Below are 268,977 nucleotides of genomic sequence, written 5' to 3'. Positions count from 1 at the left end.
GTCAATTTCAAATCTCATAAATCAAAATGAGGAGTTATATCAATTTCAATTACCATTTTGACTAAAAAGCTTTTTTTTTTATAATGTTATGGATTTGTTATTAGTTATTACCATTAAAATTCACACTCCCACCTAAAAGGTTAAAACCAACGACCGGAAAAACAGCGAAATCTTTTTCCTCCTTTTTTTCCCCATCTTCTTCCTCTTGGAGCATTTTTCTCAAGATTTTAAAACTACCTCTCTCTGCACGTAGTTGATTCCACAAAAAAAATTGGAAATTTGAGTGCTTGCTTTGAGTGGACCTCACCTCTATTTCTATATGAAAATAATACGTTAATTAACACTGAAATCGCTCAAATGAGTCCAATTTTATTTTCTCAATTCTCATCCGATTTAGTAAACACGTCATAAATTTGCATATCGATATTTCCCCATATATCAATATTTTAAACACTGCATAAAAAGACAAATGTGATAAAAGAATCTAAAGAGTAAATTAGCAAGTGGATGACATTTCTATATAGTGTGTAGAAAAGAATTATTTGGTAACAAGAAGTAGGTGTGTGTTTAAAACAAATGAAACAACAAATGATAAACGTAAGCAAGTCACGGGTGCAGAGAATTGAACACAAGCCTACAAACCCAACAACCGAACCAAACAAGGTTTGCCTTATTTTATTTAATTTTGATTTTGAGCTGCCTTATTAATGAAGGAAAATGATTTTTGTCGGATTCTTTTTCTAAGGATCCTAAGAATTTTGTGATCGTAACCGTTCATCATATATCGTACAGTTAGAAATTATTTTAAAATTTTAAATTAAATATATATTGTATCTAACCAAAACTGATTACACGATGTATAATGAACAATCACGGTCACATAATTCTTAAGATCCTAAAAAAAAGGATCTGACGAGGATCATTTTCCATTAATGAAATAATTAAACTGACCAGTATACTTAATAAATTAATAATACAAACCTGGTTTCTCTGCCCTTCCCGTTCCCATACACTCTTATCCCCTTATATTTGTGCGGTCACGGTTAAGCCACGTCAACATTTTATATCACTATTGCTTTTTGTCTTATTATCTCTATAAAAAAAATCAATATAAAATGTTGACGTAGCTTAACCGTGACAGTACAAAATAGGAGGGGATGAAAGTATATGAGAACTGGAAGGGCAAAGAAGCTGGGTCCTAATAATACAACTAATGGGGTCATGGCATGGCATATATTCCTTTACTTCAAGTAGCTGAATATATATATCACATTTATTATCCAAATTTATTCATGCCTTTTAAAAGCAATAATTATATTGGAAAAAAAATTCAATTTCAACGTTGGAACTTTGCATTCATATTACTAGTACTGTTAGCATGAGGCCCTATAGTGACAATGTACTTGTGCCGTGTTTAAGTTGATTTAAAAAGTATGAGATTGACGAGAGTCAGTAAAAATTTGAAAATTTGTCAATGCATCAACGAGTGATGGTATCTCCGTTCTTACGGTTTACAATTTTACATATGATTCCTTCCCAGTTTGGTGTTCGCCATTCGTTGGCTCTCCTGCTGTTTTGGCTTCGGCCTTGGTTCTATTTCAAAAAAAAAAAAAGGAACGAAGTACTTTGCCATCAGCCAAACAAAGCCTTTCTCATTTATTAGCAAAGGGATGGTGGCTTATTGCGTTGCGTAGTGTTGGTTGCCAAGCAATGCCTTGGTTACTAAAAAATAAGTACGAACTCCTACTCAAAAGTTTCGTGTTTAAATCACAAAATTTTATGCTTATGATTATAACCGTTCATATTATGAATCATTCTATAAAAATCATCTCTGTAAAAAAATTAATTAAAATCAAGTTCATTTAATCAATCTATTGTAGTAAATACATAAACTATTCATAATACTTTTACCAATTTCGTTCATTTGTTCATAATTGCCAGCCCAATAAACGCACCGTCTCGTACGGACAATGCAGACGTAAGCAACAAAGCCAAGAATCAGTTTTTGGTTTGGGACCCATCTCTTTTTTTTTTTTTTTTTTTTAACATATATTTATTCTTCTCACTTATGTTTTTATTCATTTCAAATTTTACAAATAAATATGAGTGTAGATGCAATGAAAATAAATGTATCGTTTAGTAGTTAAAAATTTTAAATGGGCAATAAATGTAACATTAATAGTTTGCGATTTTTTTTACGTCCAATAAATTACCTTTTCATTTCATTCTGTCATCCAAAATCATTTTAATTTCAAACGAGTTATGAAGTTAATTAGTCGATGGACTTACCAAAATGCATATTTAATTGAAATTCAAAGTTAAGAGAAAATGTGACGACCCTTTTTAAAATTGAAATGAAGATAACTAAAATTGACCAACTGCTTCCCAATTTATGGACACCCACTATGTCCCTAACTAATATTTTGAATTCTGTTTCACCAAAACATCCGTATCTTGTTAATTATAATATCAATCACATTCATTCATACGTGACGTCAGGACCTAATATAACTGCTAATTTGCATGAATTTGTCAAATTTCCATCTGCACTACGTGACTGTGTTCCTACTTCCGGACTTAACTCCCCTAATCATTCTAATTTTATATAATTTTTGTATTAATTCCGTTATTTACCAACCCACCCACTCCCTCACTCGACTACTAACTCCACCCCTCAAGTCCAAATCTGACCACCACCTTACTTTCCCTCCCCGCAAATCTCGCCGCCCTTATTCTCCGCCTTTTCTCTTTTTTACCCTCCAAATTTCTCCCCTCAATCCGGCATCGTGCCCTAGCACTCCTTCCCCGCTCCTTCCGAAAACAAAAACATGACCGCCGTCGTCTTCCTCCTCCTCTCACTCTCTGTCTTCTCCTCCTTCTCCTCCTCCTCTTCTCCACCGCCTTATCCCTACGGTAATAATCTCCACGATCCACACATTAACCGCATTAACTAACTCTCTAACTGTCACTGACTCTACTTTTTTTTTTTTTTTTTTTTCATATGTCGCAGGTGGAGTCGCCTACCACATAGACTCCGGCAGCACCACCGACCAAACCGATCCATTCAACACCACCTGGCTCGCCGATCGCTTCTTCACAGGCGGCGCATCCGCCATCGTCTCCGAGCCACTCCAATTCCGCCACCCCCAGGAGCAGACCCTCCGCTACTTCCCTTTATCTTCCGGCAAAAAGAACTGCTATATAATCCCCAATTTGCCCTCCGGCCGCTACTACATCCGCACCTTCACCGTCTACGACAACTACGACGGCAAGTCACACTCCCCCTCCTTCGACATCTCCGTCGAAGGCACTGTGGTGTTTTCCTGGCGCTCCCCATGGCCCGAGGACCTCGCCCGCACCGGCGCCTACTCGGATCTCTTCGCCTTCGTCTCCGACTCCGACGCCGATGTCTGCTTCTATAGCATTGCCACCGACCCTCCCGTCATCGGATCGCTCCAGCTCATCCGGGTTGACCCGGACTCCTACGACGCCGTTACCCTCGGCAAAGACTACATTCTCGTCAACTACGGCCGGTTCACCTGCGGCTCTGATCAGTTTGGCCCAGGCTTCAGCAACGACACCGACCTCTTCGGCCGCTCATGGCAAAGCGACAAGGATTTCCGATCCACCAGCGACGAATCCACCGTCCGATCCATCACCACCAGAAACACCATTACCAACACTGACCAGGGCCCTAACTATTTTCCGATGAAATTGTACCAATCGGCGGCGGTCGTCGGCGGCAAAGCCCTGGAGTACGAATTGCAGGTGGACGCGAAGCTCGATTACTTGTTGTGGTTCCATTTCGCGGAGATCGATTCGAGCGTGACGAGGGCGGGGCAGAGAGTGTTCGACATTCTCATCGATGGCAAGAATGTTAAGCGAATTGACATATTCAAGGAGGTGGGGAGCTTCGCAGCATATTCATGGAATTACACAGTGAAGAACTTAAGCAGTAATGCTCTGAGTGTGAAGCTTCAGAATGTTGTCGGCGCGGTGTTGATCAGCGGGCTCGAAAACTACGCTCTGGTTCCTGCTGATGTTGCTACTGTTCCAGAACAAGGTATTCGTTAATGACAATTAAGTTAAATGTTTGATTGAGGGTGATGATAGTTGAATTGTGATTGATATAACTAACTTGGGAGCTCATGATTCTATTGTTTGTAGTGGTTGCTATGAGAGCATTGAAGGAATCGCTTCGAGTTCCCGGTAGGATGGGGTGGAATGGTGATCCATGTGCTCCGTCCAATTGGGTTGCTTGGGAGGGAGTTTCGTGCCAGCAAAATAAGAATGGAACTGCCCTAGTCATATCTGGAATGTAAGAGTTTTATTTTCTTAATCAAAAGCGTTGAAGTTGATTAAAATAGATGTGTGAAGTTGTAAATCTACCTGCATTATCCATTCAATTAATGGTATCGTGTATTTCAGCGATCTTGGAAGTCAAGGATTGAAAGGGTTTATCAGTGACCAGATTAGTCTCTTGTCGAACTTGGTAAGCCTGTAAGTATCACCTGCAAAGACTAATTCTTGGTGATTCAACTTGTTTAGAGTAGAAGTTTATACGATTTTCTCAATCGAAAAAAAAACTGCAGGAACTTAAGCTCCAATTCTTTGGAGGGCGTATTACCATCTGGGCTAGGCCAAAAAACTCTACGTAGGCTGTAAGTCCCACTCATTTTCCTACAATGTCAGTAGAATACTTTTGATCTTTGTTGTGCGATTGATTGTTTCTGTTTGAATGTTCTTGTGTAACTGAAAAATGTTCTGTACGGGAACATCACTTGGTTGACCATCCATCTTGATTCTGTTGAGTATAATCTTATCTCAATTGATTTTTTAATGCTCTTGTGTGACTCGGAACTGTCTCATTGTTAGTATGCATGATTTTTCTTTAAATCGACTTCATATTTGTTAACTACAAGTGTATCTCACTGTTAATGTCAGCAGTTGACTTCAAATCAGCTTAAAATTGTTCACTGTACAATTCATGTGTTAAACCAGGTTGTCATATAGTTTGGACTTTGAAATCTTGCCCTGAAGTTTGAGAAGTTTTCTCTTGCCATTTTTCTTTTTCTTCATCTAAATGACATTATCTAAATAACAGACTTAGCAGTTAAAGTTATGATGTTCGTTTTCGTTGTCATATCAGCTCCAGTTTTTTTTTTTTTTTTTTCTTATGATCTCACCTCTTGATTTCTTTTCTGGAAAATTATCCAAGTTGCCCATCGAGACCAGTTATAGTTAAGTATGCAAAGTGATAGCATGGTTGTTGATTTCATATGTGGACAGAGTCTGATATTTTGTTTTTTACTTTTTCGGTTTGTTACTTGATTCTGTGTGATTATTTATTGTTATTACATTTGTATTTGTAGGGATTTGTCGAACAATCAATTTACTGGGCCTATACCGCAGAGTTTAGCGACTTTAAATCTCCACCTTGTGTAAGTGTTCTGCTTATACATTTGTTTCCATTATTTGGTTATGGAACTCTGTCGTGGACAATTTAATTATGAATTCCAATTATGTGAGTTTTCATTTTGTGTGTGGAACCTTACTATGAAAATATTCTCCTGTGATCACTGAATAATAAGGTTGCGGGTTTTAAGTAGGAAGGGCTTAAAGCAAATGTGTTATTGTGCCAAAAACTGAAGATAGATTTTTCATGCGGTAGACTTTTCAACATCCCTCAAGTCTGGGAAACTGCTGCTTCAAATTTTCTCAAGTCTTGTAATCAATAGATATCTTCTACTGATAAGTCACCAACACTTAGACTAAGTTGTTAAACACATGTTGAGTAAACTTTATACTAGCTCGTAAAGGTCTCGATCTTTCCTTGGGAGTTTTGCCAAAATGCAAACTGTTTAAGTTCTATTTAACCTAACACTGGCAACCATATATAAACATTATGCTAGCTTGTAAAGGTCTCCCATCTTCTAGTCTTGATTGCCAATGTGCTTTCCAGGTGTTTATTGCTTTCTTTTGAATACGCATTCTCTGTTATCAGGTTACTGAACAATAACTTATTGGAAGGCCAAGTTCCAGAGGAGCTCTATTCTATTGGTGTGCATGGTGGAGCAATTGAGTATGTCACATTATAGTTCGATATTCTCACTTTTATTAATTATATTTTACATTTTGATGAAGCTGCACATTTCTAATATAGGCTTGTACGATTGTTTGTAAGGATAAAACAATTGTCTAGGTGTTAACATCAGTATTCAATGACCTATTAACATTATTGTTGTTGGTTGTGATAAGAGCCTTTCGTTGTATACTTAACTAATAAGCAACTATGTTTCTTCGACAGTCTTTATGGTAACAAAGGTTTGTGCGGTGTACCATCTTTGCCCGATTGTCCTCTGTTTTGGGAAAATGGAGGCTTATCTAAGAAGGGTAAAATTGCGATAGCCGTATCCTGTGTTCTTGTTTTTTGTCTGGTCATGTTGGCATTGTACATATTCTGCATCCGAAGGCGTAGGAATGATTACGACTTTGGCCTACCGCAAGACTTAACGTGTAAGTATGAAAGAAGTTCAGATTTGTCAATATATCTTATATTTTGTTGTTGATTATATCTTTTTTTGGGGTTGATATTTCATGTTCATCTTTGTTTCTATTTCACAACAGTAGCAACTTAATTGCAATTCACGTACTGGTGTTGTGTTTGTTGCAATCTTCTACAAACATGAATTGTAAAACTGATACAATAGGCAAAAGCACCAGAACATATTTCGCACTTCCATTTCTAGGCATCGTTGTCTTGTCTAATCCGCTAGCATATTATGTATTCAGTTTTTCAGTTTCTTCTGACGGGTTTTTTCATTTTTTTCCCCTTCCTCAAGCACTTTCCGCTAAGAGAAACAGGTATCAAAGACAGAAGTCCCTGATGCTTCTTGAGATGGAGAGCCAACATGCCAAGTCATTAACACCATTTACTCCCCAATAACGGCGACGCAGAGTTTTCTCTAAGAGGAATGTAGCAGTGTTAACATTTCACTCACTAAGAGGACATACGATGGGGAACGTGATTCTGTTTGTACAAAATTACAAAAATTTCAATTCTGATTTGGACAGCGCCCCAACCGCTTCACAAGTTGGCTTCATGGTTTGGTTATTGCATATGTTGGAACAATTTTTTCAGGCACGAGGTCCTCCCGAAGCTGGTCTGCTGTACAACCTATCGGAAATTTTGATTGCCAAAAGAAGTGCGTAAGTCCGGAGCCGTTATACCGAAATTTACGTGTTTATATTTATAGTCGAAACTGGTGTCTCTTCCAATTCTTTCCCCAAATTATATGTAACCGATTTTTAGTCAGATTAGTGTTTCCCTGCAGAAATGTGTACTTTTATTGTAGAGGATTTTGATAGATAATATGCTAATTTAAGTTTCTGGGTTGCTTGTTCGTTATGAAGCAGAATTGAGAGAAACCCTAAAGTTATTTGCTCTTCCTATTTTTAAGAGTACGATTTTCTACAATTTGCGGAACTGCGTTACGCAAGGATGTGTGATTTCTTGCATTCAATGTTCTTTTTCTTGCAATATGCTCCTGTGTTTTTTTTTTTTTTTTTTAATATTTGGATTGAATAAATCAAAAGAAAATTGAAGAAGCGGCATCTACTATTGTTAAACCGTTGTTCCAATCAATGACTGGAAAAGTTCTCTTATGTGCCTAATCATGAGAAATTAAGAGATTAGCTTGACAGAGAAATTACTAGTTATTATTCGTGATCAACTTGACGGGTTGAATAAGAATTTTGCCCCGAGCACCATCAATTCAAAAATTAAAGATTGATAAACCGCATATAATTGATTCTGCTCCATTGGGAAAGCTCCCCTTCATATTGGTTCAGGCTTGATGTAATGTGGTTACAAGAAGAGAACTAATAATTCATTTGGAGTGGAACAGGTGATGTTTCAAGAGATTTTGATGGTAAATTGATTTCTAGGTTTTTGCATCAATTTGGGCGTAAGTAAGATTCTCACTAATGAGCTATGACGATTTTATCTAGGCTTACAATTGGCATAGAGATTACGGATTGATAAATTACTGGTGGAATTAGACTTTACTCACAATTCATTGGTTGTTGCAAGCTGCTAGCAATAATCATCATTTGGGTCTCTTGTTTCGGCCTGTTGAAAGTTGATTTCAAGATCTTGGCAATGCAAAATTCGGTATGTCTACAGAGAAAAGAATTTTGTAACGGATAATTTAGCGGCATATAGTTTGGATTTAGATTTAGGCTATTTTTTACTTTGATAATCTTGTTCAGTTAATTTTGTTCGTAAGTATCGACCTGGGATATCCCATTGTTTGGGCTATTAGCATTTATCTCCTTTTTTCAAACAAAAAAAGAAAGATATTAGCTTTTTTTCTTTATTTATTAGGATAAGGAAAGAAAGAAATGATTCTCTTTTTCTTTGTTCATATAATTAATTGTTACTTAACGTGATAGAATTTTCACCTCTGTTTGGTAGAAAATATCAAAAAATAATAACTAGAAATTGAAAAAAAAAGAAGAAAGGAAACTACAAGCCAACAAAATGCATGGCAGGTAGATGTCAACCCGTATATAATGAAGGGTAATCATCTTTTGTCTTTACAAAATTTTATAATATAAAAAGTCACAGGTTTTCGTTAATATGAGTAATGTTAAACAGACTAATTTTTTACACTAAATATGTAAACTAAATAATGTGTCAGTACCACCAACAAAAAAATAAGCATATTAATTAACATTTAAAGTAATAAAATCATTAACAATCACGTTGCATAGTTTACAAAATTTAATTTTAAAAGTTGGTATTCCTAATAAATTTACATGCAAAGCAATGTGCATAGTAAATGGAATTCTGAACGTGAGTTCACTTCCCAAAGTGCAACATTAGCTGCCACTTTGACAATTTTGCAAAAGTCATAATTAATTAGTACAAAATTAAGCAAATCATAATCACGTTTTGAACCAGTGAAACCCGGCCGCTGTGAAACAAGGACCGTATTAATATTATAAACACCACATGATCGGATGATCCTCACCTCTACAGCTCATTCGAGCAAGGGAATCTCTCATGCTTTCACAAACATGACTTGTTGTGACAAATTGTCAAATAATTAAAGTTGGGGTATGATATCCACACACCCTATTTTACTTTTTACACACGATTTTAATTTTTGGCCGTTGGATTGGATGAATTGAAGAAGATCAACGGACATAAATTATTAAGGATGTGTGAGAAGTAAAATGGAGTGTGTGGATAGCACACCCTTTAAAGTTACTTTAATAAGCTCCTGATGGATTATTGTGACTTTGAAGTTTGAATGAGATGGGATTAAGTGTTAAACAATTTGTTTAAACGTAATGCATGCAGATAATTAACTATGTTTAGGCAACAGACATCCACGTCATGGGCATGCAGCCCACTTGTACGCTCTTTCAGCAGAGACTCTGGACGTGGGTCTTTGTTTCTTGGACTGATGCATAGTCACGTACATCTTCAAAGAAGTTGGATTCTCTTTCCTCTCTTTCTCGCTTTCCTCTTTCATCCTCTCTCAGTTTCTTCTTCTTCTTAATTTCTTTTTTTACAAAGAAAGTAAAATAAGATGACGATATGGTTTAATCTTGAGCGTTCAAATAGAATAGGAGGAGAAAATTAATGAGAGGGATAAAATCCAGATCCATTGTTGCAATTGCCAAATCTCTAATTGGAATCATAAACATACTATATTAGATTTAATGACTTTAGTTAGGGTTAATCTAGATGGATTGTTGTGATGGTTAAGCAAAATCGGTACCAGCTTACTCCTAAAATCATTATTTGACTCTTTACATGTAACTCGTTATAATCTTAATTTTAAAAGTTCTTGTATGCGGCATACATTTAATTAAACAGTTATTTGTCTGGGAAAAAAAAAAAGACTCTTTATATGTAAAGAACCAATGTATTTTTTTCCGGTTCCAGTTAGGCACACGGATTAACATGGAAAACCATAATGCCTTCATCTCTTTTGGTCCACAAACCCTAATTTCTCTACCAAGCAACTGGGTATTGTGCAGTTCACATATCTTAATTAACGTTTTGCATGCAAGTTGCAGCTTTTGGACTTTGTCAAGATGAGGACTTTGCAAATGCTCCAACTGGGCCAGGTTTGGTTGAAAGAGTGTGCCAGTATTTAACCTAACAAAATGTATGGTTTACAAAGTCCCAACAACGATCGAGCAGCATTTGAAGATTTTGACTTTAGACACCAGCAAATGACACATTCAGAAAACGCTTCTTCCCTAGTTGACATTTCTTTTAACAACAAATGTGCAAAGACTTTGATACGTATAGATTAAACTAAAGGCTTCACAAATATCTATTATATTTGTTTGTTGGTGCTTTTTTTTCGTATTTTTGAGTGAAATTTCCACGTCCAACCGCTACTCTTGATCAGACAGAGTCTTGGGAAAAAAATTGGACTTCTGACTATATGGATTATTAACTAATTAGATTTTAAATCTGTGTTGATTTAAAAATCAAAGTAAAACCTTAATTATGAAACTATGCATGTATAACTAATACCACTTAGGCATGTTGTAATGGATGTTAACCTTTTGATGCTTTCATGGCGAACCCTTAATTTGATGCATATATATCTCACTCGCCTGCAAGATCGTTTTCGTGGAGTCTAATTAAGTTGCGTGGTGAAATTAGATTTTAATACTAATTAAGCACTTGTTTAGAAGTATTTTTAGAATAGCTAAAATCATTTTTGGTGGAAATATTTTTGGACCAATCCTTAATAAAATGACAAGTAAATCTTGAAAAAACACTTTAAATGTTCTCGGAAGTCGGAACCCAAAACGTTTTTAATCATTTAAAAAACAGTTCAAAATAAGCTCTTAATGGTTAAGATCCTATAAGCAGACATTGACCAAATAAAACTGACTTTTGAGTGTATAATGCCCAAAAACTCTGTAAACCATCATAAGGTATGGTATTTTGCCTTTATGATGAAAAAGTTGAAACCTAGTCACCACTCTTTATGATGAAAGTTGAAACCTAAACCAGTCACCACTCTTTATGATGAAAGTTGAAACCTAAACCAGTCACCACCCAACTGGTTAACCCTTGAGACAACCCATAACGGCATAACCCTCCCTTTCTCCGGTTTTCAGATTAATCAAAACCATTAAACTTGTTGACTTCTCCTAATTACATATAAATTAAGAATATTTTCGTATATATAATTATCAATTACCAGCACATAGCGGAACTTCCAATTCAAACCGTGATTAGTCTTCCTCTAAGTGCGGATTAGTCCAAACTAATTTAGAACCCTGTTGACCTGGTTGACCTCGTGTTGTGTAATGTACTAATGTGGTATTGCCAACTCACCCACAACGCCCTCAGCTGATTATTTTTCTTAATTAATTTATCACTGCATGATCTCAGTCATCTCACCCACATAATTCCGGCAAGTGTGTGTAATATAAAAACAATTAATAAAACAAAATATTTAATCAGACAAGAAAAATATTGTGAATATAAATAACTTGGAAGGTAGTGGCATGGGGGATGACGTGGAATGGAGGGAGAAAGGTAAATACTTATCTGCAACATTAGAAAACAAAACACAGTCGCAATCAATCTCAATATTTGAAGATTGAGGCTAAACTATTTGCTGATATTAATCTGTTGCTAATTGGGTCGTATTATTTTGGTGATGGTGGACACCCACAACAGGAAAAGTCTAATTTGACTATGTGGCGTTCAAATTTTATGCGTGCCATGTCGGCAACATAAACAACCTCATATATTATATATGCATATATATATATATATATTTATGTGTGTGTATACGATGCAATATTCATGGACCCACTAGGGTTTGGTGTTTGAAGCATAGCATTGGCATTAGCATTATAAGGAGTTCATGCACGTGATTCAGTATAATTAGTTGGTGATTAAGAACGGTAAGAATACCAAAGTTTCATTATTCTTACATATAATCGGAGATTTATCCTAGCTCATTATCTTGTTTTGCTCATTGTGTGTGAATGTGATGAGCGAAATATATGACGATTGTGCCCAAATTAATAGTGATTTTCACTTTTTCAGGCTTGGATGTGGAACATGAATCAATCACATCAAAGTAAACCATATAAGAGGAAGCAAACAAGTAACACTATTCCCACTCAAAGGAGAATCTGAAAGGAAAAATACAAACAATGATTGAGAATTTGAGAGTGGACAGTAAAGCATGGAGAAAAAAATCTAAAAGCTTATACATCGTCCAAACTCAGTTGATCAATCAGAGAAGACCACATTGATGCAATTTGCGAGTCAAACACTTCAGGTCGACGATCCATCTAGAAGGCATAATATTCTGAATTAGATGAGCTTTCTACAGTGTTTTAGACACTACTGACTGACCCATTTGTAATTCTTGTAACGTCACTAGGGAGGGAAACTTCCATTCGTACACCAGGCATGTTATGCTAGTAAAATTCTAAATTAATCATACATGCTTACATTTATATAATGAAGAAAAACTTATGTTCATCATATTGTATACTGTTTTACAAATACCATTAATAAGTAAGTAAAACTTATTTCTATGTGCACGACTGCATAATCACATGATCCAACATACGAATCTTTATAAACCCTAAAATTTGGGCAGCTTGAGTTTTTCTTTTGTTGCTAGCTAGTGTTAAATGTGAATACATAGGAGAGGGAAGCCCTAACCCTAATAATGTTTCTTTATCTTCTCACCCACTATATAGATTAAGGAAGACTTTGTGTGAATCAAAGTCTCAACCAATGGGAAGAGTTATGTGGCACACAGGGACTAGGACAGAGTGGGACCAGCCCCAATGACCCAATAGCGGTATTGCTTTTGTTTTCGTCAACAAAAGCAGCGTATAGTCACAGACCCTACTACTACTTTAGAGCCTAGTGGCTCGAGCAAAGCTCAATAGAAACAATGTTGCTGCTGCCTACTTGTCGTTGGGGTTTAGTTTACTTCAATAGTAATATAGAATCTTCCACGCTCTAGAACATTAAAATAATTCAAAAGTTTTCTTTGACCAAGTTCAAATTTTCTCACTAGGGTTTTCGGTGGACTTCAGCCTTGATTCAAGATATTAGTTGTTTTGTCAATTAACTCTTAGTTCCTAAAAAGTTAAATTTTGAACATGTAAAAAGATTTATCAGAAGATTGATTAAAAAATTTATGGCTTAAGTAATTAAGAGCGGCTACACAAAAGATAAGAGTAGCTCGAAGATTTTTTGTTATGACACTAAGGGCTGATTTGGGGTTGCATAATTTTTTTTAAAAGCAGCTTCTTAAACAAATTGAGGCTTTAATTGTGTTTGGTAAGTGAATATAATTGTTTTTTATCTTTTCAAAATCATGGATTCAAAACAGCAGAAAGAAGAAGCAGTTTTACACATGTTTCTCCAAAAAACTTTTCATTGGAGGCAGGTTAATAGAACATTCATATTGACAATCCCACCCCATCTTTTTTTGCTAAAATCACCAAAAAAATTGAGGCTTTAATTGTGTTTGGTAAGTGAATATAATTGTTTTTTTCTTTTCAAAACATCATAAAGCAGAAGCAGTTTTACACATGTTTCTCAAAAAAGCTTTTCATTGGAGGCAGATTAATAAAACATTCATATTGACAATCCCACCGCATCTTTTTTGCTAAAATCACTTTAGCACTATAGTTTACCAAATACGTACTTGTTTTTTTTTCTTTTTTCTCACAACTATTTATTCTCACAACACAACATAAATCTTTAAAAAAAAACAAGGTAATTATACCCAAACTAGCCGTAAGAGTTACTAACCGTGTTCAATTTTTATCAGGTTGGACTGATGTGTTGCTTTGTTTAATTTATCACTAATATAGATAGTTATGCTATTAAATCTCTCTCTCTTATTAACCCTCAACCGGAGAAGTTGAATTTTCAAATCCACTTCGAATGTTGAACTTTTCCATGCAAATGCTAGGGTTTACAGAATTACAGCCGACTAATTATCACGCATGTTATTTTATGAAACATTACCCTTAAATTACCCAACTTAATTCAACAGTTTAAGCAATAATAAGCATCACCTGGTTTTAACCTGAAAAGGTGGGTCATTGTCCACGTCGACGTCGGTGAAATATCAGGCAACGGTCAAGGATCTTATGATTTCACTCCGTTAAATTATATCTTGTATTTGTTGGTGGAGTGGTGATTGCGTGTGAACAGGGAGTAGAGAACAAGTTGGAGGATAAGAAACAAACAATTGGCAAACCAAATAATGCGTGTTGTTGACGTGGCCAAAAATAATATTTAAAACCAAATTTCCCATGTTGTTCCCATAAATTATGTGTTTGTTTTGAGAAAATATTCACTTTCATGATAGGACGTTACTTCGCTGCTGAACATTTTAACAGGAGGTCCTGCTTACACTCAATTTTCAGGTGAATACGTGTTCAAGTTTTGATTTTTTAATCAAAATCACATGTCCAATCACGTGTCCACCCAAAATTAAGTGTAAGCAAAACCTCATGCTGAAATGTTCAGCAGCCAAGTCCTATTGTTCATGATAACACTGTTATTTTCCCACACAACTAGTGCAAATTGCAAACATAAAATAGAGGTTTTGTACACCTGTTTTTTGGGACCAGTGGTCCCACCTTCACCAAGTATGCGGCAAGTGGCAAGTGCCAACTGGCAAACCCTGTTTAATAATGTATCTTATATATCCCGTGCACAGTCAGCAACCCTGAAACCCTAATCTCAATTTTCACCTTGATTAATTATGCATTATCTTCAGAGAGTCTTGGATTATGATCACAATTAAAGATAGAGTTGCTTGAATTGGATGCCATGCCACTCTTTCATTAAACCCTAGTGCTTTCATTAGCATCGACGTGCATGATGTCCCTGTCCTCTTATCAACAAGCGTTTATTTTTTGCGTTAAGTACGGAAAATCCAAAATATACTTGCCTTCGCGATGAAGAACGTCGGCCACGAGATTTTTTGAGCCGATTAACGGTTGCACTTGGCCGATGAAGTTAGAGATCCAACATTCTACAGACTTAATCTACATAATTATTGTAACATGTCTTGTTTCGTAGTATATAATCTGATTCGTTAATAATTTCATTTGTACACTGAAATCCTAAGAGGTCACTTAATAAGGCGACGTGTGGGGAAGGCCCTATATTTTTTACCCCAAATGTGCTATTTGTCTACTAAGCTAATGGATGACATGAATCTTTTTCCATGGCCTAAAGAAAACTTGATGACACAAATCCTTTTATCCTCTCCCAACCTATCAAAACGAACATCACCAAATTCCTCGACGTAGTGACTTTTTTCTTTCCCTTTTCTATTTTTAGGCCGCACAATATGACATGATCACAATTGAAAACATAAAGTTCGTAAAAATTAAAATTAAAGTCAAGCTTGTGGGTGTTATATATATAATTAAGCTTATCTTTGTCACATATTGTATGTTGGTTTCCAATTATTGGCCATTTAATCAACTAATTTGTACTTATATATATCCCTTCAATCTTTTTATCTTCAAGCATCCATATCAAAGATTCCCATATATTTTTTTCGTCACCAGGAACGTGTAAAATTTAATTTTCTATCTTTGTAAAGTTAATTTGACGTGGAACTTGTTGCAAATGTGTTGACAGAGTATGAGGTGGCGTAGTGATCTTCAGTCACCACCACCAACTGAAAAATGCCCTAATAATGGGTCAGAAACTGCCGACAAATATATAAACATCAATATACATATCACAAAAACTTTTGTTCATTTTATATTTAGGTTACCAAAAGTTTTGGAAAGAGCAGGCTATCCCATCTCAAGGTTATGACATAAATATTGCAAGTCTTTTTGTATGACTTACGTATAGAGTTTTAGCTTCTTTGTTGATTTTTACAGATCGCTAATCAAGAAGGATTGTCATCAGCAGCTGGACTCAAACATTAACCTTGGTCTAGCGAAAATCCTTGTTGGCAAAAGAAGAGAGATGCAACACAAGAACTTCTCAGAAAGTTACTCATACTTATTCGATTTATAATTATATGAGAAAAAGATAAATACATACTTTCATTTAACTTTGGATATCAATGTCACTTAAGCACTAACTAACTAGATTGGGATATCATGACATGTGAACTGAGGTTCCTCGTCACTACCTCCACTATATATTTGTTATTTCGGATTAATCAAATATTAGTCTGGCTAATGTACGGTAAGGGTGTGACACATGGTCGACGGAAAAGTGTATATTCTTTACCTCAGCTATAATTACTTTATTAATAAAAAGGTGAGAAAAGCAAAGCACCTGAACAATGTCTTAATTGGATTAATTAAGGAGCATAAATATTAATAAAATGTTCTAAATGTGAAAAGGATAGGCATGGTGATCAAGGCTGCTACCGCCTAAGAGATAAACCATGTAATTTTATATGCAAATGGTGATTAGGGAGGGACCATTGAGAGAGCTAGAAACTTCAAAACCAATTAGGGAATACTTTGTGATGATGATTAAAGATAACAAGAAAGAGTAAGACGAGTAAGCAGAGAGCTTTGGTGGGAGCAAGCAAGTGATTATTCCGATAAGATAATATAAATATCTATGGCCTCAATGATCTAATTAGCCTGAGGCCCCGAAAGATCTAAAATGCCACAGAAAAGTGAATACATGCGACGCACGCTTTTAACTTTTTTGTGTCGGCTTTGGATATATATGCTGCATATGTTTAATGTTTGGATTTGATAGGAAATGACGTACAAACACACTAATGTGGCAATCTAATGAGCGGTGACCTAATCGCTTAGCAAATTAGTCACCTGTTAACCATTAATAATTAGTGGGATTCAGCATTTTTCGTGCTAAGTGAATATCAACAAGTGACCCCTTAGATACGCAGTTTGCAATCAACACCAAACAAGTACGAAAAGAAATAACATTGTACAGAGAAATGTATTTGTTGTACAATCAAAACTCAAACAAGTTTATTGGAGAGGTGCCCCTCAAACACATCAAATAATTGAGGCTTTTTGACCAAAATTGTTCATGAGATTGACATAACTCCTCAATTTAGTCATTGAGACTAAAAATTAATAGAACTAGTGCATGTATTTGTCCACCATCAATCGTCTTAGTCTTTCTAGGAAAAATCTCCATTAAATAAGGATAAAATGACAAAAATAGCTTTAATTTTGTCAAATCATTTTGGCCAATTGTTTATTAAATTGAGGATATTTTGGTTATTTTGGTCCTTGCTTAAAAATATTTCGGAATATATCCATGTACATATCGTACAAATATCGACAATAATATCGGAAAATATCGATGTCGATAATTTCGCTCACACTTCAGCAATATTTTGTCAAAATATCGGTGTAATATCGCTAAACTATCGAAAATATCGATGTAAAGGAAGGAAAAAAAAGAAAAAAAAAAAGATTGGTGTAATATCGCTAAAATATCGATGTAAAGGAAGGAAAAAAAAAAAGAAAAAAGGGGGAAAAGGGAGGAAAAAAAACACAAAGGGGATTTGAACCCCTCCCATTTTACTCCTCCAACACTGTAACCACCATATATCACTTATGTTTTAGTGATAATATGCTAAAATATTTATATTTTTATGAGTGGTATGTTAACATTTACATGCAAAACTATTTTGGGGATTTATCATTTGATGAATACTCTTCACAATAAATTACTCTACACATAGAGATGATGAAGATAGTGAAAATTTTGAACCTCATAAGAACTTTATGTGGTACTAAATCACTTATGTATCTTACCATGCAATGTATAAAGTGTAAAATATTGTAGTAAATCATTATATATAAATGAATGGTGTGTTTAATCTTTTTTTCATTAATTACTACATATTTTCTACACTCACAGTATTTGCCAGCTCGCTGTATAATCAACTTAAATAAGTTAAATCTATCATGTAATGCATTTCCTTCTAATTTTTTTTATAAACTAATAAATAATTGACTAAATAAACATTCTCCAAAGTTTCAATAAAAATTTCCAATTTTTTTTACAATTTTCGTGGTTTTTATTCAATTTTTATCGATATCGATAATATCCCGATATTTCTATCGAAATTTTCATGTTTTTGGATTGCCGATATTTCCGATATCATCGATATTTTATACCATGACGGTGGGCAAATTCAGAAATCACTACTATTGATTTCAAATCTCAATGACCCAAGTAATAAGTTATGTTAATTTCAGAAATCATTTTAACTAAATTGAAGGAGTGGCAATAACATAACGAAAAGACAGGATATCCGTAGACAGCATACAAGGATACCGTACGTCCGGTTGTTTTCTGGGAAATAGAATTAAAGAAAAAAGGAGTTAATTACACGTAAATCCTCCTTATTATCCGAATTAAAAATGAGGACACAATATGGAGAAAGCAGGACGCACGTTAACAATCAGAAAACCACAAGTCCACATAGGCGCAGTCCAAAAAAAGCCGACCCACCGTCTTCAGCGCTCCGGTTTTGGCAAGTTGCATGCGGGACCCCCAGAAGACCGTGGACTCCTCCGTACATTAAACCCTTAAAATACATAATATAATATCACGATTCGCTTGACATGAAATCCTCACCTCACATCACCTCCTAACCCATTGTATTACTCTTCCATTGGTGAAAATTAAACACGGATAGAACTTGGCTGCTGAAAGGATTAGCAGCAACCCATATCCAAGTTTAATACAACTTAGACACGTGTTCAGTTGTGATTGGTCATCTGCTGATTTTTCAGCAGTCAAGTCCCATTCATTAAACACCCCCAACTGGTTGGACCCACTGAATACTGGAGAGCAAGTTCAACACCGTCTGATTAGGTTGTCTGTGATCCACATTCCAAATCAAACCCAAATCCTGAGGGCACGATTAGTTACAAGGAATAAATACGAACTTTTTTGGTTTGTTCTCATGTTGATTTATGACATTTTCGGTTTTAATAAAGTTAATATGACATGAGAAGAATAATAGGGATGATTGTGCATGAACAATGTAGAGGGAGTGGATCTAGTAAACAAGGCTAGGTAGCCACTTGGAGTGGATCTCCACTTGGAGGGAGAAATGTCAATGTTGGTTGGAAATAATGTTAGGAGATGCATACATTTATACATACAATGTACAATTTTAAACAATTAATTTATAATTTTGTTTTGTATTTTTGGAGATGGAGATACCCAAAGTTGAACCTAGGCAATAAGACAAAACATCAAGGTAGGGGAAGGACGAATCAAATCAAGCCAGGTAAGAGCTAGGTGGGGTAGAGAGAGAAATGGGAATTTCTTGTGGGATGAGACTTAGCCCTTTGCCCCTTTGTTTTGAGACTTCAATCCTCCAATGCCTATCCAATTCTAATCTCTCTCTCTCTCTCTCTCTCTCTCTCTCTCTCTCTCTCATTGGTTTAACTTTAGCCCCACAACCCATCCTAGTTCCTACTGCTAGTGGAATGGAAGCCTTCTCTCAATGTTTATCTGCATTCTAATTTGAGCAATAAAAGCAACACACCAAAAACCAAATCATAGACTTTACATTTATTTGCACATATTGATCCAGCATCCCATATTATTCGCAATTCAGATAAGATTCGCATTTTCATTTATAAAACATATTATCTTGATCAACTGATCACATACAACTACATTGATTAACAACTATTTGAATTACTCAAATGTAACCGACGATCACACTGTCTTAAGCAACTAAACTCATATCGACAGTTTATATGGATAATAGAATGAAAAGAAATGATACAATTTTGCATTTATTTATATAATAAATTGAGGTGATGGTAATGGAGGAGAGGCCATGCTAGAGGGTGGAGAAGCATGCAGGAGAAATGATTTTCAGAGGGGATGAACCTATAAACTGAGACAAGGTCCACACTCATGTGAACCCCACCAACTTGTTTAATTGGGACCCACCTCACATACACACCCCACATCCCACACATACTATCACCCTACCTAGTTATCTAGTACCCCCAAGCTACTGCATATAGAAAGAAAGGAAATGGATACTTTCCTTCTAATCTTCCAAGTTCGGAAATCCGGATCGTTGAAATTTGATCTAATAGCTAAAGTTACTATAACTTTTAAAGTGGGCTCCTGTTTGTAGCCGTTAGATCAAATTTTAACGGTCCTGATCATCGAACTTGTCGAATTAGGAGGAAGAGATTTAGAGAGCATCTATTTCCAGAAAGAAAGAGGAAGATATATATTATATTGAAGAAAATAAAGTCACACTTAGCAATTGCATACAAATAGTATCTAGGCATATTCTCTTCTAATGGTTTTGTTTGATGGAAGAAGCTGCTGATGCCCATTGCAAATCATGGTTCGTTTTTTACTGATTTTGTTTGATGGAATTCGTCTTATGATTTTATTTTACCGTTTTATTATCGTGATTATATAGGACTTCCATGTTACCGGTTTAGACATAAATACACATAAGTGTGCCTGTAAAAAAATTAAGTGCCCGAAAATCAATTGCCATTGTTTGGCACTTTCAATATTTTTCTCCTTGTTATTCCCTATTTGGCAATAGTTTTCCCCGTTCTCTATGTTTCTCTCTCGCACTCACACAGAATGAACCTTCCTGGCTCTTTACCATCCCAATCCTCTGGGTTGACCCACCACAACCACATCCCGATATCTCCATATATTTCCACATAAATAATAATAATATTAAAACCACGTACAACACACTAACAAGTAAATCCCAAATACCAACATACTAACAAGTAAAATCCCAAATACCCCCCTCCCTTCCCCCCTCCTATATATATCCAACCTTCAAACAATACCATTTCATCAAGTCCGCCCTCCCTCCTCTCTCTCCCTCTCTCTCTCTCTCTCTCAAAAGTACCTTCTTATCTCACCTCTCTCTCTCTCAAAAGTACCTTCTTATCTCACCTCTCTCTCTCTCTCTCTCCCCCTTCTCCCCCTTCGAACACAGAACATACACAATCAACAAACAAGAAAAATGGACGGAATAAGCAGCACAGAAGAGAGCACAAGCAGCGACTCCATATCCATTTCCCCACTCCAACATATTGTTGCACGTGTGGACCCATTTGCCAAGTCAGCACCCCAAGTGGCCAGCCTCTGCCGCGTCGGCAGCGGCGCCAGCAGTGTGATTCTCGACCCCGAGCTCAGCAGCAGCGGCGGCACTGGCGGCGTCGAGGCCGAGTCCCGGAAGCTCCCTTCCTCCAGGTACAAAGGCGTGGTCCCGCAGCCCAACGGACGCTGGGGTGCCCAGATTTACGAGAAGCACCAGCGCGTCTGGCTGGGTACCTTCAACGAAGAGGACGAGGCCGCCAGGGCCTACGACGTTGCTGCACAGCGCTTCCGTGGCCGCGACGCCGTCACCAACTTTAAGCCCTCATCCGCCGAACCCATTTCCTCCTCCGACGAAGAAAACGACGACGCCGAGGCCGCGTTTCTGAGCTCCCACTCTAAGTCCGAAATCGTCGACATGCTGCGAAAGCACACTTACAATGACGAGCTGGAACAGAGCAAGCGCAACAACTCCGCTTATGGGAAGCGGTCTCGGTCCAACGGATCACTGGGCCTGTTCGGTACGGACAACAGTGGAGTCCCGAAAGCGCGTGAGCAGCTTTTCGAAAAAGCCGTGACCCCGAGCGACGTCGGGAAACTGAACCGCCTCGTGATCCCGAAGCAGCACGCGGAAAAGCACTTTCCTTTGCAAAGCGGAAGCGCTGCAACCTTAACGGTAAGCGCTTCTACCGCTTGCAAAGGAGTGCTTTTGAATTTTGAGGATGTCGGGGGCAAAGTGTGGAGGTTTCGGTACTCTTACTGGAACAGCAGTCAAAGCTACGTGTTGACCAAAGGGTGGAGCCGGTTCGTGAAGGAGAAGAATCTGATGGCCGGGGACATTGTGAGCTTTCAGAGGTCGACCGGACCGGACAAGCAGCTGTACATTGATTGGAAGGCCAGGATGAGTGTGAATAATACCAACAATAATGGGTCAAGCCCGGTTCAGGTTGGTCCGGTTCCGATGGTTCGGCTATTTGGGGTCAACATATTCAAAATACCTGGGAGCAGCGGGCCCGGGTCAGCGGATGCAGCTGCAGCTGCTGCTATCGGCGGAGGTTGCAATAATAATATTGGGAAGAGAATGAGAGAGATGGAGTTACTGGAATTAGAGTTTGGCAAGAAGCCAAGGATCATTGGAGCTTTGTAGCATTTTCTAGTTTTTATTTGTTTTTCTCTAGCGTTTTGTGAAGCTGCAAGAAACGTGAAATGTAAATTAGATGACCAAAAAAAAAAAAAAAAAAGGCTGAGCTGAAGAAAGCAAAGCTTTTGAAATTAGGTGCAACAAATTAATTTGATAAAAGAAAAATTCAAGTTGAATTTTCAAAGGATAAGTCAATTTTGTTGTTGTTTCTGTTGCTAGCTAGTCAAGTGGATTGCTTTCCAAAAATATCTCTCCCACTAATTTGTTAAGGAAGGGTTAGGTATGGAAGTGGAAGTAACATTTTGTTGCTTCGGAAAGGTAATAAGGGGACTATTTGGCTTCAATTGGCCAATAAGAATCAACCATTGATTCATTGCTTCTTACTACACTTTTTTTGGCATTTCAGAGCATCTCCGAATAAAATGTCAAAATCTTAAGTCATGAAAATCTTACAATTGTTTGGCATCTTAGAATTCTTATATTTTTCGTGCTAATTCTGATATATGCACCAATTATAAATCATGAAAATTTATTCTAATTGATTTCATTTTAAAAACGAGTCAAACAAATATTATTATATTTTTTGGCATCTTAGAATTCTTTTATTTTTCGTGCTAATTTTGACATGCATCAATTATAAATCATGAAAATTTATTCTAATTGATTTCATTTTAAAAACGGGTCAAAACAAATATTATTATAACAAAAAGAATATAGGTCGGAATAAGAGAAAATTTAACATTGAAATGTCAATCGTTCAATTAATATTTGACATTTATTTTTTGACATCTACAGTAAAAATGTTCTTAAACCATGTAGCATATGTCCCTAATAATGATGGCTTTTAAAGTGAACAACTGGAAATAAATAAAATGGGGATAATTAGCAACACAGAGAGGATGAGAATTAGTTAAATATTGAGTATATTCAATGGATTTAAAGTTGAGACGTCACATTGGTTGAGAAACATATACTTTATTCGATAAAAAAAAATGTGTTTAAAAACGGTGTAATGGATGACAGAAATGTCTGAAGGACCATGAAAGCAAGTAGTAATAGAAATACATTGGCTATACTAGTATGGCTTATAGGTTGCCAGCTGTAATGAAGGAGATATTTTGCTTTCTTACTTTCAAGTTCACTCTCTTACGTAGAGATTTTTTAGTGTTTCGAAAATATAGCCTGGTACATTAAGTGTGAAGTTTTCAACTAATTATCTTATGACACTTGGTGTACCATACTGTTTTTCCCAATGATGAAGCCATAATTTTCAACTAATGGAGGCATGATATTGACTAAAAACACTTTATTGGACAATTTCGTCAAGCACCTAGTAAGGACTTGCTAATTTCTATCGACATATGCCGAAAGTTTATGCCAACATATATCGACAACTATTATTCAATAGAGATTTGTCGAGAGTGGTTGCAGGATATTGTGGAGTAAAATTAAAGACCGTCAAGACTTGTCAATTAAGGTTTTCCATTGAGCACATGGTTCGCACAATAGAGTTAAACACAAGAACATAGAAAATGAAGACAAAGATGATAGAAAAAATATAGGGGAAGTAAGAGGAGGATGATGTTGCAATTTAGTTTGTCCTCGCTATTTATAGGGGATAGTACACAAACAAATACAATCGAGTTTTTAAGTTATTGGGATCAAGGGCGACCAATGATCCTATGTTGACTCCGCCACCGGTTTTCTAGCACGCTATTAAACTTCTCTAGCATATTAAGCAAATAATATCTCCATTAATTAAGAATATAAGATGAGAAAATAATTGTGGTGGGGTATGTACAAAACTGGGTATGATGTTGAGCTAATTAAGAACGAAAATTTATGTTTACAAAAAGAATTGTTATTAGCACTCAAAATTTCTCATTCTACACTCCAACTTTCTATATTTAGAAGAAAAAAAAACACTTGTGAGGAGTGTAGAATGAGATTTTTGGAGAGCCAAAAACACTTCCAAAAAAAAAAAAATTCAATGGATGGCAAAGAAGAAGATAGTTTTAGATTTTTTTTTTTGGTTGGAAATCTAAAAGGTTGGTCCTTGTGTTATAGGCATATGGCCAATTTAGTCCCCGTGTTTTTCATTTGGCTAATTTAGTCCTTGTGTTTGTTTGTGTTAGCCAATTAAGGACATTTTATTCAATCTCTTTTAAAAAATTCATAAGAAAAATTATATGATATATAATTACCATTTCTCTTTACAGAAAAATGAAAGTCAATGAGAAATAACACATATAAGAAATAAAACTTCCAATCTGAAGAATGATTAAGGTTGTGACATAGAAAATAGAGGGGGTAATGTTAGGGAGGAGGTCAGACAGTTGGGAGGAGAATATTTTTTTTAATTTTATTTCATTTTTAAATATTTTAAATCAAAATAAATAATTTTATAAATAAGTTTATAATCATTTGTAAATTTATTTTTTAGAAATTAGATAGAATGTACTTAATTGACTAACAGAGATAAACACAATGATCAAATTGGCCAAATTGAAAACACATGAACTAAATTGACTCAATGACTTAAACACAAGGACCATTTTAACATTTAAGCCAATTTAAAAATCACAGGAGAACACACATAAGTGAAATGATCGCATGTCGATTTTCAAAGATATTTCCCTTCGAAATAATTATCCATTTTAATTCTTAGTTACTTCTTATAGTTCAGACATATTATAAAGAACAATACTTAGCTACTAAAAAAATAAGTAGGAACTCTTACTCTTAGTATTTTTATTACATAGCTTTGTGCTTATGATCATAACCTTTTATACTATGAATCACATTGTAAAGATTATCTCTACAAAAAATAAATTAAAACTAAGGTCGGTTAGTCAATTTATTGTAGCAAATACATAGACTGTTCGTAATGTTTTTACCAATATCGTTCATTTGTTTTTAAACAATTTAATAATTAAACGACTTTAATTTTAATTAATTTTTTGCAAAGGTGATCTTTATAAGGTGATTTATAATACGAACAGTTCTTATTATAAACACAAAGTTCTATAAATTAACAACGAACAATTTTGAGAAATTTTGAGTAGGAATTCCTACTCATCTTTGAGTAGCCAAATATTGTTCTATTATAAATTCTAATTCTCGTACTTTACTCGATCATTCAACGCTGCACGTGGAGATACTAATTAATCGCAAATTAATAACATGAAAGATAAACGCGAATATTGACAAGGAACCACAATCTTAATAATTTCGTTTACAAATCATACACACATAACATTGCGCTGCTAATTAAGAGGTAGGTTAAATCTTTCGAATTCTTAATCAAATCCTGTAGGCAGTTCTACATGTGTTTCAGTGTTTTGGTCGAGCTAGTGACCATTGAATAAGTTGTTGCAATTATATATACTGATTAGTTGACATCTCCATAATCTGGACTCATTAACCAGGTACACCTTACGGCATCACCATCGACCATCCCCTCATTGGCAATAAGAAAATATTTAACGTAAAGAAATATCACATGATATTACTATATAAATGGTCAATATATGCATGCTCATGAATATTGGGAGAAATTTATATAGGTATCGAAAACAATATTCACGTAACATACTATTTCACGTGTTATAATTGAAGTGGACTATACTTATTATGTCTCAGTTTTAGGCTGTGTTAATAAAATAACTTAAGTCTATGTATTATAATTTAAGTAGAATAATAACGTCACGTAACCGTATTCTATAAACACTAAAAGAACTACACAATGATATTTTATATGCTATTATAATATGATGCGTATCAGTCTTTAGAATCACATAAGATTATATTGACTTGTTATAATTAATATTTGACGAGTTCAAATGGCACAAACATTTGTATTTTATATAGTGATAAGAGGGAGTAGTGAAGATTAATTAATTGTACTTAAGAGGAAATATTGAAGATTAATTGTACTTAATTTGTAAGAATAACATTACTTCCCATCTTGCATGTTCTGTTATGTGGTTCGTCGTAACTTCCACGAAGATGTGGTATATGTGAAGGAATATACAACCCCGTGATTGATATATTAAAAATCTTTCAGATCATTTTCGTGTAGGAAATAATTAACGTTGTGGCCATGCATGGGTTTGGCGTCAATGGCACCCCAAATTCAAAATCCGGATTTTTCTTCCGGCAAGTCGGTCGTAAAGTTGTTGGTTTTTGGCTGTGTTTTTTCAACTTTCTCCTCCTGTCAATCAACCTTAATATTCCACTCGCCATTGCCTGGCCCATCCTTCCATATGAACGCGTTTTCTTCAAATTTAGATTCCATTAGGGTTAGGCTGGGTGGGCAGACTAGTACGTAAATTGGTGAACCGGATCGAACTGGACAAATTAAAAAAAGGTTTTTTTAGTTAAGGTGGTTCTTGAGATTTGCGTAACTCATCACTTTGGACTTTGAGATTTGAAATTAATAGGATTGTGATCCTAAGTTTGTCCACCATCAATCATTTTGGTTATTTCATGAAAAATCTCCATTAAATAAAGATAAAATAACAAAAATACCTTCAATTTTTTGTTAAATCATTTTGACCAATTGTTTATTAAATTGAGAGTATTTTTGTCATTTTGATTCTTATTTCAGAAGTTTTTTCACGGAATGACCAAAATGATTGATGGTGGACAAACTCAGAGACCATTTATATTGATTTCAAATCTCAAGAACCAAAATGAAGAGTTATGCAAATATCATGGACCATTTTGGCTAAAAAGCCTAAAAAAATGAAATTGGGTTTAACAAAAAAATGTATGTTGAGTTGACTTTGAAAACCGAACATATTGACTCGAATTTTCCTTTTTGTTTTCTTTTATAAAAGTCGGCTGGAATTGAATTGTTTGTCTGCATATTTACTTACTTAGAACGAGAGAAATCATAAATCAAGAAAGTAAAATAAGGATTAAGAGTGAGATAAACCAACCATCCAATTCATATGATTTCTAATTTTCATGGATCTACGTTATGGATTTTTAGTCAGAATCCTGCACTTTTGTATTTCGTGTGTAATATCTCAATAATCATATTATGGTAAAAGTAAAAATTCTAAAAAATCGAAATAATTCCAATTTTCATTACAGGCAAATGAAAATGCCATTGTAGTCGTTACATTTAAGCATCGAATTTAAGTTGGACTTCAATTTCGTGGAAGGCCCACAAGCAGTGTTTTGGGCCTTGGTCAAAAATAAAAAGCCCAAAGTCCAAGCATCTTTGCCGAACACAACGACGTCGAATGGTCGAGGCCCAATATATTGCAAAAAGCCCCTTTTTTCATCCAAATTTTCAAACCAACCCAAAAGGCCACTGATTCCCGTTACGTTATCCACTCTCTCCCACCTCCCTCTTCCTCTCTGTGTGCAAGGAGGAGCAAGAGCAAGAGTTACAGAGAGAGAAAATGGCAGTCGCCGGAGGTCTGCAACTCTCAGCTCCTTCTCATGGCTGCCAAGGCCAAGTCTTACTAAGTTCAACGAAGTCAACTCTCTTCGCCGGGTCCCCACTCAGCTTCTCCCTCTCCACCTATGGTCTGGTTTCTCTTGTTTTCCTCTGTGAATGTTCCTCGTAATCGTTTGGTTTAGCTACGTTGTTTTATATGTTCTATGTGTTCAGGAAAAGAATCCTTTTGTCGGAAGAACCTCGTTGTGTTTGCTCGGAGACTTTCGGGGTTGGAGGAGGCCATGAGAATTAAAAGGTACGCGCCGCTCCTGTTTCTTCCAACCAAGTCTTACAATTCCCCCAAACCTCGGATTTCATACAAATTGGAATACTGTAGCTTGCAATTAGTGATAATTTTGATAATTTGAGTTAATGAGAAATGTGACAACCATTTGATGATTCGATAATGTGTAGAGAGCGTGAGACTCGGCAGCTTGCGCCAAAGATTGGAAGAAGGCCGCCATTGAGGCGTGGAAGGGTGTCGCCACAACTTCCAGTTCCAGATCACATTCCTAGGCCTCCTTATGTTGGTTCATCTATATTGCCAGAAATTGCCAGTGAACATCAATTTCCTGGTTCTGAAGGCATTGCTGATATGCGAGCTGCGTGCGAGCTTGCTGCTCGCGTCTTAGAATCTGCAGGAAAGTTGGTTAGGGTAAGCTTCTCAGCTTTTACTAGTTGCTGTCAAATTGTGTTTGTCTACAAGGTTTGTACATGTATGTTCGGTGGTGCCAAACTATCACTTGAAAAATATGTTTGACAGATTGAGACTTCCACAGATTTTCAGTTCAATTGACTTCCTAAGTTAGTGAGTGCAACTCGATGTCAAATTCTAGAACCTTGCAGGTCTATGTTTTAAATTTTGGGTTTAACCACAGTTTTTACTCGTATTAGTTACCAATTTTCCGCTATCTGAATTTAGGTTTGCAGTTCCATTATTTTTTTTTGGATATTTGAAGCTTGAGCTTTTTGTTTCTTATAAAAAATAGTAAATGTACTTTTTATTCTTTTATGTCTTATCTTACTCCTTTGATACAACTTATGTTTGTTGCCATTGGCGTTTTAATTGTATGTATAGGAGTTTTTTGATATTCTATTAACATCTTTTTACATCCTTCCAGCCGTCAATAACAACTAATGAAATTGACATAGCAGTGCACCAGATGATTGTTGATGCTGGTGCCTATCCCTCACCACTTGGCTATGGAGGATTTCCGAAGAGTGTATGCACATCTGTTAACGAGTGCATGTGCCATGGAATTCCTGATTCTCGACAGTTACAGGTTTCGAAGACTACATTGCACATTGCTCCTTGCATACATGTGTTCATGTCATACCTCACTAATGGTAATCTTTTTTGCAGAGTGGAGACATTATCAACATAGATGTGACGGTCTACCTAAATGTACGCTCCTGATTTTATGACTTTCGTCATTTTAGCTCATTTGTATCCTTTCTCTAACCAAATCGGCTCCCAGAAAATGTTTTATGTCATTCGCTTAATTTTGATTTTAACGTAGATTCCTGATTATTTATCTATTGAGTTCTGCATTTACAAATACTAGTTATCTGCCAGCTATCTGTAGTTTAATGTGTGAATTCATTAAAATGGTTGGTATCAAAGCTTGATTTCCTTTATTTGATAACAAATGGTATGATGCAATCAGTAGGGTATTTTCGTTCATTGAGTTCTTGTACCATTTCCTATTATTCAATAATGAATGGTCTGATTCAGTACATTCGTGCTGTCTACTTTGACAGGGATATCATGGAGACACATCAAAGACCTTTCTTTGTGGGGAGGTCAGTGAATCAATCCAACGACTAGTGAAGGTAAACTTTTTCTGCTTGATAGTGTTGCATCTTGTCGTTATTCAGAAGCATGGTTTTATCATTCACATCCATCCGAGTTTCGAATCTGTTTAGGAATATACTACATATCTATTCCGTATTAAGCTTTGATTTTGTTACAGACGTCCAATTTATGCATTACCAATCTATCTTGGTGGCAGGTAACCCAAGAATGCTTGGAAAAAGGCATAGCAGTTTGCAAGGACGGTGCTAGCTTCAAGAAAATTGGAAAGAGAATTAGGTTTGATTCGCCTCCTTGTGATATATTGGACTAAAACTTATTCTGGACATCTTTTAGATGATTAATTGTCAATCCTCGAACCGAAAGAATTGCATATTTTACACCATTGAACAACAATGCACAATTCCTTGTGTTGTTCATAAGTTCTTATTTGGTTTTCAGCGAACATGCTGAAAAATATGGTTATGGCGTAGTAGAGCGCTTTGTTGGGCACGGTGTAGGGACTGTATTTCATTCTGAACCATTAATATTACATCACCGTAAGCCACTACTCGATATTAAACCTTCGTTACTATCTTTACCTCCGGGACATGAGCTGCTTATAATTGTCATGTATTTTTTGACAGGTAATGACCAGTCTGGTTCCATGGTTGAAGGTCAAACATTTACCATTGGTGAGTGCATTACTTTCCATACTCAGAAATCAATATACCTGCAACTTTATCTTCTTCAAGTTTGTAAATTTGACGGTAAAACATGCATAAATTTTACTACAAGCGACGCGGCATAAATTCAAGATCCTAAGTTTGAGCATGCGACAGTAGAATTCTGACCTATGATCCTTATCACACAAAATGTTATTTCTCTTTTGCTGCAGAACCCATCCTTACAATGGGAAGCATCGAGTGTAAAACGTGGCCGGACAATTGGACGACGCTGACCGCGGACGGTAGCCCGGCTGCGCAGTTTGAACATACCATTCTGATTACTAGAACCGGTGCTGAGATTTTGACAACATGTTAACCTGGTACTATTCCTTTTCTTCCCTAAAATTACCGACCATGTTTGTCGTGGACAAGCATTCGCTTACCGTCCAAGTCTCCACGGTGGTGTAGCTTTCAGCACGTGTTTTTAGGACGAATGAATTTTCCCCAGCCGAGGGCAGGCGGCCAGTCACCTTCGAGAGTCTCATGTTTGACCAAGCGAAAGTGCAAAGTATGCAACTGCTTATGGAACCGCAAAATGCCTGTAAATAATTATTTAACATTGAGATTTTTCAATTGTAAATAATTGTTTCTCCCTAACCAAGAAAAACTCTCGTCGATTGTTGTTAGATGAATTTGAATTTTGAAATTTATAGTGGAGATTTGATTATGTCATGCTTGATTTAAAATCATCAGCCGCGAGTGTGATATATCGATATTATGTATATGTACTTTAGTGAGAGCAGCAGGTATTGCTAGTAATTCTTTTGTTATTGCCAAGCCAATTGGATAATCACTCGTTCGATAAAAAAAAAAAATTGTACTTACTCTTTTCCTTAAACCATTTTAGGGCAGTGAGCAAATGTACAGCCTTAAAAGTTAGGTTTTGCGATGGCTTAAAATGGAGGTGGGATAATAAGTCGCGATCATATCATATGATAAGTTAAGGCTTTAGTTTTGTCAAATGCAACAAATAAAAGTTAGAGATCTACCTTAAGAAGACTAACATAAAAGAGTATCCTTCGTGTGTATCCTATAAGAACCGTGACATGACATGAAAGTTTTTAACCAAAAGTTCTCTTCAAGTTGTGAGCATAAGTTAATGTGTTCACAGGTTAAAACAGACTAGGGCTTGGACTCCGTCCAGAAAAAGTCATAGGTTTAAGCTTAAGGAAACAAAATCTTAGTTGGATTGCCACAAAATATGTTTCTCCGACCAAATAATGCACCCGCCGACACCATGCACCGTCATCCACTTGTCACACAAAAAAGAAGCCCACGTGTTCAACACCATATATAAACTCAGTATCCGGATCCTCGCCGGATCTTCTTTGTGAGTATTCCGAGATTTCTGAGGATTTTGAGGATCCGTGAATTATATATGTTCATTGTACATTTTGCGATAAGAAATCATTTTAAATATTTTATTTAAAATTAAATATAAACAATACTTGACAAAAACTAACTACAACATATACAATGAACATACACAATTTACAAATTTCCAAAACTCTCACCAAAAAATCCAAGAGGATGCTGTTGGATAAACTTATTCAAACAAAGCCATCATACTATAAAAATCCCCTACCATCTCACTATTTATTTTCCAACACCATACCAATATTCTAATTTATCCTCGTCACTGCCAGTACTTTCCCACTTGCTTTCCGATCCACCTTCTCTTCCAGAGACTGGACTCCATCTCCTCTGCCATCCATGGCGTCTGCAAGCTCTCTCGAAGCGATCTCCTCCCTCCATTTCTCCAACTCGATCAGGTCTCCTCCTCCATCTTCTCAAGCTCAAAGACTGTTGGGCTTCAGTCTCTCTCGCTCCTTCCCAACCCTTAAATCCGCATCGACCAAGCAATCCCTTTCAACCCCCAGAAACTTCACCACCTCAGCTTTCTTCGGCAAGAAGAAGGAACCAGCTGACTCTGATTCTTCACGACCCAGTAAGCACTTTTTCCAGCTACCACTTTCTGATCATGGTTTTTTTTTTTTATATTTAACTTGTGATGTCTTTATGTATTGCTTTGATCAATTCTTAACTTAGTCACCGTCTGTGACTGCTTCTCGAATGGCTAAAAGCGTTGTCTAATAATCATAAACGTTGTGTACTAGCTTGATTGGAATTTTGGAAGTGCTAGTTGTGTTTTTGAATTAATTCGGCAGTAAAACTCAAAAGTGCTTTTGACTTGTAGAACTATTTCCAAGTTCTTTTCTAAGAAGTACTTGGATTTTTTATAAAAAAATAAATTTAGCCGTTGTATGATAAAAGCGCTTCTAGCAAAAGTGATTATTAACATAAGTGCTTCTTGAACGAGTTGTAGAAAAGCTTAATCTTAGAAGTCGCAACTGATCAATTACGTTTAAAATTTTCCAGCAAAAGTTCAAGAACTGAATGTGTACGAGATCAATGAGAGAGACAGAGGCAGCCCAGCATACCTAAGACTGAGCAAGAAAGAAGTCAACTCCCTCGGCGACCTCGTCCCCTTCAGCAACAAGATCTACTCCGGCGACCTGGAAAAACGTCTTGGAATCACAGCAGGCCTGTGCGTTTTGATCCAAAACTTTCCCGAGAAAAAAGGAGACAGGTACGAGGCAATCTACAGCTTCTACTTCGGAGACTACGGCCACATTTCAGTTCAGGGAGCTTATCTGACCTACGAGGACACGTACATGGCCGTGACCGGTGGATCTGGGATCTTCGAGGGAGTGTACGGACAAGTCAAGGTGAAGCAGATTGTGTTTCCCATCAAGCTGTTTTACACGTTTTATTTGAAGGGCATTAAGGATTTGCCGGTTGAGCTTACCGGGAAGCCGGTCGCTCCGTCTCCCAGCGTCGAGCCGTCGGCAGCCGCCAAGGCCACTGAGCCCAGTGCCACCATCAAAAACTTTACCAACTGATCAACCACGGTGGTTGTGGAATTTGCCAAAAAAAGGAAGCAGAGGACGAGTTAGTGGCGGTGGACTTTCTGCTGTAATCTCACATTGTCTTTACCAACCTCGGTTTTCACCTAGTCATGTTTTTTCACTCTCTTTATTTACCTTTTTTCCCCTATCTATTGTGTTCATGTTTTGTTATCCTATATTAGTTTAAAGCATTTCTGAGTATGTATTCAACTAATAATTTTCAGACACTTTTATTCTATTGCACGTGTTTATCTATCTTCTTTAATTATCTTTCGATTTATTAAATGAGACTTTAACGAAAAGTTTTCGATACTGATTATTTTAACGAAAAATCACATTTTTACACTAAAAAGTCAAGAGAGCTATTAGATCCACTCCACAATCCTATATGCCGACCCCACCTTATTTTCCCACCCCACTCAAAAGGTAAAAACGAAAAACACTCTTTTCCCACCCACTGATATTCCTAAACTATCCCTTACAAAGAAAATTAGCCACCGCCACACATCCACCCACTTGACGGCAAGCAACCCCCTTCTCACCGCCAGCCAACTCTGTCTCTAATTTAATCAAGACTATGAGGATGAGCAACATCTTCGATCGACCTTGTAGTCGCTCTCTTCATTACAACTCAAGTAGAAGACTAATCGTAGAAGAGAGATTAACTGAGCACAGTTCCACACGGATTGCTGAAACTATAAATGGGTATGAGAGAAAAAGAAAAAGAGTAAGGTTTCTTAAGGTAATTGTAATGGGTCTATGGTGTTTGATGAAGATTTCAAACGGATAGGAAGGAATTGACATAAGAGATGAGGAAAACGGCGGATTCAACTTGGTTGGTGCTGTGTGTGGTGGTTTCAACTTGCTGGGCTCATGTTTTTGTTCCTTTTATTTTTAGAATTTAATACAAAAACAAAAGAATAAAATAGTTAAAGATGGCCTTATAAGTCATTTTACAAAGGTTAGAGTTATCATTAAAAGTATCATTAAAAAGTGGGTGGAGAAATAGTGTTGGTGGGTGGGTATATCATCTCTAGAATTTAATTATGGTACTATTCACTTTACCTTTTATTTTATCCTTATTGTTAAAACTCAAAGTTTTCAAGTCATTTTCATTAGTTTTCCTTTTATTAAACTGAATTGTAAAAAAATAAGCATGGGTGTGCTTAAGAATATTTTTCATTTACAATTCAAGCAGAATATTTTACATTTTTTTCTAGATTCACAAAAAAAGTTACAAAACGATGGCTTATTTGAAAGTACTTTTAAAATAACTAAAAGCGTTTTTAGAGAAAATGTTTTTAGGTTTCAAAATCACTTACATTTTTACTAAATAGTGGTTCAAAAAATATTTTCACGTGAAACACTTTCAATCATTCTAAAAATAGTTCTAAATGAGCATTCAAATCATGAAGGGATTGAGGAGCCAAGAGGCTTGTTGAACAAATTGGTCATCCACATGCCCTTCCAAAACTGGGCCAAGTAAGGCTAAGGACCAGATACTGGGTTGGGTTTATTTGGAAATGTAAGCATATGGGTCGGTCCATCCATTTGAAAACTAATACTGCATTGATTCAATTGGGCTGCCCTAATGGTCCTGCAACTAAGCCTAATTATTATTGCCTTTTATACCCATCTAAACGGTCCACAACTAGAAAAGAAGGCTAATTTAACTTTGGGGTCTTTTGATATGGGTCCTCCAAATTAACTAAAAATTGAACCTATTTCAAAAGTCAAAAATCACTAAAAATTGGACCCATTTCAAAAGTAGGCCTATAAAATTAGACATATTTCAAATTTTCCTTTAACTTTGGTTTCTGTAGTTGACTTCAAATTCTCCTGTTGTCCTTATGTTTTTATTTGTGTCATTTTTAACTTTTTAGTTTACTAAACGTTACAATTCAAGAAGAAATCACATTTTTGTGTGTTCATTTGCTCAATGGAATACGCGGTTCGAAGACACTATCTAATGGAAAAGGTTGAGATTCTACCATAAAATTAGTTGACAATATAGAAAATAACCAAACTTACTTATTAGCTCATTGAAGGTCTATCCTCCCATCGATATGAGATTCATTCTCAACGTCTAGTTACTAGGGCATCAAATCTACATTTCGATCATATCTTGTAAAGTATTGGTCTTTTGAGTAAATTCGACCAGTGACTTGCACTGAGTCTGTACAAATCACATGGACCTTGTACGTTTGGGTTTTATGTCCATTGAACTTGGCAGACATATGTAATTCAAGTATCCAACTAACAAAATCAATTAAATTAGCCTGAATTAGATCTTATTGCTCAGCATCCGGACGATCCTCTGCCTCTTCTTATTTATGTTTGCATGCGCATCTAATTACATCTGATATATCACAAGCTAGCAAGCCCTCAGGTCCTCAGCCTGTTATATACATGTATGATGTATCAGCCATCACTTTTTGTACTTGGCCATATGAGAGTCCCCATTATTTTTTCCAAAGTACTCAACCAACCAGTCTTTTTTTGGTTGCCCAGAAAATATTTTTGACCCAGAATCTGCTGTTTATTACATAAAACAACTGAAACCAGCTGGGAAAGCTTCATCTCTTTTTCTTTCAATTTTACTTTTAACTTTCAGAAAATATACACGATTATTTCAAAGAGGTATTCATCAATTTCCCCATTGAACTTGTGACTATTGGCCAATTTCCCCCCTCAACTTTAATTTTGGCCAATTTCCCCCCTCAACTCTCATAATTTGTCAATTTGCACCCTACTGTTAATTTTTTAATTTGATCATAATTAAACAAGTGTGTGTAAGAAACTAAATAAGATGTATGTTAATCATTTTCCTATGTCTTTATCCTATTACAAATAGATTAAAATTTAGAATTTTACAATTTATCATAGATAGTATTATTAGTCATAATAAATCAGTATGGAGTAATTTTATTTGATTTTTTACCATACAAAATTGATAACGAAAATGATTGATGTGTACATTTTTGTATGTGAATACAATTTTCTTTATAAAAGTGAAAGCTAAGTTCAAGTAAATTGCGGAGAATTGAGCTTTAGTGCAAAAATGGCTAGTCAATTCATAATTATCGACTCCTTATTAAGAATAACCCATTTTATTGAAATAGGTCTGATCCATGAGTTTAGGATTATTATTTCTTCTTCTACATGCTTTAAACCCGATTCATAACTTTTTCTTATAATCAACCCATATCACATACTAATTGTATTATGTTTTTGTACATTTTACCCTATATTATGTAGGTGAGTTTATGTTAATTTTAGTACTTTGTTGGAAGTTATTAGAAAGATTGAAAGGAAAAAAAAAAAGAATAGATGGAAAATTAAAAAAATTTAACAGAAGGGGGCAAATTGACTAATTATGAGAGTTGAGGGGGAAATTGGCCAAATTAAAGTTGAGGGGAGAAATTGACTAATTATGAGAGTTGAGGGGGGAAATTGGCCAAAATTAAAGTTGAGGGGGGGAATTGGCCAATGATCACAAGTTTAGGGGGGGAATTGATGAATACCTCTATTTCAAATTATATACTTATGTGTGTATATATATATAATATAACAATATAGATGTACATAACCACAAGAAAATTGCATAAACTGCTGTACAAGTCATTCGAGTCTTTTAGCTAATAGCAGTATCATGAATTTGATGGGAGGCCTCGTTTTCCAAGGTCGATGTTTGCAGACATAAAAACGTTTAAGAAGAACTAAATATTGCATGCACGCAATATTAAAAGCAACGCGCTAGCATTCACACAAGCTGCACACGGACACAAATTAATTAATTAGCAGATTAAAAAACGATTAAATTAACAATCTCGTGATGCACATGCGTGCTTTGGAGTTGTATGGCAGCTGCTGCACACATATATGACATATAAAACCAAAAAAGGAAAGAAAAAAAAGCCAAGAAAGGATGAGCTGGGAAAAAGACGAAGGAAAAAAGGGTCATAAATACATAACTGGGAGACGGAGGAAAAAGGGCCCATTTATGCATGCAGAAAATTGATAGATAAGATTAAAGGGCAAAGCTCACAGCCACAGGAGTCTGAAAACGTTTCGTAGTACCTGTTTGTAGTTGTTCTGGAAAGGAAAAAGGAAAACCCTTGAGTGAAACCCCAAATACAGTAATTTTTCAGTGGTCCCAGAAACTTTCCCCTCACTCAGAATATAAAATATATGGACGGACTAATCGGTCGTTCGATCCAAGTGTTAGTATATTTTTTTAGTATTTTGTTTTCACTAGCTATCTCCAAATGCAAAAGCTATGAACAGTAGAATCTGTGACTCCACTGCACATTTATCTGCCCTCCTCTCCGTGTTCTGTAGTCACTGAATTTACTTGACCACTTTCCCTCTCTCCCTCTCTCCCTCTCTCCCTCTCAACATGTATTCATTTTTCAAAAGATAAAAATATATTAGGTATCAGAAAAGGTACGTACTTTAATTGAAGAATTGAACTGCCACTTCCAACATTAAATGCGTAAAACCCTGGCCATTCATTGTCTTGTTTGTTGTCTTCCTCTTCTCACTCCCGCACTCTCTCACAAACAAGAAAAAGACATAAATGAAACATAAGAGACAGTCACAGTCCCATCACTCACTACTAACCAAAACCCTAATTACTTAATTATACCTAGCTAGCTAGCTAATCCAAAAAGTTAAACTCCAAGTAATTGTGTATTAACTAATTAATAACCAAATCATCGTCATTGTTATCGTCATCCTCGTCATCCATGTGATCTTCTTCCTCAGGCTCAGTACACAGCTCCACAGCATAAGGTGCATGTCCATCACCAAACCCACGAACGTGGTCTTTGAGCGATCTCTTGTGCTTGAAATCCGACCCACAAATGCAAAACCAGAGCTTCCCGCAGTTCTTCTCGTGAGTCCTCCAATCGCCTCTCACTGCAAATGGTTTCCCACACTTGCGGCACCCAAACGGCTTCGTCCCATGCTTTCTCTTGTAATGTGTCTGCAGTGTCCGGAAGTCCTTAAGTGGCCTTGACCTTGGGTGTTCTATGTTGTTCTTGCACCCCTCTGCGCAGCAATAGCATGGAAGTCTCAGCACTGAGGATGCTGGCTTTGTCCCTCTCAAGGATTCTGGTCCCTTCCTGTACTCTGATCCATGCCCCCACATATGCATCTACATACAAATAATTAGAGGGTAAACACAAACTAAACAAAATACATAGATTAGGGTAAAAGATGTTGATGATTCCACTCTTTTTTTGTGATTTTGAATGCAAGATGACAATTTGGGAGCAGAAATAAACGGCAATAAACAAATTGTAACACAAGAGTTTCATAAACACGGAAGAAATAAACAAATTGTAACACAAATGTTGCATAAAATTAAAAATCTGTAAATTAGGGCAGTATAACTATGATTCCACTCATAATTTGTGATTTTGGAGTGGAAAATTTTGAAAAGGAGAGGAGAAATAAACAAACTGTAATGCAAGTTTTGTAAATCATGAGGAATGCTTTCTGTAGAGAAACCAATTGCTAAAATTAGATAACAGCCATTATTAGTAATTACTTACTAGTAGTGGTATTGATTTGTGTGTTACTAATTATGCTGATGATGAGTACTACCTGCATGTTGTTGTATCTGTTGAATGTCTTGCTGCAGACAGGGCAAGAGAACTGGGTGGGGCCTACGAGGATTTGTGCAGGAGAGGGAATCCAGTACTGCCCTTCCACAGGACCGCCAATGTGGTTGTGGTTAGGGTTGCTGATGAACGATGAGCTTGGCCTACCGCCTCCACTACTCGGTGGCCCAATGTTAAGAGCTACAGTGACAGTGCCGTCCTCAGGATCAGGATTAGGGTTTGGATAATCATGATAAAAAGTTTGGTGGTGATCAGGCTGAGTTGAGGAAGAAGACTGGTGGTGGTAGATGAGGTGGTACTGTTTGGGGACATGATTATCCAGTCCAGGAGGGCCAAGAGAGAGAAAAATGGAGTCCTCATCCTGAAAATCTTCATCTATGGTAGTACTAGTGAAGGGAGTTTGCATGGTGGTGGTGATTTGGTTTATTTGTTTATATGAGAGAGAGAGAGAGAGAGGAGTGAGATTTTGGGCTGTTGGTGGAGAAGGTAAGTGGGGACTAGAGAGAAAGGCAGAAAGGCAATAAATAAAGAAATGAAAGTTTATTATGTTAACTTATCTATTGGGGGGTGCTTGATTCTTTTGTGTTGTGGGATCGATGGATTTCACTATATTTCAGGCGCAGGATCTTTACCAATTTCAAATTTATCAGTGAGTGGCCTGTTGTTAGTGACATTGGAAGATAAAATTGGAGTGAAAAAGGATAAAATTTTCTGTATATCTGAAACACTTGTCACGTGATGTATTTTTTTTATGTATAAGAGGCCATTGACCAACTTATTGAGATATCTATTTTTAACATTTTACAATTTGATTTGAATTATAACACTACGCAACGGTGATACATGCATACTGGAAAATAAATCGAGAGAGAGAGGGGAGGGGTCTGCAAGTTGAACGTGGACTGGATTGGATTGAAAAGGAGCAACAATATGAGATGAGACGTTTTGGTTTTGGCGTGTTTGGGAATGGAGGAGATAAAAACTGGAGGAGAGTAGTGGCAGCGGCAAAGAATGCAAAATGCATTGAGACAAAAACACTACCACTCCTTACTTTTTCTCACTCGCTTTTCCCCAAGGAAAAGGATCCTCGCCGGAACCCTAATTAATGCTGGATTCCCGAGTCCTTGGCTTAGCTCTCTATAATATTTTCTGCCCCTCTCTCTCTCTCTCTCTCTCTCTCTCTCTCTCTCTCTCTCTCCCTATTTATTTTAGAATAGTGTTAGAGAGACTAAATTTGGAGACAAAATTTAGAAATTAAATAATGTGTCACCAATAGGCATAAACACATTTATCAACACTTAAGTAATAAATCAATTATCAACTTCCATATCTTTTAATTTCCAAAATTTAATTTTCCTAGCATTATCCGTACGTTACTTTATTCATCTTCTGCCCTTATGTACTCTCTCTCTTTCTCTCTCAATCCAAAAGTAGACAGAGATACAGAGATTTTAAAAGATGAATCTATGGATATGCACGCATATATTGGCATACAGTATGTGGAGGCCATGGAGAACTGTAGACTGGAAGGCGTGAGTTTATCTCCCCAACTTTTGTTATTAAAAGACATGGTGATAGTGATAGTGTGCCAAATAATACGAATATTATTAATTTTGGTGGAAACTGGAAAGGGACATTACCATTTTAATTTTCAAATTTTACTTTTTGTTTTTGAAGTGCATATATATGAAGTAAGATTTGAAAAAATGAAATGCACAAGAACTGGCATGGGTGGTACTGTTTTTCTTTAAGGGCAAGCCACCTGCACTGTAGGAAAGTAAAGAGAGCTCACTTCACACCCTACCCAGCTGCTTAAAAGTAACATTTCATTCAACTATTAAGACTACTGCTTATGTTATATACTTTTTCAATTAGAATCTCAGAAAAATCCTTGCACAAGTGCCATCGTGGTACGTATATGTGCAAAATCTCAATATTCAACAGAAAGTGAAGATATATGAGACAATTCTTTTGTCTTGGCACCTCCAAACTCAATGTGTCAACAGTTTGTTTCTCATTCCAACATGCTAGCTAATTTAAAAAAGCTATGTTCACTTTTGACAACACCCCATTAATTTTCCTACAAATTAATTAAGGTGAGTTTGATAAACATTTCGTTTTTAATTTTTAGTGTTTTATTTTTGTATTGTAGATATTTTATTTTTTAAAAGAAAACGAAGAGTGTGGAAAGAATGAGGAATAAAATGGTGTACATTGGAATAAGGATGGAGGATGGATGGTGGAAAAAAATGATATGAAAATTAAAAATCAAAAACTAAAATCAAGTTTATGTTATTTTCAATTCGAATGTGTTTTTTTTTTTTTTTTTTTTTTTTTTGCATATATAGTGTCTACATTTGTTCCTCTTCTTTCCCACAATCTCTCCCATTATCCTTTCCCATTACTCTATTTTCACATTTACTTATCTTTTATTGTAGAGCAAAATGAAAATTAAAAACAAAATAATTATGGACTGACCCTTACACGTTGCTGTACCACATACATATCTGTTTTCTAGATGAACAATGAACGGCCAACCAGAACGATTGGTGCAGCAGCAGTGACATAGTTTGACTGGATACCGCCCGAAACAGGAAGTGTAGATGGATTGTAATTCAAACCATCCTATCAATCTTTAGACATGATAGAAATTGATACAAAGGAAAAAGATAAAACAAGAGAAATGCTTAGGAGAGACTTTCAAATATAGGACTCTCTGCTACAGTACTACCTCATGTTTTTTTACATGATGTTTTATAATGTTAATATGATAATTAACGTTAAACTGTAAGTTGACAGAGTTCATCATCATGCTTCTTCCCGAAGCGCTCCATCAATCCAATTCCCGTTCACATAACCCCACGGCAATGGACTACCAAAAAAGGACTGGTAAAAACAGTATAGGTTTCCCTATAGATCCACTTTTAAGTTTCTTATCAGGTTTAAGAAACCCACTAGCACTGGATCGGTGGATCCATGATCATGAGATGACTAATCAATTGACAAAACTAGTGTGCTCTCGAAAACATGCATGCATGCATGGCTAGCAGCTGAGAGAGAGAGAGAGAGAATGGTAGTTTGATAAGCGTAGGAGTCTAGCTAAATAAATTTTATAAATATAGATCACTATTATAATATGCATGGTGCTACTTTTGAACATGAACTTTGTTTTGGTGATTAATTGATGGCTCATCAGAATCAGATACTTCTCTGAGACAAAGGTCAAGTGCCTGCATGTGGGTTCGATTCGAATTGCAGAAAGTTCCTGTACCACTTTAAATCTTTGCCGTTTTGCCTTGTGATTTAACAAGATTAGTACAAAATGGATTTTGACTACCTATTAAGTCTATAATATGCTATTGCAAATACACTATTATAGATACCCTTTTTATATACAAAAGGAATTGTAGTTTTAAACACATTACTTCATGGGTACAGTTATGCTCTTAACCACTTAAGTTGTATATCTCTTAAATACCTTAGCAGCAATGAGTTTAGAAAGATACTTGTATATATGGTTGAAATAGAGCATAAGGCAAAACAACATTTGTCTTCGAACAGTCATGAATGATCTATCCTAATTCGAGAGAGATTCTCACATACAAACATGTTTTAGTTTTAGTGGCGTCATTATTCAATAATAATTGTCACGTTATCAAAAGCTGGCACAACCCATCCAATAAACAAATGCCACTTAGCAAACTAATTACATAAGAGAATCTCTCCTAACCCAAAGTGCAACTCATCAAAACATAGAGTGAATAATTAAAAAGAAAAACTAACGAAAAGTCCTCAAAAACTTTAGTTTTAATCAAAATGACAAAATAAATGTGTAAGTGAATAGTACCAGAAGTGACTTTCAAGATAAAAATGTCTTTAATGTTAAAAAGTGAACAGTACCATGAGTGTTTCATTAAAATTTCCTACCATTTAGTATTAAATGTTGTGTGTGTATATATTGGATTGGGTGTATGTATATAATGAATGCTAATAAGACTCTCTCAAAAGTGGGACTCTCTATTTACTCTCAGTTACCTTATGTTTTTGGCACATTGTTTTATATTGTTGACACAAAAAATAACATTAAAATGAGGTATATATTAAGAGAGTTTATAAAGAGTCTTACTTTAAGAAAGTCTCCTTATCATATGTATATATAGTAGTGAATGCAGTCCCTAGGATTGTTGTTGAATGACATGTGCTAAGGAGCTAAAAGGACAAAGCTGTTGGTCACGCATGTCACTGCATTGCAAAATTTGTGTATGTGAGACTAGGAACGCAGGAAAGACAAAGTAAAAATTTCCAAAACCTTCGTCTTGTCTGAAAAAGGAAACTGGGAAAAGCCAACAGTGCCCATCTCATCAGACTTCATAGCCGCCCCCATTGATTTGTCACAGTCCCCAGCTGAGCAATGAGCTCCCACCCTCCCCCTTTTCACTCCCTCCCTCTAATATTAACTACTGTTCAAGTCCCAGTCCCAGCTCCATCCTTTCACACGTTAAGATTTGATTTTTGACTCCACCCCATACAGGGATCTCTATGTGCTTCCGTCTGTGTAATTACTTTTTATGTTTAAATTTGAAATTTTTGATCAGTAGAATCTTATTTTGTGGAGAGTGTGAAAACAAATAAAAAGAAACCTTGTGTGTGTCTTTTTAATATAAGCAATATAGGAGGTAGGGATCGAACACGAAAACTCAGTATAATGATGAGTGCACTTAACGAATTGAGTTACAAGTCATTTGCAAGTTCATACCTAATTTAATTTAATGTTTATAACTTGATAATAAAACTTACATTACCAAGGTCATTGCCAACGCTAAGACCTAAATTCTGGATTTTAATCAAAAGAAAAATGTGATCTTTATCTCAAACTTAAATTTGAGTCAATGTTTATAAGTTCGGAGCTGTTATTAACATTTTTAAAAAGATCGTATGTGTCATTCAGTACTACGGTCCGGTGGTATTCCTCTTCACTTGTATGTGAAAGATCATAGGTTCGAATCTCGTGAATGACAAATTCAATACCAAATTAGATTGGTCATAGTGTGGCTTAACCGAGCTTCCCCTCCCCTTAGTGTAAAATATATCGTTAGACTAAAAAAAAAAAGATTGTATGTAGCCACTTAGTACTATGGTCTAGTGGTATTCCTCTTTACTTGTGAGTGAGATGTCTTAGGTTCGATTTTCGCCAAAGGCGAATTTGAACCACATTATTGTTAGCTCATTGTAAGGCTTAGTTCACCTTCTTCCCCTTAGTGTAAATAATATCGTTTGTTTATAAATAAAAGGTCGCATGCAATCATCAAACTATAATTAATCTCTTATGTGTTCTTAAAGAAAAAGGGCATAATAACTTTTTTAAACTGTCCATTACATTTCACATTTAAGTTTGAATATAACTTCTTGTGCAATGGAGCAAAGAATACTATAAATCACACAACTTTGGGAGAGAATTTTTTATTTTGCCTTTGACACGGCCCATATGTCATGTTTCATTATACAAGTGGAGAGACAATTAAAAAAAATAAATTCTTAACTTGTATAATAACATATGGCGTACCTCTCCGTATTATGAGCATAGTGAAAAATCTTTCCTAACAAAAGGTTTCATGAAAGGAGGAGCAGCAACAAATGGATGTGTTTGTCTCTGGGCCCTGGATAGGGTTTTTGTTTCACCACGTTTTATGCTGGGCTGATGAGATTCTTTTGTATCTCGGCAGGCCCGTTTTGGGGTTCCATTTATAAACTTGTGGCATACAATTAAAGGAATTTTAACGAAAAACTCATAGTACTGTTCATTTTAACAAAAAATCATATTTTTACACTAAAAAATTAATCTTGGTACTATTCACTTTATCATTTATTTTGTCCTTATCCTTAAAACTCAAAGTTTTCAAATTCTTTTCATTAGTTTTCCTTGCAATTTAAAAGCTCAGCCCATTGTTTTTCAACATCAACACTGACGGAAAGAAAAAGTTTGGTTACTTTTTTTTTTTAGTTAAAAAAATCTGGTTACTTTTATACTTGCTGATTTGATTACATTTAGTGCCCCACAAGATCAGAATCATTCACGTTGATCACATGGTTCGGCAACTTTAAGCACTTTTGATCCTGCTACCAAATACTTAATAAGGAAAACTAATGAAAAGGGCTTGAAAACTTTGAGTTTTAATGATAAGGACAAAATAAAGGGTAAAGTGAATAGTACCAGGATTGACTTTTTAGTGTAAAAATGTGGTTTTTCGTTAAAATGAACAGTACCGGGTGTTTTTCGTTAAAGTTCCCTACTTAATAACATTATGACATGTTTATCCAAGGTTTAAAAAACGTAAGCACTAGCGTGGCGGCGAGTTGACGTCTAGCGCCTAGATGACGTAGACGGATTTAAGTAAATTTCTTATATATCTTGTAAATAAGTGCATATTGACACTTACAAAAAAATTATACTTGTATGAAATTCATGAATAAGATAATAAAAAAAATGATAAAATACAAAAAGAGTATCCAACAAGTCTAAAATTTAAAAATACATTAAGCATATATGCCATATAACCATGGTGAGGATTATTGTAGGATGACACATGTACAACAAGTTCACAATTTTAATCCACTTAGACTTAGATTGATTTTTTTATTTTTATTTTTTAATTTCATTAAAAAAAAAACTGTCTAGCTCCGCCTAGAGCCCATCCAATTTGCAAGAAAACGCCTCAGCTCACCACCGTCTATCGCCTAGGCCCTTTTTATAGAACATTGTGTTTATCTAATTATTATAATTCTTGACTTCATGTGTTCACTAAAAATGGATTTGTCCAGAAAAAATCGAAATTCAATGCATAAAAAATTAGCAACTCTATCATATACCCATTAATTATTCCCCTCCTTAATTTAAGACTCCCCATGTTTTAAGTAAGGATATCGTTAGTTGGAAACACTTCAAGAATCAAAGTTAAGCGAAAAACAAAAAGGAAAACTAATGAAAATGGCTTGAAAACTTTGAGTTTTAATGATAAGAACAAAATAAAGGGTAAAGTGAATAGTACCAGGATTGACTTTTTAGTGTAAAAATGTGGTTTTTCGTTAAAGTAAACAGTACCGGGTGCTTTTCGTTAAAGTTCCCAAAAAAAAAATACCAACTCAGCTGGTTATGTTGGGACTAGAGGGCCATATCCAATGGGCTATGCAATGTTTATTCAAAATTTCGCATTTGCCGCAATTTAATGGAGAATTTGACGAACTTAATGGAAAGAACCACTAGTTCAACATAAGTCATAATTTTACCGTAGCACATAATATTTGATTTTGGGGACAAAAAATACATCTATGTTATAACCAAGGGAAACTAAGGAAAATTAATGAAAAGTCCTCGAGAACTTTAGTTTGAATAAAAATGACAAAATCAAGGTGTAAGTGAATAATAGAAAAAGTAACTTTTAAAGGTAAAAATATCATTGACATTAAAAAGTGAACAGTACCGAAAAAATTTCATTAAGATTCTTAGGGAGCGTTTGTTGCGCCGGACTATCTCGGACTAGACTAGTTTCAAGGACTAAGTTGGACTGGCTTAGACTAGACTAAGCTGGACTAACTTAGTGAAGCGTTTGGTGCAATATTGGATTAAGAAGCTGAATAATAACAAATTCTAATATTATATTATTGAATATATAAATTATTAATATTTTATTATGATCTAGGTGACCGGAGATGACGATGAGTCTATTGGGAGTGGTTGTTGAGCATGACGAGGACGAGAGAGGATAGTCTTAGCTAGTCCCATGGTTATTGGGGGGTCTCGCTAAGAGCTCTTAGTGAAGGATTTTGTTCATGCTAGTCCCCTTTAGTCTCATTAATGTTAGTCCCAGCATGGAACAAACACGGTATTGGACTAACAGCTAGTCATGCCCAGTCCAATCCCACTTAGTGAGCGCAAACAAACGTCTCATTGAGGAATTATGAAGTTTAGTGGGCCTATTTTGTGAGGATCCATTTTATTCGCAGCCCAACCAATATAAAGCCGTCTGCCGAATCTGAACGCGCAGCTCCATGGAATCGCCGCCCATCCAGAATCCCGGGATGCATATTCTCGATCCGTCTGAGAATATGAACGTTTCAGAATCCCATTGGCCAGCGACTGACCGAAGCGCGTGGATGCAGTAATGATGAAACGTAGCGTAAACAGACGGCAGTGTGGATGGGGATGGATAGCAGTTGGCCCTCAGAGGACGTGAAGGGCCACGTCCATTGACGCCTAATCACACGCGTCGTGGGAACGCTTGTGGAGCACGCTCTCCGCACCAATAAAAGAAGATTAGGTGCCAAGGGCGGTGACGTCAGCGCCAGCCCACAGGATAGGCATAGAAAAGCGAATAAAATGCGAATACCATCGAATATTCAACCTCCGACAGATTCGTTGTACGCGACGGCACGACCTCGACATCTCTCTCTCTCTCTCTCTCTCTCTAAAAGGCCTTAAAAATTCAATCTTTTGTTCCTTTTTTAGGGTTTCTAATTCTAATTTGTGGATTATTCCGTTTTGTGATTCTGCTTGGATCCCATATGCGTCTTTGAGAAGAAGCTCTCATTTGCCCCAATTCTCCTTGTTCGTTTCTATCTATGCGCTGGACACCCACACCCGCACACCCACCTGCTGCCTTATAATCTCACCCATCCTACATTCTCAACCCCCATTTTTGAGTCCACGGAAAGGACCAGATAAAGACAGAGGATCTGAAAAACCCAGAAACCCAAAAGATAAAGGAAAAGCAAAAGCTTTTCAGCTATGGAGTCCACAGAGGAAATGCAGGCTTCTTCAAAGCTAGGTTTCCGTGAGTATGTCAAGGCTTTGGAGGAGGAGAGGCATAAGATTCAAGTTTTTCAGAGAGAGCTCCCTCTCTGCTTCGAGCTTGTCACTCAAGGTACTGCAGGCGACACAGACCCTTTTCAATTTTTAGCTTAATTTTTGTGTTCTAGGTCGGAAAGTTCGTTTCTTTTGCTTGAATTTTTGTGGGTTTGTTCTGGTTTTGTGTTTTCTGATTTGGGTTTTTCTGGGTATTTTTGCAGCTATTGAGAGGTGCAAGCAGCCGGTTTCAGATACAACCGCAGATTATATGCATGGACAATCTGAGTGTTCTCAGCAGACTTCGAGTGAGGGGCATGTTTTTGAGGAATTTATTCCATTAAAAAGGACTTCATCTTCTGATAGTGAGGACGATGAAGTGCACGAGTCTCAGGAGGCTAAGGACAATGAGAAGGATGATAAGATTGCAGGAGGTGATAAGAAAAAATCAGATTGGCTTAGATCTGTACAGCTTTGGAATACAACCCCAGATGCACCACTCAAGGAGGTACAAAAAAGACTCTACCTTTATCAACTTTGGTGAATTTTGTGACTGCCCTTTTGTTTGGTTGCCGAGAAAATTTGAGGTGAAAGAGTAGGAAAGTATTAATTTTTGGGGTGTTGGGTCATTGCAGGAATTGCCTAGGAAGGCTTTGGTTATGGAGGTAAATAGAAATGGGGGTGCTTTTCAGCCTTTCCAAAAGGAGAAAAGCATTGGGAAGACTAATGTACCGGTGGCTAAACAACCTTCCTCGGCTGCGGCGACTAGTTCTACCACGGACACCGTGAGCGGAGGCAGTGGTGAAAACAACAAGAAAGAAGAGAAAGATGGACTGGGTCAGAGGAAACAAAGGCGGAACTGGTCGCCGGAATTGCACCGCCGGTTCTTAAATGCTCTTCAACAGCTTGGTGGTTCACATGGTATGGAATTGGGATTAATTTAGTTGGATATGTTATTTAATATGGTTGGATGCATGTTGGATTGGATTGTATTGGATGTGTGTTTGATGTGCTATGTGATTGGTTTTTTCTTTCAGCTGCTACACCCAAACAAATTAGAGAGTTAATGAAGGTTGATGGACTTACTAATGATGAAGTCAAAAGCCATTTGCAGGTTTGTATATGTGATTATCTATCTGTTTTAATTCATCACTATAGGTGCCTCTCTATGTGCAAGCAAGAGTGGATGTCCTTTAAAACATAGGCACATAAGAAGCATGCATTGTCTTGTCCGATCAACAATAAATTGTGAATTTTTTAGCTGATTCTGCAGAGCCTAATTTCAATCGTCTTTCGTTGTTTGCAGAAATATCGTTTACACACTAGAAGACCGACTCCAACAATTCGCGGCAACAACAACGCCGCACAAGCACCACAATTTGTGGTTGTGGGAGGCATTTGGGTGCCACCCCAGGACTACGCAGCAGTGGCAGCAACCACTGCTTCCGGGGAGGCAGCCAATAATGGAATATATGCACCTGTGGCTTCAACTCCTGCTGTCACACAGGTCTCACCACCAGTCCAAAGACTGCGGCTAAAGCAACCCGAACCCTCTCATTCAGACGAAAGGGTCAGCCACAACGAAGGCCGCGGTCACTCCAATTCGACCGCTACATCATCCTCCCCTCACACCCCTCCATCCCCTGCGTTTTAAATTTGTGAGAATGGTGTAAAATTTTTGTAACCAGCCTTGTAGAAAGTCGTTTCTGATTTACCACCACACCCATTATTCTGACCTTTGTTTCTTACCCTGTTTTGTTGTTCCCTCCTGTTTACGAAGTATGAAGATGTAGAGGTGTTGGATACGAGGGACAATGACAGTAGAAGTTTTGAATTTGAATAAGTTATATACAGAATTTCGAGGGCAAGACCAAAAATAATGTTAATGTTATATTGTTTGTTATATCCTATAGATGTTTTTCAGCTGACATTGAATATGAAAGTCTAATGAATATGTACGAGTTTGGAGGTGATTGTATGTTTGAATTATCTGGATGCGAGGACAATATATATTGTAAAAACAGTTGTTATCTTGACATGATTTAAAAATTCTTTCGCATCATATGCTTAAAGTCGGTTTTTAGAGGCAAATTCTATTCATTGGTTCTTAATAATTGATATCAGAGTTAGGTTTTATCATGTAACAATAACGCATTTTGCGAACTTAACGTGTCGTTTACGTGATAATTACCTCATTTGTGAGTTACTTTTACTAGTGGCTAATTTTCCACATCTGAATTTGTCCAACTGGCTTAAGGTTTGGTGAAAGGTATATATGACTTGAAGAGGGAGTTATAGCTTTATTGACAAATGACAAGGAGGAAGTGGAATAGTACTCTTCTTTGCGTCAAAGTCTACCAAAAAAATATAAAAATGGCAACGCAAGAATCTTGACCCACGATAAATCTTCCTACCCAAGAAAATAAGGAAAATCACAGATGTTGCAGATCTACTCAAACCTCCTGTTCGGCCATTGTTGCCCACAAATTAATCATAGAAAATGTGGTTGCGTGGAGACTGGGCCTCATGCGATTGTTCCTTGTTCCTTCGCACCAGGGAAGAAAAATAATGATGAAATTTAATGGTTTGGTGGATGTACATGGAAAACATGTGTTCACATATGTAAAATGTTTTCTAATAAATCCACCACATATCAAGTTTGAGTTATGGATAAGCTAGATCTGGATAACTTTTCTGGACGGAAAAAATTATTAGTGAGACGGTGACATATCAACACGTCATGTGGGGCACATTTCATGTTTCGAACTTCAACAATCCGATCAGTTTGTTTTCATGTTGCACTTTATTTTCATGTTGCACTTTATGGATTATCCTTGCAAGTATTGCCAAATCGGAAATGGTTAGAGATCTAATTGAGTTTGAAAAAATTGACGAATATTATGTTCAAGAAACATTAAAATTTCATCTTTATAATCCAATGAGTAAATAGTTTCAGATTAAGATGATTTTTTGCAAGAATGGTCTGTCAATAAAAACTTATAAAAAAATAGAGATCGTTGAAGTTCGATTTTAATAAGCTCCGCAACCAGTATACATTTTATTAAAAAATGTAAATCCCTTTGAATAAAAGTTATGCTGATCATTTGAAAAGAAATTGGGAATTGGATCCCATCCGCAGGATCTTCATATCTTAGCTATTCATCGTGTATCGTGCAGTCAGAAATCATTTGACTTTTTTTTATTTAAAATTAATTACATATAGTATCTGACAAAAATTGATCGTACGATGTACGATGAACGACTAGGATGTGGAAATTCCTAAGATCCTCACAAAGTGAATCCGAAGAGGATCCTATTCCAAGAAATTGTAACATGCATTTGACTGTTCCAAATTCCTATGGTTAAAGATAAGTTTCAGAAAATCATGAAGGGTCAATAATTTCATTGGGGCATATGTAACTTAATAAGATGAACAATAATGCAAATCTCTAATTTCTAGATCTTGTCCTTAATATTTGACCAATACTTTGTACAGATCACCAAAACCTTTCATTCTAAACTACAAATTAAGGCGTGATAATTCTAAACACCCATTTAGATTAGCTTAATGACAACATAATTACGCACAATGTTCACGTCCACAATAAGACATCGACTTAAATTAAATCTCGTCATCTTGATCAATCCTTAAGATCTTCTGCACATAAGCACCGACGGTGACTATCTTCTTTTAGAAAAACGTGGCGGATTTAGGAATGCATGTACGACTAGCTACGCCCCCGAAAATGTTTATCATTTTTTGTGTGTGTCAATACAAAAAACAACGAAGACAAGGTGTAATTGGAGCTACTTTCATTGCGATTCAATTATTTTGTATACAAGAAAACAAAATAAATATGTAACTACACCATTACGGTCGTTCACATTCGGATATTCCATTGTATTATGGACAGCAGATTGAGCCTCACAACAAGATAGTCATGTTAATTTGGTTCCAATTCGTATTTGACGAGAACTTGATTTAAGACATTTCATTTACAAATGAAGAGGAATATATTGGACCGTAGGACTAAGTAACTTAGACACATTAATTTTAATTTAAATAATTTTCAAATATTTATAGAAAATGAAATTTGCTTCTCCACTTTTAAACTTATCTTTCCGGAGAAGTACCAATCGGGAGGGTATTCTGATCCTCAAGAATCTTGACTTGTCGAAGATTCCATCATATGAATAAAGAAAGACTAGATCGGATTAGATAATTAGGTCAGATTAATTAATTGAGGCTAATTGGTTCATGTGGGGCCTCATTTTTTCATAACATAACTGGCATACAAATAATTCACAGCTCGATCACAGATGGGAAGTCGTATATGCGGTTTGATGTGGGACAATAGTTTATAACGAAGGTCACGTCTGTCTAAAAGTCTAGGGTTTCTGATCAGATGTCGATGAAGCTTTCATGTTCTTCTTTATTGTTTTTCTTTTTTGCTCTAGGTCGTGTATTATTTTAGGATTTAAAGGGGTCTTTGCAGAGCAGATGAACTTAGCATGCCTTTACATATTGACACAAAAAGCAAACTTGTGCCTTACGATCAATGACAACACAGCAAATAAAGAAAATAAACAACTCGATCTTTAGTGACAAAATTATTTGTGTATTTAGAGCCAAAAGACACAAATAAACGTCATTATCTATTGACCAGTTTTCGTGTTGTGGGATTTGGAAAACTAAAACCCTAGTTTTTGTTAGATAATAACCACACTCGAATTCACTCAAGCAACGCTTGATCTTTCTCGAGTGATCAAAAATTTTAAAGGAACAACAAAAACCCTAGAAGTCTTTTAGCATGACCGACATAAAGCCACATATCAGATTTTCCAGAAGAAGTACAAGATTTATTTGTATTTTCAAGCACGCAAAAGAAATATTGATCAGTTTAGGAACATCGTCAAAGGTGTTCTAGAAAATGGGCATGGACTATGGTATGGATGCTTGGAATTGGAAGGTGAGTTGTGGAGGATAAGTCCAAGCAAAAGAAGAGAGAGAGAGAGAGAGAGAGAGAGAGTGTCCCTTCAGGGGAATCTAAGGCCAAGTGCCTCTTGCTGTTTATTAAATTAGAATGGTAAGAATTAAGCAATCAATGCTAAAGTCGTTTTCTGGTTTGTAAAGAGGATATTGAGCATATATTCGACGGTATTTTTGCTTACTATCCTCAAGTTGTATAATGTTCATCATCTTAATAAATAGAATTTTGACTGATGCGATCACCATCACTTGAAATATTCCCAAGCATATTCTAGTTACCTTATCAAATATGCCCAAGATTACAAATTTTGTCCATTCCCATACCAAAGGCATGCATAATTGTTAATTGGGTGAATTGCTCATATTTTATTACCTGCATGAATCATGCAGAACTAACTCTCTCTCTCTCTCTCTCTAAGTTGAACGGTGGATATGATGGAGAGATTAAATATCAATCCCAGACTATCAATGAAAACTTTTTTTTCTTTCGACACTTTCCTGCTTGAATAGATGGGTGAATTCCATCTTCCATGCACTTTGCAAATGAAAACAGAAATATTTGATATACGGTATATCTAGCTAGGTGCCAAAATTTGATATAATTGCATGAATATTACATGGCATACATGCAGTTTCCATTTGACTTCGACACCGGTAAACTACATTATTATCCAACTTCCACCCTCTCAATGTCAAAGACTTCGACGACGTGAATATACTGTCATTTTGATGTGTCTCTTGCCAATAAATATATACGCATATAGTCTTTTGTTTACATATATAGATCTTTAACAGCTTAATTTGTCCTTTATTTGTTCGAATATTACAGTATGAAGTCGACCCAAATGATATTCCGATCGAAGTGAATATTACAAGAGAGGTGGCTGTTGATCGGGGTACAAGTCCAAATTGATGTGCTGGCTAGCTGCCTGATGTGGTTGCCAGCAACACCATGAAGGAACAATATCAGAGACCTCTTTGGATTATCAGGACATACAAAACGCTGGGGTTGGTTGGTGCCACCCCATCCCATGCATCACACGAAGCTCTTTGAGAAGAGCTTGGGGCCTTGCCGACACTTAGTGACTTGATTCTTTGTCGTTAATGCGAGTGGAACTCATAATGCATCAATTGTCGATAGTCACTCACACCGTCACACGCTTATAACGTGTTAATTTATATGATGCAGTTATTATATATGAACTTGTAGGCCTCGTAAATCTAACTTAGCAAGTCAATACTTGCTGCGATGAGATGTTCATCCCCTTGTGGACACAAACAAGACCAAATGCATTTATGTATAGCTTGGTGCAATTTCATGGAATGGTTCAATCTCTCCTGATCAAGGACGCCAACTCGTCCAAATTCATTACTGGTTTGTTTTATGCAAACTACAATCATATTTGATCCATTCTATGTGTATTTTCCATTATTCTTTTTTTAATTGCGACCTCTTTTAGGGATAGCAACGGGTTATGGTCGCATTTACCCATTTTTATATAGGAAAACTAATGAAAAGGGTTTGGAAACTTTGAGTTTTAATGATAAGGACAAAATAAAGGGTAAAGTGAATAGTACCAGGATTGACTTTTTAGTGTAAAAATGTGGTTTTTCGTTAAAGTGAACAGTACCGGGAGCTTTTCGTTAAAGTTCCTTTTTTTATATTTGAGTTGTGTTCTTTTCAACCCACAAACTTTTCGACACACAAAATGATATAAAACATGTAAATAATCATTGACATATCATTTGTCAAAACATGAACAAAAATACATTAAATGCATTATTCGTGCATACAAGATCTTATATTCGTGTAGGTTTTGAGTTGTGTAACATGTAATATCAGTTTGACACTCCTTTCAAATTTGAAGAAAAAACTTTACTAAACGAAATAGCTAGTTGGGCAAGTGATTGTAACTTAGTTGGTTAAGACCACTTGCCCTTGCACCCGAGGTTCTATTTTCAAATTTTTCTCTCCATAAGTTAATGTAAATTATCTTATCGTTCGTTGAAAAAAGCTAATTGGTAAGCATGCCATTTTTAAAGTGCCATCGATCCACTACTAGCAAAAGTTGTAACAAGAGTATTGGGCCTCCACTTGTCCGAAAAGCTATTCCAAGTGGAATTTTGTTCACTTTATGTAACTCAGAGGCCAAGCCCATTGGGAGTTGCATTTGAAGACAGATTAAAAGGGAAACAATGGATTTGTATCAGTAAAATAAAGCCATTTACAAATTACGAATTTTATGAGATGTGTACATATTTTCAGTGAGCTACAGTGTCTGTATATCTGCAGAAAACATATCACGGAAGATTTGGACGTAGCGGGATTTGTAACGGGACAACAGGAGTTGGCTGCAGTACCTGTGCATCTGGTAATTCCTTGGACAAAAGTTCCTGCATAATATAACCACATCTTCAATTGTCATAATATTGCAGGAAAAAATCTTAATACTTCACCACAACAAAAATACCATGAGAAGAAGAAAACAACCTTGAATGATTCGACTGTTCCTTCAGCCGAAACTAAACTAGGAAGAAGCCCTTTGGCATCCAAGTCCCCATTTGTCATCGGGACAACAACCCTACAAAATGTAAAACAAAGGCGTTGATACGCGTCCAATAAAACAATCCTTATCTACATCAACATGTTAGTATTAAGGTAAATAGAATTTGAACTTGGCATTCAGCAGCTTTGCAAGTTGAACTGCATCTTCTTGTCCTGAGACCAAGGTAAGGCAGAAGCTGCTTTATGACCGGTGTGATAACAATGTCAGCCCTTTTGCTCTCCAGTGAACTTGTGTTGTATACACAATGGGGTTCATAGTAAAGTGTACTTTTTCCTTCTGGAGTGATGACAAGATATCTGGTCACATATTATATAAAAGATAACATCTAGTTAAAATCCGCTTAACTATATAGACTACAAGTCATATTACACCAGAAAAGAACTGTAGCGTCCCTTGAAAATGGAATTCACTTTTGTCACAATGGCAATCAAAAAGCAAAACCTTACCCATTTTCAGGGCGCTGCCAAGGAGGACCTAGAACTGGCCCTGCAGTGGCCTGAACTTTGACTGTAGAACCATTTCTTGCCTCAATGACAGAGCTCTGACCAGGTTCTAAATACGTGACCTTAAAGCATTAGCGTAAATCTCAAATAGAAATATAGAATACGCCATTATGCTTCTGAACTTAAGTTATCTTGAACGCCGGTATTGCAAGTTTCAGAAACAATTGAGCCAAGTTGAACCAAATGGCATTAAGGTTCGGTAACTTCAGTTGTTACGAAACATATGACTTTGGCATGAAATGTTTGTGCAGTCATAAAAGGAAACACTAGTTCCATACTTACATTGCTGAAAAGGGGATCCAACAAGGCCTCAGCATTTGGTGTAGCTATAACTCTAAGATTCGGGTACTTCTCGGAGAGGGGCTTTAACGTCTTCAAATGGCAGTGATATCAAGGCTTTGGGTAATAAGCAAGCAATCAACTTCTGGAATATCACTTAGCTGCACTAAAGTTGCAAACCCAATCAAAACAGGCCTATCAACTCCACAACATTCTACAAAATAATAGCAGCATTTGCGTAATTAAAACGGAAAATCGAAGGCAATTCACTTCAGAAAATTGTATTTGGAACTAAAGGAGTACCTGGAAATTCTTCAAAAACTTCTTGGCAGCATCATAAAGCCAGGGGATTCCAAAATCCAAATTACCCACCAAAATTGGATCCACCAATATTTTCGCCCCACCCACATCCCACAACCAATTATTTCCCTAAAAGTAAAAATTTATTTACAAATTTAATAAAATAAAATACCCAAAATTAATCAAATTTAAGAAGTACTGATAACAAAATTGAAAACCCACCTCCAAATAAGTGAGCTTCAACCCATCAGTGCCAGAGAAGCTCGATTGAACTGCGTTTTCCGCAGAAACCACAGCGGAAACAACCCTACCAGTCCTGAAAATATGTATATAAATTGACAATTCAGGTCTGAGAGAGAGAGAGAGAGAACCTGGAAGTCGATTGAAGCGCAAAGTTGATTACTTTATTATTAATTTAAATTAAATTCTTTAAAAAATTCAAATGGATTTTATGCCGCCACTTGCCACGGGCTCACACCCACAACAACATGAAATTTAATTAATAATTACTACTTTTTTCCTTCTAATTTCTAAGTAAACGCAATTTTTTAGTATTATTATTCTAATTTTGGGTCATTGGATTACCAAAGAATGAAACCAAATTAGTTGCACTTGCATTGGCCGAAAATAGCATAATTTTCAATTTAAATTAGTTTAAAATATAATTTGAATCCTCTCTTTAATTTTTTTTCTATTAAAATATGCTTAAAGAAGTGCTCTCGTGAAGTATGGCGTGAAGTACTTAGGCCATCTCTAACCGATGGCTGGCCAGATGGCTCGTTTTAGTACCATTTTGGTACAACTTCTAAAAAATACAGTTATAAAAGTTGGTCTTTTTTAGTGTTTGGTAAACACATTAAAATTAGTTTTTTTTTTTCTTCACAATTACGGTGAACAAAAGCCAAAAATCAAAAGCAGCAGTGAAGCGTGAGTTTGAGTAATCATTTAGTATGTCTGTCACACCGTCATATAATGTACAAGTTTCATATATTTTGTAGGACAAAATCCATTAAAAAGTTGCAATCCTATAGGCTATAGGCACCAATTACACAAATAAGTTCTAGAACATGCAGCTCAACAAACCAGCAAAACCTTCCTCTGATCAAATCTCAAAAACGTTGCATGTTTTGTGTAACCGAGGGAGCAAAACGAGGAAGCCACTAATCTTAATTTTGTGTTGCTTCGCTTGAGACAGGACATACTTTACAAGAACTGGTTTCTCTTTGTACATTCAAATCTTGAAGGCAAGCTGTCTTTCCCATTTTTTCGGTTGATAAGGGATGATGTTTGCGATTTTGTTACCTTCGGGTTTTGGCAACAACATTTCCTCCGAGGGGACTTTCTCGTGCCAAACAAATTCGTTTTCAAGTTCATGCTTTCTGAGCAATTCGGAAAAATTGTCAATTTCCTCTTTGAGAACAGACTTCCACGATTCTTTGCCCGGCATGTTCATTTTCACATTAGTCAGTGTGAATCGAAGAACTGCAACAGCAACCCCGAATTGGTTGGAACTCTTTAGGGTTTCCGCAAAGTGTTTCTGGGCTTGTAACTCGTGTAGCATTTTGCAGGATGATAAAAAGTCCTGCAGAAACCGGAAAGAGTGAACACGTTCAAGCATTGTTGATTTTTCACCAAAAATTGAGATGAATATATCGTAGAATAAAACTGTAAATATAGACATACTGCAACATCCGAAGAAGTGTCTTTACATTCCTTTGCTGTATGCAAAAGACCTGCAGCTTCATCAAGCAATTCTACAATACCATGGTGCAACTTTGCCAAAAGACCGACAGTAGTACCCTTCTCTTCAGCCCTTTTAATTGTTACGGCCTGTTACATTTTCATAACGAACATAAATTATCACAAAGAACAAGCAAACATCCGCAATTCTGTCACGAAACCTAAACAAGGAAAACTAGCGAGGAAAGGAAGGCTGACCTGGGCATCGGCCAAGCAAATGAGGCTCATGGCAGCAGACACTGATGAGACAACTTCTGGTGGCCTTTCCCCAACCAATGAGTGTTGTAGAAAAGGAATAACTTGATGAGCAAGGTGATGAAAAACACCAGCAGCTTCTCGGAATAGTGTGGCAGATTGCACTAGGTCTATGACAATGCGAAGAAACCAGTTAGTTAATCTTACATCCTTGGTCTTAAAAGAAAAAAAAAATACAAATCTTAAAAGTGAAAAATGAAAGTAAGAGCACTAGTGCCCTATCCCTACCTGCAGGAAGAACTTCTAATGCCCTCTCCCGAAGGATTGCGCCATAGAGGAAAAGGGTCAGGCACAATTCAAACTGCAAGTTGTTGATTTGAAAATATTTCGATCCTTTCAAGTTAAAGAAAGAAGATGAACTAAGAACACTAGTCCATTGTATCTTAAGTTCTGAAGTCCATCGAACTATCTGGTGGTGGCTCTTGACCCGATCAACGTGCCAAATCAAATTTTCCAACAAGGGAAGATACAGTTCAAGGTTGTGAAGAACCTGAGACATAGTAGGACAGCAAATGCCATCAAAGACTGGATTACATAATTCAATAGATTCAAACAGAAGGAATTAATTTGTACTAAAAACACGAAAAGTTCTCCATATAATATTATCTCACAACCTGAAATACATAATATTATCTCACAACCTGAAATACATTCAGATTGAAGAAAGGAATTAAACTAGTATTAGATTACTAAAAACAATGGCACGAATTCAACAAAAATGCATCCATACCGAAATTAAAGAACCTAAATGCAGGCAGAATTTGCCTATAAACTGGGGTATAGTGCCAATGTCAAAACTTTCATAAAGTGGCATTAATCTGCAAGTAAAAACTAAGGCGTCTTCGAAATACCAAGCGCCACACCAAAAAATTACCTGTTGATTACGAGAAGTTAGCCCTCCGGACATTTCTCTTGCAATGGCGCCATTGATGGAGCTGCTCTCATTGATGGACTCCTCAAGCATTCTGCGCTTAGAGCTCAATTCTTTCAGTTGCTCAAGTGTCGCGGAATCACGAGCAGCGTAAACCTCCTCGAACACAATCTGACAGCACAACAATTGGGAAATTAGTATCAAAATCATTAACTACACAAAGAACAAGCAACAATGATGAATAATTTATTGGACACATGCACTTATATGAATTAATCGCCAAAGTTTATCTTAATTAACCCAAAAAAACTTCAGAAAACCCAATTGGATTTACGCACAAAATCGAAAAGATGGAGAATTTGAGCAGCTGGGTATGCAATAACCTCAGAATTCAACGACCCCCATACAATAAAAAAGAAAAAAAGCTCAATACAAACTCTCCAAAAAAGAAGAAAAAGCTACCTTCTTGGTCTTCAACTTTGCCGGGTCATTAAAGTGCAGCATCATCTTTGCCGAATCAACAAAACCCAGATGACAGTATCTGGGTTCTACGACAAGTCACTGAAACCTTAGACAGCTCTTCGGAAAATCCCAAGCATTCTCGTATTCGTCGAATCCAAAATCCCAATCCTACGGAACTGCGAATTGTCGAAAGATTCCTAGTAGCGATCAGCTTCTGGTTGGTTGGGAGTGTGGCGGTTTCCTGCTGGTTATTAAAGACCAAATGGGCTGTGTCTTCGCTGGGTCGTTTTCGAGATCACCTGCCTTTCGTTTCCTTATCGGCCAAGTTTTCATTTATTTATACGACGTCTAATCTGGGTTGGGCTCCGGACGCGGGCTTCACCCGGTCCTCTCTCTCTCTTTATTTTTTATTTTTTTTATTATTGTTATTTTTTATTTTTAAATGTCAAACGACATTGATATTTGACATGTATTTTATTTTTGTCAAATTTAATGTATAATGTATAGTAGAAATTGCCATGTTTACAAGTTTCTTAGGGTTCGTTTGGATGTGCTTTTAAAATGACTGAAAGCGCTTTTAGAAAAAATATTCTTGAGTTTCAAAAGCACTTAAGTGTTTTTTTAGGATTTATTAATATTTTTACTAAGGATTGTTCCCAAAAAGATTTTCACCAAAAGCACTTTCAGTCATTTTAAAGGCACATTCAAATGAGTTCTTATTTTTCTTTAATTGGTGGGAGATGCCTTGCAACAAACGAGCTTGCTTAACGCACTAACTTTGAATTCTGATTTAAAATGCTCTTAGAAGTGCATCGCTCTCACGCTCGTCAGTAAAGTCAGTTTTTCGTCTTTTATAAACGAGTGTTGTTGTAAACACGAAATTTTCCTGAAACAAACAAGACAAGAACACGTGTACAAAATAATATTTGTATTAATGATTTTGAGGTTACAATCTCTCTGAAAATTGATCCTCTGATTCGATCTCCGTAAGATGTTATTTGTGGATGTGCGATTGATCCAAGGGCCGTTGAGCCTTGATCTTGGATGAACGGTTGAAAGTTTCTTCAAGGGCTTTTGGGCTTTATCTTGAAGAACGGTTGGATATGTGAATTTGTTGAACGTTGAAATTCTAATTATTGATCAGCATTTATTTCACCGAAATTTTGATGTCTACACTTGTATACTAATAGACTTGCGTATTGTGACCGCGAAGAAAAAACAGTTCAATCTATTTGTGCTTAAGGGTTACGACTCGCTTCCAAAAAGATAGATTTTGCTGTGATTTGCCCGCTTTATTGAGAAAGCATTATAAGACGTATAATGGATATCATATTGGGTAGATCAAAATCTAAATGTGAAATTAAAAGGAATTGTGTAATCTTAATATAATAGGCTGTCTTGTAATTGCTATGCTGTTCCTATTTTTCATGGTTAATTCTTGCTTATCCTGCTTGATTGCAGACTTACCCTTTCTTTTCCTTTCCCCTTTTTCAAATTAGTGAATGGATCTTGTTATGAATCGGCAACCAATTTCGGTTGGAAATGTACCTCCTGCTACTGTAAAAGTTGTAAGATTCGTTATGCATTCATTTGAACTTTTATGCTTTGTGCAAAGGAAAGCTATGTTCTTTTTTGTTCTGTTATGCTGTTTTGATTAAAAAAAGTGTACATATATAGAGAGTTCTGATATGATTTGTTTAGGAGCCAAGTACCCTAATTCCATGGGACCTGGTTTTGCACTCATTCCATCTGTCCATCCTCCTTCCCAAGGAGTCCCGAGCTTGCAGACCTCTTCACCATTTTCTGCTTCTCAAGGGATGACCACAATTAATGTACCAGATTTCAAACCTGTAGTGAGCGGTATGACACATCCCTCGCGTCCTGTTGGTTGCATCCTCAATAATATCTCTCAAGCACACTTTATGAACGCAGCAGCCTTAACTGGAGGAACTTCTATGGGACTCCAAACTATGGTTCACAATCCTATGGCAATGCATGTATCAAACATGATGAGTGCCCTTGGTTCATCCGGTGCCTCTTCTGGAACCGGTACAATGATTCCTACTCCAGGAATGGCTCAACAGGTGCAATCTGGGATGCAGTCACTTGGTGCAAACAATAGTTCAGCAGCATATGTGCCGTTTTCACAACAAACAACAAGTGCTCTTGCATCTGCACTTCTGGTGGCGACTTTTTTTGTGAAACCATCTCACCACCAATTCTTTGATTTCCACAAACTCCACTCTTCACCCAAAACACCACTGCTAAACTATCACCAGAGAAGGGAAAACTCCAAATTTCCACAGAATCAAAGCCAATGTCTCTGTCATGGATAACCATAGTTTTTTTACGTTGAAATTAAATTATTCTGAGACAAATTCTCTATGATTTCTTGTGATTGTGCTTAAGTGTCTATGACTTAATATTTCTACCTTATCACAGCAGCCGTCTTTTTCTTTGGTTAAAATAAAATTTTAGTTGCCTCCATTCTTAGAATCCTAATGTCTTGAGACGCTGTATGATTATTGGCACGAGGCTGAATGTATTTGGATCGGAACACTTAGGTTGGGCTTATTTGGTTGGTGCTTTAGTGCACAATAAAATCTTCACATCATGATTATGGTAAAACGTGTCATTGGCATATTCAAGCATCCTTTACCTTATTTGTTGTTTATATTTTCATTCCTCAGGCTTGCAGCAAACTGGCCACCAACAATGCGAATAGTGAGACTCATATCTGAGGACCACATGCATAACAAGTAATTACCATTCAGTGAAAACATTCCCTCCTCTATTTTTCTGTGTAATATTTTCCTCCTGATCTTATATTGCTCAGTTTTCTTGACTTCATCAATATTTATAATTCAGGCAATATGTTGGAAAGGCAGACTTTTTAGTTTTTCGGGCAATGAATCGGCATGGGTTTGTTGGGAAATTGCAAGAGAAGAAACTTGTAAGCTGTCTACTTTATCCCTATCTCCATCTCGCCGCCCCGCCCCAGCCTGATAATTCTATCTGTAACTGTAACCAACATTTCCAATTTAATTTTCTTCACAATTTTTTTGACATTTGTCATATCATGCTGCACTTTTTTTTTCAAGCCGTCTGTTATGGATGTGGATGAGGGATGATAGAATGAACTATACTATTTGAAAAGGACTTACCACTTTTCCCCTCGTTACTAATTTGCTATTCAATTTCTTGCCGCTTCCACTTTATCCCTTAAAAGTCCTTACCCATCGTCTTCTCTTATATATATATATATAGCATCTTGGATTACCACTTGATTATCTGTAAATTCTGATCTAGCAGAGTACTTCCTCAGACTCTGTGTGACATTCTCATATGAACTTGGTTAATTATCTGTTTAAACTGAATTACCTCTGAGTGCTGTGATAAACTAAATTTATGCATTTAAGTGGCTCTCTTGGCTTGAAGTGGGGTAATTCTTGATTCTAGTATCATCCTTGTGAGACTTCAGCATCGAAAGCTAGTTTTTCTAATTTATTTGACCTTCTGCAGTAGATTTCCTTCGAATGTACACATGAAACCGAGGACTATTCTGCTATTTTTCTTCTCCTCAAAAAGCTGATTTCCCACTTTTTTCAGTGTGCAGTGATCCAATTGCCCTCTCAGACACTACTACTCTCCGTTTCAGACAAAGCATACCGCTTGATTGGAATGCTGTTTCCAGGGGTGAGCTTGTTATTGACTTGGGTCTTTCTTTTACTGCGGATTGTAATTTCTTATCATTAGTTTTTTTTCAATATTAAGTATTTATGGCCGCCAACTATTAGCTCGTAAATCCACAACAAATATGTGAGGTACCTTCAGTGCTAAAAGAAACCTGCAATATGGACCTTGTATTTTTCAAAGATTTTGTGGGGTCGATTAAAGTGCTTTCTAGCCTGTACAAGGTGCTTTTAATTCTGAAGGCTCCCTGCATACCCTGCACCTTCTGTTTAAATTTTTTTCTGAACTCGAGGCCTGTGGCGGTACTCCAAATGAGGTTGTGACTCGGCATTGTAACTCTCTTACAACCTGGTTTTTGTTGAAGCAAAGTCTACCTTTGGTTCAGGATATGGTTGTGTTTAAGCCACAAGTAGGCGGTCAACAACAGCAGCAGCAAATGCAACAAATTCAAGTAGGCGGTCAACAACACCACCACATGCAAGTACCCGGTCAGCAGCAACAGCATCCTCGGAGACATCCACAGATTCAAGAGCAGCACCCTCAGATTCAACAACAGCAGCAGCTCTCACAACTTCAATCACAACAGCAACTGCCGAAACTTCAGCAATTGCAGCAACAGCACCAACAACAACAGTTGGTTGGGACGGGGATGGCCGAGCTTATGTCAAGGCCGGTTGCAGTTAGTTCCACGGGGACAAGTTTTGTCACAAGGTCCTAATATGCCTGGAGAGGGTTTTATGGGTTAAATAAGAGCCTCAACTTGTTAAAAACACTCCGGGACTAGCATATGAATAACTTTACTATCAACCAGTGAACCCCTAATGATTGGAATTTTAGTTATCAGTTTCTGAAGCCTATCTTTTTAAATGAAATTTATGAAACCGTAGCTTAGCTTACTTTACTCGTTGGATAGAAATTTGTGATGCTTTTGTAGGTTCTTCAAGCCGATGATGTACTTGAAAGAATTTAAGCTAGGGTTGGAAAAGTTAAATATCAGAGTACGCAACAAACAAACGAATTAACTGAATATAAAACTTTATTAAATGGAATTGTCAAGAAGGCAACATGAACCGAAGAGACTACATCTTGACTGACTTATTATCTCTGAATAACAAAGTTCTCTATTTATAATAAACTAACCCTAGTCCCTAATAAGCAAGGAAACGAAAACCTAATTCTAATGAGCTTAAGCCCAAATCTAAACAATAACACTACATTTGGATGAAGAAAATAAACTTGAAATTTAGATAAAAGTTAGAATTTGTAAATTGATATGCACGAATTCTCTTGTTTGGATTCATATACATAGAAATTTAGAATTTCCGCGTGAAAAAAAAAAAAAAACTTGGAATTTGAGACCTCCAATTCCCAAGTTTAAATTTCATGTACATAGGTGTCATTTCCTAATTTCTATGATTGAGAGAGCTTAAATATAACAAATTCCGTATTCAATTTCATTGTTCTTTTAGGCTAACTAAACAAGAAAATTCACAAATTCTAGAAAATAAAATCCTATCAATTCAATTTCCATCATTTTAAAATTTCTTGGTAATCTTAAATTTCTTCATCCAAATATAGTGTAAATAAATAACTATTTTCCAACAGTAAATATTGATTGCATAAGCTCAACTCAATTGATTATGAGTGAGGTATGGACTTCATTATATATAGATTACAAGATAAGGTTACAGTATAAACATATTAGTTGATTACATTTGAAATTCAAAACTAAGTTACACAGGAGTTTTAGATAAGGAAGGATTGTGATTCCTTTCTATCTGTTGAAGAGTTTGAAGAGGTATCCAACTTGTGTAGCTGACTTGATGACGGCGAGTTGATTAATTCAAAATGTTGGTGTTGAGATTGCTGACTTGGAGAGTCCTTTACCATGGATTGCTGACGTGGAGAAGGATCCTGAATATTTGGTTTATCAAAACTGAGGATTATTAGTAACCCGGCTGATTTGGAAAGGAATATACCTGGTAAGTGATACCTGCATCTGGGTTCTTCTAATGGAGGTTCTACTGTTAAATTTGCTTATGATTAAGTGCTCAGATGAGGATTCTGCTTGGAGTTTCATCTAGTCTTTTAGTGTCCCTCGAGCGTTAAGATTTTTGTTTTGCTTATTACTCAGAAAACGATCCTAACCAACGCACAGAGGAGTCTTTGCAACTTCTGTTATAAACTCTCCTCGTTCATTTGCTCTATTAAGAGGCAGTATTTTAATCGGTTTTACAAAATTCTACAAAAACCATCGTAAAATCTATGAGTATCGTATCTCGATTTCTCTGTTATATAAAGATAACGTTGATTTAGCGTAAGATCAATTAAACAAGATACCATACTTGTTAACCTTTCATTTTGTGGTCAGCAGTGCCTGGCAGTCGATCACTTTTGGCTTTTGGGCATGCAAATTGCTAAGTGACTGGGGACACTCGAAAGCAAGAAAGAAGACGACTCCCACGCCAACAACTCCCATACATGAATGATGAAGAGCATCCCTTCCCTTCCCTTGGCCTTTAATCATTACTATTCCCTCTTTATAAAGCAAATGTTATTAAGTATTTAAGGAGGGTGTATTCAATTGGGATTTTAAGGGATTTTAATTCTTTTAATGAATCTAGGGGTATTCAATCAGGATTTTAAGTGATTCTCTGAAATTCTAGGTGTATTCAATTAGAATTTTAAAATAGTTTATTAAAATCCTTAGAAATCCAGGTGTATTCAATTAAGATTTTAAAGAAGTTTATAACATTCCAGGTGTATTCAATTAGAAATTGATTTTAAAGAATTTGATAAAGTTGAGGAATTAGAGGGAATTGGAGAGATTTCATAGTGTATTTTAAGCATCCACAAATCTCACCTCTTCCCATGAGATTTCGAGGGAATTGAATCAAAATTTTATATGGAATCTCTACAAATCAATTAAACTCCATAAAAATCCATGGATTTATAAATCCATTAAAATCTCTCACATTCTCAATTGAATACACCCCCCTAAGTATCAACTGGGCTTTTTATCAAAAAAAATATATTTGAGATTGACATAACTCATCATTTTGGTTTTTGGTCTTTGAGATTTAAAATCGATAGAAGTGATTACTGAGATTATCCATTCTCAATCATTTTGGTTATTCTATGAGAAATTTTTGTTAAATTGAGGGTATTTTTGTCAAATCAATCCCTCCATTGAACTAGTGGTTTCTTCAATTATAGGAGATTTTTCACATAAAGACCAAAGTGATTGACAGTGGACAATCTCAGTGATCAGTTTTATCGATTTTAAATCTCATGAACCAAAATGTAGAGTTATGACAATTTCAGAAACTATCTTGACTAAAAAGTAGTGATTGAAATTTGAGGTGGCTACATTCACCCACCAACTCGATAATTGTCTAAACGATTGTATTTAGCATTAAGTGTAGTGATAGTAATCATTGGTTCAACACTTGGGGTAGAAATAAATAATTGCATACAAGGGCCTTTTTCTGTAGAGAAAATTTGACAAGGGAGCATAAAGAAATAATGCTTGTCAACATGGGGTCCTTAGATTCCTTCTGTATATAACATCAAAGTGGGTGGAGTGAATGCAATCACAATTTTAATTATCTCAGCTAAAATGAGAGTAAAATTTGTTTCCACTCGTTTTAAAGAACTGATTTTTCATATTTAGATTCATGCATAAAATGATAAAGATAAACTTGAGTAGGATTACACCAATCACGTCGTCCTTAGAGTCATCTCACAAAGAATTTCTTATATTAAGTTTCATCTGATACTACGTTGATTTCACATGTTCAAAAACTGACATAATAAAAGAGTTCAATCGAGATATATCTCCACTCACAGAATATGACAAATGTGAGGTCTCGTAAAATCCTGTTTGCAATATTAGCTTGCGTCACTTTATAAAATTTTAAGTAGACGGTTTAACTTTAACATATTTTGCCAAGTATACACAAGACGGTTTGTTATCTCAACCTAAAATATTTACCGCTTTTGCCTATATGATTTGCTTTGCTCAACTCATCCGATAAGCACTCTTGGAAAAGCACAAGTCTCTGCGGGAAAAGCAAAAGATGAGTGGGGCTCACAAATGTACATATTCCACATTTCTTCACATATTTTGGAATGAGGATCCTTTCCGATCAACTTTGTGAGGATCCTCTATGATCAAGATCTTTAAATTATATTCATTCATTGTATATCGTGCAATAAAAAATCATTGTAAATCTTTTTATTTAAAATTAAATAGAAACCGTACCTGATAAAAACTGATTGCATGATGTACAATGAACGGATATGATTGGAAGATTCAGAGATCCTCACAAAGAGGATCCAAAGAGGATTCTCATTCCAAAGAAATTTTTTGTTGTGATGGGAACACGGATAATAGTACGTGTTTCTATGTAAGTGGTGGAAAATTTTAATTTTTAAGTTATTAAACTTTTAACACACATGTCCTACCGTTTATATGAAGACACGTGGTGTACCATCTCGTGTGACGGTCACATTGAAAAATCTTTCCTCATTCCATATTTTGGGCCATCAAACCACTACATACACACAACACGATGACGATCACTCAACTCCCACATTGAAAGTGTTTCTGTCTTCACTGCAGAAAGAGAGAAACAAAATGGCTACAACTTCTCCAAAGGTGCGCATCACCACACTCTTTACTCACACAAAGCTATCTGGTCTTCCAATTTTTGCGATCTTCACTGTAATATATTTTCTAAATTTTTTCATGTCGATGCTTGAAACTATGGCAGGAAGTCGTTTCGGACGACAAATGGAGGGAGGAGCCAGTGGACAACGCCCGCCGAGCCAAATGGTGGTACTCCACCTTTCACACCGTCACCGCCATGATCGGTGCCGGTGTACTCAGCCTGCCTTATGCCATGGCATACTTAGGATGGTACAGAACAATCCAACTTACCTAAACCAAATACACTGCTTTGTTTCGACAAAAAGAAAATACACTGCTTTGTATACTTATACGCTAAACCCTATTCTTTTACCAACTTTTTTCTTTCAGGGGTCCAGGGACAATGGTGCTGGCAATATCATGGTGCATGACCTTGAACACAATGTGGCAGATGATTCAGCTCCATGAATGTGTTCCGGGAACTCGATTCGACCGATATATAGACCTCGGGCGGCATGCCTTTGGACCAAAGCTCGGGCCGTGGATTGTGCTTCCGCAACAACTGATTGTGCAGGTTGGATGTGACATAGTGTACATGGTCACCGGAGGAAAGTGTCTGAAGAAGTTTGTGGAGATGGCATGTGCCAATTGCACACCAGTCAAGCAATCGTACTGGATTCTCATCTTTGGTTCCCTTCATTTCTTTCTTTCCCAGCTCCCCAATTTCAACTCTGTTGCCGGTGTTTCTCTAGCAGCAGCCATCATGTCGCTAAGGTAGTAATTTTAATTTTCACTCTAATTTTTCACTTTCCATGTGAAGGAAAATCTGATTTAAGCTTGCTTTAGGCAAACAAAATCTGTTAAAAGCCAAAACAGAATGGAACTTTGTGACATAGCAAATGAGTATTTATCAAATATAGCCAAAAATTAACTCTTAATTTTAAAAATGTCACTTTTTATAAAAAATTTCAAATATATCCAAATTTTCATTTAAATAGACACAAATACTCACAAATTTAACAATTAAATAAATTAAAGGCTTTTTAGCTATTGTTGCCTTAAGCTTCAGTCCAATTTCACCTTCGCTTCTACACTCCACCACAACAACCCTATCTCTTTCGACCCCCTCATCACCAACATTGAGCGCTGCTGCGGTTACCGCAAGCGGGAGTAGTAGAATTTCAATCATGCCTTCAACGCCTTTTTTCTTACTAATATCATTTTTAGTTTTAAATATAAAAAAAAAAGTTTTTAAAGTTAATCCACATGTCGTTATATGATTATATTTGTGAAACCCACATGGTGCCACATCATCACACTAACAGAGCAATTGATAGATTTTTCACAAAAAAAACTAAAATGATCACGATTGGACAAATTCAAAGAAAGACAAAAATGATTCATGATAACAAATTCAAGAATACTACTATTGATTATCATTAATTGTTAAGGACCAGATTAAGAAGTTATGTCAATGTCACGAATCATTCTAGCTAAAAAACCTTTAATTTATTTGATTGTTAAATTTGAGGGTATTTATATCTATTTAAGTGGAATTTTGGATACATTTGAAAGATTTTATAAAAAATGACATTTTTGAAATTAAGGGTTAGTTTTTGGCTATATTTGATAATACTGTTTTGGTTTGATCAATCTAACGGTTAAAAAAGGAGGGGTGAGCAAGTCAATTTCCTTTTTACATACCCTACACAAACTCAAGTCAAAGTTCGGTATAGTTTTGTTCTAGAGCATCAATTAGAGCAATCAACCCAAAATGAGACATGGATAAATAGAATCGGTTACAAATTTTTAATCAAAATTAGAAGTAGAGGGTCACGAAATAGATAATAAAGTGACCTTACACAATTTTTTTTCCTAAAATATTTGTGCATATTTCCCTTCTAAAATTCTGGAAAAACTTGGTTGCGGATGTCCGACCATGTCATTCATAAAACATATATCTCACAAAAACATGAGACCGTTGTAATTTGATCTCAACCAACTCCAAAGTAGGGCAGTCCTACCCACCAATGTAGGGCAGTCCTACCGAAGACTTACTCTTAAACCTAGCAAGAGAACTTTAGAAGGCTAATTTCAAAAAAAATAAAAAACTTACCTAAAAAACTTGAATTTGTTGTTAATTTGCAGTTATTCAACTATAGCCTGGGCAGGTTGCTTAAGCAAAGGTCGGATTGAAAACGTGAGCTACGCGTACAAGAAAACAAGCCCTGCAGATTACATTTTTAGGGTTTTCAATGCATTAGGTCAAATCTCTTTTGCATTTGCCGGGCATGCAGTGGTGCTTGAAATCCAGGCCACAATTCCATCGACTCCCGAGAAGCCGTCGAGAATTCCCATGTGGAAAGGTGCCCTGGGAGCCTACTTTATCAACGCAATTTGCTATTTCCCGGTGGCCCTGATCGGGTACTGGGCTTTTGGTCAAGATGTCGATGATAACATGCTCATGGATCTTAAGAAACCTGCATGGCTCATTGCTGCTGCTAACCTAATGGTTGTCGTCCATGTCATTGGCAGCTACCAGGTATAACTGCCGAGTCAGCATTCGCATTCAACAACACGAGAGATTCTCATCATTTTCTCATGTCATTAATACTTACCATATGTCAATCGTTTATTGAATGGATTGGGCAAATTTTTAACACGTGGTAAACATTTGTTGGACGATTGCACCATTAAAACTAAATCTTAATTAACTGCACAAGAGAACCTCTCCGGCATCACTTTTATAAATCCATATAAAAACTTCTAGCTGGTCTGTTTGGCACTACTTTTAGAAGGGCTATAAGTGATTTCTAATAACTTAGGGTTTAGTAGAACTACACTAATTAAGGATGTGACTGAAAAACGTGCAGGTTTATGCTATGCCTGTTTTTGACATGCTTGAGAGGATGATGATGAAAAAAGTAAACTTCCCACCTGGAATTGCACTTAGACTAATCACGAGATCAGCTTATGTTGGTGAGATTACCATTTCCCATAAGTCTGCGTCTCTGTGTCATTTGTGGTTGATTAAACCCTAATTAATTAAGTCCTTAATTACTATATCTATGTTGCAGCATTTACATTATTTATTGGAGTCACCTTCCCTTTCTTTGGAGACCTTCTTGGTTTCTTTGGTGGATTTGGTTTTGCCCCCACTTCATACTTTGTAAGCCTCTCTCACTTTTATTTTCTTAATTTCTTATTGCAGAAATTACAAAACTACATCCTCAGCAAGAAATTAACTAACTAATTGAGCATTTTTCCACAGCTTCCTTGTATAATGTGGCTGAGAATTAAGAAACCAAAGAGATTCAGCATCCAATGGCTCGTCAACTGGGTAAGCCAAAGAATCTAATGTTACTTATTGTCGATATGGCATAGATATACGATTGATTATCGACATCGGTACATAACCAGTTAGCAATATATCCATGTCTTATGATGACTGTGTGTTTGCAGGCTTGCATATTCATTGGAGTGTTCATCATGTTGGCTTCCACAGTTGGTGGTTTTCGTAATATCATTGCTGATGCATCAACATATCGGTTTTACACGTAATTAAGGATATATAAGCGGATTATTACGCCACTAATCGGACGAAAATTATGTATTATCCAAGTTACGGATTAACTAGTAAGGACTAATATCAAATAATGTTCTGTTATCCTCCTTCCTTCAAGAATTAATCAAGCTACCAAAGCAAACCGTGCATCATTTTCCTTTGTTTTCTGGTTTGTAATGTTAGAAATGGCTGTCCATTTGCTTTTTTATTATAGGGAATTGTTATTAGCATTCTAAAAATCTCATTCTACACTCCAAACTTTTTATATTAGGAAAGAAAAATACACTTGTGAGAAGCGTAGAATGAGATTTTTGGAGTGTCAATAACACTTCCCTTTTTATAATCCATAAATGGTGGGAAAAGAAGTATTTAGTGTAGGGGTGGGCACGGGCTGGGCCGGGCCCAAAATTGAAGAAACCGGATCGGACCCGTTTGTAAATACAACAGGGTGGGGCGGGGCAGGTTTTGGATTTTTCAAAATAGGATCCGGACCTAACCTGGCCCTTTTGAAACGGGCCGGTTCCTACGAGTCCCCACGGGTCCAAATCTTTCACTCACGCCTCAAGTTTGGTGGTCTTTCCTCTTCCTCTTCGTTCTCCTCATTTGAAGATTCGCTTCTTCGAACAATATCATTATCGGCGGTTCCATCAAAACAACCACTGCAAGATCTGCACTCTCAAGGCAAATTAGGGATTAAATTAGGGTTCTCACATAACTCTTTCATACAAACCCACAAATCCTATTTGCCTTCTCATCGGCTATGAATTCAAAGAATGAAAGAAAGGGAATACCTTAGGGTTTCTGAATCTAAGTAATTTCAATCAATTCCCTTGTAATTTCCTCTTCCTATTCATCGACCAAAAGGTTCTGCAAATAGGGGGGAAAAAATAGGGGGAAAAAAAAGAAAAAAAAAAGAGGCATTGATCTATAATTTCAAGTCCTAGATAAAACATAAAATTTCAAGTTCACAAAACCTAAATAATTTCACCTTGTGCTTGGGTTGCAGATGCTCTCCAACTCCATCTTGTCTTCGAACTGATTGGCATCCGACAACTGGTTGTTGCCCAACCACTGGATGGCAGTCTCTCGATTAAGTCCTCAATCTTCTTGTCCTTAATGGAGTTTGGGGATCGTGGGTCTCTTGGGATAGAGAAGAAGAGGGTCTGAGTGAAAAAAATAAAAGTGAAATCAGTGAAAAAAATAAAACAGAAATAAAGAAAGAAAGAGTGAAAAAAAAGTAAGTGAAATGTAGTACAAGTACTAGTGTACTGCACAAAACCAACGCAGTACTTGGACTTTTGGACCAGAAAATTAAGTGGGCTTGGGAGAAACGGGTCCGGTCAGGGCCCTGTTTCTTGGGCCTTTTGGACCCATCCCGCCCCGCCCCGTTAATTTCTTGAACCCGCCCCGTTTGTGTTTTTCAATTTTAAGACCCGCCCCATACCTTCCCCGAATTGCATGTACCCGCCCCGTCCAGCGAGTCTAGTACCCGTTTGCCCACCCCTAATTCAGTGTCCTCTAGAGAAATTCAAAAGTAGTTCTTCACAAAAGTCACTCCAAAATAGAAGAAAATAAACAAACGCTGGCAACAATTTAGTATAAAATTGCGGAAATTCTAGTATGTTTCGTTATATATGCAACGAATAATGAATTATAAGTTGGATTTAATGGTCAAGAATCACAATGGATTCTGACAAAACAAAATCAAAAGTGTATTGAGGGTTTTTTTTTTTGTGGGTCAAATTGGGCTTTTACCTTTTTATTTTTTAGCTAAAGTAGGCCTGTAAAATCTTACATCGACCAACAGAAAGGGGGTGATGTGTCTTATATGCACATGCTCTCATCTCTATAACACGAGGCATTTTAGGGACTCACTAGCTTTGGATTCCATTGGAACTCCGAAGTTAAGCGAGTTTGGGCGAGAGAGCATTCCCAAGGGTGACCTACTGGGAAGTTCTCGTGTGAGTTTCCAAAAACAAAACCGTGAGGGTGTGGCCAGAGCCCAAAGCGGACAATATCGTACTACGGTAGAGCCAGTCTGGGATGTGATAAGGCCAATATGAGGCCTTTTGTCAATATTAGGGTATTATTATTCTTGAAAAAGGGAAATCTAACAAGTCAATAAAAGGTACTACATTATCACTCGTTAGCGAGGCTTTAATTCATAAGTGAGCGAGAGACTATATATTCAATTCTTGTTAAAAACGAATTCAAACTACATTATTACTAGCGAGGCTTAAATAATATTATTTATTCAAATAATCAAAGCGGATTGGATATTCCACCTTCAAGTCTCAAAAATTTCAAATCAATTCACACTAATGACTAAATTGTAGTTGCATTGTCCATCTCATTTAGTGGAAACAGTGATATGTCATGTCTCTAATTAAATAAATAGACACATCCAAATCAGTAGCTTGTGATTTTTCTTGTGGTCACCCATCACATTTAAAATTTTGATTTAAAATTAAATTTATTTATTTATTTGGTGAAGAAATTGGATTTATAATTTGACAAAAAGAATATAAATTTAAGATAATTAAGTAATCACTCATAAAAAATTCGTACTTGGTAGGGTCTAGACGACGACGTTCAGTGAATTGGAAAAACCAGCAAAGTCCCACCAGAAACAGCACAGCGCTGCACCAATTCATCGATCATTTTCTTGTTGTGTCGGTTAAAAACACAACCAGAAAATCCAGTAAATAAATAAAATCGCACGACGCATTGCAGCAGCAGCAGCACAGCGCAAGACAAAAGAAAGATTAATGGAGACTGCGATTTGTGGGAGAATCCCTCTCTCCCCGAACCACGTCTTCAACCCCAAACCAGGTTTACTCCATTTTTCTCAATTCCTTCCCTCTTTTCAAATTTTGGGTTTCCGTCAAAATCTTTGATTTCTTCAGCATCTTTACAATTAGGAGTAGATTTTATTGGATTTTTCAATTCAAAGCTTGGTTCCTGTAAATTTTTAGCGATTTTGTTGTTTTTTTATTGAAGTTATGGAATTTAATGTATAATACGCCTCGAAAATTGATTCTCTCTGATGGGTCTCTTTTTCCTGTGTAAATGGAAGAGTGCTGTACTTCTTTCACAGAACATGAAGTGCCAAGAAAAACCCCATATTGTTATATAGCTGTATACGTGGTTCCCAAATAGTTCTGTTGATGCTGCCAAAGGATTATGTAATTGCTTGAATTGTATGTGTAAGTGTACATTTGTATTGTTTGATGAATTAAAAGCTTTGTAAACAAGAAAGTTTTTCGAAAATCGAAAGCTTTTTCGGTTAGAACAAAATTTATATCAATTGTCCAGTATCTTGCAAGATGTAGGTAGGGCAGATTGGGGAGTGCAATGCAAGTTAGTTCTTTGTGTGTCTAAACTTGGGCGGGTTTCCTATGCGTTCTGTTTTGGGAGTGGTGGAGTTTCCATTTTCGCTAATGTAAGATCGAGTAATGGGAGCAGCAACTTCTGGATTACTTGCCACTGCCTCCGGATGCATTTATGCTAATGCCATCTACATGTTGGTTTCCTTAAAAGGGTTATAAGGATTTTTGTGCAGTCCTAAAGATCCGGCATCTCTAGTATCTACACCAGGGCAATCAGAGAGCCAATTCTAAAGATTTGGGTTTTCAGAACCCGGAGATTCGTAGACATGTAGATGTTGTGGTGGTTCTAGAATCTAGATTATGCTATCCTCTGAATTTTCGCTTTCTGTTGCTAAATGTTTTGTCTCAGAAAAAAAATTTGTTGGTATGAATAGTGTGTTTCTATGGTGTTTCTTTATTGTTTAACATATATATGCCCGAGTGATTCCAATTGGTGAGTTTTTATTATAAAACGTGTTGAGCAGGAGACAGACACCCCCTTTGTAAAGGAGCATGCACCAATCTTAGCATTCCGGTGGCTGTATCAACAGCAGTACCTGGTAAAGGGGGAGGACTATTGGAAAGGCCAGTTAGAGAGAAAGCAGCTCCTGCCCGTGATTCTGAGTTTGATTTGAGGTATGGAAACACAAAGTTATATCGCTACACCATACGAGTGCTTTGTTTAACATAATGCCACAAAATGGGTTTGCACCACTCCTATCCAATGCCGTACCTGTGCGTATCATGTTGCATCAAACTTGATCATTTCGACAAACTATTAAAACTTATGATCCTTTCACATTCACCTGGTTCCGGTTGTATTTGGTACTTGCGGTTTTCCTTTGAGTTCATGGTTTCTCCTTTGTAAAATTAGATGAGAGTTAACGTTAGACTGCCCAAAATTGTTCAGGAAATCAAGGAAGACAGCTCCTCCATATCGTGTAATACTGCACAACGACAACTTCAACAAACGGGAATATGTTGTGCAAGTACTGATGAAGGTTATCCCGGGGATGACCCTTGACAATGCTGTGAATATTATGCAAGAAGCACACCACAATGGCTTGTCGGTAGTGATCATATGTGCTCAGGCCGACGCTGAAGAACACTGCATGCAACTGAGACACAATGGACTTCTGAGTTCAATTGAACCTGCAGGTGACGGATGCTAACGACGTGCGTGATGAGAATCCAATTGGTGTGACGAATACCCGAGCATTAGATGGTGTACATAACCCCAATACCCCGACTGATATGAAATCGCGGTCATCCTGTGGTCAAATTAAGACAAGAGGGTGGTAGCTTAATAAAAAAAAAAAAGGCTTAATTTTAGTGTTTTGCAATTGCACTGTTTATCTTCTGAGTTACAGTGGTCTGCTGAACTCTGTGTTACCTTATATAGATGGTGCTTTCCTAATTTGCTCCTTTACATTTAAACAACTTAGGGTTGGTTTGGGATTTGCTTATGCGAAGGTCAAAAGCACTTTCAGACAACCAAAGGCGGCTTCAAGTGCTTCCAACGCAAAATCTTTTGCGTATGTCCTTGTTTCTGAAATTTTGATCAATTTCATCATCCTGAGTACTCCTGTCCAATTACAATTCATCGAAATGAATTAAAACCAGGAGTCTATTTCCATTCATAATATAAATATCAGGGAACTTTAACGAAAAACTTCCGATACTATTCATTTTAACAAAAAACCACATTTTTACATTAAAAAATCAATCGTGGTATTATTTACTTTACCCTTTATTTTGTCCTTATCGTTAAAACTCAGTTTTCAAGCCATTTTCATTAGTTTTTCTTATAAATATATCGAGACCAACGGAAACATAGATTTAATTGGAATGGCATGCAACAACAGAGTATAGCAGAAGTGTTCTCATCGGCAATTCCAAACATGCCAGAGTGCAATATTGGTACAGACTTGTAAAACAATGCAATTCTTCGACTCAGTTCTTTTTCTGATATGCTCGTCGCTATGATAAACAATCAATGCTTGTAAATTACTCCTTGCAGTGAGTAGATGTATGTTTTTTAGTCAACAAATCATCTTTCAGTCCCTGAAGAAGAGTCGCCATCAAAAACATATTCTAGAACAGGTATCGTATACTTCTCGTTGTGAAATTTTGACGATGATTCCATGCATTTGCTATGAATTATAATACATGGTGCGAAATGTAGTCAACATACTTACTAATCATTAATCAGACTCTGGGTATCATGCCTCCACTGTCGAAAGGAAGGATTGGATTCCGAAAACAATGAAAAGAACTCCACCCGATAAACCAACCTGAAACAAAACAATTATAACTTACAACTTTGATGCCACATATTTGACTACAGCCAACGGGCACAATATATAAAAACGAGAACTATATTATGTTAAGCACAAAGGCAGGGCGTATATTACTATTTTCTCCGATATCTGAGATGCCAAGCTCTTTCCACCAAGGACAGCGGCAGTCGTACATAATGCCTGTCCTCTGAGAAAAAGAGAGGAAGCACAATCAGTAAATAGGGCAGAAATAAAAATAAAAGGAATAACTACAAAGGATAAAAGTGAATTAGAAGAATGAGCATGCAAGGTGACTACAAGATCCAGAAGCCGTTCAGGTTATAAAGGATGGAAACTTACAAGATTCCACCAAGAACCACGCCTAATGGGTTCTCATCTGCAGCCAGACCGATGGTAGCTAGCTGAAAGAGTAGCAGGTCAAAACAAAATCGTGTTGAAGCAATAATGAATGAGATTATATATTCAATGGGCCAAATGCTCACCTGGCTCTTGTCGCCCCATTCACCGAAAAAAGTAATGGAAAAGGCCTGCGGCATGAGCATGATAGATGCGGTTAAGTTATAGCCATGCAAAAATTTGAATTTCATAATCCATATAAGATAAAAACCTTCAAAAAGATCGGTGAGAAGAACTGCAAGAGAAATGAGCGTCTCTGCTTCTTGTCATCATCATCCTGAAAAGTAATAAACGTTCATAAACCTGTAGCTCAAAATTGCACATGGTAGAAAGAGTGTGTGTGAGGAGCACCTTAGTACGTTTGCTGCCTCCTGCGTTAGCCTTTAGATCAGCATCCTAATGGCACCAAAAGGGTGAAGTCAGAAAGGATTTGAATTGAATGCAAGCTAGGAATAAAAATTGAGAAACAAACCAATTCTGCTTCAACTTCTGCAAGCTCATCATCACCCCTGTAGGGTAACCAGAATTAAATTCCCCAACAAATAGAAAAAGGTTAAATAAATTATAAAAAAAAAAAAAAAAAAACCCATTACCCATCTTCTTTAAAAGCGTCCCACAAGGACCATAGTCCAAAACCAAAGAACAACACTGTTGTTATGTGATGGGACCATTTCCGGGAGAGCTGTAATTCAAGATCAGCATTCAGTATTCATATTAGAACAGAAAAACATCACCAAATTAAGCTAGCATTATATAAATATGTCAACTGGTGAATGTTAAGCGATGCTCTAAGTGGGACAACCAGTAACCCTTATATCACGAAAGTAAATTCCCTTAGATCTTAAAACAAGCCCCACGAAAATCAATTTCAGGGTGGCAGAATCAGAGTGCTTACCAGATTTGGAGCAGCCAAGCCGACAAGAACAGAAAGAATAGTCATCACCTAAAACTCAACAAAAATTTGAGATATATGTGAGACCTCAAACAAGAAACATGCAAGATCTATACAACGGAGTACACCACCTATATGAAAGTGGGAGGGAAATGCTTACAATCAGAGCTCCTAGGCAACCGGCCAAAACAAGTCTTCTAGGATGGCGCATCGCAAGGATCTTATAGCAAAAACATCACACCGTTAGATTACTACTAAAAAAAATAGTATACAGATACAAGAATATGGATTTCGGATGTGGTTCTGGCCCTCATGAGTTTCGCTTCGTACCCAAGGGACTTCGCATAGGGAACTCGGGCACAAGTATATTTATATATGCATATACGAAAACATACATATACACCATATGATGCTCGATAAGTTGCTACCGAAAGCATTTAAATTTTAGTACGTCCTCTGAAAAATCATACATATACTAAAAAATTCAGCAGAAACTCGATGTTCTTAATAGTATTGAATCCATAAACTTTAACATGCCGAAATTCTTTTCGAATCGTCTCTTTTCTTCATCGCGTGTAATTAGGTTGTAATTCCAATTTCCACAATTCAAAAACAACCAAAAGGTAAAAAGAAACAAAATTGCAATCGTGTAAACTAACCGCGGCGGCGAAGAAGGTCTTGTCGCCGATCTCCGAGAGCACAGTCATGGCAAGTGACTTGGTGAAACCCTAATCAACGAAAGCATCATCACAATCAAGCTAAAACAAATCCAGATCAAAACAAAAACGAACGCGGTTTGATGAATTACAGAGATTGAATTACCTGCACGACTGTACTCATTTTTCGATGAGTAGCGTAGAACAAGGATTGAATGCTCTTGCTGGCGCAGAGAAGTGAGTCAGAGTTTGGGATTCGCTCTGACTCGCTCTGCCGTCTGTGAGTGAGGGGGGGAGGTTGGCGGGGCGATTTATGCCTGACTCGGCTGGTTCGTTGGAGTTTCCGAACCGAGATACAACAGCACAACAGAAGCAAAAGCGTGTGGGATGGGATGTCTGGAGCGTGCGGTTTAATCTGTTAAAGCAGGCTGCTAACAAAGAACCGATGCCTAACAAAAAGTAGGCAAAAAAAGGGTTTTAAAAAGTCCTTTGGGAGAGGATTGGATGCTCCAGCAGCTCTAATAAACAGTCCAAACGTTGACTTACGCGCATTGCATTCACTCTCTCAATTTGGGTTCTCTTTTTGGAAAAAGAATCCGATCTTAAAAATTTCGCGATCGTGATCGTTTATCGTACACCGTGTAGTTAGAATATAAATAATACCTAACAAAAATTGACTGCACTATGTACGATGTACGGTCACGATCGCGAGACCTCTATAATCCCTAAGAAAAGGATTCGGCGATGATCATTTTCCCTCCTTTTCTTTATATTTTGATTTACTCAACTTTTGGTCCGGAAAGACTCATAGAGGCATTCAGTCTCCTTTGGCTACTATCGTGTGATTTATCAATATCAGAAATCGAACTTTGGACATGCAATGCAGAATATGAACTTGAAATTCGTCTCGAACCTCTGGGCCACCATATGATAGTTTAAGTGTTTACAAACTTAAATTTAGCTAAATTTGCTTGAGCAGTGCTCCATTCAAGTTGATACAGAATCAACATTGTATGCTGGCATATTCCATTTATGAGACCCAAATCAATATTTAAACACTATGAATAGGATTTTTTTACTAAAAAATATCCTCCACGGATCTACAAATTAGAATTGCTAAAAAGTTAAATTATACTCTTTTATGTTTAGAAAAAGACTGAAAGAGGATAAGGTCCTACTAATAACGTAAGGAATCATATTCTTATATTATAACTATCTAGTCAACTAGATGGGGATTACTTAATAATCCATGAAGATAAGTACAATTAGATGGGGATTACTTAATAAACCTTGTAACCAAAGGGTATTCAATTGAGATTTTGAGGGATTTTAATTCTTTTAATGAATCTAGGGGTATTCAATCATGATTTTAAGTGATTATCTGAAATTTAATGTGTATTCAATCAGGATTTTAAGATAGTTTATTAAAATCCTTATAAATCCGAGTGTATTCAATTAGAATTTAGAGAATTTGGAAAAGAGGAATTAGAGGGAAATTGAGAGATTTTGTAATGTATTTTAAACATCCACAAATCTCACATCTTTCCATGAGATTTCAAGGGAATTGAATCAAAATTTTACATAGAATCTCTACAAATTAGTTAAACTCCGGAAAAATCCATTAAAATCTCTCAAATTTCCAATTGAATACATCCCCTTAATCAACAACTTTGAGTTTTACGCTAATGTTATCATTACATATGTTGATTATATTTACTTATTATTTGACTTATTGATGGGTAAGATTTAATTTATAGCAATAATATAATTCCATGACGCATCAAAGACGAGAATGTCTATTATTTCGTCCGCCACCTTTTTAATCAGTTGAGAATCGATCATACATCTATTATTTATAAAGAATATCATTGTAAACGTCATAATGCTTCAAGAAATACGTCATTAATTAATTCATGGGCTTGTGGACCACATACGTCAATTTGGTCATTTCAAAATAATGTATTTCAAGCCCACAAGGATGAAAACAAAGGGCCGGCCCAAATTCTTAGCTGAGTAAAATACACGGGTGTCCAAACAACCAAAATGAAGGGTCATTCAATATTATTTGGTAAGAATTTTATTTTGAAACAAAGATGCTTCAGAAATTGATCATTTCCGGATCCCTTCCATCAAATTTACCCAATCAATCAATACGAGTTCTTGAAATTTGATTCAACGGCTACAAACAAAGGGTCCAGTTAAAAGTTATAATAACTTTAGCCGTTTGATCAAATTTCAAAAGCCCGAATTATGGTGGATTTGGTGGAATGGATCAGAAGAGGATCCCTTTCCATGAGAAAGGACCTTTCGACTGGTTGAATAATTAAATATTTCTTGTTACCAACCTCTAACTCACTTCTCAAACATTTCTTGTTCCAAATCCTTCTCGCCGCCCGACTACCAGCTAGGCGATGCCTAAACTGCTTTTTATAGCACTAATAAAACCTAGTTTGTTATCACACCTCATTTTATATTAAAACAGCTTACACAAAGGGGAGAAGCTATTGTTGAAACGATGCTCCGTGTTTGATTTTATCTAATAAAAGTTGTTGGGTGCCCTTATAACTTTAGTCTGGTTGAACAAATTAGTGTCTTATATAAAAACTTAATTGACAAAAATGAAAGAGAAAATGGTTATACATGTCACATAAGTTTTTCTCTATGCCACTTAAGCTCGGGCATATAAAAATATACATGACGCTAAAAAAACTAAAACGTCGATTAAATAACAAAGAACAGTGGGACTTCTAGTGTCCTTACTTTGACACTTGAAATCTAGATTTGATTTTCTCATCTCACCATAATCTGTATAAGATAAGTTATCAACTTGTATGTCATGGACTCACTGACACAAAGAAATCCATCTCATATGCTCATTGCACTAAAGTTTCATTGACCGAAGGCCATAAGTCCCACATCAAATGATAATTACGGTCACGCGGTGCATGAGACTATGATACTTAGTTTGTTACATAATTAGATTATGGGTCCCGCATCATTAATGGTAATCATGGCACGTACATGAGTTCAAGCTTTTACTTTTGGATTTTGACCTGCACTATTCCCCTGCAGGTTGAATTTGCTTTTGGGCAGCAAACCCTCCACAAACCACTCCTTAAATTAGTTTGAGTAATGGCAGGCAGATTCTGCCTCCCTGTTTGGATGCATTTTCTATTCCCTCTTATTTTATATAATTACGGTTAAGCTATATCAGACAAAAAAACAATAAGAATATAAAATGTTGACATGGCTTAATAGTGACCGCACAAATAGGAGGGAATGGGAAGGGCACCCAAACAGGAGGGTAAACAATCTGCCTCATGAGTAATGCTAGGGAGATTAAATTTTTTAAACCAAATTCCAAATCAAAAGAGTGTGTCACTAATAAAAAACAAGTACGTTAACCGATCATAATTAATAATCCAATTATCTACAACCACATAATTTAGTTTACAAATTTAGTTAAAAAAAATTTAATCTTCGTAGCGTTGCTCAATTAGTTTAGTCTCTAAAGAATGAAGATCATCTTTGGATCCTCTTTGTGAGGATCATAGGGATCCTCAAATCATATTATTTCATCGTATATCGTGTGATTATAAATTATTTTAAATATTTTTATTTAATTAAATATAAATAGTATCGGATGAAAACTGGCTGCACGATGTACGATAAACAGACACAAGTTAAGAATCCTTAGGATCCTCACAAAGATGATCAGTTATTCGTCTCTAAATTGGTCAAAAAAGAGTAGTTAGATATAGAAAGCACTATATATAACCACAATGACGCATATCCCCATAGTCCCAATATAAACACCACCTAATCCTTTGAGTGCAATTTAATTAAGATTTTTAACCTTAAGCTCCTCTCTATCTTTTTAGCAAATCACAAATCCCAAAGAAAAATACACACATGCAAAGATAATGGAACCCAAACCAAACTGAACTCCTTATGGAACCATTTTTTTCTTAAGTTTACTATTATTAAGTCTAAATGAGTATGTGTAAATCATTTTTCATCTGTAACATAAAATGTCGTCTATGTTCACAAGGGGATCCGTTAACATAATATTGTAATTATTCACTTGTTTTAGCTTCAATCTAATTAAACTGCACCGTTTAATGTTCAAGTGATGAAATCGGTCTAAACGTTAAATTAGAAATGATGCCAAATTTACATACAATTCGTGCCAATACATATACTACAATTCTAATAGCATCATGCAAAGATAGTGAAACCCTAAACAAAAACTCCTTTGCAATTAATATTACAAAGCCTGATAGTGAAATTCAATCCACAAACTCTCCTCCTCCTCCGCTCTCCACCCCACAAATCTGCCTTTGTTTTCTTCCAATGTCCTTTACGTGAATTCCCGTAGTAATTTATCCCCACTTTTCTCCCTCTTATATAACAGCATTGGATTCCCACTCTCTCCCCAGAACACACCTCAATGGCCGGAATGGGTTTCCTCTCCTGCATTCTCTTTGCTTTCCTCTTTCACTGTCATTCCCAAGTTGCCCACTCCCGGAGCTCGCCGTCGACCTCCAAAACGACGGTGCTCGACGTCGCCGCTTCGATTCAGACGACGCTAAGAGCTCTGTCGGCGGAGGATACAAGTAGAACGGCACAGGCATTGTACCAGCAAGACCATAGCTCGCTTTCTATACCGTTACACTCCCGAATTTCACTCCACGCGCCTTCTCACAGCGACTACAAGTCCCTCACTTTGGCTCGACTCGAGCGCGACTCGGCCCGAGTCAGATCTCTCACCACTCGGTTGGATCTGGCCGTTAGAGGTGTTGCCACGTCGGACCTTAAACCCGTGGAAACCGGCAGCGGGTTACAGCTCGATGCGGATGGTTTTGAGGGCCCCATTATTTCCGGGACGAGTCAGGGTAGCGGCGAGTACTTCTCCCGAGTCGGGATCGGAAAACCGCCGAGTCAGGCCTACGTGGTGCTTGACACCGGGAGTGACATCAGCTGGGTGCAGTGCGCACCCTGCGCCGATTGCTACCAGCAAGCCGACCCTATATTCGAGCCGGCTTCCTCGACTTCCTTCTCGCCGCTCTCGTGCGAATCCCAACAATGCAAATCCCTCGATGTGTTTGAGTGTCGGAACGGCACGTGTCTCTACGAGGTGGCGTACGGCGACGGCTCGTACACTGTCGGCGACTTTGTGACGGAGACAATCAGCATAGGCGGGGCTTCGGCGAAGGAGATTGCCATCGGCTGTGGCCACACCAACGAGGGCTTGTTCATCGGAGCGGCTGGGCTTCTCGGACTCGGCGGCGGCTCACTCTCGTTTCCATCCCAGCTCAATGCCACGTCATTTTCCTACTGCCTCGTGGACCGCGACTCCGACTCGGCATCGACTCTCGATTTCAACTCGCCGCTCCGTCCCAACGCCGTTACGGCTCCGTTACGCCGCAACTCTCAGCTGGACACGTTTTACTATCTCGGTGTGACCGGACTCAGCGTCGGTGGCTCATTGCTCCCGATTCCCGTGTCCGCTTTCCAGATAGACGGGAGCGGAAACGGCGGAATCATCATCGACTCCGGCACGGCGGTGACTCGACTGCAGACGGACACATACAACGTGCTTCGCGACGCGTTCATGAAAGGCACTAAGGACTTGCCAGTTACGAAAGGGGCAGCGTTATTCGACGCGTGTTACGACTTGTCATCGAGGAAGAGCGTGGAGGTTCCAACGGTGTCGTTTCACTTCGCCGATGGGAAAGTGTTACCGTTACCGGCCAAAAATTTCCTGATACCGGTTGACTCGGACGGGACGTTTTGCTTTGCGTTCGCGCCCACGCCCTCTTCGCTGTCAATCATTGGGAATGTCCAACAGCAAGGGACACGTGTCGGTTTCGATCTAGTGAATTCCGTGGTCGGGTTCTCCCCCAACCAATGTTAGTAAGGAAATCATGGGTTTTATGCTTTGACCATGTTCAGTTGTCTGTCCATGTTATTTTCATTTTTTAGTTAACTTTTATTTAGGATCCCCAAGGTGCTTTTTATTTTATTTTATTTTATTTTTGTTGGTTTTTTTCGTTATTGTTTGCTAGTTGCAGATATAACTGGATTTTTGTGAACAAACGTGATATTCTCATGTATTTTTTTTGTTTTCTTTCGGACTTATGCTTCGTTGCCAACCGAAAAAAACTGTGAAGCTTAACATACACTGATCTGGGTAAGTTGCAGATATAACGGTTACCTTCCTACTAGACTTGTCTTTGACAGCAAACAACACTTGGGGAATCTGCGGTTGTGACCCAACTTTACAGTTCATGTTCAACCACTCATGTACAAAAAAAATATCTCAGAAAATGGTTTGGGCAGCTGGGCTTGGACGTTGACATAAAAGAAATTAAGTAATTTCCAACCGAAGCAGGGTCAAAAGGCTCGTTTTAGCCCTATAAGGCCATCTTCAATCGAAAGGGGCCAGAGGTCCAGAGGGCCAAAAATAGTCATAAAACCATCTCCAACCGAGGACTAGGCCAGAGGGTTCTGGAATCTGGGAAGGCCCCACGGGATCGGAGAGGGCTAGAGGGCTGACTTTTTTTTTTTTTAATGTTTTGTTATTTCTGTCGGTTATAACCGACAGGAATAAGTGTAACGGCTAGCAGAATATTATTAATTACTATTTGTGTCGGTTATAACCGACACTAATAGTATTTGAATTGCAAATAGTGTCGGTTATAACCGACACGAATAGTATGAACAAATTTGAATCCAACGGCTGGCGCCGGTTACCGTTGGATTCAAATATATATATATATAGGTTTATTGGGCCTTTTTTTTTAAAAAAAAAATTCTATTTTTTTCCTATAAATACCTAAACCATTCATTAAACATTCCTCACAAAATTTTCACCATTCCTACACCATTTCAATTCTCATATTTTCTTTCCTTTTTCAAAAATCTATCCTTCAATTTTTTCGATAATTTTCAAACTTATATTTTACAAAATTTGGTTCATATTTTTTTTCATATAACTTCTATTTTACAAAATTTTACATAATTTATTATTTAAATTGTAGTTTTTAAATAATAAATTATATTTGGCCCTATGACCCTTTGGCCCTCAGTTGGAGACGATTTTTTGTGACAGGGCTATAACGAGCATTCTGGCCCTCGGTTGGAGACGGAGGCAAATATGGTCATGTACTGTTCATTAAAATATTAATATCTTGGAAAATCTTGGAGGGCCAGAGGGCTAAAACAAGCCCTATGGCCAGCCCTCGGTTGGAGATGGCCTAACCTTGCAAGAAATTATTTTAATGAACAGTGCAATACCATATTATATATTATCTCTAACCAAGGGGACCGAAAGACCATAGGCCAAACATTGCCCTTTGACAAAAAACTATCTCCAACCGAGGGGCCAATTGACCATAGGTCAAACATAATTGATTATTTTAATTGAATTAATATGGTTCCTTAAATTAAACTACCATATTAAAATAAGGTTTTCAGACATATTTGAGTGTCACTTGTCGCCAAATAAATAAATCTCTGGATTTCTTATCTTTATATAATCTCAATCATTTTTCGGATAGGATTTCGAGTGCCACGTGTCGAGATATAATTGGTTGTGCAAATTTTAGATAAGATTCTTATTTACTTGGCACTTCTTATTTTCAGCTTCCAATGTTAATAAATTGACTAGATATTGGGGTAGAATTCACACACCTCCAAACACCTTCACTCGTTTAAGAACTACCCTTGACACTATCTTCTGAGACCCATCTATAAGCCCTGAAATATTTCATCTTCTTTTCGGGTCCAAACCCTTCATTTCATTGCCGGTGTGACCATTTGAAAATTATTGAAAAAAATTAAAGGAAAGATTATTGGAAGAGGTAAGAGAATAGAATGTGAAGAATTGAAATAAAATGAGGTAAGGTAGTATGGAATGATGAGAAGTATGTGAGGAATGATGTAGGAAGGTATTTATAGGAAAAAATTTCGTCAAAAAAATAAATAAATAAATTCCAACAGTAATCTAACGTCAGTTAGACGTTGCTAGTTGGCGCCGTTGGCATTCAAATGGGCTGAGTTTGAGGGTTGGCAAAATGTCAAGCTTGACATTCTGGCGCTAGAGGGATGTGCTATAGGGCTAGCGGGCTGGTTGCTCTTGGCCAACCCTTTGGCCAATTCTCCTATTTTTGGCCGGGTGGGGATCACGAGCCCCTTGGCCTAGCCCTCGGTTGGAGACGGTTTTCATGTCAAAACGGATTATTTTTAGTCTTATGACCCTTTGGTCGAATCGGATGGAGATGGCCTAAGGTTATGGGCCGTACCATGTATAAGTCCAAGTTTGGCCCAAAAGAATGCTAAGTCAATGAAGCCCGTCAATGTTTTTTTTATTGACTAGTGATTTTATTTGGAGTTTAGTATAAACTCATAACGTAGTTGCCATTGAATTGAAGCGTTCAAAGTTTTGAATTGCACCAAAAAAAAATTAAAAAATTGAAACGTGAAATCCAAGTATCCTTCAATAGTCATATTTTTACTAATTTTAAATCTGTAAAATGTTGATCATTTGGTGGTCACGGGTCCTTTTCCACTGATTTTGAATTGGGCCGGCTTTTGAGAAAATGATACAACAATCTAAATCAAATACCGGAGAGGAAACCAGCTCACTGTCTATTTTGTTTTCCGTCTATCGTAACAATTGAAATGGAAAATACTTGGCTCATTATTATATATAATGATACATTCCTCGTCGTAAACAAGATCAAATCACAATTTGATAAACGTATATGAATTTTTTTATTTGTGATTTAATTGAGTTCTTTCCACAAACATGTCAGATTATAATCTGCAAGTAAAGAAAAATGATTCTTTACATTTCAGAAGTCACACAATATTCAATTAAAATAGTTTCTCGATTCTACCGAACTCTAACATTTGATGCATTGGTAAATGATTGGATTGAAATGAAACTAGTAGTCAGTCATTATTTTTTTGACAAACGACCTTGTCTACACAAAACATATATGAAATTATGTATTTGTGATTTAATTGAGTTATTTCCACAAACATGTCAGATTATAATTTGTAAGTAAAAAAAAAATTGATTATTCACATTTAAAAATCATGCAATATTCAATTAAGATAGCTTCTCAGCTCTACCAAACTCTAACATTTGATGCATTGGTAAATGATTAGAATGAAATAAAACTAGTGGTTAGTCAATTTTTTTTTTTTTTAGACAAACGATATTATTTATACTAAAAGGATGAGGGAGCAAGCAAAGCCTCACAATGGACTAGCAATAATGTGGTTCAAATTCATTTTTGGCGATAATCAAACCTAAGACATCTCATTTACAAGTGAAGAAGAATACTATTAAACTGTAGTACTAAGTAGTAGTTGTAAATCAGATTTGAAACCTAACAAAAAAAGGGTGATATCTTTATGAATCAAGCTAAGTATGGTAAAGATCTCATACATAAGGAAGGTATGGATACTTGCAAGCCTTGTTCCACATCTAGTAAGCCACACAATCAAGTGCTCACAACTGAGGGAAGGCAATTGCCCGATCCCACATCATATAGGAGTTTTGTAGAAGCATTGTGGTACTTTGACTACTCCAATAGTGTGGTACAACCAAAAGGAACAAAACTTGCAATTCCCACTATTTTCTTCTATGTCGTGGGTAATATATTCTCAAAGAGGAAAAAGCCGAATTCATTGTCTGCCACTGTCCCACCAACGAACTTGTCTGGAAGCTTCTAGATAGTCACATTGGGACGTCGATATTACGAAAAACACCCCGCACATTTCACAATATTGCTAATCAGGACACTAGCTTCTTCTATTGGTCAAACCTCAAACCTTAACCCGAAAGCCGAAAGCCGAACGCCGAAAAGCTAGTTCTTTTTTTACTGATTTAGCCGTTGAGTTTCAGTTTCTTCGCCTCCATTTATCTTCGTTTTCCCCAATTTTACATTTTTTTTAGTATTATTTCCTTATTTAATTTAATTAATCGATTACCAAACCCCTCCATTGACCTCCCTCTCCTTCTTCGCCTTGTTCCTCACGCACTCTCTCTCTCTCTGCACGAAAGCCCCTCAAATTCTCTTTCTCTCCGGCAATGCGCGTCGTTTTGTCCCTCTCAGCATGAACAACATCTGTCACAGCTCCTCCGCCTCCTCCACCTCCACCTCCTCCTCCATCAACACCGCTGATCCGGTAACTGCATCACTCGCCTGAAGTTTTTAAATTTAGTTTTGAAGTTTCCAACCACGTTGATTCCTGCAAAGAATAAAGCTTTTTGCTCAATTTTTTTCGCTGTGCTTGGAAATTTCAGTTCAATTTTCGTGTGTAAACTGTAATTGTTTATGTTTTAAAGCTTACTTAAGTTAAATTCAGTTCCATTGACTATGTTATGATTGAAAAGTTCTTAACTTTTTGATTGGTTTGATTGAATTTGATGGTTTAGCTCGAATTGATGTCGAAAGCTTCTGAATTTTATCGCTGTTGTTTGGTTTCTGTTGATTATAGAATGTAGTCTCGAGTCGGAGGAGCGTGGATGGTGGTCAAGCCCTGGCAGCTGAGCCATCGCGTCGATGGCGTGACATTTTCTGGTTGGGAGTGTTTCTGATTCATTTGATTTTGGTGGGATGTGCTCTTACGGTTCTGGGGACCAATAGGTTTAAGAAAACAGATAGGCTAAACATAGATAGGTACACCCAGAGATTTTTGGAAAATGAAAGGGGGTTGACGGAGAACTATTGGCTACTTTATGCTCTTGCCGGGGGAGTTGGGACACTTCTTGGTTGGACATGGTTGTTTTTCCTCCGTTCTCAAGCGACTCACATGATGAAGGTTGCGGTTCACATCTTGACTACTTATCTTGCTGTGATTAGTGTTCTATTGTTCTGGATGGAACAATTTTTCTGGGGTGTTGCATTTGCGATTGGTGCTGTTTTGCAGTTCATGTATGTTCTTTCAATTGTGGACAGGTATGACTTCGAAATTTTGTTTTTCTGGACCATTATTGAGCTGCAAGAGGAACAATTCTTTGCACTTGTGGATTGTCTTAATTTATATCTAATTAGAAATGGAATGATCAGATCCCTTTGCAGTCTTTCTGACTTTATTATTAATCAATAGACTTCCCTTTACCATGCTGGTGCTGCAAGCAGCTGTCAAGATGGTATGGAGTCTTCGTGAAGTTATGAGAGTAGCATATGCTTTCATGCTTATTATGCTTTTATGGATGGTATTATGGTCCTTCGGGGCAGCTGGTGTTGTAGCGTCAAGCATTGGAGATGGTGGACGCTGGTGGCTTCTTGTGGTGAGCTGGCAAGTTTTGCTCTTCTTTCATTATTGTTATTGGTATATGGATGCGATATAACAATTAAAATGCCTCAGCTAACGACGTTAATAATGCTGTCACACATGTACTTAGGTTCTCTCTATAAGCTTATTTTGGACGGGTGCAGTACTCTGTAATACTGTGCATGTTATAGTGTCTGGGATGATGTTTCTTGTTCTTATCCATGGTGGTAGGGAGGCACCATCAATGCCTCCAAACTCACTGATGAAGTCTCTTCGGTATGCAGTCACAACTTCTTTTGGCAGTATCTGCTATGGTTCACTTTTCACAGCTTTCATTCGGACACTGCGGTGGAAGGTACACAGACATGTGTTTGCTTTTCTGAACGATGATTTCCTTATATTTCTGTTTAAGTTTGAGAATGAGTATCTTAGTTCTTACAATTTTGAAACATATTTCAGATCAGGGGAGTCCGGTCCAAGATAGGCAACAACGAGTGTCTACTTTGCTGTGTTGATTTTCTCTTTCATCTAGTGGAGACTCTTGTCCGTTTCTTTAACAAGTATGCCTATGTGCAGGTAGTTTTCTGTTAACAAACGCTGTCGTTTTAATTTTCAATTGAGATTAAAGCAACATATTTTTGTCCAAAAAGAACTGGTGCACTGCAAGTAATGCTGCATAGTAACCTCACAACCTTTGTATGCAATTGGCAAAATTCAACAACAAATACCAATCCTTGCATCTTGTTAAAAGGAACACCAAAATTGTTACCCTAAATATTAACAACAGTAATATTTATTTTAGTAAAAAACAGAGGGGTCATAATTTTAAATGTGAGACTTCTAGTACAAGGCAGGTTGGCTGATTATATTTGAAGTTTAACAACTTGATTTTCCCTTCACATGTTGCTCTCCTTGTATCTAATTACAACATTATTTGCCTAAAACTGATCATCCTCGTTTTCCAGTGGTGCTATCTCAACCCTAAGTGACCATCACTTAGTTCTTGCCGTTTTGTTTAAGTTGTGTAGAAGTAGTTATTTGTGAGTGACGTCGTTCCCTACAGATAGCTGTTTCTGGCAAAGGATTCAATCATTCAGCGAGGGATGCCTGGGAGTTATTTCAGTCTACTGGAGTGGAGGCTCTTGTTGCCTACGATTGTTCAGGTGCGGTTTTATTGATGGGAACAGTTTTGGGCGGGCTTATTACTGGAACTTCCGCCGGGATCTGGACATGGATTAAGTACAGGGACAGAGTGGTTATGGTGGGGTCCACTGCAATGTTGATGGGAATGGTCTTGGTAAGTTTCTTGAATCAGGATCTTTGTTCAAGTTGAGATGGATTTTGACCTTTGATCGTCTTGTAATTTTGTTCATATTTTCTTGAGCGTAGAAAACCTTAGCATGGATCATGTATTTTCAGGTGGGGCTGGCGATGGTGGTTGTGGAAAGTGCCGTTACATCTATTTATATTTGTTATGCAGAAGACCCCTTGTTGATTCGCAGGTGGGATGCTGAGTTCTTCAACCAGATGTCGGAGATGCTACACCAGCGTCTTCAACATAGGAGCTCGCGAGCGAGGGAAGTGTTGACCCACCATCACCTTGATAACCACACACAAGAAACACTCCCCGCCTGAAAAGTTACCTGCGATAAAACATGTACACTGTTATAGGATCTTTGAAGTTAATTGGTTAGGCAGAGCTATGACCATATATATACGTTCACGTCGTTGGATTAGAGTTGAGAAGAGAACAATGAGACTGAGGAAGCAACTCCGTTGTTCCTTGCTCTCAGGCTCTCAAAGGTTCTTCTTCTGATGGATTTGTTACTTCCGTTAACCGGATGTACCCGTTGGAGGTATCACTTGTTTTTGTTCATAACTTGGTTTTTTTGTTTTGATGTCTCGATTGTATGTAACTTGTGAATTATCAATTCATGGAAAGATAACACTTTGATTTGCATTTGTTACATGCAATCAAAGATTGCATGTCTTTTATCTAAAATATTTATCTTTGTATCTGAAAAATCAAAACACAGAATAAGTACTTTGATAAAAATAAAAAAAACACTTATGATTACAAGTGATTCTTAGAGAAGCAGTTTTCCGTATCATCCATAGATCCCTTAGGTCACGTGAGGGGCACACACATTGAATCACCAACTAGTACCACAGAGCGAGCAGAGAGCATCAAGAGAGAAAAACACAGAAAAGACGAAAAACCAGCGGCAGAAAGAGCGAAAGGGACACGCCATCAAAGCGTACGATTGCCGTATGAAATGCGTCATATTCTTTTCGGCTTTGGGACGCACAATAAATGTAATGCAAATCCAAAAACGCAAATATGTGTTAATCTACTTACACCCCTAATATATTTACAACAAGAAATACAGGACAAGAGAGGCTTCTGGTGTTCCTGCTGAGTCTGCCACACACTTCTACGGCTAAAACCACAACTGCTGCCTGTCTTGCCATTCCTTTCAAGCAAGCAACCCCTTAATAATTAAAAAAATAATTGGGAATTGATTAATGATTAAATTATTTTAATGTTAAACTACTCTTATTTTTGGGAATGAGGATCCTTTCGTGTCCGTTTATCGTATATCGTGCATCAATTTTTGTCAAATACTGTTTATATTAAATTTTAAATAAAAAAATTATAATAATTCTGATCGAACGATATACTGTAAACGAATACGAACAGAGAATACCTAGGATCCTCATAAAAAGATCGTGAGAGGATCTCGTTCTATTTTTGGCCTCATCTGCAAAATAATCTGATTTTCGCATCCATCATTTTTCGCGCGCTGACACCCTTCCCCATGATTCGTACGTATATTGCAGCTGCAGGACTTACAGTCCTACTAGTAAATAATAATTGTATACAGTCTATAGAGATAGATGGATTGAGAGACTGAGAGAGGTAGAGAAAGAGAGGAGAGAAACTTTTTTACCCAAAGAGAATACATGAAATTGTGTCGTTATCTCGCACACGGTTATGCGTTTTAACATTTTCATATAATAATGGGTGATTAATTTGACGCAGCGTCGTAGGGATCTCTGTTTTAATGCAAAGAGATCTAAACGTTACTCCTCTCTACTCTTTACCTACAATGGAGAATGCCTTGCCTAAACTTTAAGTACTAATATGACAACTCAAACCTTAGATACAAAATTTAACTTCTTTTGTTTGGCTTGCATTTTTTGTTTAGGATACCGCGATGAAATCTCAGTGTTTCACAAAAGTTTCTCTCTTAGAACAGTTCTACCGCTAACACAAATATGACAACCCACAACGCATTTATTCACTTAGTGAACAATAATAGACCTTAATGAACAGTAATAGGCCAAGGGCATCTCCACCCCTAAAAAAATACGCTGGCACCTAGTCCATTTAAAATATTTTTATTTTTTTTATAAAAGAATAAATTTTTGGGGAAAAAACGTGGACCGTTGATCTATGATCTGACGGTCCAGATCAAAAGTGAAATTCATTTTTTTTTACCGTTGGAAAAACAACGGTCTAGAAAAACTAGCCGTTGGAAATCCAACGGCAGACAGTGGGCCACGTCGCCTACCTAGGGTGAAATGTGAGTGCACCTGCGCCACAGGCACCGCCTTTGAACGGCTGTCGGGTACTCGCGCCCACGACCGCATGAACGCCACGCATCAGGCACAAAACAAAAAAGGGGCCGGTCCCTTGGTCAGTCAAGTTTGGGCTGGCCTGGAGACCAGCTTGGGCTGGGTGTCAGACAAGTTTGTGGGCTGGAGTGGATTGATTGAGTCCCAACCTGATTTTTTTACTGGATGCTGGCCTAATGTGCCTCCGATGGAAGTGCTCTTACGATAAAATGACATTACATTAATATTTCAAACTAATCACACACAATCATAAATTTTGATATGCTAATAATACATGATTGATTTGAATTCCACTTCCTAAGAGTTATTCTAGAGAGAAGAAAAGAGAAAGAACCCTAAACACTACTACTCTATACTCTTGAGTACAGGAACAGACCCTGGAGCTAAAAGAATCAACAACATAGGGGTCTTATTTGCCTTGGGCCAAGTGGACTAGTTGTCCCACGCTCCTCCTCCTCAATTTTTACATCATTTTCTCGATTTGGGTTTTCAAAATACATTGGATTTTGCTTTTGCTTCATAAGCATAAACAGAGCAGAGATTGTAGGCTTGTAGCAGAGTGAAAAGGCCAAGACTGGAGAGAGTGTTCGAAACGCTCTAAAGCGAGAGACTGAGGAAACGTAAGGCCCCTCTCTCTCCTCTCTCTCTCTCTCTCTCGCTCTCTCGCTCTGGGGGTATTGGGAAGCTAAAATCCCAAGTCAGAAAGCAATAATAAAAAGCCTGTTGTTTTAAAATTTATTAAAAAGGGTGTCCTGATACGCTATCCTCTTCTTAAAGCTACATCCAGATTTTCTTCACTTCACTCACCCTGCTCTCTCTCTCCCCCTTCTCCACTGTAAAAGGTCGTATGAAGATCTTCGTTTTTTACCTTTTCTTTGCTTTAAAGTGATACAGGCAGAAGGAATCACAACCCAATCAGTAAAAAAAATGCAGAGCTTCAAAGCAGCGTCAACAAACCCAGAATTCTACTCCCACTCTTCCTTCTACTTCAGGTCTCTCTTTCTCCCCTCTTCTTACTGGTTATGTTTACGTTTTTTCTTCTACTGGGTTTTGTTTTAATGGCGTATGAGAAATGGGTTGTGCGTAAAAAACATAAAGTCTTGAAATTTATGGAAGTATACGGATTTTTAGCAGTAAAAGATAAACCCAATTGCTCTGTTTTTTCTGCGCTGTGAAAAAACAGGGGAGACGACAGTGACCGGAACCAAACGCGTTTTACGGATCTTGGAGAGCTTGAACAGTCCGCTACCGCCTTCCCTCACGATGATGCTGTTGTTTTAAGCCCAAGTATCCTCTCCGTCTCTCTCTCTCTCTCTCCTCCTTTCTGTCTCTTTCTCTCTCTAATATATGGGTTTTAATCTGGTGTAGGCTCCATGTTCAGCTTAAAAGCAAACAATGTTGGCGGTGTACCTGATAGCTTGCAGTACGGGACCTTGAACGTTGGCGGGTGTTTGGACATAGAATCAACTATAACCGGAACAGGAGGAGGAGGGTGTGTGGACACAGGACAGCAGCAGCCATACATGTACCAGCAGCAGAAAGGGACGACGTCGTCCGGAAACGGACACTTTGAGAATTGGGGTGATAATTCAGCCATGGCTGACAACAGCCAGCAGACTGACACTTCGACGGATGTTGACACCGATGACAAAAACCATGTATCACCATCTCTCTCTTGGTCTCTGTTTCATGAGCATATGTGTCTGCTAGACTGCTACCATACTTTTTCATAGGAATCTTTCTATAGGCTTAGTGGAATTGAGAATCTTTTGAAATTTGGAATTTTGGATTATCATCCATGTTGTTTCAAGCTTCAAGACGTTTGTTCGGTCAGTTGGCTAGAACTGTGCCCACGCCTCACCTCCTTTGCATTATAGTTCGAATCTCCCTCCCGTAAATTATAGTAATTTAGAATATCGCTTTGTCAGTTAAAAAGATAGCTTCCAGAATGTTTTCAATTCAATTAGTACCTTAATAACTTGGCCCATATCTTAAGTTGATTTGCTTTAAATCTGCATATTTTACTGTAAACTTTATTTAGCTTTCTAATTTTTTAGTGTCAGTGGATTAATGTGAGATACGATTTTGTTTTAGCTTCATGGAGTGCAGCATGGAGCACTAATGGTAGTGGATTCCACAGAGCAGGCAAAGGAAAGAACTACTGGGGACCAAAAGGTTAGGATATTTGGATTATTGATCAAAGTGATTTTATTAATTAGAAAGTAATTTTCGATCTTAAATGCTAATCCCATTAAGCTAACTTATCTACAGACACTACGTAGGCTGGCCCAGAACAGAGAAGCAGCAAGGAAGAGTCGACTAAGGAAGAAAGTATACATCTTTACCTTCCATCGGCACGTATTTGAATGTCTTTTTTCTTTTTAATCATCGAGAGAGGCTTCCCTACACCTTGTTAGGCCGTGACATCTTACACTAATTACGTAACGTCACGTGAGAGCATTAAAACACATGGGATCGTGTTATTCGTTTGGCGTGACACACTGGTTTACCGGGGTGTAGGTCTGTAACCCAGCGTCTAAATCTTTTAGCTATGTTGAGACAAAATCTTGGTATCAAACCTGAAGATTCACTGCCAGGTCTATAAAAATTAGGTTAGCCTTAAATGCTTCTCAGCCTTCTCATTCTCTTTAATAGCAAAGGCTTTTTTTTTTTAGCCTCCCTCTCCTTTTTCACTTCTCTTTTGGTGGGATTTTACCCTTTTAACCATTTACTTTCTGCTCCCTTCCTCTACTTTTCTTACCTTTTGATGCCCTTCTAGTTAATTGATGTTCCCCACAAATTTACCGAGCCTCTTCAACCTTGAACTGTTGAATGAAAATGTTACATTGTCTTAAGTTAATGAATGGAACATATTTGGATCATTTATAGGTTTTGGTTTTGGATACATAGGCATATGTCCAGCAGCTGGAAAATAGTCGACTTAGGCTTTCGCAGCTAGAGCAAGAGCTTCAGCGAGCCCGCCAGCAGGTGAACGACTTTGTATTTTTCATCGGTAATGTGTGTGTGTATGCATATATGTAATTATTCATTTCTTCTGGTGGTGTTTCAATGCAGGGTATATTTATTGCAGATGGACTTCCAGGGGATCATGGTCATTCAGTGGCAGGAAATGGTAAGTTATTTCAGTTGGATCCATGAAGATTTTAGTTAGTTTTGATAATTAAAGAAAACGAAGCATAAAATGCTGTAAAGGTTTTCCAATTTCTTGTTTCCTGCATTCAATGAACAATCGTTTGCAGTTCGGAGTAACTTGTAGAGAATATGTGATATGATATTTGGATAAGCATGTCCTGATCCAATGGTTTCTGATAACTGATTGTACTTGTCAGGGGCCTTAACATTCAACTTGGAGTATGCACGCTGGCTTGAAGAACATCAGCGGCTGATACATGATATGCGATCAGCTGTGAATTCCCATATGGGAGATAATGAATTGCGGATTCTTGTAGACAGCGTAATGACACATTATGATGAGATATTCAGGTTGAAGAGCATTGCTGCAAAGATTGATGTGTTTCACATGCTCTCTGGAATGTGGAAGACACCCGCTGAAAGGTGTTTTATGTGGTTGGGTGGATTCCGCTCGTCTGAACTTCTCAAGGTGATCTTCTTTTTTATTTTGTTTTTTAAGTTGTATATACTTCACCGTAGGCCTATCTTTAATCGTGTTTTTATCATTGGATATTCAGATACTTGGGAACCACCTCGAACCTTTAACAGATCAGCAGTTGATGGGAATATGCAATCTGCAGCAATCCTCCCAACAGGCTGAAGATGCCTTGTCACAAGGGATGGAAGCTTTGCAACAATCTCTTGTGGAAACACTTTCCTCGCCGATTCATTGCCCCACTGGTTCTGATAATGTCGCGGACTACATGGGCCAAATGGCAATTGCTATGGGAAAGCTGGCCACACTTGAGAATTTCCTTCACCAGGTAACCAAGCGCGCTTATCATATCTTTATGCACATACATTTGATATACAAAAACTAACTTGCACACCTTTTTTACTTGTTAGGCTGACCTTTTGAGACAGCAAACTCTGCAACAATTGCATCGGATTCTGACCACTCGCCAAGCAGCTCGTGCCCTTCTTGTCATCAGTGACTACTTCTCTCGTCTCCGAGCACTCAGTTCTTTATGGCAAGCGCGTCCTAGGGACTAATGTTGTTCACTATCAGCTCGACCGCCCCACCTTAGGACCTACAAAAAAAGTTAGGTATTTCCCCCCTTATTAGTAAACCAGCTCTAGTGCTGAGACCATGAAGATGGTTAACCATCAAAATTGCAGATTCGGGCTTTTCGGACCCCCTTTTTTTTTTCCTTATGATGCTTTTCGAAACGTCGAGGATTAGGAAAGGTCGACTGGTGATTACCTAGCATGTAATTAAGGTAAAAGAATATGTCCTCTTTAGCATAAATGGATGGATGTATACTCATTTTAGCATTATGTTCTATACTAATCGCATCAGATAGTCTGTGGGGACTGGAATCATTTTTGGAGAACCTGAATTGTAGGAAGGGGCTACTTGTTCCATTCCTTGGCTTTTACAAAAATCTCGCCTAATAGTAAAAAAGAGGAAAATTAATGCAAATGATTTGAAAATTTTGAGTTTTAACGATAAAGACAAAATAAAGGGTAAAGTGAATAGTACTAGAATTGATATTTTTAGTGTAAAAATGTGGTTTTTCATTAAAGTGAACAGTATCGGAAGCATTTTGTTAAAGTTCCCTTAAAAAAGTGTGCTGATTTCCGAACTTTCGTTTTCTCTTTTGGCCCTTTTGATTTTGTTTTGATTTATTCAATTCGAAGGCAAGAAAACAAAGAGGATTGCACGAAAAGAAAAAATCACTACCCTAATCAAAACGGCGAAATATGGCATATTCCTTTGTGTTTTGTTATTTGATACGACCAAATAAATAAATTGGGTTACAATTAGGTAGTATTTTAGAGTAATTGTAACTAATACATCCTGAAAATGGTATATAATTAAATCTTCCCGAGTTCCGTTATGGCACATGATGCTTGCAGTGTTTATACTGCAAAATTTTCGCCCGTCGGTAATCTGTTTTGTTTTGAAACACTCTGGGGCGTGACATTATTTGAGGTTGGCAAACTTGTGCTCATGACTGCTTGTTCATGTTCTCCACTCGCTTGTAAGTTCTTCTCCTGTCGTTGTTCATCCTTCCTGCCGGACACCAGACAAAAATTAGTCACTGATAAATTAAAATTGAATAAAATCCTTCTTTTTCTATGCGGAAAGAGTAATCGTAATTAAGAAAGGATTAGAGTGATTTACTTGGCCTGCAATCTCTTCTGGATTTTACAGCTTGTGGGATAAAAACTCCAGTCCCAGTAACATTGCTGTTTTCCCACAACTTTGCAAGGGAAGCTGGTACTGCATAATTACTACTGTTCTTATTTCCCAACCAGCTTATATATCCAAGTGATGATGAAATAATGTGACCTGCTGGACGTTTGGTGACACTCCTACTAAATGAGTCATATTTTGCGCTTTTCGAGTCCGGAAATTCTTCATTGTCAGATGTCAAGGCCAAAATCTGGCTTCTAATCTCGGCAAAAAAGACATCATCGTCGTCGACATAAGCACTTTCATCCTCGAATGCAAGATTAGCGTTTGTGAGCATTTCCATGTTGAATTATTGATCAATAGTACTGAAATCAAAAGTGCTTTTTCTGTTTTGGTATGTCTGATCAGGAAATGGCGAGTTGGGTTGTTGAAGGGAAGAGTTCGGGATTTATACATAAAGTTTGGGAGAGATCGAAGAACACTAAATACTTCGTTTGTGGTCAAAAATGGATATAGATGCAGAAATGCTGATTTGCACATTATCTGCCTGCAAATGAATCCAAATTCAAGAATATGTCATGCACGTAAGTTAAGAACATGTCAATTCGTTATGCTTATTAAATTCGTCTGCACTGTTCACGATAGATAATGTGGATGACTAATGACAATTAACTATCTTTAATTAGCAAGTTTAGGGGCTTTAATTAATTAATTATTTTATTTCAAATTTCTTTTTTCGTAGTTTAGATTAATTTAGTGCAGACAGTCACTTTTACATGAAAAATAAAATCAATTATCCATAGAATTCGGCCATATTCATAGAATTTTTAACGTAAACGAAGGTAAAGATCAATTAAGAGCATCGATTTGCTATGGTACGTGCTTGTATTTGGATGGTCAAATATTTGTTCATGTTTAGCAACATTTTTGCTACAAATTGGACAGAAGCACAAAAGGACAAAAATTGGTAAGCTTGATCTTGCCTAAAAAAACAAAAAAGATACAATTAATAATGCATGGTGGTCAAGGAAATGCAACTTTTCCAGAATCTTCATGGTGGGTGATAGTGCGGGTGCCAATACAGCCCATAATGCGGCCACGAGACTTTGTAATGCTAATTCCCGACGCTCCGTACACACGAAGTTCTTTGTTCGAATCACTTTCTGTTGATCACCATCACTTGAATCAGTAAAATTCGATTGAGCCTTTGATTGTTAAAGGTAAAATTTTACTACAATCATTTTTTGGGAGAGAGGCGAGGACCAGTTCGGGGAAGTACCATATGGTGAAGCAACCTCGGTCTCTGCTGAGCTTGTGCAGCCTCCGATGCTTATTGGCGATTGGCGCTGCCATGTGGCGCTAATCGCCACCACCTATTTTGCAACCCTATGAAGAGGAGGAGGAGGAGTAGTAGTGCTTGTACTCTAGGGGTGTTTTGCCTACCCTGGTTTGCATTTCAGAGATGGATTATATTGAAAGATAGGAACTTGGGAGTTTTGTGAAGCATCGAAGAAAAGAGGTGGTAAGATGGTAAATTTATGTGTGTGGGAGAGATATAAACTATATTTTAGAGTAATGTCAGGATATTAAATTTATGAGTAATTTTTTAGTGCATCTAGAACACAATCACGTGACGTTACTATTCTGCTCAAATTATAACATGTGAGTTATAGGCACCCATAAAAATTTCTCCAAAACCAAATTTGATCCCAATGGAAAATGGGTTTAGGGTAATGCCGAAAAATCAATCACACAACCATATGGTTTCAATTGTTTGTCGCAAAAAGCTTTGATTAGATTGGAATGGACATCCATACACCATAATTAACTCAGGACTAAATATGTTTCTTCTTTGCGTGAAGCATGGCCAAGGATCAACAATGGCCTCCATAACAAGATTAACATCATCGGACTTTATCTTGATCTTCTTGATATGAAATGCTCTTTTAAATCCTTATTATTAGCAATCACTGAGTTGGACAAAAGAGAGTAGGGATTATGGTGTGGTGGTTGATGCGGCGGGTTGGTGCCGCGCTGGCCAAGTTTAGCAAACATTTGTTAACGTGAGTTTATGATAACCATCAAAACAAAATCATGCATATACATATACACTCACATATCCTCCTCATAGTCACGGCTAGCCTACTGACAGTTGAAGGCCAAAATACGCCTCCGCCGCCCCTCGTGAAACTTCGTGGTTGAGGTTTCTTCGCGGGGCTGCAGATGGGAACCTTCGCCTATTAATATCAGTTGTGCATTCTTGCTCAAATGAGTGCTCCATATGAATTTACTGCCGAGTCGTTTGCTGCAAAAACAAATGTTAATGAGTTGAATATTGTAGAACTTAAAAGGAACAACGCAGATCATATTGCACTGTGTAATTCGATGTTCCCATGCCCTAGCTCCTCCAACCTGCATAAAATTTAACTGGATATTGCTAGATCGATCATCATATATTCTTTAATCTGAAAGTTACCAAAACTACAATACTTTGCGAGTGTTATCCCACACCGAGAAGTACTGGAAATGGTAATTTACTCATCATGCGTATTTAAGGGTCTGTTTGATAACTATTTCAATTTATAGTTTTTAATTTTTAAAAAAAGTGAAGAAAAAAAAAAGTTGCATGACATGAAATATATTACGGAGTGGACCCGTTTGGTAACTATTTCAAATTTAGGTGATTTTTTGTAGAGATGATCTTTGAGGGAAAATCTAAAAGATAGCCAATTCAAATCGTTAAAATACATTACGGAGTGGGCTTCACAAAAACGTGTGTCAAAAGTTATGAAAAAAACAATGATGTCACGGATCTGTCCCTATATATATGTAGTTTATGAAATACCTGCATACTTCTCATATGTTCTCCTTCTCCTTCTGCCACTTCTATGTCGTGAAGATGATCCATGGAATAACGCTAGGTTTGGGTGAATTTAACATCCTTGTAGTTCTATGGTTGTATTTATAGGCCATGTCGCATGCACAACGCACCAAACCAAACTGATTGCAATGCAGCAAAACCAAGATTTCAATTATTATTTGGTGGTTGGTGGGGGATGGGGGATGGGGCACCAGGTGCGAACCATCGGTCGTAGGTTAACTGTTTACAGTGCCTCAACCCCCAGGGTTGTAGGTCTTTCATCCTCTCACAACTCCACCGTCCACCGCCTACAGTATCGTCAGTTTGGACCTCTCGAATAGTCGAATACCATTCACTCACATTCTGCTGAAGTTACCCACCAAACTCCATTGTCACGTGGGTTGGCAGCTTCATTACTCTTTGAAGACGCATCAAAGAGGCGAGAGATTCTACTGTGTAACTTAGACTCGTACTTCTCTCATCATGTAACTAATTAGTTTGCATTAATGCAGGAAATGAGAGATTCTATTATATTCTCTTTTGCAATCAATTTAGACCGAGTAACACATCATTTGGCGGATCGATGCTTGCCACATGTTCAAAAAGTGAATCACTCATTCAATAAAAAATTGTCGCGTGATAAATTAGTGACAAAACGAGTATCTCTCCCGGATTTCAACCAAGATTTTTCCTTGTAATAGGTGGTATGTATATGGGACCTCAAATTGAATATAATTTTAAGACAAACCGTAGGAGATTGTCATCTCATGATTTTAGCACAATGTTTTCTAACGTTAACATGAAAATTAATGTTAAAATGTAAAGTGGCAGGAAGTCCATAGAAAGGAGCCACCTTGGCATTTCTCTAATTTTGATTCACAAGTTTAAATTGTTTACAAATCAGAAGCTCAATATTAAGTGATGAATTAAGGAGATCTCGAATGTTCTTGCAACCAACAAAATATTAAATATAAAAAAAATATATAACGATATATTCACCAACAAATAAAAAGGTTCTTCAAACCTAAGACAATACTTTCCTACCGATGAAGACCCATCATAACAAATATTGCAGAACATGACACAAATTCTCAATGCTAATATTACACATTTTACCCATATACGACGGCATAACGTAAAATCGCGGGAATCCGAAAACGGTCCGGCAGTTGGGCACAAATTATTAGCACACGCTTACTCTCAGACGCTCCCGGCAACGGAGGAACACATTAACGACGTACTCTGAGTTCGCAGAAATGATGCCTTCCATCTTCAACATGAGCAATGAACCCCCTAGACTGAAAGTTATCCTGGCTACTAGCTTGACATCATGACATGATCAATTGCCTGAAGAGCCTGGTTAGCGAAAAACCGGACATCAACATCTGGGTCCTCGCTGAGCTCAACCAAAGAGGGACGAATTGTTTTCTCCACCACCTGTCAACGTCAAGGAAAATTTAAGCCCGGGAAGAAAGAAGACAGAGAAAGTGAATACATGAAATAACAAATTACAAAGGACTCGAATAGATACTTACAGACTGATCAACTATGGGGATAAGGGACTGCAGCACCTTTGCGACATTGAATTTGATGTTCGGTACTCTGAGGAAAAAACAAAGAATTTAAGCCAGTGAATGGAATAACTCCACCAGCATCGTATCTTTCCTATTTGGTACACAGAGTTCATAGTGTGTATATACCTGTCCTTTGTCGCATTGATGAGCACTGGCAGCAGTTTTGAACATGTGATTTCTGGACCCATAACCGGGGCAAGGAGACAGATTGCACGAAGAATTGTCATTCGATACAAATAGTGTGGATTGTCTATCATCTGAAGGACCTGCCCAAATGACAAATTCCTAAAATTTTGAGAGTAGAGAATATACATAACCCTTAAAGAATAAAATAATGATGAAAACTACAAAGTTGAAAATGTGGTAAGCGACCAAACTTTAAAAGCCATAAGCTGTCTTGTCCACAATTTCGGTGAATTTTAACTAGTATATTCAAACGTCCACAAGAAATAAAAAATCATGTGATGAGAAAGGTGGTTGCTGGCAAATCTTCCTACATAAAACCATTCTAAACCTATAATTCTAATTTCCAGGATGATAAAAGTCGTAAAATCGGGACAAAACAATGACATTATTTTCAACATTTCTGGAATCTCCCATGGCAGAACTTGTGGCAACTGAATTAATCAAAGTCATAAAAAACCTGTGGAACAATATGTTGCATTGCCCATTCTGGACCGAACTCTTCTGCCAGACGCTTTAAATTATTAGCAGCAGCATCACGAATTGAGTAGACCTGCAATAGATTCCAAAGCAGAAAGCACTAATGAGTATGCACCCTGTCTTTCTTTCTTTGGGGGGAGGGGGCGGTAGAGGGATAGAGAGACAGAGAGAGAAGGGGGAAGAGAAACAAAGAACAACATTTCTTCCCTTCAGGCTTAAAATGAAGTGAGATGTACTCAAAATGTAGGAATACACTAACCTTGTCTTGTAACCACTGCATGCAAAGGGCACCAAGCTTATCATCAAAGAACCCTACACCCAGCTGACTTGCCAATAAAGGTATGTACTCTATTATTGCAAGTCGAACCCTCCAATGTCTATCCTCTGCTAGCTCAACTATGGCTGGTAACAAGGATTGAGACAGCAAATCGATTCCAATAACCTGCAAGAATGACACGCTTCAGCATTCACTTGAAAAGGTCTAACCTTTGATATTTTGATAAGGAAAGACCAAAAAATACCAAATGCTGAGGTCTAAAAAATTGAGTTTAAAATCATGTACAGAATCATAGAAAGCATAAACGGGGGGAAATATAGTGCATTTACTTTCTCAGAATTAAACTGACCTGATTCACTTGATCAAGCTTGCTAATGATATTAAGACGCACATCAGGAAATTCATCCTTCAGGAGTGAAAGAAAAATGGGAAGGAGCTGCTCAATTGTAGCATCCTGCATTAACCCTAAGAATGAGATGTATGCAAGTAATGTACTTTAAAGATCACAGAGAGCAGATCATAAGATTAAAACATCAATTGCAGGATTGAGGCTAAAACAACTAAGAGGCAATGTGCAGGCCAAATCTACGTGGAATATATCAAAACTAAGACAAATAGTTTACATGCAAACACAAGCAGCTCACACCGGCATGCAGGCTCCTTTTCAATTATTATCACAACAAGAGTCAATTTACAACACTGTAAATTAGTAGAAATTGTATTGCAATCGTAAAACCTTCTAGGCACAGAACATTTACGTTTCAAGTGAGAGAATTATCGGAAAGGAATGTCATTTAAGATTCATTGACTTATACCAATCAGTCATCCGGATTCAAATTTGGAGTATGGACCTGTACACATTTCATTCATTTTTTTTTTCCCAACTTCTTCACAGATGTATGGACTTTCCAACAAATATTCAGCTCTACAAGCCATCGAACCAAAAATATTCATTTAATGTAACAGTCATATACAGCTCTTATCAGCTCCAGTTCATTATTTGTGTTTATAAATTAGAAAAAAAAAACACCGAATCTCACCTTTCCTAATACAAGAGCCATTCCCATTATAACTGAAGCCAAAGCAGACCGGACATGTTGGGAAGAATCTGATGACAGCTCCTGCAAAGGTCATTGGAAAGTATTGAAATTACTAGTACAAAAGGATAAGTTGAAGTTAACAATTAACACCACTAAGAAAGGAAAAACTTTGCATTAAATCAAACACACCTTCACACATGGAAGAATATGCTGAATTGCAAGTTCCGGACTTAAAATCCGGCAAAATTTGGTAACTTTGCCAGCAGCTGCTATACGTACTTCAGCCTCATTATCTCGAAGCAATCGCACATATGCCGGAACCAGGTCCGTCCTTCAAAGACAACCACAATAAATCAAATATTTAAAAAAAAAAACTTCTTTAGAAACCTACTATCTTTATTTTAGCACATGGCTGTGGTATGACAATAAATACCTTGTAGGCTCAGGCCCCACAGCTTCACAAAGCTCATATAGTTGATTTGCAACCATGTAACGCACACGCCAAGACTTATCCTATTCAGAGGAATGAAAAATTGTTAAGATGCAAAACATTCAATGATATTCTTTCGAGTGCAAAAAACCTACTAGTGACAGTCCAAAGTGTCATGCCCAACAGCTTCCATACACATGCCTTATTATTGTAACTATCCATTCAGCATTTAAGCAAAAATAGGATGAATATAACCAAATGTAGAATTCAACATTCTAAATACAAGGTTTACCTGAGAGAAGTTAACAATAACGGGGAGGATATGTGCAACACAATCTTGGGGCTCCAACAACTTCCCAAGAGCAGCACAGCCCTCAACGGCCAAGAGTCGAACAGAATCTTGATCTAAAATGAAACTAATTGTAAGAAATATAACTTGGCGAATCTTCATCTAATATGAAACTAAATGTGGCAGCTTTAACTTTAAAAGATTGAGAATGTGAAGGCAGCGTTCAGTTACCATCTTGAGTAAGATCCTCAAATATAGACATGATATCAGCCTTCAGATGAGCGGGTTCAACAGTTGCTGCAAATTTTCCTAGGTTTGTAGCAGCAGACCTCCTAACCATAGGCATGTCATCTTGACACAACTGACTGTAAATTGATCGCAGTTCTGTCTTCAATGTATCTGGTGCACTAGGGTAGGCAATATGAAAAAGCCCACATGCAGAGACTCGAGCTGTAAACCATTCACCAGCTGCCAACCTCTGAGAAGAAAAAAAAATATATAATAAGTATTTGGACGAAAAATTTGCTGAGGGTGAAAGGATACAAAACTCAAGCACATTGTAACAAAATGCAACATCTGCACGACAGTGATGAACTGACGTTGTGATATAAATGCCAGTGCTGAAACTTTTAAGATTATATATGTAAAATACTAAATTCCTTCACCGAACATGCAAAATCGAATGATCCAAATCTATTCGACACCTTTCATATGTCATCCTTGAATTATATATAGCATATATATATATATATATATATATATATATATATATAAAAAGGTCGTACCCAGTGCACAAGGCTCCCGCTTTACGCAGGGTCTGGGAGAGGTGAATGTCGGCTAGCCTTACCCCCATTTATGGAGAGGCTGCTCCCAAGTCTCGAACCCGAGACCTACCGCTCATGGGCGAAGGCACTTGCCATCGCACCAAGTGCGACCTCTATATATATATATATATAGTAAAAGATCCATATAATTGTGAAAGACTGACAATTTAATTATTTAGAAGTATCTGCATGGCAGAGATGCAAAGATTCACACGGAATGCCCAGCAATAATTTGAATGCTAGCCCGGCCGTGAGGCAATTGGAAATACTGCTTAGGACGAGAATAAAGTCGTCATTCAGTCCCATCCAATCCTAAAACAAAATTAAGCAATGAACTTTTGAGCACAGAAGAAAATGAGTTATCTAACCTTCACAAGAGGAATAAACCAGTTGACCAAATCACCTTCCCTCATCTGAGACCCAATCCTACATAACGACTCCACAGCCTTGTCCCTCACACAGGTTTCCTCAACAGTGCAAAGGGTCTCCAGGGGCGGGAGCAAAACATGCGCATGCTCGACTCCCCCAACATATGGAATGAAGACCCCTAACTCTTCCGCCATTGCAAGAAGTACCTCATCGTCATCGTCATTGTTCTCGCTCAGAAAGGGGATTAATTCCTTACGAGTTCGCTCTTCCCCAAGAGCACGTGCAATTGTAGATAGCCTGCGGATTGAGTTCAACCGCAGCTGGATATCGTCATTTTTAAGCTCGTCTATGAGAACGGCTATTGGGTATAGCGGTTCATCAACCATAGACATTGTAATTCAAACCTTTTCCACAACCTTCAAACACCGAAACAAGTTATCATAAGTAAATATGCAGAAATATTAACTAATGAAACCACTATATTTTCATTCGGTTTTGATTATTACTTCGATTCCTACGATTTACAGGATATTAATACACCGACATTAGGTAAAGCGTCAGATCAGCACGATGAGATCTAAATCAAACCCTAGAATTCAAATCAAAGGGGGAAATAAGGAAAATGATTAAAAGACAATGAAGAAGGAAGATGAAATCTTGGATTCAAAAACCAGCGACGCATTGGTTCAGCTGAATTACTCTCAAATTTCAGGAAACGAAAACAAAAAATTGGAAGTTAGAATTCGATTTCAATTTTTCTCACTTAGTTTTCTCAGCAATCAAACAGATGCCAAAAATCGAGTTAGAGCAAAAAAAATTCAGAAAAATTTGAATTAACTAAGAGGAAAGCGATGAAACTCAGAAGCGGCAACGGCCTTACCGATCTCAGTGCCCTTCCCGCCGGCTGCCTCCGATTCGACAATCTGTTAAGAGCGGAAAAAGAGAGAGAGAGAGAGAGGAAACGAGACGACACGAGAGTATCGTTATTATGGTTCTTTTTTGTTTCTTGGGCCCATCTTTACAGAAAGTATTAGTGGGCCATAAAGTATAGAAGAACGTGAACTAGCCCATCTTTTATTGGGCTTCACATGCCTTCGCCCAATCGTGGCGCAATCATCATTTCTAGAAATTCTCTTCCACGCATTTTTTTTTCATAAGTGAACGTTTGAGATTTAGTTTCACGTGTGAAAAAAAGGGTGCATGTGAGCAAAGCTTTCATTCTTAGTGCCTGTTTGAAACCGATAGGAAGTTCTCATGTGAAAAAATTTATTAAAAAAAACAAGTGTTCTCTAAAATGACACTTGGAGAACATATTTAGAAAGAGTTTCTACGACGCATAAAAACTTTTTATTTTTATTTTATTAAGTGTAGTAGAAAGGTTTTTTATTTTTATTTACTTGTATAATTTTCGTGTTGTTGATAAGAAGTGATGTGGTTTAGGAAATGCATCCCGTTCGTTGTTAGATTTTGGACCACCAAACGTATAGATGAGGTACATATAACCGCCGTATACAACAGCAAAACTATCCATTGCCAACGGTACAGACCAAGAGAATCAAGCACATTGTCTTATTGAACATAACTTGACGCCCAAGAAAAAACCTTTAGGCACGTCTCATGTAGTATAAGTCATACATTACACATCAACTTCTAACAAGTTACAACAAATGAGATCCAAGCTTGGCCAAAATTTAAACAAATGATACACTGATGCATCAGTTAGGATGCGATTTGATTACGCATACGCAGTTTCATGCTTCACCGGAGTTTTCACTTCCAAATTATTTTCTTCTCCATCAGTTGGTCTCATCAGATTTTCTCTGATCAACGGGACTTTTCTCAGAACGAGGATTTTCCCAGCTTGGTTCGCATCAAAATGTTCTCAAATCGAAGAGTTCAAAACAGAGAAAACCTCACACTGCACTTCTACACCAGTTTTTAATACAATCTGTAATGGTAATTCGTTACCCAACAAAGAAATCAATTTGTTAAACTTGTTTTAGTGACCGGTGATTACCTCCAAATCCTTGGATCAAAATTATAATTAGGTATCAACCAACCTGAATAAAAAAAACACTCTTTAATTCTTCAACCGCAAACTCCTGAATAGTCTGGTCCAGAACCCAACAACCTCCTCCTTGGCTTCAACAGGATCCTTAAACTTTGCCTTCTCACTCAGCTCTTTAAATTCTTCCACCAGATTTTGAAGCCGAGCCACAAACTCAATCAGAAGCGATGCAAATGTTGCCAAAGATAAAGAGCTGGCGCTTTCGTAAACTTTTGATTCTTCAGGTTCCTCTTGCACAGCATGCACGTTGAATGAGAGGCGCGGCCATGATATTGGTTTTTTTAACAGACTTTCTGTAGATATCCATTGTTGCACGGAAGGATCAGCGGCTGTGCTTGGATTCTGAGGATCCCAATATTCACTGAGAGAATTGATCACCACCTGCTTATTTTCATTGTCTTTATCGACAAACTGCACAGGATCTTCATATTCCTTGGGAAGTATTTCAGGTCCCCAGCTCTCTGAATTGACAAGAAGGTATGAGTATTTGTCTATTTTCATCTGCAACTCTTCTGCGGCTTCATGCACATCGAAAAGTATGTCTTTGGGACTTAATTTCTCCATCTTTTCTACTTTGCTTCCTAGCTCACGTAACAATTTAGCACCCTCAACACCAACTCTCTGGAGCTCCATGCCAAAAACCTGTCTCTTTTCGGGTGGTGCCTACAGAAACACATTCACAAAAACCTGATGATGAAACTGAAAATTAAGAAACTAATAAATCAATTGAGAAACTAAAAACACAGAATTAAGAAGAAATCTGTGTTCTTAATCAACTACAGGGTTTGACATGTTGCATGGTTCAGAAAAATTTCTTATCTTTGCAAGCTGAGAAATGGCATGCAATTCTTCTATACAAAGCCAAAACAAAAACTTTCAAATCCCTTTTCCGCGTTATTTTCAGGGAACAGTAGAAATTTCTCATCGGTACTTCTGCAGGCTGCTGATGATCAATATCTTGGAAATTGAACATAAGCCTAAATTAATAGTACACATAACTATTGCCTTAAACAAAATATAATTCACGTAAAACCAGGCTACGTTTTCAAGATTTAAGGTTACAATAGTCATAAGCTCATTTTATCTTCAAACGAACAGCATGAACTGCAAGATCCATCTCCTAGACTCTATAAATGGAGATTCAGAATTTAATGCTGCTATCTACAGCTCCTTTCTCTTCTGCTATGTACATTCTGAAAAGTCACAGGGAGGAGGAATAATATATATTTACCTGGATTTCTGAAAGTATGCATCCGTGCATTGCCATGACCATGAATGCACAATGCCTCAGTGAACCGCCAACTTTGACATAGTTTACCCAGGGGTAACTAAATGACTTATAAGGGCCATGCGGTGGCTCCCATACAGCAAAGCCTAACTGCAAAATTATTTCAATTCGATTTAGTTGAATTAAAAGTTCCTGCGATTCTAGTTCAAATTCAGAGGACTAGAAGCAGAATTGTTTATATCAGCATACCAGAGTTTCCTCTTGGCTTGAAGATTGCACAGCTGATCTATAACCACTATACAACGGGTCATCAGAAGCTTGATAGGTGAGAATTTTTGAAGGAATTCTCTCGTATTCAACACATTGCAGATACTGATTAACAACACCTAGAACAAAAGATCAAACCATCAAAACCAGTCCTGCAACTCAGTGTGAACTAAAATGCACACAACATTATGTCGTAAATGAACCAACCTTCCAAAGAAGAAGCCACACCCCTTAAATTTTTCACCACCAGCTTATGGAGATCTTCCCCTGACCAGATGGGGTATATAAATATATTTACAAGCAAACAAATGCCGGCACCGACTGCAATAAGCAGCAATCGATAGAATGCTGTCTGAAGGAATAATGAAGTCCCAGACACCAAGACGATACAATATGTCAACAAGAATACCCGAAATCCGTATTCATATGGCTTCATTGTCGGATAAAGTTTGATATAACTAGCAGAAAATCCTAATTACCACAAAACCCAACAGCCAAAATTCAGAAAAAAATGGTTTATCATAAACAATGTATCAAACTTTCTCGACTGATGTAGAGTAATGATCAAATTATCAATTGTTTTCAACTAGATTACCTGCTATAAACACACTGATAACAATTACAACTTCCTGCAGATCTCCTGCCAGTACAGATAACTCTGCAATCCCCAGAGCAAGCCCGCCGGCCGATAACGTCCCCAAAGCTCGATTAAAACCCTTGTTCAAGGTTGCACCTTTAGCAAAAAAAACGACATTAAACTTCCCATTAATCTCATAAACAAACAAAATCTCGATCAAAACGCAAAAGCAAAAAAAAAAAGGGGTAATCTTTGAAGTAATACCTACGCTGAATTCAAAAACGACGACGACAGTAAGGATTGCCCAGATGGAATACTGGCTGGCATTTTTGAGCGGCTCCTTGAAAAATATGAGCAGCGACACGAGCGCCAACGACATCCCCATCTTGGTCGCAAAGATGGCTTTTCGAGGATCGGAACGACCCATTTGATACAATTTGATGAAAGTGTCCTGGAAATTGTTGTAGAAGTTGTTGAACCCATCGGAGAATCTTCGGAAGCAGCCGCATTTGACGTGTTCGTCGCCAGCTTCGGAGCTGTTGAAACCGAAGTCGGAGTACCCTTTTCGCGAGAGCAGCCGTTCCTTGCTTCTCTCGGCGAAGCTGTGGTGGAAGGACCCGATTCTGGCCGCCATTTGTCGTCGGAAAATAAAGAGATTTGAAGCTAAGAATTTCAGAGAAGGAAGAAGAAATGGCGAGCGGAACAGCGTCCAAGGGACATTAGCGCAAAACCGTGAAGGGGGATGTAAATGTGATGAACGCTACGTATATAAAGGCATGGGGATCTATAAAGTGTACGACGTCGTTTGGTGGTTTGGATGGTTGAAAAGTTTGAGCTGGAAGGTGGTTGAGTTCAATGGATGGAAGACACGAGAAATTTCACGGAAAACGGTTGAAACTGGGGACTGTGTAGGAGGAGACGAAAAGAGATCCCTCCGAATCTCTTTCTTCTAATTCACAAAATCACGGATTTCGAATCATTAAAATTTGATGAAACGGCAACAAATAAGGATCTATTTTAAAAGTTATAATAACTTTAGTAGTTGGATTAAATTTCAATGGTCTGAATTTACTGATTTGGTGGATTAGGAAAAATGAATCCTCTCCTCCGAGCTTAATTATTTTTCAGTTAAAGACCACTTTGTCCCTTAGTTTGTTTTGAATAATTTTTTTTAAATAAACCATGTATTTAAGATAAAAGATTTGAGGTAAGCGGCTGACATAGTAATTTGGTTCCGAACTTGCAATTTACTTAAGTTGAATCTAAAATTTTTAACTTATAAATATTGAGAATTGTCACTAGATTATGATACTAAGTGTTTATCAGAATAAAAAATGTATGGTTTTTGTTTTTATTGTTTTTTATTATACTATGTGGTTTAATATCTTGATAGACATAGTGTTGATCTTTATCTACGCATTCTGGTTCTGAACTCTTAACTCTCATACTTTATTATAATAGTTTTAAACTTTCTATTCTCTTTAAAATAATAATATTTTTATCATTTTTCTAATCAAAACCAGATCATGGCTGTGAGATCTTTGAAAATATTGTACATGGAGAGAGAGAGGTCTGCCGTGCGTTTGATTTGATAAACAAAACATAAAGGAGAAAGTTGTATATTTCGTGATTAGCAGTTAGATTGTAGCTATAAAAAAAAGGGAAATAATACTAATTAGTTTCTAGGCTCAAGCTTTTATCAAATCAACGTTCATTCGAGAGACTCAATAACGACATGTTTTATGTATATTTGAACACACGATAAGTTGACATATTGTTTGAAAAGAATATAATCTCGCACAACGCAAAGATGACACAACACAAACCTTTTTTTATTTTAAGAAACAACACCTAGCACATTACAACACAATATGTTGTAAAGTCTAATAATTAGCAACTAATATTAGTTAGACATACCGACTTTTCAAACCAAATTCACAAATTATGTGATGTGTCATCAATAGGAAATAAGCATGTTAATCATCAACAACCATGTCATGTAATTTACAAAATTTGATCTAAATAGTTGGTTTCTCTAGCATTACTTTTATTAGAAATAGAAGGAATATGCGAAATTAAATGTGGTATGTTAAAATACACAAAATGCTTTGTTTTCATATCGTCATTAAATAAATATTTAATTTTTTTTCAGCCACTGAGCCGAACATAAAATCTTCTACTAACACGTAAAATTTATAATAAAGACCTTGTAGCTTAAGAGCATCTTCATCCGAACCTTCAAATCAAAGTGGACTACCACACAACACAATTTGAAGGCATGGAAGAAGTTACAATGAAAGTGTCATTCGTAATTGAATTTGGCATCAAGGGTGTTTGCTGCCATTTTCATTTTATAACCATATTAAGGGAATTAACTTGGCTGCTGAATTCAGCAGCCGCTCCTGCTTATACCCAATCATATGTGGACACGTGTCCAAGTTTTGAGCGGTTGCTGAAAATTCAGCAGCCAAGTCTTGTTCTTTATTAAAAGATCCTAGCAAATGACCAATTACAAAGCAACAAAACAAGGTGAGTCCGGAAATCATTAACACAATAATAAAAAAAACAGATTGGTTGGAAGAAAAAAAGAAAATTCACGTTGCCATATAAGTCATTAATTTAGAATTTGACATATCTATTAGAAATGCTCTAAGTAGTTAAAAAACATCTATTATATTTAAGATACTCTACTATGATAATTTTATTTAACTCACTACGTCTCATATTTAAAACATCCCTCCATTGAAATTTGTAGCGATGTGATTTGTTGTGCACACAGCTAAAAATTTAGGTGGTAAACGGCAAATTCCTGAAAGAGTAAACGGCTTTTTTTGTCTTGGTGTCCCGGCGAAATAACGACGGCCGTTTTTTCCCTCCTACTTGAATGGGCAGATAAACGGGCCGACGCAGACCCATGGGTTTTTTTTAATCTTTACAAGACTGGTCTCTCTCTTAAACGTCTAGGGTTTCAAACGCCGAAGGAAAAAACAGCAGAACGACGATGGAGACCAGCGAAAAAGGCGGCGATCAGCAGACGCAGAGGCGCAAGGACAAGCACCGCAAGCCGAAGCCTTGGGACGACGACCCTAACATTGACCGCTGGACGATTGAAAAGTTCGACCCTTCTTGGAACGAAGGCGGCATGCTTGAAGTCACCTCCTTCTCTACGCTTTTCCCTCAATACCGAGGTGCCTTCTCGCTTCTTCTTCTTCTTCTTCTTGTTTCTCTCCCTTTTTATCTGTTTGGCTGCCTAGAAAATGCGGGAAAAGAAAAGAAAATATCAAAGTTTTAGTCACGAGATAAGTGTTTGGGATTTTGGGTGAAGTTTAAAATTTTGGGTTAGTATTTGTTTCGTTCACCTAATTCCATCAGAGCTATTTTGTACTGTTTAGTATTTTCTTATGCTAAATTTTGTTACTTTGTTTGGTTGCTAAGAAAATGTATTTGAAATTCTTGTGAAAAGTGAATTTGGGGAACTCAGGTGGTCAAGAGGATAAAACTTAGTTTGAAATATGGCTTTTGCACCGTCGTGATTTTGGTTTTCCAGTGAGCATTATATGGACTTATGCTATGCTATTATACTTTCAGCTATGAGTCTTTGCATTGTGTTGTGCAGAAAAATACTTGCAAGAATGCTGGCCAGTGGTGAAATCTGCTTTGAAAGAGTACGGCATTACGTGCGAACTGAATCTGGTATGTTGCAATAACTTTTGTTTGTGCAAACTCCTGTATTTGTTAATTTGGTTTATTGACCTTTATGAATTTTGTTCTTGATCGATCGGTGGCTTATGACAAATTCTGAATGATTTTATGTGCGTAATAACTGTTGCGTTTGTAATGTGGTTAGGTTGAGGGTTCCATGACCGTCTCAACAACCAGGAAGACTAAAGACCCGTATATTATTGTCAAAGCTAGGGATCTTATCAAACTTTTGTCAAGAAGTGTTCCTGCTCCTCAGGTACAAATGTGAAGTACCTTACTGTTATTATCTTCTTATCTTTGAATCAGCTTCCTATAGAATCAACTAGTTTGAAGTAGTTTTTAAGGTACTTCTGTTTATTCTTGTGATGTAATTCCTTTTTCTTTTTTAGGATATAGTATTTGTTCAGAACTTCAGAATCAACAGCAATGATAAGCTATTAGTTTTACGTCAGATATTCAAATCCTAGTGAAGAGCTCAGGATCAATGTTATCTACCACTAATACATGAAACTATTTCTCTTTACTTGCAAACCCCAGTGTGTGTGTATGTATATATATATTTTTTTTCTATTTAATGGAAATCAGTTTTGGGTTGTGCATTTTTTTTGTGAATGTTCTGACTCAAGTGCTCAACTTTTTGGTTCAGGCAATAAAAATACTGAATGATGAAATGCAATGTGACATTATCAAGATTAGCAGCTTTGTGAGAAGTAAGGTGCGTTGTTTCATACTTCTTCATTTTACTTTCAGTGGTGGAGTGTCAGTTTTCTTATGAACAGATCCAAGCTATTAACTTCCCATAAAATTTTACTTTATTTTTCTGAAGTCTAATATGCAGTTAACTTCCCATAAAATTTTATTTTATTTTCTCTGAAGTCTTATATACAGTTTTGGTGCACAACCTAGTTTTAGCACTAAGATGATGTGAACATTTGTTTGATGCTTTAGGTTAAGCATTCCAATTTTTTCTATTGAGTGCAGGAACGATTTGTAAAACGGCGGGACCGACTGATTGGCCCCAATTCGTCCACTTTGAAGGTGCACAGAGTAAACCAGATATCATGTTCTATAATGCAATTGTATTTGATGCAATTATATGTGATTTCATTTGATATATCTTTGTTCTGTTTCTCTAATCTTTCACAATATAATTTTGGACACAGGCACTTGAAATACTTACGGGCTGTTATATTCTGGTTCAAGTAAGTGTGCTATTCCTTGTGATTTTGATTGTTATATTGTACGTTTATATTTGACATGAAACTATAGCAAAAGAATTTTAATTTGCTTGTAAATGAATAGGGAAACACCGTTTCGGTAATGGGTTCATTTAAAGCATTGAAGCAAGTCAGGAGGATTGTGGAAGACTGCATGACGAATGCAATGCATCCCATATTTCATATCAAGGTGATTATAGTTGTACTGTGTGATTTCATCAAGATTGCTGTCTCACTTTACAAAGTTAGACCTGAAGGTCTGTGAATGAATCTCTCTTACTTTTTATCTCTTCCTGCCTGGTAAGCAGACTCTCATGGTGAGGAAAGAACTTGAAAAGGATCCGGCGCTGGCTCATGAGAACTGGGATAGATTTCTTCCAAAGTTCAAGAAGTATGACTTCTACTTCAGTTTTCTTTAACTCTGCATGCGGAGAACTGTTATTGTCTGCCTACATTTTTTAGGTGCCTTAGGTGCTATTATTTCAGTTTTGAACTATTCTCTCTTTCTCTCCCCAGGAAAAATATTAATCAAAATAAGGTCAAGAGTAAAGAGAAGAGACCATATACACCATTCCCGCCTCCTCAGCAACCTAGCAAGGTGAGTAATTGCCACCAGACTCTTGTATGGTTTATCTTCCTGCAAGGGTTCCTTGTGAACGAGGCATAATAAGGTTGCTATTCTCCTGAATGAGCAAAACAAAACTAGCTACTTTTGGAAGCTGTTATGTCTATATAAATCGAGTATCTTCTCTACCTAAAAATATTAAAATGTCAGTGGTCTATGTCGTACTTAATTGTGGAGGCCTAACTTTTAGATGTTACCCTGGAACACGTTTGCCTTCTTCTCCACTTCTTTTTAATACCATTTTATTTCTTGATTGTAGTCTGATTCTATCTGTGTAAATAAATATCCCTCCTTTTGTTCCCAATGTTCTTCCTTTTCCCAGTAAAACTGATTTTGGATGAACAATTCTCTTTTATATCAACTTGCATTTTAGTTGTCATAAAATTTTCATTTTCTGTGCTTTCTCAGATTGACATACAATTGGAAACTGGAGAATACTTTTTGAACGACAAAGTGAAATCCGCAAAGAAGTGGCAAGAGAAGCAGGAGAAACAGTCTGAAAAAACTGCAGAAAATAAGCGAAAAAGAGAAGCTGCTTTCATTCCTCCCAAGGTAGGACATAGGTGTTCTCTGTTTTGTTTGGTGTTACGTGCTTCCATTTTTTTAGTTATATATCTTCTTACGAGTTACAAGCTGTTGTTAATTTTCCTTTTTTCTGATTCAGGAGCCTGCAGTCCAGGAGACCAACACTGATGATGGTAACAAAGATCTGGCTGCCGTAGCCACGTCTCTGAAGGTAAACTATAATTATAGAAATAAGGCATGCTAAAAGCTTACATCTTATCTAGCAGCATGGTTGTCTTATCGGTTTCGTTTTCCCTTGCCTCCTTTCTGCTGGTTGTTTTTCAGAAAAAGGCAAAAGAATATGGAATACAAAGAATGGCTGAGAATGTAAATCCAGAAGCATATCTTGCGGAATCTGGAGAACCATCGAAAAAGAAATCCAAGTGCAAGCATTCCTAGATACAATTTTGTGTTGTGATTTGTGATAGATAGGTTCACAGATGAGGTTGGACATGTATGATCTTATCAAACTCTGGATGGTTTGAAATGCAATGGACTCATTTTTCGTCTGTGCGAATGAATAGCGTAACAAGCAAATCTTTCCTTAGAGGGATTCGAACATAACTAATTCCCACAAGATTTCCAGTAGGTTGAAAGTGTTGTGGGTGTTAGAAACTCTAGCATAGCAGTTTCGGCATATTGTTACCTACACCCGACCCTCCCTGGTGTCATTCATAACACTTTTATACCCGAAACACCGAATCCGCCACTGCCAGGGCCAAGTCCCAGATTTCTTCTTTGCAGGCGGTGCATCCGGAACAAACGCCTTAAAGTCTGCTTTCTCACCGAGCACTTGGAATGTGTCAACCACATTTTGAAGCCGGGCAACAAACTCAATTAGCAGCGAAGCAAACGTGGCCAAGGACAAGGCGCTCGCGCTTTCATATGTTCCACAGTTATATTCCTTCATCACTCCATCGCCACCACTGAATGAGAGAGGCAAGGGCCGAGATGCTTGGTCCCCAAGCATGTCCTCTGACGAAGCATTTTGTGGTGCACTAATTTCCCAACTCTCTGAATTGACCAGAAGATACGATCTCCGGTCTATCTTCTTCTGCAATTCCTCTGCTGCCCGTTGCACGTCTTTGAGTATGTCTCCGGAGCCTAATTTTTCCATCTTCTCCACTTTCTTGGCGAGTTCTCGCAAAACTTTGGCACCTTCAGCTCCAACCCGCTGGAGTTCGTCGCGCAAAACCTGCCTCTTTTCTGCTGGTGCCTACATGTGGTACAAAATTACAAACCAACAGTGTGTGTGTGTGTGTGAAGGAAACTGTACCATTTCTATGTAGTTTTATTTCTCGTCACGGATAGTTACCTGTATTTCGGAAAGAATGCATCCATGTAGAGCCATGACCATAAACGCACAATGCTTCAATGCACCATTTAATTTCACAAAATTTGTCCAAGGATAATTGAACATTTTGTAACGCCCATGAGGTGGTTCCCAGATTGCAAATCCCAACTGCACTCATAAAAAACATGTCAAATGGAAATCAAAACTCCCAAGCACTTACAGGTCGCAGCAGTGCTTTCTAGAGAAGCACCTCTAGCAGAAGTACTTCTTAATCAAAAGATACAAACGGGCCCTAAAGTCAACCCCAACTCTTGTCCAACTTGGGGTAAATCATACCAGAGTTTCTTCTTGGCTTGTAGATTCTACCACGGATCGATAGCCCTTGTACAGTGGATCATCTGCAGCTTGGTATGTAAGAATTCGTGATGGGATCCTCTCATATTCGACACAATTTAGGTACCCGTTAACGCAGCCTAAGCAATAAGTTTGAGCAGATTAACAGAGCAGAAAGCTGATTAGAACTTGAAAAAAACTCACATATTGTAATTGTACCTTCTAATGAAGTAGCAACTCCCTTGAAATTCTTCACCACCAAGTTATGCAGATCCTCTCCCGACCATATCGGATATATGCATATGTTAACGACTAAACAAACAGCTGCTCCCACTCCAATAAGAACCAGTCGAGTCACAACTGCCTCACTGTACTCCCTTGTTCTGTTCCCGGCAACCATTAGGATGCAGTATGTCAACACGAAAACCCGAAAGCCGTACTCGTAGGGCTTCATTGTTGGGTACAGCTTCAAGTAAGATGCAAAAAATCCTGAAGGGCGTCACAGAGAAGAAGGGTTAGAAAAGGTTGGATTTAACTTTGATATTAATTTGCAATTAGTACTAATACGAACCAACGATAAATATGCTTATGACAATCACAACTTCCTCCAACTTTGCAGCCAGCAAAGATAACTCAGCAAAGCAGAATGCAAGCATTCCAGCAAACAACGTCCCCAACCCGCGGTTAAATCCTTTGATGAAAGTCCCTCCTGCACGAAAACGGAAAACTGAAAACTAAAAGCGAAACAATGGTTATCAAACGGACCTGAATTGTTACGTTACATCTGATATCAAACATGCATACCGATGCTGAATTCGAACATCACAATGACAGTGAGGATAGCCCAGATTGAGTACTGACTAACGTCGCGATACGACTTTTTCCAAAATATTAGCAAAGAAACCGTGGACAATGCCAGTCCCATTTTTATTGCAAAGATGATTTTCCTGGGATCAGAACGGCCCATTTGCCATGCATTTACTGCAAAATCTAGTAAATCCTTCCAAGAATTCATCATCATTTTGCCCATGGGATTGAAACACATGCACCTGCTTTCTGCTGTTTGGTACTCGGCTTCTTTGAAGCTGCCCAAAAGTGGCTTTTCCATGCTGTTTGTGTTTGCACGCAAATTAGCCCAAGTGAGTCTCTGTTCCTTTTAACCTGCTGTGCCACTTCTCATTAATGGAGCAGCCTAAATTTATAAGAAGAATCGACGTCTTTCTACTTAGCAACACGTCTTTGTGGTTAAAAATAGACCCGTACTTAATCTCACTCCTAGTCATTTTTACCTTTCTCTGGTACTATTTAGTACACCTTTATTTGTTATTTTTCATTAAAACTAAAGTTTTTTTGGACTTTTCATTAGCTTTCCTTTTATTTTATCTTATGATATGAGCCTCTGATAAATTTAAAATATATATGGAACAAAAATAAACATGGTTGTGCACAAAGAAGAAAAAATGTGTGTGAAAACCGTTTTTAAAAGATTAGGGTGGTGCTATCAACACACCCTTTCTACCTTCCACACATACCTTTCAATTTTCGGCGATCAAATGAATTGAAAATAATCAAATGATATAAATTAAAAGAGAGTGTTAAAGGTAAAAAGTGGTGTGGATGGCACCAAACCAAAAACTATTGGTCCGGTGGCTTTACCCAATGAGGGGAAACTTCATGCCCTTGTCTTTGGGTTTGTAAATTTTGTCGTTGTTCCTGGGAAGAATAGAGGAAGCTTCATGCTCATATTGTACAACACTCTGTTGCCTTTGTTACACTCATTAAAGTCAGACATTTACTTGCTGTACAAGCTACAGTTCCTCGTCAAGATTCAGACAAACGAGGTAAGCAACTAAGCCAACAACTGGTACAAATCTAAGATAATTTACGATACCAATCTTGCTGCTCTCAACATTTTGCAGATTGTCACCTATCAACCAGGGCTGGAAGACGGCGTAAAGACAGATGTCCCAAATGAATGCATAAGCCAGCCTCTCCGATCCTAGGTAACCGATCAAGAACTCCCATCGGTCCGAAATGCTTCCAAAGTCGCCATCCATCCGGCCAAAAAGAGCCCATAATGCAGATATTAGACATATTGCTCCACCAGCAAGTCCAACGATGGGAGCTCCGCTAGTCATCACTGATGCAAGCTGTGAGCGCTTGCTCGGAGTGTAGTCAGACTCAGCCTCATTCAGCCGAATAGCCATGTAAGGTATTAGAAAAGCTGTTCACACCACATACACAACATTGGTCAGATTGATGGAAAATGTAACTGGTCTCTAAAAACCATGCCCATTGCAAAGCAAATTTAAATCAAGGACGGGTAACAATTAGCTCTTGACCTAGTGATACCTCTTTCTAAATCACGTGAGGAGGTCCTGCGTTTGAATCCCCCCTCCCGTTGATCAAAATTCATTGATTAAGGTAACAAGGTTCACAGATTGAAAACATTAAGGTTTGGAAGAAAGCATACTGTTTGTGAGAAACATCTGAAAACCCCATAAGGCGTCGAGAGACCACTTGTATCTGTCCCTCTGTCGGTCCGTGAACAGCAGAGGAGCAAACATGAATGTCCACCCAATCACAAAGTTGAATAATCCCTCAGACATCTAGTCCAAGAACAAAAGAACACAAATTGTCCAATCTCCATGTCAAAAAAGATACTTAAAAGTGTAAAACTTGGTAGTAAAATCCAAATTCACTAGATATGCCAAATTCATACCGGGTGAAGAACTGGGGCATCAATCAAACCAACACCAACTACTCTGCCAAGAAGTTCAACGCAGAAATCATCAAGAACAAAATCAATTAAAATTAACCACTACTAGATATTACCTAGTTAAGATGAGGTTTCACTGTGTCGATATCTCAAGTCAATCATGCACTGTCATGTCACATGTTTTTATTTTTCCGCACTCTAGTCCCCTTGTTAACTTGGGATACCGTCACCGGGAAACATGGAAATTGAACTCAGAAAATCAATAGCAGATTGATCGAGCATACCGGAGTTGAGAAAAGGCAAGATGAAGAAGAAATTAAGAGAGAGCCCCACAAGAGAGTTCACTGTATCCGAACTAATAGCCCACACTGGGTCTCCCTGAAATCAAACAAGGCAACATCTTTAGCAGCTAAAAGATTATATGATATATATATATACACACACATATACAGACAATTATACATATTATATAAAAATGTACATTAATTTACACACAGGAGCATAGGGAAGGAGAAAAAGCCACAAAATGTAGACTCCCTCAGCAAGCCACAAAGCAATCTGAAGCGGCCGTTCTGAGCCGTCGTTCTCCTGCTGGACGGAGGTGGTGGGTTTCCGGCGATCCGCGCGGCACACGAGCGGCTTCAATTTGGAGTCCCTTTTGAGGGTTGCTGGCGGTTGTGAAGGCCGCGTTTGGGAGTCCAGTGCCGCCAAAAAAGGCTTCTGTGTGCAAAATTGGGTCTTGGTTCGAGATTCTAGGGAGGGCCTAGTTGAAAAAACGGCGCGGCGGTCGGCGCAGCAGAGCAGAGGCGGAGACGTGGCGCTGACGACGGCCATTGTTTCTGAGAAATGAAACGGCACTACGTGTCCTCCCTCTCAGCGCCAAAATAACGATTTTGTTTGCTTACGTAAATTCGGGTATGATGAAGGGGTACATTTGTCCAATCATATTTGTCTATTTAATTTAGAGATACGGCGCCGTATCGGGAAAGGGAGCTCATTATTTTCGTTCCATTCAAATCGAGAGCCAAAAGCTTGCGAGTCTCTGAGAAGCTTCTTCTTCCCGCCATTTCCGTACAGTTTCAGATTCTCCGCCGGAGCCGTAGAGTTTCCGATCAATGGCTCCGAAATCCGAAAACCCCGAAGGTAATCCGAGGAGCTCTAGGATATTCTTTGCTTTGTCGATTTGATTTTCTATCTGCGTTTTACTGAATCGCTAAACCTCTTTGTTGCTTATGGTTTTGTGAAAACGTTGCAGCAATCGTCCTCAACTACTTGAACGAGGTAAAATTATCTTTCATTTCTCCGATTTACATCCTAATTTTACTATAAAAGTCGAATAAATTGATGAAATGTGATTTTTCCCTTCCGATTTTTGGCCTGTTTGGGAGGTGGGAAAATCGAAATGTGATTAATTTTCTCTTTTAGTAGCTGCTGTTATTCTTTTCTTTTTTTCTACCTCCGTTTGATTCCCTGTAATTTTTGTAATTAGCAATTAATTGAAGGAACAAAGCATAAAACCGGAATTTTGTGTAGATATTTTCCGGGGAAACAAACAGGTTTTTGCTATGTACAGTATGTGCACGTCCGAATGCTGATGTGAATTTGTATATCTTTGTCCAGCAAAATAGGCCGCTGAATTCTCAAAATGTGGCGGATTCGTTGCAAAAGTTTAACCTCAAGAAGGCGGCCATACAAAAGGCGCTGGATGCGCTTGCGGATAATGGGAAGATTTCGTTCAAGGAGTACGGTAAGCAGAAGGTCTACCTGGCTAGGCAGGACCAGTTCGATATTCCAAACAGCGAGGAGCTTACCCGGATGAAGCAAGAAAATGAGAAACTGCAGGAACAGCTGGGTGAACAAAAGAGAGCGATTAGCGAGGTTGAGGGAGGTACCTGTTTACCAGTCCTTACTACATCTCATGTTTTCACTAATTGACTGGTTTTCGACTTCTTAATTCTCGGTTTAAGACTTTGCCTTACTGAGTGTGAAATATGGCGATGCACTTTCGTTGCAGAAATTAAAACTTTGCAGGCAAATTTGACCCTAGAGCAAATGCGGGACAAAGAAGCGAAACTGAGAAAGGAGGTAAGTTAATTGGATACGTTTGTGCTTGCATTAGGTCAAAATATGTGACTGGAAATAATGTGTATGGAATTTGGATCAAGTCTGGTGTTTTGAATTCTGTATTAGGTCGCTGAAATGGAGGATAGATTGGAAAAATTGCGCGGAGGAGTTACGTTGGTCAAGCCAGAAGACCGCAAGGCGGTTGAGCAAATGGTCTCTGAGAAAATAAGTCAGTGGAGAAAGCGTCGAAGGATGTTCAAAGATCTGTGGGATGCTATTACTGAGAACTCACCGAAAGATGTCAAGGAATTTAAGGTATGCCTGCATTTGGATGTTCCGTCTTACGCGCAAACTATGGTGAAGTTGTGAATAGTCTGTTATGCTATTGCAGGAGGAGCTCGGGATCGAGTATGATGAAGATGTTGGTGTGAGTTTGCAGTCATTTAGTGACCTGCGCAGTAACAAGCGGCCTAGACTCCGTTGAGTTTTTCAGATGATGTCGTGCATTAGTCAAATTTTCGGAAATTAGTTTCATGGTGTTACTAGCAAAACGAAAATCTTAGGCTTGTGCATCCGTTGATTAGTCGATCAGTCGTCAATTTTACATACTGAAACCTTTATATATTATACATATGCAGCAATTTATCTATAGCTCCATGGCGCTTCGACGCAATTTATAGAATCTACTAAGTTTACATTTCCCCGAAAACAAAGAAAGAGATAAAGAAACAATCAAATTTATATGCAACGGAATTTATTAGCACAACGAGCAAAACTGATAAGGAAATATAACAAACAAGACTATTCTTCTTCTCAGAAGCCACGCACCCGTCTAGTCCTCAGAGAGAATGGTCCCTTCTCTATGTTTAGTCGTGGCGGGCTTTGCCTTCCAGATCCTCCAGTGACATGTGCTGCAGGATATTCAAGCCTTGACTCCGCCTTCAAGCCAGATCGAAACCTCGAAGGAATTTGGTTATGAGACGAGGGCGTTGTATTTGGTTCGTTGTCGCTTTCACTCTCATCAAAAACTATATCCTTCCCTAAAAGATCGGCCTGCCCTACGGCATCTGAGGACATTGGAATCACCTCATCTCCATCTGAATCTAAACTTGAAGAAGATGTTGACCTCTTTAATTCACCTTGACTTTGCTCATGCTGCGATTCGGATAGACTTTTAAAGGATTCATATCTGTCAGATAACTTTCCTCGTTTACTTCCGGGACTATTTTGATCATCAGGATCTTGAGATTCAGACCTAGAGAGTTGCACTGCTGCTCTAGCAGCATCTGCTGCGTAAGCTGCAGACTCGAAAGCTGCTTGAGCTGCATCAGCTACATCCTTGTATTTCCTTGGCTTAATCGAACCAGAGAACCTATCATCATTTCCCGTCTCTTCTGCAGAAGCCTGCACATTATCTGCTGGTCCCGTGCCACTTGAACCGGCCTTGTTCACATCCGATTTATCCTGCATTATTGATCACACACAGCAAACCTCAGATACCATGAATAATATTCGAAGTTCAAAGCAAATACGATACCTCAGTTCTAATCCTCTCCGAATTCCCGATATTCTTCCAAATTACATACCTCGGTGTAAACAGAAGACGTTTCTTCCAGCTTCAGAACAATGTTATTCTCTGCAGCAATTTCTTTGAGCACCTTCATTCTGACCTCCAAAACTGGCATCCTAGTTGACAGTTTTTGCATCATCTTCAAAAACCGAAAAACACACAAATCATTAACATGCCAAATTTCTGTTTTGACAAACATGTAAGCTTTGTATCGAAATTAATAAGAAAACTTCAGTCTGTTCCAGATCATTACCGTGAGGTTGACTCCACAATTGTTGCGCACTTCGATGGCACGAGCAGCAAATTCCTTGCCAAAACGAGCAGTGAGAACCGCACGAATCTCTTGAAGCTCCGGAAAATCCCCGCATCTTGAAGCTGCATAAAGCAAACTCGATGTTGCCTCCCTCAGTTCATCAGGGCATTCCCTGTGTGAACAAAGACACCGCAAAAGTAATTACATTAGACCAATACCAATGAAACAAAATCAATCAAATTAGATTAAGGAAAACAATTAGTTTTAAAAAAAAGCCAAACCTTTCTTGTTCAATGAGATGAACCCTTTCGATCACGAGGTTGCAATAACCCTCTATCATGACAAACACATCCAACATATTCTGCTCCTTAATCACATGCTCCACCTGCCAACAACATAAAACCAAATCTTTCAGCCTCAAAATTTCAATTCTTGCTAGAAATGCTTTTATCATACTGTGTAAGCGCTTTTGATTGTCTAAAAGCGCTTTTAATCTAAAAATTCAGGTGCTTCCTGAAGCACATAGCAAGCGCTTCTACAACCCAAAAACATTGTAAGTTTTTCTGTCAAACATAGTCGAGTGTTTTTTATTGTCTGAGAACATTTTAGCCCCTACAAAATAGTCTCAAACAAAAGGAAACACCGCCTCGTTGCACTGCAAACTGAATATTTTACAAGGAAACTTACGCGAAGAAGAGCGCGATCTTGGTGACCCTGCTGGAGGAGCTGGACGACATCGGATCGAGCCTGAGAGCACTTGGCCTGGCGCTGTTTCTTAAGAACGGCAAGGCGGGAGAGAGCGAGGTTCAAAGTGGGTTTGAACTTGGCGGTGTTCTTGTGACTCCTTCCAAGCAAAGCATCGAGCTTTCTTCCCATTTTTTCGCCTTCTTCTTCCTCTTCCCTCTTTCTCTCGGTCGATAATTCCAGGTGCTGCGGTACAAAGAGCAAGGCAACAAACGAGTCCTGGATCGTTCGCTGCTTTAAGGGCTGACGACGATGGAGAAATACTCGGTGACTACGACTTTTTATGAGTCGTTCGGACTTTAGAGGAGGTGTTGCTGACTTAAGGGTTAAGTTTCTAGATAGAAATTAGAAGACGCCGGGCCATGTGGAGACGTGGTTTTTGAATAAACGCGGTTTATTATTTAGTCTATAGTTGGACAATTTCTGCGAAGAGGAGCAAGGAGAGGTTTTTTTAATATATCTGCAACACGGAATGGTACGCCATACGTCATTATACATGTAGAGAGAATTTTATTTTTTTCCTTAGTGACACTCTTCTTATATAATGACATATGACATATATGTCTGTGTTTAGAACACACTAAAAATCTATCAAGAGCAAGGAAGGAATGTAGTTGATTTTACACTCTTTAGACACGTGTCACTTGAAACATTAGGCCCAACATGGATTCTTTCAGGTCATAGTTTATATGTTCCTGTGTAAGAAGATACACAACCTAACTTGTCCAATAATACATTGTCAAGCGAGTTTTTCTGCACATGACAACGTATGATTTACGATGCTGATTTCATTTCATGTAAATTGCTCTTCTATGTAAGGCTAGATTTTATCACTCAACCCTAAACTCGTCATGATTTAAGTGTTTTGTGAACGGAAATAAAGCGTATTCGCTACTATACGGAGTTTTTTTAAACAGCATGCGAGGGTTTGGCGAAACCGAGTGTCCCTGTCGAATCATCCACTCCCCTCAGTTACCAGTTACAAGGCACAAGAGCACGTCAAGCAACCACCCACAGTTTTAAAGAACTACTTCCACAATCATTCTCCATTGCTTTTTTGTTTACTTGGCCAATCGAAATCACCAACCAACCAATTGCCCGTTCAGGAGTCGGGTGGCAGCGAGCACTTTTTAGTGTGGACTCGGTTGCGTATTTGGAAAATAATGGCATGTGGGGATGAAGCTTCTTGGAGATCTCTTGTGCGATTGTGTCCAAAAATTGGAAGATAGTAAGAGAGAACTGGTCCCCTCCAATTTTTTATTTGACCACAAAAGACACAACCCGCCAACTAGTCTACAAAAGTGACCCTAAAATTATCAAAAGCACTTAACCCACGCAATTGACATTTATCACCACTCCTGAGAACGAGTTTTGGGGACATGCTATCATCCAATTAATACAGTACTAAATAATTGGATGATGACACCGCTGAAAACGAGCTCTACGCCAAACTTAAACGAGGCACACGTCTCGTTGATTTAACAAGAGTATATATAAAGATTCAGTGAAATTAAACAATTTTCGGCATCAAACGTTGGAGAACAAATCCATCTCCATACAGAATTGATTGAAATATATAATATCAACAGTAGTTGCCGTACTATATAGTAAATTAAGTATTACAAAAATTATGTCTCTATTCCCTTGCTATATGCATGTCCGTAACCAAAAAGGAAACAGACCCTTGCATCGTCTAATTTCGAATAAAACTTTGGTGGAAAATCGGAAACTGACTTTCTTCGCGTTGTAGACAGCAGGGATAAAGAGCAAATCTTGGCTATTGTAGCCACAAACAAAGAACAACACCACACCAAGAAAAACGGGCCAAGCCCCCTAAAAAATCAATCCAAATCCAAAAGAAGGATTGAAGAAATCAAAGACCCTCCTGGGTTTCATCTCCAATTACAAATCAACCCGGCTTAACGTGAACTAAGAGTATATTAGATCAGGGAAAAGTCGGCGGTGACATCAAACAAAAACCAGAGTAAAACCATAACTAATTACACCAAAAACACGTTACAAACCAAATTATGATAACAATCGAGCTTATCAATGATTCCAAAACTGGCATATGTGCATAAAACGAAAATGCAAGGTAATAATTGAAAACGGTGGACAAGAAAAATAGCATGTTCTGAAATTCAGAGTAAAATGAATGCATAGCATGTTCTTTCACGCTCATCAAACAAAACGGACAACAGAATCATAAGCAAATGGTATCCTTCAATTCATGATAACCTCACAGAGAAGTTGGGCTTAGAGAAAAATACGAGTAAAGCTATGATACTATGGAAGTACAACAAAAGATTTGAAGTGTTAAGAAAAAACTAAAGTCGGGTGTACCAGAGAAGCCAAAACAAATAAAGCACATCCGCACAGGCAATATTTTTGAGTAGCCAACAAATAACAAGAATCAACCTCTGAAGGTGCAGGCCGACAATGTGGCTTAACCTTATTTGATTTCATGGCATTGTATCCTTCCAGGTGTTCAAAAGTGCTGATCAATGTCGTGAAATCAAATAAGGTTAAGCAACCTCCATAAGTACATCAGTTTCAAGGGAAACTAATTATGCTAGTTATGTTTTAATTTTTCAATAGGAATTAAATTGTGTTTTCTTTAGGTTCCTAAAGTCTTAACACAACTGTTTTAGCCAGTGTCAAAGTTATAGCCTTATTTAAATTTCACTTCACACAAAATGCACACCAAGTTAGACATAAATATACTTACAGATGGCGCAGGAGCAGGAGCATGGGGGCCATACCCTAAAAACATAAGCACCAAAATTAATACTAAAGATCGTAATGAAATACACTGCACGTAAGGAGTAAATTCATAAGCTAACTTACTCTGAATTTGTTATAGATCCAGCAGCAGCCTCATGCCTCCTGTGCAAGTGCCTCCAGAATGGCCATGAATCAGATGCAATGCAATCTCATTAGGATATGTATGTATTTAAAAGGTAAAACAAACAAACAAAAAGTAACATACAACGCTCTCAAGCACAGACAAAGACTGAAAGAAAAACATAGATGTCTGAATACAACACGTCAAAGAAAACAAACATGACATGGTACAACGCATCAACTGAACCCTGATTTAGAAGTTCCAATGCACATTTCAGAATGCATGCACATGCACATACACTTCAGATAACTAATACTCGAGTAAGTAAATAAAGTAACCATCCTCACACCAAAAAGAAGCCAACTTAATCTAGAGCAGTGACACTAAGATTCAATTTAAATAGGTTTCCAAGCGACCCAGTAGCTTTATCTAGGAACAACAGAAAGGCAAAGCATGCAGCAGAATGACATTTATTTCCAAGTCCCTCACAATATTCTCCTAATAAGCAAAACCAAGGTACCTTCTCCTGGGTTCCTTTTAAGCATCTAAGCACTGGAGGGTTGCCTCATAGCATTATCACATATCCTGAATGAAAAGTCAAATTAGAATCTCCAGAACCCAAATAATTAAGAAACAGTGGCTATAAAGATACAACTGACAAAGGACATGAAAGTGAAGGATGTTTAACAAACCTACCAATCATAAACTAAATTTTAAAGACCACAATTACCGAAGAATGAACTCCAATACAAGCAACCAAGAAAAAAAAGTACATAGTAAGAGAGGAAAGTACAGAAAGAAAAATTCAAGTATATGTTTTGTAAACAACTGCTGAAGATAAATATATCTCCTGTTGTTCCACAGATTAAATTGCAGAAACCAAGTTCAGAATACACATATAATCATGATGGAAAATTAAAATGGATGTAATTAATTTTCATATTTGCCAACCATGAATGATTACAGGGGGAAAAGACGCCTTTGGCAAGTTGTCTTACGATAGAAACAGTACAATCCACTGAAAGAACCCCCGCCAGTAATGAGTACTCCTGACCAAAACATCACCCCCTTTTGACTTCAACCATGCCAAAACTGTGCCAAAAGCTCTCAGGCCATCACAGAGAAGAGAGATAATGCCCAATTATTAGAAACTGTATAAATTAGGTCAAATGTACAAATATCTAGCTCAATAGGAATTCTGGAGTCAGTAAAGCAGCAACAGGGTTCACTTGCCAGTGATGAATGGATGGTTCAAAGCTTGTGATACTGTCAACCTCTTCTCTGGATCCAATACAAACATTTTATCTAAAAGATCTTTAAAATCAGCTAGCATCTTTGCATTCTCACCAGAACCCGTAATAAGTGATCCAATATCTTTTGGCCTTATATTAAAAATCACCCGATTGATTGCCTGCACAAGAAGAATTTAAAACTCATACACTTGATAGGAAACCACAAAACTCTGATACTTGACAAGAAATAGATAGAAACAAGCCAGACAACAGATGCATACCTTCTTTGTAACAGGATCATCTTCTGTAGCATGGAAGTTCAGATCCTGATCAAAATGTTGATGTGTAAAAGCTCCCTATAAGAACAAAAACCAAGACATGAAAAACATTAGCAAAATGAATACCTTCTAGATACAAGGAACGGGCAAAACAGTAATGAGATGTTAGAACATATTCATACATAAACATAAAATGTTGGTGAATGTCAAACCCAATACTTGCCTTCCGAAGCATCTTCTTTGGGAAAGGGCCTTTCAGTTCCATGTGAAGACGTAGCATATCGTTGTTTGTAGCACCGGGAAAAAGAACTTTTCCTGTATAAAGTTCGTACAAACAGCATCCAACTGACCAGATATCCAGTGGATGATCATAAGGCAAGCCAAGAACTGCAACCAAGACATATCAAATACCAGATCAATATTTTACGTGGACATACTAATCATGTAGGATATATTTTAAAAACTGAATAATGCATCCCAATATCCCATGACTTGAAAAAACCAACATTAGCTCAACAGAAAAGAAAAGAAAAATTACTTATTTCAGGAGCACGATAAAAACGGCTGACGAGGTATGGTGTAACTTCATTCTTTCCAGCGAACATGGCATTACCAAAATCACACAGCTTCAACACATTTTTTGACTCATTTACCTGAAACATAAATTACTATGAGAAACATAAATGATTCGAGATACAATCCAATCAACAGAGTAGCAAACACCTACCAGCATGTTATCTGGCTTTATATCACAATGAAGGACACCACAGTTCTTTAAATGCTTCAGTGCAATAAAAAGTTGCTTAGCATATTCTCTGACGCCAGTTAGCTTAAGACCAATATTGCGCCCAAACTTCTTTAAGACCTCGCGAAGATTCATTTGAAGGGATTCAAACACTAAACAAAGATGATTTCGATACTTGAAACTCGACAGAAAACGAACACAGTGGCGCTTATTATCTGGATCATGACCCGCTAATTTCTTCAATATGGTCAACTCAGTCATACCAGCCTTTAACCTATTCACATAAAAGCAGCAAGAAAATAGGTAAAAGAGTAATAGCAATTCATTTGTTTTTGGGGGGGGGGGGGGGGGGGGCTAATAGCAACACAAGTGGTATCATAATCACTTACATAGTGTCATTGCTCCGTATAATCTTAATTGCCACTTCTTCAGGTTCACCATTACCAACTGTAAGGTTCTTTGCACGGACTACTGTTGAAAAGACACCCTTCCCATGAGCAGCAGTGATTTCATACCGTGCATCAAGTAATTCTCCGAAACGGTGACCTACAAAGGAACATCATAACAAATGAGAAAAGTAAAAATACAGTACGAAAAAAAATGTCTTGGATGAAATATCAACCTAGGCAATCAAGTAACGCAGCATTATATTCTGTACAAATTCGAATGCAACCGAGAACAGTAAACAGGGAAGAATAGGGTAGAAACTAATTCAGCCAATAAGAGAGAACATGGGTTGGGCTATATGGAGATGCAAGATTTTTTTAGAGCACTGCATGAAGAAAAGGGGGAGGCATGGCAATGCAACTGTTAACTGAAAGAGACCATTAAAAGCCTATCATAGGTGGGGAAAATTCCTAGCAAGAAATAACAATAATTAGAAAAGACATATTAGAACTGGTCATATACTTACTGTAGTACCCTTCTGCATCATCCCAGTTATCATGAAGACCACTCCTTTCAATTCGTACATGATCTCCTTTTCCCTGCACACGAAATAGTGCAAAAGATTTAAGTCTAGCACTCCAGTTAATCTTCCAAATGAGACACAATGAGAAAAACGTTGTTCAGATATTGCCCGTATGAAACTGTTGAATGAAATTAAAGAAACTGCAGTTGTGAATACAAATTCACAACAACTATGACAAAATCAATCACAAATGAATAAACACGTGAACTGAAGCGCAAAGTAACAAGCAACGTGAACAAAGGCCAAAGCTTTCTCATTGTTGTCCATGCAAGACAAAAACATGTGCACATTAAACCAAACTAATACCAGATCAACCAAATGCAAGTTATTCAGGATATAAGATTAGACCCATATTTACTTAACTCTCTATGAATTTCTAATCCACGCCATAATTGCAAGCACAAAGTTGCACTGCATAGGGAACTAACGTATGCATGACACTGAGACTCACCAATTTTCGTACTCCAACCGGGGTCTCACCAAAGATATCATCAACGCCAACAGCTCCTTCACTCTGCACGAGTTGAAAATAAAAATCACATAAGTCAGTTAAATTCAAAACCTAGCAAGTCAAGTGTGGATGTAAGAATATAAAACTTCGGGTTCCACAACAAATGAATCTATGTTTTCATAATAAAAAAAATATTCATAAAAAAATCTGGATAATATGAATTTCAGGATGAGTGGACTGACCTCTGGAGTACCCTCTCCAAGCCCTGTGGCACCAGAAGGCATTCTAGAAGTATCAGCACCATTCTGCTGAGGTGAAACAGAAAATGCAGCAACAGACACATCTCCATCACTCCTTCCATCATCAGTTTCTAGACCAGGTTGGACAGCAGCTGCTGATTGCTCAAGATGATCTGCAGGACCTTTATCTGCTGATTGCTCCAAAGGCTGAGGCTCAAATTGCTGCTGCAACCGTGACTCAGTTTGTTCTTGTAGACCCAACTCATTTGTTTGTTGTGACTGCTGACTTTTATATTTTTCTAAGATGGCTTGTTTTATTCTTCGAGACTCTTCCTTTATTCTATCCACATCATCCTCTTCCTGGCCAGCAACTTGAATGCCTTCTTCTTCATCTTCATCTCTACATAAAAAAAATTAAAAAAAGAGGAATATATGCATCAAAGGTAAAAAAAGGGTAAGGGAGGGGGTGGCGTGTTTCAAAACAAGCAACTACCTTTCTTTCGTGCCTTCATCACCTTCAACAGAATAATTCTTTGGACTCTGTACCTTTCCCGGATCAGTTTTACTTCTTCTGTCCTGGTCATATTCTTTTTCATCATGCCTTGATCGAGCAGAATGTTTATGCCTATCTCGATTTCCATAGCTATCCTCATGATTTTCATATTTCTCCCTCTCCATAGCTCGACCCCTATCCCAGTCTCTATCATCTCGCCGCTCCCATTTTCGGTCTGTATTTCTGTCCCTATCTCGGCCCCTCTCCATATTTCTGTCCCTATCATCCTTGACCCTGTCCCTGCTCCTATTATTATCATCCCTATTCCTGTCCCTGCTCCTATGCCGCTCTTCCCTTCTCCTTTCCATATCAACCACTCTTTCCCTGCTATGGTCTCGTCCTATTCCTCTTTTCCTGTCACTACTCCTTTCTCTTTCTTTCTCCCTTCTCCGTTCCCTGTCCCTGATTCTTTCTTGATCTTTCTCCCTTCTCCGTTCCTGATCCGCCTCCCTCTCCCTACTTCTCTCTCTTTCTCGACTACGGCCTAATCCAGAGTATCTGCTATACCTAATATTGTGTTCCCTTTCATCATCCCTCATCAGATCAACACTGTCAATACCCCGAGCCATTCCTTCATCATCAGAGCCGCGCACAGCCTTGCTTTTCTGAACATATATTGAGCTGTCCCGTTCATGATAACATCTCCTTTTCGAAAGAGACTCTTCTTCTATTACACTACGGGAGCGAGATCTCTCCCTCACAGGATCGTATGACCTTGATCTGCTCCTACCGTGCAGCTCATCACCGCGCCTATCACCAGATGGTGAGCGCACCAAGGTATTGTATTTGTCCCCACTACTTCCAGATGACGCCTTTTTTCGATATGCTAATTTACCTCTGTCTTCTTTTTCATCATCATAGTAATTCTTTCGCTTATCACTTCCTCTAGAAGGGGACCCAAACTCCCTGTGTCGCCTCTTCTCCTCTTTGTGAAAAGCCAAATCTCCATTGGCATCATCCTTTACACTACCACTGGAAACTAATTCATCTTGAGGCTCAACACTAGAATCTATAGGCAAACCAACCTCATTCCAAGACTTACCAACAAAATGACCGCTGGTATCATCATCACCACTGAGGTCCCCCCCAGTTTTTGTATTTTTATCAATGTCATTGTCTCTCTGCCAAAAACACCACACAAAAAAAACGTAAGTGCACGAATTGCAGTAATTAACACCAATCCGAGGACAACAAATAAAAAAAGTTAGTTAATAACATAATATGCAATGTAACCAACTCTTACAAATTAACAGTAAGTCATCAGTCTTCTTTGATTGAAACGCCTAGGGTAACTTCTTTTGCAATTGATTCATGTTCGGCTAGTGCAAGAGCGGGTTCTTACATATGTATGAAACAATGGCACTGACTCAGCCACTTGAACAAGCTCTCACCAAACAACATTTCATCATACAGTTGAGAACGAAATATAAAACTCTTTTGGCCACTGAAACTACCAAATTTCCAAGATTTTCAACTAATTAAATTTTAAAGAAATGAAAAGAAAATGAAAACCCATTTAAATTTGAAAACCAATTAATTATAAATTTCATGAAAACAAGCAAGCAACGGGCAAATGAAAAATCAGAAGAGAATGGGGGGAAATCAGAACACACCAGATTCCGCTTATTAGAATGATCGCCGACTCCAGGAGCCTCAATTTCACCAGACTCTGCATCAGAGCCCGCTGTCGTCTTCAAAACGCCGTCGTCCCGGCCACCGACACCCTCCTCGTCGAGAATTTCGCCTTCCTCCACGTCTTCAACAGGCATAGAACCATTGACACCGGAATCAGATAACTTAACAGGCGGCGATGGAGGAGCTTCGACATCGTCGACGACGGCCTTGGTCTCCTCTTCGCGCTTTTTGCTCCCGTGACGGTGACGGTGGTGGCGGCGGTGGTGTCTGTGCTTGTGGCGCTTGGACGACTTCTCGACGGCCTCGTCGTCGTCGGAAGAGGCCCGGCGGTGCTTGCGATGTGAGTCCTGGGCGTCGCTGGCCATCGGGAAATCTAGGGTTAGGAGCTGGTTTTTTGTCGTTTTTATGCTTTTGGGGTTTTGTCAGAGAGTCGTGAGCCAGCGAGATATTTCGTCTTAATTTATGAGATTTTTTGAAGAAAATTATATATACTTTTGAGATTTGAGACTGGGAACGTGACGTATGGGTTTCCTTATTGAATCGGGACAGCAACGTCAAACGCTGCGTTTGAATGGTCTTCTATTTTATGTTTTATTTTCTTGTATCCATTTATTGATTCTATATTTTGTCCGTTGATCGACTTATTGGGCCTATATTAGACCACCTCCACCCCACATGAATACACTCTGGGCTGTTGGGCAATCCAATACTCAGGGCGGAATCACCAGACCCACTGATTAGAGAACTAACGTCAGGCTGACATCAGCCACGTTAACATTTTTTTTTTTGCCAAACGCACACTTTAAATGCGCTAAATCTGACGATTGAGTCGACTAATAGACAAATTTGGGGTCCGCGCGCAGGCATTCAGCTGAGGTTAGGGAAGGGGGCTATGTGGCTTTCTCTAGCCGTTGGATTTCCAGCAGTTAAAAAATTCTAAAATTGAAAATAACCGCTAGCAAACGTGGCAAAATCTGGGCCGTTAGATATTTTGATCAACCGTCCAAAATTTTAGGACTTAAAAAAAGTTATATCATTACCGTTCAAGTTATGTGTCAAAAGTGCTTCCAAACGATCTTTTATTTTGAAAGAATATTTTTTCATGAAGTAAAAAAGTTTTTTATATCACTCATGAAGAGGTTTTATTGGATTAAGAAAGGTGGTTAGGGAAACAAGAACAATGGCATACTAATGTACATATAATGATTGCTAACAAACAACTAGAAGCAATATACTTGGTGTGGTCTACAAGTAGTAATCATAGCCTTTTGCTCCATTTGTTCAGTGCTGCCATCAAACTCTTGGATTTCCAGAATTTCAACTCTACGGTTCATCTTTTTCCTCATCTTTATCGCCACGTCTGCAGGTACAAACCTCCCGCACACGCTCACCTTGCGTTGCTGCTTCTCAACCAAATGTTTCTCTATTTCTTCAACACAAAACAAAGATATCGGATTATTAGTTTTCGGACATATTAGAATATGTATACATATATGTTGCTCCTTTGATAAGACGATAGTTTAAACTTCTCTAATTTAAGGACCTCGATGTCTCCATCTACAGATATCTTACCTTTCATATTTAGAAGGATTCTTCTTATTTTTCTGCAGCATCCATTGCAGTCAACATTGAGCCTCATCACCATGCAACAATACTGCAGCAATTCATGCACAAAACAAAGACGTATAGCCATGTCAGAATCTCCGGTTTTTCGGTAAATCGAAACTTAAACTGTTGAGAAAATCACAGAACTTGCCTTTGCTGCCATGAAGTTGGAATTGCCAGAACCTGAGATGAATTTTTGTTGCTTTTTATTATTTGGGGGAGAAAAGGTCGATGGAAGAAAGTGCTTGTGGAATATTTGAAAAATGTGAAAGATTGTGAACCAAAATGATATTCTGCACCTTTGGAATCTGGTTATGTTCAAGTTAAGAAAGAGGCTTTTAGTTCCTTCAACTTCACCATAAAGCTTTGCCTGTTTCCTGACATTATGGCAAGGTTAAGCATCACTTTTCTTCAACTCAAAGGTTTATGTTACAGAAATCCAGTCCCCAAAACACCATGGAATCGAACAACGGACTTACTTATGTACATATCAAGGCGAGAAAAAAACAAAAATACATGTCGAATTCAAAGAATGAGGAACGCTTCTGTTGGGACTTATTCGGCTTGGAATATTCAATCAACATGAGGAAGAACGAAGCATCCTTCGAATCAACGAAAATTTGTTTAGAGGTTTTTTGTATACTGCAGGGACTAGCCGAGTGGATGGAACTTTGGCCGCACCGGGATATTTGCATACGAGCGTCACCCTCTTCTCCGACACATTCACCACAACCGATTCTACCTCTGCTCAAGCATGCAAACAATGTTACATGTTTACTGTGCTAATAAAACAACACAGTGCTATCAAATTATCTGGAACGTCCGTGAAAGCACATGCAGAGGTGGTCCAATTTTGGTAAACAAGATGCCCTAAAACATGACTAGCAGACAATCATGTACAACTGGTATGAACATGTAGCAGCAGCTTTATTTATAGTCTTTCACTCTTTCCTGGCCAAGGACATTTTGTCACTCTGAGTTAAAGAAGTTACCTACTCACTACTGCAGCTAAAGTTCATGGCTCTCAACCACCATAAAAGAACTTATTGTTCATATGTCCTCGATAATGAGTTAATTTAACGCCGCCAACAAAACATACTAACAAGTTCGATGCACAATTGGGGGTTGTTGTATCTCCATATATTTCTGTAGCATAAACACTGCATCTTTGTATATACTATTTTACCTCTAGTCGTATTTTTTGCGGGCATACCAAAATTGGTAAAGTTATGCGGAGTTGTACTGTTTATGCAACAAATATTCTCCGTGCGGGACGTACATTATGTTGCGTAAACAGTGCAGGTAAAACTGTATGAAGATACATGAACCCCAAATTATACAAATGCAGATTCCAAATCATGTTAACGAAGAGGATGAGGAAACGTACCACCCATTTTTGACATAATGTCAGAAAGTCTCTTCTGGCAATCACTACAGCTTACATCAGCTGAGAGAACAACTTCCTGCAGCTGTTTTCAGCAACAACAAAAACTAAAGAAATGATAAGACCTGAATGTAAAAGAAGGAATCCTGAGAGAGAGAGAGGGAGAGGGAGAGAGAGAGGGAGGGAACAAACCAGAGGCATGGACAAGGATTCAGCAGAGGCAAGACTGGTTGCGGGAGAAAGCGAAAAGCTCTGAGACTTCATGCCGATTCCGAATCCTGCAGGGAGCTTCTTCTTAAGCCATGATGATGAGTACCACTGCAGGCCGTGATCCCACTACTTAAACACAACAGCAATTAGATCGTCGTCATCACGAAGAAAGTAAGTTGGAAAGTTGAAATCTCAATCTCATGAGGGTAAGTAGAAAATGATCAAGCAGCGGCTTTCCCCGACTGACAGAGCCTTACTACTTTTTTCAAGCAATTGAGTTCTTCAGTAAAATTAGTAATTTTAGACTCAGTTCCGGTTGGTGGAAGGAGAAGGATACAACGAAACAAAAACTTGTTAAAACAGCAACGGCAACGAAGTGTCTTTTCCTTACTTTATATCCCCCGCTCCCCACCCAAAACAGCAACAGCAACAGCAACGAAGTGTCTTTTCCTTACTTTACATTTGCCCTCGGTGTAAGATTTTCTTTCCTTCTATTCCATCGTATTTAAACGGTTATAATTACGCCACCACGTCTACATTCCCCCCCCCAGTAAAACAGCAACAGCAACGAAGTGTCGTTTCCTTACTTTATATTTGCCCTCAAAGTAGAATTTTCTTTCATTCTATTTCCTCATATTTAAACGGCTACAATTACGCCACATCTATATCTTTTTTTCCTCCCCCCCCCCGCGAACAGCAACGAAGTGTCTTTTCCTTACTTTATTTTTGCCCCCTTATCTGGAGTATGATTTTTTCCCCTCCTAATCTCTCTTCACTTCCATTCTCTCCTATTTAAAATGTTATAGTTACGTCACGTCTACATCTTGTTTTGAATATTTTATATAAAAAAATAAGACAAAAAGAAAAGCGTGAGAGGAGATGATGGAAGGAAATGGTTATAGGAGGGATAGAATCCTACTTCTCCCTCTACAGCACTGGTATTTCCTTCTCCATACTTGATGCGACAACACTTCTACATGACAGTGATGTCGTAGGACAATACTCATTGCGATACAGCTGTATTTTAGAGCCAATTATGTATTTAATTTTGCAGGTTAGTCGTCGATTTGGTGGATAGAGTTTTTAGTGTACTGTATCATAATATCTGTGATTGGATCAATGGCGTAGCCACACCAAAGGTTACGGTGGGCTGCGGCCCAGGGAAAGTCTGTGGCAATATATATATATATCTATATATATATATATATATATATATATATATATATATATATACTTTGGTGTATAGTCTATATAATAGATAAAAAAAATAAAGAAAATTAATGAAAATGGTTTGAAAACTTTGAGTTTTAATGATAAAGACAAAATAAAGGGTAAAGTGAATAGTACCATGATTGACTTTTTAGTGTAAAAATGTGATTTTTCGTTAAAGTGAACAGTACCAGGTGCTTTTCGTTAAAGTTCCCAAAAAAATATGCAAGAAGAATTATTTTTAATGAAACTAGCCCAGTGAGTATTTAGCACAACTAAAAATATAAAAATTATATTGAAAATTATGATGTCATTTTGTTCAAGATTATTCTGTTTTGATTTAATGGGGTTTATATTGGTTTAACCAATTTTTTTTTTAAGATTGCTTTTACTTCTACTTTCAGTGTTTTGCTTTGTGCTAGTTGTGTGGTTATAATTGAGATATCTAGTTTTCTATCTTCTTGTGTTTAAATCTAAATATATGTGAAATTTGTTGATTCATTGTAATTTTTGTAGTTTGCAATTGCGAAGCTTATTAAGTTCATGCCAAGCAAATTTTAAGCATACAAACAGAAAAGTTAAACTTAAATTTTTGCATACAATACCTATGTAACAAAAAAACACATTTGATTTTAAGATAATTTTTTTAGCTAGCCCACTCATAAAATATTTTCTGCCTCCACCCTTGGATTGGATACTTAAAAAAAAATTCAATAACTTTAGTATTACGACGTTTGGTGTAGGACCGAGTTCTCGGTACATTGAAAACTTTCTCATTTTGGTAGGCTCTGCCTAATGTTATATCTGTTCTTGCAAGTTTTCGGAAAAGGGATCCTCGCCAGATCCTCTTTGTAGGAATCCAGGGGATCAACCAATTACTGTCATTTATCGTCGTGAGTTTTTATTAGATATTATTTATATTCAATTTTAAATTTTAAATAATTTATGACCGCTATACGATAAACAACCATGATTGCTTAATTCCCAAATGCCCTCAAAGAGGATCCAACAAGATCCTCTTCCCAGGTTTTCAACTGTTTTGCATAGGATCCTTCCCTTCCCTTCCCTTCCCTACAACCATATCTAATCAAAACTTGTGGAAGAAAAAGTTGATATAGCTGCTGTGTTTTAAAGGCGACCATGTCAAATAAAGGCGACCAAGACAAAAGGGCGACGGTCATGAAAAATAGAAAGAAAATATATTCGTCCTTTTAAATACAGCTGAAATAAAAATAAAAAATCGCTTTTATCCCTCTCATCACACAACTAGTAACACTCAATGTCATAAAATACAGGCACTTCAAAACCAGTCCTCCAGCCACATTCAAGATACCTGAATAAACTATGTCATGTGTTTTAACTTCATCGAATTCCATTACATTAATCATTCGCAAGACGACGATGAAGTCCATATAGGGAAGGTGACAGGTTAGAATTTTACGAAACCAAAATACGACATACAAAATGTGAGTTAAGTCTAATAATCTCTAAATACTAAGAAAATGGTTATTCTACGTCTCTACTTGCACCCAAAATTTCTGCCTGAAATTTTTGCAGGGGCATAAGGCCCCTTCAGGCAATTTGCAGCACTAGAACAGATGGTTAAATACGTACATGGAGAGAGGGACATGGATGCCATGGCTTCTCAAACGAAACATTTCTCAAGAGATGACATTCTGCTAACTGAGCTAAGAGGGGCCTAAAAAACAGCGGCATCAAAAAGACGCACCGCAACAAAATATATACTTGTGGATGAAGAAAGAACAAACCTACATCACTAAACTTGTTAGCGAAGGCGCGACTGAAGAACTGAAAAGAGAATCCCCTAAATATTTGCAGTTCTCATGGTCAACTTTCAGCGACGATGAAATCATAAAACTTTCACAAGCACCGGATCCCACAAGGCCACGGGTGCTTTTACTATCCGAAACAATGCAATGCAGCTTCTGGACAGAGTTTCCGTTACCACGTCTTCTCTTCCTTGAGGACCTCCACTTCAGCTGGGCAAGTAGATCATCCTTCAAAAGATCTGGAACCTTGCCCAGTTCTTTAACCTTTTCATCTTTATTATCTTCAGCAAGTGGAACAGAATTATTCCATCTGGTTTCTTCTTTCTTCAGTGGCTTGCTATCACAGACTGTAGATTGTGCTAACACGTCATCTGAACACTTTCCCACAACTTGCTTCGTTTCTAAACTACATGAGATTAAGCTCACAAGTTCCGGCCTGTCGTTAATTTGAGCCCATCCTTTACCCAACCACTCTTGAGAATGTCTTAATTCACCACGACCAACAATCAACACCTGCTTCTCTCCTGCACATAGAGCAAATCTAGATATTTAAGCAAATAAACAGCAATACAAACACGAAAAAAACATATATTCAATTGGATCCTCATGAAATTCAATATTACTATTAGATTTAAAAAGGGGAGAAATCTTTACAAACCTGGGGAATACACATGCAGTCTACCATCAGAATCCTTCTGAACTACAATCCCTTCCCACCATCCATCGTGCCACCAGACATCCACAACAGTCCCAACATCAACAGCCCATGAAACTCTGCCTTTATTAGACAGTGGAGATGGCCGAACAATTGGCCTACCACAAGTCCAAAGACCCAATTGATCAGAAGCAGCAAGCTTAGAGGCCAAAATCCATTCCTACAGCACGGAAACCATAAAGTTCAAGCAAGCTATAGGTAAAGAACAGGTGTGCACCCAAAATTTTGAACAAAAATAACATGATGGAGATAGCAGCAAAACATACCTCTAGTTTTTTAGCTTCATCAGCTGCATCCTGAATATCTTGATATTGCACCTTCACTTTATCTTTGTATGTTTTGATAATCAAAGCTTTGAACCAACACCCTCTAATGCCACTGTCTTGTGAGAGGACTTCAACCTGGGACCCAACCACTAAATGCTGCTGCGGAATTTTCTTCACCTCTTTACGAGGTAAAACAGAAGAACCTGCTCTTCCAAGGCAAAAGGCTTCACTTTTATTTCTGCAATTAGTCCCATCTTTACTTTTTAGATTCACCACATTCCCATATACAGCATCCGGAGACTCCCTTCGGTCACAGTATTGCAAGTGCATGTCATCATTTCTTGAAGAATGATGCCTCTTTTTAGGTCTGATATCATTGGCACCATCATTTTCTTCCACTTCCAACCCTTCATCTGGCTGTTGAGAACTCCCTTGAACCTTTGAAGAAGCAAGTGTGTGCATGTATCTAAGTATCTCCTGTTTCCAATAACCTTTAACTTGAGTAATGTCAAAGGGCTGGACATCATCATTTTCAAACTGCTTGCGGCATACAAAGGGTTCCAAAAGAGTTTGTGTTGCCTCTCTCTTGAATTTCTCAAAATGATGGGGGCTGAGGACGGTAGCTAATCCATCTATGCATTCAATACTGAGATCTTGAAGACAAAGAGAAAAGAAAATCTCCCTGTCATTAAAATTGTGAGGCAAAACAATACCAACCTCATCAACTTTGTGAAACCACCGTACCACAACCATCTTGTTGCCCCTAGAATCCTCATACATATCTTCCAAGTGTGCAACAAGACGTTTATCCTCCTCGGCTAAAACAAATACAAAATCATGAACCTGAAAGTATTTGGAAAGAGGGGAACAGAACAATGAGTCAAATGTAAACATTTTTTAACAGGAAAAACAATACAGATGGTAAGATGTCCAAGAAACAAAAAGTACATGAAAAAAAAAAAGAACAGAAAACCAATAGAACTTACCGAAACTACAACACTGTTCCGGCTAAATGATTGATAATGCCTCCGTTTTTTTCTGCATGTCCAAGGAGAGCCTAACCACAGAAACTCAGTGGTATGGTTGCCTAGCTTCCGCAATACTGTATCCTAAGAGAAAGACAGAATGAATATAAGCATTGATCAAAATAAAAATGTATGAAGCATAAAACATGAAGGGGAAGTAAATAGAGTCATAAGTCAACATAATCATTATTACCTTAAAGTTTTCAATCCCCAACTTGCAAGCATCTATACCATCCGACACACTCCCATCCAAATCGGGTGATTTGAGAAATGATGCATCTGAGAGAATTACAAAACAAACAAATTAACACACATGGCATTTACCATGGACTACAGTAATAATTATATGATAACAGAGACAGACAGGAAGACCAAACAGTAAAAAGTAAACGACTATTAACAAAATAATTGTGTAAACTGAAACAAGCAAATAAAATGGATAAGTATCCATAGCAGATGAGTGCATTAAACATAGAGACAGAAAATCTGAAGATATAAACCATCACATATACCAAAGATCATTAGGGAACAAAAAATATTGTAGATTTGGCCATGAAGGGTCTTGACCTAGAGTTTTTGAGGGCATAAGGATCCGATGCTCTCAACCAGCTCTTTACAATTTAATTAAAAATCCTGCAGCCCAAATCACAGTCAGTTTATAAAAACAATAAGACCAACAATACCATGAAGAATAGAACATGGTCACGGTTGAAAGAACAGAGTAACACACCTTTGTTCAAAACAAAAATACACCCATAAAACAGGCCACTGAGGCCAGGCCACCTAGGCTATAAGGTCCTTCATTAGTGAATTAAAAAAAAAATCCATATGCGGCTCAATAAACTTGCAAAAAAAGGTGACAAATTTCTATATTGGTCCAAGTTTTAAACACAGCGGAGAGGTAAGGAGGAACCCAAAAGGAAAAAGAATTTCCATAGAAAAGACGAGACAAAACTACAAAAAGAGTTTTTCTTCATGCCGAATGGATCAACAAGCAATTAGAGATCTCAAAGAAGGAGACGAGGGGAAATACAATCCAACTTGAAGAACAAGAGCTCTTGCAATTATGAGAGAAAGGAACGCCATTGAAGACAAATGCAAAACCTTTGTTTCGTAACAAAGGTTGAAACATTATCAAAAGGAAAAGCTTTGTACTTTGCCTGCCGGGTGGAACCAAGATTATTCCAAAATCCACGACTCTTATGGAGTGAAAGTACAACAAAAATCAAAGGCCCTGGATTTAGCCGGTGGGTGAACCTTGACACCAGCCGCCCTATCAACCAGAGAATGCGTTTTCCAACAAATTTTGATAACGGATGCAAAACTGGTGAGGAAACACAAAGCCCGTAAGAGAACGGTTTTATAAATTGAGAAAGAACCCCACTTCATGAATAAATCAACAACAAAAGTATAGGAAACCCAGAAAATCTATGCCCACCAACAAAAACATCCAGAACCACCCACCAGATCTACAAAATTCTTCAACACCACCCAAATCCCAACAAAAACACACGAATCAATCGAAGACAAATACCGAAAAGATTTCAATTTTCCAAACAAGGAAAACTGAAAACCCCAAAATCTCCGAAAGCAACAAAAACAAAAAAGAAAGAGAGAGCTATCAAAATTCATCTGAGAAACTGAACGAAAGGTGCGAAATTTACCTGTAACAACGGAATCGAGCCAATCGATGACCTCCCTGCGAGATTTAAGCTTAGCGAGCGACGACATGGAGAACAAGGACCGGATTCGGAAAGCATAATGATAGGACATGTGCCGCAAGCTCTTCTCTTTGCCTACCACCGCCAGATCTGAACTGCCGTCTCTGCGTTTCAGATAGTAATGGACCTCCCTCCGCCCTTTGTCGCTCGACACAAACACCTCATCCCATCTCATGAAGCAAATCGGCGCCGCTGCCGCCTCCGCCACCAATCCCCCCATCCGCTCAAAGCTCGACAATTAAACCGCTAATTGATTGAAACCGACAGAGGTTGAGCTATATAAAACCCTGATCGAAGAGGACGAGCTATATATCCAATTCCAAACCCACGAACCAGAGGCGCTCTCTCTCTCTCTCTCTCTCTCTCTCAAATGAAGAATGGAAGAGGGGTTTGAGGAGCAAATGTGAAATTTATTATTCAAGAGAGGAAGGGGGAGCTAGGGTTTCGAGATTGGGGATTTCGGATTGGGATGGACGGCTGAGATTTCTTCCACGAACGTGACATGCAGGAAAGTTGCAGGAAGCCGCGAGGATATCTAAGGTTACGGAATTCCGTAAATGCCCCTGGAGAAGTTTCGAAATTCCTTTGTTGTGTTATCGATCGATCACGTGTTGGAATTGGGCATTTGACAACACGACAAGGCACAAGTTGAGGAGAGGGAGAGAGAGTGCGCCCGGAACTGGCGGTGTAAGACTCGCTCAGTTTGGCTGCCAGCTGTCGATGGGATGAAAATCGTCACGTCCTTTTTATTTCCTAGGCCTTGCCAATAATGTTAAGAACTTATGATGAATTTATTTCACCGGACTATCTCGGATTATATTAGTTTGAGAGACTAAACTAGATTGGCTTAGATTAGACTAAGTTGGACTAGCTTAGTGAAGCGTTTGATGCAGTGTTGGACTAAGAAGCTAGACTAACAATAAATTATTATTATATTTTAATTTATTTTCTATTAAAAATAAGATAAAATTATGAAAACCTCCAATTGAATTCGTAAAATTCCAAGCTAACAATTAATGCTTATTTCACAAACCCATATCACACTATTATTCAAGACAACCCAAATTCTCAAATCAATTGAGACTTCAAAAACCCATCTCAAACCTTCATCGCTAACCTCTCTTAATTCGCTTCTCGATGTACCGTCTAGCGACACTAGGTCCCGATTTTGGCCGTATCATCTACCGACAACAGTGATTTGCACATAAGAAGAAGGTGGAGTATTGCCTTTTTCTTTCCTCAATTTTTGTTCTTCTTTCACAAATATTTTATAAAATTCCATGGAAATTGTTTGCTTGCCTTCTGGATGCTTGAATGTTATTGCTAGGTTTCTTTGAAGGTTGGGTTGGGTATTTGGGTGGTGCAGCGACCCACAACTTGGCCACGGTGATGGCGTCGCGGAATAACAAGCGGAGCACGGAAGGATTAGAGTGAAAGTTGGGAATTGGGGATGTTGGCCTCGTTTCATTTCTAGTCCGCCTTAACACCAAGGGAAAGCTTGGGATTAGATAGCGAGGGTTAATGAAGCGCGGAAGGATTCTTAGTCGAGGCGAGTCTCATTTATTTTAGTCCAATAACCTACCAAACATAGGATTATAGTCTTATTTAAGCTAGTCCAAACCAGTCCCTCCTAAGGAGGTGTAACAAATGCCCCCTTATTTATTTAACCATACAATCATGAATCATGATCGTTTTTTGTGAAATATATACACGAATTGTTTATGGATTATAACTAGAACTCTTCTTTTTTTTTCTGGATCCATCTCACATCAATAACTCAACATTTACCACCTATAGGTAATTTTAGACAAGTTTTCTTTGAAGTGCCAAATTATAATAAAACGGTTTGTTTGTGACAACCCATTTGCTACTCGCACATTGAGAAGGGTAAGAGTAAAATTTGGGAAAAAATCTGGTTCTATAGAAAATACTTCAAGAAGTTATGTAAGACCATCATGCATTACTAATTAGGGCACCTACTCTGATTAGGCATATAGGCGCATGCCAATGGCTTTTAGAGGAGTCTCCATCATGTAATATATATATATATAAATCGAGAAATAGTGAATGATCTTATCCATTTACAAATATATCTCCTCATGATTGAAGTGCTTATATTCATCATTGTAAGAATAAAGTTCAAACTTTTCCCAGCCCCTTCTCATCAAATGGACTCCTAACATGTAAGAAGAAGTGCGGTTCGTTGGATAAATTCTTACCTCTATAGCTCAGCATGCCTTATTAATCTCAAGACTTATAACATGTTTATTTTAACTTTAAAATTCACTAAAAAACAATAAACTAATATTGGATGATTTTATTTGATCCTACTGTTCGAGTAAAAAAAAAAACTTTCTAACTTCATACGTAAAATGAATAGCAAGAAATACAAAGTTAAATTTTGAAATTTCGGCCCCTTAAATTAGGGAGAGTATAATATCAACAAATCAACAAATATTAAAATAATTAGGATAAGGACGAGAAGAAAAGCAAATGGGAGAGGTAGGGCCATCGGAAATGGCTCCATGAAACGGACAAGAATTGTCTGCCCTCCCATTTCTGGTGCCCTTCTGTTTTTTGTAGTTACGGTTAAATCATATCAACATTTGATATTGTTTTTTCATAAAGATAATAAGATCAAAATAAATAGTAATATAAAATATTAACGTGGTTTAACCGTGATCACATAAATAGAAGAGCACTAGAGGTGGAAGACCAGACAATCTTAGTCCCCATAAAACAGCAAAGCCGGCCTGCAAAAATTTGGCCTGCATCCGGAAGGCGGGAGAAGGATGCAGGATATTTTACTTTCAATTCAAGCAAGAGCGAATCTGAGCCGTTGCCTCCTTCAGATGCAAACCTCCTCCTATCTCATGATTCGTTTGGTGGGGCCATGAATTGGCGCCAACTTCCGGGGTATATATGGGAATACACATAAATAGGACACAAATTAAGAACAATTTGCCTTTAATAGAAAGATTGAGCCTGCCCTGCGATCCGGGCCCATTCATAAACGTGTCGACTACTCAGCCGTGGATCTTATTCTATTTATTCATTTATATTAGTGTATGATAATGTATTTTATTCTTTTTGATAAAAACAATTAAAAACTTTATTGGATTAAATAGTATTAACTACACCATCTTCAATTGATCCCAATTTTTAAAAATATTTTATTAGGTCACCAATATTAAGTGATGATTTGAACAAGTATTGAAATGAGTTTTATTTTCACCTCATGTCGGTTTTGGGGTTAAGCAACTTTACGTCATGATGATCTTGGACAGGGTTGTCTATTAATGCACATCATGTAGTCTCCAAATTAACGTATAATTTAAAATATGGCATGAAACAATAGAAAATTAAGTGTTGTGTCACAGTTCAAGACTAATTCAACTAATTATATGGTTAGAAGGAGTTTAATAACTATTTCGTTTTAAGTTACTATTATTTTTTATTATTTGAAAATAAAAAACTTAAATATTTTTTTGTAGCTACTTTTAATTTTCAAACAAATGAAAACTAAAAAACAAAAAGTTAAAATTAAAATAGGCCCCAAATTAAGAACAATTTGCCTTTAATAGAAAGATTGAGCCTGCCCTGCGATCCAGGCCCATTCGTTGTCGACTACTCAGCCGTGGATCTTATTTTATTTAGGGATGTGCTATCCACACATCTCATTTTACTTCTCACACACCCCTTGATGATTTATGTCCGTTGACCTTCTTCAATTCATCCGATCCGACGGCCGAAAATTAAAAAGGTGTGTGAGAAGGAAAATGAGATGTGTGGATATCACACCTCTTTATTTATTCATTTATATTAGTGTATGATTGAGTATTTTATTCTTTTTGATAAAAAACAATTAAAAACTTCATTGGATTAAGTACTGTTACTACACAATCTTAATTTGATCCCAATTTTTTAAAATATTTTAAATACGTACTTAACATGAAAATTAGACATTTGTTAGATCACCAATATTAAGTAATGACTTAGACAAGTATTGAAATGAGTTTTATTTTCACCTCATATATTGAGCTCTGAGTAAATTGTAGCAATGATCCCTCAACTTTAATCAATCTGGAGCAATGAATGATCCCTCAACTAAAAATTCATTGTCATTTGTCTCTCAACTCATCAAAATGTGTAGCTATGATCATTTTTGTCAGAATTTTGTTAAAATAAGTTATGTTGAAATGACCATTGCTACAATTGAGGTCCCTTTACTCATCAAAGCATGTAGTTACCGTCATTTTCGTCAACTTTGTCATAATTTTGTCAAAATAAGTTATGTTGGGAGGACCATTACTACAATTGGGTTAAAGTTGAAAAACTATTGCTCCAATTAAGTTAAAGTTGAGGGGCCATTTCTCTAGTTTGATTAAAGTTGAGTGACTAATGGTAATGGATTTTTAGTTGAGGGACCATAGATGCATGTTTTGATAAGTTGAGAGACCAATAATAATAAATTTTAGTTGAAAAAACATTGCTCCAATTGAGTTAAAGTCAATGGATCATTACTACAATTTACTCTTGAGTTCTAGAACCGTATACATATTTAGCGTTTATCTTGACCAAGAGGAGTCTGTTTGGGGATCCAAAAACTCCAAAATAATGTGTTAGTAAAATCAGCTTCCATATTTGTCCACCTTATAACTTGAATTAAGGACATTATCCATTCATGGTAATGGCATCATCATTTAAAGCTGGTTACCCGACGAGTGTTCATTTTCTTATGTTAAATAGTAACTTGAAATGTTTTAAAATGTTAAAACCAATATGGAATAACATATAAAAATTAGATAGTTATCCACACGTAGACTAATGGTAAGGACATTATCAATGTTTATTAATAGGTCGGTCAAGGGGTTAACCAACCTTACGTCATGATGATTTTGGACAGGGTTGTCTATTAGTGCATATCATATAGTCTCCAAATTAACATATAATTAAGTGTTGTGTTACAGTTCAAGACTAATTCAACTAATTATATGGTTAGAAGGAGTTTAATAACTATTTCGTTTTAAGTTACTTTTATTTTTCATTATTTAAAAATAAAAAACTTGAATATTTTTTTTGTATCTACTTTTAATTTTCAAACAAAAGAAAACTAAAAAACAAAAAGTTAGAATTAAAATACAGTTTTCAACGAAGAGTGAGGAGGCGTTTAATAACTATTTCGTTTTCATTTTTAATTATTTTGAATATTGAAATCTTATTTGGTGACCCTGCCTTAATAGCGACAAAATGCGAGACTCAAGATCATATCAAAGCTTCGAGTCTCAAGATCGTGGGCTCTGTTAAATAAAACCTGTATTCAAATCTGTTTGTACCATACTTGACCAATCCCGAAACTACTGAGCACCGGTCAACGTTATACCGTCAAGGACCTAGAAGAGCTTCCCTTCAACCAGGAGGCCAATCACAATACGACACGTGTCGACATCAGAAGCCAATCACAGCTCGACACGTGTCAACATCAGAAGGCAATCACAACACGACACGTGTCGATGTTAGAACAAAACTAGAAACTCTCCTCTATAAATAGAGATCATTCTCCCACAATAATCTCTAATGTCATTTTGTACTAAACTATTCACTAGAACTCACAAAATGAGAGTTTGAACCTATGTATTTGTGTAAACCCTTCACAATTAATGAGAACTCCTCTACTCCGTAGACGTAGCCGATCTGGGTGAACCACGTACATTTTGTGTTTGCTTCCCTGTCCCTATTCATTTACGTACTTATCTTCACTAGTGATTGAAACAACCAAGCGAATGTCACAAACCTGACACTTTCTGTTGTACCAAAGTCCTCGCTGATTTTGTGCATCAACATTTGGCGCCGTCTGTGGGAAACGACACTTATTCCCACTCTCTTCAGCTTTGTCAAGCTGGTTTCCACCGCTCGTACACTCTCTTTTGGCCAAGCATCTCTCTCCGATATGGGGAACGAAAGAAGCCACAGCATACAGAATGACACCCCTGCTGGACCTAGTATGAAGCAACGAAAGCAAGAAGGAAATAGAGTTACTCTTCAAGCTAAAGTCGATGAGCTAGAGGTTCAGAACAACAAGATAGCGATGAAGAATGAAGTCCTCCAGGAACAATATGAAAAACTTTTCGAGATGCTTCACGAGGCTAGGCAGGCTCAAACACACAAGCTCGTCGCCCCTGTCGAGGTCAACAATCAACTGAATGCCCCCGAACACGGAGGGTCGCCGATATCCGACACGGACATCCCTAAACATCCCTGATAGGGATCGAGCTACACATCAATGTGATAATCAACATGAGACTTCTCTCAACCCAGCTGCTTCAACCCGAAGCAGGAGAAGTATAGGAAAACACCTCATCACAGAGGGTGTGGAAGGATCAAAAGCTGTCTATCGCGATTGTCGAGACTTCCTAAAGCAACGTCGAGAGAATCCCATCCACATAAGCTCGAAGATCAATGACCCAAGGGTTTCTGAAAGACTCGGTCCTCTTCCACGACCCAGGCCAGCCGCCAATCTAGAGAAGGGGCAACAAGTCCCAGAAGAATATGAAGGTACTGGGGACTCGGAAACATTCCGACATACTCACTCTAGAAGTCAGTGTGGCGAGTCCAGAGAAAGATCACGATATCTTGATCAAATTTTCCTACTTCCAAGAGGCGATGGGGACTTAAAGAAGAAAACTTCGGTGGTGCACGACTCCGCTCAGGACCCCCTTGTCCTGCAGCTCCTTGAGGAAGTAAACAAGCTGAAGGCTGAACGTCAAGCCGAGATACCTGACTGGAACCAACCCAGGTCTGGCCCTCTCACAAGAAGGATCCTCAACACTCCCCTCCAAGCGAAGACAAAGCAGAAGCTTGACTTACAGCTCTATACTGGAAAGGAAGACCCGATTGAACACCTTAACCTCTTTGAGTCCACCATGGTATACCGGGGACACACCGACGAAGAACGGTGCCTTCTCTTCCCCTCCACCCTCTCTGGCGGAGCTTTAAACTGGTATTACCGTCTTCCACCTGAGACAGTAGACTCATTTGAAGAGTTGAGAAAGCTGTTTGTCTCTCAACACATCTTCCAGACCGATCGCTTGCATTCCGCAGATGACTTGTACACTATTCGCCAGAAGCCGGACGAGTCATTACGAAAGTACGCTGGCCGCTTCAGCCATGAGTATTCTCGCTGCGCTGAGGCAGATGACAAGACCGCCCTCAAGGCTTTCACTGCAGGCTTACGTGACTGTTTCTTCAAGTACATGATCAATGCCAACACTTGGAAGACTTACTCTGAGGTGATGACACAAGCTTACAACCATGCCTCCGCCGAGGCAAGGACATATCAAGGGAAACCCCCTACAGTCACCCCTTATCAGCAAGTAGGGAGTGGAGGCCAGATCCAACCGAATGAAAAGACCTCAACCTTCCAAATGGTAGCAGCACACCCCCTGCCTCATTTAATGCTTCGCCAAGTCAGCAGACATATCAATCTCAGGGCAAAAGGAAAGACTTCCATCCTCACCAATCTCATTTTAATAAAAAGAATAAGGGGCACTATCGCGATAACTCAGGATATCGTCACAATAATGCCCGCCCCCAGGCAGTCAACGCAATGGGCCAATCACGTGTCAAGACAGGCCCTACCCCGAGGTATGAGACATACACCTCTTTGAATGCTACGTGTGCTGCCATCTACCCCAGTATAGCTCACCTGATACCAAAGCCAAAGCCAAGACAGCCAGATTACAAGTCCACGAAGAACACGGGCATGTTTTGCTGCTACCACGAGTATAATGGCCATGATAGTGAGAAGTGCATTATCCTCCGTGACCATATTGAAGCTTTGGCACGTGAAGGAAAAATTGATCAGTTCCTCCTTCACCCTCAAAGGGATAACCGTAACCAACGCCAGGTGAATGTGATATATTCCATAAGCGGCGGCACACCCATGTCTGAATCTTCCAATAGGGCCATGAAAAGCAGTGAACGAACTTTGAGACCTGGCCATCAAGTGTTTCACGTGGAAGACATCAGAGGAGGCAAATATCAAAAGCCTAACTGGGATCCAATATGTTTCTACCCTGAGGAAGAAAGAGGTATCATCTACCCTCACAATGACCTGCTGATCGTGGAAGCTCACATAGCAAATTTTGATGTGAAACGAATCCTGATAGACACAGGTGCTTCAGTCAATATCATGTTTGCTGAAGCTTTCAAGGCACTTAATGTAGCTGAACACTTGCTCGATCGCTCGATTTCTCCTCTGATAAGCTTCTCTGGCGATATCGTGCAACCTTTAGGGAGTATACACTTACCCTTCACCATTGGTACAGGCCCCTACACAGCTACTATTACCACTAACTTCCTAGTGGTCAACTGCCCGACGGCATACAATGTCATCTTTGGGCGCACAGGCATCAATGATCTCAAGGCCATGGTATCCACACATATGTTGTTGATGAAGTTTCCAACCCCTTTCGACAATGGGTACATCAGGGGAGATCAACTTAGTGCTCGATCATGTTACAACACTTCAGTCAAACAACAACACCTGCCTGTCCCCAAGGAGACTCTCTTTATACATAACCAAGTCGTAAAGACCAGTCCAGATGAATCCAACTCGGGTCTTCAGGATGGCAACAGTCAACCCGACGACCCTCGAGATGACTCATTCACCTAGCAAGCACAACCAGCTGAAGAGTGAGAGAATGTCTCTGTCTCCAAAGACCATCCAGACCGCATGGTGAATATTGGCACCACTTTGTCACCACCCCTTCGGTTATCGCTGATCTCCTTTTTGCAAGAGAACGCCGAGGTCTTCGCTTGGTCATATAAAGATATGCCGGGCATCTCTCCCGATATCATCTGTCACCACTTGAGTATTGATCCCAAGACCAAACCAGTAAAACAGAAGCGAAGATCTTATGATGTTGAACGATACGAGGCGATGAAAGCAGAAGTTGAAAAACTCAAGGACATAGGCTTCGTCCGTGAAGTCAATTACCCAACATGGGTAGCAAATGTTGTCCTTGTTAAGAAAAATCCGACCAAGGAAAGTCTCCTGCTTCAAAAGGTCTTGTGGAGAATGTGTGTCGACTACACCGACCTAAACAAAGGATGCCCGAATGATAGTTTCCCCCTTCCTCTCATTGATAGACTTATAGACTCTACGGCAGGGTGTGAGCTCTTGAGCTTCATGGACGCTTATTCAGGATACAACCAAATCCTCATGAACCCCTCAGACCAAGAACACACGGCCTTCACTACTGACAGGGGACTATATTGCTATAAAGTCATGCCTTTCGGCCTAAAGAATGCAGGAGCAACTTATCAGAGACTGGTCAATTCAATGTTCGCCGAACAAATTGGGAAGAGCATGGAAGTTTACGTTGATGATATGCTAGTCAAAAGCCAACATGCTGACCAACACATCACCAACCTATCTGAAACTTTCACCATTCTAAAGAGGTATCGAATGAGGTTGAACCCCAACAAATGTGCCTTCGGCGTGGGCTCTGGCAAATTCTTAGGCTTCATGATTAGCCAACGAGGCATTGAAGCTAACCCTGAAAAGATCAAAGCAATCCTCGACATGAAAGAGCCAATAACTTCAAAAGACATCCAAAGCCTTACTGGCAAGGTGGCAGCCTTAACCAGATTCATCTCTAAGGCCACAGACAGATGTGCTCCTTTCTTCAAAGCACTCAAGGGAAATAAGAAGTACATTACATGGACGGAGGAATGTGCCAAGGCATTCAGGAATCTCAAAGAGTACATGAGTAAAGCCCCTCTGCTCTCCAAACCAGAAGTTGGTGACACTCTCATCATCTATCTATCGGTTTCGGCTTCAGCAGTCAGTTCTGTTCTTATTCGAATGGACAATGGTGTCGAACGGCCCGTCTACTACGCTAGCAAGGCCCTACAAGATGCGGAGACACGATACTCCAACATTGAGAAATTAGCTCTAGCATTGGTCATGTCTGCTCGGAAACTTCGCCCTTATTTCCAAGCACACGCCATCATCGTGCTTACCAATCACCCTCTTCGACAGATACTCCAGAGTCCTGACACGTCTGGACGAATGATCAAATGGGCGATAGCATTGGGTGAGTTTGACATCTCCTACCAACCAAAACCAGCCGAAAAAGGTCAAGCAGTAGCAGATTTCATCGCCGACTTCACATATCCTGTTGACATTGCTTCTACACCTGAAGCAGTAGCTTCATTACCATCGGAAGCTCAGAAAGTAGAATCAACGACCCCAGCATGGAGTCTGTATGTTGATGGCTCATCCAACCAACAGGGTTGCGGAGCAGGATTAGTCCTCACTACCCCCGACAAAGTGGCGATGGAATACGCTCTTCGTTTCAAATTCAAGGCATCGAACAACGAGGCCGAATACGAAGCCCTTCTAGCAGGCTTACGTTTGGCCAAACACCTTGGGGTTAAACGAATTGATATCTTCAGTGACTCCCAATTAGTGGTCAACCAAGTCACAAACAACTTTGATGCTAAGGATAGCTCCATGGCAGCATATCTTGCGCAAACGCGACTTTTGCTCATGCACTTCCACTACCAGATCACCCAAGTTCCTCGAGCGGCAAACAGTCATGCAGACGCTTTGGCTCGCCTCGCCTCGGCAGTGGAAGACAAGATTGGGAGAAAAATTCATGTCGAATTGTTGGCAGAACCAAGCATCATGGTCGCGGAGGTGTGCAATTTACAACAAGAAGATAGTTGGATCACCCCAATTTATAAATTCCTTGTTCATGGCACCCTCCCAATTGACAAAGTCCAAGCTAAGCAGATTCGATACAAGTCTGCCCGCTACCTGATCATTAATGACCAACTCTACAAGCGCGGTTTCACCCTGCCATACCTAAGATGCCTTACACCTGCGGAGGCGGAAATTGTCCTTCGGGAAATACATGAAGGAGTCTGCGGAGATCATGCTGGGTCTCGATCCCTAGCACACAAGACTTTTCGCCAAGGATACTATTGGCCAACACTCCACCAAGATGCCATCAGAATATCTCGCTCATGTGATAAGTGTCAACGCTACTCAACTATCCCTCACTCCCCTCCCGAGCCGCTCACTCCTATGATCAGCCCTTGGCCCTTCGCCCAATGGGGACTTGATTTGATCGGCCCAATGCCTGCAGGGAAAGGCAAGGTCCGCTATGCAATCGTTGCAGTTGACTACTTCACAAAGTGGGCTGAAGTAGAACCCTTGGCAACCATTACTGAGGGAAAAATAGAAGACTTCGTATGGAAGAACATCCTTTGCAGGTTCGGCATTCCCAATGCGATAGTCACGGACAATGGGCGGCAGTTCGACAACAAGAAGTTCAAGATGTTCTGCTCTAAGTTCAACATCAACTTATGTTTTGCCTCTCCAGCCCATCCCCAGTCTAACGGACAAGTCGAGGCCGTTAACAAAATAATCAAGCGCACTCTGAAAACTAGCTTGGACAAAGCTAAAGGTTGTTGGCCAGAATTCGTACCCCAAGTCCTTTGGTCATACCGCACTTCATATCGGACTTCCACAGGAGAAACTCCATTCTCACTTGCTTTTGGTACAGAAGCAGTTGTCCCAGTTGAGCTTGAGCAAGCAACATACCGAATCCAAAACTACATACAGAGTGAGAGCGACAAACAACTCACCCTCAACCTGGATCTAGTCGAGGAACACAGAAATCAGGCTCACCTGAGGAATGTCGCCTACAAGCAGCGCATCTCCAACTACTACGACTCAAGGGTCAAACCTCGCTCTTTCAAAGTGGGAAACTGGGTACTGAAGAAAAGATTACTATGTGATAGAGTCCCGAGTGAAGGAACACTCAGTCCTAACTGGGACGGACCGTTCGAGGTCGTCGGCATCAGCCGCCCTGGCTCCTACAAGCTCAGAAACTCCGACGGCAAGACCCTTGGCCATCCATGGAATGCTGACCACTTGAAGTACTATTACAAATAGACTCACATTGTACAAGTGTTAAGCTACAGCCGTTTGGCATCCTATGTAACAAAGACCATTTGGTATGAATTCAATAAAGAGGTGATTTAGCCAACTCGGCCATAAACTCTTTTCCATTCTGAGCAATGAAACACTCAAGTGTTGAAGCTTCAACGCAAATGTTTCCAATACAAAACAAAATCTAAGTATGTGTCAACAAGACTATACAAATGATCTACATCATACATTCCAACACATTCATACATAAACATCATACATTCCAACACATTCATACATAAACATCATACATTCCAATACATTAATACATAAACATCATACATTCCAACACATTCATGCATAAACATCATACATTCCAACACATCCATACATAAGCCAACTGTGCTTCGAAATGGTTCAACACACTTTGTGTCATTCGACATTTGCCACAATGTGCCTCGACACCTTGCCCTTATTCTCACCAACTAGGTGATGAAGGAACTCACCTTCGTACCACCAACTAGGTGATGAAATGTACAATTCGTACTCTAATATTATTTGGAAACTTGCCACCCTTATCACCAATCAGGTGAAGAAGGAACTCATCTTCATGCCACCAACCAGGTGATGAAATGTACAACGTGTACTTTCCTTCATGCCACCAACCATGTGATGAAATGTACAACCCGTACTCTCCTTCATGTCACCAACCAGGTGATGAAATGTGATGAAAAGTGATTAAGGAATTCACATTCGTACCACCAACCAAGTGATGAAAGCAACCTACCATTCATTCCATTAACCAGAAGACGAGTGGTACAACTTGTACATGTGAACTCCTAGCATTCACAAATAATCAAAAACCATCAAGCTTTACAACTCAACTAGGGGAGCACTTATGCTTAACAAGAGCTATAGTCACCAACAAAGTCTTATTGCAAGCCAACAATGGCTTCAATGCATGGTATACGAAGATCAAGCTCTTCAGCCCTCTTGCATCTGCTTTAGACATTTCTCCTCTGTAACAATGCAAACACTACAACTCATAGAAAGCTTCAAACGCTCTTGATCAAGACTGTTCGAAGCAAATTCAATTTATATGGTTCATCCAAACCTTCGACTACTACAAGATGTGGCTTGCATCACAATCTCTCGCTTAACAGTATGGAAGAAAAATTTGTATACGGTGTCTCTCCCACATTTTCAAATTTCTAGTTTTCCCAAAAAAAAAAAAAAAAAAAAAAAAAAAAGGAAATTGGAAATTGGGAAATTCAACAAAGCTTCATCAATGGAACACAACTACAATCCTCAAAAGCTTTGCACTATCTTCATCAAGATAGTGTGAAGCAAAATCAATTTATGGTGCCAACAAAAGCTTCATCAATGGAGGACAAATATCAATCTCAAAAGCTTTGCACTATCTTCATCAAGATAGTGTGAAGCAAAATCAATTTATGGTGCCAACAAAAGCTTCATCAATGGAGGACAAATATCAATCTCAAAAGCTTCGCACTATGTTCATCAAGATAGTGCGAAGCACAATCAATTTATGGTGCCAACAAAAGCTTCATCAATGGAGGACAAGTATCAATCTCCAAAGCTTCGCACTATGTTCATCAAGATAGTGCGAAGCACAATCAATTTATGGTGCCAACAAAAGCTTCATCAATGGAGGACAAGTATTAATCTCCAAAGCTTCGCACTATGTTCATCAAGATAGTGCGAAGCACAATCAATTTATGGTGCAAACAAAAGCTTCACCTATAAAGCTTCAACCCTAAAGCTTCACCTATAAAGCTTCAACCCCAAAGCTTCACCTATAAAGCTTCAACACAAAGCTTCACCTATAAAGTTTCAACCCCAAAGCTTCACCTATAAAGCTTCAACACAAAGCTTCACCTATAAAGCTTCAACACCAAAGCTTCACCTATAAAGCTTCAAACACAAAGCTTCACCTATCAAGCTTCAACCCCAAAGCTTCACCTATAAAGCTTCAAACACAAAGCTTCACCTATAAAGCTTCAACACCAAAACTTCACCTATAAAGCTTCACCTATCAAGCTTCAACCCCAAAGCTTCACCTACAATACAAAATTTCAACACCAAAACATATAAAAGCTTCACACACTCTTCATCAAGATAGTGTGAAGCAAAATCAATTCATGATGCCCAACAAAGCTTCAACACCAAAACTTCAAATACAATACCAAATTTCAACACCAAAACACATAAAAGCTTCACACACTCTTCATCAAGATAGTGCGAAGCTAATTCCAGTGGAGCTTAATTTTGGACATCTTATAGTTCTTGAGCAGATGAACAACTTTCACGAAGGAAATTTTTCTATTTGAGCGACGGAAGTTAGAGTGTTGAAGCTCCAAACATGACGGTCAGATTTCTGCAAGCTTCAAAGATGCTGCGGTGTTTCGAAGATCTGGAAATATTCAACCGTTAGTTTGTTCTAAATTTTTGATATGTTATGGAAGAGATGATGAGGAACAACTTCGATGAAGAAAGTATGTTGATCTGAATAAGAGAAAATGGAGTTTCGAAGCTCACAACAAGTCTGACGGGTTAACAAAAAATTGATGAACAGTTACTCATCATACTTGAATTTCTGAAGTTGTACTACTCCGATGGATCTCAAATTTGGATATGTTGTAGTTCACAAGATAAGGAACAACTTTCATGAAGACGACTTTGCAATCTGAGCTATAGAGAATGGTGTTATCTTGCATCCACTCAGGCTGATTAGTGGAAACGAAAAGCAATTCCACCAAAGAAAAGATGAAAAAGAGAGAAAAGCTACTAATTGCACTTGATCTTGTCTAGTCAATAGCATGCAGCATCAAACACACAAAAGTTGGAAATATTTTTAGATAAAGCATATACGAATGTGTGACATCGAAACAAGGATTCGTTACTTTGACAAATTAGTAACAAGCGAGACACCTCATTCGGCAACTCTCTTCGCCTGAAGACTTGGGGGACTCCCACCATATGCTACTGCACCTTGATACTTGACAGTCTAACAACCATTCAGTGACTTGGATTTTTCAAGTCTTCAACCGAGAAGTTTTCCTTACTCGGGAAATTAAGGGAACACTACCTCAAACTACACGCTTCACTCACAAAGCTTCAACAATACAGGTTTCAACAAAAGAAAAAATTCAAAGAACTTTCTGAAGAAGGCATTGGTGTATTTAACACAATATGTTGAAATGAATCAAAGCTTATTTATTAATATTTTCGATAAGCCACAAATATGTACATATACATGAGTCAAAATAAACAAACAAAAGGGAGCCTTCACAAAGGTTGCTTAGGGGAAGTCTCAGCAGTCGGTAGAGCCCCAGAAAGAGAAAGCACCGGAGGGTGGTTATCCGGAGCCTCAGTACTTGACAAAACCCTAGAAGGATGAGGCATTGAAGGTTCATCATTTGAAGCTTCATTACCAGGTACAGCCCCAGAGGACGAAGGCAATAAATGCCTTTGGAATAAACCCACAAACCGCTGATGATCAAGTAAAACCTTACCATCAGATTCCTTCATCTGGTCAAGCTTCCTCTTCATGTTTGTAGCATAGTCATGGGCGAGCCGGTGCAACTGTTTATTCTCATGCTTGAGCCCTCTAATCTCCTGTTTGAGACTCATCACTTCAGCAGCCAATGATTCAACTTGGCGGGTTCTAGCAAATAGGCGTTGGGCCATATTAGACACAGAACCTGCACACTGAACATTAAGAGCCAGATAGTCCTTAACAGCCAACTCATCAGACCGTTTGGAAAGTAGTATTATCTTTGGGAGTGAGAAGGTTCCTGGCCACCACTGCAGCGGTCATATCATTCTTCATCACAGAATCCCCAACGGTAAGAGGACCAGTAGGGGATATGAAGGATGGGCGCCATATGTTGTCTGGAGAAGGCGTGGTTGTCTCTTCTCCAAGGTTCAAGTCAAAACGACGGTCGGAGGGTCCAGACATTTTCAAATGTGTTGAAGAGGGAAGAGGTCAGACAAATCAAGATCTTAGAAGTGCAAGAAGGGAGCTTCTACTGGTAGAGATTCAAGTGTGCTGTGGAACTTAATGCCAGCCTCTATAAAAATCTGCATTCGACGGAGCTTCAGAAATCGAAGAGGCGTTTGCTTTCTCAAAAGCTGGGCTGCTCAGAGACCACGAGGGCCGATCTCAGAAATCGAAGAAGCACCTGCTTTTTCAGCCTCGTCAGCACCTGTCACATGCACACTCAGCTTTGGGGAAATTACGGGCAATCTGTCGAAGATTTCTGGTGAAGTAGAAAGCACGTGAATCTTACTGTTCAATCACCGCTCTCCAAATGCACCATCAACTCCTCGAGTACCACATATAACTTTGTCAAAGATCTCTGACAAAGTTTAGGCACGAGAATTTCGAAGTTCCAGCTACCCTACTATTACCCACAAGGGTAAAGGAACAGCACCACTGCTTGACAACTGGAAAGTCCCTATGTGTGTCGACCTCGGTGTTTTGCGGCAAGACAGGTTGGCAAGAACGTCCAACCTTTACTCACATTCGAGAAAAGACTCCCAACATAATTACTTTCTCAAAAACCGAAGTATCACCGCTTTCCGAATATCGAGAGTCAGATCCTCAACGGGATTGCTTGTTCGAAAACCGAAGAGGCACAACTCTCAGAACTTCGAGAGCCAGATTTCCTTAGATAAAGCTTGTCTGTAATCTTCACACGTAACATCAGCTTTCCAGATACCACATACCACTTTTTCAAAGTGCTCTGACAAAGTTAAAACACGTGAAGCTGGCAGCTCCCACTACATTGCTGTGACCAAGAAGGGTAAAGGAATAGCATTACTACTTGTTATTGGGAAATCCCTATATACATCGACCTCCCTCCTCAACGGACAGGCAAACCTGCAAAAATGCTCAACCCTTTCTTGCATTCGAGAAGGCACCCTCAACATAACCTCTCGAAATACTCAGCTTTATTTCCCCCCGATAATACCTCAGCAAATCAGCCACACCAAGAACAAGAGTATCTCATATCATCAGGGTCGAGAGCAAGAGTATCCCATATCATGCTTTCTCCCTGTCTTTGTCTTTGTCCTTGTCCACACCTGCAGGACAAGGAGAAAGAGAGCAGTCAGTCGGAACCTGAAATCAAACCTCCAATCTGGAACTGACTGCCTGGAACCTTTGCCTGGTTGCTTACTTAGCATTGCTCTCGAGTACTCATCCCCAACTGCTGTCAAGGTCACGAATTCCACCGGCAAATACCTCATGACAGTTGATCAGATATTGGCTCTTTACACTGAAGCTGCCAAGCGTGGATGAGTCACTATGAAGGAATGTTCTGAAGGACCATTTACATGCAAAGGTTGCACACCACTTCTGCCATGCAAAAGATTGAAGCAGAAGGGTCAACGATGAGCTGAAACAGATCACTACATCACGACACCTTTCCATACCACATTCACTATTCCGTCAACAGCAAAAGTATCCCATATCATCAAGGTCGAACGTACTCTATATTTGATGGACTTGTTTTGACCCTCAAATTCTTGAGTCGGCCTTATACTCTGGAGGGAACCAGAAAACCTTCCAGCACAGTTCAAGAATAAGCCTGTGGAAAGTTACTTCTTCAAAAGCAAAAGTATCTCATATCATCTCTTATCCATTTGCTTCTCCTTATCCTGGCAGTCGAATGAGAGACAAGCAGAATGAGAACAATCAACCGGAAGCCGAAGTCAAACCTCTGATCCTGGGTTGCTTGCTTGGAAGTTTGACTGCTTACCTTGTCTGTCACCTCTTTCGGCAGATCTCCTAGCTCGGCGACTTGGGGGACTCCTACTATAGGGTTTGTATCGCATTTGACCAAGCCCGAAACTACAAGTAAGCTTCAAGTGAAATTGATACATTACCTTGTGCATCTTCATCGGTTAAAGATACCACCCCTGGATGGAGGAAGCGTACTTCCAGAGAAGATGCCACATCTACCTATGAGAAAGATAAGGCAAGTGAAGACGATACCACACCTCGGTACTTAGAAGTTTCGTGATTACTCAGCGGCTTGGATCTTGCAAGTCCCCAACCGAGGAGCTTCCCTCACTCGGGAACTTAGGGGAGCACTGTTTGTACCATACTTGACCAATCCCGAAACTACTGAGCACCGGTCAACGTTATACCGTCAAGGACCTAGAAGAGCTTCCCTTCAACCAGGAGGCCAATCACAATACGACACGTGTCGACATCAGAAGCCAATCACAGCTCGACATGTGTCAACATCAGAAGCCAATCACAACACGACACGTGTCGATGTTAGAACAAAACTAGAAACTCTCCTCTATAAATAGGGATCATTCTCCCACAATAATCTCTAATGTCATTTTGTACTAAACTATTCACTAGAACTCACAAAATGAGAGCTTGAACCTATGTATTTGTGTAAACCCTTCACAATTAATGAGAACTCCTCTACTCCGTGGACGTAGCCGATCTGGGTGAACCACGTACATTTTGTGTTTGCTTCCCTGTCCCTATTCATTTACGTACTTATCTTCACTAGTGATCGAAGCAACCAAGCGAAGGTCACAAACCTGACACTTTCTGTTGTACCAAAGTCCTCGCTGATTTTGTGCATCAACAAAATCGAGTGCCCATCAATCCCTGACTGCCTTCGACCTAAAATTATTTAAAACGAGCAATCCTCGGTTCATGAATCAAAATTCATATCTGGCCCGACCCATGTTGTTGACTGGATCACATAATCAAAATCCGAAAGGTTTTTGCAAGACGGAGTGAAGATTTGTAAAGGTTAACTATTGGTATTCTTCACATTTCATAAATTCTTAGTAAAAGCGTGGAATGCAAGATAAAGATAGGTGATCCATTTATTTTTAGTAAGCTTTTTTTTTTTTTTTGGTTGTCAATTAATAATTGCAGATAAAGTCAAGTGTCGTGGCTTCGTAATATTTTTATGTAATTTTTCTTTTTTATTCTTTAGGCTTATGTCCTGTTGTCAACAATTAAAAAAAATTATGAAAATGTTTGAAAACTTTTAGTTTTAACGATAAGGACAAAATAATGGGTAAAGTAAATGGTACAAGGATCGACTTTTTAGTGTAAAAATGTGATTTTTCGTTAAAATAAACAGTACTATAAGTTTTTCGTTAAAATTCTAAAAAAAATAAAAAAGTGGTCCAAAGCATTGAATGCACCTCCTATTTGTACAATTGTACTAAATAGAAAGGTATCACTTGGATTTGATTGCTCTCTCTCACATGCACTCAAGTTTAAGTACCTATATGCTAGAGTAGTATAATGTTGATATGTTAAAAACACAAAAAGAAGTGAAGTTTGGACCGAATCATACTCTTTTATGGTCGAAATAAGTTTGTACATGTATATGTAAAAAATATCACTAACACTATTCATCTTTAATTATAAGTGTTTGATATCAAATTTGACTCACCTAAATGACAAAATCTATTAGTAATAGTTCATTACTGATATAACCCCTATCCCCTCTCCAAAATATGAACATAATGTAGCTAAAGTTTTTGTGCGTATATTGAACAAAACAATCATTTTACAAATTAAGAGCAAATACGATATATCGATCAAATGTTGATATATCATATATAACATACCGATTAAATATTGACGATACATCCATCAAATCCTGAAACATCAAATAGTGGCTACGTATCATTCAAATAACGCAAAAGATGGATCAATCATAGACGATATATGAATCAAAGCTAACCACATACCAACCAAATACCGAAAAGAAAATCATGAAAAATAAATACGAGTAAAATCGTAAAACAAGTAACGAGAAAGAGTGGGAGTGGGCGGGTGCCAGAAGAAAGGCGATGAAAACAATCTAAAGCTCCCCAGTTTGCTGCGGGTAGCTCAAAGCCTCCAACCAACTCTCTCCCTCGTCTTCTCCGCCCCTCTCTTTTTCTATCAACTTTCTCTCCGTTCCCTTCTCATTCCATTTATCTCCCAATTCAATTCTCTCTCTCTCTCTCTCTCCCAATCCATTCCAATGGCGTCGTCTCCTTTCCTCTCCAAGACCACCATTTCCTTCTCCTCCTCCATCTCCACAGCTCTCCCATGGCGCACCTCCCCCGCCTCTTCCTCCTCTTCCACTGCATTCCGCTCCATTCCTCGCCGCCGCACCCTCACCGTCCAATCCAAGATCAGGGAGATCTTCATGCCTGCTCTCAGCTCCACTATGACCGAGGGAAAGATCGTCTCCTGGGTCAAATCCGAGGGCGACGTCCTCTCCAAAGGCGAGAGCGTCGTTGTCGTCGAGTCTGACAAAGCCGACATGGACGTAGAGACATTCTACGACGGGATTCTCGCCGCAATCGTCGTCGGGGAAGGCGAGACCGCTCCCGTCGGCGCCGCCATCGGGCTTCTCGCTGAGACCGAAGAGGAAGTCGCCGAGGCCAGGGAAAAGGCCAAATCCACATCGTCTTCTTCATCCCCAGCTGTTACGCCCACGCCTCCTCCTGCTACCGCCACTCCCGCCCCTGCAATTGCCCAGCCTGCTCCATCTGTTACTCCTACTTACACTGCCAAAAAGGGCGTGGCCACTCCTTTTGCTAAGAAGCTAGCCAAGCAGCACAAGGTCGAAATTGCCTCCGTGGTGGGCACCGGCCCATTTGGCCGAATTACGCCTGCTGACGTGGAGGCAGCCGCCGGAATTGTAAAGCCTGCTAAACCCGTCGCCGCCGAGCCCACTCCGGTGGCCGCTGCTCCACCCAAGCCTTCTGCTGCAGCCCCGCCTCTGCTTCCCGGCTCAACCGTGGTGCCATTTACCACGATGCAGGCTGCTGTTTCGAAGAACATGGTCGAAAGTCTCTCGGTGCCGACTTTCCGGGTCGGCTACCCGATTAACAGTGACGCCATCGACGCCCTTTATGAGAAGGTACATTGTGGATAGTGTTTGGATTAATTGGATTGTTGGTTTGCAATGTCATTTGGGTTTGATTGGTGTTTGAATTTCTGGAATTTTGGGGTGAATTCATTGAAATTGTCCAACAGGTGAAACCAAAGGGTGTGACAATGACTGCATTGTTGGCCAAGGCAGCTGCTATGGCACTTGCTCAGCACCCGGTTGTGAATGCGAGCTGCAAAGACGGGAAGAGCTTTTCGTATAACAGCAGCATAAACATTGCTGTTGCTGTGGCAATCAATGGAGGACTCATAACCCCTGTTCTTCAGGATGCTGATAAGGTCTGTTACTTGTGAATAATATATTATTTGTTGGTATTGTAGTGTTAAGATTTCGAAGGTGGTCGATGAACCATTACTAATCAACACCAATACTGTCCGCAACTTAACCATTTGTTTAGTCGGTTTGGGGTTTTATCTAAAGGCCTCGATGCAATTAGTAGCGGAACCTTCGTCTTCAACATTTAGTGCTTCTGTTCTTAGTAGTTTGTGTTCTGATTATCGATGGTTGAATTGTATGTGTTTGTGCAGTTGGATTTGTATTTGCTATCCCAGAAATGGAAAGAGTTAGTGGAGAAGGCCCGTTCAAAGCAACTTCAGCCCCACGAATACACAACAGGTTTTTACTTACAAACTCTCTGTCAGTTCTTACCTACTTGCTTTCGTTTTATACTCATTAAGTTATATTGAACTCTTTGTAGGAACTTTCACCTTGTCCAATTTGGGCATGTTTGGAGTGGACAGGTTTGATGCTATTCTTCCACCAGGGCAGGTGAGTTTTGATCCTTTAATACGAGAATTTTTTGTCTTCATGAATCGATAGGATTGTTCTATTTTTTATGATTTTTTAGCTGCTTGCTGAAGTTTTGATTGACAATCAGGGGGCTATCATGGCTGTTGGAGCTTCAAAGCCAACTGTTGTCGCTGATACAGATGGATTCTTCAGTGTAAAAAGTAAAATGCTGGTGAGTGTCTTTGCGTTTTCTCCGTAATGTATACTATTTTGTTGATGTTGTTTCTCGTACTTTACAAGGTTATAAGTTAAGTTTCACACGTATACAAGGGATGAGTCTGTTAAACGAACTTATACACAACTCAAAAGAATACTTCCACCAGTACATCAAACTTGTATAAATTGGCATGTGACATGCTTTACTGAAAGCAACTGTCAATTAATCTTGTCGGAAGAGGAAGGAAACAATCTTATATTTATAAACCTCTCTGTGAAAGGAGGGGAACAACCCTTGCTTCGTAGTTGATCTATTTCCAGAAACATCAATATGTTACATTATTGATTGGATTTAACATCTAGGTTCCTCTATACCGTATATTTTTCTTTTTGCGCTCTATCAATTTGTTAGTTGAACACAATTTCGCTGAACCTGCTGAAATTTGTACAAAAGGTAACCTAATTGAGTTGGAATATGGTTCTTTCTACAGGTGAATGTAACTGCTGATCACCGGATTGTTTATGGTGCTGATTTGGCTGCCTTCCTCAAGACATTTGCAAAGATTGTTGAGAACCCAGAGAGCCTCACATTGTAGTTGGTGTTTCAGGACTCCCAAGGATTAATGTTTTTGACCCTCAGTGACAAAGGAAAGGTGTGTCTATCGAACGGGATGCCCAACTAAGGAACACGCTCTTGCAGTAATTTCTAGCATTTTCTGCTTGTGTTTACTTCATTTTGTTTTGAAATTTTAAGAATTTGCATTGCTTCATCAGTCACTGTTGAGAAAATTTTGAAACAGGGAAATAGTAACTTTTAAATAGTTTGATAGAACTCGGTGAGGGGATTGCTTGGGTAGAAAGTACAAACCCATCGCTGTGTAATAATATTCACCATCTCTAGCAGTTATAAACTTCTGATATTGCAGTCTAATTAATAGCCTCCTATAAACATATAGTTCTCTTGTAACAAGGTAAATAACGTTTATGTACAGACCCGTATTAGCGAAGAAGTAATCGTAACGAACCATACGTTAACGTAGACGCCTACTGAGATAGATGAAGACTGAAGTCACCAGTCCAAGGTGATGTTCTTAGAAAGGTATAGCCTGTCGATGTATTCGATCACCGGACGCGACGCTTGGATGTACCTTTTCATCTTCTTCTCTGCTGACTGATCTGGAATGAAATTGATTGCATTTTAGAAATAAACAGCATACAAAACTGGAGATCATTGTTTCTGGACGGAGAAAAGCTTTTAGACTTACGGGTCTCTTCGAGATTCACCAGCAGTTGATCCCTCGACGGAAGAGCATACATTCCGGCAGCAACCGCTGTCCTGATTGCCCAACTGTGGTATGGCGCACACACTTTGGCATAAGCTGTTGAAGCTGCTTCCCTCAAAGAGTAGTCACTGAAAGGCAAAAGAAGGAAGAATATCTAAAACCGAAAATCTGCAGAATGAAGCACAACTGCAGTTTGCACAACAAAAGTTTGAACATACTCGGTAGACAAGAATTGTTCGAATAGAGCTCTGATGAGGTCGAGACCCTGCCGGACACGGCGCAGATTACGGGAATGGCTTCCGGGGGATTTCACCGTGCCTTTAGCAACATCAAAATCTATAAGGCTTTCTAATGTGTCGTAAGTCCGTGACGCCTCCACAAGATCTTTAACCTGAATGCAAGCAAGCACAGTGTGAGATCCTGCAGGAAGAGGCAGGCTAACTGAAGAGATTGCAACCAACCAGAGTGAGATCTCCAAGTTAGGACAATACTTTTAGGGGCACACTATATTTAGGTATGTTCAAGCTCTCGTTTGGATGCGCAACTAAAAACATTTTTTGTGAAATTGATTTTGGAAGAAGCATTAGATAAAGTACTTTTTTTAACATCCGCTTGAATTTTTACTGATGATTGGTTTTAACAACATTTTCGTCAAAAGAGTTTCGGTCATTTTAAAAACATTTTTAAACGAGACTAAGTCACATTTTCACGTTGATTAATTTCACGAAGATCTCACCAACAAACCAAATCATACATTTAACAAAAAATGAACAATCGAAATCCCAAAAAAAAAAGCAACAATCAAACAAATACAAGAAAATTAAAGAAAATGAGAATTAGGGTTTGTGGTGGGAAGGAAGAAAGGAACCTTGGAGACGTACTCCATCTCGGCGAACTTGAAGGCGAGGCCAAGGCAACTGAAGAGGATGGAGACGAGGGTGGAAGCCTGGGAGAATGTATCCAAACGCAACGTTTGGTGTTGTTTTCGTTGGGAATTATGGGAATGGGATTGGAGGATCTTGCCCAACTCCTCGAAGGCCTCGACGATTTCCGTTAGAGGAGGCGTCGACGTCGACTCCGCCATTGCGATACCGTCCATGGCTCTGGTTCCGCCGCCGTGCTTCGCCGTTAAAGTCATGCACAAACAGACACCTCCTCCCCGCACCGTAATATCAAACTAAAAACGAGACAAAACCGTGTTTTGTTGAACAATCTTGATTTTGTTGCTTTTGTTTTTGGTTGTGTAATTTGTGTTTGAGAAGGAACGTAAGGCTGTCGGGTTTGACCGTTCGAAGCTTCGCTATGGACGCGGCCTGCCATACTTTTAAGTTAAAAAACGGATTTCCAGATTCAAATTGTGGATTCATATCTTAATTATTCATCATACATCGTGCAGTCAGAAATTATTTAACTTTTTTTTATTTAAAATTAAATACTAATAATATCTGACTAAATTAATCGCACAATCAATAGTTAAAATATAGGAAGTTTTAACGAAAAATCCACAGTATTGTTCACTTTAACGAAAAATCATATTTTTACACTAAAAAGTCAAACTTGATACTATTCACTTTACCCTTTTTTTTGTCCTTATCATTAAAACTCAAAATTTTCAAGTCTTTTTCATTAATTTTTTTTTTAAATATAAGGATTCCTACAATCTCTACAAAATGAATCCGGAGATGATTCTCTTGCGTAAAACACAACCGCTTTTGTAAATAATTATAAATATTGATTAGAAAACGGAGAAAAAAAAAACACTTTTGCACGTCAAAGGTCAAAGTCCAAATGGAGAAAAGTCAATCTCTCGTTCGTCTTTGTTTTCGCTTTCTAGACGGTTATTACATTGGGCCATGGTAGTTGTTTTACATCTTGAAGTCAGGTCCAATTTTAAAACGGGCTTGGTTCAAGGCCCTGTTAAGTCCAACTAAAGTTGAATCCAGCCCATATGTTATTTCCTATGTTTTTTTTGTGTTGTTTGCAGTAAATTGAACTTAAAGATACATTGACCAAAAAGAACTAATTGAAGATACAGCCCAATGTACTTTCCTACAGTTTAAAGTCGACTCGTATTTAAATCAATAAAATACTGTATTATTATTTGGTAAATAAAATTTTATTTTTTAGTAGTACTGACACAATATACGTGATTTCATATTTCCATTTTATGATATATGATAGACCATATAATAATTTAGTTTTCCTTTCAGTGCGACAGTTACATCATGTACATATGTATATATAGTTGATATTTTGTGAACAGAAAGATTTAGAGGTCTTGGTTTAGTGGAGAAGAGTAGGAAGCACATTGTTTAGATTCATCTGCTTCCAAGATCTTAATATAAAGATCATACAAACTGGATGTTTCATTTATGAATTTATTAATCCAAAGTAAATATTCTTCTCATTTCTACACTCTAATGTACCAGCAGCTAGTTCTTACTAGCTATATTAACTCTGACTAATGACTAATTTAATTAATTAACTGATACTAAGCCAATTAAGCCTTATTGGCAAGCTCCACTTGATTTTCTCCGGACTCAGCACCTTCTTTCTTTACGACCTGAATCGGCTTAAACGTATACATTTTGGCACAAAATAAGTAGTAAATAAGATTAACAACTTGTAGTAACGTGATTAACCAGTAGAAGTACTCCAACCTCCCTTTGTTCAAATTATTGTCCGGCAGCCAGTTGGATCCATTAGGGCCAGCACTAAACTTGTGCACCAGTGACACCAAAAGAGTGCTCACGTAGTTTCCGGCCGAGATGGAGGTCCAAAACAGCGCGGCAGCGGTGCTTCTCATACTCTCCGGCGCCTGATCATAGAAAAACTCAAGGTGCCCGATTGACATGAATGCTTCAGCCATCCCATGAAGGGCATACTGAGGAACTAACCAAAACACTGAAATGGGGATTATATCATGAGGATGATCGACCAACCCGTGTGCGAAAGCTGCCTTTTTTCGCTTCACTTCGACAAATCCGGCGACAAATGTGGCGAATACCGAAATGACAAACCCTATTCCCATTCTGTGGAGGAATGTTATTCCCCGGTCTAGCCCGGTGAACTTTCTAGCCACCTTAATGAAGATGCGGTCGTACAAGGCGATCGTGGTGAGCATGGTCACTATGGTGAAGACTGACATGGAGCCTGCAGGGATTTCAAAGGACTTTGTGAGGTGCCTGTCCATGGTTTTGGCTTGGTTGAGTGAGAATGTGCTTTGCTGGGCATAGGCTGTGATGAGGAGTATTCCTGATCCCCATATAGGTCCCATTCTGATTATTGATTTCAGTTCCTCGACGCGATGAACGGTGTTGATCCTCCATAGGTTTGGTGCTTTGAGATTGTCCTCCTCCGTTACGATCGCTGCCTTGTCAAGAAATCTGCATTATTTCACCATATGTAACGTTGTTAAATTGTTAAACAGTCTATCAAGATAAGACGCTTATATCATACAAACAATCAATTTAATTAAACCTTAACCGTCCAATTATCGTGATATGAATTTTATTAAACCTAAACTGTCTGTATCAGTTAACCAATGATTTAGACTCGCACACATGTGAAGCTAAGTGCAGCCACGTTGTGGAAATTCAAAAAGTGACTAGGTCGCATGTTCTTCCTTTCTATATATTTGTTGGGTCGCTATGGACTGTGGAGGTGGGGATGACTCTGAGTCTCTGCTAATAGAGCAGAGGACGTGAGATTTTTGTTGCATAGCAGTGACAGAAACAGAAGTACGTGGTGCAGCTCATCCATGAAAGGTCAAGGGATTGTGGTCCCTACATCCAAAACATGAGCAGTGCATGGACAAAACGACCTAGTCATTACCTGCAACCTGTTTCCACCTAACCCTGATAATTATGTTCATCTTCTAGACTTAACATATGTATATGTGTATAATCGAGACTTTTCTTGGCAGGAATCCTATTTTATTGTAGTGGAAATAGGATGAGGGATTTTCGTAGAAACCATGTATTTTATCGTATAAGATTCTCATATTATATAGCAAAAGACAGAGAAATAATGAAATATATAAGAGGTCATATATAGTGAAAATAGTTCATGTGATAGTTTCGTGCATTATCTTATTTTCTTACTACAAAACGTGATACGATAGTGCTGTGTATATAATAATTATATTATTGAGTTTATGTTGTTAAATGATGAATTAGGGCCAACATTTTGACAAAAATCAACTTAATTAGTGGTTTAGAGCCACAATACACATGCAACATGAGAGGGAGAGAGAGAGAGAGAGAGAGAGAGAGAGAGTTACTTCATATGCTTAGTGTGAAGAAGCTTTCCACCCAATGAAATAGGACCGTCGAGTTCATCATTCTGATACAACATTCTAGGATCAGACACCATAGACAGCTTTCTCTTCTTGTAGGCAGCCACCGCCACTTGTATCAACCGGGTAAACGGACTCCCCGCCGGATCCAAGTGCCGGTAAAGATGGTACCCGATCAAAAACGCAACAACTGAGAGAAACATGGCTACAGTTGGAATTCCAAGTCCCCAACCCCATCCAATGTTGTCTTGAATATACACAAGCACCGTGACAGCCAATAGTATTGATGCCCCCATCGCAAAATAGTACCAGTTGAAGTAGTTCCACGTCTTGGTGGTTTGTTTTTCGTCATTCTCGTCGAACTGATCTGCCCCGAATGACACCACGCAGGGTCGGATTCCACCCGACCCGAGTGCTCCTAGTAGGAGGGAGACATACAGAATTGCTAGCTGCCCCCCGTCGGCTTCTTCGCACACTTGGCCGTGGTTGCATGGGGGAGGTCTCAGTTGTGGAAGTACTGCTGATACTGTTAAGCAAATCATTCCCTGGTTCATTGATTAATTGTACAAATACAAAAGTTAATTATAATTAGTATTTAATTAATAAACAAATAAAATTAACAAGGTAATTTATCAATACTCTGAGAGCTTGATTGTGACAGAGAATTAAAAAATTCAACTCAATCAATCATATTGGACAATGCTTTTAATAATTTTAAATTAAATACGTCCACTTGTGACAAATTCTACTTCTTTCTTTTTTTTTTGGAAAACCCACCACGAAAGAATGGTTAGAAAGTCGGCCTAATTAATAATTTTTGAATAAAAAATGGCTCGATGATAACTAGTAATCTTGTGACGATGAAGTTGCTAAGAATCTTAATATTTTTCATACAATAGATATTGGGTGAGCAAACCACATAACTTTGGGTGCACGAGTAATCAATGAGTTGCAAATCTTAAGGTGTTTAATCAATTGAGATGTAAATTTACAAGCGCATAATCTTTATCATGTGTGTTAATAATATATATAGAAAACTAGTTAGAGAGAGAGAGAGAGAGAGATTACAATCTGGTATATAATGGAAGCAACAGTGATAGTCCAGAAGCGGCCAACGTAGGCATCAGCAATGAAGGCGCCAAGCAAGGGGGTCAAGCTTGCAGTGCCACCAACGTTGGTGAGGGTGTTGGCTGCTTTTGTTAAGGGCATATGAAGCTGCGATGTCAAGTAGCTTATCATATTTGCACCGAATCCCACCACAGCCAACTTCTCACAAATCTCATTAGCTACACACACACACACAAAGCCAACAACAATAATAATTAAAATCCCCAAAACAAAAAACCAAATAAATAAAGAGATACATAATAAGAATTGAACAACGACATGATAATCTATGCTAATTTCATCATAAGTATGGAAAGAAAATTCGAATTTACGTGTAAAAAGATGAGCACACTACTCTAGCTAACTTGGCTACACTCAAGTATGACTCGAAAATTTGAAACAACAAGATTTATTAGCTCTTACCAAAGATGAATGGCATAGTGACCAAGCCTCCCTTTTTCCTTGCAGCATGGCTGCCTTTCTCCTCAATATGTTCCATCTTATTTTGGCGTCTCTCTCCTATACTGCTTTAAGCCTAAGTGGCCAACGAAGCTCCATTATTTATAGGCAATGATATGAGGGAAAGGATAGATCTGATAGATCTGGCAGAGTAACTTGTCAGCTGAGTTAAGCTTACTGTTTCATTTACATGTGACCACAGTTGTGTTCTTGTTAACTTTTTTGGGGTTCTCTTTGTTTTGTTTTGTGAGTGTGGGTGGGGTAGGCAAATTGTGGCCTATAAAACTTGGCCAAAAACTTATGGAGTGCGGAGATTTCGATAACTACTGAAACCAAGACAAGAGAAGGTAGGCATGTATGGACAGACGAGTACTCTAATTTACAGTTTTCACAATTTGTCTCACCAATCGGAACAAAATAATCACTTAATATTACGATTTAGTTGTATTTTTATTTACTCGTAAATAAAAAGTTTTAACTTCGATTCTCGTCAAAATAAAATTAAATCACATTATTATGATAAACTCATTGTAAAATTTAATCCACTCCTCTAATCATTTAATATAAATATATATATGCCTCATCGTAATGGTCATCGACTTTTTTCTCATAATCCTTTGTAAGCTAGAAAGGCTTATACTAAAAAACAAAACAAATTATCGCATAGCTATGCATTGTTTAAAAGCGCCACTTCTATAATTCTTTTTCTTTTATTACTAAGGAATGTGTATTCAATTGGGAATTTGAGATATTTCAATGTATTTATAAATTCATGAATTTTTATGGAGTTTAATTGATTTATAGAGATTCCATGTAAAATTTTGATTCAATTCCATCAAAATCTCATGGGGAGAGGTGAGATTTGTGAATGCTTAAAATACACTACAATATCTCTCCAATTCCCTCTAATTCCTCAAATTTTCCAAATTCCTTAAATTCAAATTCTAATTGAATACAACTGAAATGTTATAAACTTCTTTAAAATTCTAATTGAATAGACTCGGATTTCTAAAGATTTTAATAAACTATCTTAAAATCCTAATTGAATACACATTGAATTTCAGAGAATCACTTAAAATCCTGATTAAAAACGTCTAGATTCATTAAAAAAAATTAAAATCCTTCAAAATCCCAATTGAATACACCCCCCTAAGTTAGACCAGAGGCGCAGGCAGGCCTTAGGCCTACCCTTCCTCTTTAATCCTTTCTAAATAATTTAGGCTTAAATGTTATAATGGTTCATGTGTTTTAATCATTAGATCAATTTAGTGCATATGTTTTCAATTTGACCAATTTGGTTTTGTGTTTATTTTCGTTAGTCAATTAAAGACATTTTCATTTAATTTTTGTGAAAAAATTTATAAACTACTATAGACTTATTTATAGAATTATTTATTTGATTTGAAATATTTAAATATGAAATAAAATAAAAAATTAAAAGAAAAATTATTCTCCTCCTAACTTCCCAACCTCCTTCATAACGTTACCCCTTTTCTTTTCTATGTCACTACCTTAATCATTTTTCATATTGAAAGTTTGATCTCTTATGTGTGTTATTTTTCATATTTGTAAAGAAAAAGGGTAACTATATCTCTTATGATTTTTCTTATGAAATTTTTAACATAGATTGAATGAAATATCTTTAATTGGCTAACAGAGACAAACACAAGGACTAAATTAGCCAAATCGAAAACACGGGGACTAAATTGGCCATATGGCTATAACACATTGATCATTATGACATTTAAGCCAATAATTTAGTATTATACTTGCTTTTTTTCTGGTGAACTTAGTGTTATATTTTTTGTAGTTTACACGAAACTTTTAAATTGTATTCATTAATAGTTAAAATAAGAGGTCTCTTTTCTTGTTCAATCCCAACAACACTTGTCCTAAAACTAAATTTAACATTTTTTTTAATAAACAATATTATCTACACTAGGGGGAGGGAATGGGCTTAACCTCACAATGAGCTAGGAATAATGTGGTTTGAATTTGTTTTTGGCGATAATCGAACCTAAGACCTGTCACTTAAACAATTATTAACTCTTAAAATTAAAACCTAAAGTCTAATTTTGTTTTATCAAAAACATTCTTTACATTGCTAATGGAAGAATCATAAACTTTGAGCTTTCATCCTCCCCTTCTTGAAATTTCATATATTTTATCCTCTAAATTCCCAACCCACAACACTATTAAGGTTTGTAAATCTCTTTGTTCTCTCTAACTTTTTACTAAATTTTTACGTTTCATATATTTTGTTCTCCAAATTCCCAATCCATTTTCTATTGACTTGGGTGATGATAGAGAGACCACCTACTTGGCCATATTTCGAGACCACATGATAATATAGTGGTTATGGACTACTTCCTTAAATCATTAAAAAATGAATCCGATCATCAACTGCCACATCATGTGGTTTCCAAATATGATCTAAAAACATGGTCTTCCTAGCATGCATTTTTATTGACTTGATATTTGTAGGTTAGTTTCTCTTAATCCTCCTTAATTTTTTATTGATAACTCTCTATATTGACTTGATATTGATATTGGAAGGTTAATTTCAACATGGAAAAAAAAGCATTTAGCACCTAAAAAAATTTAATTAGCTCACAACTCCAAGCATGTATTATACTCTCTTGTAAATACTATCTATTTATTTTATTTCTAATTTATGGGCTTCGCCACTAAGTTAGACTAAAGGAGGAGGAAGGAGAGAAGAGTCTGGGTTCGAAACACAATTAGACTAACAAGAGAATTTTCTAACATACTAGTCCACCACTTACAAATATGCCTCTATTGTTATTTGTTTACCCGTGAGGAGGAAAAGATATTGAACATACAAAAATATGAAGAACGAAAATTGCTTCAAAAAGGTACTGAGAGAAGCAAGAATCTCTTATATATAAATATTAAGGGGTTTACTACTACCACCGTGGACTGTTTTTCAGAAAAGGGATTCGACTCCTGGGCTTGTTAAGGTTTCATATTTATTTATTTTTTGTTTGCTTTTTCCCAATCATATAGGCATTTGGCGCCTATACTTGCATGGTAACATATTTAATACAAATTATAAAATAAAAGTCATCACGTATACATATATATATATATATGTGCATGTGTAATATTCTTGGCTGCCCTCCTAGTACATGGAATCTTTTTTATTTTATCTGATCAAATTTAATTATATATTAATGCAGGTCTTGGCGTTAACGTTGTTCACATTTTAACATATAGAATTAGGCTTATTATATTAACATCCCATAAATTGTTAAATAAATCTCACATACTTAATACACCTCATATTTACATTTTCAATTAAAAATTATCTTAATACACCCCATTTCATCCCCCATAATACCCTCACACCCCACATTCTTAATATACACCTTACATTTTTTATACACACCCCACATTTTTTATACACCCCACATTTCTCAAATCTTATAACATTCATTTTTAATTTTGCGGAATAATTTCAAACCATCAAAACTTTAGTTTGCTGAATGATTTCAAATTAAATGATTTGAAAAAATATTTAAGTTCATTTGAATGTTTTTCAATAATAATAATAATGATTTCAAAGCTATGGATCGCAGAATAACGAAGACGAGTTCAACTTTAATCGCTTCATGATTGACAGATATGGATCGCAGAATAATCATACAAGTTTCTTGTCTCTGTTGGCTACCACACTGCAGAATCTTGCCATCCTCATCAATATCTTGAACATCATTATTAACTAACTAGTGGTTGTTATATATACACACCGACACACACACACACACATATAAATACTTATATTATTTCAAGAAGGTCCTGCATGCGTTTTAGTTTCATATATATTGAGTCAAATAAGTTCAGCCGATAAGTCGCGATTCTTCAGACTGTTAGACGGTGGAGAAGATTCGATTTATCAAATGCAGCCAAGCAAGCATTACCGTAGCCAAATTATACAAGGCGTGTGAAGGCATAGTGCGCTTGACGTGAGCAATGAAGCTGGCGAGAGGTGAATTACTGAAAACTGAAAAACTCACCAAAACCATATATTTAAAACCAAAAGAATTTTATTTATGAAGGAATGTACTAAGTTCAGTCATCTAGAATCTAGTTGCAGATGAGTGATTTTTGAACCGTTGATCTGTACAAGTGTGAAAGAGAAAATAAAGAGATGGTAATCAGTTGAAATATAATATGTGTCTAGGGGTGCAAATTGAATTGGAAATTTCAATGTCAATCGAAAATTTTACGTTTCGAGTCTGAATATTTTTTATTTTGAAAATTTTCAAAAGATTAAGATGGCAATTAGAATGTCTCTATCCAGTCCAAAATTAGGAGATTGAAAATTACCGATAATTAATCCAAAATTTCGAAATTAGAACTATTATTTGGTTTCGAAACATTTTTAGATTAGTATTGGAATGCTTGTTTCCTTATCCGATCTGACCAAAAATCACCCATATTTGTGTCTAATATTCATGTGTAGATAAAATATCAGCTAAAATAATGTGCAAATTGTAATAATCTTAAGATAAATCATATGTAGATAAACATCTTCATCTAATATTCCAGTATTTGTCAGTAACAAAGAGGGTGGTTAATCACCCATTACCCAACCGCCACGTGTCATACTATACCTTTCCGCCTGTTCCATGAATTGACTCAGATCAACGTCACCGTGACTCTATCTAAATGAGCCGGATTTGGATTGTGATTCAAAGATCAGTAGGGTGGGCTAGAAGGGGCCCTGGAAGTGGAAAGGACTAATGTGGTCCTTGCACTAATAAAACTCGGTGACGCACCAGTTTTGCTTAGTTGGATTCGTGAGGTTTTGGGTTTAGGATGATTTTCGTTTTTAAGGTTAGGATGATTTCGATGTTTATTTTTTCATTTCAATGCAATGGTATTTTATGTTGAAGAGTGGAGAAAGTTGAGTTAAGTCATACAATTAGCTCATCATAATAACGTGTTATATAGAAGTCATTATTATTATGAGAATCAAACTTAAAACATCTTACCTATAAGTAAAGAGAAATACCAAAAGCTTGTAATACTAAATCCATGATGATTTCGATGTGATGGGAAATAAATAAAAATAATGGCTTTAGGGGACCAATTGGGGCACGCATTTTTTACTACTGAAATTGTGACTTGTGTTTTTGTCTATAAGAATGGGACATTTTGTATCGTTACGTGATTGTTATGCCTAACCGAATGTGATTGCCTAAAGAGCTAATTTAAGAGAGTAGGTGATGTAAATTGTAAGATGTGATGAAGGTGATATAATTTGTAAGATGTGAAGTATCATTTGGAAAGAGATCATCTTCGGATCTCTTCTACTAAAGTCCACGGATCAAGTGATCCGGGTCATTAAAATTTGATCAAACGGTTAAAAACTAAGGTCTCTTTTAAAAGTTATAATAATTTTAACCGTTTGGATGATCACTTGATCCGTAAATTTTGATGGAAGAGATCCGAAGATGATCTCTTTCTCTATCGTTTATTGCCAGGATGATTGCAAACGCGTTCGGAACCACGGAGCGGTAAGTAACGCTTTCAATATTTTAACATATAGCAATATGCAATCATAATATCATATAGATTGAAAGGTGGATATAATTTTCAGCCGACAAAATTTGGGAACAAGACAGAATAAAGTTTGCTGGCATATATATGATCTTTGTAATGGTTTTAATTGCTTCCTATCTACAAAAACATATGAAGTCTCTTAAAGAAATAAAAACTAATGGCAAAAAAATTATTTTATCCATCTATGGAACCCTAATGAATTCTAAATTAGCTTACATGTGAATGACATTTTATATGATAAAATATTCTTTAAATGTTGTTTCATAACAACATGCATGTTTTTCAGTCCTTAGATTAGATATGGTAAACCTCTGTGATTGCAAAAGAAGTGAATGTTACGCGTATGCATATATATGTACGCTAGGTTGGTTGGTTAGTACAATATATTTGTCTATTTGTATCCAAAAATAATTTTACCAAAAAGAAAATGGAAAAGGGAAGAAAATTGAGCAAAAAGAGGTAGGTTTGTTATGGACGGTATATGTTGTTGAACCCTCATCACCGATCCACCGAAAGATACACATTGCGAACTATGATTCTATCAGAATTCAGAAGTGCTCAAGTGAATCAAGTCCTCCGATATTTGTCTGTAGGCCCCATGGCCAAAACAGTGAAACCTATCCATATTCGGGAAGGAAGTCGTGCTTAGTGCTCAGTGCTGCATGCATGCGTGTGCATGATTAAGAAGATTAGCGCATTCTCATTCTCTTCTTTTTCCACCGACGGACGACACTCTAGAAGAGATTTTGGTTTCTTTCATTTCAGCCACTTTCCAGTTGCTATATTTAAAATGATATATATTTATAGTTATGCTAAATGTTGGACTAATTTAGATTAGACGGTAAATTATCTAATGCACAAGAAACCACTGATCAATATACGTATACTGTGATTCATTCGAAGTTGAGTTACGTTTTTATAAATGTCGTTTTCTTATTTCCATGTGCGATGATAATGCAAGTTACATGACAAAGTTGTCATCGTTCATGATAATTCATACCCAGTATGTAAATGTAAATTATGCACTTTTGCCTTTGTGATTTATGGTGGCATGCATTTTGCATATAATATATACAGTGACTCATCATTGAACATTCTGCAGGATTTTTCACCTTTATATTGACTTCTAATATGCAAGATTTGATTCGATTCCAGACGAAACTAACTTATGAGACCAAATATGTAAATCGTATGATGTGTTACTAATAAAAAATAAACACGTTAATTAATATTTAAATTATTATCCAATCATCAATATTCACATCATCTAATTTACAAATTATAATTTAAATATATTATCTTTCTAGCATTATCTATGCCAAAATACAAATGAACACCACCTATTTGTATTTATTGCGATACAGCTCCAAACTTAAACGACAAACCGAAGATAGAAAAAGAAGACCAAATGACATACCACCTAAACCCTAAACGACAAACCAAAGATAAAAAAGGAAGACCAAAAGACGTAGCACCTAACCCTAAACACCGAACCCCTAATTTTTTCGAAAGATTTTCAGTGTGATCGGCACACGAGGTGGTACATCATGTGTCATTATACAAATGGTGGAATTTGTGTGTTAAAAAGTTAATAACTTTAAAAATAAAACTTTCCACCATTTATATAAAAACATGTGGTGTACCACCTGTGTTCCCATCACAATGAAAATTTCTCCACTTTTTCCGTGTTTGATTCATTCCTTTGACAGATGGAAAGACAAAAAATGAGTAAACTAAAATATCTTGTTAGGGCGAAAGTAAGCAACTCTTAGAAAGATTATATATTTGTATATAATTAACTCGCATGCTAAGCAGGATTGACTACGAGTATAACAAGGAGCAAGACTTTCTGAATTTTAACATAATTAGCTGATTCCACGTCGGTCCCAGAACTCTAACCGAAGTTTTATCACATTTCTAGAGCACCTCTTGCAAAAGTATAAAACTCAATTTTTTTTTTCTCACTTTGTTTGTGAATTCTATCCTCGGTTTTCTTCGTGTTTATGGTAGTGTAAATTCTTGTGAAGGTAAGGCTATGTAGTCACTGCCGATCATCACATTTTCTCGTCGATTATTAATATTTTTTTTTTTTTGCGTGGCTTTGTATTCATATATGGCTAATTTGGAAAATATTGCGACGGCGACTGCATGCAAATAAGATTCAAAATCATGGGCTCCCACTATGAAATTGCAACGCCGCAATGCATGACTCTAAATTTCTAGTCCTGCATCCACAGAATTTGTGGTCTTCCTGATTTATATTGTGATTGTATCTGGACCAAGACGGAACTCAACAGAAATTTAAATGTGAGGTCGTGGTCCATTTTTAATCGGCTATTTCACGACGGCATCTTCACGTGGAGAAATACATTAAATGTGCGGTTAAAAAGAAAAAAAAGAACGCCTTACCAAGTGACTAGTCAAGGCACTCTTACAATGGGTTTTCTTGTATTTGGATTTTGGATAGCATTTAATCTCACAAAATTACAATCCAGAATGCACAGATCCCATTCTTTGTGAGAGACCTAATCAATCACGTGATCAGACTAGCCTACTAATTTTTTTTCTTGTCTTGCTTAATTTTATAATTGGGATATTTTGGATGCGGTCCCTAATCCTTAACATTCTTTGATTAAAACCTTAATAGTATTCAAAGTTTGATCAAGGTCACTTGACTTTGTACACCTCATTATATTACTATTGATATTTATATTTTTATAGTTTTGACATTAATTGTTTAATATTTTTTAAGATTTATAATCCTATAAATTTAAAATCCCTCATTATAATACTATTAGAAACAGTTACAATAAAAAAATTTAAACATTTTGATTGAATAAATGGATAAAAACTATGTAAAAATAAGAAATAATAAATGGCAAAAGAATGTATCCATAGTGTTAAAAAAATGGTACATTTCACATATAACAAAGTGGTACATTAATAAAGAAGAATGGGTACATTAAAAATAAATTAGGGTATAGATAAAATATTAAAAATTATGAATACAAATGAATTTTTAAAAATATAGGCGCTAAAAAAAATTAATACATGGGTACAAAATAAAACTAAAAAAGAGAATACTAAAAATATAGAAAAAAATGTTGCAAATTAAAAGTGGGTACAAACTAAAAATATAAATATAAATATATGATATAAAGTTTAGGCATAAAACATAAATATACCATATGTAATTTTTCTATCATTGATTAAATATACAATGTCACATGACGGTATACACATGAGTACAAACACAGATAAAACTTTAAAAAATATGGGCACAAAAAGAAACTAATATATGGGTACAAATTAAAAATGAAAAGAAAATTGGTACAAATTAAAAAAAAATTGCAAATTAAAAATAAGTACAAACTAAAAATAAAAATATATGATAAAAAATTTAGCCATAAATATAAATATACTAATTGTAACATTTTTAACATTAAAGGAATATATTTAAAAATAAAAATATTTTATTATTCAATTAATTAATGATGTTATTAATACCCAAGGACCTTGATTAAAAATTGAAAAAGAATAGGATTTGAATCAATGGAGTAACAAAAAGAAGGATGTGAACCTAGTTTGATATACAAATAGTTAATAATAACTTACCATTTCTTGTACGCTACAGATAATCCACATAATCCAAACTCCAAACTAAGAAGGGTTCAATGTGAAGAAAAAAATGCAACAGAACTATAAAAGGAGGCCAGCAGAGGGGTTCTTATAATCTTCTTCTTTTTTAGCTGACGGGTTGGACACCACTTAAAACCAGAGAAACCATGAGTCCCTAAAATCATTTGAAAGAGTGGAATCAAATCATTAGCCACTAATGTAGAAATGTTTCCAACAAAGCGTCACACGTTTCTAGGAAGATAGAACAAAACTGAAACACTTTCAAACCATGAGATTAACGATTGGACATTCATCAAGTTCTGTAAGATCTCTACTTTCCTCGTAGTGTATTGCTTAAACAGCAATACACTTTATACAATTGATTCATTTTAGTTAAGTTTGTCCAATTGGTGAATCCTGCCCATATGTTATTTCCTATGTTTTTTCTTGTTTGAAGTAAATTGAAGATACATTGACCAAAAACAATTAATTGAAGATACAGTAAAATTTCAATAAAAAAAAACAGTAAAATAAATAACTCTAGGGAAAAAAAAAATCAGCAATGCAACAGTAATCAAATTTATGCAGTAAATTTGTTCACGGCATGATGTGCCATTGCTTTATGTGTTAATAAGAAGTAAAGTTTAAATTCGCCTCATATTTAAATTAATAAAACACTATCTTATCATGTGGTAAACAAAATTTGATATTTTTAATATAATTGACATAATATACGTGATTTCACATTCACTCATTTTATAATATATAAAGAAGATGACATTAGGCCATATAATATCCTCATCATAATAATGGTTTTGAGTGTGACAGTTATATCATGTACATGTGTTATATAGTTGATATTTTGTGAACAGAAAAATTTAGAGGTCTTGGTTTAGCGGATAAGAGTATGAAGCACACTGTTCAAATTCATTTGTTCCAAGATCTTAATATACATAGTATAAAGATCATACAAATTAGATGTTTAATTATGATTTTATTGAGTCCAAAGTAGATATTCTTTTCATTTCTATACACTAAAACACCATGAGCTAGTTACTAGCTATATGAACAATGACTAAGAGCAGTTCCACCTGAGGTGGAATAGCCCGGCACTCAGTGGAAAAAAAAAGTTGGGACTCAGCCAATTCACTCCAACCCGTGGAATAGACTGGCACCCAACCCAAGCCGGTCTACAGGCCGGCCTAAAATCGACAGAGGAAGGAGACGAGTCATTTGACGCCATGTTGACATCATGGCTACCGTCTCTCTCATCTGGAACCCCATCCGACGCCTGGAACCCAATCCCTGGAAGCCCATCAACCCCCTTCCCTTGATAAATCCATATATTCAACACCATATCCCCCTTCCCTTTGCGAGCTCCGACGAGACGACGACGAGGAGACCAGGATCGGCTCTGTTCACCATCCCAACCCCTCACTCTCTGTTTCTCTCCCTGTTATCCGGACAACCACTCCTCTTTCTCTCACTGTCACTCGCTCTTTCTCTCACTATCTCCCTTCCACTCTGCCATGCCAGGATCGGCATGGCTTTGCCTGCGCCGAAGAAAGAACGAAGTGACAGGGGAAGGAACTAACCCCAATCTGAAACCCTATTGATAAAAAGATGATTCTACCCCTCTAACTCATCATCCAAACCGTGGGATCTGAAGATGAGATGGGCAGCCTCGTCATTTTACACCGTAAAAAATTTCTAGAATGGTGTGGTGAGGAGGAGGTCAATTTCCAGAAGAAGAAGAAAGGAAGAAGTCAGAAAGTAAAAAACCAAATTATTATTTTATAATAAAAATTAATAAAATTGACTAGGCTATTTAATTTTAGGGGTGGAGATGCATTGGTCTATTACTGTTCATTAGAGTATATCACTGTTCACTTGAGTGGATAAATGGACTGGGTGCTGGCTCAAAGTTCTTAGGGGTGGACTTGCTCTAATGACCACATGTCCCAACACAAATTAATTAATTAACTGATAGCATATTAAGCCTTATTGGCAATAGAGTGGTCCATGAGGGTAGTTAGAGTAGGCAGCCGCCTAAGGCTCTCACTTTGGAAGCCCCAATTTTTTTTATATTTTATATATTAATAACAACAATAAGGTCTTGTCTCACTAAGTGAGGTTAATTATATGAATTTTAAAATGTCATTGTGTTGTATAAATCCTAAACCCTTTATAATATATATATATATATATATATATATGTATATATATATATATATAAATTAATATCTGTTTGGACCCAATTTTACATCAACGGCCCGTGCAATCAAGGCCGTTGAGTAAGCATAGCTTCCAACCGTCGGATGGAAAAATGAGGCTAATTTTGTTATTAAAGGATAATATTATGGTTTTATCATAGTAATTATTTTTTAATATGAATTATCTTGGCGTATTCTTAAACGGGATAAATAAGATGCAAATTATATCTCTAAGCAAGCGGTACAGTTCAAATTGAGTTGGGATGTGTGTGGACGTGTGGATATGCTGCAAAGCTAATATTCAAGAAAGAATGATTAGGATGCATGCATGGATGGATGAGTTTAAAGGTGATAAGGTAGGAAGCCTAGGTAGCCTAGGCTTGGTGACATTAATGGGATGTGATAAGGCTTTCAAGAGTTAGCATTGCAATTAAATTGCAGGTGCTTACGACATACATAATTCACATACATGTGGAGGATTTGCCTGCTAAGCAGCGTGGAGGGTTTGAAATTAATGAGAGTTCTATTGCGTGTGGTTGGCATCAAGCATTTCGAATATGCTGCTTGACTAGCACCAATTCAGGTTGTGATAATTATTAGCAAAGGGATTGGCTTATCAAGAGTAAAAATATGGTGGTGATGCCGTGTGTTAGTGCGTGGAGGGAGTTTAATTTTTAGTTGGACTCTATGGAATAATCCAAGCCATGCCAAATAGAAAATATGACTACTATAAATACAAGGCTGCAAACAACGTGTAAAGCCCTTCCAATTCAACACATAAACTGCTCTGCGTAAATTCTCGTTCTACGCGAAACCTCTCAACAACCTTGAGATTTTTATTTTCTTTTTCGCCGACACATCTTCAATTTGGATAAACAGCATTGTGAAGGCAACCGGCGAACATCTTCAATTTGGACAAACAACACCGTTGCTGTAGAATCAGCCGACCGCGGAGCACCTTCAGTTTGGATAAACAGCACTGCGTCGAGGCCGACTGGTTATCTATCCAAGTCTCGGTCGAGAATGATTTTCGAATCCTTATTGGCAGAGGTCATCTCATTAACCTTCTCGACGAAGTGAGGTGTTACAAGTTACAACATTCGACACATTGAAAACCGAATTTGATATTGAACTTCGCAGAACTAGCAATCTTGTCTTCATGCTCTGGAACCCGAAGGCCGAGACGTGTTCCTTCCTCAGCCGCAGTCACAAGATTAAGAAGTCAGCAGCGCGCTCAACGGAATATCAACTCATTTTACTCACTAGCCGAGCTCGGCCATCAAGTTAGCACGCCCCATACACAACCGAATGACGTAATTAGCTCATTACTTACTTGGTCTGCGCGCCACATAGGCTTGGTAGTTTTTAGGGTCAACAATATCACAAAGCTTGTATTTGTTCAAACAAGAAGTTTATAGATTTTGAGTTTTTGTCTAAATACAATAGCTCACTGGGTTGAGCAGCTGAGCCCAATATTTGTAAGATTTGATTGTTTATATAATTAACTGAATTAAAAAGCAAACTTATTTTGTACGTGAAAGGTGAAACGTCAAGCGACTTAAACATGTTCTTATTGACTAGAAAAACAAAGATGATTACTTCTTTTGTCGCACTCCCCAGATTGCCAGACATCAAACCCTAAACGGCCAAACCCTTTGAATGGGTTAGCTATTTTATTAATTGAAAAAAAATTGATTGAAAAATTAGATTATGTAAACTTAATTAGTACATTTGCATCTAAAAATGCAAGACATGTAATAATATATTTTTTTTTTCACGAATTTAGCAAATTAATTTTTATACAATCAATGTGTAAAAGGTAAAGAACTCTAGAGCCTTATTTCGAAAGCTGGCGTAGAGCCCCCAAGTTCTCAGGGCCGGACTTGATTAGCAAGGACCACTTTTCCCCATGCTCGGCACCTTCTTTCTTTACGACCTGAATCGGCTTAAACGTATACATTTTGGCACAAAATATGTAGTAAATAAGATTAACAACTTGTAATAACGTGATAAACCAATAGAAGTGCTCCAACTTCCCTTTGTTCAAATTATTATCCGGCAGCCAGTTCGATCCATTAGGACCAGCACTAAACTTGTGCACCAGTGACACCAAAAGAGTGCTCGCATAGTTCCCGGCCGAGGTGGAGGTCCAAAACAGCGCGGCAGCTGTGCTTCTCATGCTCTCCGGCGCCTGGTCATAGAAAAACTCGAGCTGCCCAATTGACATGAATGCTTCAGCCATCCCATGAAGGGCATACTGAGGAACTAACCAAAACACTGAAATGGGGATTACATCATGAGGATGATCGATCAACCCGTGTGCGAAAGCCGCCTTTTTTCGCTTCATTTCGACAAACCCGGCGACCAATGTGGCAAATACCGAAATGACAAACCCTATTCCCATTCTGTGGAGGAATGTTATTCCCCGGTCTAGCCCGGTGAACTTTCTAGCCACCGGAATGAAGAGGCGGTCGTACAATGCGATCGTGGCGAGCACAGTGACTACGGTGAAGACTGACATGGAGCCTGCAGGGATTTCAAAGGACTTTGTGAGGTGCCTGTCCATGGTTTTGGCTTGTTGGAGTGAGAATGTGCCTTGTTGCGCATAGGCTGTGATGAGGAGTATTCCTGAACCCCATATAGGTCCCATTCTGATCACGCATTTCAGTTCTTCGACGCGATGAACGGTGCTTGTCCTCCATAGGTTTGGTGCCTTGAGATTGTCTTCCTCCATCATGATCGCTGCCTTGTCAAGAAATCTGCATTATTCATACATAATCACGTTAGGGTTTAGGGTAAGGTGACTCTGACTCTCTGATAATGGAGTAGAGGACGTGAGATTGCTGTTACTTAGCAATGATAGAAACACAAGTATATATGTGGTGCTGCATGCTCATCCATGAAAGATCAAGGGAATGTGGTTCCACCTAACCAAAACATGAAAAGTGCATGGACAAATGATCTATAGTCATTATCTGCAACATGTTTCCACCTAACGACAATCGTGATAATTTGACGATGATACTAGCAGCTAAACTGGTCATCTCCATGTTAAACATGGTTAAAAAGCAGGTTTGAGAGAGAGCTGACCTTTTTTTCTTTCTAGTAGGTAGGTTTTAAAAATTGTGCCCTATACTACTACTAACCAATTGGGTAATTATGTTTATCTTATAAACTTACCAATTGGGTTATACGTATATGTGTATGATCGAGACTTTTCTTAGCAGGAATCCTACTTTATTGTAGTGAAAATGTGATAAGGGCTTTCGTAAGAACTATGTATTTATCATATAAGACCTTTATACTATATAGCAAAAAAAAAGGAAACAATGAAATATATAAGAGGATATATATTGTGAATACATAATTCTTATGATGATTATCACATTTTTCTACCGTAAAACGCGATGCCTACTATAAAAAGAGTACTCTTATATATATATATATATATATATATATATAATATTATCAAATTCATGTTGTTAGATGGTGAGTTAGGACCACACATTTTCACAAAAATCAACTTAATAAGTCGTTTAGAGTCACAATAAATATGCAACTTGAGAGAGAGAGAGAGAGAGAGAGAGGTACTTCATATGCTTAGTGTGACGAAGTTTTCCACCCATAGAAATAGGACCGTCAAGTTCATCATTCTGATACAACATTATAGGATCAGACACCATAGACAGCTTTCTCTTCTTGTAGGCAGCCACTGCCACTTGTATCAACCTGGTAAACGGACTCCCCGCCGGCTCCAAGTTCCGGTAAAGCGGGAACCCAATCACAAACACAATAACTGAGAGAAACATGGCTATAGCTGGAATTCCAAGCCCTAAACCCCATCCAACGTTGTCTTGAATATACACAAGCACCGTGATAGCCACTAGTACTGATGCCCCCATCACAAAGTAGTACCAGTTGAAGTAGTTCCACGTCTTGGTGGTTTGTTTTTCGTCATTCTCGTCGAACTGTTCCGCCCCGAATGACACGACGCAGGGTCGGATTCCGCCCGACCCGAGTGCACCTAGTAAGAGGGAGACATACATAAATGCTAGCTGCCCCCCATCGGCTTCTTCGCACACTCGATCGTGGTTGCATGGGGGAGGTCTCAGTTGTGGAAGTGCTGCTGATACTGTTAGGCCAATCATTCCCTGGTTCATTGAATAATTGTACAAATAGAAAACTGAATTAGTATTTAATTAATTAACTAATAAAATTGATATTGGGTGGGCATAATATGTATTAGTAGAGAGAGAAAAAAATACAATTTGATATATAATGGAGGCAATGGTGATAGTCCAGAAGCGGCCAACGTAAGCATCAGCAACGAAGGCGCCAAGCAAGGGGGTCAAGCTTGCAGTGCCACTAATGGTGGTGAGGGTGTTGGCTGCTTTTGTCAAGGGCATATGAAGCTGCGTTGTCAAATAGGTAATCATATTTGCTTCGACGCCCACCACAGCCAACTTCTCACAAAACTCATTAGCTACACACACACAAAGCCCACAACAACAATACACTGATTACTATCATAATTAATTAAATCCCAAAAAAAAAAAAAACTAAATAAACAAAGAGATATAAAAGGTGACAATGATAGGATAATTTATGCTAATTTCATCAAAATTATGGAAAGAAACTTCAAATTTTGGTGCAGAAAGATAAGCACACTGCTCTAATTAACTAACTTGACTAGACTCAGGTCTGCCTCAGAAAATTTGAAACCACTAGATTTTATTAGCTCTTACCAAAGATGAAGGGCATAGTGAGCATGCCTCCCTTTTTCCTTGTAGCATGACTGCCTTTCTCCTCCATCTCCACCATCTTGTTTTTGGTGTCTCTCGTTTACTGTTTTAAGTCTAAGTGACCAACGAAGCTCCATTATTTATAGGCAATATGATATGAAGGAAAGGATCGAGCTAGCAGAGTAACTTGTCAGCTTAGTTACGCTTACTGTTTCATTTACGTGTGGCCACAAATGTGTGCTGTAATACTGATGATATTTTTAGTAATCACTATATATATTTTTGGGATGGTCTTGTTTTGTTGGGTGGGGAAGGCAAATTGTGGCCTATAAAACTTGGTCAAAATTTGATGGAGTACAGAGGTTTTGACAACTACCGAAACCACGACAACAGAAGGTAGGCATGCATGCATGGACACCGACGTGTTTTCTAATGTACAGTTTTCCCAACTTGTCTCGTTCGCAATTCTAGAAGGGCTTGTACGAAAAGGAGAGGATGGGACAAGGGTTTATATTCGGGACGGTCATTTCATAGATGTGATGTCGTCGTCCATTTTTAATCAGATATGTCGCAACAGCATGTGAAGAAATACATTGGAACGGTAAAATAAACTTCAGTAAGAACGCCTAACCACGTGACTGATCGAGCCACTCTTACAAGAGGTATTCTTGTACTTGGATAGCATTTGATCACATGAAACTACAATATAGAATGCACGGATCCCGCTCTCTGTGAGAGGCCTAACTAATCACGTGATCGGACTAACCTACCAAAAAAAATCTTGTCTTACTTAACTTTATAATTTTAATTTTATATACAGATAGTTAACAATATATACTTGTGAAACAAGAAGCTGGGAAGAGAGAAGAAACGAAGAGAGTAGATCTGTGAAGAAAGTTATAACTTGCCATTTCTTGTACGCTACAGATAATCCGCATAATCCGAACTCCAAACTAAGAAGGGTTAATGTGAAGAAAGAAAATGCAATGGAACTAAGGCCAGACGAGGGGTTCTTATAATCTTTTTCATTTTTTAGCTGACGGGTTCGACGACCGGTGATATTCCATAGATTTTAGTCCTCAAATTCATGCATGTGGTCTAAGAGGTAGTTGGCGGTCAATTCTTCGTTCTTGTTGCAGGCAAAGAACACCTGCAATACAATTGCTCGAGCGAACCCCATTGCTTCAAGCTGGGGGTGAGGAAAAAGAAATCGTCAACGAGAAGGAAAATTGTGTTCTCGAAGGAAACTAGTTATTTAACCTAACTATATAACTACATTCCTATGCATTGCATGTGTTTTAATTCGAGGAACCAAAAAAAGGAACAACTTACACGTTCTATAGCTTCACGCTCCTCAGGAGTGATAGATATTGCCTGTGGCACTGCTGCATCCCCCAGTGCGTTCCTGAAACAAATCAAACAGTGCACACCATAAACATACGAACGTTTAACAGATGTGCAACCAACAAGAGACCCCTAAAGACTAAAATACTAAATCAAAGGTAAGATAATAAGCTCCTTACCCTTCTCCACCTTCAGCAGATTCATTAATCAGGCGAAGGAAGTCAGCCTGATGCTCACCAATTAGCCTCACTAGATTAGGGTTTTGTTTCCCCAACTCTTGAAGCATAGGCTGTGACAAGAGTAACATAATGAGTGCCAAAAGAAGACAGTAATTAAATCCCATTTGGGTGCGAAAGAACCTGCAATATTTGTGGATTAGCCTGCACCATAGATCGCAATGCTTGGAACTGAAAAAAATAACACCAAATAGAAAGTTAAAAGAACAATTTTCTTTTATAATATTTTTTAGATAGGAAACCGACAATGTTCAAGCATGGCTGCGTACACAGATGTGCACACGCGCACAAGCAAACATATAGGCAGAGAGAAGAAGAGAGGGAGATAGAAATGACCTGTTGGTTGTCGCGTAGAAAATCAAGATTGCCTGCAGCACCAGCACCCACATTCGGAAGGCCCTGCTTCGACAAAATTCAAGTTTACTAAAAAGAATTCCCTACCATAATTTATTCGAGATTTGCATAATAAGTACCTGTGGAAAAAGGTTTAAAGGATTGGCATTAGGTCTGCTTGGAGGAGCAGATGCTGGTTGTGCTGACTGTGGAGGTTGTGGTGGAGGGTTTGTGACTTGCCCACCGACAGGAATACGGACTGCAGGTGGAGCTTCAGGTTGCTCAGGGATACCCTTCAAGAAATAAGAAATTGACATCAAAAGGAAAAGACAGCAATAATCCAAGAGAAGGGATAACTGCTGATTTTGGTTCTGAAAATCACTACTCCTATCAACTTTTTTTTTTCAATAATGCTACTCAACCTTGTTACCCTTGTTGAAAACTTAGGATATAACTGGAAGGTATATAACTAAAAGAGGGTAGATCAACTTGTAAATTTGTCATTACAATATCTTGACTTACAGAATAAAGATAGTCAATAGCTCTTGCTGGGTTGTTGAATGCAGCACGAAGAGCACGTACAACAGTATCCCTGTCCCATGTCCCTCCACCCATATCTAGAATTTGCTGAATTGTTCCCTCCAAGTTAGTTCCAGCTACCAGATCAGATGCTGCTTGGCCGTAAGAATCAGCTTGTGAACTGCTTCAACAATTACACTGAACTATTTTAGACAAGAAAATTATATGCAAAGCCAATGAGGAAGGGGTGGGGGAGAAGCAAACAGAGGTAATACTAAACACATGAATATGAAATACAGGAGCTCCAAATTTCGAACTGAAGGCATCACCAGAAGGAATAATAATACTCACTCCGTGGTAGCCGAAGCAACAGGAGCAGGCATGGCAACAGATGCGGGCCTGAGAAAATAATATAATTACAAACAGAACATGTATAAAGAAAGATGAACAACATGCTGTTGCTACACCTAACACACATAAAAAATAATGGCATGAAAGATCTCAGACTCACAGTGTTGAGGCTGCTGCTGTTGCTGGACTTGCTGTTAATGTCACAGTTGGAGCACCAGTATGTGCACTTGGCTGTGGTGCCTGCACAGATTTTAAAGCAAGCATTAGGTACAATATCTTCTCCTGAAGAAAAGCACGAAGGAGATAAAATTTACAATAGAACATCAATTTGAGGCTTTCAACTTTTTAATATCAAAACAAGTCATCCAAGTTTAACCGTGTCTTAGGTATAAACCAATGAAAACAATGACAAGAGGATGAAACTCTTACCTTAGTTGTAGCTGCAGTTGATGCACATGGACCTTCACTGGGTGGGCTCTTACTCTACCATTTTTAAGTATACAAAGTCAACAACTAGTATACAGGAGTTGAGCATAACAACAACTTGTCACCATTAAACTTTTTTTTTTTTTTTTTTGGTAGGAAGCTAGTCAGATTCTAAACAGACAACGGAAATAAGATCAAGCAACATTATAGAGCCTTAACGTCTGAGCTGGTGGGAGAAGGAATTTCAACCAGACAAATAGTTAGCATAAATCAGATGTGAAAGAACCAGGGTATTCACGATGACATCATCAACTTCAAGTACACAAATTTGTATTACTAGAGTTCGCACAAATTAAACGTGAAAGAAACAGGGCAATCACAAGAAAAGAATACGACATCATCACAAAACAGCAATTTCAAAACTATTGAGTGCCATTATACACAATACCTCTTCATGAATGCTTCTTTACCAAGACATCAGCTATAATACAAGGATAAGTTCTGTCACTGCTTCATTTATTTTACTTTCAGAGCTCACTGTCACTACTAACTGAATAATTCAATTGAATACGGTTTCAACAGGGCCGGTTTAAATTCTTATTTTAACACCCATATACTTGGTTTGATCCCTATTTCCTGATGCTAAAACTATGTTTTGACACAGTCCAAAAATACACGTTACATATAACACACCCTGTCGCAAACCGACATGTTTCCTACACATTTCAGGAAATTTTTATTCGAAAAGGTATTTTAAGACCATATTTATTTGAAGGACACGACGCACTTTAAATTGCTGAATAGAAAATGAAACATTACCTTAGTTAACATTATCACAACAAAGCTATTTTCCGCAACTTTATTTTCGTCCAATGTTGTGTCATCTTTAAGCACTTTTCCTTGATGAATTAGCATCTGTTGTGGAGCAGGGTATACATCTGAACCCTTGCAAGCTTCTATATGTTTCTTCACATCAGCAACCTAGAAATAATAGCAGTTAGTCACGATTATGGTATCTTCGATCAAGTCGTCACTCGTCAGCGATTACTGCGTAGCAGGACGCAAAGTAAAATTACAATTTACAACTCCACCAAACTACATTTCCTACATTTGGAAAGCCGAATGCTATCCCAAAGTCCCCCATATCGCAGAATTCATACAACAACAACAACAACAAAGCCTTTTCCCACTAAGTGGGGTCGGCTATATGAATCCTAGAACGCCATTGCGCTCGGTTTTGTGTCATGTCCTCCGTTAGATCCAAGTACTCTAAGTCTTTTCTTAGAGTCTCTTCCAAAGTTTTCCTAGGTCTTCCTCTACCCCTTCGGCCCTGAACCTCTGTCCCGTAGTCACATCTTCGAACCGGAGCGTCATTCGGCCTTCTTTGCACATGTCCAAATCACCGGAGCCGATTTTCTCTCATCTTTCCTACAATTTCGGCTACTCCTACTTTACCTCGGATATCCTCATTCCCAATCTTATCCTTTCTCGTGTGCCCACACATCCCACGAAGCATCCTCATCTCCGCTACACCCATTTTGTGTACGTGTTGATGCTTCACTGCCCAACATTCTGTGCCATACAACATCGCTGGCCTTATTGCCGTCCTATAAAATTTTCCCTTGAGCTTCAGTGGCCTACGACGGTCACACAACACGCCGGATGCATTCTAACACTTCATCCATCCAGCTCGTATTCTATGGTTGAGATCTCCATCTAATTCTCCGTTCTCTTGCAAGATAGATCCTAGGTAGCGAAAACGGTCGCTTTTTGTGATCTTCGCTAGATTGCTCCGGTCATTAGTGTGGATAAGTATATAAATGGATAGAGATAGGAAAGCAAACACAAGATGTACGTGGTTCACCCATATTGGCTACATCCACGGAATAGAAGAGTTCTCATTAATTGTGAAGGGTTTACACAAGTACATAGGTTCAAGCTCTCCTTTAGTGAGTACAAGTGAATGATTTAGTACAAATGACATTAAGAAATATTGTGGGAGAATGATCTCGTAATCACGAAACTTCTAAGTATCGGAGTGTGGAGTCGTCTTGACTTGCCTTATCTGTCTCATAGGTAGATGTGGCATCTTCTCTAGAAGTACTCTTCCTCCATCCAGGGGTGGTATCTTTAACTGGTGGAGATGCACAAGGTAATGTATCAATTTCACTTGAAGCTTACTTGTAGTTTCAGGCTTGGTCAAGCGCGATACAAACCATGTAGTAGGAGTCCCCCAAGTCGCCGAGCCAGGGGGTCTGCTGAAAGAGGTGACAGACAAGGTAAGCAATCAGAGCTCCGATTGATTGTTCACCTTCTCCCCATCTTGCAGCAGCATGAAGGATAAAGAGAAGAAAAATGAGAAGAGATGATATGAGATACTTTTGCTTTTGAAGAAGTAACTTTCCACAGGCTTATTCTTGAACTGAGCTGGAGGGTTTTCTGGTTTCCTCCAGAGTATAAGGCCGACTGAAGAATTTGAGGGTCAAAACAAGTCCATCAAATCTAGAGTACGTTCGACCCTGCTGATATGGGATACTTTTGCTTTTGACAGAGTAATGGATGTATCGGCACGTGTGCTGTTACGCTTGTCTCCACATGCTTCCTTGTATCCTTCGCACTTGCCCTATCTGTTCCTCAAGCAGATGCGGAATCTTCCCTGGAAACATAAGATGTTGAAGATGAGTACTCGAGAGCAATGCCAGGTAAGTAATCAGGTAAGGGGTTCCAGGCAGTCAGTTCTTGGCTGGAAGCTTGATTCCAAGTGCTGACTGATTGCTCTCTTTCTCCTTGTCTTGCAGGTAAAAACAAGGCCAAAGGAAAAGACAGGGAAAAAGCATGATATGGGATACTCTTGCTTTTAACCCTGATGATATGAGATATTCTTGCTCTAGTATAGCTTGTTTGCAGAGGTATTATCGGGGGGAAAGAAAGCTGAATATTTCGAAAGGCTTCGTTGGGAGTGCCCTCTCATATATGATGAAGGGTTGAGCATTTTTGCAGGTCTGCCTGTCCGTTGGGGATGGAGGTTGACATATATAGGAGTCTCCCTAACAAGTAGTAATGCTATTCCTTTACCCTGCTTGGTCATAGCACGGTAGTGGGAGCTGTCAGTTTCACATGTTTTAACTCTGTCAGAGCACTTTGAAAAAGTGGTCTGTGGTATCTGGCTCTCGAGATTCGGAGAACGATGCCTCTTCGATTTTTGAGAAAGCAATCATGCTGGGGGTCTGGCTCTCGAGATTCGGAGAGCAGTGTCTCTTCGGTTGATACACAGGGACTTTCCAATTATCCAGCAATGGTACTGTTCCTTTACCCTCTCTTCGATTTTGAGAAAGTAGTCATGTTGGGAGTCTGGCTCTCGAGATTCGGAGGACGGTGCCTCTTCGATTTTGGAGCAAGCAATCTTGTTGGGAGTGTTTTCTCGAATGTGAGTAAAGGTTGGGCATGTTTGCTAGTCTACCTTGCCACGAAGCACAGAGGTTGACACACAGGGAGTTTCCAATTATCCAGCAGTGGTACTGTTCCTTTACCCTTGTGGGTAATAATATGGTAGCTAGACCTTCAAAATTTATGTGTCTAAACTTTGTTAGTGTTGTTTCTTTGCTATTCTTTTACCTTTCTTGGTCAGAGCGATGTAGTGGGAGCTGCAAGCTTCACGTGCTCAACTTTGGCAGAGAACTTTGGCAAAGTTATCTGTGGTACCCATGAGCTATTGTTGCGTGTGGGAAGTGGGTGATTGAACAGTAAGATTCATGTGCTTTCTACTTCACCAGAAGTCTTCGACAGAATGCCCATAATTTCTGCAAAGCTGAGTGTGCGTGTGACAGGTGCTGACAAGGCTAGAAAAGTAGGTGCCTCTTCGATTTCTGAGATCGGCCCTCGTGGTCTCTGAGCAGCCCAGCTTTTGAGAAAGCGAGCGCCTCTTCGATTGATTCGAAGAACGATGCCTCGTCGATTTTTGAGAAAGCAGTCACGCTGGGGGTCTGACTCTCGAAGATTCGGGGAGCAGTGTCTCTTCGATTTTTGAGAAAGTAATCATGTTGGGAGTCTGGCTCTCGAGATTCGGAGGGCGGTGCCTCTTCGATTTTGGAGCAAGCAATCTTGTTGGGAGTGTTTTCTCGAATGTGAGTAAAGGTTGGGCATGTTTGCTAGTCTACCTTGCCACGAAGCACAGAGGTTGACACACAGGGACTTTCCAATTATCCAGCAATGGTACTGTTCCTTTACCCTCTCTTCGATTTTTAAGAAAGTAGTCATGTTGGGAGTCTGGCTCTCGAGATTCGGAGGACGGTGCCTCTTCGATTTTGGAGCAATCAATCTTATTGGGAGTGTTTTCTCGAATGTGAGTAAAGGTTGGGCATGTTTGCTAGTCTACCTTGCCACGAAGCACAGAGGTTGACACACAGGGACTGTCAAATTATCCAGCAGTGGTACTGTTCCTTTACCCTTGTGGGTAATAATATGGTAGCTAGACCTTCAAAATTTATGGGTCTAAACTTTGTTAGTGCTGTTTCTTTGCTATTCTTTTACCCTTCTTGGTCAGAGCGATGTAGTGGGAGCTGCAAGCTTCACGTGCTCAACTTTGGCAGAGAACTTTGGCAAAGTTTTCTGTGGTACCCATGAGCTATTGTTGCGTGTGGGAAGTGGGTGATTGAACAGTAAGATTCATGTGTTTTCTACTTCCCCAGAAGTCTTCGACAGAATGCCCATAATTTCCGCAAAGCTGAGTGTGCGTGTGACAGGTGCTGACAAGGCTGGAAAAGTAGGTGCCTCTTCGATTTCTGAGATCGGCCCTCGTGGTCTCTGGGGAGCCCAGCTTTTGAGAAAGCGAGCGCCTCTTCAATTTCTGAGACCAGCCTTCGTGGTCTTTGAGCAGCCCAACTTTTGAGAAAGCAAACGCCTCTTAGATTTCTGAGATCAACCCTCGTGATCTCTAAGCAGCCCAGCTTTTGAGAAAGCAAACGCCTCTTCGATTTCTGAGCAGGCGCCTCTTCGATTTCTGAAGCTCCGTCGAGTGCAGATTTTTATAAGGGCTGGCATTAAGTTCCAAAGCACACTTGAATCTCCACCAGTAGAAGCATCATTCTTGCACTTCTAAGATCTTGATTTGTCCGACCTCTTCTCTCTTCCACACCTTTGAAAATGTCTGGCCCCTCCGACCGTCGTTTTGACTTGAACCTTGTTGAAGAGGCAGCCCCGCCTTCTCCAGACAACATATGGCGCCCATCCTTCGTCTCCCCTACTGGTCCTCTTACCGTTGGGGATTCCGTGATGAAGAATGATATGACCGCTGCGGTGGTGGCCAGGAACCTTCTCACTCCCAAAGATAACAGACTACTTTCCAAACGGTCTGATGAGTTAGCTGTTAAGGATTCGCTGGCTCTCAGTGTTCAGTGTGCAGGTTCTGTGTCTAATATGGCCCAACGCCTATTTGCTCGAACCCGCCAAGTTGAATCATTGGCGGCTGAAGTGATGAGTCTCAAACAGGAGATTAGAGGGCTCAAGCATGAGAATAAACAGTTGCACCGGCTCGCACATGACTATGCTACAAACATGAAGAGGAAGCTTGACCAGATGAAGGAAACTGATGGTCAGGTTTTACTTGATCATCAGAGATTTGTAGGTTTGTTCCAAAGGCATTTATTGCCTTTGTCTTCTGGGGCTGTACCGCGTAATGAAGCTCCAAATGATCAACCTCTGATGCCTCCTCCTTCTAGGGTTCTGTCCAGTACTGAGGCTCCAAATGATCCCTCTCCGGTGCCTTCTCTTTCTGGGGCTCTACCGACTGCTGAGACTTCTCCTAAGCAACCTTTGTGAAGGCTCCCTCTTGTGTGTTTATTTTGACTCATGTATATGTACATATTTGTAGCTTATCGGGGATATCAATAAATAAGCTTTCCTTCATTTCAACGTATTGTGTTAAATACACCAAAGCCTTCTTCGCTAAGTTCTTTGAATTTTCTTTTGTTGAAGCTTGTATGTTGAAGCTTTCTGAGTGGAGCATGTAGGTTGGGGTAGTGTTCCCTTAATTTTCCGAGTGAGGAAAACTTCTCGGTTGGAGACTTGGAAAATCCAAGTCACTGAGTGGGATCGGCTATATGAATCTTAGAACGCCATTGTGCTCGATCCTGTGTCATGTCCTTCGTTAGATCCAAGTACTCTAAGTCTTTTCTTAGAGTCTCTTCCAAAGTTTTCCTAGGTCTTCCTCTACCCCTTCGGCCCTGAACCTCTGTCCCATCGTCGCATCTTCTAATCGGAGCGTCAGTAGGCCTTCTTTGCACATGTCCAAACCACCGTAACCGATTTTCTCTCATCTTTCCTTCAATTTCAGCTACTCCTACTTTACCCCGGATATCCTCATTCCTAATCTTATCCTTTCTTGTGTGCCCACACATCCAACGAAGCATCCTCATCTCCGCTACACCCATTTTGTGTACGTGTTGATGTTTCACCGCCCAACATTCTGTGCCATACAGCATCGCCGGCCTTATTGCCGTCCTATAAAATTTTCCCTTGAGCTTCAGTGGCATACGGCGGTCACATAACACGCCGGATGCACTCTTCCACTTCATCCATCCAGCTTGTATTCTATGGTTGAGATCTCCATCTAATTCTCCGTTCTTTTGCAAGATAGATCCTAGGTAACGAAAACGGTCGCTCTTTGGTATTTCTTGATCTCCGATCCTCACCCCTAACTCGTTTTGGCCTCCATTTGCACTGAACTTGCACTCCATATATTCTGTCTTTGATCGGCTTAGGCGAAGACCTTTAGATTCCAACACTTCTCTCCAAAGGTTAAGCTTTGCATTTACCCCTTCCTGAGTTTCATCTATCAACACTATATCGTCTGCGAAAAGCATACACCAAGGAATATCATCTTGAATATGTCTTGTTAACTCATCCATTACCAACGCAAAAAGGTAAGGACTTAAGGATGAGCCTTGATGTAATCCTACAGTTATGGGAAAGCTTTCGGTTTGTCCTTCATGAGTTCTTACGGCAGTCTTTGCTCCTTCATACATATCCTTTATAGCTTGGATATATGCTACTCGTACTCCTTTCTTCTCTAAAATCCTCCAAAGAATGTCTCTTGGGACCCTATCATACGCTTTTTCCAAATCTATAAAGACCATGTGTAAATCCTTTTTCCCATCTCTATATCTTTCCATCAATCTTCGTAAGAGATAGATTGCCTCCATGGTTGAGCGCCCTGGCATGAACCCGAATTGGTTGTCCGAAACCCGTGTCTCTTGCCTCAATCTATGCTCAATGACTCTCTCCCAGAGCTTCATTGTATGACTCATTAGCTTAATACCCCTATAGTTCATGCAATTTTGTACGTCGCCCTTATTCTTGTAGATAGGCACCAAAGTGCTCGTTCGCCACTCATTTGGCATCTTCTTCGTTTTCAAAATCCTATTGAAAAGGTCAGTGAGCCATGTTATACCTGTCTCTCCCAAAAGTTTCCACACTTCGATTGGTATATCGTCTGGGCCTATTGCTTTTTTATGCTTCATCTTCTTCAAAGCTACAACCACTTCTTCCTTCCGGATTCGACGATAAAAAGAGTAGTTTCTACACTCTTCTGAGTTACTCAACTCCCCTAAAGAAGCACTCATTTCATGTCCTTCATTGAAAAGATTATGAAAATAACCTCTCCATCTGTCTTTAACCGCGTTCTCTGTAGCAAGAACCTTTCCATCCTCATCCTTGATGCACCTCACTTGGTTTAGGTCCCTTGTCTTCTTTTCCCTTGCTCTAGATAGTTTATAGATATCCAACTCTCCTTCTTTGGTATCTAGTCGTTTATACATATCGTCGTAAGCCGCTAACTTAGCTTCTCTGACAGCTTTCTTCGCCTCTTGCTTCGCTTTTCTATACCTTTCACCATTTTCATCGGTCCTCTCCTTGTATAAGGCTTTACAACATTCCTTCTTAGCCTTCACCTTTGTTTGTACCTCCTCATTCCACCACCAAGATTCCTTTTGGTGTGGGGCAAAGCCCTTGGACTCTCCTAATACCTCTTTTGCTACTTTTCGGATACAACTAGCCATGGAATCCCACATTTGGCTAGCTTCCCCCTCTCTATCCCACACACATTGGGTGATTACCTTCTCTTTGAAAATGACTTGTTTTTCTTCTTTTAGATTCCACCATCTAGTCCTTGGGCACTTCCAAGTCTTGTTCTTTTGTCTTACTCTTTTGATATGTACATCCATCACCAACAAGCGATGTTGATTAGCCACGCTCTCTCCTGGTATAACTTTGCAATCCTTACAAGTTATACGATCCCCTTTCCTCATTAGAAGAAAATCTATTTGTGTTTTTGACGACCCACTCTTGTAGGTGATCACATGTTCTTCTCTCTTCTTAAAGAAGGTGTTGGCTAAGAAGAGATCATATGCCTTTGCAAAATCCAAGATAGCTTCCCCATCCTCGTTTCTCTCCCCAAAACCATGGCCACCATGAAAACCTCCATAGTTGCCTGTCTCCCTGCCCACGTGTCCATTTAAATCTCCTCCTATAAATAACTTCTCCGTTTGAGCAATTCCTTGCACCAAGTCTCCAAGATCTTCCCAAAATTTCTCCTTCGAACTCGTATCCAACCCTACTTGAGGTGCGTACGCACTAATCACATTGATAAGTTCTTGTCCTATTACAATCTTGATTGCCATGATTCTATCTCCTACCCTCTTGACATCTACAACATCTTGTACCAAGGTCTTGTCCACGATGATGCCAACACCGTTTCTCGTTCTATTTGTGCCCGAATACCAAAGTTTAAACCCTGAGTTTTCTAGATCCTTTGCCTTACTACCAACCCACTTAGTTTCTTGTAGGCACATAATATTTATCCTTCTCCTCACCATAACTTCCACTACTTCCATAGATTTTCCCGTTAAGGTTCCTATATTCCACGTTCCTAAACGCATTTTGCTCTCTTGAACTCTACCCTTCTGTCCTAGCTTCTTCACCCTCCCCCGTCTAATAGGATCAAAGTACTTCTTTTGTGTGTCCCGGGTAAAGTTGATAGGAGCATATGCTCCCAAACAACTTTGAGTGGAGTCGTTCGAAAAGAAGTTTCTATGGCCCCCTTGCTCATTTAACACTGCATCCGGGTGCCGATGGAGATACAGCGACCCTTGCTCACTTATCACTGTGCTCGGGTCACACAGCGCGCCACTTACGGGTGACGCCCTAGCTTTAGCGTGATTTTGTTCTGGATTCATTTTCATAAGGATTCGACGTGATCATGGAGTGCCGGCTGTCGACTACCTGACGCCCTCCCCCTCCTCCTTTATCCGGGCTTGGGACCGGCCATGTAAGACATAGGCGGAGTTATATCGCAGAATTCATAAATTTCAAAAAACAAAACAAAGGAAAGATTAACTTAATAAGGGAAACGTAAATTCAAAGATTTCAATTGCACGATAACCTAATCAAAAATTTAATTCCAATCAACTCACACAAGCAAATACAGAAAAATAATCTCTTAATGCTTACACACTAATCCCTTACCAAATAACGAAACAAACGGACATTACTAACAAAAAGCCTAGAAAGCACTCCGATTACGATCACAATTGCGCATTAGTTCATGCAAATTAAGAAATTAACACGAAATTTAAAATTGAAAAACTAAATTGAATCAGAAAGTTTGAGGCTAACCGTGTCCTCAGGCTTCACTTCGACGTCGAAGTGGGAGCCCTTGAGAGTCTTGACGAAGATCTTCATCTTCTTCTCGACGGAATCGCCGCCGTCCTTACAGTATCGGAGCCTGTGATCTGTAAAGGGTTTCAGAGAAAGAAGCCGAATGCGCAAGTAAAGTGAAGCAGAAGCAGGAAAAAAGTTGAGAAAATTCCCAAATTTCTGGTTTATATACCGGGGCCCCCGGTGCTAATGCAAACGCGCTGAAGGGAGAATGTGAAACGCGTGCAGCCGAATGTACGTTGGATTGCACGTGAGCGGTTGAGATGGGCGCGTAGAGTTAGAAATCGTAAAGAGGGCGCATTGTCTGTTTTGAGTGACTGGTGAAAATAGCCAGCTAGATTTTTGTGTTTGATTGTGTTAATCTGTATGGTTGTTGCAAATGGAGCTTCAGATCACCGTTTGATCGTCCTATATCATATCACCGCCGATGTGGGCCCTCGCAGGGTATTTTAATCATTTGCCAACTCATTTAATGTTTTAGCAACCTTAATTTGATGTTTTAGTACCTTAATCACGTTCCTCCTTGAACAAATTTAGTAATCACATGTTTTAAAAGGCCTCATGACGAGTCCACTATTGTATTATTTTGAGTTGTCTATGTACTTTTTTTCTCATTATCAGTTATATTTATTGCAACGTTACAGATATCGTCATTTACAATATTTAATAAAGTCGTGCAATATGGAGAAAATAATAAGAGAAAACAAGGCGAGAGCATGGTATAAAAAATCGATAATATCGGCGATATTTCGCCGATATTATCGTTTTTTTCGGAGGCCGATATTTCCACACACATCCAATAGGTTTTCGTCAAAAAATCGAGATAATATCGATAATATTGCGATATTAGTGATATTATCGCGACATTGCTTGAAAGGCGACGCCGATGGAGTAGACGGCGACGGGCACGAGGGCCTTGAGCATCTGGATGAAGGAGACGGAGAGGAAGATGTAGGCGGAGTTGGAGAGCCAGAGGGAGAGGGAGTAGAGAGCGTCGATGGGGACGACGGACGAGATGGTGATGGTGATGTTCCTCGCGCAGGGAGATGGGTGCTTGTGATGGGTGCGTGCGTGCTGCGGTGCAGAGAAGAGAGATGAGGGAGATATGAGAGAGAGCCGAGAGGGAGACAGAAGAAAAAGAAAAGAAAACAGAAAGAAGAAGAAAAGAAGAAGGGAGTCACGGGGGAACAGAGAGATAAAAGAGAAGAGTGGAGGGGGGCTGCCACGTGGCCACTTCAGAAAGAAAGGGATCCAATGTTTTGGATCCTGATTGGTAGTCAAAGATGACCAATTTGATATATTAAAATGTTTAGGGGATAATTACACAAATATATCTTTATAAATGGGGGTGGGTGTTACATATTGCCCTAAAAAACTCCAAGTAATTACAACATCGTATTAGAATTGTAATTGATCCTTGTTATATTTGGTTTAGAAATTATATGTAATTTAGTGATTGTTTCATATTAGGTTTAGATTTGAATTTTTTACTCCATTCAGATTTTAAAGGATTATAATAGATTTAAAATTTATGAATTTTGATGAAGTTTAATAATTTTTAAAACTTTAATGTAAAATTTTAAGTGAATTCCCTCAAATTTTCAGGGAGCGATTTGAGAATGTTTAAAATATTATGTGAAATATTTCTAATTTTTTCGAGTTTCCCAACTTTTTAAAAATATCTTCGAATCAATTTCTAAATGAATACATTTGGAATGTATGAATTTCTTAAAAATCATTATTGAATACCCCTTAAACTTTAAGAATCACTTAAAATCCTGATTAAATGCCCTTATATTTTTAAGGAGAATTAAAATGTTTATAAGCCCCAATTGGATGTACCGCTTAATTTAACTAATTGACACAACACAACAAAACCAGTTAAGATTACAAATTAACACAAAAGACGACTTGATGCGAGGTCATATCTAAAAAACTTGCCGCAATAAGCTCCAATTGGTGTGTTTAAACTTATTTCATTAATTACTACATATTTTCTACATTCACAATGTTTGTCAGCTCGCTATATAATCAACTTGATAATGTTAAATCCATCATGCAATGCATTTCCTTCCAATTTTTTGTGATAAACTAATAGATAATTGACTAAATAAACATCCTGCAAAGTTTCAATAAAAATTTCCAAGTTTTTCTTACAATTTCCATGGTTTCCATGTAATTTTTATCGATATCGATATTATCCCGATATTTCCATCGATATTTCCGTGTTTTTGGACTACCGATATTTCTGATATTACCGATATTTTATTCCTTGGGCGAGAGGAATAAGAGGAGAGTGTGTTGCCTATATATCAGTGATTTTAGTGCAATCATTGTCATGTACGCCCAAATACAAGGAGTTTAAACTGCATTGACAAATGTGGCATATAACGAGTTTTCCCAAATGTAGCGGAGGCTGAAGGAATGCATACACCTTCTACTTGTTTTCCACTTTTTAATCGAAATCTTATTTTTATTGTTCATTAGATTACTTATTTTTTATGTTTAGTATTTGAATGTTATTGTCACTGAATAAAGTTGAAGTTCTACCATAAACCAATTACTCATAAGGAAAGTAGCAAAACTTGCTTAAAAGTCCATGCAAGGTTTTTTTTTTACACATAAAAAATGCTTGGGTCCTGCGCTTGAGTGCACCTTCACCATTTCAATTAAACAATTTACAATACACTAGGCTTCATGCACGTGCTCACGCGGGTGCATGAGGCATTTTTTGAATCACCGCGTGCTGCGCACGACTTACATGTTTTAAATTTATTTAGCATAAATTGACAAAAAGAAAGTCAAATATTTGAAGTAAATGAATAATCTTAGATCATGCTAAAAGAAAGCCCTCATAAACCAATTAAAGCAACTGAATTCACATAATAAAATCGGTTTCTATAGTATTTACATTAAGAATAGAGAAAATAATATTTAATAAATAATTGATTGAATAACATTATTGCTAGCCCATTGCGAGACTAAGCCGACCCTTATCTCCTTTAGTGTAGATAATATCGTTTATTTAAAAAAAAATCATTTGACAACTAATTTTATTACATTATTATCCGCGTTGCAAAATACTTTTTTTATAACCAGCATTACACGACTCTTAAATGTTTTGAACGGTGTTGAAAAATAGATAAAATAATATATAATAAACAACTGATTGAATCACATTATTGTGAGCCCATTATAAGGCTAAATCCACTCCTCCCCCCCTTATTGTAAATAATATCATTTGTTAAAAAAAAAAACATTTGACAACTAATTTATTTACATTATTATATGCAAAGACTTTTTTTTATAACCGGCATTACACGCCCCTTAAAATGTTTTGAACATGTTTAAAAATAGAGAAATTGAATCAGATTATTATTATTCTATTGTGAGACACTATTTTTTTTTTAAGCACAAAAAAAAATTAATTATTAAAAAATACTGTTAAAATAATGAAAATACCCCTACCCTATTTGATGCATTATTTTGATATGTCTTTGAAGTTTTTTGTCTTGGGAAATTTTTGTCCAAATCATTTTGTTGAAGAATGGTGACATCAAAATTACTATTCATCTTTTCCATTGGCTTTATACATAGATGTCACAATCATTATCATACATTTTTTAATAAGCGGTGTAAAAAAATTTGATGCATAAGTAAGTAAAAGTAAATTAAGATTATTCGGTCTTTTTTGGTAAGAAAGATTATTTAATCACTCATATATATCAAATAATGGACAGCACAACATAAAAAATATTCATTGCTGACAAAATTGTCGATTGTTTTTGTTTAAATGAATAACTAAATGATTTTCTATTCTTTGATACTTAACTCTTGAAAAATAATCTACTCTGAATATGCCTCACACAATTTTCATGACATCGTTCAAAAAAGAAGTTGAGAATCATGTTACATCATCTCATTGAATCTTACGAAAAACTTCTGTTATTATTCATTTTAACGAAAAACCACATTTTTATAATAAAAAGTCAATCCTGATATTAATTATTTTACCCTTTATTTTGTCATTATCGTTAAAACTCAATAATTTTGAAACTATTTTCATTAGTTTTCCTTTGAATCTTCCATACCGGCCTGCCTTGGAAAAATATATTCATCGCAATTTAACCGTAGTATTGACTTAAATATATAACAAGTTCTTATCTTTGAAATCTATTTAAAGTGAGATTTATATTATAATTTTGTAAGTTTAGAATTCGTTATTCACGAAATAAATACAATTTAGCTGTAGTACTAAGCAGCTCAAAGTGAAAAGTTATAGCATCCCAAATAAATTATCATGCAGACGATTTGCATGATTTACAAATGTAGTCAAAAAAATTAATCTACGTAATATTACTCTTTAAGAATAATAAAAAAAAGTCATACTTGTTAACCATTTAGGATCAATAACTAGCTTTTTAAATCTTTCACACAAAACTTGTTCTCTCTTTACCGTCCTTCTCAAATTCCCGTTTCAGGTTCGAATCTCCGCTTTAATAATTTTGATTATGAAAATTTATAATACTTCTTTTTATTTATAAAGAAGATATTTTAAAGTCGATTTTCGTTAATAAAAAATTTAAAATTACATTATTACGAATTCATTACGAAATTAAGCTATCTTCTTATCCTTAAATTAACTAATATAATATCGTTTGTTTCAAAGAAACAGAGTATCGATCTAGAAATTTTGCTTAATGCTTTTTACAAGAGCAGATTCCCTCGAAAGGGGGTTCGAAATTAAAATGACCGCCATTAAATAAGCGAACCATTCATTTTGCTTTTTTATTTTTCTTTTGGCGCCAACGAATTTCTTTGCTACTTTTCTGATCTTCCTTCCATATCAGTCTAAAGTCCTACTGTAACGGTCCTACATATATTCTTTTCACGATTCCTTTTAAAAAAAAATTAGAAAAAAGGGACAAATTTACAGATCGGTCAGGCATCATATTCCGTCCAACCGACGCCGTTTCTTTTTGCGCTACTGCGCCGGCTGTGTTTCGAAACGCCACGAAAACTCGCCGTAATCAGCCGAGTCAAAATACACATCGTCGTTTCCGAACAGCCCGTCAAGCGTACTCGGAGGGGGATCGTCGAACTGCCATAACTCGTCGGCTACGGACGAGTCGGACGGAACTCGGACCAACTCGCTCTCCCCGCCTTTCGCCGCCTCCTCTTTGAAGTTCTCCGACGGGGGCAGGCCCAGCTCGTCGTCCGAAGCTTCTAGAAGGTAGCCAAGGTCGGGTTTGGACTCGCCAGATTCCGACGTCAGATCAACCACCGGCACCGGAGCCAGCAGAGTCTCCGATGCAGGACGCGGCGACGACTGGCAAGAAGTGGTTGCGGCTGCTATCTCTTCCTCGAAGCTTTTCATGACCGAGTCGAGGTCCTGAGTCGTGGGATCGGCGTCCGAGTCGTCAAGGAAACCCAGTAGGTCTTCCCTGAGTCGCTTCACCTCGGCCGAGTCGTGAACCGAGTCGTCCGAGTTGTCTCGGACCCGCTTCTTGTTAGTTGGGGTGTGGTCCTCCATGTATGAAATAATGCCTACCGCAAGAGAGAGAATTTTTCAGATGAAGCGTGTGGATGCGGTGGTGGTGGCAAGCGGAGGAGAGAAGGATTATATAGGGAGACAATGTAGAGAGAGAAAGTAGAGAGAGAAAGGGAGTGTGTGTATGGTGATGTGACGCAGGAGCGCGTGGGTTCGAATACTTAGGCCATCACGGACGCCTTGCCTCTTTTTTTCACATTTTTATTTGTTTGCTTTTCTTTTTTGGTTGGTTCCTTTTTTCCGGATTTGTTTTCTATTAACTCAATTGAATTCCGGGTTGGAGTCCGGTCAGTTGTGGGTCCCGCTAAACATACGGCTCGACTCAGCTGACTGAAAGATCTTGGTTTGATTGATTTTTTTTTGGTGAAATTTGTGCTTTTGATTGGTTCCGCTGTGGTTGTTTTATTGTTTAGCATGATGTTTACGCAATTGGATCCCATCCGGATTCAGTGATCTGCTCTCTACATTTTAATCATTTATCGTGTATTATACGGTTATAAATTATTTGATTTTTTTATTTAAAATTAAATACAAATAGTATCTCATGACATCAAATTTTATATGGAGCTATGTAATATGAGAAACGAGTTGAGGTCTGATGCAGAAATTGAGTTGTAGATGCATATATGCTGCTCGAACACAATGAATACCCACAAACACAAAATTTAAGGATTTCACTAAAGAAAAGTAAATAACTTTTAAAAAGATCTCAAAATGATAGAAATAACCTTGAACACAAGTCATGTGCGACTTATTTTGGATGAAAAACCTAACGGAGTTAAAGTGAGATGACAAATTGATGACATTGGCTCGACTCAGCTGACTGAAAGATCGTGGTTTGATTGATGTTTTTTTTGGTGAAATTTGTGCTTTTGATTGGTTCCGCTGTGGTTGTTTTATTGTTTAGCAGGATTTTTATGCAATTGGATCCCATCCAAATCAACTTTGTGCTAGGATTTTTATATTTTAATCATTCATCGTGTATTATACAGTCATAAATTATTTGACTTTTTTTATTTAAAATCAAATACAAATAGTATCTAACAAAAATTGACCACACAATTTACGATGAACAGCTAGAATGTGAGAATCTCTAGGATCCCCACAAAGTAGATCCAGAGATAATCCTCTACCAATTTCTACCACACGGGTGGCATTGTTCCATGTTAATTATAATATGGGAACTTGTACCCATTTTTCAATTCGTTATATAAACTAAAATTTTAAGCAATTTGTCATTTCACCCTAACTTCATTAAGTCTTCTATCCAAAATAAGTCATGTGTCTCCCACATGACTTGTGTTAGGGTTATTTTTGTCATTTTAACACCTCACTTCCTTCTATTAAGTTGTATTCGATCAAAACACTTCTAGGGTGTTTAGTTTAGTATGTCATGACATCGAATTTTATATAGGGTTATGTAATATGAGAAACGAGTTGAGGTTTGGTGGCAGAAATGGAGTTGTAGATGCGTATATGCTGCTCGAACACAACAATCTGCATGAATACTCACAAATACAAAATTTTAGGATTTCACTAAAGAAAAGTAAATAACTTGTAAAAAGATCTTAAATGACATAAATAACCTTGAACACAAGTCATATGCGACTTATTTTGAATGAAAAACTTAACAAAATTAAGATGAGATGACAAATTGATGATTTCGAAAAGTTAATATGACAAATTACTAAAAATTTTAATTTTATATAAGAAATTGAAAAAGTTGTACAAGTTCATATGACAATACAAAAAAATTCCCTTATAATATTATGTTATGTATATAGGCTTTTTCACATGGACAATACTTGGGTCCTCAATTGAGAGTATCCAATTTACTGACTCTTTTAGTTGGCCAATAATATCATGACACATGTTATTTTAAAACAAATTAAATATACCTACTATTCGTGTAACAAAACGTCATGAAGCACCCACACTCTCTGCCGTGACTGTTCACATTCGAACCCAACGTCGCCGTTGAAGAGCATGAGAGAGTAGGGTTGGCTGGGGTCGACGAAAAAGAGAAATATTGGTAATGGCTCGCCGGAGAAGAGAGGGATTGAAGAGGAAACACGTTGGTAATGAGGGAGGCGATTGGGTGGAGAGGGGACGGGGGTGGGTCTGACGGCAGCCATGGTAGATTTGCCATGGCAGCACCAAATCAAGGGAGGAAGGAAGGAGATGGATCAGTGTGTTTAAAGGATGGTGGATTGGGCGACTCTGGTTGGTGGTGGTGGGAAAAGATGGTGGATGGACGGCTGGGTTGTGTTTCGCTGAGGAAGAAAACATGTGTTTGGATAGCAGAATAACACATGTTTGGCTAGAAGAAAAAATGCTGATTGGTTATATGTTAAATGGACATGTGTCATTATTTAATTGTTCCACGTGTTAAAATCAGTATATTGGGTACTCTCCATTGAGTACCCAAGTATTCTCCTTTTCACACATGCTTTTATTGTTAATTTATGATTATTTTATTTGAGGTGGCCTTGTAATATTTACGTAATCTTTCTCTCTTTCAAGTTTTTACCCCATTGTCAACCAGAAAGAAAAAAAAAAAAAACCTCAAGATGTTAATTAATCATATTGAAAGTTTTTTGAGTGCTCAAACGGAGCCTTATATTATTAGTGATATTATTTTACTTTTAGTTGTGTAGAAGCACTGCCTGATGTTATTAAAACAAAAAAACAAGGAAAAAGATATTCTTCGATTCCCTTTCACCTAATTATTTTCAGTAAACAATTTGGATCCTTGAAATTTGATCAAATAGCTATAAACACATGTTAACTTTAAAAATTATAATAACTTTAACCGTTGAATCAAATTTAAATGGTCCAGATTATTTGATAAGAATGATTAGGTGGAACAGAGATCCGGAAATTGATCATTTTCCTTAAAACAAAACGTTATAATAGTAGTATGAAGATGCCATAGGAGTTGCTTTCGATTGTTTGACGATAGGCGAGAGAATGAGAATGAAATTATGGGCAAGTGCGAGGGTGCTTTTTGGAAAAGTAGGTTGGGTGTTATAGAAATGAATCGATGGGATTGGATTGGGTCACCGGGGGTGGGATAAGATGAGGCTGACCTTTTGTAGAAAGGGGCTTTGGTGGTGTGCGAGGGAAAGTTGTAGGTAATTCATAATTTGATTAGGAATTTCTGGAAGAGCTTTATTGGGTGGTTGATTGTGTGAGTGATGATGTTGACGGGCACCAAAACAAATGAATTAACGTAAGGGCCGTGGTCTGGTAGTAGACTAGTAAACGCCAAGGAACGCTATCTATATATTAGTTGCTTCCGGCACGTCGACGCGTATAACAATTGACTCTTTTTTGTTTAATTTTGTTTAATTTTAAAAATTCGTCTTTTTATTAAAATATACTTTGAAAATAATGAACTATTTTTGTATTTTTTTTTTTTTTTTAAATTCATGGGGAAGGCTATTTGGAAAATTATAAGTAGATACACTAAAAAACGTTAAATAGATACATCATATATTAGTGATTCTGGAAAATTATAAGGTTCAAATAAACGTTAAAATTAGGTTTTGCTTATGAGTAGATGTTAAACATTGAGTCGTCTAAACAACGCTTTGATAATGAATAGAAAATTCTTGATTTAGACATCACTAATTCAAATCAAATGCTTAACATTTAAAATTCTGATTCAGCCACCAAAACCACGCATAATTACTATCTACATAAAAGAAGTTTTACAAACTTTCTATATATTAGGATTCATTTCTAAAAAAAATACATCTCCTACTCATACCCATCATTTTGAAAAGAAAAAAAAATTGTCATTCATTTAAAAAAAAAAAAAAGGTATCTTATATTACAAGGCTAACATATATGCCCACTCATAATAGACAACGAATGTGAATAAGTTATGTGTTACACTAAAAAAAACAATAAATTCAAAATACCTTAAGGCGTTCGAAAAGTTTTGGGAATCCACTAATTAATTAGGAGCCTAATGGAGTCATGGATCATGCCGACGAAATAATTGAACAAAATATTGTTTCGTATAAGAATATATTTCAATATCTGTAAATTTCTTGCCAAATAAATAAGAATCCATCTTCTCGGACAAAATAGTCAACAAATAACACCACTCATTAATTAATTAAGGTGGCATAATTCAACTTGGAGCGTCTTAGAAATTTCTTGAATCAAACAACCACGTCGACGAAGACAACCTTAGAGACTAGGAGAAAATCGAGATTTCATTGTAAAGTTAGCGGGTAACAGAAAGAATAGCTCTACTTACTTATAAGTAACGTGATATCACTCTTTTTATTAATGTGCGATTTATTTTTAACACACTAATAACAGAATACTGTAAATGTCTTTGAATCCGTATTCGTTAAACTTCACACGTAAAATAACTTGATTCTAATACACGATAAAATGGCGAAAAAAATGAGTACGGCTTTCATTGAAGAGATCGTCGAAATTACATTGTACGAGCAGCCTGCCGTTGGTTGCGTGACACGTCCGAGTGTAAACGTACGTGCGTAGGCCAGCGGCCAGCCCTGTTTATTTAGCCGCTCCTCGTTTAATACATTTTATCTTTGTTTCTTGCTTTTTGTTTGCCAACTTGGCGTTGGGACGTCTGCCTCCACGTTTCCACGTGACCGCACTTTCCATTATTATTATTATTTTTTTAATATTATATAATTATTGTTTTATCATTTTTATGTAAATATTACGAATAAAAGTGAGGATAAAATTAAAAAAAATAAATATAAAAAAAGAGGGTAGAATAGAAAAAATAAGAATATGATTATCATTTTGTTAAAATATACAAAATCACTATTTTACCCTTCTCATATCAATATTATGTATTAAAAAATGAGGGTAAAATTAGAAAAAACGGGGAAAAAAAATTTGACAATGGCTCTTCTCTTAATAATAGTATAGATTTTTCTTTTAAGTACATCGATATTTTTATACTAAGGGAAAAGTGAGTTTGGCTAAGTCACATAATAGAAAGCCTAATTTGGTATCAAATTATTCATCTATTACATTCGAACATAAAACCTCTTACTTTTAAAAATTCAAAAGAAGAATAATTCCACCAGATCGTAGTACTGAATGACTATTTTTGTTATTTACTTGCTTTGGGCGCCAGATTTTTATTATTTGCTTTTATATTCTTAATAATTGTAGAAGATGGGAGATCCAGAAGGGAGTGATGCGTCGGCCGCAGAGGGGTCTTAAGAGCAATCACATGATGCAGGGGCACGAGGTCTAATCTGACCCCACACTACTTTATTTATGTCGTGATTTTCACGTTTCGCGAGGACGAATTTGGAGTTGGGTGCGTGTGCCGATCGTGCCCATGAAGACTCATCAGATCCTAGTGCGCACAGTATTATGCTGCCTATGAATACGAGAAGATTTTCTTTTGGATTCGTACTCTTCTTTACTTCTCATACATTTATTATTAATGTCTATTCTTTGATTTTATTTAAATTTAATCGATGGGAGGGCCGTAAATTAAAAAATTGTGTATGAAGTAAATAGGACAGTATGGATAGCACACATTTTTTATATCAAACAATATTATCTAACAAAAAAGAGCAAAGTAAGTCTCACAATGAGTTAACACATTTATTTTGACAAGAATCAAACTCAAGAGCACTTACTTATAAATGAAAAAGAATACATATAGACCATAGTATTAAGTAGTTCAAAACAAAAATATTTGAGCGGGCATAGAAAATTATTTAGAAACGAATTTGTAACTTAAATAATTAGATATATTTGCGCAAGTTCAGTTTAGGGAATCCAGATTCTCGCCGGATCCTCTTTGTCAGTATTTCGGAGGTATGTGAATCATATCCATTCATCGTACATCGTGCGGTTATAAATCATTTTAAATTTTTTTATTTAAAATTAAATACAAACAATACCTGATAAAAACTGACCGTAAAATGTACGGTGAACGAATACGATTTACGAAGTTCCGTGATCCTCACCAAAAAAATCTGGACAGGATCCTGTTGGCAGTTTAGGAACACAAAAATCTTAGTATTTAATAAGTAGTTAAACTTTCAATTATTTTCATGTCTTTTTGGTTGTACATAGAGTAAAATGAGAGTTAAAAGACAATATTGATCCAATTACTAAGGAAACGTTTGTGACATTTTCTTTCCTTCTTTCCCGCGTTAGCGTTGTGTTTTATACTACAACAACTCAACAGTGCGTACGTACGTACCAGCTTAAGCCCCGGCTCTCTCTCTCTCCCTCTCACTGATCCATGTTATTATTATTTTATTAGTACAATTAATTAATCTTATCATCCATTTTAGTCGTGGTTTGCTATATGGAGGCAGATTGTTTGCCCTCCTCTTACCGTGTTCTTCCCATCCATTTCTATTTGTGCGGTCATGGTTAAGTCACATCAATATTTTATATTGATTTTTAATAGAGATAATAAGACAAAAAACAATAGGAATATAAAATGTTGACATGGTTTAACTGTGACTGCACAAATAGGAGGGGATAGGAATGACACGGTAACAGGAGGACAGACAATCTGCCTCCTTGCAATATTGGAGAGCCTACTTTTCCTCCTTTCTCTTGTTTGATCCTTTCAGGGTTTCCAGCATTTCTTCCTTGGAAAATTATATTTGCACAAGTCCAATTAGTTGAAGAAATACCAACAGGATCTTCTCTGGATCCTTTTTTTGAGGATCATGAGATCCGTGAATCGTACATCGTGCGATCAATTTTTGTCAAGTACTGTTTGTATTTAATTTTAAATTAAAAAATTTAAAATAATTTCTGACCGCACAATATACGATGAACATACAGTATTGACGGATTTCCGAAATCCTCACAAAAAAAATCCGACAAGGATCTGTATTCGAAGAAATATTCAGTTGGGTTGTTGGAATTGCATATCAACACTATAAATAATCAACGTCGTACAAAGACTTGATTAATCATCAAAATACATGGCCTGCCGCCTACCCTTCGTTTTATTGGGAGGAGGCTGCTGTCTAATGTTGTTTAGTATCTTCTAATCATGTCATGCATGATAAAAAACTGATGCACCGTCACATGCCTTGCCTTGCACAACAACAACTAATTTGTATAAAACTAAAGTAAATTAACACCACAACTTGAGAGATTCAGCAAATGACAATAAGTCAATGTAGACCAATAGGCAATAGTAGAAGGGAAAATAAAAGTAAGTCGGTGTGCGTTGAGAGTAATTTTTTCGTGTATTTAGAACACAATCATATGATGTTACTGTTAAACTTAAATTATAATATTGATCTTATCATCTATTTTTATTATGACACGTGAAATAATAGATCACATGTATACTGTTTTCGATATCTATTATGTATTGGAGTACTTTGCTTTCGCAAACGACATCAATAAGCTCTCCATACGAAAGTATATAATACACAAGTCTTGCTTTGCTGGCCTGTCGTTTCTAAACACTGTATATTTTGCTAGATATTTACAAAGAACAAGCGGCTGCTAAAAACCAAGCGTCGAACGTCAAATGGAAGGAGTTTAAATTCATAAACAAGTGGCAGTTTTCATTGTCTATCCCTATCTAATTAAAACTAAGGCTTAACCAAAATGGTTTTTTAGATTATCATAACTCTTCAGTTTGGTTCTTGACATTTAAAATCGATAAAATTTGTGTCTGAGGTTATCCATTGTAAATCATTTTGGTCATTATGTGAAAATTTTCCGTTAAATTGAGGAAATTACAAATTCAAGGTGAGGAGTTGGCTTGACAAAAAGTAACATCAATTTAACAGAGATTTCCCATAGAATGATCAAAATAATTGACCGCATATAATTTCAGGGAGTATTTCTATCGATTTAAATCTTAGGAATCAAAGTTATAAATTATGTCAATTTTAGAGACCATTTTGAAAAAAGCCTCAAACTAATTAAACTAGGATCACATGAAAAAGTAAGAAAAATAATTACTAAAAATGCATAGAACATAATGCATCAGAGTTTTTTTCTTATGAACATGCATTTCGTATTAGGTTATAATGTCGGGGAGCATACCAAGATGTCTTGCTATATATTTTTTACCAAAAATCAAGAAACACGTTAAACACGTGCTATTCCAAAACCTAGCTTTGAAGACTTCTGAATTATACATATGATACATAAGTTTTTCATCCTAGATAGTTATTTAGACACATATTCATTAACAAATTGTTCAATACACGTGAAATTCACATATAATGGTAGCATTGAAAAATCTTTGTTGGAGCGCATGTCGTTTAAGTGTGTTAATTTTATGTTTGAAGTATTATTGTAGGTTTATTGGAGGAACAACCTTTTACGAGTTTCTTGTTTTTCCATCATGCATGATAGTATTAGGTTTGTATGATTTTATCTACATACTCATCTTATCTCTCTCACGCTCCTCTCAATTTGTTACCATGACTTGTCCAATCCTCATGTATGTTGGTCACAATTTCTAAGTGATTAATTACTTGGCTTTCAATTCGACCAAAAAAAAAAAATTACTTGGCTTTCAAGAAATTTGGAATCCTATCTAACACAAAAATGTAACATGGTGGGCCCATAGCTTTCATCTATGATGCTTTTCCCCTCAACAGAATTTATGAATCACGAAAATTCCTTGAAAGCAATTCATAGCTACATAATGTCCTTTTTTCTTCTTTATTTTTTCTTTTTTTCCTTTTTAGGAGTGGGCAAGGTACAAATTCCTACTTATCTTCCTACCTTATTTCCCATATTAATATTTTAGGTTGCTTGCCTCTAGTCTTCCTATTTTTTCTTCTTTTCTTTTGCAAAGAATTTTAGGGCTCGTTCGAAAGTGCTTTTAAAATGGTTCATAGTGTTTTTGGTGAAAATATTTGTAGGACAAATTCTTTGTAAAAATGCATAAATCATAGAAAAGCATTTGTAGTGCTTTTGAAATCCAAAAACATTGTCTCTAAAAATACTTTCAATCATTTTAAAAGTACATACTAAGCCACTTAGTACTATGGTCTAGTGGTACTATTATTCTTTACTTGTAAGTAAGAGGTCTTAGGTTCGATTCTCGTCAAAGACGAAATTCAACCACATTGTTGCTGACCCATTGTGATGCTAAGCCCATCCCTCTTCCTAGTATAGATAATATCGATTGTTCAAAAAAAAATATATATATATATACTAACCCTTAATCTAATCTTCCTACTTGCTTGTCCTAGGAGAAAATAATTACCGGAAAGCATCTCCAATAAGGTCCCCAGCTAACAAGTTTTATATGTCCACTAAGCCAACACCTCAAAATTTTGTTACAACTACTTTTGTTACCAACTTTTTTCCCGATCCAATTCGGGCCTGCTAGTACCATAATGATTCGCATAATACTTTCTCTTTCTTCTCCTCTTGGCAATTCGAACTTCTTTTATTAGATGATATATAAATATTTCTAAACTAGGTTTTTCACAACAAGTATGTCCTTAGTTAAGAAAAACAAGGACATTTTATAAGTTATTTCTATGATGTGACTCAATCATCGACAATTAATTAGTTTATTTTATTATATTTCGAGGATAATAATTTATTAAACCACTAATTGTTAGAGCATCCCAAGAGAAGTTTTACAATTTTTGTTAAACTCGTAAGTGAATAGTATCAAAAAACTATTTTAGCTACTCAATTTAACTTCTCTTTTTCAACAAAACTCTCTATTTTAACAAACTTCAAATATTTTATTATTAACAATTCAAACCCAACTTACTTGCTTTTCAAAATAATATTCACTCTTCTTCTCCGTGCTCAATTCAAACCCAACTTACTCGCTTTTCAAAATAATATTCACTCTTCTTCTCCGTGCTCAATTCAGGGATAAAAATTAGTAGTAATCCCCCGCCGCCCCCCCCCCCCCCCCAAAACGACCCCCACGCCACCCCCAACCCGACCTATTCACGGGTAGAAATACTGGTTGATGTCTGCATCAAGCTCTCAGCCTGTCACTAAGAAAATAAATGGGAAACCTAAAAAAGCAGATCGCCAAATCCATTTAATCAGTAATATAATGCAAACAGCAACCACTCTCCAGAAAGCAAAGAGAAAACTTAGCTCGTGTAAGATAAACATGCTTTGGGCATGAAGTCCCCACCCACGACATGCAGATGGACGGACACAAAAAGTTTAGACTTGTTCTGCTTAAAGCATAGTCTTTGTTAGGTACCTAAATCCGCAAATCTAGCTGTACTTAATTAATTAGATTACTTCCTAATCGAGATTTTGTTTTAGGGTTTTAGGGTTTGGCCAGCTATACTGTCACATCCCAGTCTCGACTCCGCCGTAATATAATATTGTCTGTTTTGGGCTTACCATTCCCTCACGATTTTGTTTCTAGAAACTCAGAAGAGAACTTTCCAGTGGGTCATCCATCCTAGGATTGCTCTTGCCCGAACTCGCTTAACTTCGGAGTTCCGATGGAATCCGAAGCCAGTGAGTTCCCAAAATGCCTCATGCTAATTGGAGGTGGGTATGTATATAAGGCACATCACCCCCTCAATATTGGTCGATGTGGAATGTTACATATACCCTTAATATTGGGATATTGTTTAAGTTATATTAATTTGGTTGTTTAATTTAAAAGCTGTATCTTAAATATATAGTACATCGTTTTAGTAATATTTCCAATCGAAGGAGTCGTCGTGGTCCTTCAAGTAGGTGCTTGCTTAGCTTACATTACATGGCATGACAAGATCAAATACAAGGTTTAATTTTGTCCATGATGCTTTACGATAATCTAAAATATTGTTCCTTTAGTTTTGTATAGAACGTGCATCAATGAATAATTTATTCAACGTGACTGTCGAACTGCGACGTGATATCATGTTATTCATGTATAACATACATGTTTGTTTACTAATATTACATGATAATTTTAATTATCGTCTACTCATATTATAACGTTACACATGAGTTTATAACGCATATGATATCGTAATTTTCATACTCCTAATAATTTATAATTTCTTTTTAGTTGAAAGAAAAGGCATACCTACTATGCAACTGTGTCAAACTGGCAAATGGACGGATCAATATTTTAAAAGAATTATAGGTCTAAGAGAGCAAACCAAACCTCGGAGAGAACAATGGATGCATGATCCAACTTTTACGTTAGATGTGAAGATTTTGTGGACAATCGAATTGTTAAAGCTTGTTTTTGTGGTAGCGTCCAAAGAAGATTTTGTTGTAGTTGACTGGTGCCCTAATCTTTCTGCCTAGAAATAAACTCTGTGAGTCGAGAATATTTCTTAGGTTTGGACTACTTGACGTGGGGAATGAGAACGGCATCCTTTATTTTTGTCTAATTATATAAGTGATTCCTAATTGTATCTGTTCGTTGGAAAATGTTTAGGGCCTGTTTGGTATCCTATTTGAAATTTTTTATCATTTCTCAAAACATTTCTTAAGAATATTTATTGAAAACAATTTTCTTTAAGACTCAAAAATTTAATTGGTTTGCGATTTAAAATTTTTAAATCTTACGACTTAAACTAGACAAAGAGATCTAAAAAGAGAGGTTCGTAGGAGAGGGAGAAAGAGGAGAGAGGAGAAAATAAAGTAAGAGATGATTGAAGGAAAGAAAAATAAGAGAGAGGATCGGACGAGATAGAGAAGACGAAGAGTGATGAAAAAACCGAAAGAATGAAGAGAACAGATTGGAGAAGAGATGAAAAAGGTAAAAAAAAAAAAAAACAAAAAAAAAAAAGAGGAGACAAAAAGAAGAAAAGAGAGATAGATTTGGAGTGAGTGGGGAGAAGAGAGAGAAAATAAAGGAGTGACTTTAAATTTAAAAACTCTAAATAGTCACTTTTTATGTTTTTAGAAAAAGACTATATTTTTTAGTTAGTCTTGAGTTCCATTTTTTAAAATAGTCTTACCAAACAAGTTTTTAAGGCATAAAACTTGAAAATTATTTTTGAGTTTAAAAAGTTAGATTCAAGTAGAGTACCAAACAAGTCCTTAGAGTCGTTTTAGTAATACTTTACTAAAACAAACTTGTGCTTAGAAGTACAACACTTTTATTAGAAGCACATCAATAATTTTGATTAAAATGTAAGTGAACGTTAGTAAATCAAAAACGTTTTTAATCCAGAAGTATTAAAAAAAAAAATACTGAATATTATCAAAAACGTTTTTTGTAATCTAAAAGTGTTTTTAATTTATTAATTTAGTAAGTAAAAGGATTTGGTCAGTGTGCGGTGTGTTGCAATGCGGGTTGGTGTTTGATTGAATGAAGACATGTAAGTAGGAAGTCGGCCAGCGCCACTGGTCAGCCGGTTTCTAATTTTATACGGCCGGTGTTCGGAAATTAGTGTTTGTTTGTGTTGGATTGAAATATTATAGCTCGAGAACACGATTCAGTACATAGTACATCAATTGTCATAATACGAAGTTAAAAAAATTCTTTAAATTTCAACTAATTGTATTATTATATTGATATACCGAACCTTGTTACCGACACAGTGAAAAAAAAAATTCTTGAAAATATTAGACGACCTTCTTCCATGGGCTACTAATGGTAGTGCCCATTGTGGGCCAACTGGAACAATGCAAAACAAACGAAAATACCTATTGGGTTAATATTTAGCCCATACAAAAAATTAATTATTATTTCTATTTATAAACTGCTGTTAGGTCACGCAATTTGTGCCTTCTTGTTTGCAAATGCGATTCACTTACAAATTTACAAGACAGAAAATCACTCTAATTGGATGCATAACACAGGAAAGGTTTATTTTATGAACCACGATTTATATTGTATTAATTAAAACTAAATTTACGAGATAGTTTTCTTTCTTGTATAAGAGAAACCGACCAAAAGCATTGTCATTTAAAAAGGCCATGAAAAAAAAAGGCAACCAATCTATCTTCAATCCTGTTTTTTTTTTTTGTTATGTTGTTTTATTTTTGGCTTTTATTTCAAAATAACCCTGATTTTGTTAGAGAATTTTGGATAATTCATAAGATGTTGGAGGAGACCGATGTTCATTACGGCCATTCATGAAGTTCAAGGTGTTCGAGATATGAGTTTATGCTCAGTGGCAAGATTTTAGGCAATGGTTCATACAGTTTTGGGATGCCGACTCGACAATGAAATGTTTAAGGCGTCGCTCGGCTCCGATGCGATGTGGTTCAGGTGGCGCAAACTAATAGTAACAGAAGCAAATTAAAATCATAAAGGATCAAACTTGTTCTGATAGCAAATCAAAAATAAAACTACAAATGTGTCATGTTAAGAGACAAAATTGTCACGACCCTAAATTAGACACACAACAGTAGCACAATCTAAAGACAAAACGATACTACAATGTCCAATACCGACATCATAACGATATGTTCTTCGATAGAAATTTCTAATTAATTTGATCACTTACGTCTCACTTTTCTATCATGTCTATCAATTATTCAAATATAACTGCAAAGATCCACTTGAAAAAATAAACATGGTACTGTTGAAAAATGGGAAGCTAACACCACTGTACTAATATACTGAATAATATATTTCACTCTTATGTTTTTTTGGTTTGTTTTAAAAGGTATATTTTCAATATGCTTCTGAACATTTTTGATTGTGATGGAGCCACTATTTTGCTTTGCTATTCGTCATTGCATTGCTTTATGAAAATGTTGTAGAAATGCATCGACAGCTTTCTAGGTTAAGGTGTTTGACGATGTTGATATCTTAATATGATTTTATTCTATTTTTCTGAATGTAAAAACGTGTTCAAATATAGCACAGCAAGATACATGTAAAGTGCTTTTGGCACACAAAATCTTGTTCATACACAAATTAAATGTCGACTTCAAATATCTACAATATATGGAGCATCAACAATCTTCATCCATAAAATCGAACGTTGAAAAAGTTATTATCAGTTTGATTTTCTTTTGTTGGGCTGGGTAGATTTATTGGGTTCGTATAAATCCTAACAAATCTGTCATACAAAAAGTTTCTAGTACTGTTCACTTTAACGAAAAACCATATTTTTACACTAAAAAGTCAATCTTGGTACTATTCATTTTACCCTTTATTTTGTCCTTATCATTAAAACTCAAAGTTTTCAAACCATTTTCATTAGTTTTCCTAATTTAATAATCATAGCCATTAGTTTTTTGTTTTATTTATTTATTTAATTTGCAAGTAGTTCACCTGTCAAAACATGCTTTGCATAATTTCCACTGGAAAATGAAACAAAATTATTCTATTGATTGCGTAATACGGTAATAAAGTTACAAGAATCTCTGGATTGCATGCTAACTCAACTTTAGATTTAAGTTGAGGATTTTTACTAATCCACAAGTAATGCAAGAGGTGAAATTCAAAATCGAGACCTCGAGTGCAATATCACTCATCTTTCCAGTAAGAAATTAGGTTTGCGGTTTCAACTTGCCATGTTGATAATGATTTCAACCAATTAAGCTACAAGCTTTATACAATACCAAAACTGAGATTAAAACGTAAACATATGATCATTTATACAATGTCTATCACGTCAGATTTAAAAGTAAATCTTTGTTAACTCTTAACTCAACGTACAAAGAACATATCTACAACAACAAAGTATTATTAGTTCCAATATTTCTTTGATTTTAGATATATAAAATGTTGCTGTAATAAACATTACAAATTACAACAAGATATAAAATGAGAGACAATTCTTTCAGTTTCAGCTTCGTTTGGATCATACGGGATGCGTGTTAAGATCCAAACCCGTATCCGCCCCCGCCCCTGCCCCCGCCTCCCTTTTTTTCTCTTCCTGTTTTTGGTCTTTCATCATAAGAGACTCGTTATCTTCCTCAAAATCTTCAACTTCGAAAGAGCGCCTCCATTCCATCGACGCCGTCTTGCCGAAGTGCTTGGCTGCCACCTGTATCCGCCTGAGTATCGCAAAGAACTCCTCCACCTCCTCCTCCGTTACCGTCTCCTGACCTCTTTTACGATCTTCCTCGACTCCTCTCGCTCTCTTCCCCTCTAATTCTCCTCCGTCGTCTCGCTTCCGCTTATCCGCATCCATTGCCTGAGAATCTGACAATACGACGCCGTGGACGGCGATGCCGACAATACAGCACGAGATCTAGAGCGACGAGGTTGCGTACAATCAATGTTATTGTTGCTGTTTATATTGGTAAACCTTGATTTCTCCGACGTTTGATTAGTCATTGGCTTTGGTTTTTCTTGTTAATTAAGTAACCAATGGGCTGGGTGCTAAGTGATGCGGGTATCATTTGAGAGAGTTGCGTCATCGGAGCGACGTTTGAACTTTGAAACGTGCAACCGCGAATTGGACGGCCTTGGACTTTGCCAGCTCAAACCTTCCAACATCCCACGGCCTAGCCAGATTTCACATGTTACTGTCTCGATGTTTCAATTCGATTACATATTCTTTTGTTTTTTATCAGAATATTACATATTATTATATGAGTTTTAAATAGGTGATTGATTTGCGATATTGGCATATTGTTATTATAAAGGGCAATATTGTAAATGAATCTTCTTAGTTGTTAGCTTAGTGGTTAAGATAACATGTTAGTTTGTTGTATATATATACCTAAGCTGTAACATTATTAAAGTGTGAAATAAAAATATATTTTACCAAATATGGTATCAATCGCCTTCTCTGTCTAACGACTCCCGTTCTTTGATCCTACCTTTTCTGCTTCCCCTTTCTGCGTTCTTGATCGATTCTTCGATCGTGTTTGAAGATCTTTGATCGTGCTCTCTTTCCTCCTCATCCGTTTGACAATGGCGTCTCCTTCGTCGGAATCGGCCTCTCCAGTTCATCCCATTCCGACTGAATCTCCCAACCCTAATTCTTCAAATTCTACCTCAATCACAATCCAAAATATTTGATCCATGGTGCCAATCAAGCTCACTACCACAAATTACTTGACCTGGAGTGCTCTCTTTGCTCCGATCTTTCGCCGCTACAACCTGACTGGTCACATTGACGGCTCTACGGCAGCGCCGGTTCAATTTCTTCTTGATTCCTCAGGAAATCGCACTCTTAATCCTGCTTATGTTTCTTGGTATGAGAATGATCAAAATATTCTCATCTGGCTCAACTCCACGCTCTCGGAATCCCTAATTCCATATACTGTTGGTGTGAATTCCGCTTGCGATCTTTGGGCGAAATTGGAATCTCAACTTGCCACGGCCTCTCAGTCTCATATTCATGAGCTTCGCTCTCGACTTCGCAATCTTACCAAAGGAAATTCCACTGCTGCTCAGTCTCATATCAACGTTATAATCGTGGAGGTCGCAACAATTTTTCTTCCTACACCAAGAAACAACCTTGTCAGATTTGTCATCAATTTGATCATGAAGCATGTGATTGTCCTCATCGCCTCAATCTCGCTTATAGTGGCAAATCCTCTCCTGCGGCGATGGTTGCTAATGCTTCTTCATCCAATCCTACTTAGATTGTCGATTCTGGCGCCACATCCCACATGACCAACTCATATGCATCTCTGCAGAACCCTTAAGCATACACAGGTCCAGAACAAGTGTATATTGGTGATGGCAAAGGTTTGCCCATCACTTATTCTGGTTCTACTACTTTGCATACTTCTACTAGTACTTTTAAACTCAATAAAGTACTTTATGTGCCTGCTTTGAAACATAACCTTCTCTCTGCGAATCAATTTCTGCTTGATAATCACTGTTCATTGCATCTTTATCCCTCTCACTTCACTGTGAAGGATCTTTCTTCGGGGAGGATGCGTTTTAAAGGTTCTGTTCAGCAAGGGTTCTATCCTTTTCATTTTCCCTCATCTGCAACTGGCAATCATCAGGCTCTCACAGCTACTGCAAAAGCTTCTAAGGATGTCTGGCATCAAAGATTGGGTTACCCATCAGTCAAGATTCTTCATAAACTTGCTTCTCAGTCTTGTATTCCTGTTTTGGCTCATACAACTAAGTCATTTTGCTCAGATTGTGCATTGGCTAAAAGTTCAAAGCTTCCTTTTGTATCTACATATTGTACATTTAGCAAACCTCTAGAACTTGTCCAAACGGATGTTTGGGGACCATCACCTCTAGCTTCTTCTCAAGGTTTTCTGTATTATATCATTTTTGTGGATGACTTTACTAGGTACTGCTGGTTTTATCCTTTGAAATGCAAATATGATGTACTGTCAACTTTTATGGAATACAAATCTCTGGTTGAAAATTCTCTGTGTACAAACATTATCACTTTGAGATCTGATTCTGGCGGAGAGTACTTGAGCAATCGTTTCTCTCAATTCTTGGCTGCACATGGCATTCATCATCAACTCATTTGCCCCCACACACCTGAACAAAATGGGTGTGCAGAGCGGAAGCATCGTCACTTGGTTGAAACTGCTCGCACTCTTTTGACAGCTTCCAAAGTACCCCACATCTATTGGGTGAAGGCTTTCACCACTGCCATCTATCTTATCAACCGATTGCCCACTGCATCCAGACAGTCTCATTGGGAATCTCTATATCATCGAGCTTCAAACTATGAACTTCTCAAGGTCTTTGGTTGTGCTTGCTTCCCATGGCTCAAGCCTTATTCTTCCTCAAAACTGGATCCTAAAAGCAGAGCCTGTGTCTTTCTTGGATACAGTTTAAATCACAAGGGCTACAAATGCCTTGACCCTGCTACCCACATAGTGTATATTTCCCGACATGTCCTCTTCAATGAATCCAGTTTTCCGTTCCATCATTTCTCCCCCATCACACCTTCAGCTTCCTCCCTGCCCTTTAGGCTTACATCACCTATACCATCCACCCTTACTTTTACTTTTCCTATTTCTTCATCCTCTAGTCCTACCCCCCCTTTGCCTCGATCCCCCTCCAATTCACCATCCATCTTCTCCCATAACAATTCCCCACCTATTCCTTCTAGTCTTGTAGTGCTAGTTCAAGATTCCATTCCTTCTAGTCCTATTCAACCCCCTACCACCCATCTGATGCAAACCCGATCCAAATCTGGCATTTTCAAATCAAAAGCCCTCATTGCCATTAAACACCCTCTACCCTCTCATCTCTCAGTGGATTACATACCTCAAACCTATCTCCAAGCTTCAAAATATCCTCATTGGTGCCAAGCTATGCACGAGGAAGTCACTGCTCTCATCAAAACTGGAACTTGGTCTTTTGTTCCCCAGTCTCCATCACAGAATATTGTTGGCTGTAAATGGGTATTCCGCATCAAAAGGAAGCCCGATGGCTCTATACACCGGTACAAAGCTCGGCTCGTTGCCAAGGGCTTCAATCAACAGGAAGGTCTTGATTATACTGAAACCTTCAGTCCGGTAGCCAAGCCAGTCACCATTCGTCTCATCCTCACTCTTGCCGTTCAGTTTGATTGGTTCTTGAATCAACTCGATGTCAGTAATGCTTTCCTACACGGGACACTCAATGAATTTGTTTTCATGCAGCAACCCCCTGGATTTGAGGATTCGACTCAACCATCTCATGTCTATCACTTGCATCGTTCGTTGTATGGTTTAAAGCAAGCTCCGCGAGCTTGGTATGACAAGCTCCATGGTGCTCTTACTTCTCTTGGCTTTGTTGGATCTCCCAGTGACCATTCCTTGTTTATCAAAAAGGGTTCAGCTATGATTTTCATTCTTGTCTATGTTGATGATATATTGGTTACTGGTCCCAATTCTACTGCCTGTAAACAAGTTATTCAGCAACTCAGTTCCTTCTTTCCCATCAAGGATTTAGGTCCGCTACACTATTTTCTTGGTCTTGAAGTCAAAAGATCTTCTTCTGGTATCTTTCTCTCTCAGACTAAATACATATTGGATTTGTTATCCAAGGTCAACATGACTGGAGCTAAACCTTGCAGTACTCTTCTCAGCACCTCCAAACTTGATCATGATTCTCCCTTATGTGCCAATGCTTCTGAGTATCGTTCCCTCGTTGGTGCTCTGCAATATCTCACCTGGACTCGTCCTGATCTCAGTTTTGCTGTCAATCTTGTCTGCCAATATATGCACATTCCCAAACTTTCACATTTTCAGGCTGTTAAGCGTATCCTCCGGTACCTAAAGGGATCTCTTGATATTGGTCTTTGGTTCTCCAAGTGTTCCACTCCTCCTACTCTCACTGCTTTCTCGGACGCTGATTGGGCTGGCTGTGCTCTTGATCGCCGATCCACTGGAGGTTATTGTGTATATTTGGGCAATTCTTTTATTAGCTGGAGTGCTAAGAAGCAACCGATTGTTGCTCGATCTTCCACCGAAGCAGAGTACAGATCTCTTGCTAACACTGCGTCTGAAATAACCTAGCTCTGTCATTTATTGGTGGATATTGGCTATTGCTTACCTACACCCCCTCACCTATGGTGTGACAACCTTTCAGTTATATCTCTAGCAAAAAATCCTGTTTTTCATGCTCGAACAAAGCATGTAGAAATAGACTATCATTACATTAGGGAAAAAGTCCTTGCTAAACAGATTGCTGTCCATTTTGTCTACACTCAAGACCAAGTAGCTGATATCTGCACCAAGTCCCTGTCCAAGCTTCGATTTCTCTTCCTTCGTGACAAACTTCAACTTCGGATACCCAAGTTTAGTTTCAGGGGGGATATAAAGGGCAATATTGTAAATGAATCTTCTTAGTTGTTAGCTTAGTGGTTAAGATAACATGTTAGTTTGTTGTATATATATACCTAAGCTGTAACATTATTAAAGTGTGAAATGAAAATATATTTTACCAAATAGTTATAGTACCATTTGAGATTAGTTATGTTTATGTAAGGGAACCTAAATATTTCGTAACTATGAATCACTTAAAGTACGACAACCGAATAATTTGAGAAGTTTGTTCCTTCAAATGAACTATTGAAAGTGTATTTTATAAAATTTATAGTTGTCGAGTTTGATTTCAGTTTTTCTAATATACTATTTTTTTTCTCAACTGAATACATCATCCTTAGTCTTCGCCCATTTCGTTAAATCTCCACACCATAATAATCCAACGATTTATGACATGACATATCACCTTTAATTAATTTTAGTTATAAATACAATTAAGTTTTAGATTTTATAAAAAGAAAATAAAATTTCCTCTAACGTCTGTTAACTCTTTTTGTCGTCCATCAGTTAATGCGCCTTTCTTTCTTTTCCCATTCTGTTAATGCAAGAGAGTGGAAAGATGTGACTGGGAAAATCAAGGAGGACACATGATGGACGCCAAAGAGAGTTAACAGACGTTGGAAGATTTATTTTCTTTTTATAAAAAGAAAGACTTAAATGTAATTAAAATTAATTAAAGATGATGTGTCATGTTCTAAATTAGTGAATTATTATAATGGTGGAGATTAGTGAAATGCGTAAATTCACAAAAGCTGAATGTAGAGACTCAAGATCCTTGATAAAGGAAATAATAGCACAACACAAATAGTTCATTAAACCAACAAAATCTAAAGTTGTTGCACTCACAAAATTCCGATTTTTAAACAAAGAGGAGGGTCAAATAATTTCCAAATAAATTTGATATTTGTAGAGAACCACATGCACCAAATTAAGCATAAGTTTTGCAAATTGCAATCCACAACACAAGAAACCGCCTAATCATATATCCACATTTGCACAAAGCCCATGAAGTTACCCATCTAACTTGGATCACATTCCGGATCCGGATCTGCATTCAAATCCAAGTCCAAATTCTCCTCCTCACCACAATCTTGCATGTTGGTCCCCAGTTGAACGCCGTTTGCTTCTTCATCACGCTCGAGCATTGCCCTCAATCGGGATCCTCCGCCCGCTACTTTAAGGCTGCCACCACCGTCAGCATTCTTGAAGTGCCTGACCACCCGGCGTATCCGTCCGAGGATAGCAAAGAACTCCTCAACCTCGTCCTCCTTCACGGCCGTGACGTCTCCCTTATCATCCCGAGCCTTCTTTTGCTTTTGCCTCCCTGAGATGATGCCGTCGTTGTCCGGCTGCTTTCTCTTCTCTGCCTCCGTTTCTTTTCCGTTAAACATCGCCGTCACCTGGTTGCTTAAGAAATTAGAAAAGACGAGGCATATATGCGCCGTTTGGTATGGTAGGAAGGTTCCTTTGGTGTAATGAACTGAAGAAATGTTGGGCATTATTGGTGACACGTTGGAAACACTCTATCCAATTGTGTTTTTTTTTATTCGCGTAAGGGCAGTCCATCAGGTTTATTGCTCGGAAGACTCATACAGACATTTCATTCTTCTCCGTCATTATCGTGTGATTCGTCAACAACATGAATCAAATTCAAGATGAGCCATGAGAAATACATGCCTATAAATTGTCCTAAAGTAACCACTAAGTCACCATTTGGTGGTTACTCTATCCATGTGTATCAGTTGCTCCGGATATTTTTTCGGAGGAGTTTGGTTGTGAGAGGAGTGTGACGTCAACGAACGGGAGGACGTGAGGTAAGACGATGTCCAACTGTACAAAGCCCAATGAAGATTACAAGAAGACTAAAATCCACTATCCACACTTGTTGGACTTGAAACAAATGCAGTTAAGAAACTTTAATTACAAGCCCATGAGACCTTGAGTCGTCAGATGTTCTTAATAACTTGAGTTATAAGTTTTTTTTGTTGATATTTGAATGAGAGGACTATATATTTGGTCGTCAACGGGGGATGATGTTGGTGGTAATGTAATTATGAGTCATTGAATACATGGCTAGATGATTTCAGCAACTTGAGCTACAAATCCCTTAACGAAGGTGTAAGTTGTTTATAATGTACATATGGGACCTCGAGTGCAAAATTAAATGCTTTTAACAGGTTGAGTTACAATTTCCTTTCTACTATTATTTTATTTGAGATGACGACTTTTGGTCACTTTCGTGCCCGGCCTAATAGAAAGTATAGGTTGTTGATGGTAATATAGGTATGGGACCATTGTAGTGATGGATTAGTGTACGTAGCTCTTGTTGACGTGCAAATGAGTTCAAATTGGAGGCCCAATTAGTCAATTAATCGAAGTGCATGCGGATGAAAGGGTGCCTTTTGGTGAGTCCATCCGCATCAAGCATCTTGGGCGATTTCTAGGGGATTTAACAATATTATCTCTGAAACCGATTCACTTCAGATTGTAGAAGCTTTTAGGGACCCTTCAATTAATCTTTCGCCTGTTGGACAGATTATTGAGGACATCAAGGCCCTCCGCTCCTCAATCACTGAAGCTTGCTTTACCGACACTCGCCGTCGCGCCAATCAAGCTGCGCATAGCCTTGCTTGGTTTGGTCTTACTGTAGTTCATGAATGTATTTGGGATGTAACCCCTCCAAGGATTTTACTGGATGTCCTCTTTGAGGATGCATCTCTTCCATGATCGAACTTTGTAATGACTTTTCCTAATATATAACATCTATCATTTCCTTTAAAAAAAAAAAAAAAAGAAAAAAAAAGAAGCATCTTGGAAAAAAATCGAGGATAAAAGATTGTTTATGACGTTAAGATGTGTTGCTTCATTACATTTACAGGCACATGTAAGGTTCATGTAAGGTTTGTTTGGAATTACTTTTGATATGACTTAAAGCGCTTTTAAAGAAAACGCTTTTGAGTTCCGAAAGCACTTGAAGTAACTTGTGCTTCTTATAGGAAGCACTTGAAGTGTTTTTTTATTTTCAGGATTCACTTGTATTTTTACTAAGGATTGGTTTTAAAAACATTTTCATAAAAAACGTTTTCATTCATTTAAAAAAAAACTTCCAAACAAGTCCATAAATTATGAATGTGCCTGGATGTTCTAAAGATATATTGGCCCCAAGTTTTGATTACAAAGATATACCCCACATTTTTTTTCAGGCCCACACCCATCTTCATCAGGCTGAATCTTCCAAAGATATATTGGGCCCAAATTTTGACCACATATGGTCCATTCACCAATTAACCACCCACGCCACAAACTCTTGCAAGGTACTTTTCTTGGTATCTACCAAAGGGTTGAAAGCAACGGTCGGATTTTTAACAGTTCTCCTGCTCGATTGGTCATATAGCTTAAATGAGTAACAACATTAGGTAAAACGGAAGTTCAGTTTCTTTACTCATGCAGTGCTGCGGGTGCGTGCATAAGGGGGTTTGTTCAACAAAGATTTTGGTGTTTAACCATTCCGTCAATATTTAACAGAGGATTTTATGTTTAACGGCCTGCAGTAATTTGGTGTTTTGTAAATTGTGTTTTAATTAGGCAGCTAGATGGAACTTGTTAATTGTTGTTAAATGTGCTTTAGTGGCACAAAAAATTGTATTAGCATTGACGAATGGGTTGTGATTACCCAATATCTCATCCGCAGAACGCCACTGTAATGATAAACCCTTGCCATATAAGTTATTTTCTATTGTTAAAAGGATAGCTAGTAACACACAAAGCAAATATTGTAAGAAATGTGTTGGTCGCCACTTAGTACTGCGGTCTAGTGGTATTCCTCTTCACTTGTAAGTGAGAGGTCTTAGGTTTGATTCTCGCTAAAGGCGAATTTGAGCCACATTATTACTAGTTCATTGTGAGGCTAAGCCTACCCCCTCTCTTTAGTGTAGATAATATCGTTTGTTCAAACAAAATAAAAATATGATGATCGTATAAACAAACAAATAATGTAGGTATTTCCTTCCGTGTACGAGGGGCCATGCATATGCATGCATGGACAATTCAAAGATGATTTTCGTCTTCACGTGCCCACCGTCGATGCCCCACAATTTATAATTTTATATGTAATAATTGTTGGATTTTAAGCTTGATTCGTGCTGCCAAATATTCTTAATTCTTTCTTATCCTTTTGTTTACCGGATAACTTTGACTACTAATTAATTTCTAATAAGACGATTTAGCATCCAAGGAAAGTGTTTAGACAAATTGTCCTTGTGCATTGCAGTTGGCTCGCATACTGAGATTAACTGAGATACCCAAATTCACCATGCATCTGCACATATAAAATCCTTCTCTTCTTCCTTTTACAAAATAAAAATTAATCCCAATATATATATATTAATTTTAATTTTATTTATCAACACTATATTTTTGACACCCGAACCCAGTTGTTAGTGTTTACTACCATTGGGGATCTTATGAAATTTGAATGTCGGCCAAACGAACATTCAACATTTCAAAAACCCTAGCTAGTTAGGGGTTTTCCATTCCAATGAAAACAGGACGCAATTCGATAATAAAACCAAATTAAACTCATGGCATTATTCGATCTGTAGAAACAATATCTGTGGTGCCCATAAGCAAGATTCCAAGTAACTGCAGCCTGCAGCGAGTGATCCAAAGTTTCAAACCTGCTTACTTTCGTTTTCTTTTGGTAAGTTTGGCTCACACTTTAAAGGCATACTGTCAAAAAACAAAATACATAGATAATTAAAATATTAATTGGTTTTGTCAGTAAGATAACATTTTATGCAACACCTATTCGTGGAGGGAGAGAAATGGGAAACACGTCCAGAATTCTATTTTTCAGTGACACTGTCACGGGGCTTTCTTATGAAATCAGACAAAATCTTACATGTTTTCGCATGATCATCTGCATCTGCAACATGTACGTATTCATATGTGTGTGTATATATATGAATCAATTTATACACAAGGGACCACTGTCACGTTTCTCTGCTTAATTTATAGATATTTTTTTGTCTTTTTTTTTTTCTTTCTGAATCTCACGACTTGTATTACTGGTATGTAATTCTTAAGCAAGCAATCAGGAGCTGGATTTCTTTTACTTGTAAGCGTACATTTCAGGACATTTGCTTGTTTCGATTAAATCATTTTGCAGTCACTGCTTACGAATCGAGATATTCGAGGCAATAATTACCACCACACTGCATAAGAACAGCAAATATTGCTATACATGATCGGTTGGTTTTACTTTTCCGTCGGTGGGGTTTCTTGCAAGAACACCACTAGAAGGAGATCTTTATTGAATCCATGTGGTAGATAATGACATAAATGAGAGTTTATACGAAATTGTACTTTATTTTTTATTATATTATTCTACAATATTTATCTACCGAGCTACAATTTGTTGACTTAAAAGCTTAATTATATACCAAAAAAAAAAAACAACTTCATGAGAACTCAAGAGTTTCACTTTTAACTTGATGAAACTCAAATTTTATCACCTCTTACTTTGCTATTTACTGTATAAGTCCATTAATAAATCTTTAAAATTGTTTACCCTGGAGCAAATAAAGAAAGAAGATTGTTTGCCCTCTTGTTTGAGTGCCATTTCCATCTCTTTCTATTTATGTAACGTCAACATTTCATATTCTTATTGTTTTTTGTCTTATTATTTTTATAAAAAAATTAATATAAAATATCAGTATAGCTTAACCGTGACCGTATAAAATAGAAATGAATGAGAAGCGCACCCAAACAAGAGGGCAGACAATTCCTCCGCAAATAAAACGCATTATTGCGGAGATTTTGATAACCCTACATATAAGTTCACAGAGGTACACGTGGGAGAAAAGATATGGAAGGAAACAGCGCGAATCACGGTTTCGACTCCGTCACTTGCTTCCCCTAAGTTTCGCCGCACCCCTTTTAAGATACTCATCTCTCTTCCCCAACCTTGTTTCATCATCAACGATCACGATTGCCCTGTTTTTGTTATAACAAAAGCCCAAAGTGACAGCATTCTGATGAGTTCTGCCCTCTGCAACTACTAAGAGCATCCCATATGGAAGCGTTATCCTCATGAGGCTACACATTTCTAGTCTTAACGAGAAATTTCATTCACAATGAGCTAGAAAATGGAGCTAGATCCATCATTGGGACTAACAACTTTCTTTCTTGGGTAGCATAAAATCGGGCTACATCTAGTCCCAAAAAACAATGGATCCTACAAAAAAAGTAGCAACCTATGTGAGCAAAATTCTATCACTCTATCTCCACTTGGGAATACACTTATACTCTCATTTTATTATTTTTTAATTCTTTTTTCTTTCTTAATTTTCTTGCAATTTGGTTAATTAATAATTGTTTTGAATTCCATAAGAATTAAAATTTCAAATTGATTTAATGTTCATGGGCATTGATGGATGAAATTTTTAAATAAATTTTTTTTTTCAAAATTGTGTAATACTAATTTACCAATTGATGCTAGGTAAACTGTTGTATTATACGTGAAAATCAAATTATTTCAGAGGGCGAAGTGGAGGTTTGTTTTTTTTAACAGATGAGATTGAGATAAATGAATCTAATCTAACTAACGATTCATAAGTGATGAAATCTAATTTTGTCACAATTTTAACTTTTTAGGTTGAAGGGTGCATAAATTTTTTTTTAAGATATCACATCTAAAAATCAACTTAAGAAAAGGTAACAAAAAAAAAAAATCATCGCTTAATCAATTTACTACATACAAATAAATATATATAGCCCCATATAGAGTCTGAAAGATATAATCCTTCATTGAGAGGGATTCTTTTATAAAATCCCAAAGATTTCGTGAAGCTCTAAAATAAACTATATCTACTACTTTTACAGTCCCATACTCTATTAAGTCTCTTCGCTCTATACATCTCATTAAGTTGTTGCCTTCTTTTGTCTTTTTATTTCCTCCTAATATTAGAAATTAACCAACAACTGCAAAAAGGCCATTTCCACACTCATACATTGATCACATTATTAGCTTGGCCAAAAAATTCTAGAGTACATTCGTATATGATACACATTGTTGAATTCGATGATAATATTGTTATTTGAGATTTGTTGAGAATACAGATCCTCTTCGGATCTAAAAAAAGGAACTCAATGATTAAATAATTCGGGCCCTTGAAATTTGATCAAACAGTTACATATAGAGAACCTCTTTAAAAGTTATAATAATTGTAATCGTTGAATCAAATTTCAACTATCCGAATCATTTAATCATTGAACTCTATTTTTTTAAGGTCCGGAGAGAATCCGTAGAAACCTTAACGAACAGACCTAAGTCACTTAAATAACGTAACATCTACTGTACATTGACGTATAATCGGAGGATTCAATTCATGCAGGTCCACAACAAGTGAAGTGGTCGAACGGCACGATTGAAGGTGGTATAGGAAGTAGGGCCCACACACCATGATCAATCACATGGTGAAGATGGTCTCATCTTCATCCACCTGACCTGCATCCAATCACTCTCTCTCTCTCTCTCTCTCTCTCTCTCGCTCTGTTTCTCTCGAGTCTTGAGTCTTCGTCCCCTGTTCTATATTAGACCCCGACGAGTCCCAACAGTCTCTCACTCTTCAATTGGTACTCTCTCACTCCTCCTTCAGTGGCAGGAGAGTAATTAATAAGCAATGTCTTCCTCCTCCTCCTCCTCCCAATGTCTCTCTTCTCTTCTTCTAGTGCTGTTAATCCTCTGTTTATCTGGTGTGAGCTCAGCTGACACCGTTAACCCCACCATCAAGGGCAAAGGCTACCGTCTCATCTCCATCGAAGAAACCCCTGACGGCGGCCTTCTGGGTCTCCTCCAGCTCAAACAGAAGTCCAAAACCTACGGCCCCGATATCCCCCTCCTGCAGCTCTATGTCAAGTACGTGTTCCCTATCACACACGTTACACTCTAAAGTCATGCTTGAAATTGCTTCTGCAAATACTAAAAGCACTTGCCGACGATTAAAAATAATTTTTACTACGTTTGTTATAGTATGTGAAGAAGCATTTTCCGAGCAGGAAGAAGGACTTTCTAACTGCAGTTCCAGAAAGAACTTGAATCTTTCTAAAAGAAGCAATTTTGTTAAAAGCGCTTTTCAAAAAAGTGCTTCTTTCAATCTCAATCAGAGGCCTAAATGCAGCTCACCCACTTTACCCATTTGATTAAATTTGTGATTTTTACAGGCACGAGACACAGGACCGGTTGAGGGTCCACATAACCGACGCTCAGAAGCAGAGGTGGGAGGTTCCCTACAACCTCCTCCCCAGGGAGCAGCCGCCATCTCTGAAACAAACCATCACGCCGTCAGGGAAGACGAAGAACCCCATCGAAGTCTCAGAGTACTCCGGCTCTGAGCTCATTCTCAGCTACATCTCCGACCCATTTGGGTTCGCAGTCAAGAGGAAGTCCGACGGGCAGGTCCTCTTCAATTCGAGCTCCGAATCGAAAGACCCATATGGCGAACTGGTGTTTAAGGACCAGTACCTCGAGATATCCACCCGACTGCCGAAAGACGCCTCCCTGTACGGCCTCGGAGAGAACTCTCAGCCGCACGGGATCAAGCTCTACCCGAACGATCCATACACCCTCTTCACCACCGACGTCTCGGCGATCAATCTCAACACTGATTTGTACGGGTCCCACCCGGTTTACATGGATCTCCGGAATGTGGGCAGCGAGGCTTACGCACACTCTGTTCTGCTGCTCAACAGCAATGGCATGGATGTGTTTTACAGAGGGACTTCTCTCACCTACAAGGTCATTGGGGGTGTTTTCGACTTTTACTTCTTTGCTGGGCCGACGCCGTTGGGCGTTGTCGACCAGTACACGGCGTTCATCGGCAGACCGGCCCCGATGCCCTACTGGTCTCTTGGTATGTTCTGCTTCCTACCCTCTGCTTTGCCTTCATTAACTTACTCAGTTATTCCTACTTCTGGCTTTAGATTAAAAGCTTTGGATGTGTATATTTTTTAGTTTTTATATAAGCGATTTACATTTATTTTTATTTTTTATCGAACGATATTATCTGCACGGAGAGTTGGCTAATCGTCTAATCCTCACAATGTGCTAGTTATAACCGATATGCTATATTTTTTAGTTAACTTGACCCAACCCAGATTAGCGGATGTGTATTTGTTTAGAGAAGAAATGTTTTTGTTAGCGTCCCAACTCCCAAATCTTCTTTGAATGTTTTTGTTCTATTTTGTGAATGATTTTTATTGTCGGTTTAGCATATAATATGGTTTGGTTAGTTGGCCCAAGAAAAAAGAATGTGGATGTTGTTTCTTCCACAAACTTTGTTCTGTCTTGTGGGAGACCAATACACTAATGTAAACAATATCACAATTTGGAATGAGTTAGATTTTTAAGGAACTAAACTATGACTAGTTGAGCATTATTATAGTATGTGGGAAAATTGCTGGTTGGTGGGTTGGTCGGGTCCCTCTTTTGTTTTCATCTTTTCGTGCATTTCTTTCTTTACACAACTATCGCCGCGGAAACAATTTTCCACGTCAAAGATGTGATCTTTACAATTTTCCACGTCAAAGATTTCTGCTTTTTCTGCCATTTTTTCCAAGCCTTTACACTTTTCCACATCACAGATTGCGATATCGTTGCTCAATCCTGGAAAAATATCATGTCCTTACAAATATTATCTCCTCTGTGAGAGGTGGAGTTTGAATTCCCGTTTCCGAATTATATTGCAAGCTGTGATGTATTTCTGCATATCTCACTGCCATGTCTTAGGAGAGTGAGACCATGTTTAGTTGTAAGGCATTCTGCCTCGTGTTAATGTTTCCCGTCTTACATTTATAGCTATTGTCGTTTTGTGGGGAATGCGAGTTTGTAATTGTGGTGCCTTTTACCTGTTTTAGCTCACAAGGCATTTCCCTGACATTGCCTCAGATCTAACTTGTGGTTTAGACTCTAGAGGTTTTTGGATCGTTCCTCTGTTCGGGGAACATTACTTGTGGTCGATTTGAAGTTTTAAGAGATACTGTACTATTGAGTTACTTGTGGTTGTTTAGATGAGAAGGTGAAGGTCGTACCCACGCTACCATGACTTGTGACTTTTTAGTGACCATACTTGCTTGTATGGACTCTAAACTTGTCCACCATTGCATTAGCTGTTGTCTGGTTGGTGGGAAAACAATTGTTGCTGATACTATTACAGCAGTGCCTTTTGTAATGCTCTCATTGCCTCAGATCTCACTTGTGACTTGGATGCTTGTTTCTATGTAGTACTGTTTTGGGCGTTCATGTAGTTCTACAGTTTCAAGGAAAAATGTTTATTGAGTGATGGTAAGTTGGCATTGATGCATTTGGAGTGAATATGACAAATAGAACAACAAAAAAAAAAGTTCAACTTAAGTAAGTGAGAGAATTTTAAAGTGAATATTAACTTGATCCACTAGACGTTGCTAATGTCTCGTTATAGCGGTCTAACTGAATGAATAGCTGTGTGCTTACGCGTCTATCCATTATGTTGTATGTTCAGAAGATATGGTTTATATCAATGTTATGTTCATTAAGTTTCTAATTCAGGATTCCACCAAAGCAGATGAAATATTTTTCCTAACAGTCTGTCATCATGCTTTTACAGGATTCCACCAATGCAGATGGGGTTACCACAACTTATCAGTGGTTGAAGATGTTGTTGCGAACTACAAAAAGGCTGAAATTCCGCTAGATGTCATTTGGAATGACGATGATCACATGGACGGACACAAAGACTTCACCCTCAACCCCAAAAACTACCCTCGTCCAAAGCTCTTGGCATTCCTTGACAAAATACATAAGATAGGCATGAAGTACATTGTCATTATCGATCCTGGAATTGGTGTTAATACCAGTTACGGTGTATACCAAAGAGGTTTAGCGAATGATGTTTTCATTAAATATGAGGGTGAACCCTACTTGGCCCAAGTTTGGCCAGGGGCTGTAAACTTCCCCGACTTCCTCAACCCCAAAACTGTTTCATGGTGGGGTGATGAGATCCGCCGCTTTCATGAACTTGTCCCTGTTGATGGCTTATGGATTGACATGAACGAAGCTTCAAATTTCTGTTCTGGGAAGTGCAAAATTCCAAACAAGCAGTGTCCGACGGGTACAGGACCTGGCTGGGTATGTTGCTTGGATTGCAAAAACATTACAAAGACAAGATGGGATGATCCACCTTACAAGATCAATGCTTCAGGGTTGCAGGTACCCATTGGATACAAAACCATAGCCACTAGTGCATCTCATTACAATGGCGTTTTGGAGTACGATGCTCACAGTCTCTATGGCTTTTCCCAGTCCATTGCAACTCACAAAGCTCTTCAAGGGCTTGAGGGCAAGAGACCATTTATATTAACCCGGTCCACATATGTTGGTTCAGGCAGGTATGCTGCACATTGGACAGGTGATAACAAGGGGACTTGGGAGGATTTGAAGATATCAATCACTACCGTGCTCAATTTTGGAATATTTGGAGTGCCGATGGTTGGTGCAGACATATGTGGGTTCTATCCAGCACCTACTGAAGAGCTTTGCAACCGTTGGATTGAAGTAGGCGCTTTCTATCCCTTTTCAAGGGATCATGCGAACTTCTATTCCCCGAGACAAGAGCTTTATCAATGGGAGTCTGTAGCTGAGTCTGCTCGAAATGCACTAGGTATGAGGTATAAACTCCTCCCTTATCTGTACACATTAAGCTACGAAGCTCACATCAGCGGTGCCCCAATTGCCAGGCCACTTTTCTTCTCGTTCCCAACATACACTGAAACGTATGGATTGAGTACTCAATTCTTGTTGGGGAGCAGCGTTATGATTTCACCAGTGCTTGAACAGGGAAAATCAAACGTTAAAGCATTATTTCCCCCGGGAAGCTGGTACAGTTTATTTGATATGACGCAGGCCATTAGCTCAACAAAAGGGAAGTATGTTACGCTAGATGCGCCTTTGCATGTTGTTAATGTGCATCTGTATCAGAATACCATTCTACCAATGCAGCAGGGTGGACTGATCTCTAAAGCAGCAAGAACAACCCCTTTTAGCCTCGTTGTTGCGTTCCCAGCTGGGGCAAGCAATGCAACAGCCAAGGGGAACCTGTTCCTTGACAACGATGAGCTTCCCGAGATGAATCTTGGAAACGGTTACTCCACATATGTTGATTTCTATGCAACTGTAAGCGAAGGAAATGTGAAAGTGTGGTCAGAAGTTCAGGAGGGTAAGTTTGCTTTAAGTAAAGGCTGGATTGTTGGGAAGGTGAGTGTGTTAGGACTGGATGGAAGCGGAGCAACATCTTCTCTCGAGGTTGATGGAAACCAAGCGACAAGCGTTTCAAACGTAGAGTTGATTGCTTCAGAACAGACGTATCTCAATGAGATAGAAGACGGAGAGCAGACCAAGAGCGTAATGGTGGAGGTTAACGGTCTGTCCCTTCCTGTTGGGAAGAACTTTGCCATGTCTTGGAAAATGGGGATCAAGGCTTGATTTGCTAGACGATATGTGCCCTTTATTTTGAGCTAGCTAGTTTTGGTCCTCTAATTTACTTGTTCTGCAGCCATTCGGGCGGAAATAGTTGATGTCTTTAGAGTTATTATCGCGGTTGTTGATGGCGAGGAGATGAGTTAAGGATATCCTCATCCTTCTCCACGTAAACAAAGCAAAAAATGGTGAGGTTTATTGTTTGCTTAGGGGCTCTTCCATTGTTGCTTAGCTTGTACGAAATAAAGCAAAATTTCAAGACTTGCTCTCTTACCTGTGATGTTCGCATCGGGTGGCAATGAGTCGTGTTCTGGTTTATTTATATATATCCGTATCACATTCATCCCAATTCACGAGTTCATTGACCTACTATTCGTCTGAAAAATGAAAATGGTTTGTATTATAATCATCATAATCTCAGTTGAGTGTTAATCGTGTTTTAATTAGGGATGGACAACGGTTATGGCGAACGGGTAACCGTAGTTATTTACCCATAATCGTTTATATTCATAACCGCATAATCGTTTACCTGTTGTGTAATTGCATAAACGGTTATACTCATCCCATAACCGTTTATAACCGGTAAACCATACTCATAATTGTGTACCCATTTAATCATAACCGTTTACCTATTGAATCATAATCATTTACCCTTTTATCAGTTTTTTTTATCCATTTACTTCTTTTTTCACCCGCCTACATGTTTTTTTTTAATAACTTAAAATTACAATAGAAAAATTTGTCATAATTTTCGTTTTCTGACAATTAAACACCGTTATAGGTACATTTTAGCATCACAATATTTTTCTGCTACACCCAAGCAAGTCTTTAATTATAATCCATATGATTAGAAAGTAAAGCTTCTAAAAATAAAAAAGTAGTAATTATCTTGAATACTAGATGATTCAAAGCTCCAAAATATTCTGAAACTAAACACTTTCGAACACTAATGCTTTAGCATGTTCAATCGCAAAGTCTCGACTCTTTGTCACCAAAAGAGACCTACAAAAGAAATGAATAAATTGAATTAGTATCCCATTTAGGAACAATGAAACCAATGATCACATAAGGTTTACATTGTATACTCAGTTATCAAAAGGAAAAAAAAAAAAAAAAAAAAAGAAAACAAAAGTAGAGTACCAAATCAATTGATTTAGTATCACCATTCATCAATATGCATAAACAAAAGGTTTACATTCCATGATTTTTCACACTCATATGCATAAATTGAATTAGTATCACCAATAACTCCAAAGTCAAAAACAAAAATAAAGATTAGTTTTTACCATATTTACATCGGTATCATCACCGAATGAGGAATCTTCAACACAAGGGTTTTCAATTTTTTTTTAAATTTTACATATATTAAATTAAATGGGTAAATGGATACTTGTTATAACCGCTGGTAATACCCATAATCAATGGATACCGGTTATAACGGCAGATAATACCCATAACCGCCCATTTAAATTTCATGGATAAACAGTTATACTCATAATCGTTTGTTCGTCTAAACGGTTACCCATAACTGTAACAGTAAACTTTAAATAAACACGTAACCAAGGTTATCCAAACTCATAGGTATTTTGTCCATCCCTAATTTTAATTACGCACGTCGTCTTATATTCATACAAACTACGCCAGATGTAACGTGTTATGTTGAAAATTTGTCTCGGCTTGAACAACCATATTTCTCTCAAAGATCTGGATTCTGGACCTTGGAAGGTCAGCATATATGTGGTAATTAGTTTTGCTATTCAATTCAAAACGATCAGTTCTCTTTAATCTCTGAATCAAAGACCCTGCTGTCTATTCACCAAAAAGATAAGACCCTGCTGCCTAAAGTTAGTGACGTCATATGGCATATGCTTCTTGTAACAAAAATTTTCAGGAAGGCAGATTGTCTGCCCTCCTGTGTGTTCTTCCCATCCCTTCACAGTTAAGTCACGTCAACATTTTATATTTTTATTGTTTTTTGTTTTATTATCTTTATAAAAAAATTAATATAAAATGTTGAAGTGGTTTAACCGTGACCACACAAAATAGGAGGCGATGGAGAGGGCACCCAAATAGGCAGGTGGATTGTTTGCCCTCCCATTTCCATACTCTTCTCATCCCCTCCTGTTTTGTGTGGTCACGGTTAAGCCACGTTAATATTTTATATTCTTATTACTTTTTGTTTTATTATTTTTATAAAAAAATAATATAAAATGTTAATGTGGCTTAACCGTGACCACATAAACAAGAGGAGATGAGAAGAGTATGAAAATAGGAGGGCAGATAATCTGCCTCCAATTTCCAGGTGCATTTGTTTTCCTTATACAAGCAATGGTCTTGTACTGATTTGAACTGCGGGAAAATAAGTTAGGTTTTAAAATCACGTGCACAAAGGAGAATACGATAAGAATTCTACGCAACGTGACTACGCCAATGTTTGCAAAACTTGTCTTCTTCAAAAGAAGATATCGATTTGAAGAAAAGTTGAACTAGAATTAGATTTCGCAGACTTGTCTTCTGGAGAATACGATAAGAATTCTACGCAACGTGACTACGCCAATGTTTGCAAAACTTGTCTTCTTCAAAAGAAGATATCGATTTGAAGAAAAGTTGAACTAGAATTAGATTTCGCAGACTTGTCTTCTTCAACAAGTATCAAATGTTCACCACAGATTTCAAAGATTTGAGTAAGCATTAGTTTTGTGGTTGCTAAGTCACGTTTGGTATAAATCATTTTCTTTTAATTTATTACTATAATAGTAAAAATCAAAATAAAAATTGATAGTCAAGTAGAACTCCACTGTTGCAATTATTAAGAGTTTCTCTGCTCCCCGAACGACTCCAAAGTCTCCATCCCGTCAAGATTTAAACTTGTCCACTTGTACTAAATTCGTATTCGTGTTTAAATGTGTGTATTTTGTTGTGTAATTTAGTTTTAAATTTACTCACGTTATAACATGTGCATATATTTTAAGCCCATGACTTATGAAAAATATCGTTCGAAAAGTTCATCGAGCCGACCTGAAGACGCTTGACCTAATAAAAAATTAAAACACAGGATAGATATATAGACTTTCACATGATAGGTTTATCGTCACAGTTCTAAAAATTTCCTCCTAGATGCCCGCTTAGTTCGCCTAGACACCCGTCTGTGTGACGACTCTCACTTAAATAGAAATCGATAACTTTTATTTTCAATTTTATTTTTGTTCAATTAATTGAAAGAAATTTGTTGAATATTTAGATAAACATTCATTATATGCTTATTCCTATATTTTCAATATGTTATTTTATTTTGTAATTTATATATCACAATACAATTATGTATGTTTGTAAGTATAAATAAACACTTACAAATAAACACTTATTTATACAATTATTTTATTTTGTAATTTATATTTAAATAAACACTTATTTATATGATATATAATAAATTTATTTAAATCTGCTTACTCCTTTTAGACCCTAGCCCACCTCTCGGCTAGCATTTAGCGAGTTTTAAAACCTTATTTATCGTACAGACTAACATGTGAATTATCTAGCAATGATGTTGCTGTAACAATGCACTTATCAACAAACAAAAATAAAAACATAACATAGTATTTACGTCTATTTAAGAAACATAACAAATAAAAACATACTCCTATTGCTGAAATTGCCACCAATGGAACAAAATTCTAAAAGGGGAATTGTTACTAGCACTTCAAAAATCCTATTTGACACTTCAATTTTTTCATAATTACAAAAAAAAAATTACATTTGCGAAATGTATATTGAAATTTTTGAAATATTAATAACAATTTTTTTCTTGCTTAAAATTAGAAATACTGAGGACCTATATCCAATTATCCAAATCTCAGGCCAAAAACAAAATATTGCAAATAGGGAGCTACAGGAAAAGGTGGGCGATGCGCGGGCTTTCCTAGAAGTTGCGGGACGACCCAAGCGCGCGAAGACACTTGTCTCCCCGCAGTACACGTGGCAGCATCTGGTTCGGGGCAGACAGGCAAAATGGGTGTTCTGGCGGGAAAAAGAGGGATTGTGGGCACCCTTGGCGGGAAACGGAGGCGAGCCGGACTTCGGTCCACCCATTGCTAGTTGCGTAGCCCACTTGACCATCCCCGACATCTACTTTTTGGTGAACTTGCATGCGTCATTTCCATGGACATATACATCATGATGAACATCACCATACATGCCATGCCATCATGTCCATGCATTGCACTTCATACACATTACATGATACTTGACCTTTTATAATGAATATTGGATGAGGCTCATTTTTTGTTTCTTTTTATAGGAATTATAGGGATTCTCGTATCGTGATTGTTCATTTTACATCGTACAGTCAATTTTCTTTAGATACTATTTATATTTAATTTTAAATAATAAAATTTTAAATAATTTCTAATCATATAATATACAATAAACGATTACGATGTAAGAATTCCTAAGATCCCTACAATTTGAATCTGAATGGAAGACTAACTCAAATGTATTTAAGACATGCAAAATTTTAGACTTTTGATGGGAGACACAGAAATTGCGATAAGGATTGTAGCATCATATGATTTATACAACTCATCTTATTTAGTGGAATAAGTTTTGTTATTATTGTTTTGATGTGAGACATTCTCACATTATTCACACGTCATTGTGTTTTTTTTTTCCACTATAGCACTGTTAAAGATACTAAATTTTTAAGAGTAATGCTAAAAGAATTAAATTTTGTAAACTAAATAATAAAAAAGTTAATGATTAGATTATTACTGAAGTGTTAGTTAATGTGCTTATTTCTTGACATGTAATTTAGTTAGCAAATTTAGTCTATGTAGCATTACTCAATTTTTAAACCAAGTTTTCAAAACAAACGACATAGTTGATGATAATTGAGATATAATTTAAATATTAATTAATGTGTTTATTTTCTATTAATGAAATATCATTTTGTTTAAAAGAAACAAATACACTAAAACCCAAGCATCTGGCTAAATGTTATAGAGGAAGCGAATCATTTGAGCTAATCAGGACATCAAATGAGGATCTCATAATCCATCAAATCAGTTAATTCGTGCTGTTGAAATTTGATCCAACCTCTAAAGTTATTATAATTTTTAAAATGAGCCCCTGTTTGTAGCCGTTGGATCAATTTTCAATAGTACGAATTCTCTAATTTGATGAATTAGGATGAATAGATCCGGAGATGATTCATTTCCATCAAATTATTCGTAATCATGTATATTAACTAGGCTTAAGTGGAATATCAGTCATAGAGTTATTGGACAGTGCCTTTAGTGTAATAGACTGTTACCTACTACCATTGTCAAAAGTCCATGGTTGCTTGGGGAGTGAGACATAAATAGTACATGCGTCATTTTTTTCTTGAGCAGACATGCTACGGACCGTCGGATCAACTTTTGCTCCTCTAGAAAATCGGTCTCCACATTGTCACGTGCTGTGTGCGCGCTCTTCGCTGGGACCCATAAATTGTAGAAACGAGGGGCAGTGCTATAAAGGCAGATTGCCTGCCTTCCTGGTTGTTTTTCTTATTCCCTCTTATCTTGTGCGGTCACTGTTAAATCACGTTAAAATTTAAATTTTTTTATAAAGATAATAAGACAAAAGGTATTAAGAATATAAAATATTGAAGTGGCTTAACCGTGACCGCACAAATAAAAAATGATAGAAAGAGCGGAGGTAGATTCTCTGCCCTCTTGCTTTCCATGCTCTCCTATTTATAGGATCACGGTTAAGCCACGTCAACATTTTATATTACTATTCTTTTTTATCTTATTATCTTTATAAAAAACATATATAATGTTAATGTAGTTTAACCGTGACTACACAAAACAGAAGGATATAAGAGGACACAAAAAGTGAGAGATAAGAGAATCTACCTCAGAAAGGAACATCTAAACAGGAGCGCAAATAATGTGCCTCTTAGAGCTATGATGGTATTTGTGTTTTTAGTTTTTAAGGATGGGACATTTAAATTGACGTTCCTTGGCATAAGTGTCTCCGTCAACACAACTTAGTTGACTGATAATTATTTGACCAAGAAAATATGTTAACTAATTAACTTCAAATTAATAAGATCATCTCCAACATTTGGGTTAAAAGCTAAATTTTTTAGTCTGAAAAATTTGGCTTTTAGACCATCTCCAACCCTTGGGCTAAAAACTAAATTTTTTAGCTCGAAAAATTTGGCTTTTAGCCTAGAAACATATTTTCTGCTCCAACCCTGCTGCCCTAAAATTTTAGCCCGAAATTATTAAAAAATGAATTTAGGCTAATTTTTTTCTTAAATCAATTTAAAAAATAATAATATGTAGATTATTGTAAATTAATTTTATGAACATTTTAATCTAAAAAAATTTACATTCCGATAAACATTTGGCATTTAGTCCGGGGGAAAGCTGGGGGGGTATTTGGCCCAGAAATAACATTTGGCATTTAGCCTAAAATTTTAACATGGGTTGGAGAGTGTTTGGGGGGGGGGTAATTTGAGAGGTAATTTGACTTTTAGCCCAGGTTTGGAGATGGTCTAAGACCATCTCCAACCCTTGGGCTAAAAGCCAAATTTTTTAGCCCGGAAAATTTGGCTTTTAGCCTAGAAATATCTTTTCTACTCCAACCATTCTGTCCTAAAATTTTAGACCGGAATTATTAAAGAATGAACTTAGGCTAATTTTTTTCTTAAATCAAATTTTTAAAATAAATATGTAGATTATTGTAAATTAATTTTATGAACTTTTTAATTTAAAAAAATTTAAATTCCGATAAACATTTGGCATTTAGCCCAGGGGGAAAGCTGGGGGGGGGTATTTGGCCCAGAAATAACATTTGACATTTAGCCTAAAATTTTAACATGGGTTGGAGAGTGTTTGGGGAGGGGGGGAGGGTACATCCAGTTTTATTTCTCACATGGTAACTTAATGTTCTATAGTGAGATCAAATGAAATTAAGAAAATCAAAGACGAAAAATAATAAAAGTGTGTGAAAGATAAAAATAAGCCTAAAATTTAAACTCCAAAATTCTAATTAAGTACTCTACACCCGGTTTTTACTTTTTTGTCAAATCGATTCACTCATAAAATTTACAAGGTCCAGATTTTCAGAATTATCATGGTCAAGAAAAATGCAAAACCAACTTCCTACCTAAAAAAATAAACAATAATCTAGAGCAAACAAATCTCTCAAAAGTAGAGCTTTTTGTGTATTCTCCGTGATTTTGTATTTGACACAATTTTCGTATTAATACTGTAAATTAGAGAGTTCATGAAAATTTCAATTTTAAAATAGTTTTTTTTATATTTTTCACAAGCATTTTGGAACACACAAAGTGTGTGAAATTTTTTTTTATTTTTGTTTTTGAAATAAGAGAGAGGAATGAAGTGATAGAGAATGTGGGAGTGGAATTTTTATTTTATTTTATTTTTTAATTAGAGATATGTTAGAATTACATGTAGGTGGGGTTTTGAAAAAAAAAAAAGATTTGGTTGTATGAAATTACATTTCTGCCCCATATTTCTTATTCATATTCTGTTTTAATTAGATGGTTAAACTGATAATTTTATATAATTTTAGTTGAAATGAGTGTTTTATTAATTAGTAGATATATGACAAATATTGATTCCTATTTTGACACCTAAATAACCGCTCTACAACACAAGAAATACGCTTTTGCCGACTCGCGGCGCTGCGTTTGCCCCGTAAAAAACCGGATTTGGATCCTCACCAGATCCCCTCCCTGGGATCCTAGAGATCAATGCACACTGATCGTTGATCAACAGTTGTGTGGCCATAATTTTTTTCTTTTTTATATTTTTTGATGCAAAATGAAACTATTTTACTTTAAAAAATATAAAAAAGATTTAATTATGACCGTACGATCTTTTATCAACAGTTTATGTGCGTTCATCATAGAATCCAATTCCTAAAAAATCCACAGAGTCTACCACGCCCGTCCGAGGCGCGTGCCTGGAAATTCTCTCAGGAACCGAGCCAATTCACTGCGTGGACTGACGCTCCCACCTAACCCCGCTGGGATAGGCCATCCAGAGCCGTACGATTGAACAGTGTGGAACACAGCTGGCGAGAGGCAGTACGACGAAGGACTCGGGGGTGATATGCATGAACCTGGGATGGTAGGGTCATGCATCATGTATGTTGATGGGCGCCCAACCACAACTTTTTTTAATTAAATAGTATTTATTAATGGACATGGATCATCTCCGGATGCATTATTCCTAATCTACCAAGTCGTAACATTCGGGACCATTGAAATTTATGATGTGACTTGGTGAGAGAGAGGATCCATGTCCTTTATTAATTTCCAAAATTAGTTTTTTTTTTCTTTTTTGCCACATATTATAAATTTATTTTCACACGCTCGCCATCTCTGTTTTTAAATGAATTTTTTAACCGCATAGAGAAAAAGCAGCATGGCGAGAGTGTGAGAGTGAAGCAGAGAGAAGCCAACACTGAATCTGGAAGGCAGGCAGAGAGTAGTGAGGAGGAATAGAATATTGAGGAGCGAGAAAGCAACACAAAGGTTGCTTCAAATTGTTGAATATTTTATTTAACTTTTGTTTCTGGGATTTTTCGATAATTTAATTTTATAGAGATTTGCGTTGTTCAACTTCAATCTTTATGTTCAATCAGAGAGTGTGGTCATTTTTTATGTTTTAATATTTTTTTTTATGTTTCTGTAGAAATCGATGAAAACAATTTGACCACTCTCTGATTCCTGTCTCGTTAAATCGTGGCCATAGATTCGTAATCCTCTCCAACTTGACCACGAAAGTGGGAAGCTTTTGGGGTTTTGCAGCGACTATATCTTGCTATCACTCTGCCCCTAATAGTCTTCCTTTGCTGCTTTTGCTCTCTCCAGGATTTCACACAGATTTTTACAGAAGGTTTTAGATTCGGGTTTTCTCTGAGGAACGGAGGAGTGTGAAGGAGGCTGCGTGGAGAGATTTTATGTCGGCTAGCTTTGATTTGGTGGTGATTGGGGCTCCGTCGAAGCTCTGGATTTTTACTGCTGCTTGCTCTGCCGTCTGCTTTATGCTTCTCTGCTTTTTCCGGCAGAGATTCAACCCGGTAATTCGACCCGTTTCGATGAGTTTGAGACCAAAAAGGTATGTGGGTTTTGGTTAATCTCTCTGAATCTTTGTTAAACCCTTGTGGGTTTTTCTTTTTCATTTCTGGGTTGATTTTTTATTTCGTAGTTTTCAAAATCTTACTGGTTCTTGTTTCGAAATTTGCAGGACTTGTTCTGGATCGCAATATTTTGGGGCTTTTCATATAAAACTATTTTCTTCCCTCTTCTTATTCCTGAGAGGGGATCTAACCTGATACTCACATCTCAAACTCATATCTCAAATTTTTTTTTTAATTTTGTTTTTGGGTATTTTTGAGGGGTTTAGAAGATTTTAGCCATTTTCTGAAACTAATTTCTGAAAATGGCTATGCCTCGGAAACAGCGAAACGGAATGAGAAAGTCCAAGAGAGAACCATTTCCTGATCACCAGTCCAAGATTATGAGGAAAGTTCGCATTATCTGTTACGATCCCGACGCCACTGATGACTCATCTTCAAGCGAGGACGAAGGAGGAAGAGAGAGAAGATTTCCCAACAACCCAAAACGCTTCGTTCGTGAAATTACTTTCTGCCCAACCGCGCACCCGAAGCCGGGCACAGCTGAGCAAGAGAGCTCAAGTCAAGACAGCAATGGAGTCAGAACCCCAAAACCCAGCAAGAAGGCGATATTCACCAAGTCCCACCGGCAGTCCTCTTCTCCTTACAGAGGCGTGAGGCAGCGCAAATGGGGGAAATGGGCTGCTGAGATTCGTGATCCTTTCAAAGGGGTTCGTCTCTGGCTTGGTACTTTCAATACTGCGGAGGACGCCTCAAAGGCTTATGAGGCCAAGCGGCTCGAATTTGAAGAAATGTTGGCAGCTGCTACCTCAGCTTCAGCTGTCGTTTCCAACCAGAATTCCTACAACAACGTTGAACCTGTTTCGTCTGAGGATTCTGACTCTGTCGTCTCTCAGAGCTCTCCTTCTTGTGTGCTTGATTTGGAGACATCTGCTTCCAATAACATTCGGAATGGTGCTGATTTGGAGAAGGAGATTGCCGATGAGTCGACAAATCTTGAAGAGCTGCAAATACCCGATTTGGGTTTTCTTGATGAGACATTGGGCCCTCTTCATTTTGATCAAGAGCTAAACTTGGGACCGGAGCTCGATTCGCTTTACCTGGAGGATTTTGGGCAGTTGTTCGACAATTACAGCAGCATTGAGGATATACAGATTCCCGGGTTCGAAAGCGATGAGCCGAGCAGTCTACCCGACTGTGACTTTGAGGATCTTGGCAAGGATGACATTGCTTGCTGGTTGGATGAACCCCTCAACATAGTATGCCAATAAATTTTGCAGCTTCTCTTTAGTTAAATCTCTGTTTATGGTTTTGCAGCAATTAGGCGTAATATCATGAACTCTCAAGTAACACATGGAGTTCTCGAGTGAGAGTGGTAATTATGTGAGAGTTTAATTATTTTGTTTGTTTAAAGAGAGATTAAGATGGTGATTTGCGGCATAAGCGTTTTAGTGTTAAGTGTGAATCCTTGGGTTTTCTTGTGCTATCAGAGCCGTCCAAAGGGTTCTCGATCTGATTTGTTGTCGTAGAAGGGTTTAACGTTATCATCTCTCTTTTATCTCCCTGATGTGGTAATGTACTATGAAGCTTCTGCAATGAATTTTACTTTACCCAATCTCTCCTTATTTAGTCTAATTAATTTACCTAATTTCCGCAAAGAATTTAAAATGCTCAGTGGATTTTGGAAATTTGATTTGTATTTTCATTTATGGTCTCTGCTTGGAGTTGTTCATGGAGCTTTACGAGTGTGGATTGCTGATCCAACGGTTATAAATAGAGGGATCTTCTAACAGTTGTAATAATTATAGCAGTTGGATAAAATCTAACGGCTCACGAACATTGGTCAGGAGGATTCCAACAAGTTGCCTCGGAGAGGATCCAAATCCGTGGATTGCTATCCTTTAAAGGAGGGATTTGGATCCTCTCCGAGTCAACTGGTCGGGATCCTTTTGACTAGTGTTTGTAGAGTGTTGGATTTTTATCCAACGGTTATAATTATTATAATTTTTAGAGAGCATTTCTGTTTGTAATCGTTGCATAAAAATTTAACGGTTTACTAACATTGATTAGGAAGATCTTGACCAGTTGCCTCGGAGAGGATCCAAATCCTTCAGGTACCGTTTGGTACGCAGACGGGACGGAACAGGACGGAACAGATAATGTAAATATTGAAAAAGATAAGGAGAGATTTTGTCATAAAATGTTATAAATTTATGTTCCACGAATGTGGAACGGGTCGTTCCAGGGGAAGAGGTGGAACGAAAAATCAGCTAAATTTCGTCCCATGGGATAATCCGTTCCACAGTTTTTAAGCGTACCAAACGTGGGACGGAACGGCACGTTCCGTCCCACGTACCAAACGGTACCTAAAGGAGCACAAAACCCGTGCCTCCCTTTATTCTTAGGTCTTTTCGGTAGTTATGACTAGAGTTCTTTGATATCAAGGTAGGTGGTGACCCATATTTTACGTAGTTATTACTTTACCTCCGTGTAACTTATACCAAGGCGATGGTGTCTTAAATCTAACACACATTATCGATGTGTGTTTGAATTTTTCGAATGGAATGGCATTGGATAATTGGTTTTCACCATCTTGAAATGTTAACATTGTGTGGGATAATTGATCGGAACGTTTCATATCAAGGAATGTTACCATGACGTCTTGCATCAGTGATACAATATTTTGTTAATTTTTCTCGGCAATTGTGAGCTGTAATATATTAGAATGAAATGTCACAGCTGAGGTACGAGAGTCTCTCTTTTCTTTGTTGTGGTGAAAACGGAATAAGAATTCTCTCCGGATCCTCTTTATAGGATTTGAGGATCCTCTCCTGATCCTGTGAGAGAATCCGGAGATAATCCTTCCGGGTGAAAAACATACTGAAGGTTGTAACAGAAGTGGTGGGCCTGGGTTGGATTTCTTTTGCCAAACAAAGCATATCTTGAGCTAGCTGTACTCCAATTGCTCTCCCCAGCCACCTTCGGTCCTCATTTACCAAACCAATGGGTGTTTGCTGACACAGCTTCAATGCGCCTGCTTACTTGGTCCTCATGAAGATCCATTAACATAGATTTGACTCCTCGCCAGATCCCCTCACTAGGAATCTTAGGATCAACGCACTTGGATTATTGATAAAAAATCATGCGGTCCGATTAAATTTTTTATTTATTTTTAAAAGTAAAATAATGTTGTTTTGCGTGAAAAATATAAAAAAAGAAAAAATTATGGCCGCACGATTTTTTATCAACGGTCCATGTGCGTTGATCTTTAGGATTCCCAGGTAGGAGATCCGGCGAGAATCCAAATCCCATTAACATCACGTGCCACTGTTTCTTCTACTGATTATTTCAATTCGAGGAACGATATTTTACTGTCACTTGTTCTAGGTAAGTAAATATGTCATAACTTTATATATATTTTTAAAATAATCAATTAGTGGATTCGTTCGATAGTTTATATTTTTAAAGATAAAAAAGACTCATAGAAACAAATTTGTCAAGAGATGATTTTTTACAAAGACTTGTTCCAGGTAAGTAAATATATCGCACTACATTTATTTTTTAAAAGAATCAATTAACGTATTTGTTATGACAATTCACACTTTTGAAGGTCAGAAAGAATCACAGAAACATTTCAATCACTCTCCGTCCACCCATGTGTGATTCACATGCGTTGGAATCGAATTCGGTACTTGCCCTATCCTACCACATAAAATACGAAGTCCAGAATTCATCCCCAACCACATACGGTCATCACTATACTTTAAGTAAACGTATTATTGGTTGTCTACGTCATCAGTGGGTCGATCAAATTTTATATGTTGTAATTGTCTTTTCCGGTTGTTAATTTTGCCAAACTTAAGGGGATTAAACAAGTCAAAATCATACACAAGTGGACTTTACATTTGACAAATCAAGAGAGAGCCAATTATTGACACATTAGAAGCCGCCATAAAGCTATATGTTTGGATTCAGTCGCTGTCCTCAACCAATGCGTTATGAGTCACTTTTTTTTTGGTCGAAAATAAAGCTTCGTTAATGAAAAGAAGATTACAATCCGTGCAAGATAAGCCTAAATCTAACCAAAACACACAAATATAAAACCCTACATAAAAAAAAAGAAGACATAAAATAAAAACAGGCCCCAGCAAAGGAAGAGTAACAACCCAATACATAACGGGAAGCCCACGTACACTTAGGCCCGTAGGCAAAGTAAAAAAAGAACGGAAACACCGTTGTGCTTACTGTGAGCTCCAGAAGCTTAAATGCGTTTTTAATTATTGAAAAGATAGTTGATGAGATTTTGTAATTTAGAATTTTAGATGGTAATCTATGTAAATAAAAAAATTGTGACTAAACAAGAAGAAACCGTGATTAACTGTTCTCTTTGGATTCAAATCAAAGCGAGGAATGTCTCCTTCCTTTTGATTAACTGAAATCAAAGGAAAAAAAGAACATAACAAAACACAAACGAGAAAACGAAACTTGGAACGCACTCAAAAGCAAAGCCTTGTGCGATTCTTTCATAGAAATCCTTTCTGTTGGAAACTAGTGATGCAGTCATCGAACATTGTTTCAAGCGTTTTGAAAGGTGGAAATCCCAGCTGAGCAATTTTACTGGTATCCATGCTATGTGGATTACTGTCTCCTTCCACGCTGCTACACCTGCAAAATACATAGATAATTCCATTTATAATTTTCCACATTAAACCAACGGAAATTTAGGAACTATATATATACGATTAACGTTCCACCCCGACCCTTGGAAAGCGTAAAGCCTTGTTGGCTTGAGATTGCCTTTTATATATGCTCACTTGTTTTCATATGGATAGGATGGATATTTGGCCCTCAGCGTCTCAATGATCTCCGACCAGTGCGCAACCGAGCTCGAACATATCAGCCTTCCCGACGCTTTGCTTTCCTCCATTGCTAAAATGTGCGCAGCTACCACATCATCTATGTGCACAAATCCTACTGTCGTGTTCGGGTACTCCCCTCTTGAACCTATCGCAGAAATTGCAAATTCAATATCCTTATTCTCAAATTGGGCAAATAATTGTTCGGTACTGGAACATTGTCACGCGGTACAACCTTTCAGTATAGCCAGTATCATATATAGAGTGCTGGTTGGTTGTGGTGCTAGCAGAGGACCAACCACGAACGACGGATTCACCACAACGAGATCCATTCCGCTCTCCCCAGCAATTCTCCAGGCCTCCTTCTCTGCTGTAGTTTTTGCATAAGCATACCAGAGCTGTACACAAACAATAATTTACACATGAATAATGCACTTCAACGTCAATTCAACATGTACGTGTTATTGTTTATAATGCATCTGGAATTAAACATGGACCGGAAGGGTTTTGTACGTGGTTACATTGTAGTGTTTGCAGTACTCAGCATCACTCCAATGTGATTCGTTGAGAGGAGAGGCCTGCTGGGCATCGTAACGATATCTTATTGAAGAGCAAGAAGAGGTGAGCACAACCCGTTTCACACGTGCTTTTGAGCATGAATTCAGAACATTCAGTGTGCCCTTTATACATGGATCAATCAAATTTGCCTGCAATCAATCAATCAATTAAAGTTTCGTTTTAGCTTGAATATTTTCAAGAACGTACCACATTTTAGCACTCTGCACTCTGCAGTTTTGAAAGCCTTCAAGTTTTCTCCCACCGATCAAAAAATATGATTGAATTACATAAAACGAAGTTTAACAACGGGAAAGGAGAACAAAAAAAAATCAAACGAAGAGTCTAATTTGCCTGAACATTGTCGTCGTATGGAACAAGAACGGGTGATGCAGTGTGGAAGACTCCATCGACGCCTCGTACAGCCTCATCAAAGCTTCCTTCCACCATCAAATCAGCTTTCAACACCTTGAGCCTTTCCTTGGCTCCATTAAACTCCCACAAATAACCCACCTTCCCCCCATCCTCTGTCACCAAAAGGATAAAAAAACTACCAACCGTAAATGCTAGCTACATGAACTGCAGTCATCAATACAAAGATGGAATCACAGGACAACCTAAAATTATAAATTCTGAGAGGACTCGAGCGTAGTCATATTGGCTATAGCGTATTGCACCCTAGTTCGAATAACTTTTTCTTCAACTTTAAATTCATTTGAAGTAGAACATCGTTTGTATGCATGAAAATATTGTGAAATTGATGGAAGTAGCTGATAACTGCAAATATAGATACCTGGGTTTCGAACCGTGGTGCGGACAACATGGCCCTTGTCTAGCAAGGCTTTCACTAAGTAAGCAGCTATGAAGCCTGTTCCTCCAGTTACACAGTATTCAGGCATCTTCTCCGTCTGGTTTTGTGGAAGTTTGTGTAGGTTTACTTGTCAAGGTATGTTTTTATATACCAAGTGATGTTAGAAAGTGATGGTTTCAGAGAAAAAGAAAAAACAAACGAGAGACAGTCATGTCCTCTGAATTTTTTGTTTGATTATTCGTTCACACGTAGCATCTTTGAAGTTGGTAGATAACTCATGCAGCCCACGAGGTGGGCACGAGCTCAGCAGATTACCAACCAACCCTACACCCAACGAGGCGATTGGATTTCTCAACGACGAAATTGCCCTTGTTGCCCCTTCAAAGTTCGAAGCTTAACGTTCTCAGGTTTCTATCGTTAATGGGCCTTCTTGGCCCAACTTAAAATGTTACAGATCAATATGGGCCTTAGGCCCGGTGGTTGACGTAAAGTTTGATAAATCACTTCCTTTAAACAAACTTGACTTGTTATCTAAATGACAAAAACGGCATAGAATTTGGGAGTTATTTACGCAGCAATACCACAATTGACTGTTATAGTTAGGCTGTGTTTGTAATGCCAGAGAAACTACATTTATAGACAAAGTTTTGTAAACTAACTAACATGAAAGTTGGTGATTGGATTATAACTTAAGCATTGATAAACGTGTTCTTTCTTGTTAGTGAACACCATGTGATTTATAAATTTTGTCAACAAATTAAATCTCTCTAACATTATCTCTGTGTTTTTATTTTAATGAGTACTACCTTTCTAGGGTGAAATAAAAATGATCTTTATGCACGAGGACTGATATTATTAGCTGATTGGTCTTATCTCGCTCCAAAGAGGATTTAGGCCATCTCCAACCGAAGGGTTCAGAGGGCCGAAAATAACCCGAAAACCGTCTCCAACCGAGGGATAGGCCAGAGGGCTTGTGGGCCCCACATAATCTGAAAAGGGCCCCAGAAAATCAGAGAAATCATGTCAGATATAACCGATAGGAGTATATTTAATATATTTAATATAAATATATTCTGGTTGGTTATAACCGACAAGATTGCTTCAAGAAAATTTTGAATCCAACGGCTAGCTGACGTCAGCTAGCTGTTATTTTTGAATTTTTTTTTTACAGTTTTATTTTTTTTTTATTTACAAAATTTTTCCTATAACTTCTATTTTTTTCTATAACTTCTATTTTACAAAATTTGTTTCCTATTTTTTTTCCTATAACTTCTATTTTACAAAATTTGTTTCCTATTTTTTTTTTTTAAATTCCATTTTTTCCTATAACTTCTAGTTCACAAAATTTATTTCATATTTTTTTTTTAAATTCTATTTTTTTTTCCTATAACTTCTATTTTACAAAATTTGTTTCATATTTTTTTTTAAATTCCATGTTTTCCTATAACTTCTATTTCACAAAATTTGTTTCATATTTTTTTTAAATTCCATTTTTTTTCCTATAACTTCTATTTTACAAAATTTGTTTCATATATTTTTTAAAATTCTATTTTTTTCCTATAAATTCTATTTTACAAATCCAACGGCTAGTTGACGTCATGCTAACGTCACTTAGCCGTTGGATTTGAATTTAAGTGGTAGTTTTTAAATAATAAATTATGTTTAGCCCTATGGCCTTTGGTCATCGGTTGGAAACGGTTTTCTGTGACAGAGCTAAAACAAGCCCTATGGCCCTTTGGCCCTTGGTTGGAGATTGAGGCAAATATGGCAATGTTTTGTGCATCAAAATATTAATATCTTGGAGGACCATAGGGCTAAAACGAGCCTTCGGTTGGAGATGGCCTTACGATGGATAGAAGCCAAGTCCATTTTAGAGGACACGTGGATCATGGGAGGACCACAGTGCTAGAGGGAATGCAAAACTCCGAAATTTAAGGAAACTTTAACAAAAAGCTTCGGGTATTGTTCACTTCAACGAAAAACCACATTTTTACACTAAAACTCAAAGTTTTCAAGTCAATCCTGATACTATTCACTTTACCATTTATTTTGTCCTTATTGTTAAAACTCAAAGTTTTCAAGTTATTTTCATTAGTTTTCCTGAAATTTAAACTAGTGTTGATGGACTATGTGGGGGGTAGGGATGAAAAACTAACAAAACGGTCATTTTACAATTCGGGTAAGAAGAAAGTGATAGATGGAACCCGTATTTACTACGAAACAAGAAATCTGTCGATGAAGAGATTTTTCAGTATGACCAGTATACGGGGATGGTACACCACGTGTCATTTATATAAATGATGAGATATGTGTGCGAAAAAGTTAATAACTTAAAAAATAAAATTTCTCACCACTCATATTAAAACACATGATGTACCACTTATGTTCCCGTCACAACTAAAAATTTCTCTTGTCAATGAGGAGAAGTAGCCAATGGGAAGCCGGGGATTCGGATCGAATTTGTAAACTCGACCAATTAGGAAACAGATAAGCCTCCCCAAAGGTGCATATCCAAGAGCTGCCTTCGCTGTTTTATGCTCTGTAAAAGCGCCGGTTGTGGGGCACACACTTACGCCCCAATTATTTCTTGCGCTCTTCACTTATATAAAAGTGCATTTTATCACACTTGCTACTCTCGAATTCGCACTATTTTACTTTCTCAGAAAAAACTTTTGGGATTTCAGATTTTGTTTTGAATTTTGTTTTCTTTGATGAATTCTAGCAAGAAAGTGGCACACGCCGTCGGCGGTAAAACTGCCCGGGCGTGTGACAGCTGCATTAAAAAGAGAGCTCGTTGGTATTGCGCTGCCGACGACGCTTTCTTATGCCAAGCCTGCAACTCCGCTCTGCACTTCGCCAACCAGTTGGCCCATCGGCACAAAGGGGTTCTCTTGAAGATAGTGTCGTCGCTCAAACCTAGCAACAAGGATGATCGAGCTGTGCAATAACTCTGGTAATTCTAAAAAATTATATACATAAGGTAAATATATATAACAAAATTATAGATTATCACCATGGCCAGGGACGAAGCCAGAAATTTCTTCCAGTCCAGTAGGGGCAACCGAAAACAACTAAGAAAATTTTATTATAATATAGTTATACGCAATATGATATTAAGGATGGTTTCAAATGATGATATATCACAATTCCAATGTTACAAAAATTTCAATATAGTAGTGGAAAGTGGCAAATTAATGAGAAAAATATAAATACATGATAGGCGGGAGAGGGTTTTTTCGGTTTGAATGACAGAACAAGAGCACTATTGCTCATATAATATTTGATATGGAGTATAAGTAGAATGAATGTATGTTAGATATTATATACATATATTTTCTTCAAAGATAATCCGTGTATATTATATAATTGTAGTTTGCAACTAAACAAACGAATCACTTGAGTGGGGGTATCTGCCCCCACTGAGCCTTCATTGGCTCCGTCCATGACCATGACAAATTTCAAGAAAGGTTTAATGTACCCTTCCAAAGAGGGAAAATGGAGGAGAAATAAATAAAATATACTTTATCCGATTGGTTGACAAAAAAAATTATAATATAAGGTCTTGAGAAGTATTAAGTAAACTCTCTCAAAGTAGGACTACTCATGAACTTTTTGTCAACATTTTAAAACATTCCGTAAAAAACATGAGGTGATAGATAATCTATAAAAAATCTCACTTTTGTGAATCTCCTTCTCATTTCCTGTAGGTCTTTTATTCCTTCTAAAATTGTTTTTCAATTCAAGTAAATAACAACTAACAACCACATTAATTAGGAACTGGAAATTAATTTCCCTAACTATAATGGCTGACTCAAGTTGACTTTATTTTCAATTTTTTTTTCCGAATTTTATATATACTTTTAGGCATATGGTTTGAAGTCAAATTCATAACATCATCGTCATGTAGTTGAGAATACACATCAAATTAAATTCTGTTTAGTTTGTATACCTAAACCACCCCTTAATATGACACAACAAAAAATTTCTCTCTTTTTGTTTTGTATGATCGCATTGATAAATTAGGTTATAAAGATCGCACATATGAAACTAATTATTTAGTTTCAAATAAAATATATTTGGTAACGCATTTAGAACAATTCTCACAATAAGTGAAAAGGGTGTGCTATCCACACACCCATTTTTACTTCTCACACACCCCTTGTTAATTTCTGTTCATTGATCTTCTTTAATTCTTCCGATCCGACGGCCAAAAACCAAAAAGGTGTGAGAGAAGTAAAAAAATGTGTGTGGATATCACACCCCTAAGTGAAAATAGCATGAGGCCGATTGTAACTAAAACGCAAAGGGTCTCAAGCTATTATGAAACGAGTCGTACAATAATATAGTTGGACACCTCTGCTCTTTTTTTTCTTAAAGAGGGAATTCACAAAATACAATTATATATCGATCTCTCTGACATTATCTGACTTGTTAATGTTTGACAAATTACAGGAGGGGAAGCTCATGAATCATGACTAGTGGAACCAAAAAATAAAGATATGCATGTAAAGTTTTAAAGCCCAAAACTGGATGTAGCTATAGCTATGTATGTTAGGGCATGGGTTTAGTTACACGTGGAAAAGAAATGTATGCGAAAAATATAATTAATACCAAGGTTAAGTGAGCGTTGAGTGACGTGAAGTTCCCCATTTAATCCCCTCATCTGCCACCTTCATTGCCCCGGTCCCGTTGCCTTTAAATCCCCACCCCCCCCTTTCCCACCTAATACCACACCCCCTCAACTCTCATCTCTACTCAACTCTCTCCTTCTCTGCCGAAAACCTAGCATCCAACCATGCCTCCAATCATGCAGGACTTCTCCAACTCCGTCAAGCTCAAGTATGTCAAGCTCGGCTACCAGTACCTCGTCAACCACATTCTTACCCTCACTCTCATCCCCATCATGGCCGGAATCCTACTGGAGGTCCTCCGCCTCGGCCCCGACGAGCTTCTCAAGCTCTGGGACTCACTTCACTTCGATCTCGTCCAAATCCTCTGCTCCTCATTCCTCATCATCTTCATCGCCACCGTCTACTTTATGTCCAAACCCCGCTCCATCTACCTCGTCGACTACGCCTGTTTCAAGCCTCCAGTCACCTGCCGCGTCCCCTTCTCCACCTTCATGGAGCACTCCCGCCTCAACCTCAGCAACAACCCCAAGAGCGTCGAGTTCCAGATGAGGATCCTCGAGCGCTCGGGCCTCGGGGAGGAGACCTGCCTCCCTCCGGCGATTCACTACATTCCGCCCAACCCCACCATGGAGGCCGCTAGGGGCGAGGCGGAGCTCGTCATCTTCTCCGCCATGGACTCTCTGTTCGAGAAGACTGGGCTCAAGCCCAAAGACATCGATATTCTCATTGTTAACTGTAGCCTCTTCTCGCCGACGCCGTCGCTCTCGGCGATGGTGATCAACAAGTACAAGCTCCGAAGCAACATCAAGAGCTTCAACCTCTCCGGCATGGGCTGCAGCGCCGGCCTCATTTCAATCGATTTGGCGCGCGACCTCCTCCAGGTGCATCCCAACTCCAACGCGGTGGTCGTCAGCACCGAGATCATCACCCCGAACTATTACCAAGGCAACGAGAGGGCGATGCTCCTCCCTAACTGCCTCTTCCGGATGGGCGGCGCCGCCTTGCTTTTATCAAACAGGAGGTCCGAGCACCGCCGCGCAAAATACCGATTGGTCCACGTAGTAAGGACACACAAGGGAGCAGATGACAAGGCGTATAGGTGCGTGTTCGAGGAAGAAGACAAGGAAGGCAACGTTGGAATTTCACTCTCTAAAGATCTGATGGCGATTGCGGGGGAAGCGCTGAAATCGAACATCACGACGATCGGCCCGCTAGTGCTGCCGGCGTCGGAGCAGTTGCTGTTTCTCTTCACGCTCATCGGCCGGAAAATCTTGAACCCGAAATGGAAGCCCTACATTCCTGATTTCCGAGAGGCGTTCGAGCACTTCTGCATCCACGCGGGCGGAAGGGCGGTGATCGACGAGCTGCAGAAGAATTTACAGCTGTCGGTCGAGCACTGCGAGGCGTCGAGGATGACACTGCACAGGTTCGGCAATACGTCGTCGTCGTCGCTGTGGTACGAGTTGGGGTACATCGAGGCGAAGGGTAGGATGAAAAAAGGTGATAGGGTTTGGCAGATTGCGTTCGGGAGCGGGTTTAAGTGCAACAGCGCGGTCTGGAAGTGCAATCGGACCATCACAACAACGTCAGATGGGCCCTGGGCTGATTGCATCGATAATTACCCGGTTCATATCCCTGAGGTGGTCAAGCTCTAAAGTCAAAGCAAACAACAAACAAACAAAATTCATAATGAAATGGTGAATGGGATTGGTGGTTGCTTTTTTTTTTTTTTTTTTTTGGTGGTGCCCTTTCTTTGATCCAGTTATAAAACTATAACTAATTAAATATTTGTTCAATTCAAATATATATAATATGGTTTTACACCTGTTTATTGTAACATCTCTCATTCTCTTTCTGCAATTTTCGCTTTGTTTTTGTGCTTCGATTTTCTTTTGTTCCCTCAATTATAAGTGTAAAAATCATTTCACGCCGTTTAAATACGTTTCAATGTGTCATAGCAAAACTCTATGTTCTTTTTCTTTATCTTTTTTCGCATATCTTCTTTCTATATGAATTTGTAACCTTGGCTCGAGTATGGTTTTGATCGATGTAATACTGTCTTTCAACTCATGTAAGGAAAACACAATACAACTTATTGTTACCGGAATTTTGGATTTTTAACAGATTACCAAGGTTCTTAAAGACGCTAGGCACTAGTCGGGCGGCAGGCTAGGGCCTAGCGCCTAGGCGGTAGGCGGACTAAACGAATTTAAGTAAATCTATTATATTTCATATAAATAAGTGTTTGTTTATACTATAAATATATATAATTTCATCATAAACTACAAAATAGAATGACATATATATTATGAAGTATTGGAACATAATGAAAACGTGGGGAATAAGGATATAATGTGTGTTCATTAATTTAGTATGCAACAAGTCTCTTACAATTTATAGAAATAAAATGCAAAATGAAAGTTATCTATTTTTTGTCTAAGTGAGTCGCGACCTAGGCAAGTCTGGGCGGGTGCCTAGGCGGTCTAGGCAGACGCCTCAGTAGGTCTATGCGTCCTTTCTTAATTTTCAAACGCCTAAGCATTAATCGGGACGGTGGCTAGCCGCCTAGCGCCTAGACGAGACCTAGGCGATGCTAGGCAAAGATTTTTAGAACAGTGCAGATTACAGATCTCAACTCAGTCAAGATCGCTAAATTTTAGGGTAACTTTTATATACAAAATTAACATGAGATGGTTTTGATTTGATTGATTATATGTACACCGAAAGAAATGTTAGAAAGGAAGTGGTATCGTGTCCTCAATTATTAATGATTTTTTCTTCTTCTGTAAATGTACGAGATCAAATCTTCACCGTTGATTGACATGTTAAGTTTATGACAACAAAGTTAAAAAAACTTAATTTTATTAACACATGTCAATCACTAATAGAGGTCACAGAGAAGCCACACACAATGGGTGCAGAAGATATGAACTCTAAATATATAGGATTCATCGATCTGTAAGTACAGCGGGATTGTTTTGATTGATCGCCATGGCTTTAAATTTAGGTTTCCAGCATGTGATGCATTGATTTTGGTTCGTCTTTGTTAAGCTGTACTTTGCATGTATCCATATTGTAGCTATCAACTCATTACACCATCGACTGATGACGAAACACAACATTAACTCAACGTTCCAAACTTTCATCTATATGTGATTGCCACACTCGACCAGTACGTGCTCCCATTTTATTTTAATTTGGTATCATACATTATTGAATTGGCGCCATCGATGACCTAATACGAGTCTGCCGTGTGTACCCGAGAGCGGTCTAGAAACCGAACCAAATTAAGCGACATTTGATTGGGTTTTAAATTGTAAAGATATGACGTAACAAGAAACGGGATAGGATGATCGTCAAATCTGATGAAGTGATAGTTAGCTAGGCGGGATTTGCAGATACCACGCATTGGTTGTTTTCTGAAAATAAATGGAGGACAGCCAACTCCACCGCTGATATTGGTGCAAAACTAACACAGTTGTTCAAGGTCCCGTTTGACTGGAATAAACATTACATCTGTCGAAATCATTTTTATCCTCCTCGAAGTGAAAACTTGTCCCGACCATAAATGAACCTTGAGGCAGATGACGACGATGACGACGATGATGATAGAGAATAAGGTTAATTATATACCTTTCATTCATGGAAAAGTTTTTTTTTTTCTATTCACATTTGTATATATAGAGGTAGAGAATAAGCGTGTTTAAATTGAAGTGTGCTAGATATGCTAGGTTGTCTATTACTTTGACATCTAACGTAAATGTTTCTATTCGTATTTAATATTACCCGCTTAACGTTTTGGAGGGAAACAAAAAAAAAAAAAAAGGAAGTAGGGATTGATCAGTGATATGTCACCTTATGTGATTGTTGATGGATATTAGTACTGATAGTGATACTAACAATAACGGGAAGCTTTTAATTAACTGAAACAAACATATACAAAATATAAGAGTTAAACTCGACGATAGTTAATCTTAATTTTCAGAAAATATGTGTACCTGCTTATGTGATGATAGATGCAATTTTTGTTCAACACGTAGTGTTAACTCACAAAATTGTCCTCAAGACAAATGTTCCTGTATCTTTTTGTTCAGTTTATTACACAAGTTAATATGCCGGCCAATTAAGTAATAAACAAGGACTTTGAGGACCACCAAATTGGAAAGGATATAGCCTCATAAATTTTGTTGCAACGCCATCCAAAATGCAGGTAAAATAAGAGGTCCTGGATTTAAGGCTATGAAGCTTCTGGCCCCGTGCATGCGTAGTAGCTAGAGTTGGTGGTGCCTGGCGGGTTATACGTGTATTCTACGGGTCTACAGGTCCAAAATATGAAGGGAAATCTTTCATAGGAGGGAAAAGCTGATTTCTGGGTTAGCTAACCCTAGCTACATGTAAACTAAGTGCGTGAATGCATTTGAAGCCTGAACTTTCTGGTAAACAAATGCACATTAATAAATTAAAGTTAGATATGTGAGTGTATATATACATGCACACACACACACACACGGAGAGAAAGATCCATATCTCGTGACTGGATTAATAAGCAGATCCATGGAAGCGGCTAGCCGTCGAAATTTTCATCATTTACAAACGAGGTTAATGTGGATGCATGGTTAATTAATCTTTCTTGTCCAATTAAAGCTGTAAATTTCTAAAAATTTGGTATTTAATACTCTTGAAATGCTGTAGAAACTTAGTTAACATATACTGTGCCCTTACTTATTGCCAACAGATGATTATTTTCAGTAATTAACTGGATCATTGAAAATTAGGGCTGTTCTTCTCGAATGTGAAGCACTGAAAATCAAGGATTATAACTTTATCAGTGTGTTCCCAGTTAATTACTTAATTTATGCAAGGACAAGGATTGTCTGCCCTCCCACTTCCGGTGCCCTCCCGTGCCCTCCTGTTTTGTGTGATCACTGTTAAGCCACGTCAACATTTTATATTGTTTTTTTTATAGAGATAATAAGACAAAAATGAATAGTAATATAAAAGGTTGACGTGGCTTAACCGTGACCACATAAACAGGAGGGCACGGGAAGTGGGAGGGCAGACAATCCTTATCCTTTATGCAAACATAAATATTGCTTATATATATATATATATTGGATTGATTATTGACGATGCCTGGGACCAGCAGACTGGTGACAGATGATCGATTAAGACATATATAAATTTGTATTAATATATATATGGTTTTTTTTTTATCACAAATGGTCCTGGAAATTGATATTCACCATCAAGATGGTCCCTGAAGTTGAAAATCAATCAATGTAGTCCCTGAAAATAGGTGTCGCAAATCAATTTGGTCATTTCGTTGATCACAATTCTGTTAAAAATTTTGTTAAGTGCTAATGTGACACATAAATGGGCCCCATAAATCATTTTTTCTTACAAATGGTCTTTGAAATTGACTCGGAACATCAAAATGGTCCCTGAAATTAAAAATTGATCAATGTAGTCCCGCAAGTGTCTCAAATCAATATAGTCATTCCGTCACAATTTTGTAAAAAAATTTGTATGTGTTGATGTGACACATAAATGAGTCATACAAGTCTAATTAAATTTTAAAAAAAATACAAATATGCTTAATAATTTAGTAGTTAAAAAAAAGTTGTCAACCCAAAAACCCAATCCTGCAATCACCTCTGATCCGAGTCCACATTTCTGTACCTTATTCGCTCTCTATTCTCTAAAAAAATCTCAATATACCCATCTTTACACACTTCAACACCTTTCACCAAATTGAACCTGGATCTAGATCACCTTTGGTGACGGCTTGGCTGATTGGCAACGACTTCTGGGACATCACCGTTAACATTTAGGCGATCAACATCCTCACAACCTTAATCTTGGAGAGCTTGTTCGGCACTTCTATGGTGGTCTGGTGATGCAAAAAACATCAAGGTCTACCTTGACATAATGAGGTTATACCTGATGTGCGTCTATTGTTGGTTGAAAACTATTTCCACACCCCCTCTTACCTTTGAGAATTTATGGAATGGATCTCTCTTCGGATTAGGCCCTAATATAAGAAGAAAAAAAAATTTCATTGTGCAAAAAGGTATTTAGACAACTATTTTAATTAATTATTAAACGACATTAGCACATAACAAAAAAATCTATAGAATTGTGGCGGAATGATCATATTGATTTGCGACATCTATTTTCAAGGACTATATTGATCAATTTTCAATTTCAGGGACCATCTTGATAGTGTGGCTCAATTTCAGGGACCATTTGTGATAAAAACCCGTAAATCTTGTAGGACCCATTTATGTGTCACATCAACATTTAACTGAATTTTTAACAAAATTGTGACGGAAGGACCATGTTGATTTGTCACAACTATTTTTACGAACTCCATTGATTGATTTTTAATTTCAAGGATCATTTATGAAGAAAAAAAACCTATATATATATGTGTGTGTGTGTGTGTTCATCTGTCCAATGTTTCAGGCTTCAGCTACAAATTTCTAATTTTATATGTATAATACATATAGTGGGGATTTCATTGCTGCCACATTGGTCGTCTCTCTTTAATTTCATCATCTGACCAATTGAAACGCTGAGCAGTGTATGCCTATGTATACTGGTGAATGACTTCATGGTTGTGGATGCAAGGGTGAAGAAGTTATTAAATAAAATACGCAGAGCTGCACATGCCATTAATATTACAACAATTATACAGTGGCGAGCCAGCACTGGCCATTGCAGACGACGAGACTGTGGAACCATGGTGGCATGCATGCCATGAACTGTCGTCCCCAATTAACTGTCGTAGAAGAAAGACTTAGCTAGTAAACTGTAAAACAGCTAATTTGGGTGTTTGCATACTTGCATGCAAAAATATCATCCACATTACCTCCAACCCGACAGGTGTCTCCCTACTCTAAACCAAAAATTTAACGTTAGGAAATGTTTGTGTATGTCACCAATTCCAAATGTCTGACTTGATTTTTATCACCTCGCTCTACCCATTTCCATATTCTAGTAAATTCTTCCTGATCTAGATAGAAGGGTGGGGGTAGGTGCGAGGGGAAGGTGCGGCCATGGAGATGTGCATGATTTGTTTAGATGGAAAACTTAACGGTTTTAGAATGCTGTGATACAAAATGAATTTTGAAAAGTTTGTTTTTCTTTTAAAGAGACGGTGCTAGTGAGATAACAAACATTTCCCTTTCAACTTTTACTTTCTTCTTTTCTCTAACATAAATGGTCAGAAAAATAACTTCTGGCCTACAATTTATTGATATTTTTATTTTCCTTATCTGTTTTCTTTTAATTTAAAACGGAGCATGTTAGTACCGTCCACGATGGAGACTTATGGATTCATGGGCAGACATATGGATCCAGCTGCAATGTTGCCGGCCCTACTGGGCCGGTGGCAAATAATTACTTCCAAATTTCCACTGCACATATTGGGAC

The 268,977-nt window shown here is 37.8% G+C and overlaps 37 protein-coding genes, 2 long non-coding RNA genes and 1 pseudogene across 57 annotated transcripts; 17 read left to right on the top strand and 23 right to left on the bottom strand.

Annotated features, from left to right (window-relative positions):
- The first annotated feature begins 2,612 nt into the window (after positions 1-2,612).
- Positions 2,613-7,408, top strand: LOC126594841 (receptor-like protein 4). The gene is made up of 9 exons (XM_050261095.1): positions 2,613-2,913; positions 3,011-4,063; positions 4,168-4,318; positions 4,429-4,500; positions 4,593-4,661; positions 5,373-5,441; positions 6,005-6,082; positions 6,308-6,516; positions 6,843-7,408. The coding sequence occupies exons 1-9, from the start codon at positions 2,829-2,831 to the stop codon at positions 6,944-6,946; spliced, it is 1,890 nt and encodes a 629-aa protein (XP_050117052.1). The 5' UTR covers positions 2,613-2,828; the 3' UTR covers positions 6,947-7,408.
- Positions 7,409-20,982: 13,574 nt separating this feature from the next.
- On the top strand, positions 20,983-22,452 carry LOC126594847 (AP2/ERF and B3 domain-containing transcription factor RAV1-like). Its single transcript, XM_050261103.1, has one exon. The coding sequence runs from the start codon at positions 21,048-21,050 to the stop codon at positions 22,266-22,268; it is 1,221 nt and encodes a 406-aa protein (XP_050117060.1). The 5' UTR covers positions 20,983-21,047; the 3' UTR covers positions 22,269-22,452.
- Positions 22,453-27,571: 5,119 nt separating this feature from the next.
- LOC126594848 (methionine aminopeptidase 1B, chloroplastic-like) lies at positions 27,572-30,906 on the top strand. Of its 2 annotated transcripts, XM_050261106.1 has the most exons (11): positions 27,572-27,803; positions 27,889-27,970; positions 28,129-28,369; positions 28,836-28,997; positions 29,078-29,119; positions 29,476-29,547; positions 29,727-29,806; positions 29,969-30,066; positions 30,154-30,201; positions 30,405-30,554; positions 30,643-30,906. In XM_050261106.1, exons 1-10 carry the CDS (start codon positions 27,677-27,679, stop codon positions 30,548-30,550), a joined length of 1,098 nt encoding a protein of 365 aa, XP_050117063.1. In that variant the 5' UTR covers positions 27,572-27,676; the 3' UTR covers positions 30,551-30,554; positions 30,643-30,906. The 2 variants fall into 2 exon arrangements, with proteins under 2 accessions (XP_050117063.1, XP_050117062.1); XM_050261105.1 differs by having other exon boundaries at positions 30,405-30,906.
- Positions 30,907-31,819: 913 nt separating this feature from the next.
- Positions 31,820-33,381, top strand: LOC126594851 (allene oxide cyclase, chloroplastic). The gene is made up of 2 exons (XM_050261109.1): positions 31,820-32,182; positions 32,614-33,381. The coding sequence occupies exons 1-2, from the start codon at positions 31,948-31,950 to the stop codon at positions 33,135-33,137; spliced, it is 759 nt and encodes a 252-aa protein (XP_050117066.1). The 5' UTR covers positions 31,820-31,947; the 3' UTR covers positions 33,138-33,381.
- Positions 33,382-37,587: 4,206 nt separating this feature from the next.
- Positions 37,588-39,267, bottom strand: LOC126594850 (zinc finger protein WIP6-like). The gene is made up of 2 exons (XM_050261108.1): positions 38,754-39,267; positions 37,588-38,301 (listed from the first exon to the last, which is right to left on the bottom strand). The coding sequence occupies exons 1-2, from the start codon at positions 39,174-39,176 to the stop codon at positions 37,843-37,845; spliced, it is 882 nt and encodes a 293-aa protein (XP_050117065.1). The 5' UTR covers positions 39,177-39,267; the 3' UTR covers positions 37,588-37,842.
- Positions 39,268-47,156: 7,889 nt separating this feature from the next.
- On the top strand, positions 47,157-49,582 carry LOC126594839 (transcription factor HHO3-like). Its single transcript, XM_050261093.1, has 5 exons — positions 47,157-47,688; positions 47,834-48,117; positions 48,245-48,530; positions 48,647-48,723; positions 48,916-49,582. Exons 1-5 carry the CDS (start codon positions 47,553-47,555, stop codon positions 49,261-49,263), a joined length of 1,131 nt encoding a protein of 376 aa, XP_050117050.1. The 5' UTR covers positions 47,157-47,552; the 3' UTR covers positions 49,264-49,582.
- Positions 49,583-54,781: 5,199 nt separating this feature from the next.
- LOC126596752 (uncharacterized) lies at positions 54,782-56,641 on the bottom strand (annotated as a pseudogene).
- A 528-nt stretch (positions 56,642-57,169) lies between these two features.
- On the bottom strand, positions 57,170-59,883 carry LOC126594832 (pH-response regulator protein palA/RIM20). The gene is made up of 6 exons (XM_050261086.1): positions 59,577-59,883; positions 59,118-59,285; positions 58,472-58,733; positions 58,187-58,353; positions 57,932-58,078; positions 57,170-57,830 (listed from the first exon to the last, which is right to left on the bottom strand). Exons 1-6 carry the CDS (start codon positions 59,619-59,621, stop codon positions 57,480-57,482), a joined length of 1,140 nt encoding a protein of 379 aa, XP_050117043.1. The 5' UTR covers positions 59,622-59,883; the 3' UTR covers positions 57,170-57,479.
- A 1,414-nt stretch (positions 59,884-61,297) lies between these two features.
- On the top strand, positions 61,298-64,121 carry LOC126596751 (mediator of RNA polymerase II transcription subunit 25-like). The gene is made up of 6 exons (XM_050263419.1): positions 61,298-61,759; positions 62,141-62,154; positions 62,267-62,335; positions 62,445-62,529; positions 63,186-63,272; positions 63,655-64,121. The coding sequence occupies exons 1-6, from the start codon at positions 61,298-61,300 to the stop codon at positions 63,985-63,987; spliced, it is 1,050 nt and encodes a 349-aa protein (XP_050119376.1). The 3' UTR covers positions 63,988-64,121.
- A 3,715-nt stretch (positions 64,122-67,836) lies between these two features.
- On the top strand, positions 67,837-71,587 carry LOC126594831 (lysine histidine transporter-like 6). Its single transcript, XM_050261085.1, has 8 exons — positions 67,837-67,929; positions 68,045-68,190; positions 68,311-68,694; positions 70,069-70,462; positions 70,794-70,899; positions 70,998-71,089; positions 71,192-71,260; positions 71,383-71,587. Exons 1-8 carry the CDS (start codon positions 67,909-67,911, stop codon positions 71,479-71,481), a joined length of 1,311 nt encoding a protein of 436 aa, XP_050117042.1. The 5' UTR covers positions 67,837-67,908; the 3' UTR covers positions 71,482-71,587.
- Positions 71,588-71,788: 201 nt separating this feature from the next.
- Positions 71,789-72,690, bottom strand: LOC126594838 (uncharacterized). Its single transcript, XR_007613449.1, has 3 exons — positions 72,474-72,690; positions 72,277-72,352; positions 71,789-72,153 (listed from the first exon to the last, which is right to left on the bottom strand). It is a non-coding gene; the product is annotated as an uncharacterized LOC126594838 (long non-coding RNA).
- A 1,413-nt stretch (positions 72,691-74,103) lies between these two features.
- LOC126594834 (ATP-dependent Clp protease adapter protein CLPS1, chloroplastic-like) lies at positions 74,104-76,270 on the top strand. The gene is made up of 3 exons (XM_050261090.1): positions 74,104-74,317; positions 75,339-75,489; positions 75,764-76,270. Exons 1-3 carry the CDS (start codon positions 74,254-74,256, stop codon positions 76,023-76,025), a joined length of 477 nt encoding a protein of 158 aa, XP_050117047.1. The 5' UTR covers positions 74,104-74,253; the 3' UTR covers positions 76,026-76,270.
- LOC126594833 (GDT1-like protein 4) lies at positions 76,163-79,568 on the bottom strand. 3 transcript variants are annotated; one of them, XM_050261089.1, is made up of 13 exons: positions 79,264-79,568; positions 79,101-79,169; positions 78,602-78,661; positions 78,445-78,492; positions 78,143-78,231; positions 78,022-78,058; positions 77,901-77,945; positions 77,761-77,826; positions 77,636-77,680; positions 77,493-77,554; positions 77,268-77,340; positions 77,052-77,147; positions 76,163-76,438 (listed from the first exon to the last, which is right to left on the bottom strand). In XM_050261089.1, the coding sequence occupies exons 1-12, from the start codon at positions 79,279-79,281 to the stop codon at positions 77,076-77,078; spliced, it is 684 nt and encodes a 227-aa protein (XP_050117046.1). In that variant the 5' UTR covers positions 79,282-79,568; the 3' UTR covers positions 76,163-76,438; positions 77,052-77,075. The 3 variants fall into 3 exon arrangements, with proteins under 3 accessions (XP_050117046.1, XP_050117045.1, XP_050117044.1); XM_050261088.1 differs by lacking the exon at positions 76,163-76,438 and adding an exon at positions 76,668-76,917 and having other exon boundaries at positions 77,048-77,147; XM_050261087.1 differs by lacking the exon at positions 76,163-76,438 and adding an exon at positions 76,668-76,917 and having other exon boundaries at positions 79,264-79,567.
- Positions 79,569-83,275: 3,707 nt separating this feature from the next.
- LOC126594829 (protein ASPARTIC PROTEASE IN GUARD CELL 1) lies at positions 83,276-85,196 on the top strand. Its single transcript, XM_050261083.1, has one exon. It carries the CDS (start codon positions 83,548-83,550, stop codon positions 85,012-85,014), a length of 1,467 nt encoding a protein of 488 aa, XP_050117040.1. The 5' UTR covers positions 83,276-83,547; the 3' UTR covers positions 85,015-85,196.
- Positions 85,197-88,955: 3,759 nt separating this feature from the next.
- On the top strand, positions 88,956-92,066 carry LOC126594828 (uncharacterized). 2 transcript variants are annotated; one of them, XM_050261080.1, is made up of 7 exons: positions 88,956-89,300; positions 89,613-90,073; positions 90,225-90,408; positions 90,523-90,747; positions 90,852-90,968; positions 91,456-91,689; positions 91,782-92,066. In XM_050261080.1, exons 1-7 carry the CDS (start codon positions 89,229-89,231, stop codon positions 92,025-92,027), a joined length of 1,539 nt encoding a protein of 512 aa, XP_050117037.1. In that variant the 5' UTR covers positions 88,956-89,228; the 3' UTR covers positions 92,028-92,066. The 2 variants fall into 2 exon arrangements, with proteins under 2 accessions (XP_050117037.1, XP_050117038.1); XM_050261081.1 differs by having other exon boundaries at positions 88,959-89,300; positions 91,812-92,066.
- A 2,603-nt stretch (positions 92,067-94,669) lies between these two features.
- Positions 94,670-98,501, top strand: LOC126594830 (transcription factor TGA2.3-like). The gene is made up of 10 exons (XM_050261084.1): positions 94,670-95,023; positions 95,215-95,318; positions 95,400-95,689; positions 96,126-96,206; positions 96,303-96,362; positions 96,942-97,019; positions 97,107-97,164; positions 97,382-97,653; positions 97,742-97,987; positions 98,070-98,501. The coding sequence occupies exons 1-10, from the start codon at positions 94,959-94,961 to the stop codon at positions 98,214-98,216; spliced, it is 1,401 nt and encodes a 466-aa protein (XP_050117041.1). The 5' UTR covers positions 94,670-94,958; the 3' UTR covers positions 98,217-98,501.
- Positions 98,502-98,926: 425 nt separating this feature from the next.
- On the bottom strand, positions 98,927-99,895 carry LOC126594836 (uncharacterized). The gene is made up of 2 exons (XM_050261091.1): positions 99,352-99,895; positions 98,927-99,240 (listed from the first exon to the last, which is right to left on the bottom strand). The coding sequence occupies exons 1-2, from the start codon at positions 99,704-99,706 to the stop codon at positions 99,176-99,178; spliced, it is 420 nt and encodes a 139-aa protein (XP_050117048.1). The 5' UTR covers positions 99,707-99,895; the 3' UTR covers positions 98,927-99,175.
- Positions 99,896-100,229: 334 nt separating this feature from the next.
- Positions 100,230-102,453, bottom strand: LOC126594837 (uncharacterized). 2 transcript variants are annotated; one of them, XR_007613448.1, is made up of 3 exons: positions 102,209-102,453; positions 100,643-101,668; positions 100,230-100,526 (listed from the first exon to the last, which is right to left on the bottom strand). It is a non-coding gene; the product is annotated as an uncharacterized LOC126594837 (long non-coding RNA). The 2 variants fall into 2 exon arrangements; XR_007613447.1 differs by lacking the exon at positions 100,230-100,526 and having other exon boundaries at positions 101,050-101,397; positions 101,480-101,668; positions 102,209-102,439.
- Positions 102,454-103,167: 714 nt separating this feature from the next.
- Positions 103,168-108,709, bottom strand: LOC126594827 (serine/threonine-protein phosphatase 2A 65 kDa regulatory subunit A beta isoform). Its single transcript, XM_050261079.1, has 13 exons — positions 108,570-108,709; positions 107,689-108,105; positions 106,728-106,974; positions 106,500-106,612; positions 106,211-106,290; positions 105,967-106,108; positions 105,778-105,858; positions 105,087-105,191; positions 104,720-104,902; positions 104,441-104,533; positions 103,924-104,063; positions 103,759-103,825; positions 103,168-103,660 (listed from the first exon to the last, which is right to left on the bottom strand). The coding sequence occupies exons 2-13, from the start codon at positions 108,079-108,081 to the stop codon at positions 103,541-103,543; spliced, it is 1,764 nt and encodes a 587-aa protein (XP_050117036.1). The 5' UTR covers positions 108,082-108,105; positions 108,570-108,709; the 3' UTR covers positions 103,168-103,540.
- A 532-nt stretch (positions 108,710-109,241) lies between these two features.
- On the bottom strand, positions 109,242-112,703 carry LOC126594825 (aluminum-activated malate transporter 4-like). Of its 2 annotated transcripts, XM_050261078.1 has the most exons (7): positions 112,094-112,703; positions 111,848-111,985; positions 111,460-111,723; positions 111,235-111,371; positions 110,989-111,135; positions 109,750-110,420; positions 109,242-109,637 (listed from the first exon to the last, which is right to left on the bottom strand). In XM_050261078.1, the coding sequence occupies exons 1-6, from the start codon at positions 112,461-112,463 to the stop codon at positions 109,770-109,772; spliced, it is 1,707 nt and encodes a 568-aa protein (XP_050117035.1). In that variant the 5' UTR covers positions 112,464-112,703; the 3' UTR covers positions 109,242-109,637; positions 109,750-109,769. The 2 variants fall into 2 exon arrangements, with proteins under 2 accessions (XP_050117035.1, XP_050117034.1); XM_050261077.1 differs by having other exon boundaries at positions 109,242-110,420.
- A 1,883-nt stretch (positions 112,704-114,586) lies between these two features.
- On the top strand, positions 114,587-118,454 carry LOC126594824 (KRR1 small subunit processome component homolog). The gene is made up of 12 exons (XM_050261076.1): positions 114,587-115,017; positions 115,446-115,522; positions 115,677-115,787; positions 116,178-116,246; positions 116,513-116,569; positions 116,695-116,733; positions 116,834-116,938; positions 117,057-117,139; positions 117,265-117,346; positions 117,782-117,925; positions 118,038-118,109; positions 118,223-118,454. The coding sequence occupies exons 1-12, from the start codon at positions 114,831-114,833 to the stop codon at positions 118,334-118,336; spliced, it is 1,140 nt and encodes a 379-aa protein (XP_050117033.1). The 5' UTR covers positions 114,587-114,830; the 3' UTR covers positions 118,337-118,454.
- Positions 118,418-120,746, bottom strand: LOC126594823 (aluminum-activated malate transporter 4-like). The gene is made up of 6 exons (XM_050261075.1): positions 120,369-120,746; positions 120,136-120,273; positions 119,784-120,053; positions 119,568-119,704; positions 119,253-119,399; positions 118,418-119,153 (listed from the first exon to the last, which is right to left on the bottom strand). The coding sequence occupies exons 1-6, from the start codon at positions 120,670-120,672 to the stop codon at positions 118,584-118,586; spliced, it is 1,566 nt and encodes a 521-aa protein (XP_050117032.1). The 5' UTR covers positions 120,673-120,746; the 3' UTR covers positions 118,418-118,583.
- A 541-nt stretch (positions 120,747-121,287) lies between these two features.
- Positions 121,288-123,141, bottom strand: LOC126594821 (uncharacterized). Its single transcript, XM_050261073.1, has 5 exons — positions 122,779-123,141; positions 122,568-122,661; positions 122,287-122,324; positions 122,038-122,173; positions 121,288-121,788 (listed from the first exon to the last, which is right to left on the bottom strand). The coding sequence occupies exons 1-5, from the start codon at positions 123,115-123,117 to the stop codon at positions 121,373-121,375; spliced, it is 1,023 nt and encodes a 340-aa protein (XP_050117030.1). The 5' UTR covers positions 123,118-123,141; the 3' UTR covers positions 121,288-121,372.
- Positions 123,136-124,998, top strand: LOC126594822 (homologous-pairing protein 2 homolog). Its single transcript, XM_050261074.1, has 6 exons — positions 123,136-123,426; positions 123,539-123,564; positions 123,904-124,171; positions 124,298-124,368; positions 124,474-124,662; positions 124,739-124,998. Exons 1-6 carry the CDS (start codon positions 123,399-123,401, stop codon positions 124,829-124,831), a joined length of 675 nt encoding a protein of 224 aa, XP_050117031.1. The 5' UTR covers positions 123,136-123,398; the 3' UTR covers positions 124,832-124,998.
- On the bottom strand, positions 124,907-127,349 carry LOC126594820 (uncharacterized). The gene is made up of 5 exons (XM_050261072.1): positions 126,858-127,349; positions 126,452-126,555; positions 126,171-126,342; positions 125,934-126,056; positions 124,907-125,811 (listed from the first exon to the last, which is right to left on the bottom strand). Exons 1-5 carry the CDS (start codon positions 127,044-127,046, stop codon positions 125,161-125,163), a joined length of 1,239 nt encoding a protein of 412 aa, XP_050117029.1. The 5' UTR covers positions 127,047-127,349; the 3' UTR covers positions 124,907-125,160.
- A 1,057-nt stretch (positions 127,350-128,406) lies between these two features.
- On the bottom strand, positions 128,407-136,331 carry LOC126594819 (uncharacterized). 7 transcript variants are annotated; one of them, XR_007613439.1, is made up of 14 exons: positions 135,841-136,331; positions 134,168-135,348; positions 133,678-134,074; positions 133,436-133,498; positions 132,928-133,000; positions 132,404-132,560; positions 131,997-132,288; positions 131,808-131,922; positions 131,489-131,656; positions 131,273-131,343; positions 130,711-131,170; positions 130,280-130,344; positions 129,762-129,812; positions 128,407-129,677 (listed from the first exon to the last, which is right to left on the bottom strand). XR_007613439.1 is itself a non-coding variant. In XM_050261071.1 (11 exons), exons 1-11 carry the CDS (start codon positions 136,225-136,227, stop codon positions 130,985-130,987), a joined length of 3,090 nt encoding a protein of 1,029 aa, XP_050117028.1. In that variant the 5' UTR covers positions 136,228-136,331; the 3' UTR covers positions 130,574-130,984. The 7 variants fall into 7 exon arrangements, 1 of the variants encoding a protein (XP_050117028.1); XR_007613442.1 differs by having other exon boundaries at positions 129,762-129,800; XR_007613441.1 differs by having other exon boundaries at positions 130,758-131,170.
- Positions 136,332-136,978: 647 nt separating this feature from the next.
- LOC126595524 (heavy metal-associated isoprenylated plant protein 6-like) lies at positions 136,979-137,824 on the bottom strand. Its single transcript, XM_050261800.1, has 4 exons — positions 137,767-137,824; positions 137,619-137,650; positions 137,435-137,516; positions 136,979-137,291 (listed from the first exon to the last, which is right to left on the bottom strand). Exons 2-4 carry the CDS (start codon positions 137,628-137,630, stop codon positions 137,083-137,085), a joined length of 303 nt encoding a protein of 100 aa, XP_050117757.1. The 5' UTR covers positions 137,631-137,650; positions 137,767-137,824; the 3' UTR covers positions 136,979-137,082.
- LOC126595523 (uncharacterized) lies at positions 137,791-139,461 on the bottom strand. 3 transcript variants are annotated; one of them, XR_007613572.1, is made up of 4 exons: positions 139,044-139,461; positions 138,855-138,936; positions 137,947-138,211; positions 137,791-137,844 (listed from the first exon to the last, which is right to left on the bottom strand). XR_007613572.1 is itself a non-coding variant. In XM_050261799.1 (3 exons), the coding sequence occupies exons 1-3, from the start codon at positions 139,113-139,115 to the stop codon at positions 138,045-138,047; spliced, it is 321 nt and encodes a 106-aa protein (XP_050117756.1). In that variant the 5' UTR covers positions 139,116-139,461; the 3' UTR covers positions 137,851-138,044. The 3 variants fall into 3 exon arrangements, 1 of the variants encoding a protein (XP_050117756.1); XR_007613574.1 differs by having other exon boundaries at positions 137,791-137,837; XM_050261799.1 differs by lacking the exon at positions 137,791-137,844 and having other exon boundaries at positions 137,851-138,211.
- A 2,139-nt stretch (positions 139,462-141,600) lies between these two features.
- On the bottom strand, positions 141,601-146,234 carry LOC126596489 (uncharacterized). Of its 2 annotated transcripts, XM_050263092.1 has the most exons (7): positions 145,731-145,879; positions 144,634-144,699; positions 144,260-144,345; positions 144,028-144,150; positions 143,042-143,884; positions 142,719-142,935; positions 141,601-142,584 (listed from the first exon to the last, which is right to left on the bottom strand). In XM_050263092.1, exons 2-7 carry the CDS (start codon positions 144,650-144,652, stop codon positions 142,040-142,042), a joined length of 1,833 nt encoding a protein of 610 aa, XP_050119049.1. In that variant the 5' UTR covers positions 144,653-144,699; positions 145,731-145,879; the 3' UTR covers positions 141,601-142,039. The 2 variants fall into 2 exon arrangements, with proteins under 2 accessions (XP_050119049.1, XP_050119048.1); XM_050263091.1 differs by lacking the exon at positions 144,634-144,699 and having other exon boundaries at positions 145,731-146,234.
- Positions 146,235-165,521: 19,287 nt separating this feature from the next.
- Positions 165,522-168,567, top strand: LOC126595515 (dihydrolipoyllysine-residue acetyltransferase component 4 of pyruvate dehydrogenase complex, chloroplastic-like). Its single transcript, XM_050261791.1, has 6 exons — positions 165,522-166,661; positions 166,778-166,969; positions 167,219-167,306; positions 167,389-167,459; positions 167,569-167,652; positions 168,128-168,567. The coding sequence occupies exons 1-6, from the start codon at positions 165,774-165,776 to the stop codon at positions 168,230-168,232; spliced, it is 1,428 nt and encodes a 475-aa protein (XP_050117748.1). The 5' UTR covers positions 165,522-165,773; the 3' UTR covers positions 168,233-168,567.
- On the bottom strand, positions 168,535-170,169 carry LOC126595517 (ACD11 homolog protein-like). The gene is made up of 4 exons (XM_050261794.1): positions 169,788-170,169; positions 169,138-169,310; positions 168,902-169,047; positions 168,535-168,812 (listed from the first exon to the last, which is right to left on the bottom strand). Exons 1-4 carry the CDS (start codon positions 170,055-170,057, stop codon positions 168,706-168,708), a joined length of 696 nt encoding a protein of 231 aa, XP_050117751.1. The 5' UTR covers positions 170,058-170,169; the 3' UTR covers positions 168,535-168,705.
- A 1,032-nt stretch (positions 170,170-171,201) lies between these two features.
- On the bottom strand, positions 171,202-174,946 carry LOC126595514 (protein NRT1/ PTR FAMILY 3.1-like). The gene is made up of 4 exons (XM_050261790.1): positions 174,747-174,946; positions 174,285-174,502; positions 173,202-173,761; positions 171,202-172,305 (listed from the first exon to the last, which is right to left on the bottom strand). Exons 1-4 carry the CDS (start codon positions 174,820-174,822, stop codon positions 171,420-171,422), a joined length of 1,740 nt encoding a protein of 579 aa, XP_050117747.1. The 5' UTR covers positions 174,823-174,946; the 3' UTR covers positions 171,202-171,419.
- Positions 174,947-187,841: 12,895 nt separating this feature from the next.
- On the bottom strand, positions 187,842-191,692 carry LOC126595513 (protein NRT1/ PTR FAMILY 3.1-like). 2 transcript variants are annotated; one of them, XM_050261788.1, is made up of 4 exons: positions 190,948-191,692; positions 190,468-190,685; positions 189,794-190,353; positions 187,842-188,961 (listed from the first exon to the last, which is right to left on the bottom strand). In XM_050261788.1, exons 1-4 carry the CDS (start codon positions 191,021-191,023, stop codon positions 188,040-188,042), a joined length of 1,776 nt encoding a protein of 591 aa, XP_050117745.1. In that variant the 5' UTR covers positions 191,024-191,692; the 3' UTR covers positions 187,842-188,039. The 2 variants fall into 2 exon arrangements, with proteins under 2 accessions (XP_050117745.1, XP_050117746.1); XM_050261789.1 differs by lacking the exon at positions 190,468-190,685.
- Positions 191,693-191,830: 138 nt separating this feature from the next.
- LOC126595516 (ubiquitin receptor RAD23d-like) lies at positions 191,831-204,017 on the bottom strand. 2 transcript variants are annotated; one of them, XM_050261792.1, is made up of 12 exons: positions 203,823-204,017; positions 194,973-195,134; positions 194,157-194,210; positions 193,888-193,967; positions 193,728-193,775; positions 193,380-193,560; positions 192,998-193,150; positions 192,861-192,923; positions 192,648-192,695; positions 192,468-192,577; positions 192,277-192,349; positions 191,831-192,133 (listed from the first exon to the last, which is right to left on the bottom strand). In XM_050261792.1, the coding sequence occupies exons 1-12, from the start codon at positions 203,886-203,888 to the stop codon at positions 192,017-192,019; spliced, it is 1,155 nt and encodes a 384-aa protein (XP_050117749.1). In that variant the 5' UTR covers positions 203,889-204,017; the 3' UTR covers positions 191,831-192,016. The 2 variants fall into 2 exon arrangements, with proteins under 2 accessions (XP_050117749.1, XP_050117750.1); XM_050261793.1 differs by having other exon boundaries at positions 193,380-193,557.
- A 4,583-nt stretch (positions 204,018-208,600) lies between these two features.
- Positions 208,601-209,480, bottom strand: LOC126596875 (uncharacterized). Its single transcript, XM_050263553.1, has one exon. It carries the CDS (start codon positions 209,395-209,397, stop codon positions 208,849-208,851), a length of 549 nt encoding a protein of 182 aa, XP_050119510.1. The 5' UTR covers positions 209,398-209,480; the 3' UTR covers positions 208,601-208,848.
- A 20,334-nt stretch (positions 209,481-229,814) lies between these two features.
- On the bottom strand, positions 229,815-230,575 carry LOC126595538 (uncharacterized). The gene has a single exon (XM_050261816.1). It carries the CDS (start codon positions 230,520-230,522, stop codon positions 230,043-230,045), a length of 480 nt encoding a protein of 159 aa, XP_050117773.1. The 5' UTR covers positions 230,523-230,575; the 3' UTR covers positions 229,815-230,042.
- Positions 230,576-236,542: 5,967 nt separating this feature from the next.
- LOC126596440 (alpha-xylosidase 1-like) lies at positions 236,543-241,795 on the top strand. Its single transcript, XM_050263026.1, has 3 exons — positions 236,543-236,941; positions 237,247-237,935; positions 239,667-241,795. The coding sequence occupies exons 1-3, from the start codon at positions 236,706-236,708 to the stop codon at positions 241,538-241,540; spliced, it is 2,799 nt and encodes a 932-aa protein (XP_050118983.1). The 5' UTR covers positions 236,543-236,705; the 3' UTR covers positions 241,541-241,795.
- Positions 241,796-249,916: 8,121 nt separating this feature from the next.
- LOC126596876 (ethylene-responsive transcription factor ERF118-like) lies at positions 249,917-252,305 on the top strand. Of its 2 annotated transcripts, XM_050263555.1 has the most exons (4): positions 249,917-250,085; positions 250,246-250,309; positions 250,425-250,671; positions 250,801-252,305. In XM_050263555.1, the coding sequence occupies exon 4, from the start codon at positions 250,996-250,998 to the stop codon at positions 251,959-251,961; it is 966 nt and encodes a 321-aa protein (XP_050119512.1). In that variant the 5' UTR covers positions 249,917-250,085; positions 250,246-250,309; positions 250,425-250,671; positions 250,801-250,995; the 3' UTR covers positions 251,962-252,305. The 2 variants fall into 2 exon arrangements, with proteins under 2 accessions (XP_050119512.1, XP_050119511.1); XM_050263554.1 differs by lacking the exon at positions 250,246-250,309.
- Positions 252,306-255,061: 2,756 nt separating this feature from the next.
- LOC126596439 (tetraketide alpha-pyrone reductase 2-like) lies at positions 255,062-257,085 on the bottom strand. Its single transcript, XM_050263025.1, has 6 exons — positions 256,895-257,085; positions 256,456-256,628; positions 256,068-256,253; positions 255,782-255,944; positions 255,505-255,694; positions 255,062-255,355 (listed from the first exon to the last, which is right to left on the bottom strand). The coding sequence occupies exons 1-6, from the start codon at positions 256,998-257,000 to the stop codon at positions 255,214-255,216; spliced, it is 960 nt and encodes a 319-aa protein (XP_050118982.1). The 5' UTR covers positions 257,001-257,085; the 3' UTR covers positions 255,062-255,213.
- Positions 257,086-261,621: 4,536 nt separating this feature from the next.
- Positions 261,622-263,382, top strand: LOC126596438 (3-ketoacyl-CoA synthase 5). Its single transcript, XM_050263024.1, has one exon. The coding sequence runs from the start codon at positions 261,708-261,710 to the stop codon at positions 263,196-263,198; it is 1,491 nt and encodes a 496-aa protein (XP_050118981.1). The 5' UTR covers positions 261,622-261,707; the 3' UTR covers positions 263,199-263,382.
- Positions 263,383-268,977: the final 5,595 nt, after the last annotated feature.

This window comes from Malus sylvestris, chromosome 13 (genome assembly GCF_916048215.2).
Source record: "Malus sylvestris chromosome 13, drMalSylv7.2, whole genome shotgun sequence".
Taxonomy (NCBI): Eukaryota; Viridiplantae; Streptophyta; class Magnoliopsida; order Rosales; family Rosaceae; genus Malus; species Malus sylvestris.
This window is presented reverse-complemented; position numbering and strand designations above follow the sequence as displayed.

Coding starts and splice junctions, on each gene's coding strand:
- LOC126595517 (XM_050261794.1), bottom strand. CDS start 170,057: ATGACTTTAACGGCGAAGCACGGCGGCGGAACCAGAGCCATGGACGGT. Junction 169,048..169,137: donor GAACAATTCTTGTCTACCGA/GTATGTTCAAAC, acceptor TTTGCCTTTCAG/TGACTACTCTTTGAGGGAAG. Junction 168,813..168,901: donor GGTGAATCTCGAAGAGACCC/GTAAGTCTAAAA, acceptor ATTTCATTCCAG/ATCAGTCAGCAGAGAAGAAG.
- LOC126594828 (XM_050261080.1), top strand. CDS start 89,229: ATGAACAACATCTGTCACAGCTCCTCCGCCTCCTCCACCTCCACCTCC. Junction 90,748..90,851: donor TTCGGACACTGCGGTGGAAG/GTACACAGACAT, acceptor AACATATTTCAG/ATCAGGGGAGTCCGGTCCAA. Junction 91,690..91,781: donor TGTTGATGGGAATGGTCTTG/GTAAGTTTCTTG, acceptor TCTTGAGCGTAG/AAAACCTTAGCATGGATCAT.
- LOC126594848 (XM_050261106.1), top strand. CDS start 27,677: ATGGCAGTCGCCGGAGGTCTGCAACTCTCAGCTCCTTCTCATGGCTGC. Junction 28,370..28,835: donor CTGCAGGAAAGTTGGTTAGG/GTAAGCTTCTCA, acceptor ACATCCTTCCAG/CCGTCAATAACAACTAATGA. Junction 29,120..29,475: donor ATGTGACGGTCTACCTAAAT/GTACGCTCCTGA, acceptor CTACTTTGACAG/GGATATCATGGAGACACATC.
- LOC126594820 (XM_050261072.1), bottom strand. CDS start 127,046: ATGGGAAGAAAGCTCGATGCTTTGCTTGGAAGGAGTCACAAGAACACC. Junction 126,556..126,857: donor AAGATCGCGCTCTTCTTCGC/GTAAGTTTCCTT, acceptor TGTTGTTGGCAG/GTGGAGCATGTGATTAAGGA. Junction 125,812..125,933: donor CGTCTTCTGTTTACACCGAG/GTATGTAATTTG, acceptor TCAATAATGCAG/GATAAATCGGATGTGAACAA.
- LOC126594841 (XM_050261095.1), top strand. CDS start 2,829: ATGACCGCCGTCGTCTTCCTCCTCCTCTCACTCTCTGTCTTCTCCTCC. Junction 4,662..5,372: donor CAAAAAACTCTACGTAGGCT/GTAAGTCCCACT, acceptor TTGTATTTGTAG/GGATTTGTCGAACAATCAAT. Junction 5,442..6,004: donor ACTTTAAATCTCCACCTTGT/GTAAGTGTTCTG, acceptor CTCTGTTATCAG/GTTACTGAACAATAACTTAT.
- LOC126596751 (XM_050263419.1), top strand. CDS start 61,298: ATGGGACCTGGTTTTGCACTCATTCCATCTGTCCATCCTCCTTCCCAA. Junction 62,336..62,444: donor GAGGACCACATGCATAACAA/GTAATTACCATT, acceptor TTTATAATTCAG/GCAATATGTTGGAAAGGCAG. Junction 63,273..63,654: donor TTGGAATGCTGTTTCCAGGG/GTGAGCTTGTTA, acceptor CCTTTGGTTCAG/GATATGGTTGTGTTTAAGCC.
- LOC126595524 (XM_050261800.1), bottom strand. Junction 137,292..137,434: donor AATCCTTCTAAATATGAAAG/GTAAGATATCTG, acceptor TTTGTGTTGAAG/AAATAGAGAAACATTTGGTT.
- LOC126594830 (XM_050261084.1), top strand. CDS start 94,959: ATGCAGAGCTTCAAAGCAGCGTCAACAAACCCAGAATTCTACTCCCAC. Junction 95,690..96,125: donor ACACCGATGACAAAAACCAT/GTATCACCATCT, acceptor ATTTTGTTTTAG/CTTCATGGAGTGCAGCATGG. Junction 97,165..97,381: donor TCATTCAGTGGCAGGAAATG/GTAAGTTATTTC, acceptor TGTACTTGTCAG/GGGCCTTAACATTCAACTTG.
- LOC126594822 (XM_050261074.1), top strand. CDS start 123,399: ATGGCTCCGAAATCCGAAAACCCCGAAG. Junction 123,565..123,903: donor TCCTCAACTACTTGAACGAG/GTAAAATTATCT, acceptor ATCTTTGTCCAG/CAAAATAGGCCGCTGAATTC. Junction 124,369..124,473: donor AAGCGAAACTGAGAAAGGAG/GTAAGTTAATTG, acceptor ATTCTGTATTAG/GTCGCTGAAATGGAGGATAG.
- LOC126595513 (XM_050261788.1), bottom strand. CDS start 191,023: ATGGTGGAGATGGAGGAGAAAGGCAGTCATGCTACAAGGAAAAAGGGA. Junction 190,686..190,947: donor CACTATGCCCTTCATCTTTG/GTAAGAGCTAAT, acceptor GTGTGTGTGTAG/CTAATGAGTTTTGTGAGAAG. Junction 188,962..189,793: donor CGTCACACTAAGCATATGAA/GTACCTCTCTCT, acceptor TGAATAATGCAG/ATTTCTTGACAAGGCAGCGA.
- LOC126595523 (XM_050261799.1), bottom strand. CDS start 139,115: ATGAAGTCTCAGAGCTTTTCGCTTTCTCCCGCAACCAGTCTTGCCTCT. Junction 138,937..139,043: donor AATCCTTGTCCATGCCTCTG/GTTTGTTCCCTC, acceptor TGCTGAAAACAG/CTGCAGGAAGTTGTTCTCTC. Junction 138,212..138,854: donor CATTATGTCAAAAATGGGTG/GTACGTTTCCTC, acceptor ATGCTTGAGCAG/AGGTAGAATCGGTTGTGGTG.
- LOC126595538 (XM_050261816.1), bottom strand. CDS start 230,522: ATGCCCAACATTTCTTCAGTTCATTACACCAAAGGAACCTTCCTACCA.
- LOC126594819 (XM_050261071.1), bottom strand. CDS start 136,227: ATGGCCAGCGACGCCCAGGACTCACATCGCAAGCACCGCCGGGCCTCT. Junction 132,289..132,403: donor ATACGGAGCAATGACACTAT/GTAAGTGATTAT, acceptor TTATGTGAATAG/GTTAAAGGCTGGTATGACTG. Junction 131,344..131,488: donor GAAGATGCTTCGGAAGGCAA/GTATTGGGTTTG, acceptor TCTTATAGGGAG/CTTTTACACATCAACATTTT.
- LOC126595515 (XM_050261791.1), top strand. CDS start 165,774: ATGGCGTCGTCTCCTTTCCTCTCCAAGACCACCATTTCCTTCTCCTCC. Junction 167,307..167,388: donor GCCCCACGAATACACAACAG/GTTTTTACTTAC, acceptor AACTCTTTGTAG/GAACTTTCACCTTGTCCAAT. Junction 167,460..167,568: donor CTATTCTTCCACCAGGGCAG/GTGAGTTTTGAT, acceptor ATTGACAATCAG/GGGGCTATCATGGCTGTTGG.
- LOC126594827 (XM_050261079.1), bottom strand. CDS start 108,081: ATGTCTATGGTTGATGAACCGCTATACCCAATAGCCGTTCTCATAGAC. Junction 106,613..106,727: donor TGAGGATCTTACTCAAGATG/GTAACTGAACGC, acceptor GTTTCATTTTAG/ATCAAGATTCTGTTCGACTC. Junction 104,064..104,440: donor TGCAACATATTGTTCCACAG/GTTTTTTATGAC, acceptor TCATTTGGGCAG/GTCCTTCAGATGATAGACAA.
- LOC126594851 (XM_050261109.1), top strand. CDS start 31,948: ATGGCGTCTGCAAGCTCTCTCGAAGCGATCTCCTCCCTCCATTTCTCC. Junction 32,183..32,613: donor CTCTGATTCTTCACGACCCA/GTAAGCACTTTT, acceptor AAAATTTTCCAG/CAAAAGTTCAAGAACTGAAT.
- LOC126596439 (XM_050263025.1), bottom strand. CDS start 257,000: ATGCCTGAATACTGTGTAACTGGAGGAACAGGCTTCATAGCTGCTTAC. Junction 256,254..256,455: donor CATACGACGACAATGTTCAG/GCAAATTAGACT, acceptor GATTGATTGCAG/GCAAATTTGATTGATCCATG. Junction 255,356..255,504: donor TCCTATCCATATGAAAACAA/GTGAGCATATAT, acceptor TGTATTTTGCAG/GTGTAGCAGCGTGGAAGGAG.
- LOC126594829 (XM_050261083.1), top strand. CDS start 83,548: ATGGCCGGAATGGGTTTCCTCTCCTGCATTCTCTTTGCTTTCCTCTTT.
- LOC126594850 (XM_050261108.1), bottom strand. CDS start 39,176: ATGCAAACTCCCTTCACTAGTACTACCATAGATGAAGATTTTCAGGAT. Junction 38,302..38,753: donor ACAGATACAACAACATGCAG/GTAGTACTCATC, acceptor ATTTGTATGTAG/ATGCATATGTGGGGGCATGG.
- LOC126596438 (XM_050263024.1), top strand. CDS start 261,708: ATGCCTCCAATCATGCAGGACTTCTCCAACTCCGTCAAGCTCAAGTAT.
- LOC126594834 (XM_050261090.1), top strand. CDS start 74,254: ATGGAGACTGCGATTTGTGGGAGAATCCCTCTCTCCCCGAACCACGTC. Junction 74,318..75,338: donor CGTCTTCAACCCCAAACCAG/GTTTACTCCATT, acceptor CGTGTTGAGCAG/GAGACAGACACCCCCTTTGT. Junction 75,490..75,763: donor GATTCTGAGTTTGATTTGAG/GTATGGAAACAC, acceptor AAAATTGTTCAG/GAAATCAAGGAAGACAGCTC.
- LOC126594836 (XM_050261091.1), bottom strand. CDS start 99,706: ATGGAAATGCTCACAAACGCTAATCTTGCATTCGAGGATGAAAGTGCT. Junction 99,241..99,351: donor CAGAAGAGATTGCAGGCCAA/GTAAATCACTCT, acceptor GGTGTCCGGCAG/GAAGGATGAACAACGACAGG.
- LOC126594831 (XM_050261085.1), top strand. CDS start 67,909: ATGGCTACAACTTCTCCAAAG. Junction 68,695..70,068: donor GCAGCCATCATGTCGCTAAG/GTAGTAATTTTA, acceptor GTTAATTTGCAG/TTATTCAACTATAGCCTGGG. Junction 71,261..71,382: donor TCCAATGGCTCGTCAACTGG/GTAAGCCAAAGA, acceptor GTGTGTTTGCAG/GCTTGCATATTCATTGGAGT.
- LOC126596489 (XM_050263091.1), bottom strand. CDS start 146,007: ATGGGGGGATTGGTGGCGGAGGCGGCAGCGGCGCCGATTTGCTTCATG. Junction 144,346..145,730: donor GCTCGATTCCGTTGTTACAG/GTAAATTTCGCA, acceptor TAATTCTCTCAG/ATGCATCATTTCTCAAATCA. Junction 142,585..142,718: donor ACTGCATGTGTATTCCCCAG/GTTTGTAAAGAT, acceptor CTCTATGTGCAG/GAGAGAAGCAGGTGTTGATT.
- LOC126594821 (XM_050261073.1), bottom strand. CDS start 123,117: ATGGCCGTCGTCAGCGCCACGTCTCCGCCTCTGCTCTGCTGCGCCGAC. Junction 122,662..122,778: donor TTCTCCTTCCCTATGCTCCT/GTGTGTAAATTA, acceptor GTTTGATTTCAG/GGAGACCCAGTGTGGGCTAT. Junction 122,325..122,567: donor CTTGCCTTTTCTCAACTCCG/GTATGCTCGATC, acceptor TTGGCAGAGTAG/TTGGTGTTGGTTTGATTGAT.
- LOC126595516 (XM_050261792.1), bottom strand. CDS start 203,888: ATGAAGATCTTCGTCAAGACTCTCAAGGGCTCCCACTTCGACGTCGAA. Junction 194,211..194,972: donor TTGTGATAATGTTAACTAAG/GTAATGTTTCAT, acceptor TAAAAATGGTAG/AGTAAGAGCCCACCCAGTGA. Junction 193,561..193,727: donor GTTGCTTCGGCTACCACGGA/GTGAGTATTATT, acceptor TAATTGTTGAAG/CAGTTCACAAGCTGATTCTT.
- LOC126594823 (XM_050261075.1), bottom strand. CDS start 120,672: ATGGAAAAGCCACTTTTGGGCAGCTTCAAAGAAGCCGAGTACCAAACA. Junction 120,054..120,135: donor CATAAGCATATTTATCGTTG/GTTCGTATTAGT, acceptor GACGCCCTTCAG/GATTTTTTGCATCTTACTTG. Junction 119,154..119,252: donor GCATTCTTTCCGAAATACAG/GTAACTATCCGT, acceptor TACCACATGTAG/GCACCAGCAGAAAAGAGGCA.
- LOC126594839 (XM_050261093.1), top strand. CDS start 47,553: ATGGAGTCCACAGAGGAAATGCAGGCTTCTTCAAAGCTAGGTTTCCGT. Junction 48,118..48,244: donor CAGATGCACCACTCAAGGAG/GTACAAAAAAGA, acceptor GGGTCATTGCAG/GAATTGCCTAGGAAGGCTTT. Junction 48,724..48,915: donor AAGTCAAAAGCCATTTGCAG/GTTTGTATATGT, acceptor CGTTGTTTGCAG/AAATATCGTTTACACACTAG.
- LOC126596876 (XM_050263554.1), top strand. CDS start 250,996: ATGGCTATGCCTCGGAAACAGCGAAACGGAATGAGAAAGTCCAAGAGA.
- LOC126595514 (XM_050261790.1), bottom strand. CDS start 174,822: ATGGAACATATTGAGGAGAAAGGCAGCCATGCTGCAAGGAAAAAGGGA. Junction 174,503..174,746: donor CACTATGCCATTCATCTTTG/GTAAGAGCTAAT, acceptor GTGTGTGTGTAG/CTAATGAGATTTGTGAGAAG. Junction 172,306..173,201: donor CTTCACACTAAGCATATGAA/GTAACTCTCTCT, acceptor GAAATAATGCAG/ATTTCTTGACAAGGCAGCGA.
- LOC126596440 (XM_050263026.1), top strand. CDS start 236,706: ATGTCTTCCTCCTCCTCCTCCTCCCAATGTCTCTCTTCTCTTCTTCTA. Junction 236,942..237,246: donor CTCCTGCAGCTCTATGTCAA/GTACGTGTTCCC, acceptor TGATTTTTACAG/GCACGAGACACAGGACCGGT. Junction 237,936..239,666: donor GATGCCCTACTGGTCTCTTG/GTATGTTCTGCT, acceptor ATGCTTTTACAG/GATTCCACCAATGCAGATGG.
- LOC126594833 (XM_050261089.1), bottom strand. Junction 78,232..78,444: donor GCTTGGCTGCTCCAAATCTG/GTAAGCACTCTG, acceptor CTTGAATTACAG/CTCTCCCGGAAATGGTCCCA. Junction 77,148..77,267: donor CTCAGATATCGGAGAAAATA/GTAATATACGCC, acceptor GTTTTGTTTCAG/GTTGGTTTATCGGGTGGAGT.
- LOC126594825 (XM_050261077.1), bottom strand. CDS start 112,463: ATGGCGGCCAGAATCGGGTCCTTCCACCACAGCTTCGCCGAGAGAAGC. Junction 111,724..111,847: donor TATCAGTGTGTTTATAGCAG/GTAATCTAGTTG, acceptor TGTGGTAATTAG/GATTTTCTGCTAGTTATATC. Junction 111,136..111,234: donor CAAGCCAAGAGGAAACTCTG/GTATGCTGATAT, acceptor ATAATTTTGCAG/TTAGGCTTTGCTGTATGGGA.
- LOC126594824 (XM_050261076.1), top strand. CDS start 114,831: ATGGAGACCAGCGAAAAAGGCGGCGATCAGCAGACGCAGAGGCGCAAG. Junction 117,140..117,264: donor TTTCTTCCAAAGTTCAAGAA/GTATGACTTCTA, acceptor TTCTCTCCCCAG/GAAAAATATTAATCAAAATA. Junction 118,110..118,222: donor CCGTAGCCACGTCTCTGAAG/GTAAACTATAAT, acceptor GTTGTTTTTCAG/AAAAAGGCAAAAGAATATGG.
- LOC126594847 (XM_050261103.1), top strand. CDS start 21,048: ATGGACGGAATAAGCAGCACAGAAGAGAGCACAAGCAGCGACTCCATA.
- LOC126596875 (XM_050263553.1), bottom strand. CDS start 209,397: ATGGAGGACCACACCCCAACTAACAAGAAGCGGGTCCGAGACAACTCG.
- LOC126594832 (XM_050261086.1), bottom strand. CDS start 59,621: ATGATGCTGCACTTTAATGACCCGGCAAAGTTGAAGACCAAGAAG. Junction 58,734..59,117: donor TAACTTCTCGTAATCAACAG/GTAATTTTTTGG, acceptor ACTATGTCTCAG/GTTCTTCACAACCTTGAACT. Junction 58,079..58,186: donor TTTGCTTGGCCGATGCCCAG/GTCAGCCTTCCT, acceptor AAAATGTAACAG/GCCGTAACAATTAAAAGGGC.